Source organism: Salmo salar, chromosome 10, assembly GCF_965601325.2.
Source record: "Salmo salar chromosome 10, fSalSal1, whole genome shotgun sequence".
Lineage (NCBI taxonomy): Eukaryota > Metazoa > Chordata > Actinopteri > Salmoniformes > Salmonidae > Salmo > Salmo salar.
Window position 1 is genome coordinate 10,046,035 of NC_138300.1, and position 244,711 is coordinate 10,290,745.

Genomic DNA, 244,711 nt, shown 5'->3' on the forward strand with positions numbered 1-244,711 from the left:
CGAGAGCCCAGGCAGCTGAGATGGCGATGTCATAAAGGAGAGTTTGTTTTGAAGGGTGGGATTCATTACCACGCACATGAAATATTTACAACCATTACTGGGCTGAGTTTGCCAATTACAACTTGCCAATCTGCTCCCCTATTCATGAAGGAAGAGGGAGCTGCCGGAGAGACATGGAACCTCCAAATGCAGGCTCTAGAGAGAGAGACATGGAACCTCCAAATGCAGGCTCTAGAGAGAGAGACATGGAACCTCCAAATGCAGGCTCTAGAGAGAGAGACATGGAACCTCCAAATGCAGGCTCGAGAGAGAGAGACATGGAACCTCCAAATGCAGGCTCGAGAGAGAGAGAGAGAGAGAGAGAGAGAGAGAGAGAGAGAGAGAGAGAGAGAGAGAGAGAGAGAGAGAGAGAGAGAGAGAGAGAGAGAGAGAGAGAGAGAGAGAGAGAGAGAGAGAGAGAGAGAGGAGAGAGAGAGAGAGAGAGAGAGAGAGAGAGAGAGAGAGAGAGAGAGAGAGAGAATATGCTGGGACAGCCCAGACTAGCTCCAGGGGTAGTCCGCTTTAAATCAAGCATGTCCGCCCACGTGGTCCTTACCTTGGCACGGCGAGTCTCCCCAGAGCCTCTTCAGGGAGGACTCCACTTCCAGAACTGTGGCGCTCCACTTGAATACCAGCCCGGATGAGGCGGGAGAGCACTCTTTTTCCATGGTGTGGATTTCGCTGTCGTTCAACACCCGCTCCCAAATGTGCAGCTGCGTGAGACTACCCGAGAAGGACTCTGCGCTCTTGAACGAGCCCCCGAACGAGTCCTGCTCCTGGCCCAGGATGAAGTGGCCATCAGGGCCCACGTCACCTGCGCTGTACAGGCTGTCACCCCGGTTGACCAGGCGGCCATTGGCAAACAGGGCCCAGCGTCCGCCGTGGCACGACCAGCTCACGCACAGCGAGTGCCAGGAGCCATCATGGCGGAATGCCTCCTGGTAGGGCCCGTGCATGCCATGGACCAGCAGAGCCAGCTGGACGGGCTGGCCCTGGATCAGCCTGGCGCGGAGCTGGAACTCATTAATGAATGACTGGATGGAATAAGAAAAGACAGTGGAAAATCCGTAGCAGGCCGGATCGAAGCGGACGCGGGTGCAAACGGTCACTTCGCACATGGCGGGGAACTTGTGCAGGAGGCGCGCGTTCTTCACGTCGGATCTCCCGTCAAACTCCAGAATAAGAGTCTCGGCGTAACCTTTGCGTGGTGGACAGAGAGAGAACAGTCACATTCATTATACAACTTGGACACAGACATAAAAGGGACGGAACAATATTACGCAACTCCAATTGTGGTCATATTTAGGTTGCAAACACTTATTCACTAGACTGCAGGATAGTAAGGCCGATGACCATGTCCTCAGTCCAATTTAAAATGTCTGCACAAAGACTAGAGGCCGACCGATTAATCGGAATGGCCGATTAATTAGGGCCGATTTCAAGTTTTCATAGCAATCGGTAATCCGCATTTTTTTGACACCGATCATGACCGATTACATGGCCGATTAAACTAGGGAAATTGTGTCACTTCTCTTGCGTTCATTGCACGCAGAGTCAGGGTATATGCAACAGTTTGGGCCGCCTGGCTCGTTGTGAACATTTGTTCCGAACAAAGACCGTAATTAATTTGCCAGAATTGTAAATAATTATGACATAACATTGAAGGTTGTGCAATGTAACAGCAATACTTAGATTTTTGATTTTTTTATCCAAAAAATGCATGAAATGAAATGAAATGTATGAAATGTATGCATTCACTACTGTAAGTCGCTCTGGATAAGAGCGTCTGCTAAATGACTTAAATGTAAATGTAAATGCACTTATGGATGCTACCCGTTAGATAAAATACGGAACAGTTCCGTATTTCACTGAAAGAATAAACGTTTTGTTTTCGAAATGATAGTTTCCGGATTTGACCATATTAATGACCAAAGGCTCGTATTTCTGTGTTATTATATTATAATTAAGTCTATGATTTGATAGAGCAGTCTGACTGAGCGGTGGTAGGCAGCAGCAGGCTCGTAAACATTCATTCAAACAGCACTTTACTGCATTTGCCAGCAGCTCTTCACAATGCGTAAAACCATTGCGCTGTTTATGACTTCAAGCCTATCAACTCCCAAGATTAGGCTGGCAATACTAAAGTACCTATTAGAACATCCAATAGTCAAAGGTATATGAAATACAAATGGTATAGAGAGAAATAGTCCTATAATAACTACAACCTAAAACTTCTTACCTGGGAATATTGAAGACTCATGTTAAAAGGAACCACCAGCTTTCATATGTTCTCATGTTCTGAGCAAGGAACTTAAACGTTAGCTTTTTTACATGGCACATATTGCACTTTTACTTTCTTCTCCAACACTTAGTTTTTGCATTATTTAAACCAAATTGAACATGTTTCATTATTTATTTGAGACTAAATAGATTTTATTGTATTATGTATTATATTAAGTTAAAATAAAAGTGTTCATTGTTCATTCAGTATTGTTGTAATTGTCATTATTACAAATATATATATAAATATTGATTAATCGGTTTCTGCTTTTTTTGGTCCTCCAATAATCGGTATTGGCGTTGAAAAATCATAATCGGCCGACCTCTAACAAAGACTCTACTGTGAGACAGAGAAGGTGCTGAAATCTTAAAACTGTCAAATATGGCAATAGCATAGTGACTGATCTCACTCTTTAAGTGTGTCATGACTTTCCTGCCGATCCACACGGGGTGGGTTATGTTCAGGGACTTTAAGAAGGTGGTGAGCTCTCGGTTCTCGAAGGTGTTGGATACCGTGGCTAAGGCCCCCGAGCGCTGGCTACAGAGGCGTCCGGCCCCATGCCAAGGTAGCCTGTCGGGTACGTACTCGTAGTAGGACTCGTCGTATGTGAACATGGTCCTGCTCTCCAACGTCAAAGCTGTATCTGCCCAGAGAACACAAAGAGTGGTTGAGGAGAGGAGCGAGATCATGTTCATTAGGGTACCAAAGGTTTTGAAGCTTTTTGCCAAATAAATCAGAAAATAAGCTTTTCTCATTGAACAGGTCCAGGTACTCCCTTACCGTCCCCCCCCCCCCCTCCCCTGCAATAAGTTTTCTAACATTTTGCTACGGTGTGCCCAAATGAACATGACCCTGGTTAACAATGGAGCTCACTATCTAGGAATTTGTATGCACTGCTAGGGAATACAGGGACTTATAGTGGCTGTCGTTGCACTATGGCTTTCTTGGGCCGCTGTTCAACCATGTTTTTGGTCAACAATGCCCATTTTGCATTATCTCAGCATAGTGGGAGATTAATGACAGGAAAATGGCAACTGCTGGATGTACAGTATAACTGAGACCACATGCTCAATCAAATCAAATTGTATTTGTCACATGCACCGAATACAACAGGTGTAGACCTTGCCGTGAAATGCTTACTTACAAGCCCTTAACCAACAATATGGTTCAACCCCGGTTAAGTGCGGTGAAGTCATTGACTTCTTACAGTTGTACGAGAACTCAAGTAATAACTATAGCTTATAACTTTGTCATACATGCCTTGTAAGTTACAGTTCATGGTGGCTGTTATGCAACGTTATTACCAACTTTAACTCAGAATATATCACTTACATGTCAACAGATTAAAGACTACTTACCTGATGTACAGTGATGAAACCAAATCTACGGAATAAAACAAAACCTAGGTTATTGTATTATCATTTGATTCCTGACATTTGATGTCTTATCTAAATCACTATCAAGTGTAACTAGTGGAAAACTGGGGACTGGGGACCCCTACTATAAATGTTGTAGTAAGAATAATATTTGTGCTTGGGAAGTAGCCTATGATAAAGAAAATGTGTCCATTTAGGTGTTTTAAAACAACGTATGGTGTACACTAGCGTATTTATGGTCCGAGTAGCCTGACCATGTCTATGTTCCCTCAACCTTATGTTCCCTCGGTTCCCTCAGCCCCATGTTCCCTCAGCCCCATGTTCCCTCAGCCCCATGTTCCCTCAGTTCCCACAGCCCCATGTCCCTCAGCCCCATGTTCCCTCAGCCCCATGTCCCTCAGCCCCATGTTCCCTCAGCCCCATGTTCCCTCAGCCCCATGTTCCCTCAGCCCCATGTTCCCTCAGCCCCATGTTCCCTCAGCCCCATGTTCCCTCAGCCCCATGTTCCCTCAGCCCCATGTTCCCTCAGCCCCATGTTCCCTCAGCCCCATGTTCCCTCAGCCCCATGTTCCCTTAGTTATATCTTCTAAACCCGGGGTCGGCAACCCAAATGAAAGGAAGAGATATGTTTCAACTTCCAGTCACCAATGATTCAATACTAGGCAGGGCAAACACGTTTTGGTGATTTCTGGTACATCATCAAAATAATTCAATCAGTGCATGTTTTTGGACTCATTCATTAGTTTTTACACGATTAAGTACAATACCATTGAAAATTCATGTTGAAAATGATGCTGTCGCTGCTTCCTGTTGCCAAGATTTTGATAAACACCTCAATGTCAAAACACAGTTTTAAATGGGGGGGGGGGGGGGGTTGCACTTTTGAAACTACCACAACTCAAAAGCCACATGGAAACTAGAGATATTTTTACATCACTGGTTAGATGACAACCTGCAGAACACAGTCAGCTACTGTACATGTTGGAATGTTGCATTTTGATACGGGGGTCACAAAAACAAAAAGAAACACAACACTGTTTTGTCAATCACTCATCGATTATCACGTTGAAATCAATTGCACGAGAGGGGGGAGATGAGGTTGCACCTTCTGTTAAAACAGCTCAAAAAAAACACATGGAATCTGGGAATAATATGTACATCACTGGTTAGAGGACAATTTGTAAAAGACAACTAGCTACATTTAAGTGTTGCATTTTGTTTCAAGTGGGTCGCCAACTATGTAAGTGTAACGCAACACTTTTTTTGTTAATCACTTCCATCGATATCACGCTGAAATCAATAGAACAGGGGGCAAACATTTGGGGTGTAGCACTGTTTAAACTAACACTATTCAAAGGCCACAGAGACATTTTGAATAACCTATACATGGTTGGTTAGATGAGAACTTGTAGAAGGCTTATATCTATATTTTGGAATGTCAGATGTTGATTTCGGGAGGCTGCCATCACGGAAAAGGGAACAAGCCATTTTAAGTCATAGTTTGACTGTCAAATCCGTGTATTGGTGTGTGGCCAGCAACTTTTATAGAGAGATCACCCCACATTTTCCGTGCCATTGGAGAGTTCGAAAATAAAATGCAAGGTAGTAACACATGGGCTGAAATAAAAGATCCCAGAGATGTTCCATATGCACAAATATGGAACATTTTGTATTATGCTCACTTTCAAATTGTGACATGATTGTGAGGTTTCAAATCTTTACCAAGAGGTACAAAAAGTGTCATATAATTAGAGAAGACAAAAAATTACGAGGACTTTATGCAAGGTTTTAAGTGCAAATTATAGTTGATCCAATGGATGAAACCTCTCCTTAGAATAGGTTGTGATATGGGACACCTCTAACAGCATTGAGTGAGCTTCATACAATACAGAAAGTTGTTGCGCCTTCGCCTACATTTACGATTCATGCAAGATTATGAGCAGACTACATAAAAAGACAGCTAAACAAGAATGAGAAGATATTGCACAAATAGTTAAAATCCACTGCCATACAATTCAATTACTGTATACAAATTGTATCAAAGTAATCCCTGTCTGACAAAATAAATTATACTTAACAAAAACATAAACGCAACATAAAGTGTTGGTCCCATGTTTCATGAGCTGAAATAAAAGATCCCAGAAATTGTACATATGCACAAAACCTTATTTCTCTCAAATTGTGCTGAAATTTATTTACATCCCTGTTAGTGAGCATTTGTCCTTTGCCAAGATAATCCATCCACCTGACAGGTGTGGCATTTCAAGAAGCTGATTAAACAGCATGATCACTAAACAGGCATACTTGTGCTGGGGACAGTAAAAGGCCACTTAAATGTGCGGTTTTGTCACTACACAATGCCACAGGTGTCTTAAGTTATGAGGGACCGTGAAATTGGCATGCGGACTGCAGGAATGTCCACCAGAGCTATTGCCAGAAAATTGAATGTCCATTTCTCTACCATAAGCCACCTCCAAAGTCATTTTAGAGAATTTGGCAGTACCTCCAACCGGCCTCACAACCACAGATCACGTGTATGGTATCGTGTGGGCGAGTGCAAAATGTTGTGAACAGAGTGCCCCATGGTGGCGGTAAGGACAGTATATGAGCAGGCATAAGCTACGGTAGGTAGAGACTTCAGCTTTCTCCTCATACATACAGTACCAGTCAAAAATTTGGACACACCGACTCATTCAAGGGTTTTTATTTATTTTTAGTATTTTCTACATTGTAGAATAATAGTGAAGACATCAAAACTATTAAATAACACAAATGGAATCGTGTAGTAACCAAAAAAAGTGTTAAACAAATCAAAATATATTTTAAATTTTAAATTCTTTAAAGTAGTCACCCTTTGCCTTGACAGCTTTGCACACTTTTGGCATTCTCACAACTAGCTTCACCTGGAATCTGATGCAGCACTCCATCACTCTCCTTCTTGGTCGAAAAGCCCTTACACAGCCTGGAGGTGTGTTGGGTCATTGTCCTGTTCAAAAACAAATGACAATCCCACTAAGCCCAAACCAGATGGGATGGTGTATCGCTGTGGAACGCTCTGGTAGCCATGCTGGTTAAGTGTGCCTTGAATTCTAAATAAATCACCAACAGTGTCACCGGCAAAGCACCCCCACACCATCACACCTCCTCCATACTTCAAGGTGGGAACCACACATGCGGAGATCATCCGTTCACCTACTCGTGTCTCACAAAGACACTGCAGTTGGAACCAAAAATCTCAAATTTAGATCCATAAGACCAAAGGACATATTTCCAACAGTCTAATGTCCAATGCTCGTGTTTCTTGGTCCAAACAAGTCTCCTCTTCTTATTGGTGTCCTTTAGTAGTTGTTTCTCTGCAGCAATTAAACCATGAAGGCCAGATTCACGCAGTGTCCTCTGAACAGTTGATGTTGAGATGTGTCTGCTACTTGAACTCTGTGAAGCATTTATTTGCGCTACAATTTCTGAGGTGCCGTTAACTCTAATGAACTTACCCTCTGCAGCAGAGGTAACTCTGGGTCTTCCTCTCCTGTCGCGGTCCTCATGAGGGCCAGTTTCATCATAGCGCTTTATGGTTTTTGCAACTGCACTTGAAGAAACATTCAAAGTACTTGAAATTTTCCAGATTGACTGGCTTTCATGTCTTAACATCTAGACGTTCCGCTAGCGGAACACCTGCTCCAATATCCAATGATAGGCGTGGCGCGAATTACAAATTCCTCAAAAATCCCAAAACTTCAATTTTTCAAACATATGACTATTTTACACCATTTTAAAGACAAGACTCTCCTTTATCTAACCACACTGTCCGATTTCAAAAAGGCTTTACAGCGAAAGCAAAACATTAGATTATGTCAGCAGAGTACTCAGCCAGAAATAGACACCCATTTTTCAAGCTAGCATATAATGTCACAAAAAACAAAACCACAGCTAAATGCAGCACTAACCTTTGATGATCTTCATCAGATGACACTCCTAGGACATTATGTTATACAATACATGCATGTTTTGTTCAATCAAGTTCATATTGATATCAAAAACCAGCTTTTTACATTAGCATGTGACGTTCAGAACTAGCATTCCCACCGAACACTTCCGGTGAATTTACTAAATTACTCACAATAAACGTTCACAAAAAACAACAATTATTTTAAGAATTATAGATACAGAACTCCTTTATGCAATCGCGGTGTCTGATTTTAAAATAGCTTTTCGGTGAAAGCACATTTTGCAATTTTCTGAGTAGATAGCCAGGCCATCATGGCTAGCTATTTTGACACCCACCAAGATTGGTACTCACCAAACTCAGATTTACTATAAGAAAAATTGGATTACCTTTGCTGTTCTTCGTCAGAATGTACTCCCAGGACTTCTACTTCAATAACAAATGTTGGTTTGGTTCCAAATAATCCATAGTTATATCCAAATAGCGGCGTTTTGTTCGTGCGTTCAAGACACTATCCGAAGGGTAAAGAAGGGTGACGCGCCCGGCGCGTTTCATGACAAAAAAATTCAAAATATTCCATTACCGTACTTCGAAGCATGTCAAGCGCTGTTTAAAATCAATTTTTATGCGATTTTTCTCGTAAAAAAGCGATAATATTCCGACCGGGAAACCCTGTTTTCGTTCAAAGACGAAAAAATAAAAACATGGAGTCATCTCGTGCACGCGCCCCCAGTCTCATTGTTCTCAGATCGACCACTATCCAAATGCGCTACTGTTTTTCAGCCATGGCCTGCAAAGTCATCATTCAACGTTCTTGCGCCTTCTGAGAGCCTATGGGAGCGTTAGAAAATGTCACGTTACCACAGAGATCCCCTGTTTTGGATAGAGATGATCAAGAAGGCCAAGAAATAGTCAGAGAGGGCGCTTCCTGTTTGGAATCTTCTCAGGTTTTGGCCTGCCAAATGAGTTCTGTTATACTCACAGACACCATTCAAACAGTTTTAGAAACTTTGGAGTGTTTTCTATCCAAAGCTAATATTTATATGCATATTCTAGTTTCTGGGCAGGAGTAATAATCAGATTAAATCGGGTACGTTTTTTATCCGGCCGTGAAAATACTGCCCCCTATCCATAACAAGTTAAAGTAATGATGGACTGTCGTTTCTCTTTGCTTAATTGAGCTGTTCTTGCCATAATATGGACTTGGTCTTTTACAAAATAGGGCTATATCCTGTCTAGAGGTTGACCGATTAATCGAATGGCCAATTAATTAGGGCCGATTTCAAGTTTTCATACCAATCGGTAATCTGCATTTTTGGACACCGATTATGGCCGATTACATTGCACTCCACGAGGAGACTGCGTGGCAGGCTGACCACCTGTTAAGCGAGTGCAGCAAGGAGCCAAGGTAGGGTACTAGCTAGCATTACACTTATCTTCTAAAAAACAATCAAGCTTAACATAATCACTAGTTAACTACACATGGCTGATGATATTACTAGTTTATCTAGCTTGTCCTGCGTTGCATATAATCGATGTGGTGCCTGTTAATTTATCATCGAATCACAGCCTACTTCGCCAAACGGGTGATGAATTAACAAGCGCATTCGCGAAAAAAGCACTGTCGTTGCACCAATGTCTACCTAACCATAAACATCAATGCATTTCTTAAAATCAATACACAAGTATATATTTTTAAACCTGCATATTTAGTTAATATTGATGCTAACACAAATTTATTTTAACTAGGGAAATTGTGTCACTTCTCTTGTGTTCTGTGCAAGCAGAGTCAGGGTATATGCAGCAGTTTGGGCAGCCTGGCTCGTTGCGAACTGTGTGAAGACCATTTCTTCCGAACAAAGACCGTAACTAATTTGCCAGAATTGTAAATAATTATGACATAACATTGAAGGTTGTGCAATGTAACAGCAATATTTAGACTTAGGGATGCCACCCGTTAGATAAAATACGGAACGGTTCTGTATTTCACTGAAAGGAAAAACGTTTTGTTTTCGAAATGATAGTTTCCGGATTTGACCATATTAATGACCTAAAGCTCGTTTTTCTGTGTGTTATTATACTATAATTAAGTCTATGATTTGATATTTGATAGAGCAGTCTGACTGAGCGGTGGTAGGCAGCAGCAGGCTCGTAAGCATTCATTCAATCAGCACATTCCTGCATTTGCCAGGAGCTCTTCGCTGTGCTTCAAGCATTGAGCTGTTTATGACTTCAAGCCTATCAACTCCCGAGATTAGGCTGGCAATACTATAGTGCCTATAAGAACATCCAATAGTCAAAGGTATATGAAATACAAATGGTATAGAGAGAAATAGTCCTATAATTCCTATAATAACTACAACCTAAAACTTCTTACCTGGGAATATTGAAGACTCATGTTAAAAGGAACCGCCAGCTTTCATATGTTCTCATGTTCTGAGCAAGGAACTTAAACGTTAGCTTTTTTACATGGCAAATATTGTACTTTTACTTTCTTCTCCAACACTTTGTTTTTGCATTATTTGAGACTAAATAGATTTTATTGATGTATTATATTAAGTTAAAATAAGTGTTAATTTAGTATTGTTGTAATTGTCATTATTACAAATATATATATAAAAATTGGCTGATTAATCGTATCGGATTTTTTGGTCCTCCAATAATCGGTATCGGCGTTGAAAAATCATAATTGGTCGACCTCAAATTCTGTATGCCAACCCTACCTTGTCACAACACAAATGATTGGCTCAAATGCATTAAGGAAAGAAATTCCACAAATTAACAAGTCACACCTGTTAATTGAAATGCATTCCAGGTGACTACCTCATGAGGCTGGTTGAGCATGCCAAGAGTTTGCAAAGCTGTCATCAAGGCTACTTTGAAGAATCTCAAATATAAAATATATTTTGATTTGTTTAACACTTTTTTGGTTACTACATGATTACATATGTGTTATTTGATAGTTTGGATGTCTTCACTATTATTCTACAATATAGAATATAGTAAAAATAAAATAAAACACTGGAATGAGTAGATGTGTCCAAACTTTTGACTGGTACCCTATATCATTCCGGTAAGACAAGGAATTAAGGCATGACACATTGCAAAAGCCCTGCATTTTTAAAATGGCTGTGTTCCTATGGGAATTTGCACGTGTTTTGAGCGCCACAATTATTTTTACAAATCCTTTTGGAACAGTAATTGGTGACACATACATGTTATTCAATAATTTCATCCAAACTGCTCGTGCGTGTCAACAAACGTCTGAGCATCCAGGCGCTAAAATAGAACCTGCTTGCCAACCACCATATAAAGTCCACAGAAGAAGAAGACTGAAGGAGAGATTACTAGAAACTAACTAGGTTTCCCCTTTTATCTGTGGATTAATTATTGGAGAACACATGATTTTGTGAGACTCAAAATGGGTCAAGATTCTACAAAGAACCAGAAAAAAAGGACCTTGTGCATTTTAGGTAAAATAAAATAACCCAAATTAGCTAGCAATAGCACACTAGCTAGCTAGATAAATGTCCATGAATGTTACATGCGTTTTGACCTGTCCCCAAATTAATATAGTTGGTTCAGAGTTCGTTTTGATATTTCAACCTGCGTGTCTCAATCGTGTCTGGTGTGGATGTGTAACCGATGTGAAATGGCTAGTTAGTTAGCGGCGGTGCGCGCTAATAGCGTTTCAATCAGTGACGTCACTCGCTCTGAGACTTGAAGTAGGGTTTCCCCTTGCGTTGCAAGGGCCGCGGCTTTTGTGGCGCGATGGGTAACGATGCTTCGGTGGGTGTTAGTTGTTGATGTGTGCAAGGGTCCCTGGTTCGAGCCCGGGTTGGGGTGAAGAGAGGGACGGAACCTACACTGTTACAGATGGACAAAATCAACATGCATGCGCGTGCCCAGTCTAGTCAGCATGCAACGACACACTTAGCAGTTCTACAAGTGGTCTGAGGCAGCGTTAGATTACAAGTGTTTTCAAGTGCAATGTTAATATCGATGGTTTTGTTAAACAGCTAGGAGATTTAATTATGTTGCTACGAAGGTTCTAACAATGAATTTAGCCTTAAGAAGTTTTTGGGAAACCAGGCCCTGAACCGTTCTCTCCATATATTCTAGTGAGTCTGCTGATACACATATTTTAAAAAGTACACCAAATTCAAAGGGATGACTTTAAATACATGTACGGAATCCCATATTGAATGAAAACTCCACAAGAAAATCTGTTGGCCTGCAAGTGGGAGGGTTTTCAGCAGTTTAATTCAATTGTTGTCAGAATGTGCAAGGGAACCACACCTGCATAAGGTAAATCTGAACTACTGAGAAGTGTGTAGGAATGGCATGCATAGGAAAGGCGTACATTTCCTAAGTCTGAATCGGGCCCTTACTCCCCAATATTGATGCCAATTATGATGGAAATTTGTTCACTGGGTACTTAGTAGGTCTTATGAAACATTGGCTTGAGGGAGAATAGGGCTGAGTGAACATGGGGTGGATCCTTCATAAATTCAGTGTGAAAGTTCAATAACACATTCTATCAAATATAAAGCATGCCCTAAAATAATGAAAACAGTGCACTTACAAGTAAATTGGGGTATAATATCCCAAACCACTGCATCCTTTGAAATGGAAGCCAATGTGAAATTGTTAGTACGGTTTTGGGAAATTATCCATCGATAAAGGCAATCTAAATCAACTTAATTTAAGGTTGCACCAAAGGCACAAGCTACATGTCCAAATATAATTATTGAATTCTCACTTTAACATTTAAGTTAAAATGACAAACAGTACTTTACACCTACCTGAGATTGGACACCATCCGTTAATACTCAAGGTTTTCGTGCGTTTTCTTTAGTCCACCTCCATCGACATTTCAAGTCGTCGTGTGATTTTAAAAGACTTTCATCAATTAATCCTCCTGTGCTACATTTTCTCAACAAAAGTGATTAACAAAAACAAATCGGTCGTTGTTTGTAACCCAAAAGCAGTCATTCGATTTACACTTCATGAATTTGAGGGAACCTCCTAGGTGACATCAGATTTTATGAAGTGAGGCAGAGTCTGAGCGCGCAAAGGGTGGGTGTAAAAGTATGGAGCCGTTTCAAGCTCTGCTGAGAGAAAAAGAACGAACTTACTCACAAGCTGTTGCACAATACGCATGAAAGGAGACCAAAATATGCATGTATGGAGACCAGACGAAAAAGCTAAACAAAAAAGTCCAGAAATATTCATTTATTATGCTCACTTTCAAATTGTGACATGATTGTGAGGTATCAAATCTTTACCAAGAGATACAAAAAATGTCATAAGAAAAAATTGACAAGTACTTTGTGCAAGGTTTTAAGTGCAAATTATAGTTGATCCAATGAATGAAACCACTCTGAATAAGTTGTGATATGGGACACCTCTAACAGCATTGAGTGAGCTACATACAATACAGAAAATTGTTGCGCCTTCACCTACATTTAAAAATAATGCAAGATTATGAACAGACAACTTAAAAAGACACCTAACCAAAATGAGAAGATATTGCCCAAATAGTTACAATCCACTGCAGTACAATTTAATTACCGTATACACATTTTATCAAAGTACTTTACAATCTGAAGAAATCCCTGTCTGACAAAATAATGTATAGTGAACAAAAATCTAAACGCAACATGTAAAGTTTCATGACAAGAAATAAAAGATCCCAGAAATGTTACGCACAAAAAGCTTATTTCTCTCAAAGTGTGCACAAATGTGTTTAAATCCCTTTTTGTGAGCATTTCTCCTTTGCAAAGACAATCCATCCACCTGACAGGTGTGGCATATTAAGAAGCTGATTAAACAGCATAATCGTTACACGGGTGTACTTTTGCTGGGGATAATAAAAGGCCACTCTAAAATGTGCTGTTTTGTCATACAACACAATGCCACAGATGTCTCAAGTTGAGGAGCATGCAATTGGCATGCTGACTGCAGGAATGTCCACCAGAGCTGTTTGTTGCCTGGGAATGTTCATTTCCTTACCATAAGCCGCCTACGTTGTCATTTTTGAGAATTTGGTCGTACGTCCAACCGGCCTCACAAGCGCAGACCACGTGTAACCACGCCAGCCCAGGACCTCCACATCCGGCTTCTTCACCTTCAGGATGATCTGAGACCAGCCACCAGGACAGCTGATGAAACTGTGTGTTTTCACAATTGAAGAATTTCTGCATTAACTGTCAGAAATGGTCTCAGGGAAGCTCATCTCTGTGCTCGTAGTCCTCAACGGGGTCTTGACCTGACTGCAGTTTGTTGACGTCAACGTTGTGAACAGTGCCCCATTGTGGCAGTGGGGTTATGGTATGGGCAGGCATAATATAGACAATGAACCCAATTACTTTTTATTGATGGCAATTTGAATGCACAGATACCGTGACGAGATCCTGAGGCCCATTTTCATGCCATTCATCCACCTCATCTTTCAGCATGATAATGTTTAGCCCCATGTTGCAAGGATTCGTGCACAATTCCTGGAAGCTGAAAATGTCCGTGTTCTTCCATGGCCTGCATACTCACCAGACATTTCACCCATTGAGCATGTTTGGGATGCTCTAGATTGACCTGTACAACAGCGTGTTCCAGTTCCCGCCAATATCGAGCAATGTCGCACAGCCATTGAAGAGTGGGACAACATGAGGTGGTCACACCAGATACTGACTGGGTTTATGATCCACGTTCCTACTTTTTTATGGTATCTGTGACCAACTGATGCATATCTTTATTCCCAGTCATGAGAAATCCATAGATTGGGACCTAATGAATGTATTTCAATTGACTGCTTTCCTTATATGAACTGTAACTCAGTCAAATCTTTGAAATTGTTGCATGTTGCATTTACATTATATTTTTGTTCAGTGTATACATCTGGGGTTTTAGTGCAATTGGACAGAAAGACCTTTGATGTACATTCATTCTCTCTGTTGATTCTTTCTATTAATGGCATTGAGCCTGTAACCTTTAACATCAATCATCTGGGTTGTGTTCATTAGAGCACACTGTAGCAAAAAAAAATTGCAACGGAAAGCGAAAACATGTGTTCCTCATTGGACAAGTTCAGATTGTACTACCTTCCCATTTCCGTCAGTTTCATGCCTACTGAACAAGTACCTGATCAACCCCCTGCGCATCAAACCCAATGTGCATCGCCATTAGATAAAGACAATCCTGAAGAGAGAGAAACAATCTTAGGGGCTCCTCTGTTCCTTCCCATGTCGGAAGCTACCAGGGTCCCCTCCTTCCCCTGACCCCTTTCCCGTGTGCTCTTCTCTGAGCCAGAAGACCCCCTCTTCTCTTCAAGGCCCTGCGTGTTGAAGGCGGTACTCAGGGCCTGCAGGGCAGACTGGAGCTCGTCCCGGGCTGCCATGACAGTCTCCAGGCAGGGCAGCTGTAGGCTAGATGAGACGGTGGCCAGCCCTGTGCCGCCCCTGGGGAGGCCGTTAATGACTTTGTCGATGGTCTTGGAGGAGGAGGAGACAGCCTCTCGGCAGGTACCGAGGCTGGAGTCACTGCTTTTACCTGGTAAAGAGTTAAATACATGCATTTCACTTCTCGTTTAACTTCTTTGGGTCCCTATAGTGACTAGAACCTAGCTTTCCTGGATGATTAGACTAATGATGGGTAGATAATAGAAACACATATGTTTACAGTTCCACAATATTGCTCAAATCTATCAATCAAAGTTGAAGTCACAAAAGAAAAAAGTACAGGGAAATGAGAGGAAATCAAAAGGAAGCCATTTAGGTCAGTTAAATGACAGGCATTATGTTTTTGTAGCAATGCTGAGGAAACTGTGGCCTTGCTTCTCATAGGCCAGGCAGTCAGTACCTCGGAGGGCGAGAGAGAGCGCAGCGTGAAGCTGCCTGATTGCCTGGTTGAGCTGGAACAGCTGGGCTGCGGTGTTCCTCACTCTATGGAACTGTGAGAGATCAGGGTCCTCAGTTCCCTTCTTGGAGCCTTCTTCCCTATCCTGTAGACAGACACACACACACACACACACACGTTACAGTTGATGTCATTGGAAAACACACACACTTTACAGTTGATGTCATTGGAAAATGGTGCCTTTCCAAGGGGATGAACCCTTTTCTTCACATACTGTAGCTAACCCTATTAAAGCCCTTCCTCCATACACTAGTTGTGCAGAACTACTGTTGATTCCAATCAAATACTGTCTCACTACAATGGTGCAATTACAAAACGTGTGACAATTTCAGGTCAATAATTATTGGCACCCTTGATAAAGATGAGCAAAAAAGCATGTATAAAATAAATACTGAGCCATTTTGCAGGCGCCCAAAAAGTTGAAAATGATATATTATACTAATACAATTGCTCAGAGAAAGAGATTTTGTTTAACAAGTAATAAAAAAAATGTTTTTTAAGATAGGGGTGCCAAAAATGTTGAGACCTGTTTTCAGGAGCACCCTACCTTTGCGAGGATAACGACACTGCCTTTTTTGAAAATGTTTTAAGAGATTGGAGAACACATTGGAAGGGATCTTAGACAATTCCACCACACAGAATCTTTCCAGATCCTTGATATCCTTCATCTGCACTTATGGACTGCTCTCTTCAACTCAAACCACAGGTTTTCAATGTGGTTCAAGTCTGGGTGTGTGCTTGGGGTTATCGTCTTGCTGGAAGATCCACTTGCGGCCAAGTCTCAGCCTCCTGGCAAAGGCAACCAGGTTTTTGGCTAAAATGTCCTGGTTAAGTTCATGGTGCCGTTGTCCTAAACAAAGGCCACAAGACCAGTGGAAGCAAAATAATCCCATAAAATCCTACGTATTTTAACGTAGGCATGAGGTACTCTTCTGCATATGCTTCCATTTTTCTACGCCAAACCCACCACTGGTGTACGTGGCCAAAGAGCTACATTTTCATGTAACAGACCATAGCACGGATAAACGACATTGGTAAACGACATTGGCACCAGTGCTATGGTTAGTTTCAAAACTATGAAATAACACATATAGAATCATGTAGTAACCAAAGAAAAGTGTTAAACAAATCAAAATATATGCCAATTCATCCCAAATGTTTTCAATGGGGTTGAGGTCAGGGCTCTGTGCAGGCCAGTCAAGTTCTTCCACACCAATCTCGACAAACCATTTCTGTATGGACCTCGATTTGTGCACGGGGGCATTGTCATGCTGAAACAGGAAAGGGCCTTCCCCAAACTGTTGCCACAAAGTTGGAAGCACAGAATCATCTAGAATGTCATTGTATGCTGTAGCGTTATGATTTCCCTTCACTGTAACTATAGGGCCTAGCCCGAAGCATGAACAACAGCCCCAGACCATTATTCCTCCTCCACCCAACTTTACAGGTAGCGTTCTCCTGGTGGCCACCAAACCCAGATTCGTCCATCGGACTGCCAGATGGTGAAGGGTGATTTATCACTCCAGAGAACGTATTTCCACTGCTCCAGAGTCCAATGACGGCAAGCTTTACACCACCCCAGCCGACGCTTGGCATGGCGCATGGCGATCTTAGGCTTGTGTGTGGCTGCTCGGGCCATGGAAACCCATTTTATGAAGCTGCTGACGAACAGTTCTTGTGCGAACAATGCTTCCAGAGGCAGTTTGTAACTCGGTAGTGAGTGTTGCAACCAAGGACAGACGATTTGTACACACTATGCGCTTCAGCACTCGGCGGTCCCTTTCTGTGAGCTTGTGTGGCCTACCATTTCACGGCTGAGCCGTTGTTGCTCCTAAACGTTTCCACTTCACAATAACAGCACTTACAGTTGACCGTGGCAGTTCTAGCAGGGCAGAAATTTGTTGAGCTGACTTGTTGGAAAGGTGGCATCCTATGATGGTGCCACGTTGAAAGTCACTGAGGTCTTCAGTAAGGCCATTGTACTGCCAATGTTTGTCTATGGAGATAGCGTTATGTAGTCTAAATTAGCCTAGTTAATGTTAAGTATCTGGCCATCTTAACTAGCTTCTCTCGGTTTGATGCAGTAAAGAAAGGTACTATGTAATCAGATGAGATGACAAATAACTAGCAATAAATTAGTCTACCAGTGCGAGTCAACTGTTGCCATGCCGCCCGCTCCCTGCTCCCATCGTCACTCACATTTGAGCTGCTGTTCTGCTAATAAAGTAGCTCCTCCTACTAACGTTACAGCATTGTCGAGTTAGGTATTTTTTTCTTAATGTTCTATTGTTCAGACCCCTACTCTCAAGTCAGGAAGACAGAGCTGGTGTCAGCCAGACAAGGTTGCCTCTGCCAGGGGGCTGAAACTTGGCCGCAAGATGATCTACCAGCAAGACAATAACCCCAAACACTAATCAAAATCAACAGAAATGTTTAAACAGACACAAAAAGCTAAACATTTCAGTCTCCGGACATGAACTACATTGAAAACCTGTGGTTTGAATTGAAGGAAGTCCATAAAAGCAGACAAAATATATCAAGAATCTGGAAAGATTATGTATGGAGGAATGGTCTAAGATCCCTCCCAGCATGTTCTCAAATCTCATAAAACATTTAAGAAAACATCTGTGTCGTTATGCTCGCAAGGGGAGGGTGCTAGAGTTTTGAAAACTGGCGTCAATTATTTTTACCCTTATCTTTTTTTAGAATGTTTTATGAGTTGTTAAACAAAAATGTTCTTTACGCAATTGCATTAGCATAAAATAATTTCAAATTTTCTTTGAGCATACAGAGTATTTGTATTAAAAAAAATGTGTAACAAGGTTGCCAATAATGATGGACCTGACTGTATCTGCATTTCACTATCATGAAAATACAGTAGCAACAAATTAAACCATGGCTCTCCCAGAGGCCCACAGAGATTCAACATGTGTCTGGTTTTGTTCGTCCAACCCCTTTGTTTGAAGACAATGGGGGTGGAGGTCTGGGGGAAAGATGTCCTATCCTTTGTCCCAATCGCCTAGCGCAGCCGATGATCGGCACTAACAAAGGCGCTAGTTTGTGAGCGGCAGATAATGGCAAACAAGCACGTTAACGGTGACTGATGGCACTTCATTCAACACATCCATTACCTGAACGATGGGCTCAACGTGAGACTGTGGTGATAAGGCCGACAGGGGTGGCAAGGTTTTTTACAAGAGCCATAAAAGCTGATTCGCACCTTTTAACGTGCTGGCTGTGGGAGGGGCTATTAATCTGGAGAGTTTAACCCCATGTCAAGAAAGATAGATGGGCTGGTTGGGTTTGTTATTGTTCGCCCAGTGCTCACCTTCATGTGGCAGTGGATGTAGCTCTGGAGAGCACAGGACAGGTCCAGCATCTTCGACTTGAGGCTCTGCAAAACCTGCCAGAAATATAGACCATATGGTATCTTGTTTGGAGACTGATGCTTTATAAAAGAGACAAAATAGAGGCATTCGAAAGAAACAATCAAGAATATCATTGCAAAATGATTTATCCTATGCAAATCATTGATGCCATTCATGGCTTTAAATGTAATTTTTTTACTTTACTTTTTAACATAACATTTGTTTGATGCCAAAACCTCAAGAATCCCCCTCAAGGTACACTACCATTCAACAGTTTGGGGTCACTTAGAAATGGCCTTGTTTTTCCAAAGAAAAGCAAATTTTATGTCCATTAAAGTAACATCAAATTGATCAGAAATACAGTATAGACATTGTTAATGTTGTAAATGACTATTGTAGCTGGAAACAGCAGATTTTTTATGGAATATCTACATAGGCCCATTATCAACAACCATCACTCCTGTGTTCCAATGGCACGTTGTGTTAGCTAATACAAGTTCATAATTTAAAAAGGCTAATTGATCATTAGAAAACCCTTTTGCAATTATGTTAGCACAGTGGAAAACTGTGATTCTGATTAAAGAAGCAGTAAAACTGTCCTTTAGACTAGTTGAGTATCTGGAGTATCAGCGTCTGTGGGTTCAATTACGGGCTCAAAATGGCCAGAAACAAAGACCTTTCTTCTGAAACTCGTCAGTCTATTCTTGTTCTGACAAACGAAGGCTATTCCATGTGAGAAATTGCAAAGAAACGAAAGAACTCGTAAAACATTGTGTACTACTCCCTTCACAGAACAGCGCAAACTGTCTCAACCAGAATAGAAAAAGGAGTGGGAGGCACCGGTGCACAACTGAGCAAGAGGACAAGTACAGTGGCTTGAGAAAGAATTCACCCTCCTTGGCATTTTTCCTATTTTGTTGCCTTACAACCTGGAATTAAAATACATTTATTGGGGGTGGGGGGGGGGGGGTTGTATCATTTGATTTACACAACATGCCTACCACTTCAAAGATTGTTGTGAAACAAACAAGAAATAACACAAAAAAAAACTGAAAACTTGAGCGGACATAACTATGCATACCCCCCCAAAGTCAATACTTTGTAGAGCCACCTTTTGAAGCAATTACAGCTGCAAGTCTTTTGGGGTATGTCTCTATAAGCTTGGCACATCAAGCCACTGGGATTTTTGCCAATTCTTCAAGGAAAGGACTGCTCCAGCTCCTTCAAGTAGGAGGGGTTCCGCTAGTATACAGCAATCTTTAAGTCATACAACAGATTCTCAATTGAATTGAGGTCTGGGCTTTGACTAGGCCATTCTAAGACATTTAAATGTTTCCCCTTAAACCACTCAAGTGTTGCTTTAGCAGTATGCTTAGGGTCAATGTCCTGCTGGAAGGTGAAACTCCGTCCCAGTCTCAAATCTCCGGAAGACAAACAGGTTTCCCTCAAGAATTTCCCTGTATTTAGCACCATCCATCATTCCTTCAATTTTGACCAGTTTCCCAGTCCCTGCCGATGAAAAACATCCCCACAGCATGATGCTGCCACCACCATGCTTCACTGTGGGGATGGTGTTCTTGGGGTGATGAGAGGTGTTGGGTTTGTGCCAGACATAGCATTTTCCTTGATGGCCAAAAAGCTACATTTAAGTCTCATCTGTCCAGAGTACCTTCTTCCATATGTTTGGGGAGTCTCGAACAAGCCTTTTTTTTTTCTTTAAGCAATGGCTTTTTTTCTGACCACTCTTCTGTAAAGCCCAGCTCTGTGGAGTATACGGTTTAAAGTGGTCCTATGGACATATACTCCAATCTCTGCTGTGGAGCTTTGCAGCTCCAACAGGGTAATCTTGGGTCTCTTTGTTGCCTCTCTGATTAATGCCCTTCTCGCCTGGTCCGTGAGTTTTGGTGGGCGGCCCTCTCTTGGCAGGTTTGTTGTGGTGCCAAATTCTTAAAATGTTTGTATAATGGATTTAATGGTGCTCAGTGGGATGTTCAAAGTTCTGATGTATTTTTTTTTAAACCCAACCCTGATCTGTACCTCTCCACAACTTTGTCCCTGACCTGTTTGGAGAGCTCCTTGATCTTCATGGTGCCACTTGCTTGGTGGTGCCCCTTGCTTAGTGGTGTTGCAGACTCGGGGGGCCTTTCAGAACAGGTGTATATATAGTGAGATCATGCGACACTTAAATAAAGTCCACCTGTGTGCAATCTAAGTAATTATGAGACTTCTGAAGGTAATTGGTTGCACCAGATCTTATTTAGGGGCTTCATAGCAAAGGGGGTGAATACATATGCACTAGAGGTCGACCGATTAATCGAAATGGCCAATTAATTAGGGCCGATTTCAAGTTTTCATAACAATCGGTAATCAGCATTTTTGGACACCGATCATGGCCGATTACATTGCACTCCACGAGGAGACTGCGTGGCAGGCTGACTACCTGTTAAGCGAGTGCAGCAAGGAGCCATGGTAAGGTGCTAGCTAGCATTAAACGCATCTCATAAAAAACAATCAATCTTAACATAATCACTAGTTAACTACATATGGTTGATGATATTACTAGTTTATCTAGCTTGTCCTGCTTTGCATATAATCGATGCGGTGCCTGTTAATTTATCATTGAATCATAGCCTACTTCGCCAAACGGGTGTTTTAACAAGCACATTCGCGAAAAAAGCACTGTCGTCGCACCAATGTGTACCTAACCATAAACATCAACGCCTTTCTTAAAATCAATACACAAGTATATATTTTTAAACCTGCATATTTAGTTAATATTGCCTTCTAACACGAATTTCTTTTAACTAGGGAAAATGTGTCACTTCTCTTGCGTTCTGTGCAACAGAGTCAGGGTATATGCAGCAGTTTGGGCCGACTGGCTCGTTGCGAACTAATTTGCCAGAATTTTACGTAATTATGACATAACATTGAAGGTTGTGCAATGCAACAGGAATATTCAGACTTATGGATGCCACCCGTTAGATAAAATACGAAACGTTTTGTTTCCGAAATGATAGTTTCCGGATTTCACCATATTAATGACCTAAGGCTCGTATTTCTGTGTGTTATTATGTTATAATTAAGTCTATGATTTGATAGAGCAGTCTGACTGAGCAGTGATAGGCAGCAGCAGGCTCGTAAGCATTCATTCAAACAGCACTTTCGTGCGTTTACCAGCAGCTCTTCGCTGTGCTTCAAGCATTGAGCTGTTTATGACTTCAAGCCTATTAACTCCCGAGATTAGGTTGGCGTAACCGATGTGAAATGGCTAGCCAGTTAGCGGGGTGCGCGCTAATAGCGTTTCAATCGGTGACGTCACTCGCTCTGAGACCTTGAAGTAGTTGTTCCCCTTGCTCTGCAAGGGCCGCGGCTTTTGTGGAGCGATGGGTAACGATGCTTCGAGGGTGGCTGTTGTCGATGTGTTCCTGGTTCGAGGCCAGGTAGGGTCGAGGAGAGGGACGGAAGCTATACTGTTACACTGGCAATACTAACGTGCCTATAAGAATATCCAATAGTCAAAGGTATATGAAATACAAATGATATAGAGAGAAATAGTCCTATAACTACAACCTAAACTTCTTACCTGGGAATATTGAAGACTCATGTTAAGAGGAACCACCAGCTTTCATATGTCCTCATGTTCTGAGCAAGGAACTTAAACGTTAGCTTTTTTACATGGCACATATTGCACTTTTACTTTCTTCTCCAACACTTGTTTTTGCACTATTTAAACCAAATTGAACATGTTTCATTATTTATTTGAGGCTAAATTGATTTTATTGATGTATTATACTAAGTTAAAATAAGTGTTCATTCAGTATTGTTGTAATTGTCATTATTACAACAAAAAATAAAATAAAAACCGCCGATTAATCGGTATGGCCTTTTTTTGGTCCTCCAGTAATCGGTATCGGCGTTGAAAAATCATAAATCGGTCGACCTCTAATATGCACCCACCACTTCTCCGTTGTTTATTCTTTATAATTTTTTTAACAAGTTCTTTTTTCCATTTCTCATCACCAATTTGGACTATTTTGTGTACGCCCATCACATGAAATCCCCCCAAAAATCCATTTAAATTACAAGTTGTAATGCAACAAAATAGGAAAAACGCCAAGGGGAATGAATACTTTTGCAAGGCAGTGTACTTTAGAGTGTCTTGTTTGAGAAACAGACGCCTCACAAGTCCTCAACTGGCAGCTTCATTAAATAGTACCCGCAAAACACCAGTCTCAACGTCAACAGTGAAGAGGCGACTCCTCTGTCAAGTGTCTGTTCTTTTGTCCATCGTAATATTTTATTTTTATTGGCCAGTCTGAGCTATGGCTTATTCTTTGCAACTCTGCCTAGAAGGCCAGCATCCCGGAGTGCTACCTAAAAGGCCAGCAACTGAGCAAGAGGACACAAATGTACATCTCCTCTTGCTCAGTTGTGCACCGGGGCCTCCCACTCTTTCTATTCTGGTTAGAGACAATTTGCGCTGTTCTGTGAAGGGAGTAGTACACAGAATTGTAAGAGTTTCTTGGCAATTTCTCAAATGGAATTGCCTTCATTTCTCAGAACAAGAATAGACTGACGAGTTTCAGAAGAAAGTTCTTGAGCCATTTTGAGCCTGTAATCAAACCCACAAATGCTGATGCTCCAGATACTCAACTAGTCTAAAGAAGGCCAGTTGTATTGCTTCTTTAATCAGAGTTTGTTTTACTCACTGCTTTAGCACACTCCGCCAACCCTGATGTCCTTGCCCGGTCTGAATCCTTGCTTAGGAAGGCCACCAAAAATTCTGAGATTTCCATCCCCAACTACAACATTTTCCGTCAAGATAGAACTGCCAAAGGGGGAGGAGTTACAATCTACTGCAGAGATAGCCTGCAAAGTTCTGTCATACTATCCAGGTCTATGCCCAAACAGTTCGAGCTTCTAATTTTAAAAATGAATCTCTCCAGAAATAAGTATCTCACTGTTGACGCCTATTATAGACCCCCCCAAAGCTCCCAGCTGTGCCCTGGACACCATATGCGAATTGATTGCCCCCCATCTATCTTCAGAGTTCGTTCTGTTAGGTGACCTAAACTGGGATATGCTTAACACCCCGGCCGTCCAACAATCTAAGCTAGATGCCCTCAATCTCACACAAATGATCAAGGAACCCACTTGGTACAACCCTAAATCCGTAAACATGGGCACCCTCATAGATATCATCCTGAACAACCTGCCCTCTAAATGCACCTCTGCTGTTTTCAACCAGGATCTCAACGATCACTGCCTCATTGCCTGCATCCGTTATGGGTCCACGGTCAAACGACCACCCCTCATCACTGTCAAACACTCCCTAAAACATTTCTGCGAGCAGGCCTTTCTAATCGACCTGGCCCGGGTATCCTGAAAGGATATTGACCTCATCCCGTCAGTAGAGGATGCCTGGTTGTTCTTTAAAAGTAATTTCCTCACAATCTTAAATAAGCATGCCACATTCAAAAAATGTTAAACTAAGAACAGATATAGCCCTTGGTTTACTCCAGACCTGACTTCCCTCGACCAGCACAAAAACATCCTGTGGCGGACTGCACTAGCATCTAATAGTCCCCGCGATATGCAACTTTTCAGGGAAGTCAGGAACCAATACACAGTCAGTTAGGAAAGCAAAGGCTAGCTTTTTCAAACTAAAATTTGCTTCCTTCAGCATTAATTCCAAAAAGTTTTGGTGACAGAGTCCGGCCTGTTGTCCGGACCTCTGACAGTCTCTGGGGGTGCCACAGGGTTCAATTCTCGGGCGACACTTTTCTATGTATATATCAATGATGTCGCTCTTGCTGCAGGTGATTCCTTGATCCACCTCTACGCAGACGACACCATTCTGTATACATCTGGCCCTTCTTTGGACACTGTGTTAACAAACCTCCAAACGAGCTTCAATGCCATACAACACTCCTTCTGTGGCCTCCAACTGCTCTTAAAAGCTAGTAAAACTAAATGCATGCTCTGCAACCGATCGCTGCCCGCACCCGCCCGCCCAACTAACATCACTACATTGGACGGTTCTGACTTAGAATATGTGGACAACTACAAATACCTAGGTGTCTGGTTAGACTGTAAACTGTCCTTCCAGACTCACATTAAGCATCTCCAATCCAAAGTTAGATCTAGAACTGGCTTCCTATTTAACAACAAAGCCTCCTTCACTCATGCTGCCAAACATACCCTCGTAAAACTGACTATCCTACCGATCCTCGACTTCGGCGATGTCATTTACAAAATAGCCTCCAACACTCTACTCAGCAAACTGGATGCAGTCTATCACAGTAATTGTAACTACTTCGCTACTACGGCCTATTTATTGCCTTACCTCCTTACTACATTTGCACACATTGTATATAGATTTTTCTATTGTGTTATTGACTGTAAATATGTTTATCCCACGTGTAACTCTGTGTTGTTGTTTATTGTCGCACTGCTTTGCTTTATCTTGGCCAGGTCGCACTTGTAAATGAGAAATTGTTCTCAACTGGCCTACCTGGTTAAATAAAAAAAAACGAACAACAGTTTTCAGCTTTGCTAACATAACCATTTTGCAATTTTCTAATGATCAATTAGCCTTTTAAAACGATAAACTTGGATTAGCTAACACAACGTGCCATTGGAACACAGGAGTGATGGTTGCTGATAATGGGCCTCTGTACGCCCATGTAGATATTCCATTCAAAAAAATGTATATATTAAATCACCCGTTTCCAGCTACAATAGTCATTCAACATCTACACTGTATTTCTGATCAATTTGATGTTATTGATGTTACTTTCAAAAACAAGGACATTTCTAACTGACCCAAAACTGTTGAACGGCAGTGTACATCAAAACAATTCCTATAGAGAAGTCATATAGACAGTGAATACTAAATGGTGGCTACGTACCGGAGTCCTGGGATAGGCCAGCTGCGCATCTCTCAGCATCTCGTTGGAGATTGTCAGACCCTCTTCCAGGAGAGAGTGCACCCCTTTACAAGTCCCCTCCAAAAGAGACAGGGCCATAGACCGCTGGGGAAAGAGAAACGACAAACAACTTTTGAGACGCTTTCTTGACCCTCTGCAAACCAGCGTGATTAGCCATGCTCACCTCAAGCTATATTTAGGATGTGTGTGTCACTGGGTCCAGTTTTATCATTATTTTGAATTGAGGAGGGGAGTGGAGATGAAGCATCCAGGCAGGATTCAGACCGGGCAAGGACACCACAAAGCCTTCATGCCCAGTATCTTATCCATTCTCAATCAATATGAAAGGCAGTATATGGTGAGTGTGTGAGTGAGAGAGACAGACAGACAGTGTGGTAACATTTACCTTGCCTGTGGCATCAGAGCCCAGCTCAGTCAAATGGAGTTGGGTGGCGGTAAGCGCAGCCAGGTGGCTGATGACCAGCAGTGCCGTGTCCAGACACTGACCACTCTTCCTGTGGGCCTCGGTCACCATGGACGAGATCTCAGAGTCACAGCCCTGGTCAGAGCCCACGGGAATTGGATGTTAAATAACGTAAAATAATATTTGAATAAAATAAATAAAAAAACACTTGCACTTGTCTTTTCCTACTACCACTGACTTTGCTGATAACTACTTTATTAAGGCAAAATGTATTTAATATGATTGAAACGTGGTTGTCTAAAAAAATGTATGCACTAACTGCAAGTCGCTCTGGATATTAGAGTTTGCTCAATAAAATAAATGTATTCATACTATGTGAATGCGAAGTTATATTGTATTTGAATAAATACATAAATGAACTAGGGAAAAAAGCTTAAAAAGGTTAATGACTTTCAAATGTTACAAAAATTAAGTTTAAAAGACGGGTGGAAAAGGTGGTTTAATTTGTTTTATTGCTGCCACTGGTTAGGAATGTTAGATTGTGTAGTACATACAGTGCCTTAAAGTATTCACACCCCTTGACTTTTTCCACACTGTTGTGTTACAGCCTGAATGTATAATGTATTAAAGAGATTTTATTTGTCACTGGCCGACACACAATACCCCACCATGTCAAAATGGAATTACGTTTTTTAGAACATTTTACAAATTAATTAAAAATGAAAAGCTGATATGTCTTGAGTCAATAACTATTCAACCTGTGTTATGGCAAGCCTAAATAAGTTCAGGAGTAAAAATGTAATTAACATGTCCCATAACATCGTAGTTACTCCACAATTCTAACCTAATTGAGAGAGAAAAGAAGGAAGCCTGTACAGAATACAAATATTCCAAAACATACATCCTGCTTGCACAAGGCACTAAAGTAATACTACAAACAAAATGTGGCAAATTTAGGGCAAAACCAATAGAACGCATTACAGAGTACCACTCTCCATATTTTCAAGCATAGTGGTGGCTGCATCGTGTTATGGGTATGCTTGTAATCGTTAAGGACTGGGGAGTTTTTGAGGAAAATACATTTTACGGAATGGAGCTAAGCACAGGCAAAATCTTAAAGGAAAACATTGCTCATTCTGCTTTCCACCAGACACTGGGAGATGAATTAACCTTTTAGCAGGACAATAACTTAAAACACAAGGCCAAATCTACACTGGAGTTGCTTACCAAGAAGACAGTGACTGTTCTGGAGTGGCCGAGATACGGTTTTGACTTAAATCTACTTGAAAATCTATGGCAAGACCTGAAAATGGCTGTCTAACAATGATCAACAACCAAATGTATAGCGCTTGAAGCATTTTGAAAATAATAAATGAGCAAATGTTCCACAATCCAGGTGTGGAAAGCTCTCAGAGATTTACCCAGAAAGACTCATAGCTGTAATTGCTGCCAATGGTGCTTCTACAAAGTATTGACTCTGGGGGTGTGAATATCTATGTAAATGAGATACGCATTTAATTTTCAATACTTTTTCAAAAATGTCTAAAAACATGTTTTCACTTTATCATTATGGGGTATTGTGTGTACAGTAGATAGGTGAGAGAAAAACATATATTTAATCAATTTTGAATTCACGCTGCAACAACAAAATGTGTAATGAGTCAAGGGGTATGAATACATTTTGAAGGCACTATATACCATCACTAATGACTAGTGGGGACTGGGTGGTAACCTTGCGGTTAAGAGGTTGGGCTAGTAACCAAAATGTTTCTGGTTTGAATCCCCTAGCTGACTAGGCGAAATCTGTCGATATGCCCTTGAGCAAGGCACTTAACCGTAATTGCTCCAGTAAGTCGCTCTGGATAAGATTGTCTGCTAAATTACTAAAATGTAGTGAAGGTCTTCACACACCTTGCACAGACTTCACATTTTGCTGCCTTAAAATGTAATCTCAAAAGGGAATATATTTGATTGTTTTCCTAGCTATCTACACAACCTAGTCCAAATGTTCAAAGTTAAAGACAAGGTGAAGATGTTTTGAAGTGGATTTAACATTGTCATACAGGCCAATAATGTGGAGTGAATGCAATGTTATTGCAGAGACTGGGACAAGGGAGTTTGTTCCTTTCATATTTATTTAGATCCTGACAAAGTCCAGATAAAAAGTAAGAGGAAACCTTGCCTCAGCCTTCTGAATACCTAACCCTGGGATAGTTATTTTTCAGCGGGACCATTACACACATTTTTATGTCAAAGACACACCAGAATGGCTTTCCAATATGTTTTGAGTGTTCCTGAAAGGTCCAGTCTCAATCCTGACTAAAACCTGCTTGAAAATCAGAGACACGGTTTGAATATTGTTGTCCATCAATGACTCCCAACCAAATTTACTGAGCTTGAGCAATTTTGACAAAAACAATGGATATTATATGTTGCCCTAAGACTTGCGCAACGCTGGAGTAGGTTGTGTACATCGGTAGCATTCTTTAAAACAATTTTAAGGCAGCAAAATGTAAAGACCGTGCAAGGCGTGTGTAGACTTTCATTAGGCACTGTATAATATATATTCATTCATGTTGGACTTCAGGCTGAAGGTTGAGAATTCCCCTACGCTCTGCGATTTCCATACGAGGAATGAAAACAGCTCAAAGCTAAAACCCGTCAATCAGTGAGGTGAATTTTGATGAGCCAGTGAGGTGTCAACCCAACTCGATTGAAAAATATTTTCCTTTTGCAGCGTTTGTGTCTTTTCAATTTAATTGGGATAAAAACTGATATTTCTAGAATATCTTTACTGTATTTCACTATGACATTACTTGCAGTAAACGAGTCAATGTATGTGTACTGTACATACAGTGCCTTCAGTAAATATTCAGATCCCTTTTCCACATTCCGTTACAGCTTTATTCTACAATTGATTAAATATAGATTTTTTCCTCAAGCTACAAACAAAACCCCATAATGACAAAGCGAAGACAGGTTTTTAGAAATTGTAGCAAGTGGATCCTGTTTCTATTGGTCATCCTTGAGATGTTTCTACAACTTGATTGGAATCCACCTGTGGTAAATTCAATTGATTGGACATGATTTGGAAAGGCTCACACCTGTCTATACAAAGTCCCACAGTTGATAGTGCATGTCAGAGCAAAAACCAAGCCATGAGGTCGAAGGAATTGTCTGGAGAGCTCTGATGCAGGATTGTGTCGAGGCACAGATCTGGGGAAGGGTACCAAAAAATGTCTGCAGCATGGAAGATCCCCAAGAACACATTGGCCTCCATCATTCTTAAATGGAAGAAGTTTGGAACCACGAAGACTCTTCCTAGAGCTGGCCGCCCGGCCAAACTGAGAAATCAGGGGAGAAGGGCCTTGGTCAGGGAGGTGACCAGCAAACCTGATGGTCACTGACAAAGCTCCAGAGTTCCTCTGTGGAGATGGGAGAACCTTGCAGAAGGACAACCATTTCTACAGCACTCCACCAATCAGACCTTTGTGGCAGAGTGGCTAGACGGAAGCCACTCCTCAGTAAAAGGCACATTACAGTCCACTTGGAGTTTGCCAAAAGGCACCTAAAGACTCTCAGACCATGAGGAACAAGATTCTTTGGTCTGATGAAACCAAGATTGAACTGTTTGGCCTGAATGCCAAGCATCACATCTGGAGGAAACCTGGCACCATCCCTACGGTGAAGCATGGTGTTGGCAGCATTATGGTATGAGGATGTTTTCAGTGGCAGGGAGACTAGTCAGGATCGAGGGAAAGATGAACAGAGCAAAGTACAAAGAGATCCTTGATGAAAACCTGCTCAGGACCTCAGACTGGACAATTACGTATTGGATCACAAAAAACTGCTAATTTTACATTACCGTGTAGTTTACCAATAAGATGTCTGACGGGACGTGGACATACTCGGTATACAAATCCCAAAAGAAAGAAATGATCTCACTCCAATAATTTTTTATAGAAAGTTGGCAAAAACAGATAAGATCTTGCTACCATGGAAAGGAAAATACCTGTCTATTTGTGGAAAAATCTCCCCAATTAACTCTTTAGTCATATCACAGTTGACCTATTTGCTTATGGTTTTGCCTACACCTACTTTTTAAATTATATGAACAAAAAAATATTCAATAGTATTTGGAATGGGAAGCCAGACAAAATTAAAAGGGCCTATTTATATAACGAATATGAATTCAGAGGGCAGAAATTATTAAGCACACAGCCAAGACAACGCAGGAGTGGCATCGGGACAAGTCTCTGAATGTCCTTGAGTGGCCCAGCCAGAGCCCGGACTTGAACCCGATCGAACATCTCTGGAGAGACCTGAAAATAGCTGTGCAGCGATGCTCCCAATCCAACCTGAGCGAGCTTGAGAGGATCTGCAGAGAAGAATAGGAGAAACTCCCCAAATAAAGGTGCCAAGCATTATACCAAAAAAGACTCGAGGCTTTAGTCGCTGCCAAAGGTGCTTCAACAACATACTGAGTAAACGATCTGAATACTTATGTAAATGTAATATTTCAGTTTTATATTTTTAATACATTTGCAAAACATTCTACGAAACCTGTTTTTACTTTGTCATTATGGGGTAGAATGAATTAACCCATTTTAGAATAACGCTGTAAAGTAATAAAATGTGGAAAATGTAAAGGGGTCTGAGTACTTTCCGAATGCACTGTAGGTGTGTATGAATGTTTTTGGTGCATAGTTCTATCTGTATGTTGTACATTCACATACAGCGGCTACTGTTTTGAATATACTGTGTTCAATAGTTTCAATGCTCCGATGTGTCCTTTATGTACCTTTTGGAATTTATTTATCCGGGTCAGTTTCATGAAGGTAACATTTTTTTTCTTCAAGACAGTCCTAGTCCGATACATTGTTAATTCTATTGTCTGATGTATTTAAGTTAAAAGTGCTGACAGAAATGTCTACCTGGATGAGAAGCTGAAAGTAACCACCCATTCTCTTGACTTGGGTCTTGAGCTCCTCTGCGACGGTGTAGAGGGGTCCGGCTCTGGGCTTGACGCTGGCCACCCACTGCATGGTGATAAACACGGCTCTCTCGATGGCCGAGGTGGCCTTCACCAGCTGTGTCGGAGCCTCAGCCTCTAACACAAACACTGGGACATAGTGACACAATAAAGAATACATTACAACAGGTCAATTTAGTATTTTCAAAATGTCATGTGGTGCACAACTTCGCAAAACTTTTTGCAACAAAAACAAAAGTTTCTTATTGGACAAATTCAGATGGGTCGTTCCCTGTTTCTTCCCGTTTGGTTCCTAGTGAATACACGCTGGATATACGTTTAAAAGTTAATTATTTTCAAGTAGAAGGCAAAAGGGTACATTTTTTCACAATATCAGTATCAAAATACTACCAAGATACTTGTCAATATTCCATCGCAAAAAAGAAAAACAGAGTCCTTCAATATGAACCTGCTTTATGCACAACATGGTGTGCTATAGCATGGAAAATAAACAAATATGACTGGGTGGCAACATAAGGCTGTTTGTTTCCAATATTAGGATTGTTTTCCTCAGGACATTTAGTCTGATTCATGTTGTTTAGTTTAACCTTGCCATGACTATTCAGATAATGTACACTACCGATCAAAAGTTTTAAAACACCTACTCATTCAAGGGTTTCTTTATTTTTACTATTTTATACATTGCAGAATAATAGTGAAGACATCAAAACTATGAAACACATGGAATCATGTAGTAACCAAAAAAAGTGTTAAACAAATCAAAATATAGTTTATATTTGAGATTCTTGAGGAGGCCAGATAACCTGGCCAAATTGAGATGGTTATTGGATTAGTCAGACCCCAGAGTGAAGGAAATGCAGCCAACAAGTGCTCAGCATATGTGGGAACTCCTTCAAGACTGTTGGAAAAGCATTCCAGGTGAAGCTGGTTGAGAGAATGCCAAGAGTGTGCAAAGCTGTCATCAAGGGAAAGGGTGGCTATTTGAAAAATCTCAAATATTTGTTTAACACTTATTGGGTTACTACATGATTCCATATGTGTTATTTCATAGTTCTGATGTCTTCACTATTATTCTACAATGTAGAAAATAGTAAAAAGAAAAGAAAAACCCTTGAATGAGTAGGTGTTTAAAACTTGTGACCTGAAGTGGAGGTACAAATCAGTAAGGCTGATCTAAAAGGATAGCTCACATTACTTCATTCTGTAACCACATTATAATTTACATTGCTTTCTCTTTGCCTGATGACTCATACTGAATTTAATTCCGCTGCTCTATCTACCGCTACATACATTCAGTCAGACTGCCATCGTAGAAGTCGTTTTTGCTTTCAAAGTGAGGGACGTTGTACAGAACAAGTCATCAGCGATTGATCGCCTCTATCAAAGCCAATTACCATTTCCGAAACGCAGCTTGAACAAGTGTTTTCAGGATCTGGCCCAACCCATCGGTTTGTGGAACCAATCAGAACAGTTTGAATGTGTTCGCATTCGAGAAGTCGTGAGGAAATCATATCCAGACTCATCGTGGGCGTGGTGTTTGGCCATAGCAATGTGGTTGGGTAGCCAGGCAATCCTCTTCTATGGACACAGCAGGAATTTATATCTGATGTTTAGAATGTTCTCATCAACAGCACAGCATCATGTCACTCCTCCTTTACTATCAATTAGCCATGTGCGGAATGTCAGTCACCTATTACCCTATGGCCAATCAGTACAGCTGACTCATGCAACTTTACCACACTTGCAAAATAATCTATAGGCATAGTATCTACGCTGCAAAAGTCTAATGTGCCAGGGGACTAGGGTCAGTCTGTTACATCTGGTGTCCTAGGTGACTAAGTATGTGTGCTCTCTCCATCCCCCCCTCCCGGAGGACCTGAGCCCTAGGACCATGCCTCAGGACTAACTGGCCTGATGACTCCTGGCTGTCCCCAGTCCACCTGGTTGTGCTGCTGCTCCAGTTTCAACTGTTCTGCCTGCGGCTATGGAACCCTCAACTGTTCACCGGACGTGCTACCTTGTCCCGGACCTGCTGTTTTCGACTCCCTCTCTCTCGACCTCTGAATGCTTGACTATGAAAAGCCAACTGTCATTTACTCCTGAGGTACTGACCTGTAGCACCCTCTACAACCACTGTGATTATTATTTGACCCTGCTGGTCATCTATGAGCATTTGAACATCTTGAAGAACGAGCTGGCCTTAATGACCATGTACTCTTATAATCTCCACCCAGCACAGCCAGAAGAGGACTGGTTCCTGCCTTTCTTTTTTCTAGCCACCGTGCTTCTACAGCTGCATTGCTTGCCATTTGGGGTTTTAGGCTGGGTTTCTGTAGAAGCACTTTGTGATGTCTGCTGATGTAAAAAGGGCTTTATAAATTCATTTGATTTGAATTTGCATACTGGTGCAATAATCAACGTGCTCTCTTCTCACCGATGGGAATACATATTTTGATGCATTTAAATGACGGCTTACTCTTGTTCCCTCACATCTTACAGTAAAAGTTTCACCGCCGACCCTCCACCTCCAGCAGCTGAAGGTCCGTCATCGGAACCTTTTTCTCCCAGTGGGATGGTTTCAATGCCAGCTGCTCCGCATAGTGCTACCTGCATACCAGAATCTGGCTCCGATGATCAATGACAAAGTCATTCCCCAAACTATTTTAATAAAATGTTTATACTTGCATCCTGTCTCTGTTGTCCATTCAGTTTAGCCTGCCCTCTACTGAACTGAGTATTGTGACTAGGGTTGGGAAATATTACGATAGTATCGTCTATCGACGAAGTTTGACAGCCATTGTCAATGGTGAGGACATTGTGATGTGACAGACGATGGCTTAGCCTATTTGAACTTGACTGGCACCACGTAGTAGCCTAAAGAAGGGAGTTGGGCAGCAGACGGCAGGGCAGCATACAAGTGACATTCCAAGTAATCTGCCTATTCCTATTTGCTATAGCGCATTCCAATAAATAGCCTGTTATATAAGCCTACAGAACGCAAGAGGAATGTAGGCTAGAAAGACCAGAGAATTCAAAAGCAGCGCAAAATGTCCCGTCATAAAATATTGTTTCTCGCCTTCTGTCAGATGCATGGGCCTTAAAATATAAAAAAATATATAGGTTTAGGCTAACTGACACTCCCTAACTAGTGTGTCCAGTGGTAATAAAAAAATTGCTATATTCCTGTAAGGCTGTCTTTGGAAGAAGAGGACCAAGGCGCAGCGTGGTTAGTGCTCATCATTTAATATATATTCCGAGAACACAATATACAAAGCGAAAACGACAGCCAAACAGTTCTGTCAGGTCTACAAACCAATAAACAGAAATGAACCACCCACAAAACCCAAAGGAAAACAGGCTTACCTAAGTATGGCTCCCAATCAGCGACAACGATGTACAGCTGTCCCCGATTGAGAGCCATGCCAGGCCAAAACAAAGAAATACAAACACATAGAAAAAAGGACATAGAATGCCCAAAACACACAGAAAAACACCCCCTGCCACGCCCTGACCAAACTACAATAACAAATAACCCCTTTTACTGGTCAGGACGTGACAGTACCTCCCCAAAAGGTGCTGACCCCGACTGAACCTGAAACAAACTCACAAAACAATAATCCCAAACTAAAGGGAGGGTGGTTCGTGTGCTACACCCCCCTTCTCAATCCTCCCCCCTACGGAGGTGGCTCAGGAGCGGGACGCAGACCACTGGCTCACCCCACTTAGGTGGCACCTCTAGAGCGGGGTCCCTCGCCGCCGGACAGGCGGGCGGCTCTGGCAGCGCTGGACGGCTCTGGCAGCGCCGGACAGGCGGGCGGCTCTGGCAGCGCCGGACAGGCGGGCGGCTCTGGCAGCGCCGGACAGGCGGGCGGCTCTGGCGCAGGACACACCAGGCTGGGGAGACATGCAGGAGGCCTGGCTCTGGGCGCAGGCACAGGACTCACCAGGCTGGGGAGACATGCAGGAGGCCTGGCTCTGGGAGCAGGCACAGGACTCACCAGGCTGGGGAGACATGCAGGAGGCCTGACTCTGGGAGCAGGCACAAGACGTGCAGGGCTGGGGAGGCGCACAGGAGGCCTGGTGCGTGGGGCTGGCACAGTCTTCACCAGACGGCTAGCATGCACCTCAGGACGAGTATGGAGAGCTGACTCAGGTGACATCAACTCGAGGACACGCTCCGTAGGGCGAATGTCGTGCCTCATGCACCAACACAGCAGCTCTCTCATATCTCTCTCCTCCAATCTCCCCATCAACTCCTTCACTGTCTCTGCTTCGCTACCTTCGCTCACCTCCAACTTCACCCCGACTGGCTCTGGTTCCATCCTCGGCACCGCCGACCGTCCCGTGTGCCCCCCCCAAAAATAATCTTGGGGCTGCCTCTCCTCCTCTTGCCGTGCCAGCCGATCCTCCCAGAAACGTCGTTCTGCCTTCGCTGCCTCCATCTCCTCCGGCGGGCGGCGGTATTCTCCAGCCTGTCTCCAGGGTCCCTTTCCGTCCAGTATCTCTTCCCAAGTCCAGGAGTCCTGAACCCTCTGCTCCTCCATACCACGCTGCTTGGTCCGTTGAAGGTGGGTGGCAGTCTTTGGAAGAAGAGGACCAAGGCGCAGCGTGGTGAGTGCTGAACACACAGAAAAACACCCCCTGCCATGCCCTGATCAAACTACAATAACAAATAACCCCTTTTACTGGTCAGGACGTGACAATTCCCTTGTCTCTCCAATCAATATGAATACAACTTTGGGCTTTCATCGTTTTATACATTCTTTCTCTCCCGATCTAACAATTAAAATAATTAAACAGTTCCATCTCAAAAGTAGATTGAACAGCCCAGAAACATAAGGAAGCCAGGGGACTAATAATGAGTAAGGACAAAATATCAATAGCCTATAGAAAATTATAATGACAAGTTTAAGATTATTAAAAAAAGAAATAATCTGTGCGGGAAGTAAGAATCCCTCAAATAACCTATCCTCCTACCATAAAAGCTTTAAGACATAATAAAGTTACAAACAGAAGTCCATTTCCAAATGTCCTATTTTTAATATTATTACCTTTAACTTGGCAAGTCAGTTAAGAACAAATTCCTATTAACAATGATGGCCTAGGAACAGTGGGTTAACTGCGTTGTTCAGGGGCAGAATTACAGATTTTTAACTTGTCAGCTCGTGGATTCGATCTAGCAACCTTTCGGTTACTGGCCGAACGCCCTAACCATCAGGCTACCTGCCGCCCCCTAATAGCCTAAGGTACTGTGTTGTCCAATAGTTTCCACTTCCAAAAAGAACATGAATGAAAGTCTGAGTCTATAGGCCTACGCATACAGTGCATTCGGAAAGTATTCAGACCCCTTCCATTTTCCAACATTGTTACGTTACAGCCTTATTCTAAAGTGGATTAAAAAAAAATAAAAAAACATCACACACAATACCACATAATTACAAAAGTGAAAACAGTTTTTTTGGAATGTTTGCAAATGTATTAAAATAACAAAACATAAACACCTTATTTCCATAATTATTCAGACCCATTGCTATGAGACCCGAAATTGAGCTCAGGTGGATCCTGTTTCCATTGATCATCCTTGAGATGTTTCTACAACTTGATTGGAGTCCACCTGTGGTAAATTCAATTGATTGGACATGATTTGGAAAGGCACACACACAGCTCTCTATATAAGGTCCCACAGTTGATAGTGCATGTCAGAGCAAAAACCAAAGCCATGAGGTTGAAGGAATTGTCCGTAGAGCTCCGAGACAGAATCGTGTTGAGGTACAGATCTGGAGAAGAGTACCAACATAATGTCTGCAGCATTGAAGGTGCCCAAGAACACAATGGCCTCCATCATTCTTAAATGGAAAAAGTTTGGAACCACCAAGACTTTCTAGAGCTGTCCTGCCGGCCAAACTGAGAAATTTGGGGAGAAGGGCCTTGGTCAGGGAGGGGACCAAGAACCCGATGGTCACTCTGACAAAGCTCCAGAGTTCCTCTGTGGAGATTGGGGAACCTTCCAGAAGGACACCATCTCTGCAGCACTCCACCAATCAGGCCTTTATGGTAGAGTGGCCAGACAGAAGCCGCTCCTCAGTAAAATGCACATGACATGCTTGGAGTTCTCCAAAAAGCACCTGAAGGACTCAGACCATGAGAAACAAGATTCTGTGGTCTCATGAAACCAAGATTGAACTCTTTGGCCTGAATGCCAAGCATCACGTCTGGAGGAAACCTTGCACCATCCCTACGGTGAGTCTGGACTTGAACCTAATCGAACATCTCTGGAGAGACCTGAAAATAGCTGTGCAGTGATGAAAGGATCTGCAGAGAACAGAAGAAACTCCCCAAATACAGGTGTGCCAAGTTTGTAGCGTCATACCCAAGACTATAATCGCTGCCAAAATGCTTCAACAAAGTACTGAGTAAAGGGTCTGAATACTTATGAAAATGTGCACTCAGTGTCATTTACTGCCTTTTTTTAAAACATAGCTGATATGGCTGACTTGCTTCAACAAATGTGGTTTCTACTGACAAATAAGATGTACAAACTATGACATAAGGGGACGATGAGCAGATGAGTGAATCTGTCATTTCGATTAAGACATTAAAGAGCGAGCAAGGAAGGACGTAGTCAATATATTTATTTGTTCAGCACTTTTGAAATGTACAGCAATAGAATTCAGAACATGGGCCATTCTTACAGTATTCTCCCTGTACACCAAGTCAGAACCGTAGGATAAATAAAGGAGGCATATAAGCAGACAATGAAAGCTCTTACAATATTCGATATTGACATTTCTATATAACAGGCTATAGGCTAAATGTGCATCACCAAGTCAGAACAGTAGGCTAAGTTAATAGGAGAAAAGGAAGCAAATTATTAGGGTGAGGCACATGGGGTACTAACAGCTTACTACACAACATACACTTAGTATTGCTTGGCATATTACATCATTACGCAACAACATAGATTTTTGTGCTGTGCTCACTTGAACAGGAAGGTGGCGCGAAAGTCCTTCTTGTGGACAGATTTTGTCATTAAAATGTATCATCAAAGTCTGGCATTCTCTGGATTTATGGTGCTTTCAAGACAACTGGGAACTTGGGAAAAAAACAAGGTTGAATCATGACGTCAGTGATCTTCAGGTCAGAGCTCTAAAAAGAGTTCCCGATTTGGAATTCCGAGTTGGATGACCGTTCAAAACTTATTTTCCCAGTCGGAGCTCGAATACTGAAGTATATTATTTTCTGTATTTTGCAGTTTCACAACAAACGTTCAATATATTAATTCAAGAAAAGTCACACCTTGGGAGTTTTATTGAAGACTTAGTTGTTAGCCATCTTTCTAGTTTTGCATGGGAACGCAATTCCAGGACAGAATAGTGGGGCTCAAAACAGGTGGGGCATTTGGACTGCCTGCGCAACTCTGTAAAAAACAAAAGTTGTACCCTGTATATATATATTTTTTACTTCATTTGTTACCATTTAAGAATACGTTTTGCTCTAGATTGCAGGAAATGGCAGTTACAAGTGTTAAAAAAAGCTAAAATATGAGTCCATGATTCTACGTCATGATTTGTATAGTAGTAGCATTCAATTTCACGCAATAGAGATCTGTATTTTGAATTTAAAAAATAAAATAACAAATTCACGCAATCGCCCAACGGTTGTTTTAGCGGAGTAAAACAAAAAATGGCAATCAAGGTTTCATGAGGACAAAGGTTGACATTACCCAGCACTATTGGTGACAACACTACAACAGCGCTTCCTTCACCCACATATTAGTTGTGGAAAACATTGTCTATCCGCAGCAGAATTGTTTCAAGAATGTGAGTTTTTCAAGAAAACATCCACAGCATACTGTTGCCTATTGTCTGAAGTGTCAGAAGGATAACATATACAGTGCCTTCAGAAAGTATTTACACCCCTGGACTTTTTCCACATTGTTGTGTTACAGCCCGAATTTTAAATGGATTAAATTGAGATTTTGCATCACTGGCCTACATACATAATTCCACTTTGACATTGTAGGGTAATGTTTTTCAAACATTTTACAAATGAATTAAACATGAAAAGCTTGAGTCAAGTATTCAACCCCTGTTATGGCAAGCCTAAAGTTCAGGAGTAATAATGCGCTTAAATCACATAATAAGTTGCATGAACTCACTCTCTGTGCAATAAGTGTTTAACATGATTTTTCAATCAATACCATCTCTGTACGTCCCTTAGTCGAGCAGCGAATTTCAAACAAGACCAGTGATGTTTTCCAATGCCTCGCCAAGAAGGGCTACTATTGGTAGATGGCAAAAATATATCCTTTTGAGCGTAGTGAAGTCATTACACTTTGGATGGTGTATCAATACACTCAGTCACTACAAAGATACAGGCGTGCTTCCAAACTCTGTTGTCAGAGTTTGTGTTATTTTATGTTGGGAAGGGCCCATAAGTAAGCATTTCACTGTTAGTCTACTACACCTGTTGTTTAATAAGTATGTGAAATATACAATTTGATTTGTATAAAATTGTTAGTTTAATGCCTGTGATAGGAGAAAACTGAGGATGGATCAACAACATTGTAGTTAGTCCACAATATTAACCTAAATGACAGAGTGAAAAGAAGGACACCCGTACAGAATACAAATATTCTAAAACATGTATCCTGTTTATAATAAGGCACTAAAGTAGAGCTGCAAAAAATGTGTCAAAGAAATTAACTTTATGTCCTGAACTTCTCAAGATGACGCCGGAAGACATGGCAGCCGTTTTACAGGCACCTAACTGTGCCATGTGTTTTTTTTTGTGTTATTTGTAACTTACTTTGCACATAATGTTTCCGCCACCATATTTTACGGCAAAAAAAGAGCTTATGGATATCAGGACAGCGATCACTCACCTTGGATTAGACAAAGATTTTTTTCTTCAACAAGCAGGACGCACAGGATGTACTTCAGACACCCGACAAGGCCGAAATCCCTGTCATTGGCAAGAGAAAGAGAAGCTGGTATAGAGGACACAGGCCGGGTTGCCACGTAAGGATCCCCTGACGGCGAGTAGGAAATCTGCCATTACCATCAATATTACTTGTCAAAATACTATCATTGGACAATAAATAAGACGAGGTATGATCAAATATCCTACCAACGGGACATCAAAAACTGTAATATCTTATGTTTCACCGAATCGTGGCTGAATGACATGGAAAACATTCAGCTGGTGGGATATACGCTGCACCGGCTAGATAGAACAGCACACTCTGGTAAGAGGGGGGAAGGGGTGCACGAAATCTAAGGAAGTCTCTAGATTTTGCTCACTTGGAAGAGAGTATCTCATGATAAGCTGCAGACCACACTATTTTCCAAGAGAGTTTATAAAAAAAATTTGTGGCTGTTTATTTACCACCACAGGACAGACGCTGGCACTAAGACCGCACGGAATCAGCTGTATAAGAAAAAAAGCAAACAGGAAACCGCTCACCCAGAGGCGGCGCTCCTAGTGGCCGGGGACTTTAATGCAGGGAAACTTATATCAGTTGTAGCCAATTTATAATCAGCATGTTAAATACGCAACCAATTTTTTTATTTATTATAGTTAACCTTTAATCCACACACACAGAGACATGTACAAAGTCCTCCCTCGCTCTCCATTTGGCAAATCTGACCATAATTCTATCCCCCTGATTACCAGCAAATATTCAAGCAGAAAGCACCAGTGATTCAGTCTATAAAAAAGTGGTCAGACGAAGCTGATGCTAAACTACAGGACTGTTTTGCTAGCACAGACTGGAATATGTTCCAGGATTCTTTCGATGGCATTGAGGAGTACACCACATCAGTCACTGGCTTTATCAATAAGTGCATCGAGGCTGTACGTACATGGATGGATTACAGGCAACATAGAAGCCATGGATTACAGGCAACATCCGCACTGAGCTAAAGGGTAGAGCTGCCGCTTTCAAGGAGCGGGACTCTAACCCGGCTTATAAGAAATCCCGCAATGCCCTCCGACTAACCATCAAACAGGCAAAGCGCCAATACAGGACTAAGATTGAATCGTACTACACCGGCTCCGAAGCTCGTTGGTTGTGGCAGGGCTTGCAAACTATTAAAGACTACAAAGGGATGCACACTTCTATGCTCGCTTCAAGGCAAGCAACACTGACGCATGCATGAGAACATCAGCTGTTCCGGATGACTGTGACTGTGTACCGGTAGCACCTGTATATAGCCTCGCTACTGTTATTTTCACTGTCATTTTACTATTTTTCTTTTGTTTCTTTACTTACCTATTGTTTACCTAATACCTATTTTTTTACTTAAAAATTGCACTGTTGGTTAGGGCTTGTAAGTAAGCATTTCACTGTAAAGTCTACACCTGTTGTAGTCGGCGCACGTGACAAATAAACTTTGATTTGAATACAAAGTGTTATGTTTGGGGGCAAATCCAACATGTCACTGAGTACCACTCATAATTTCAAGCATGGTGGTGGCTGTATCATGTTATGGGTATTAGTGAGTTTTTTTACGATAAAAAAAAAAACTGAATAGAGCTAAGCACACGCAAAAATCCTAGAGGGAAAGCAAACTAAAACAGGTTTTCAACAGACAATGGGAGACCAATTCACCTTTCAGCAGGACAATAACCTAAAAAAACAAGGCCAAATATACAGTGGAGTTGCTTACCAAGTCGACATTAAATGGTCCCGAGTGACCTAGTTACAGTTGACTTAAAAATCGTCTTGAAAATCTATGGCAAGACTTGAAAATGGCTGTCTAGCAATGATCAACAACCACGGAGGTTTTTTATTTAATTTAACCCTTATATTACCAGGAAAGTTGACTGAGAACACATTCTCATTTACAGCCATGGCCTGGGGAAAAGTTACCAGGGAGAGGAGGGGGGATGAATAAGCTAATTGTAAGCTGGGGATGATTAGGTGGCCATGATGGTATGATGGCCAGATTGGCCAGGACACCAGGGTTAACATCCCTACTCTTACGATAAGTGCCATGGGATCTTTAGTGACCACAGAGTCAGGACATCCGTTTAATGTCCCATCCGAAAGAGGTCACCCTACACAGGGCAATGTCCCCAATCACTGCCATGAGGCATTGGGATATTTTTTTTAGACCAGAGGAAAGGGTGCCTCCTACTGGCCCTCCAACACCACTTCCAGCAGCATCTGGTCTCCCATACAGGGACTGACCAGGACCAACCCTGCTTAGCTTCAGAAGCAAGCCAGTAGTGGGATGCAGGGTGGCATGCTGCTTGATTTTTTTTAATTTAAGAATAATGTGCAAATACTGTACAATCCAGGAGTGCAAAGCTCTTAAAGACTAACCCAGAAAGACTCAAAGCTGTAATTGCTGCCAAAGGTGATTCTAACATGTATTGAGGGGTGTGAATACTTACTTATCTAATGAAGAGTTGTATTTTTCATACATTTTTTACAAATGTTATAATTTCTCTTCCACTTTGAGTATTTTGTGTAGATCGTTGACAAAAAAATTATTCATTTTAATCCCACTTTGTAACAACAAAATGTTTTAAAAAAGTCAAGAGGTGTGAATAATTTCTGAAGGCACTGTAGGCTTAAACCAGTTATTTCTGGAAAGCCAAGCACTGACAAAGACTTTACTATAGGTGTATAAGACCAGGGTCACATTCATGATTAATGAAAGAGAAACAGTACTCTCAACATTGACAGTAAGATATACTTTAACCTACTACCCTGGGGACGGTTGCACCAATTGGGCATAAAAAAGTTGGCCTTACATGCTTGGTCGGGCGTTGCGCTTCCGACTTTGGGATCAGAATTGACATCTGTTGCACCAACCAAAAATAAGACTAGTCATAGCTAAGTCCGGCGTAAGCAATGCGCGTTCATGAGATTTGATGCTTCACAATGATGGTTGCTAGGCAGCGCCCGTTACTAGGATGTTACCATCATTACCATACAAACTTCGCGAGGCATGTTCCATCACTTTGCAAAGCCCAACACTACGCGTGCACATTTTCTTAACCACAACTGGATGGATCAATCAATAATTACTGTGGAAATGAATGAGCAAAATATTGTAAAAAAGTACACAAATGCAATTGAAGTAATTTATCATATTGTTGCTTAATGAAACTCTTAGTCATCCAAACGTTTTAAATACTTTCAAATAAAACTATTTGTCACGAGCCGAATACAACAAGTGTATACAACCTTACCGTGAAACGCTTACTTACAAGCCCTTAACCAACAGTGCTGTTCAAGAAAGAGTAGTTTATTTGGTAAATATTTTAAAAGTAAAAAATAACAAAAAATAACAAGGCTATATCCAGGGGGTACCGGTAGAGTCAATGTGCAGGGATACAGGTTAGTGGAGCTAGGGGTGAAGTAACTATGCATAGATAATAAACAGCGAGTAGCAGCAGTATACAAAACAAATGGGGGAGGTCAACGTAAATAGTCCGGTGGCCATTTGATTAATTGTTCAGCAGTCTTATGGCTTGGGGGTAGAAGCTGTTAAGGAGCCTTGTGGTCCTAAACTTGGCGCTCCGGTACCACTTGCCGTGCGGTAGCAGAGAAAACAGTCTATGACTTGGGTGACTGGAGTCGCTGACAATTTTTTGGGCTTTCCTCTGACACTGCCTAGTATATAGGTCCTGGATAGCAGGAAGCTTGGCCCCAGTGATGTACTGGGCCATTCACACTACCCTCTGTAGCACCTTATGGTAAGATGCTGCGCAGGCAGTGATGCAACCAGTCAGGATGCTCTCGATGGTGCAGCTGTAAAACCTTTTCAGGAGAACTGGGGACCCATGACTCATTTTCAGTCTCCTGAGGGGGGAAAGGTGTTGTCGTGCCCTCTTAACGACTGTCTTGATGTGTTTGGACCATAATAATTTGTTGGTGATGTGGACATCAAGAAACTTGAAACACTCGACCCGCTCCACTACAGCCCAGTCGATGTTAATGGGGGCTTGTTCGTCCCGCCTTTTTCTGTAGTCCACGATCAGCTCCTTTGTCTTGCTTACACTGGAGGGAGAGGTTGTCGTCCTTGGCACCACACTGCCAGATCTCTGACCTCCTCCCTATAGGCTGTCTCATCGTTGTCGGTGATCAGTACACACCTGAGGGGGCCCCAGTGTTGAGGATCAGCGTGACAGACGTCTTGTTGCCTACCCTTACCACCTGGGGGCAACCCGTCAGGAAGTCCAGGATCCAGTTGCAGAGGGAGGTGTTTAGTGCCAGAGTCCTTAGCTTAGTAATGAGCTTCGTGCACAGTATGGTTTTGAACCCTGAGCTGTAGTCAATGAGCAGCATTGTCACATAGGTGTTCCTTTTGTCCAGGTGGGAAAGGGCAGTGTGGAGTGCGATTAAGATTGCATCATCTGTGGATCTGTTGGGGCGATATACAAATTGGAGTGGGTCTAGGGCAGGGTTTGAAAATGTCAGTGAAGACGCTTGTCAGTTGGTCCACGCATGCTTTGAGTACGTGTCCTGGTAATCCGTCTGGCCCAGAGGCTTTGCAAATGTTGACCTGTATAAAAGGTCTTGCTCACATCAGCTACCGAGAGCCTTAACACACAGTCATCCAGAACAGCTGGTGCTCTCATGCATACTTCAGCGATGCTTGCTTCGAAGAGAGCATTTAGCTCGTCTGGTAGGCTCGCGTCACTGGGCAGCTCATGTCTGGGTTTCCCTTTGTAGTACATAATAGTTTTCAAGCCCTGACACATCCATGGAGTGTCAGAGCCGGTGTAGTAGGATTCAATCTTAATCCTGTATTGACGCTTTGCTTGTTTGATGGTTTGTCTGAGTGCATAGCGGGATTTCTTATAAGTGTCCGGATTAGTGTCCCGCTCCTTGAAAGCGGCAGCTCTAGCCTTTAGCTCGATGCAGATGTTGCCTGTACTCCATGGCTTCTGGTACGGTCACTGAGGGGACGGCATCGTCGATGCACTTATAGATGAAGCCGATGACTGAGGTGGTATACTCAATGCCATTGGATGAATTCCGGAACATATCCCAGTCTGTGCTAGCAAACCAGTCCTGTAGCGTAGCATCCACGTCATCTGACCACTCCCGTATTGACGGAGTCACTGGTACTCCTGGTTTAGTTTTTGCTTGTAATCAGGAATCAGGAGGATAGAATTATGGTCAGACTTACCAAATGGAGGGCGGGGTAGAGCTTTGTATGCATCTCTGTGTGTGGAGTAAAGGTGGTCTCGAGTTCTTTTCCCCTCTGATTTGTTTGCCTGCATTAAAAGTCCCCGGCCACTAGGAGCACCGCTTCTGGATGAGCATTTTCTTGTTTGCTTATGGCCTTATACAGTTGGTTGAGTCTTAGTGCCAGCATCGGTTTGTGGTGGTAAATAGATGGCTACGAATAATGTAGATGAGAACTCTTGGTAGATAGTGTGGCCTACAACATAAGGTACTCAAGACTTTTATATTAGACACCGCGCACCAGCTGTTATTGACAAGTAGACACACCCCCACCCCTCGTCTTACCAGACGTAGCGTCTCTGTCCTGCCGGTGCATGGAAAATCCCGCCAGCTCTATTTTTTCCACGCCGTCGTTTAGTCACAACTCAGTGAAACATTAGATATTACAGTTTTTAAATGTCCCGTCAGTAGGATAATCTTGATCGTTGGTCATCAATTTTATTTTCCAATGTAACGGATGGCTGTGGGGGTTTACTCGCTCGCTTACGAATTCTCAGAAGGCAGCCTGACCTCCGCCCCCTTTTTATCCGTCTTTTCTTCACACAAATTACAGGGATTTGGGCCTGTTCACGAGAAAGCAGTATATCCTTCGCATCGGACTCGTTAAAGGAAAAAGCTTCTTGCAGTTTGAGGTGAGTAATCGCTGTTCTGATGTCCAGAAGTTATTTTCGGTCATAAGAGACGGTTGCAGCAACATTATGTACAAAATAAGTCACAAACAATGCAAAAAACTAACAAAATGGCACAGTTGGTTAGGAGCACATAAAACAGCCATTCTCTCCGACGCAATTCTACTAAAGCAATAGCCGTGTGTGGTCAACTATAATTTCAGCACCGCTATGATTGGGACAGCGTTATAGCGCTGCTTTGAAACAAGCCTGGGGACTCGTCTAGTTTGTTCGTCTAACAGTGTTATCAGGATTATTTTTCTCTTCATTCACATAGTAGCCCAGGCTATATCCCCGACTAAAAGCCCTTGCCTTTTAATCAATGTAATTTTGATTCACCGAATCTTTGTCTGGTTATTTGATCTCTGGCTGGGCAAATAAGTGGAGGCGGCTCCTCTATTAGTTTGCTAATATCTGATCAGACACATACGGCATGCTATAATGTAGCATAAATCAAGTGTATTATTTTGCTAATGACTCGTGCTTAGGCAACTCAAAAAGCCCACGGAGTTTGTGAAATATGAACACGAGACTTGCATCCTTTCGAAAATATAGATTGCTATTATTTTCTGTGCATATCATGATGAAGATTCCAATTTAACACCACACGCCTGCTCCCTACTAGGTGTAGAATCTAAGCCTAGGCGTAGCTCGTATTAGGGTTTACGCCCAGGTGGTGCAACAGGTATAATTTTTAGGTCCAGCGTACAGCATAGATTTACAACCCGCTTACAATCACCTGGTGCAACTGGCCCCTGGTGTTGCAAGCACATAACCTACTGAGCCATGGAAGATTGTGAATTTTGAGATGCAGACTTACCACTCCCCTGACAGTCATCGTCCAGGCCATCGTACAGGCCGGAGATGGTCGTCACGGCTGTGTACACACAGTAGAGGTCAGAGCTCAGCCTGTCTGCCATGCTCTCCTCGTAGCTATGACACCAGCGCAGCTGGCCCACCATCTGGCCAATGAAATCTTTACAGATCCCCGGCAGGTTGGAATCTAATGAGCTGGGATGCAGCGAGGGCGGTTTGGCCACACCCATCAGACCTGTAACGGAGACAGACAAGTTGGCCAAAATAATTACGTGAAATATGAAGGAAACTCCACGTGGACTACAAGAGCTATAACTGTAGGCCTACAGTGGCTTGCGAAAGTGTTCAACCCCCTTGGCATTTTTCCTATTTTGTTGCCTTACAACCTGGAATTAAAATCGATATTTGGGGGTTTGTATCATTTGATTTACACAACACGCATACCACTTTGAAGATGCAAAATATGTTTTATTGTGAAACAAACAAGAAATAACACAAAAAAATGGAAAACTTGAGCGTGCATAACTGTTCACCCCCCAAAGTCAATACTTTGTAGAGCCACCTTTTGCAGCAATTACAGCTGTAAGTCTTTTGGGATATGTCTCTATAAGCTAGGCACATCTAGCCACTGGGATTTTTGTCCATTCTTCAAGGCAAAACTGTTCCAGCTCCTTCAAGTTGAATGGGTTCCGCTGGTGTACAGCAATCTTTAAGTCATAACACAGATTCTCAATTGATTGAGGTCTGGGCTTTGACTAGGCCATTCCAAGACATTTAAATGTTTCCCCTTAAACCACTCGAGTGTTGCTTTAGCAGTATGCTTAGGGTCATTGTCCTGCTGGAAGGTGAACCTCCATCTGTCTCAAATCTCTGGAAGACTGAAACAGGTTTCCCTCAAGAATTTCCCTGTATTTAGCGCCATCCATCATTGCTTCAATTCTGACCAGTTTCCCAGTCCCTGCCGATGAAAAACATCCCCACAGCATGATGCTGCCACCACCATACTTCACGGTGAGGATGGTATTCTCAGGGTGATGAGAGGTGTCGGGTTTGCCCCAGACAGTGTTTTCCTTGATGGCCAAAAAGCTCAATTTAAGTCTCATCTGACCAGAGTACCTTCTTCCATATGTTTGGGGAGCCTCCCACATGCCTTTTGGCGAACACCAAACGCTTTTGCTTATTGTTTTCTTTAAGCAATTACTTTATGGCCACTCTTCTGTAAAGCCCAGCTCTGTTGAATGTATGGCTTAAAGTGGTCCTATGGACAGATACTCCAATCTCGGCTGTGGAGCTTTGCAGCTCCTTCAGGGTTATCTTTGGTCTCTTTGTTGCCTCTCTAATTAATGCCCTCCTTGCCTGGTCCGTGAGTTTTGGTGGGCGGCCTACTCATGGCTGGTTTGTTGTGGTGCCATATTCTTTCAATTTTTTTAATGGATTTAATGGTGCTCAGTGGGATGTTCAAAGTTTCAGATATTTTTTTTGTAACCCAACCCTGATCTGTACTCTCCACAACTTTGTCCCTGACCTGTTTGGAGAGCTCCTTGGTCTTCATGGTGCCCCTTGCTTGGTGGTAGCCCTTGCTTAGTGGTGTTGCAGACTGGGGCCTTTCACAGCAGGTGTATATATACTGAGATCATGTGACAGATGTGACACTTAAAGTCCACCTGTGTGCAATCTAACTAATTATGAGACTTCTGAAGGTAATTGGTTGCACCAGATCTTATTTAGGGGCTTCATAGCAAAGGGTGAATACAGGCGTAGCTCAGAGCACCACTTTTCCATATTTTAGATTTTTTTTTAAACAAGTTATTTTTTTCATTTCACTTCACCAATTTGGACTATTTTGTGTATGTCCATTACATAAAATCAATTTAAATTGCAGGTTGTAATGCAACAAAATAGGAAAAACGCCAAGGGGGATGAAAACTTCTGCAAGGCACTGTATTTTTTTTTTTTTACACCTAATGTTATACCATTCTTTCATTTCTATATGCGGTAGCCTGGCAAAGAAACTAAAAGTCCTTCAGTGTCTTACACACACACACACACACACACACACACACACACACGACCGCATAACACACATACCAGAGGACTGCGAGGTGTTACTGTTATGAAGGCTTTGAATAGGGTGCACTCGGATTTCGTAGAGACGCCCTGAAATCCTCCTGCTCTTCAACAGGCTTCTGCTCCTATAATGATGGGGAACAAACAACAAAAAACACACATTACTAATATGTCTTGGAATGGATCTCAACAGTCTAAAACAGCATTGCCTCATCAACTTTCACTGATGTGAAAGCAAATTCATGTCTGATAGGCACCAGGAACATTTCATTCACCAATCCTATGTTATCATATCAGTGCAGATGAAGGAGAGGAGACAGGACCAGAGGAGAAGAGAAGCCATTTCCAATAATTGAGAGCCAAACATTGTCGGCAGAATGTGAGTGTTCTCTCGGGCAGCGTCCCGATTCCCCGCACTTGTACACTCCCGTCAATGGTGAACTCCCTCCAGCTAAGGCTTACAGAAAATCCAAAGCTTTTAAAATCCATGACGGGGAGTGAACACGTCGGGAAAAGCAGGGCTACGGGAGACAGACACACACACACAGCCAGACCGACAGAGATAAACAGGGCACTAGCTGTGGCTGCTAGTGGGTTCAGGGTAGACTTCAGAGGATTCAGGTGAGAGTGAGTAGCGAGAGAGACCGAGATGGTTTCCATGTTTCCTTTGGCCTCCTCTCCTTCACCGCAGGTACCACCAGGCCCATAAACATAGCCAACAAGAAAAATAACGTGGAGAAAAAAGTTGCCGCAAGGGGAAAAATGAGGGAATGTTTCTGTGTGGTTATTTCACACTGAGGTGAAGAAAAATGACACATTGAACTTCCAGGATGTGCCAAGTAGTAAATCAACAGAGTGGAAATATCAATACGAGCGCTGTAGAAGAAAGAAAATACCCAACACGTTCCATATGTTCAACAAATGATAGAGAACCATGTTCACTCTCAAGTTCAAAAACACGGTTTTCCACATTCATCATATTCAACTTAGTTCTGACACATTTTTGCATGTGTTTGAGTTCAATTGAGGAGGATAGAGAGAATGAAGAGTAGAGACTAGGTTTGTGTCCCAAAATGGCACCCTATTCTGTACATAGTGCACTACTGTTGACCACAGCCCAATAGGGCCTGGTCAACAGTAGTGTACTATATAGAGAATAGGGTGCCATTTGGGATGCACACTAGAAATTACCTTCTGCGTGAGAAGGAGGAGGCGGTTGAGGAAGCCGATACATCTTGCTCCCACTCATCATTGGGGTCGTAAAACACGTCGTCATCTTTACAGGCGCTGCGGTCCCCCTGGGGAAGGAGAATAAATGACTGCTCAGTTTAACCCCAGTCTCATTTATTCAGCTTAAATGAGAAATTACAGGAACGGAGGATGCCCCTCATGCATAAACAAGCGTTTTGTAAATTAGGTGTGCAAAATCCACAAAGGGCGGACTGACTGTTCCACTGGTTGAGTGCGAGACAGACAGGGTGGGAGAATGCAGTCTAAATCGACCTGATAGTGGCATGATAGCTACCAACTTGATTAACCAGAGAGCATCCACATTTGAACAAAAATGCACCAAACACAGCTTTTTAAATTCAGATGGACAACATATGCATTAGTAGCAAGGAATGACTGCTAACTGACCTGGTCGAGTTCCCTCATTGCTGCCAGGTTGCTCTGGAATTTCTCCAGACTCCAGAAGGTGGAGATGCCCAGTTTGGTGTTCTGCACCTGGACCTGCAGCTCTCCCTTTCCCCCTCCACCCTCCTTCCTAGACCCCTCGTGTCTAAAAACAAAGTGAAGATTGAGATTAATCTAAAAAGGAAGAGAAAGTGATGACAAAGGATGACATATAATGCAGGGCTTTCTTACAAAAGAGACCTTGGACTCAATGAGACCCCACCCTGCCCAAATAAAGGTAAAATAAATGAAATAAAACAAGAGTGAGATAATTTCCTGATAGATGGATCTACAGTAAGATCTCAATATGCAGCAAAACAAAGGACTATTTCATATAAAATCTAAAGATTTTGATTCTCTCCACTCGTACCTGCTGAAAACTGTGTTCTTCATGAGTTTGCCACTGATCTTGTTGGCTTCCTCGATCATCAGAGACAACTTCATGGCGTCCCACTGTGGAGGGACTTAAGACAACAGATCACAGAGCATTAGTGTATTTTCTAGGGACAAAACGAAAGCAAACAGAACCAAACAGGGAGGGATCTACCTGAGTTTGTCCAATAGAAACTCTTGTTTCCTTTGCAAAAAGTTTTTCTACAGTTTGCTATGGTGTGGACTAATGCGTACACGCCAGGTCACCAGAACTGTAACTAGCTACAACACTAGAACCATGCTGTGATGTAATGGAAACGACACTTATCTTTACAACACAGCGCTAGCTATTAGTTAAACCTTTCCTATTACTGTATTTACATTGTTGTCCGATCTCATCTCTGTTTCATTTCACACCTGATTTGTAATCATTTGTGCACATTGTTGCAACAGAAAACGCTTTACAATGAAAATTTGAGTTTTTCCAATTGTTCAGGTAGTCCATCCTAGTTTCGGTCCGTTTCCTCGTGAATACAACCCAGAAGATGAAAATTCCCAACAATGGTTTACCGTTTTTCAGAGTCTGGCTTCCTTTCTGCGCCACTTTCCTTTGCATCTCCTCAAGGTCTTTGCCGATCTTCCTCTTCTCTGCCTCGAGGGCCTCAACCACCTTGGCCTGTCGGACACCGTGATCGGCCATGGCCTGCCGTGTGGCCTGGGCCTCCATGTGGAGGCGGAGACGTGTCTTGTGCGTGTCCACTTCCTGCTCCAGCTCCACCTTGGCAAACTGCAGCTCCTCCATCTTGGAGACCACCCGCTGCTGGTCCATCGCTTGACACCGCTTCCTTTCGCTCTCCTCCTCCTGGGGGAAGGAAAGCACCATTGTCAATGAGTAAAAGGTCTTAAAGGCCCAATGCAGTCGTTTTTATATCAAATAATTTCTGTGTAACAATTAAGTACATTACTGTAATAGATTCCCATGAAAATTGGGCAAAAATAGCTTTTTAGCAAAAAACTATTTCTCAAGCAAGAATTTTGCTAGGGCTGTCTGGGAGTGGTCTGAGTGGGGAAAACTGAAAACTAGCTGTTATTTGTGAAAGTTAAACGGTCTATTAACCAATTTACCGCATGGTGATGTCACCACAGAAAGCTGAAACCTGTGCAGATTGTATTATCAAACAGCATAAAAGGATTATAGAAGGATCCAGACACTTTTCTTTGCAATTTCACTTGTTTTTGAGAAACGGAAAAGCGCATAGAGATTTGGTTGTTAAATAGCAAACTTCTCAGGTTACACCGTTGTATGACTATGACTACAAAATGTTACACCATTGTAGGACCACCTAACCTTTTAATTCAAGTACATGGTCGGGTAAAAAAAAGTCACGAAGGCCAGATGGAAACAGCAAATTTGTCTGTAAACTTTCCAAATGTTGACAAAACAAAATACAGTAGACAAGGTGGGATCTTTCTGGTTCTGTAAAATGTATTATGCTAGAAATGGCGTAATGTATGTGCAAATATTGATATAATAACCATCATATTGAAATAGACTTGAGTCACGTGATTATATGTTCTGCGGTCTGCCCACTACGACTCAGGAAAGCATGCAGGTTATTAAGCTACAAATGGTGAAAGTGCACGAGGAGCTTGATGCTCCTTTCAATTAAATATCAAGGGTCTTATTCTGGTGACATGATTGATGCTTGGCTGCTGTTTGACAAATACAAAATAATCCCGCTCTTAATAATCTCATCATGTAGGTAGCTCACTCGAATTGTATCTGCAAACTGTTGGCTAGAGCGCATGTGCCAAGACCAAAGTGGGCAAGTTCGCTATGTAACGCAACATTTGTTGTGGCAAAACCATCATTAGAGTTGAAAATGCAATAGAAACCCATTTACCTTGTATTTTTTGTTCAGTACATGGGAATTTAACAACAAAAGTAATTGTGTGCATTACGTCATCACGTTCAGCCTTTTTTCCAAAGATTGAAACATCTCCGGTGGGAAAATGGGTATCTAGACCCAGGGTTGAGACCTCGACCCCGCCCTGTGTAACTGGGTCCTGGACTTTCTGACGGGCCGCCAGGTGAAGGTAGGAAACAACTCCACCCCACTGATCCTCAACACTGGGGGCCCACAAGGGTGCGTTCTTAGCCCCCTCCTGTACTCCCTGTTGACCCATATCTGTGTGGCCATGCACGCTTCCAACTCAATGATCAAGTTTGCAGACGACACTACAGTGGTATGCTTGATTACCAACAACGACGAGACGGCCTACAGGGAGGTGGTGAGGGCCCTCGGAGTTTGGTGTCAGGAAAATAACCTCTCACTCAACGTCAACAAAACAAAGGAGATGATCGTGGACTTCAGGAAACAGCAGAGGGAGCACCCCCCCATCCACATTGACGGTACAGTAGTGGAGAAGGTGGAAAGTTTTAAGTTCCTCCGCGTACACATTACAGACAAACTGAAATGGTCCACCCACACAGACAGCGTGGTGAAAAAGGCGCAACAGCGCCTCTTCAACCTCAGGAGGCTGAAGAAATTTGGCTTGTCACCTAAAATCCTCACAAACTATTACAAATGCACAATCGGAGCATCCTGTCGGGCTGTATCACCGCCTGGTACGGCAACTGCACCGCCCTCAACCGCAAGGCTCTCCAGAGGGTGGTGCGGTCTGCACAACGCATTACCGGGGGCAAACTACCTGCCCTACAGCACGCAATGTCACAGAAAGGCGAAAAAGATAATCAAGGACAACAACCACCCGAGCCACTGCCTGTTCCCCCGCAATCATCCAGAAGGTGAGGTCAGTACAGGTGCATCAAAGCTGGGACCGAGAGACTGAAAAACAGCTTCTATCTCAAGGCCATCAGACTGTTAAACAGCCATCACTAACAGAGAGGCTGTTGCCAACATACAGACTCAAATCTCTGGCCACTTTAATAAATGGACTTAATAAAGGTTTCACCAGTCACTTTAATAATGTTTACATATTACTCATCTCATATGTATATACTGTATTCTATACCATCTACTGCCACTCGCCTATGCTGCACGGCCATCACTCGTCCATATATTTATATGTACATATTCTTAATCATCCCTTTACATTGTGTGTATAAGGTAGTTGTTGTGAATTTGTTAGATTACTTGTTAGATATTACTGCATTGTCAGAACTAGAAGCACAAGCATTTCGCAACACTCGCATTAACATCTGCTAACCATGTGTATGTGACCAATAAAATTTGATAGTTGTTTTTTTGTTTTTTTTTTACATTGGCATTAACATCTGTCAGCAATTGGAACAGATGACTACAAAACAGTAGACTGAATGACTGACTACAAAATGTTACACCGTTGCAGGGTTTTTTCTGGATCAAAATGGGACTTAGGCGGTGGGCGTGGCCAATGGCGCAGTTGCCAACCGGAATTTGCTGAGGTGCTCCTCTTGAAAATATATTACAAATGTAAAGATTTCAAGGGAAAACACTTAAGCGGCCCACCCAAAACTTTTCTATGCAGAAAAAACCCTGCCGTGGTATCCCTATGGACTACAAAATGTTACACCGAGTGACTATGCCGGATAAGTAGCCAACACTTAAATATATGTGGTGTGTCTAATTTAGCTGGTCATTGGTCAATTCAGTAGCCCTGACATTACACCAAATGACTCACTTTATACAAGACAGTGAAGACACCATGGTACTTTACATAAGGTCTGATGTGAACATGAAGGCAGTGGCCGAGATTTGTCAGTGTTTTCATTCACACATTAGTCCTACATGTCCGTAAAGCCATGGTTGGCGTACCAGTTCTCTCTCCAGGGCTTTGATCCTGTTCTCATACTGAGTCTTCTGGTCAGACAGCTCCTTTTGGGCCATCTCTTTGGCCACCTGGATCCCCTGCATCATCTCCTCTTTGGCCTTCAGCCTGGCCGCCTCGATCTCCTCTTCCAGTCTAGATAGAAAAAAAATGGCCGCCTAGTTGCATTAACAAGTTTTCGAACGAGTGCAGTATTGCATCATCGATGTGATCTAAAAAATATTTTCACCCAGTACTTTCAGTTATTCACATTGACACGTGACAGGAATCATATCGCAATCGTTTCTGAATCTTGTGGTCGACTCACTGCACTCTTTGCGCGGAGAGCAGCTCATTTTTGGCAAACTCAAAGTCCTTATGGCCATCGCCGTCGCCCGTCCAGCATGACACGCTTTTCCCAGACTGCACCTCTGCCGGGTGGTTGAAGCGGAAGTAATGGTCCCCGCCCAGGATCACCCTGTCACCCTAGAAACCACAGAGATATATAAAATAAAATAAACGTGAGTGATTCATAATTGAGCTCACAGTCAGGTTTATAATGTTGTGCCTTGTGCTTTTTATCATCCATCGTATGTGTGTACACAATACGTACACGATGCAGGACAGTGGTCTCAGATACCAGGTTCCCGTTGACAAAGGTCTTGGCGTTTTCCATGGGGATGATGCTGACTTCACCATTCACATTGGAAATGACACTGGAAAGGAACAGTTTAGTCAATTCTAGCCCTAACGCAACTGAAACCATACAAGAATGACAACAAAAGGACACTGGAAGAGGTGTTTCCTATTAAATAACCTGGAGAAGAAGAAAAAAAAAAATCTACGGACAGACAGAAGCACCGACAGGTCAAGAACGAAGACAAAATTACACGGGAAAAAAGTTGTTTCATGTCAAACAAACATTAAAATATAAGAAAGTGACAGACAGGACTCATTAGTAGGCTAAACGAGGCTATGGTACGATTGTTTTTCCCATGTGTAACTCTGTGTTGTTGTTTTTGTCGCACTGCTTTGCTTTATCTTGGCCAGGTTGCAGTTGTAAATGAGAACTTGTTCTCAACTGGCCTACCTGGTTAAATAAAAGGTGAAATAAAAATAATAAAACATTTCACTGGTCATCCCCAAAGCCAACACTCCCTTTGGCCGCCTTTCCTTCCAGTTCTCTGCTGCCAATGACTGGAACGAATTGCAAAAATCACTGAAGTTGGAGACATATCTCCATCACTAACTTTAAGCGTCAGCTGTCAGAGCAGCTTACCAATCGCTGCAGCTGTACACAGCCCATCTGTAAATAGCCCATCCAACCAACCAACTACCTACCTCATCCCCATATTTGTTTTTCTGCTCTTTTGCACACCAGTATTTCTACTTGCACATCCTCATCTGCACATAACTCCAGTGTAAACTGCTAAATTGTAATTACTTCGCCACTATTTATTGCCTTACTTCATTTACACACAATGTATACAGATTTTTCTATTGTGTTATTGACTGTACGTTTGTTTATCCCATGTGTAACTCTGTGTTGTTGTTTTTGTCGCACTGCTTTGCTTTATCTTGGCCAGGTCGCAGTTTTAAATGAGAACTTGTTCTCAACTGGCCTACCTGGTTAAATAAAATGGTGCTTCCCCTTATTAAAAGATGCTATTTAAAACCAAAGAAGAGGTGGGTCGGTTCTCCTCACCAGTGGTGGTCTGCGATAAGGGCCCCAGACAGCTGGATGTCGTGGGCGGACTCTGACTTGTGCTGGCCGACCTTGGTCTGTCCCTCCTTAATCATGTATAAAAGCATCTCCGACAGCTGCGGGTCCTCGTTCAGGTTCACCAGGTTGGGCAGCCGGTTGTCCACCTTAAACGTGATGCCCGCTTTCTGAGAGGGAGACAGGGAAGCAGATAAATATAGGAAAGAATTGATTTAGAAAAAATGTACAACTAATATTTTTTCAATAGACTATTTTTTAAAATAAAAAGTGTTAAAAATATATTAAGGATATTTCTTGCTGAAACCCTCATATTAAACACCAATGGTATTCACTAAGTTGGTTTATATCCAGGATAAGAGCCTTTTCATTATTATTTGATCATTTTACATGTGATAAGGCCAAAGAGGACCAGAGATAATTACAGACACCTGTGATAATCTGAAGTACACAAAAAGGCCACAAGATGTCATCTGATGAAATAAAAACATGAAAGTTAGCAAAATTCTGGTACTTTACTGTTAACTTAAAAAGTTTGGAGTAATATACCCTCCCTTTGCAACCCAAGTAATGAAGCTAAAGGTCATTTTCCACTTATAACCAACTAAAACTGACCTGTAATTCTTTGGTTTCCTCACGTTTGCGTTTCTCTGCCTGCTCCAGCTTTTCTCTCCACGCTCTGACAAGAGGTAAAGGAATCAGATTAAAGTAAAAAACTAAGACTTAAACAGTTGTTCGGACGCATTTTCATAATTTGCTACCTAGATCACTGACCCTCTCTGGTACTAGTGCCTAAAATGTGTGGAGGTTGTATGGTGGTCACCTGTGGGCCTCGGCCATCTCCCTCTCCTGCTGGGTTAGCTTGCTCTTCAGAGCTAAGATCTCCTGCTGGAAGAGGTTAATTGTCTCCGGCTCGATGCCCTGAGAGCTCATTTGAGCAGCCCGCAGCTTCTCCACCTCAGCTTTCAGCTCTAGTGAACAAAGACGCACACGACATAGTTTGTTAAATTGCCACTAAAACAGAAAAGTGAGGAGCCATTTTGTATGAGCTTTTGTTCATAACAATCGCATGTATGATGTCAAAAGACAACTTATTCTTGCAACCTACTCTTTAATACAGATAATATGGTGATAAACCACAGAAGGTAGATGTCTCAAAGTCTCTGCACTGTTTCCCCTTCCCTGGTCAAATAAAGTATTTGCAAATGTGGCGCAGCAATCTCCTTTCAATAATACCTGCATGACAGTTGACTTAGCCCCCGTGTAAAGTGACAGTGTATAAATATGTCCCAAAGGCAAGGTTAGAGCCGGGCAACCTAATTCAATCTGGTGATGGATAGATAGGAAAAAGAGAGCGAGAAAGACAGAGTTGAGTGGTGGCATGGCGAGGGAGAGCGAGGCTGACCTCTTATGAGCTTGGCGTTGGTGTCCTCGTTGACCTTGGCCACGTTGATGATCATGCGGGCCTGCTTGGCGTACCGCAGCGTGCTCAGGCTCTCCTCCACATTGCTGCCCGCCGGGCTCAGGGTGGCGATCATGGCCGTCTTGGAGTTTCCACCCAGGCTCTCCTTCAGCAGCCTGGACACACGGGCCACACAAACGACATTCAGATTTACCTCTTGACAAAACTACTTACTTCAAAAACTTCTGACTTCACCAACCTCTCGCAATTTCATAAGGATATCTTGTACAGGTAGTTGCGCATTGCCAACACCACAAACCATTATCTTTTCCCCACATAGTTTATCAATGTTAAAAAGTACCAATGTATTCCATTGAGGAATGTAAATCTCAATATCTCCTCATTCTCATTAGTTTCAAAAGCTTGTTGAAATATGTTTGTAGTTTACAATACTGTGGTGTGGCAAGGTAGGGGTCGATTCCATTTCAATTCAATCTCTCAAACTTGATTATAATGGGATTCAGCCCATCCCAATTGTCTGTATAACATGCATTCAACTCTTTAGCCTGTCAGTGAAGTTTCTCTTACTCACCATGTGAGCACAGAGTCCCTGTAGGGGGTGAAGACCTTCCTCTTGGTCTGGGCCTGCTCTGACAAGGCAGAGATCACCTTCCCCAGGGTCAGCAGCGACTTGTTGATGCTGGCACCCTCCTGGGATACAGGGGAATAGGATACAGTTAGGCTGGATGGATTTGATCGAGAGAACAGATTGGCTCCAATTTGACTGGTTTTGAACTTTGCAAAAAATAAATGACAAATAGTGGGAAATGTCTTTCCGAGGAAATTCACTTCCTAATATATGATAGGCTATATTTTACGCTCCGACATTGGCTGGAAATAAATATTGATAACACATTTATTTCTCTATGCCTGCAAATCGTCTCTCTCGTTGTTGCGCCTATGGCCCATGTGCGTCTCAATTAAATAGCCTGAAGGCTATATGCATGGGCGGAAAAGCACAACCTAGTTATACAGTCGTGGCCAAAAGTTTTGAGAATGACAAATATTAATTTCCGCAAAGTGTGCTGCTTCAGTGTCTTTAGATATTTTTGTCAGATGTTACTATGGAATACTGAAGTATAATTACAAGCATTTCGTAAGTGTCAAAGGCTTTTATTGACAATTACATGAAGTTGATGCAGAGTCAATATTTGCACTGTTGACCCTTCTTTTTCAAGACCGCTGCAATCCGCCCTGGCATGCTGTCAATTCACTTCTGGGCCACATCCTGACTGATGGCAGCCCATTCTTGCATAATCAATGCTTGGAGTTTGTCAGAATTTGTGGGGTTTTGTTTGTCCACCCGCCTCTTGAGGAATGACCACAAGTTCTCAATGGGATTAAGGTCTGGGGAGTTTCCTGGCCATGGACCCAAAATATCGATGTTTTGTTCCCCGAGTAACTTAGTTATCACTTTTGCCTTATGGCAAGGTGCTCCATCATCCTGGAAAAGGCATTGTTCGTCACCAAACTGTTCCTGGATGGTTGGGAGAAGTTGCTCTCGGAGGATGTGTTGGTACCGTTCTTTATTCATGGCTGTGTTTTTAGGCAAAATTGTGAGTGAGCCCACTCCCTTGGCTGAGAAGCAACCCCACACATGAATGGTCTCAGGATGCTTTACTTTTGGCATGACACAGGACTGATGGTAGCGCTCACCTTGTCTTCTCCGGACTTTACCCCAGTCCTCAGCAGTCCAATCCCTGTACCTTTTGCAGAATATCAGTCTGTCCCTGATGTTTTTCCTGGAGAGAAGTGGCTTCTTTGCTGCCCTTCTTGACACCAGTCTATCCTCCAAAAGTCTTCGCCTCACTGTGCGTGCAGATGCACTCACACCTGCCTGCTGCCATTCCCGAGCAAACTCTGTACTGGTGGTGCCCCGATCCCGCAGCGGAATCAACTTTAGGAGACGGTCCTGGCGCTTGCTGGACTTTCTTGGGCGCCCTGAAGCCTTCTTCACAACAATTGAACCACTCTCCTTGAAGTTCTTGATGATGCAATAAATGGTTGATTTAGGTACAATCTTACAGGCAGCAATATCCTTGTCTATGAAGCCCTTTTTGTGCAAAGCAATGATGACGGCACGTGTTTCCTTGCAGGTAACCATGGCTGACAGAGGAAGAACAATGATTACAAGCACTACCCTCCTTTTGAAGCTTCCAGTCTGTTATTCGAACTCAATCAGCATGACAGAGTGATCTCCAGCCTTGTCATCGTCAACACTCACACCGAGAGAATCACTGACATGATGTCAGCTGGTCCTTTTGTGGCAGGGCTGAAATGCAGTGGAAATGTTTTTGGGGGATTCAGTTCATTTGCATGGCAAAGAGGGACTTTGCAATTATTTGCAATTCATCCGATCACTCTTCATAACATTCTGGAGTACATGCAAATTGCCATCATACAAACTGAGGCAGCAGACTTTGAAAATTAATATTTGTGTCATTCTCAAAACATTTGGCCACGGCTGTATATTCAAGGAAATTAACTTCCTAAATATGATAGATAGGCTATAATTAGGCTCTGACATTGACCGGAAATAAATATTTATAACACATTTATTTTACTGTGTGCAAATCGTCCCACTCATAAAAGTCAATCAAAAAGTATATCAAGTCAAGTGCAAATTTCCACTCTCCTATTCTATTTCGCCCAAACCTTGCTCTTTCAAACTACGTCTAGCCTATTGGCTGATATATTAGGTTGTCTGTAATTACGCTATAAAATAGGCCACGTGAGAATCTCTGATATTTTAACCTATTTCTCAGGCTAATGTGGCACATTTTGATCTTGCCTAGGGTGGCAAAATTGCTGGGCCTGGTGCTGCGTCACATAGGCTACACCTAAAATAACATTGCTGGACTGCCGTCGGGTACAGGACCAGTTCTTGCAGGAGCGGGTGGGAGTCGGACAAGAAGTCAGCGGGATGAAGAAATCAGGTCCAACTACCAGTGCTTACCCTGAGGCGCTCTCCGCTGGTCTGGGCTGAGGAGCAGCGTTCGCTGCCGGCCAAGTCCACCAGGTTGATCCTGCTGGTGATCCTGTGGTCATGTTCTTCCCCTTCCACAAACTCAGTCTACACAGACAAAGTGGGAACAGTCACACACACGAACAGATTGAGAGAACAGATGTTGGACAAGAGTCTCCTGGTTATCCATGAAGATCAACTGACAGAATAATGGAAACACTTTAGTAAATGAGGGATACAAAGTAGGTGTTAATTAAGCAATTAACATCCCATCATGCTTAGGGTCATATATAAAAATGCTGGGCAGGCTACCATGGCTAAGGTCCCATAGGATGACAATGCTTCCATCCACAGGGCAAGAACAGTCACTGAATGGTTTGATGAGCATGAAAATTATGTAAACCATATGCCATAGAGGTCTCAGTCACCAGATCTCAACCTAATTGCACACTAATGGGAGACTCTGGAGCGGCGCCTGAGTGTTTTCCACCTCCAAACACAAAACATCAAATGATGGAATTTCTTGTGGAAGAATGGTGTTGTATCCTTCCAGTAGAGTTCCAGATACTTGTAGAATCTATGCCAAGGTGCATCGAAGCTGTTTTGGATTGTGGTTGCCTTATTAAGACCCTTTATGTTGGTGTTTCCTTTATGTTGGCAGTTAGCTGTATGTGTGTATTCAAACAGAAAAGGAGATGTGCGACACATAATATGCATTTAGATGCACAGTCACACTAACAGCATACACACACAAACAAAGAGACAGGGCGGGGAGGTTTACCTTGGTCTGGGTCATAACCAGGGTAAGTACGGAGTGGGATCGGGAGCTCTTGTCGTTCATGCCCGTGGCTGCAGTGGCTCGCTGCTTGTTCCCAAGCTCCAGCCAACCCTGGTAAGAGTGTGTATTCACCACACATTTACTAAGCAATGTTCAAAAGTGGTAAGAAGAGCTCGCTACATATCATGGATGGGTTCAGCAGGACACGTTTTGGAACGTTGAGATAGAAACATGCCATGTAGACAGACATGCCTTTCTGTCATGTAGAGTAAGGGATCACGTCAGCTCTATTAATGGCATTTATTATATTTTCTTTTACCCCTTTTTTCTCCCCAATTTTGTGGTATCCAATTGGTAGTTACAGTCATGTCTCATCACTGCAACTCCCGTACGGACTCGGGAGAGGCGAAGGTCGAGAGCGGTGTGTCCTCCGTAACACAAACGAACACAAGGCTCACTTAACCCGGGAGCCAGCCGCACCAATGTGTCGAAAGGAAACACTGTACGCCTGGCGACAGCGTCAGCGTGCACTGCGCCCGGCCCGCCACAGGAGTCGCAGGTGCACGATGGGACATGGATATCCCTGCCGGCCAAACCCTCCCCTAACCCGGACGACGCTGAGCCAATTGTGTGCCGCCCCATTGGTCTCCCGGTCGCGGCCGGCTGCGACAGAGCCTGGACTCGAACCCAGTGCCTTAAACCACTGCGCCACTCGGAAGGCCATTTAATGGCATTTCTATCTGCAAAGTTCAACAATGTTTGGCAACTAAACGTGGCCCAGTGTTAAGAAAGTGTGTCTGCAAAGCAACTTACCTGAATGTCCACATAGGAGCTCACCACGTTCCTGTGAGCAAACATATAGTCAGTGAGTGAATCCATGACTAGCAATCCATCATTAGATTTAACAAGAAAACTGGAAAGAGTAAGTTTGCTCACGTTGTCAGCTCAGCAACGTAAGGCCCGTTGACTGGATGTTCCCTCACCCTTAACTACAAAAACAGAGGATTTGGTCATTATTAAGCTCATTGATGTAAAATGGCATTGAGAAACAACACAGATCATAGGGCCATTCAATAGAAACGTCAGGATTGAAATGTCATGTTTCAATTCATATCAGTTATCTTTAGGGAGTTTGTCCTACTCACAGGCCACCTCTTCTGGTTTTGTTCATTCCTGGCAATGAGCAGGTCATGGATTTTCTCATTGTACACCTCAAAGTAGCTCATCTCCAAATGACATGTCACCTGTAAAACATCAACAGCCACATACAAATGCATTGCATGATAACTGAACAGAGTCAACAATATGTGCAACTTGGTAGGAATATTATCTGAATTAATAGCTAATAGGGTACCTCCTGATTATCAACCACAGACAGCCTAGAGAAGAGCTCCTCGCAGAATCTTGGTGTTACACCTGCCTCTTCCCCAACACCCATCATACTGCAGGAGAGTAACAGAAGAACATATAGTCCAATTGAACATATGGATGAAATCAGTTTACTAGGCTGGCTTCACAAAGGAACATTACAATAGACCAGGGTTTCCTAATCTTAGCCCTGGGTGCACGTTTTGGTTTTTGCCCTAGCACTACATAGCTGATTCAAATAACAAACTCATCTTCAAGCTTTGATTATTTGATTCAGCTGTGTAGTGCTAGGGCAAAAACCAAAACATGCACCCAGGTGGGGACCCAGGACCGAATTTGGGAAACCTTGCATTAGACCAATACATTATATGATTTGAGTGTTTCTTCAAGTTGTGAGAGTGAGTCTTACGTGTAAGACTTCCCAGATCCAGTTTGGCCATATGCAAATAGACAGGTGTTGAAGCCCTCAAAGGCCCTCTCCAGAAGTGGCTTTGCTAGTTTTTCATACACCGTCTGCTGGCTGGCAAAGCCGGGGTCGCTTTTGTCGACGGAACAGAAGGAGAAGTCATACGTGAAGGAGTAGCTCTGCTTGGTGTCTGGATGTTGGACAAGAGTCTCCTGGTTATCCATGAAGATCACCTGCAATGCTTTCTCAGTCTTCTCCCTGAATATGAATGAAAGGCAGATATTTCATCTTCATTATTAACATCACTGTTTATGGATAACTGTAGAAACAATTTAGTAGAATACAAGTTCACAGACAGCAATATTTATGCCAAACAATAGAAATGTAGTTAGAGCTGGCTGAATGCAATTTCAATGAACAATTAATCACAAGCAGATGCTACATATTTATACCTGGTGTTAAATGGCCTCATTCGGACCGCAACTGTCACGGCACTGTTCTCCATTTTCAGGGGATCCTGTTCGTGCTTTAGCATCGCACTGGGTGGGAGCAAAAGCTCGGTGGAGGAGGTAGGCACAGGAGTCGAGGACCTAGCCATGGTCAGGTCGCCATGGATTGAGTACTTTCTCACCTGCCCTGGCAGCAAGTTGGAGGTCACGTTTGCTCTTTGACTACTGACCAGAAACTTGTTAGTATAGGGAGTTGCAACAGGCTTCGCAGCTTCCACAGTCACCTGTGCGTGCGTCTTCGGCCTCTCTAGGCCTACCATTTTTACTGCCACCACTTTTGTGATGTCTTTCCCAGCCAACCTCTCAAAGGCATCTTTCTTTGCTGTGATTTTCTCGAAATGAGTCTTTTTTGTGGGTGTTGAAAAAGTTCTGGTATGATCCTCTGGTTTTGTCACATCTACTTTGCCCGGGGCTGCTGGCTGTTTTGGTGCAAATAGTTTGACTCCTTTAGCTGGAGTGTTTAAAAGACGAACAGCTTCTCTTGATTTACTTCTAGATGAGCTGTCCCTCAGACTGAATGACCGCAATACAACTGCACTAACAGGCGTTGGAGGGTTTGATTCAGAGAGAACTTTGGAATGATGAGAGTCGGTACCGCTGACCCAGTGTTGTCTCGAGCTCTCTGTTGCTTTGCTGGTGTCATTACTTGCGCTTTTGTCAATTGAACCTGTCCTGGTTCTGCGTTGCAACGTCAGTCTTTTCTCAGGTACCGGTGTCCTATTCTGAGTGACTTCCATTGTATTTTCACTCATCACTTTGTCGCCGTTCGTACCCGTTTTCCTCTGTAGAGTGAGACGCCCTCGACCGGGGGTGCCATTCCTCTGACCTCCGGTTTTTGACAGCGCAGAGTTAAAATTGGTCGTGTTTATCTCCTTGGTTTTATCCAATGTCACTAATTTCGTATCGTCCCCTTTGATCATTCCTCGCGCAGGTTTTTGGTTTTTCGTGTCAGGAACCCTTGATGTCAAGAAATTGTCATAAAAAGCGGTGTGCTTTTTCGCTGATATCGAATATAAAGACATGGCTGAGTTTATTTAAAAAATAATAATAAATATATTAAAATCTTTCGTCAATTCCAAAATAAAAATGTTACCAACGTTATCTGTAGACAAATCAATGAAAGTGCACATCTTCCCCTGCAAAAAGTTTAAAGTTAACGTTAGTTTTATTAAGAAATGGATCATTCGGACATGTTATGAAACAACGGGAGCTGGCTAGACAACAATGCATGCGGTTGTATTTGGTCGTTTAGTTGGTTTACGACGTTAGCTTAGCTAGCTAAGTTAGCCCGCTAACGTTAGCTAACTGTCCAGCTGAAAATGATAATCTGAACAGTTTACTTATTAAACGTGAAACGTTAATATAATTCAGACATCTACAACTATATTTGCCAGCTACTTCTCAAAACAGAAGAATTAAACAATTTCTTCTGCGTTTGTTTACCATTTCACTGTAGTGGTTGACATCTCTTCCACGTCTGCCCCGCGTCGATTTCAAACTCCTATCAGTGGTGTGCTATTGGCTGGACACAAATTACGTCACCGTCCACAGCAGAACAAAATAAATGCAGAGCCTGTGTTTGAAAGGTAGATGGCAGTATTTCCACGCTTGAGACTAGATCCAACATCTAAACAAAATGCTTCGATGTTCCAAAATGCGCAACTACACTACATGACCAAAAGTATGTGGACACCTGCTTGTCGAACATCTCATTCCAAAATCATGTGCATTAGTATGGAGTTGGTCCCAACCACTCTTCTCGGAAAGCTTTCCACTAAATGTTGTAACATTGCTGCCGGGACTTGCTTCCATTCAGCCACAAGAGCATTCGCAAGGTCGGGCACTGATGTTGGGCAATTAGGCCTGGCTCTCAGTCAGCATTCCAATTCATCCCAAATGTGTTCAATGGGGTTGAGGTCAGGGCTCTGTGCAGGCCAGTCAAGTTTTTCCACACCGATCTCGACAAACCATTTCTGTATAAACCTCACTTTGTGCACAGGGGCATTGTTATGCTGAAACAGGAAAGGGCCTTCTCCAAACTGTTGCCACAAAGTTGGAAGCACAGAATTGTATAGAATTTCATTGTATGATGTTGCGTTAACATTTCCCTTCACTGGAACTAAGGAGCGTGAACCATGAAAAACAGCCCCAGACCACTATTCCTCCTCCACCAAACTTTACAGTTGGAACTATGCATTGGGGCAGGTAGCGTTCTCCTGGCATCCACCAAACCCAGATTTGTCCATCGGACTGCCAGAAGGTGAAACGTGATTCATCACTCCAGAGAACGCGTTTACACTGCTACAGAGTCCAACGGTGGCGAGATTTAAACCACTCCAGCCGACGCTTGGCATTGCGCATGGTGATCTTAGGCTTGGGTGCGACTGCTCGGGCCATGGAAACCCATTTCATGAAGTTTCCGCTGAACAGTTCTTGTGCTGACATTGCTTCCAGAGGCAATTTGGAACCCGGTAGTGAGTGTTGCAACTGAGGACAGACAATGTTGCACGCTACATGCTTCAACACTCGGCGGTCCCATTCTATGAGCTTGTTTGGCCTACCACTTCGCGGCTGAGCCGTTGTTACTCCTAGACGTTTCCACTTCACAAAAACAGCACTTACAGTTGACTGGGGCAGCTCTAGCAGGGCAGAAATTTGATGAACTGACTTGTTGGAAAGGTGGCATCCTATGACGCTGCCTTGTTGAAAGTCACTGAGCTCTTCAGTAAAGCCATTCTACTGTTTGTCTATGGTGACTGCATGGCTATGTGCTCGACTTTATACACCTGTCAGCAACGGGTGTGGCTGAAATAGCCGAATCCACTCATTTGAAGGGGTGTCCACATACTTTGTATATATATCGTGTATATTACCATATTGCATGTAAAAGAGTGTCAAATCCAAATGACAACTCAATCAAGTTTTCATATTAATTTATAAAAAAAAAGACAAATTACCCAGATATAAACACAAAGTAACTATAACAAGTGCATCTGTCGAACTGTTTATCTTTTTAATCTGTTGTGTTTCCGGATGATGTCGAGGAGGTTGGTCTTGGTGACCAACGACATCATCCTCTCTACTTTACGTGGCTTTCTGCTTCTCCTTCCTCTGCTGCTCGTGGAGGTGAGGGGAGTTGAGGAGCTGGGGGGGAGCAGCTGGGAGCCTGTGGGCTTCACCCAGTTTACCACCTTCAGGGACAGACACTTGTTGATGTTGTTGACCAACGTGAAGGCAGTGCCCCGGTGGCCCAGTCTGCCTGCTCTGCCAGTCTCCCAGCTGTGAGGAAGGAGTGACAGGACACCTAAAATGGCTTGTCACCACCAAATGAGTGGCAACACATACACACACACACTTGTAGACTATACTATACAAAAATTATTCTGTGCAAGATGTTCCCGCCAAGATGCAAGAAGGTATTGTCTCAAAAATGTATATGACAAAAACACATCAGATTTTCCCATGCACAACAGTTGCAAATTCACCTACCTGATGAACATACTTGTCCATGTTGGGTGACATGTCAAAGACCACCAGTTTGACGTTGACCAGTTTGAGCCCTCTGCCCAGTATGCCAGTGGACCATCACTTCAAAGTGCCCTTCAAGTAGACCCCGAGAAAAGAGTACAAAACATATTAAAGGTATAATACTCGTTATGGAAGTACACTAGCTTTGCCTTGCTTCTCTTTTTGAGCCATAGTAGCCAGACCTGGGCCCGTATTCATAAAGCGTCTTATAGTAGGAGCGCTGATCTAGGATCAGGTCCCCACTATCCATGTAATCTTATTAATTATGCTGTAAAAGGTCAAACTGATTCTAGTGTGTATGGTATTGACCTAGGGAAACATATCTAGGGAAACCCTTTCATCATCCAACTAAATACCCCTCACTTGGGTCTTGTTCATTAGGGCACGCAAAAGAGAATGTTTTAAAATGTTTTGCAAAGGAAAATGAAAATTTGTGTTTCTTATTGGACCAGTGCAGGCACTCACTCCCTGTTTCAGTCAGTTTTCTTCTATTTGGTGCCTAATGAACCAAAGTCTGCCATTGGCCTCACTTTGAGGATGCGGTTGCGTTCCCACTGGGTCTTGTCGGAGTGGATGGCCACCGTCTTGAGGCCTATGACCTACTTCCCGGCTCACATAGCAAGTCTGACCCCAGTTTACAGTCTATAATCCCCACCACCGGAGGCTGGTACAGTTTCCCATCCTGGGCGCATACAAGATAAACACACAGGTCAGTGGTGTTATACAAAATATGGCCATCTCCTACATCTAAGGAAGAGTTTATTTATAAGCTTGTTTATGTTTTATGCTGATGTTTCACCCCTCTGTGCATTTACTATAAGCCACCATAAGTAATGTAAGTGGCTTGGGATAAGACAGTCTGCTAAAACCTACAAAACAATTACGTTTTATTTCAGAATTGTTGGACAACAGGTAAAATGCAGGAGTGCAAGTCAATATCCCCCTCTATAACAAAAAAACATGTCTGATTACTGGGCAGTAATGCCATTTTTCCAATGAGTTTATGAAAGCACAGCCTTTTCCTGCCTTGTATAGATGGTATAAACCGTTGCTTAGTTTCTTGGAGCAAGGTCTTGACTAAGGCCCCACCCATTTCCTCTGGAAAGGGGGCAGGGCTGCAGTGATGGCTTTCTAAATATGGGCCAGTGAGAGAAGTCTTTAAGAGCTACAAATCAAATCTAATTTTATTTGTCACATGTGCCGAATACAACAGGTGTAGACCTTACAGTGAAATGCTGACTGTTACGCACGCCTCTCGGAAGAGGGAACGCAATACCCTGCTACAACTCAACTCTCCGTGGTGTGAAAGAGATATGGACTGTAGGTGTGAGTAAGGATGACAAAAGGCTAGAGAACACCGTTAACAGGGAATTTATTCCTTCGCACGGTAAGTTTTGGGAAAAGGGGCTGGACGGAACCAAAGAAAGTAAATATTAAAGGCTCCTCTTACCTTACCTGCCTACCCACTACTTAACTAACTAGCACCACCTGGTGCACTAACCAAAATACAGGGGATGGTCCACCCAGGTCTTTCCTAGTGTGCATAGACAAACTACTACGGGTAATGTATGCCCGCGGACCTCTTGCCTAAGCACTCCCTAGGTGCCTTCCCCTTCCCCCCTGGGAACAAATGAAACAGAATAACACAAATAAGTTCAATAATCAAAACACTGCGTCCTATTGACACACAACCAATCAGCTCCCTTAGCAACAACGAACACAGTACATACCAAAATTCTTAGAAACACCCAACATGCTATAACCCTCAGCCATTAGCCTCCTCTCTGAGCAACACTGGCTTATAAAGCTTCAGAAGGAGTTGTTAATGGGAGACAGCTGCATCCTGATGAGGGGGCAAACAGTCTGGGTAGCCATTTGATTAGCTGTTCATGAGTCTTATCGCTTGGATGTAGAAGCTGTTTAAAAGCCTCTTGGACCTAGACATGGCGCTCCGGTACCGCTTGCCGTGCAGTAGCAGAGAAAACAGTCTATGACAAGGGTGGCTGGACTCTGACAATTTTTAAGGCCTTCCTTTGACACCGCCTGGTATAGAGGTCCTGGATGGCAGGAAGCTTGGCCCCGGTGATGAACTGGGTCGTACGCACTACCCTCTGTAGTGCCTTGCGGTCGGAGGTCGAGCAATTGCCCATACCAGGCAGTAATGCAACCCGTCAGGATGCTCTCGATGTTGCAGCTGTAAAACCTTTTGAGGATTTGAGGACTCATGTTAAATCTTTTCAGTCTCCTGAGGGGAATAGGTTTTGTCGTGCCCTCTTCACGATTATCTTGATGTGCTTGGACCATGTTAGTTTGTTGGTGATGTGGATGCCAAGGAACTCGAAGCTCTCAACCTGTTCCATTACAGCCCGTCGATGAGAATGGGGGCATACTCAGTCCTCCTTTTCCTGTAGTCCACAATCATCTCCTTTGTCTTGATCACGTTGAGGGAGAGGGTGTTGTCCTTGCACCACACGGTCCTCCCCAAAGGCTGTCTCATCGTTGTCTTTGATCAGGCCTACCACTGTTGTGTCATCAGCAGTACCGTGCAGTATTGAAGAGCCCTCACTGCTGCTCGATCATCCTATTTTTCCAACTTGAGGAAAATTGAGGAACATTTTCTCAAATTGAGGAAAATAAGAACAATCCGAAATGTATTTTTGATACTGTTGCAAAGCTAACTAAAAAGCAGCATTCCCCAAGAGAGGATGGCTTTCACTTCAGCAGTAATAAATTCATGAAATTCTTTGAGGAAAAGATCATGATCATTAGAAATCAAATTACGGACTCCTCGTTAAATCTGCGTATTCCTCCAAAGCTCAGTTGTCCTGAGTCTGCACAACTCTGCCAGGACCTAGGATCAAGGGAGACACTCAAGTGTTTTAGTACTATATCTCTTGACACAATGATGAAAATAATCATGGCCTCTAAACCTTCAAGCTGCATACTGGACCCTATTCCAACTAAACTACTGAAAGAGCTGCTTCCTGTGCTTTGCCCTCCTATGTTGAACATAATAAATGGCTCTCTATCCACCGGATGTGTACCAAACTCACTAAAAGTGGCAGTAATAAAGCCTCTCTTGAAAAAGCCAAACCTTGACCCAGAAAATATAAAAAACTATCGGCCTTTATCGAATCTCCCATTCCTCTCAAAAAAAAATTAAAAAGTTGTTGCGCAGCAACTCACTGCCTTCCTGAAGACAAACAATGTATACGAAATGCTTCAGTCTGGTTTTAGACCCCATCATAGCACTGAGACTGCACTTGTGAAGGTGGTAAACTACCTTTTAATGGTGTCAGACCGAGGCACTGCATCTGTCCTCGTGCTCCTTGGTCGTAGTGCTGCTTTGATACCATTGATCACCACATTCTTTTGGAGAGATTGGAAACCCAAATTGGTCTACACGGACAAGTTCTGGCCTGGTTTAGATCTTATCTGTCGGAAAGATATCAGTTTGTCTCTGTGAATGGTTTGTTCTCTGACAAATCAACTGTAAATTTCGGTGTCCCTCAAGGTTCCGTTTTAGGACCACTATTGTTTTCACTATATATTTTACCTCTTGGGGATGTCATTCGAAAACATAATGTTAACCTGTTTGGGATAGGGGGCAGTATTTTCACGGCCGGATAAAAAACGATCCCGATTTAATCTGGTTACTACTCCTGCCCAGAAACTAGAATATGCACATAATTAGTAGATTTGGATAGAAAACACTCTAAAGTTTCTAAAACTGTTTGAATAGTGTCTGTGAGTATAACAGAACTCATATGGCAGGCAAAAACCTGAGAAGATTCTATATGGGAAGTGCCCTGTCTGACCATTTCTTGGCCTTCTGTAGTTCTGTTATACTCACAGACACCATTCAAACAGTTTTAGAAACTGTAGGGAGTTTTCTATCCAAATCTACTAATTATATGCATATTCTAGTTTCTGGGCAGGAGTAATAACCAGATTAAATCGGGTACGTTTTTTATCCGGCTGTGAAAATACTGCCCCCTAACCTAAACAGGTTAACGAGATTCTTGTCTTTAAAATGGTGTAAAATAGTCATATGTTTGAGAAATTTAAGTTATAGCATTTTTGAGGTATTTGTATTTCGCGCCATTGGATATTGGTGAGGCATTCCGCTAGCGGAATGTCTGTCCCTAACAGGTTTAAATTTCACTGCTATGCGGATGACACACAGCTGTACATTTCAATGAAACATGGTGAAGCCCCAAAATTTCCCTCGCAAGAAGCCTGTGTTTCAGACATAAGGAAGTGGATGGTTGCAAACTTTACACTTTTAAACTCGAACAAAACAGAGATGCTTGTTCTAGGTCCCAAGAAAAAAAGAGATCTTCTGTTAAATCTGACAATTAATCTTGAAGGTTGTAAAGTCGTCTCAAATAAAACTGTGAAGGACCTCGGCGTTACTCTGGACCCTGATCTTTCTCTTGAAGAACATATCAAGACTGTTTCAAGGACAGCTTTTTTCCATCTACGTAACATTGCAAAAATCAGAAACTTTCTGTCCAAAAATGATGCAGAAAAATGTATCCACGCTTTTGTTACTTCTAGGTTGGACTACTGCAATGCTCTACTTTCCGTCTACCCAGATAAAGCACTAAATAAACTTCAGTTAGTGCTAAATACGGCTGCTAGAATCCTGACTAGAACCAAAAAATGTGATCATATTACTCCAGTGCTAGCCTCCCTACACTGGCTTCCTGTTAAGGCAAGGGCTGATTTCAAGGTTTTACTGCTAACCTACAAAGCATTACATGGGCTTGCTCCTACCTATCTTTCCGATTTGGTCCTGCCGTACATACCTACACGTACGCTATGGTCACAAGACGCAGGCCTCCTAATTGTCCCTAGAATTTCTAAGCAAACAGCTGGAGGCAGGGCTTTCTCCTATAGAGCTCCATTTTTATGGAATGGTCTGCCTACCCATGTGAGACATGCAGACTCGGTCTCAACCTTTAAGTCTTTACTGAAGACTCATCTCTTCAGTGGGTCCTATGATTGAGTGTAGTCTGGCCCAGGAGTGTGAAGATGAACGGAAAGGCTCTGGAGCAACGAACCGCCCTTGCTGTCTCTGCCTGGCCGGTTCCCCTCTCTCCACTGGGATTCTCTGCCTCTAACCCTATTACAGGGGCCTAGTCACTGGCTTATTGGTGTTCTTCCATGCCGTCCCTAGGAGGGGTGCGTCACTTCAGTGGGTTGAGTCACTGATGTGGTCTTCCTGTCTGGGTTGGCGCCCCACCTTGGGTTGTGCCGTAGCGGAGATCTTTGTGGGCTATACTCGGCCTTGTCTCAGGATGGTAAGTTGGTGGTTGAAGATATCCCTCTAGTGGTGAGGGGGCAAAGTGGGTGGGGTTATAACCTTCCTGTTTGGCCCTGTCCAGGGGTATCATCGGATGGGGCCACAGTGTCTCCTGACCCCTCCTGTCTCAGCCTCCAGTATTTATGCTGCAGTAGTTTATGTGTCGGGGGGCTGGGGTCAGTCTGTTATATCTGGAGTATTTCTCCTGTCTTATCCGGTGTCCTGTGTGAATTTAAGTATGCTCTCTCTAATTCTCTCTTTCTTTCTTTCTTTCTCTCTCTCGGAGGACCTGAGCCCTAGGACCATGCCTCAGGACTACCTGACATGATGACTCCTTGCTGTCCCCAGTCCACCTGGCCGTGCTGCTGCTCCAGTTTCAACTGTTCTGCCTGTGGCAATGGAACCCTGACCTGTTCACCGGACGTGCTACCTGTCCCAGACCTGCTGTTTTCAACTCTCTAGAGACAGCCGGAGCGGTAGAGATACTCTCAATGATCGGCTATGAAAAGCCAACTGACATTTACTCTTGAGGTGCTGACTTGTTGCACCCTCGACAACTATTGTGATTATTATTATTTGACCATGCTGGTCATTTATGAATATTTGAACATCTTGGCCATGTTCTGTTATAATCTCCACCTGGCACAGCCAGAAGAGGACTCGCCACCCCTCATAGCCTGGTTCCTCTCTAGGTTTCTTCCTAGGTTTTGGCCTTTTTAGGGAGTTTTTCCTAGCCACCGTGCTTCTACATCTGCATTGCTTGCTGTTTGGGGTTTTAGGTTGGGTTTCTGTACAGCACTTTGAGATATCAGCTGATGTAAGAAGGGCTATATAAATGTGTAAGTCGCTTTGGATAAGAGCGTCTGCTAAATGACGTAAATGTAAAAATGTAAATGTAAATACATTTGATTTGATTTGATCAGCAAACTTTATGATGGTGTTGGAGTTGTGCCTGGCCAAGCAGTCATGAGTGAACAGGGAGTACAGGAGGGGACTGAGCACGCACCTCTGAGGGGCCCCCGTGTTGAGGATCAGCGTGGCGAATGTGTTTTTACCTACCCTTACCACCTGGGGACGGCCCGTCAGGAAGTCCAGGATCCAGTTGCAGAGAGAGGTGTTTAGTCCCAGGGTCCTTAGCTTAGTGATGAGCTTTGAGGGCACTATGGTGTTGAACGCTGAGCTGTAGTCAATGAATAGCATTCTCACATAGGTGTTCCTTTTGTCCAGGTGGGAAAGGGCAGTGTGGAGTGCAATAGAGATTGCATCATCTGTGGATCTGTTGGTGTGGTATGCAAATTGGAGTGGGTCTAGGGTTTCTGAGATAATGGTGTTGATGTGAGCCATGACCAGCCTTTCAAAGCACTTCATGGCTACGGACGTGAGTGCTATGGGTCGGTCGTCATTTAGGCAGGTTACCTTAGCGTTCTTGGGCACAGGGACTATGGTGGTCTGCTTGAAACATGTTGGTATTACAGAGTGAGACAGAGAGAAAATATCAGTGAAGACACTTGCCAGTTGGCCAGCGCATGCTCGGAGTACACGTCCTAGTAATCTGTCTAGCCCAGCGGCCATGTGAATGTTGACCTGTTTAAAGGTCTTACTCACATTGGCTGCGGAGAGCGTGATCACACAGTCATCCGGAACATGTTCTCATGCATGTTTCAGTGTTACTTGCTTCGAAGCGAGCATAGAAGTTATTTAGCTCGTCTTGTAGGCTTGTGTCACTGCGCAGCTCTCGGCTGTGCTTCCATTTGTAGTCTTTAATAGTTTGCAAGCTCTGCCACATACGACGAGTGTCGGAGCCGGTGTAGTACGATTCGATCTTAGTCCTGTATTGACGCTTTGCCGCCTGTTTGATGGTTCATCGGAGGGCATAGCGGGATTTCTTATAAGCTTCCGGGTTAGAGTCCCGCTCCTTGAAAGCGGCAGCTCAACCCTTTAGCTCAGTGCGAGTTTTGCCTGTAATCCATGGCTTCTGGTTGGGATATGTACCTACAGTCACTGTGGGGACAACGTCCTCGATGCACTTATTGATAAAGCCAGTGACTGATGTGGTGTACTCCTCAATGCCATCGTAAGAATCCCGGAACATATTCCGGTCTGTTTTAGCAAAACAGTCCTGTAGTTTAGCATCTGCTTCATCTGACCACTTTTTTATAGACTGAGTCACTGGTGCTTCCTGCTTTCAGTTTTGCTAGTCAGCAGGAATCAGGAGGATAGAGTTATGGTCAGATTTGCCAAATAGAGGGCGAGGAAGAGCTTTGTACGCATCTCTGTGTGTGGAGTAAAGGTGGTCTAGAATTGTTTTCCCTCCGGTTGCACATTTAACGTGCTGATAGAAATTGTCTAAAACTGATTTAAGTTTCCCTGCATTAAACTCCCCGGGCACTAGGAGTGCCACCTCTGGATGAGCGTTTTCCTGTTTGCTTATGGTGGAATACAGCTCATTGAGTGCAGTTTTACTGCCAACCTTGGTCTGTGGTGGTATGTAGACAGCTACAAAAAATACAGATGAAAACTCTCTTGGTAGATAGTGTGGTCTACAGCTTATCATGAGATACTCTACCTCAGGCGAGCAAAACCTTGAGAATTCCTTCGATATCGTGCACAAGCTATTGTTTACAAATATGCATAGTGTCGTGGACAAATCAGAATTAGTTGGGTAACATAGATAATTAAGAAGTTTTATTAGTATAATATGCTTATTTCAGGTACTTGTCATTAGAAAGTGTCCATTGGACTCTGGTGTCTTTTCAGTTGCACGTTTCCCTTTGCTGGGGCTCAGTCACTTGGGGCCATGTGAAGGGATGACGTGATTAATGGGGAACCAATGACTTGTCTCCAAAATGTCTGTGAGCAAGTCACTCCCTCCTTTTCTTTATTGTGGGGAGGATTATGGCAGTAAATGGACCCTTGTATGTCCTCTCTTAGATCTCGCACTTATCCTGTGATAATATATGGCCTAGAGGCTCACTCCCCAGTGAGCCTGTCCAGGAGTAGGGTCAAGAGGGGGTTTGCTTGAGATGGGAGTATCTAGAGTTGACAATTGATATATGCCATTGGATGAAATGGTGTTTTTGTTCTATACTGTACTAGGGAGGGACGGTTCTAAGGAGACCAGATACTGGGCTATTCAATGAACCAGGTTGACATAGCAGTTACTGTCTGCTGGGTTTTATGGATATCTGTCATACAAAACTTAACCTTTGTGAACTGTTACTAAGTATCTGTGGTTTGTCAATGTACGTTGAAGGGGGTGTATCGTTGCTATAAAAGATCTCTGTAGCCATTGTGTAATTACCTCATTCAATGGTTCATTCGAGAGAGTGCATTATTGGGGGTCAAGTACTTTTGCAAAAGTATCTTAAGTATTAAAGATGTAGTTTAACTCGGACTGGTGTGTTTGTAACTCTCCTCATTTGGTAATGCAGAAATTAGCCACCACAATAGGCCGCCGCCCTGTGTCTTACCAGAGGCTGCTGTTCTGTCCTGCCGATAGAGTGTATAATCCGCCAAGTGTATGTTCTTAATGTCGTCGTTCAGCCATGCCTCAGCGAAACATAAGATATTACAGTTTTTAATGTCCTGTTGGTGGTATAAACGTGCTTTCAGTTCGTCCCATTTATTTTCCTGCGATTGAACGTTAGCTAGCAGAATGGAAGGCAAGGGCAGTTTAGCCACTCTTCGGCTGATCCTCACAAGGCATCCTGATCTCTTTCCGTGAAATCTACGTTTCCTCTTCCAGCGAATAACGGGGATCTGGGACTGGTTGGGTGTCTGTAGTATATCCTTCGTGTCCGACTCATTGAAGAACTCCTCGTCAAATTTGAGGTGAGTAGTCTTAGTTCTGATGTCCAGAAGCTCTTTTCGGTCATAAGAGACGGTAGCTACAACGAACAACGTGAAAAAACAAACAAAATAGCACGGTTGGTTAAGAGCCGATAAGACGGCAGCCCTCCCCTCAGGCGCCATCTCAGTCCTCACACAGCAGGAATGATCATTTTTCAGACTTAATAACACTCCATTCTGAGTGTCTGCTTTATGACACTACAGAAATTACTGACCAAACCGGAAACTTAAATTAACATTAAATAAAATCTACACCAGGGTTGGGTTCATGAGGACACGTAATGGAACACATTATAAATCATTTTGCAGACTGGCCCCTCCCCGTTTCAGTCTATTTTCTTCTGTGTAGTGACTAATGAACATGACCCAGTACAGTGAAGAAAAAACAAACAGTTTTCATATATACTGAACAAATATATAAACACAACATGCAACAATTTCAAATACTTTATTGAGTTACAGTTCATATAAATTGTTCATTTGAAATAAATTAATTAGGCCCTAATCCAGTTTAAAATTATTCTTAAAATTCTGTGTTCTCCTGGGACCCAAGCTTAGGATAATATGCAACTATACGTAAATATTGGTACATTTCATTGCCCTTATACCTAAAACAAATGCAATATAGACAAAAACAAATAACAATGGAATTAAATATCCATATAAATATCTATTCAAGTTTATTTTCCCCCATTAGAAACACTCTTACATATCTGTCTAGGTTGGAACTGTTGCTGTTAAAATACAAAACATATTTTTTATTCTGAACTGGAATAAACTGATTGATCACATCACACAGATGTAGACAAGAAAACACACACACAGTCCTAATGAGAGGTATGTGGCTGGTTGAAGTTTTCAACAAGCATGTCTATTCTGGGCACAGTTTTTGACAGTGCAACATTGAGGTCAGGTTCAGCATTGAGACTGTTTCTGTACTTGTTTTTTAAGTATGTCAGAGTTAAGAACCCTGACTCGCGTAGATATGTGGTGCCAAACTGGATCAGAACATCTACTGCTTTCTCAGTCAGGCAGGAGGCCGCTTCTTACTGTAGATGAGCAACCCAGAACTGTGTGAGTATGTTTGCCTCAAAAAGCATCTTGCTTCAATAAGTTTATTCCAGTTCAGAATAAAAATTATTACCTGTATTTTAACAGCAACAGTTCCAACCTAGACTAGTTTTTGACAATAATGTCTACAGTACGAGGTACAGTAGGACTGATCATTTTTCATCTTCATCTGTACTGTTACTAAGGGTTGCACTATCAGTGCTAGCTAGCTTGCTTTGGCTAATGTTAGCAATTAGCTGTGTACAAGGCCTGGGGACCTCTCGAGTGTCTCACAGCGGTCTAAGGCACTGCATCGCAGTGCTAGCTGCGTCACTACAGATCCTGGTTCAATCCTAGGCTGTGTCGCAGCCGGCTGTGACCGGGAGACCCATGAGGCGGCGCACAATTGGCCCAGCGTCGTCCGGTTTAGGGGAGGGTTTTATGGGCCGGGTTGTCCTTGTCCCATTACGCCCGGGAGACCCATGAGGCAGCGCACAATTAGCCCAGCGTCGTCCTGTTTAGGCGAGGTTTTTTGGGCCGGGTTGTTCTTCTCCCATCGTGCTCTAGCGACTCCTGTGGCGGTCATGGCGCAATGCACACTGACATGGTTGCCAGGTGTACGGTGTTTCCTTCAACACATTGGTGCAGCTGGCTTCCGGGTTAAGCGAGCATTGTGTCAAGAAGCAGTGCAGTTTGGCGGGGTCATGTTTCTTAGGATGCGCGGCTCTCGACCTTCGCCTCTCCTGAGTCAGTATGGGAGTTGCAGCGATGAGACAAGACTGTAACTACCAATTGGATACCACGAAATTGGGGAGAAAAAAGGGGTTAATTAAAAAAATATATAATAATAATTGGGGAGAAAATGTTTTAAAAAGGCCAGGGGATTGTTTGAAAGAGAAACTCACATCTACTACTCCCTTATTTCTGCTTATTAACACCTGCTGCTTTGCTAGCTGACTTACTTTTCCACTGTCGAAGCACAGTTTCCTGAAGCATTCTGCCCTGTTCTAAAAAAACTCCTTGGGTTTTCCATCATGCTGTGGATGTTTGGTCAGGACGTGTCGTTTTATTAATTTGTTCATTTTGAGAGACTTCTTTACTAAGCACTTCCCGCACAATACACATTGTGGGCGCTCCTGGTTATTTATTAAAGTTTGTATGAAAGAGAGAGAAACTCATCGCTGTATGTGAGTTTCATGACAATTGAGCTCAATCAGAACTTGTGGCTAGCATGAGTCCATTTGATAACAGTGGTGACACATCTCCTTCGCATAGAGTTGATTGTGGCCTGTGGAATGTTGTCCCAATCCTCTTCAATAGCTGTGCGGAGTTTCTGGATATTGGCGGGAACTGGAGCACACTCTGTCATACACTTTGATCCAGAGCATCCCAAACATGCTCAATGGGTGACATTTCAGGTAAATATGCAACCGTGGAAGAACTGGGACATTTTCAGCTTCCAGGAAATGTCTACAGGTCCTTGCGACATGGGGCCGTGCATTATCATGCTGAAACATGAGGTGATGGCGGCGGATAATTGGCACGATAATAGGCCTCAAGATCTTGTAATGGAATCTCTGCGGATTCAAATTTCCATCAATAAAATGCAATTGTGTTCATTGTCCGTAGCTTATGCCTGCCCATACCATAACCCCACCATGGGACACTCTGTTCACAATGTTGACATCAGCAAACCATTCGCCCACACAACACCATACACGTGGTCTGTGGTTGTGAGGCCGGTTGTACGTACTTCCAAATTAGCATCCAATTCTCTGGCAACAGCTCTGTTGGACATTCCTGCTGTCAGCATGCCAATTGCACACACCCTCAACTTGAGACATCTGTGGCATTGTTGTGTGACAAAACTGTACATTTTAGTGGCCTTTTATTGGCCCCAGCACAAGGTGCACCTGTGTAATAACCATGCTGTTTAATCAGCTTCTTGATATGCCACACCTCTCAGGTGGATGGAATATCTTGGCAAAGAAGAATAACTCCCTAACATGGATGTAAACAAATGGCAATCTGGCGGATGTTGGCGCAAGCCTGGTTCTTGTCCACAATAGCAATGCAGACCGGGTCCTGGGTCAATCGGGCCGCCTCTGTGCCCTTGGGGATGGTGGCAGACCTCAACAGGGTCTGTTACTCCTCTGGGACATGCTCCAGAACCTCCAGGACCTGCTGCTGGAAGCCCATCTTCAGCATGGTGTCAGCCTGCAAACTAAATACAAGAGTCATTATAATATCAGCCAAAATAATATTAAAGGCCCACTCCTTCTTAAAAAATAAAAAATAGAGTTATCATGATATACAGTACCAGTCAGAAGTTTGGACATCTACTCAATTCAAGGGTTTTTCCTTTTCTTTTTACTATTTTCTACATTGTAGAATAACAGTGATGACATTAAAACTATGAAATAACACATATGAATTCATGTAGTAACCAAAAAAGTGTATATTTTATATTTGAGATTCTTCAAAGTAGCCACACTTTGTCTTGATGACAGCTTTGCACACTCTTGGCATTCTCTCAAACAGGTATTTGAAAATACCATGCATTTTGTCTTACCCAAATTCAGAACCAGCTTTAAATCATACAGATTATGTTGCATGATGTTAAATGCTCTTTGGGCATTTTCAAATGCTAAAGATAAACAAACTACCACTTGAATAAAGAACAGTATCATCTGCATAAAAATGAACATCCGCTGTTTCAATATGATTCCCAATGCTGTTGATATACAAAATGAACAACAATGGGCCCAAAATAGAACCTTGCGGAAGACCTGAGCACAACTCTATGGACTCAGATTTACAACCATCCGCCATTACACATTGTGTACGATTTGATAGGTAATTTATAAACCGATCTAGAGCATGACCAGTAATTACACAATATTTTAACCTTTGCACTAACACAGCATGGTCCACGGTGTCAAATGCCTTTGACAAATCAATAAAGACAGACACAGAATGTAACTTCTTGTCAAGAGCACAGTGGATGTCATTAAAAACCTTCAATGTTGCTGAAACAGTGCTGTGGCCAGACCTAAAACCTGATTGCATTCCATTTAAGATGATGTTTTCTTGAAAGTAGGCCTTCAGCTCCCTACTAACTAAGGACTCCAGTACCTTAGACAGTACAGACAATTTTGATATGAGTCGATAGTTGTCAAGTAGCGAAGGATCTCCACCTTTCAGGAGAGGCAGTACAAAAGCAGATTTCCATAACTTGGGGATTTCCTTAACATTAAGCGTGAGGTTAAAAATACATGTTAAGGGTGGAGCAATGATGTCTACAGCTAGGTGTAGGAAGCGGGGGTCTAGATCATCAGGGCCAGGGGATTTTTTTTCAATCAATTTCTTTCAGGGCTTTACGCAATTCTGAAACAGAGAAGGATGAAAAGGAGAACCTGGCGAATGAGTGCACAGGGGTGTCAGGTAAATTCATAGGGGGCTCAATTATACCTTTTGACCTTTTCAAATAAACTGCCTGCATATAGAAAATGCTGATTTAAGGCTTTCAGAATGGAGGTTCTCTCAGTTACAATCTGTGTGTCTACCAACAATTGTTTGGGAAGCTGTGTATCTTTTTTGCACTGCAAACCTTTCACTAATTGCCAAAATGTTGATGGATTATTTAAATTATCCGAAGTAAATTTCAGGTAGTGGTCTGCTTTCAATTTACGGATCCTAATTCAAAAGGCACTCGTACATCTGAGCTATCTTTTTGGCAGGTGCATGGTAACAGTTTAATAAAATGAGAAAAAATAAGAAACCTGCACATCGCTCTTGATAGTATCACCACTCTCCAATAGGCTTTACGCATCGGCCTCACAGCCTTCGTCAGAGCTTTGAGGAAGGCCGTGAGGCCGATGCGTAAAGCTTATTGGAGAGCGGTGGTACTATCAAGAGCGATGTGCAGGTTTCTTATTTTTTCTCAATTTACGGATCATAGCCACACCCATATTTTGAAGACGTTTAAAAGCCATCCAATCATCAACCGAACCAGACCCTCTTGCTTTAGCCCACTTTGCATTTCGTTCCCTTATGATTTTAGTAAGTTCCTCAGTAAACAAAGGGTTCTCTCTACCCTTAATCCTGATTTTTTTTAAAGAGGCATGCCTATTGCATACATCCTGGAATGCGTTGTGGAAGGAAGAAAAGGCTAGTTCAACATCAGGGATTCATTCCATTCTATTCCATTCAATGCTAGATACATCATGTAAAAAACCTTGAATATGAAACCGCTTCCAGTTTCTTTTCGTAATGACACGTGGAGATTGCTTAGGAATTTTACCATCTCTCACACAGGCAATAGCACAGTGATCCCTTATGTCATTTGCAAAAATACCAGAAGCATTAAAATTATGAGGAGTATTGGTTAGACCAGTGGAAATCTGTCCTTTGGTCTAATGAGTCCAAATTTGAGATTTTTGGTTCCAACCGCTGTGTCTTTGTGAGACGCAGAGTAGGTGAACGGATGATCTCCGCATGTGTCGTTCCCACTGTGATGCATGGAGGAGGAGGTGTGATGGTGTGGGGGTGCTTTGCTGGTGACACTGTCAGTGATTTATTTAGATTTATAGGCACACTTAACCAGCATGGCTGCAGCGATACCGCTCGCTTAGTGGGGCTATCATTTCTTTTTCAACAAGACAATGACACAAAACACACCCTCATTGGGCTATTTGACCAATGAGGGTGATGGAGTGCTGCATCAGATGACCTGGCCTCCACAATTACCCAACCTCAACCCAATTGAGAGTGTTTGGGATGAGTTGGACCGCAGAGTGAAGGAAATGCAGCCAACAAGTGCTCAGCATATATTGGAACTCCTTCAAGACTGTTGGAAAAGCATTCCAGGTGAAGCTGGTTGAGAGAATGCAAAGAGTGTGCAAAGCTGTCCTCAAGGCAAAGGGTGGCTACTTTGTAGAATCTAAAATCTAAAATATATTTTGATTTGTTTACCACTTTTTTGGTTACTTCATGATTCCATATCTGTTATTTCATAGTTTTGAGGTCTTCCCTATTATTCTACAATGTAGAAAATAGTAAAATAAAGAAACCATTGAATGAGTAGGTGTGTCCAAACTGTTGACTGGTATTGTATGCCTGAATGATGTTGGTAAGAGGAATACCTATTTTTCTTCAGCTAAACAATTCTGATATAGTATTACTGGTACACAGTTTGGGGGTCAATGCAATTTCAATAGTTGAATTTATGAATTCAAATGCCTGCATATTCAGGATTTTAGGATTGCTCATTCAGCAAATCACCAGCAGAGAGAGTTGCCTTTGAATCCATTTTCCCATTCACTGTGTTAGTTGTGCTCATAACATTTGTCGTAACTTCAATGCATATACTTGCATGTATAGGTCTAAAAAACGGCAAAAATGGCCACTTTCACCAAGATAAAAAAAAACTATGTGTTACAAATGTAAAAAGCATATCCTTTCTCCCAATTGCTAGAACAATCTGAGATACCCAAAATATTTTTGGGCCTTATTGGCATGGAATCACTCTCTACTTGTTTTCACAGATAAAGCATTATACATTCAAGAGGTAAATGTACTTTGCATGTAGATTTAATCGAGATAATATTATCATGTTTTTACAGTACAAAGTTCAGCTTTTGCCTAAGTTTTTGAAAGGCTGTAGACTTCCTTTCTCATGGGTAGTAGCATACCGGTAGCCTATAATTTAAGATGGTAGCTAAGCCACAGAACATAAATAGGCCTGTGCTTATGAATTACTCATTACTGTTGCTTCAAGGGGGACAGAGAGTGAGGGAGTGGATCAAATTGAGTTAACAGCTGTGCCTTTGGATTTTCAAAGTTTAGCCTAGGTTCTTTTTCCAGAAGTTTTTTTTTCAGCGGTTTGGCAAAGTTAGCGTGGGGGGGCTAGTAGTGGGCCTAACTAATGATGTGGTCTCCGACCAAACGTTTTAGTTGGCCGCAGATACCACATTTTACCATTTTTTTAAGAGCCCCTAAAAATCTACTTATCCCTTTGAAAAACGGCCTATGTGGCATTGATATGAGTCATTTATTCTAGTGTCAAAAGTGGCTAAAAAGTGTAAATACGATAATTTTGGTCACCTCAGTGCGTCACAATGAGTATATGAAGATTTGGTTCGGATTACAATTATGTAAACAAATCATGCCCCTTTTTCCAAGCTCCGCCCACTTCGCTTCCCTTCATTGAAATGGGGCTCCATTGTTTCATTTCCCCCAATGCGTTCAAAGGCCATTTAAGACTGAAAAGCCCTAGCTATATGGATTGACCAACTATGATTTGCATGCCTTGCCAATGGACCCTATCTTGCGGAATACGTGGTTAGAGTTCGTTGGTCCCAGTGGTGGTAAGTATACCGATAGCTAGACCATAGACTGCTGGTTATGTATCTGGTTAGGTATATTTTGATAATTATTCATCATCATCATCATCGCTATCATTGCTCACCTTAGCTACCTAGCTAGCTACCTAATTAACTACCCAACTACCTAGCTAGCTACCTAACTACTTAACTACCCAGCTAGCTACCTAGCTAGCTACCCACCTAGCTAGATGGCTAATGTTAGCCTAACTCAATACAACTTTGATTTTGCTTGGAAACACAATAACATTTCAAAAGAAGGCTAATTAATTAGTCACAATTTTGTCACAATTGTGATGTCCCCAGATTGACTTTAGATGCAGTATAACTTTATCTAGCTAACTAAGATTGATGGAACCACCGTATTTTCGCTAGCTAACATTAGCATTGCAGCTATTTTTGATGAACTTTGCTAGTAACAGTAATGGCAATATTGCCATCTCGCTAAAGTAAATTTGACAACATCATAAAATGGTAAAGTTGTTTCCTACTAATTATTATCCTGCTTTAGCAATGTCATTGTATTTCTAAGTTAGTGTAATTTAGACAAAACAGTGCAACCCATGTCTAGGGCACAAATAAATACTGGATGCAGCTATGGTGGTACTAGCTAACTATAATTGAGGGATGATAACAACCGTTGAAGCTGTTTTTCTGTTAGAGAAAGTGCACAGTTGGGTGCCAGACTGATCCCCTTGTCATGAACGGATGCCGGGAGCTACCAGAAGGAGCAATAATTGGTATCATAACATGTCCAGCAATGTGATTGCAATGGTTTAGCGACCTCCAAAAATAACCTAATTCACTGTACACTTGCTATTGTTCACAGCTTGTCAGGCAAGACCTCAGAATAAAAGTGTGTCATGCAACACAAGTACCATTGTGACACTTCCTCCTTTGTTGCCAGTCTCCCTCGACTCCTATGAAAAGGACACTCCATCATGAGGCCACTGATAGTTACCTAACATAGCAGGCATAAAAAAATGTATCTGTATCGGCTGATAACGACAAAGAAAGGTGCACATTGTTATATTAGCATAACTGCTTCTATGGTATTATGTAAAGGGTAGTTTATTCTACATGGACCTGCTACTACATTTGAAAGTTATCAAACCACTTAGTTTAGAATATCTACATAAATTCAGCAATTGCATTCTTCTCATATTACTCTGTAGGCTACTGATGGTAATTGGTAATGTTAATTTTCTGTAATTTGATCGCTGTTTTGTTTCATATTGTGTCTGTTGTGATCAAAGCATCCTTGTGAATGAGACTCTGGTGTCAATGGATTTTCCCTCAATAAATAAATAAAAGCTTCCTCTGGCATCTCACCACTGTTATTGAACTCAACCTGCATGATGTTTGTTTGTTGTGATTGAGTGGGGTGAAACCACTGCGGGCAAGGTTCTGTCAGATGGGTGACAGATGCGGTGGCAAGGGCAGTAAGCCAAATAAACAGGCCAAATCAGCGGGTGCAGTTAATATTTTTTTTTTTTGAGTGGCGGCAATGATTTAAATGAATATAGTGGAAACACTATACTTGGGTGTATGGTTGTTTGTGGGGGAAAGGGGTTGAGTGTGTGTGTGTATGCCACAACTGTTGCTAGGGAGTATAGAATCACAGTTGTTTGCTAAAATAATAATTGCTTGCTAAAATGTAATTTTGTAATGGCAATATTAGTAAGAGGTAACAATCCTTTGTCTAAACTACCTACATTATTACAAATATGAATTGTCAATTATGGAAATTAAGATGAGCAGGATTTACATATATACAGTTGAAGTCGGAAGTTTACATACACTTAGGTTGGAGTCATAAAAACTCGTTTTTCAACCACTCCACAAACTTCTTGTTAACAAACTATAGTTTTGGAAAGTCGGTTAGGACATCTACTTTGTGCATGACATGAGTAATTTTTCCAACAATTGTTTACAGACAGATTATTTAACTTATAATTCACTGTATCACAATTCCAGTGGGTCAGAAGTTTACATACACTAAGCTGACTGTGCCTTTAAACAGCTAGGAAAATTCCAGAAAATGATGACATGGCTTTAGAAGCTTCTGATAGGCTAATTGACATAATTTGAGTCAATTGGAGGTGTACCTGTAGATGTATTTCAAGGCCTACCTTCAAACTCAGTGTCTCTTGCTTGACATCATGTGAAAATCAAAAGAAATCAGCCAAGACCTCAGAAATAAAATGGTCAGATATCAGATATTATTCATCCTAATCAGACAGGTTTTTTACATGGACGATACATTGGAGATAATATAAGACAAATACTGAAACAATAGAATACTATGAAATATCTGGGAAACCAGGCCTGGTATTCATAGCTGACTTTGAAATGGCCTTTGATAAAGTATGACTGGAGTTTATATAGATAGATAGATAGATAGATATATATATATATATATAGATATATATATATATAGATATATTTATAGATAGACGTGTCTTTGGGCATCATTAACTTGAAGACATGTTTATCAAATAACTCTGTAATTATTATTACGCGATTAACTGATTGTGTAACTGTAATTAACTTGGAGGTCGGGGCACCAAGGAAAATATTCAGATTACAAAATTATAATTTTCCTAATATAACTTTCCAGATATCATAATATCTGACCGATTATCTTCTGATTAATGATGTATTATTACCTCGCGTCAGTCTCATTCCAAACGTCGTAAATTGTTGTTATCTGCACGAATCCAGTCTTCACTAAGTCATCCATACATCAATTGTCTTAAAATCATTTATTTACTAAACTAAGTAATTCACAGAAAGCATACAAACAGTAGGTATCATTACAAAGAAATGGTAGAGTAATGTGTCCTAGTGGGCTAAACCGGCATGGCGGCTTGTTAAACAAACAAGGGGGTTGGGGGCAGCGGAGAAGGCACAACAGAGTTGATAAATATTAACAATTGATATGCTAATTCTTTGCACATGAACGCTCACTCATTCGGGAACAATTGCAATCAATATATATTTACGCTCAGTGTGTCATTGGGATCCTTGTTGGAGAGTTTGGTCCTCTCTCTCTCTCTCTCTCTCTCGGTTAGAATGGATCTTTCAAGCGACATTCATTAATGTCGTTATAGAATGGATGTTTCGTCGGTCTTTGCGTTCAATGTTACTGAATTTCTAGCTGCAGACTAGTAATTAATGTCAAAGACTTGTTATTATTCTGTAGGTATCGATAGTCTAAAAGTTTAACCACGTGGTATGGTTAAAGATCAGTAGAGGGATGCATGGTCAAACCTATTGGCCAACTCGTAATGGAGTGGAGGCCTGGTCTAAAGAAAGAAATTCTGGGTGGGGGTTTTATACTGAACATAGAAAAGCTGTCACATGACGCCTTGTCCTGTTTGTGTCCCTGGGGGCGTGCCGATGACTGAGTTAAGCTTTGAACAGAAATACAATTCTCTTACATTAACATCAGTACATAGCATCTCAACATATTCAAAATAGTTTTATCCTTATTAATACATTTTATACAACCATTAGATGTAAGTCTCATCGCTGAGGCTAGTATATAAACCTTAGTATGGTAATATGGCAATATTGTCTCTATGAGTTTCATAAAATTGTACCAAGCGGACCAGTTCGTAGCTGGATTCTTCCCTGATCTTTTATACCTTCTCCAGAACATAAATGTCGTTCGGTTCTCCAATCCTGTGAGGTGGAAGAATCCTTTGTTCTCTATACGAAACCCACTCTGTCTCAAAACTGTGGCCTGTTAGGCAGGACATTCCCTTTGGAATTTACGACTGCCTTCACACAGCCTTGTGTCAGAAGTATAGAGGTCGGGGGATGGTGCATAGAAAACCCAGAGGGCAACGTCATGACAATATATATATGCCTGGAATATTTCAATTTTGGAGAATCTCTTATGAAATGGGTTAAAGTTATGTATAGCAACCCTAGGTGTTAAATAATAGCTACATATCAAGTTTTAAACTGTCAAAAGGAGCAAAACAAGGTTGTCCACTATCGGCATATCTATTTATTATAGCCATTGAAATGTTAGCTGTTAAAATCAGATCCAACGATAATATTAAGGGATTAGAAATCCAGGGCTTAAAAACAATGGCGTCATTGTACGCTGATTCATGTTTTCTTTTAAATCCACAATTAAAATCCCTCCACAGCCTCAGAGAATCTAGATACTTTTTCTAACCTCTCTGGATTAAAACCAAATTATGTATTGGCGCACTAAAAATACAACATTTACATTACCATGTAGTTTACCAATAAAATGGTCTGACGGGGATGTGGACATACTCGGTATACATATCCCGAAAGAAAGAAATGATTTCACTCCAATAAATTGTTAGAGAAATTTAGCAAAAATAGGTAAGATCTTGCTACCATGAAAAGGAAAATACCTGTCTATTTGTGGAAAAATCACCCTGATTATGTCTCGTCCTGACCAGTAAAGGGGTTATTTGTTATTGTAGTTTGGTCAGGACGTGGCAGGGGGTGTTTGTTTTATGTGGTTCAGGGTTTGTTGGGCTATGGTATTATGTAAGAGGGTTGTTTGTTTAGAGTGTTCCAGGGTTTTTGGTCTATGTTCTAGGTTAGTGTTTTTCTATGTTCAGTTTAGTTTTCTACTTCTATGTTTAGGGTTTGTTGATTGACCTTCAATTGGAGGCAGCTGTTCCTCGTTGCCTCTGATTGAAGGTCCTATGTATAGGGGTGTTTTTGTAATGGGATTTGTGGGTAGTTGTTTCCTGTTTTGTGTCTGTGCACCTGACAGGACTGTTTAGTGTCATTCGTTGTTTTGTATACGTGATTTGTTTGTTTTTCCTTCTTTTGATTTAATAAAGAAGATGAGTAGACACGTTCCCGCTGCACCTTGGTCCAATCCTTACGACGCCTGTTACAGATTAACTCTTTAGTCATATCACAGTTGACCTATTTGCTTATGGTCTTGCCTACACATAGTGACCTGTTTCTTAAATTAAATGAGCAAATGGCAAGCCAGACAAAATTAAAAGGGCCAATTTCTATAATGAATATGAATTCAGAGGGCAGAAATGATTAAATATTAAAGCATTAGACCTCTCACTTAAGGCACCAGTCATACAAAAGTTATACTTACATCCGAACTGGTTCTCTACCAAATTAGTAAGAATGTCTCAACACATGTTCAAGAATGGCCTTTTTCCCTTTATTCAGATTACAACCACTCACTTTTGGCTATTTGAAAAGAAAATAATCTCAAAAATATAGTTATTTTTTAAACAAGCCATAGAAAGTTGGTTGCAATTTCAGTTTAATCCACCAGAAAAGACAGAACAAATAATACAATAAATATTGTGGTTAAGCTCAAATATACTAATTGATAAAAAAAAAAACGTTATACCTTGAAAAAGAAATGTTACGAAAACTGTATCTTTGAAAATGTTATCATAAATAGGATTGGTGGAGTTATGTCACACATGCAGCGAACACAAATATATGGAAATGTCTGCTCCATCCAAAATTACAACCAAATAATTGCAGCATTACCACAGAAATGGAAGAGGCAAGGGGGAAAAAGTAAGGAACTTGTCTGTCAGCCATGCATTAAAGACCAAAATTGGTTAAAGAAATTTGTGATAAATAAAAATATATAACAGTTTCATTTAAGGACCAAAAAAATTGACAGCTTTGCCATATAAATTGCAAAATAGTTGTGAAGAGATTTTCGACGTACCGATTACATGGTTTATGAATTGACACGCAAAACGACGCCAGATTCAAAACTTATTATACAAAATTCTTGCAACCAGTATAATGTTATATGGGGGATACAACCTTCTCATCTCTGCAGATTTTGCTGCGAGGAGGCAGTCATTAGATCATTTATTTTGGTACTGTCCATATGTAGCTCGTTTTTGGTCACAGGTCCAGGAATGCCTGAAGAATTGCAACTTTACCTGGAGCTAACGCTGCAGATAGCAATACTGGGTGATTTGAAAAGTCATAGTCAATCGATTAAAAATATAATAATTATTTTATCAAAAAAATGTATATTACATTTACAATCTGTAGAAACAATGAGAATAGAAAGATTCAGAACTTTTGTGAAGCATCACAGCACAGTTAAAATATATGGCAAATAGAAATCCAATATGGATGGTGTTAAGAGATGCGAGGGTTTGAATGGAGCTGAAGGGTGGGACTAATAACAAGATAACAAATATAAAACATACTGGGTCTGTTAAATGTATATAGGTTCAGAACTTTTGTGAAATACCACAGTTACAAATATATGGCAAATAGAAATCAAACTGGATGGACATCAGAAATAGAGGAAGTCCAGGACAAAAAACAAACAATATATAACTATTGTAAAATAGACTGTGTCCATAAAATGTAAATAGTATTTATAAGCTGGGAGTAGAAGCCTAAGTGTTACTGTTTATTAGTTCACTCCAATTAGGGAAGGGGTGGTAGGGTTTGCGGGGAATAATAAAGGGTGTGTGTGTGTGTGTGTGTGTGTGTGTGTGTGCGTGCCCAAAAAATATATGGGGGATTGGAAATGATGCAGACAAATACATTGATGGAAGCTACAATCTATCCGCAATTTTAGAATTGATCCACCCCCTAAGAAAAACAATAAAAAAAACACAAATCAGCAAACTCTTTAGATTTATAAAGTTATTTCTGAGAAATCTTGCTGTACCTGTTTTTTGTTTTCCATTTTTGTTTAAAAAAAATGACATTTGCTGCTTGATATTGTGAAATCATTCCAGTATTTTTCACAACCATGAAACCAATGCTAGAGATACACTAAAGGGTTTTTCACACTACTGAGCCAGACCGAGCCCAACAAAGCCGTACTGAGCTGGCCTAGGTATGCACCCACCATATTTGCTGGAAATGTGCTGAAAAGGACTACTGTATGTGAAAAGAAAACATCAGAGCCAGCACAGTACAGTTCGGAAACAATAGTTCCGACAGTGAAGCCGACGGGCACCATCTGCACCTGGGACGGAGTGTGTGCCTCATACCTGGCCTTCTTCAGGTTGGCACAGAGTTGACCGGAGGTTACAGTGCTCAAACTCTATGATGGGCCTGCCTACCTCCCTGCCCTCTGTAAAAATGCCCAGCTCCTGCTTTACCTGCTGCACTTGCTCTTCTGTCAACCCAGAGATAAATGCATCTTCCTTTTAGGAATATTCCTTGTCTAAGTCTTTATCACCATTGTCAGTTCTGTCAACAGCATGCTGTCCACTCAGTGAGGTCCTCTTCTCCCGTGGTGTCACGGTTAAAGGTGTCCTCCCCTGTGCCCATGCCATTTTAGCCAGGCGACTGGCCTTGCACTCCAGGCTGCACACATCGTTGTTGGTACTGTCACAGTTGTACTCCCCGAAGCGACAACCCATGACGCAGACGGGCTCCCTCTTTTTGGGTCATCTCTGGCTCTTTCTGAAGGATTTTACAGGCTTTTCTTCTTCGTTGTCCTCTGGTTCACTCTCTGTTGGTCCTCTAGTGCTCATACAGAGCTTTCCTCCTCCAGAGTTGGTTGTCCTAAAGAGGCGGTTATGAATAATATACTCACAATGTCTAACGTTAATCAAAAACTCTCAGTGATAATGCCACCTGCACACAGAAGAGTGGGCATCAGCTAGCCAGTGGCAATTTTAGCATGTAAATCTTGGTGAGGCAAACAAACAAAAAACTTTGGGGATGCATGCCAGCATAGCCACTACACAACACAACACTAAACAATACATGAATTGCACTTTAACGGTGACAAACGGTGCCCAAAAACGGTTAGGGCCTACATAAAGCTGTCCCAACAGCAGAGTCCCAACAGCAGTCCCAACACCTTACCACTGCTAAACTTGGCTATCAGCGCAGCCTTTAATTCAGCCCCATTTACTGGCTTTAAAAAAAACATAGCTGATATGGCTGACTTGCTTAAACAAATGTGGTTTCTAATGACAATTGAGATGTACAAACTACGGCATAAGGGGACGACAAGCAGATAAGAGGCAATCCATAATTTTGATTAAGACAATGAGTGAGCTATGATGGACATAGTCAATATAACTATTTGTTCAGCACTTTTGAAATGTACAGCGACATAACTCAGAACATGGGCTGTTCTTACAGTGTTCTCCCTGTACAACAAGTAACGGGATTGCCTCAGGATACCGGGTGGCGTAATCCACGATTACCAGGATGTATTGGTGTCCCCTCGCGGTCTTCACCAATGGACCAACCAGATCCATTGCCACCCGCTCAAATGGCACTACTATAATGGGCAAGGGAACCAAAGGGTTTCTATAATGTACCCTCGGAGCTGTGATCTGGCACTCCGGGCAACTATGGCAGTAGTTCTCCACGGCGCGCTTGACTCCGGGCCAGTGGAATTGGTTCCCGATCCACTCCCTGGTTTTCTCCATCCCCAGGTGTGCCATAAGCAGGTGGGTGTGGGAAAGCTGCAACACAGTCCTAACATACTGCCTGGATATGAGTAACAAGTATTTTGTCTCCCCATTGTGCTTTACTACCTGATACAATAAATTATGCTTGATGGCAAAGTGGGGGTAGCACCACTCACTTACCCCAGGTAACAGCACGCCATCCACCGAATGCCCCTAGCATTCTGGAGATTGGGGTCTTCTAACTGGGCCATCCCGAACTGACCCGTGAGGATTCCCATGTCATGAGGTCCGTCTGGGGCCTCCACCTCTATAAAGGGGAGCCTGAGGTCTTCCTCGCACGGTGGCTCGCTTGCCGTAGCGGGGTCGTCTCCCTCCTCCGGGTCCGACTCGGGCCCAGTGGACACCTCTCGTGGCAGGGGGTGGGTTGCACAGGTCACCGTCCTTTTTCCTTTTCTTCCTACCTCACATGCGCGCCTCCCCAGGTCCCTCCTCCACAGTGCCTGGAAGAGAGGGCAATCTCGACCGAGGACAATAGACACGGGCAGGTTAGGAACAGCCCCCACGCGCACCTAGCACTCCCCCTTAGGGGTGATTATCCCCACCAGGCACAGGGTACCTCTTCGTGTCCCCGTGTACACAGGACACTGTCACCTCCTCGTCCCCCGGTTCATCTTTCCCCACTCAGGTGAGCCACTGCGGGTGGGCCAGGGTCACCATGCTGCCGGAATCCAGCAGAGCGCTGGTGTTAATGCCATCGATTCGTACAGGAACCATTGGAGGGGCCGTCTCGGTGTGCGCCCAACAGGAGGTGACATAACTTGCCATCCGGGTTAACCCAGAGCTGGAGGATGCGGAGGGCATGGCCTCCTCCCGGCCGGGGCAGCTCCATGCGAGGTGTCCCGGCTCACCGCACACATAGCAGCGTCTCTGATCTAGGTCCAGCAGTGGCCGACGTCATAGGTTTGGGTCACCCTCCTGCTTCCCGGCCTCGGCTGGTTCCGTCTGGGCCCCCTTCAGCCCCTCGCCTCTCTCTGTGTTGTTCATCCCCCTCCCCTCTTAGCAGGTCCTGGGTGTTCTGGTGAGTTTCCACAGCAGCCAGCAATTCCTCCAGGCTCTGGGGGTTCTGCATGCTCACCGTGTTCTTCATCTCCTATGGCAGGGCCCGAAGGTATCGATCCAGGATGAGCTTGTCGATCATCGGGAGGGACGGTACGTCAGTTAGTAGCCAGCCCTTGATGAGGTGCACCAGGTCGCTCATCTGAGCACAGGGGGAAAGGGTGGGGTCAAAGGCCCAGTTGGGGACCAGTTGTGCACGGCGTGCGAGGCTGAATCCATAACGGCTCAGGATCTCACGTTTAAGTCCCTCATAATTCGCGGCCTGGTCAGCGTTCAAGTCAAAGTAGGCCTTCTGGGCCTTCCCGGAGAGGTAGGGTGTCAACAGGCTGGCCCACTTGGGCTTGGGCCATCCTTCCCTCTGCGCCGTCCTCTCGAAGGTGCACAAATACATCTCCACCTCATCTTTCTCCCTTAACTTAACCAGGAACTGATTAGGGCCAGACTCCTGAGCCATTCCAGCCTTCAACTGGGCTACCTCCGCTACCAGTCTGAGGTTTTGTTGGTGCTGCTCCTCCAGTGCTTGCTCCTGGAGAGCCTGTTGCTTCTGCTGGCTGAGGATAAACTGAGCCACCATCTCCTCCATGGTAATCTCCATACGCTCGACCCCACGGCACCCAAAGCTACTGAGTTGCCCACATTCTCCACCATATGTGGTAAACCGTGGGGTGTTGGGTTGAGCGTGCAGAGATTAACACAGAGACAGGAAGATTTTAGTCCACAAACACAACTTTACTAGGCCATAAAATAAACATAACAAAGAAAATCCCGTAGGTTTGGCTCGGTCGTTCTTTTCAGCTTTGGCTCTGTGTCGGTCTCTCCCGGGCCTCTCCCGCAGTGTGCCACAGTGCTCCTTTTATGTGGCCTCCACGGCTGGTTGGCACTTTCCCCTAATTACCTCTACTTGGAGCTATCCGTGTCGGGGTGCCCAGCTCGTGTACTCCCAGCAGAGGGAGCCAACGTTGCATCATGTACCTCACCTCTATTACCACCCCCGGGTTAGACCTCCTGGGATACAACAATAACAAGCGCACCTCTGTAGGTTGTAAAAGTGTTACATGGTCTCTGCTCATATCATTGCATAGTGCAGAGAATACACAAGAGTTCAGGGTCCTTGCTTTAACAAAGTTAACAATTTTCACTATACTGTCCAAAACATCTTTCAAGCTGTCAGACATTCCCTTGGCAGCAAGAGCCTCTCGGTGGATGCTGCAGTGTACCCAAGTGGTGTTGGGAGCAACTGCTTGCACGCGCGTTACCACTCCACTATGTCTCCCTGTCATGGCTTTTGCGCCATCAGTACAGATACCAACACATGTTGACCACCAAAGTCTATTTGATGTCACAAAGCAGTCCAGTACTTTAAAAATAACCTCTCCTGTTGTCCTGGTTTCCAGTGGTGTGCAGAAGAGGATGTCTTCCTTAATTGACCCCCCATAAACGTAACGGACATAGAGTTGAAGTCGGAAGTTCACTACTTACTAGATTTACACATCTAGTTTTTCTGGATCTATGTCAAGTAATGCAAGGGGAAGAAATGGCACAGCAGCCATTTTGGGAGGGGGTGTGGATGACCACACACCATAGCAGTCATCTTTTCTTCAAATAATATTTTTGCAGGAATCTCCTTGCGAATGATTTTGCCGAAGATTGTATCTCCGCCGGCATGGGCAACCAGAAAAAGTGGTTGCCCAAAAACTGAAAAACGGGTTTGCTAACATTACTAGCTAACTGTAGTAGCAGCCAACTAATAATTGGATCATTTGGACAATAACTCGATTATTGAATTACTTGAGTAGTTTTCGCTAAATAATACAGAAACAAGCTTTTTTTTATGTTCATACATGAATAACTGTAACTCATTTCCAAGTAAATTGATGTTTGCAAAAGTGTAAATATTTGTATGTTGTGCATGTGATTTTGTTTTCCTGAGTGTCTTGTTTTTCAACCACTACACAAATTTCCTGTTAACAAACTATAGTTTTGGCAAGTCGGTTAGGACATCTACTTTGTACATGACAAAAGTAATTATTCCAATAATGGTTTACAGACAGATTATAGACAGATTATTTCACTTATAATTCACTGTATCACAATTGCAGTGGGTCAGAAGTTTACATACACTAAGCTGACTGTGTATGTAAACAGCTTGGAAAATTCCAGAAAATGATGACATGGCTTTAGAAGCTTCTGATAGTCTAATTGACATCATTTCAGTCAATTGGAGGTGTACCTGTGGATGTATTTCAAGGCCTACCTTCAAACTCAGTGCCTCTTTGCTTGACATCATGGGAAAATGAAAAGAAATCAGCCAAGACCTCAGAAGAAAAATGATAGACCTCCACAAGTCTGGTTCATCCTTGGGAGCAATTTCCAAATGCCTAAAGGTACCATGTTCATCTGTACAAACAATAGAACGCAAGTATAAACACCATGGGAACACGCAGCCGTCATAACACTCAGGAAGGAGACGCGTTCTGTCTCCTAGAGATGAACGTACTTCGGTGCGAAAAGTGCAAATCAATCCCAGAACAACAGCAAAGGACCTTGTGAAGATGCTGGAGGAAACAGGTACAAATGTATCTATATCCACAGTTAAACGAGTCCTGTATTGACATAATCTAAAAGGCCGCTCAGCAAAGAAGAAGCCACTGCTCCAAAACCACCATAAAAAAGCCAGACTACGGTTTGCAACTGCACATGGGGACAATGATCGTACTTTTTAGAGAAATGTCCTCTGGTCATATGAAACAAAATCAGAACTGTTTGGCCATAATGACCATCGTTATGTTTGGAGGAAAAAGGGGGAGTCTTGCAAGCCAAAGAACACCATCCCAACCGTGAAGCACAGAGGGAGGCAACATCATGTCGTGGTGGTGCTTTGCTGCAGGAGGGACTGGTGGATATACTGAAGCAACATCTCTAGACATCAGTCAAGGAAGTTAAAGCTTGATCGCAAATGGGTCTGCCAAATGGACAATGACCCAAGCATACTTCCAAAGTTGTGGTAAAATGGCTTAACGACAACAAAGTCAAGGTATTGGAGTGGCCATCACAAAGCCCTGACCTCATCCTATAGAAAATTTGTGGGCAGAACTGAAAAAGCGTTTGTGAGCAAGGAGGCCAACAAACCTGACTCAGTTACACCAGTTCTGTCAGGAGGAATGGGCCAAAATTCACCCAACTTATTGTGGGAAGCTTGTGGAAGGCTACCCATAATGTTTGACCCAAGTTAACAAAGGCAATGCTACCAAATTCTAATTGAGTGTATGCAAACTTCTGACCCACTATGAATGTGATGAAAGAAATAAAAGCTGAAATAAATCATTCTCTCTAGTATTATTCTGACATTTCACATTCTTAAAATAAAGTGCTGGATGGGATTAAATGATTAAATGTCAGGAATTGTGAAAAACTAAATTTAAATGTATTTGGCTAAGGTGTATGTAAACTTCCGACTTCAACTGTTTATCAGGAGCTGTGCCAGGCCCGCCACGTCTGTTGACTCATCCAGCTGTAACGGATAGAATTCACTGGCTTGTATGCAAAGCAGTAATTGTTTCTAAACATCTCCTGCCATGTCACTGATGCATCGTGAAACAGTGTTGTTTGATGAAGGCATTGTCTGTATAGTTTTTTGGGCCTTTTCCCCCAGCATTATCCCAGCCATATCCACGGAAGCAGGAAGAATTAAGTCCTCCACAATAGTATGAGGCTTGCCTGTCCTAGCCACTCGGTAGCTCACCATATAAGACGCTTCTAGACCATTCTTATTAATGGTATCTGTTGCTTTTATACATGTCTTACTACTTGATAGTCGTCTTAATTCTCGCTCAAAAAAACTAATGTGGCTTATTTTTCAAATTGGCATGTTTTGTTTCTAAATGTCTGCACAAAAGTGAAGGTTTCATCGAGTTGTGAGATTGTACTTTTGCACATATAACACACTGTGGCTGAGGAAAGACACTACTCCCAATATAAGTGAACTCCAAATCAATGTAGTTCTCATCATATTTGTGCCTCTTCGATGGTCCAACGTCCCTGTCTGTTGTTCGGCGCTTTCCAGGGTAAGGGGGCAGTAGCTCTTCAGCTGCATCATATTCCCAACTGTCAAGTGTCTATGCTAGCTGGGCTAACAACAAATGCAGAATTACTGATTCTAGCATTGGACGTGCTCGTGGAAGCAGAACAATTTAGAGCTGGCATGTGTCTCTATGGGCCTTACCTTTTTTTTTAACCATTTATCAACTTTCGAGCAAACGGAATGAGCAGCAGCTACGTTTGGCTACATACGGACCGTTTGTGGAATTCTCGCGAGAGAGTAACGGTTAATGTGATTGGTTGTTAATTATTTGACATTGTGTTGTTATTTCGCTGAACACTAGATGGTTTCATTTTGGTATTGAAACGAGGCTACTCAGGCGACAAAAAAAAAACTCACCCACATGTATAGCCCGTTGGAAAATATAAATGGACTGTTTGAAAATGTGAACAAATAAAAATAAATTAACCCTATAATTTCCTGGTCCTTTTAAAACATTTGGCGTACCCCCGACGGCATTTCGGTAACCCAGTCTGGGAATACCTGATGTAGTGTATCTTGTATCTTGTCCACCAACTCAGAACGCAGACTGATATTGATGACGTCTCCAGTTAAGTACATGCTGGGTAATGTAGTTCAGGCCAAATATTCTCACGACAGGAAACAAGTAGGCTATTTTACAAACATGTCCGAAGCAAATTGACATGTTGACATAAAGCTGCACAACATGACTTCAGTTAATCAATGTCGAATTCAACAAGCCTCTTATCGATTGTGAATATTAGGACTACAAATCCCTATAATAAAGGACTGATGCATTAATCATACTGTGTATACTTGCAACTGACAATACATAGCCAACCTACCACAAAATGTTAGGCAAATTCATCTATTTATGAGAACCATCTATTTATGAGAATAACTCCTGACTAAGACACACTTAAATAATCCATCTCATTGCTGAAAGTTAAAATTGTTATATTCCAGGGGTGCATTCTACATATACGCAGACACAGCATTGTATCCAAACAATTCAAACTATGCATGCGTACATTCTGTTTTATTTACACTCTGTAGTAAAGGCATGCTTTCCTCTTTTGCATGTGGTGCAGAAGTGGCTGGGTGGTATGCGCACGCGCACTAGTGCAGCTCTTTTATAGCCACAGTGCGGCAGGAAAACCGTAACAAGCGACGAAAAGCAGAGATTGAATAGTGGAGAAAAAAGCTATCCAAAGGGGAACATGTAAAGGAAGAAGAAAGAACAAAGACTGAATAATGGGAATGTTTTTTCCTCTCTAGCTGAAGAAAATATGCGTATTTCTCTTTGAGATTAAGAAATAGGTTGACAGCTATTCAGCGAGCTCCATTTCAAATGGTAGCAGCAGAATGGATGGAAAATACAAGGAGAGGCACTGCTTCCACGATTCATATTGACTCAAAGGAGTTAGACGATACCTTACCGATGGCTTGCAGTCAATTCTCCATGTCTCCTCCAACGAATTGTAAATTGACGTAGGCATTGAAGGCTGCAAATCAAGTCAAGTTTGGTGCATTAAATTCCTTTGGTGGGATGTCATCGACTTCTATTACTACATAGTAACCTTTGGGTTTCCGACGGCTGGTATTGGCACTTCAGGGTGTTATGATGGGTGAAGTGACGGACGCAAAGGAATTAAAAAATACCTTTATTGTTCCCGCAATAAAGTCTTTTGACCGTTATGATTTTTCACGAGCAAAAATCTGCTGTAGCCTCACATGGCTAGTGGCCAAAGCATTTGTGACAGGTAGGTGGTTTAAACATGTATTTTGTCAATAATTACATTTTAATTGTTTTTCAAACACATTGGTCAACAATTTGGCTATTCTTCCCTGCAATATTATCGCTCAGCTATACAAATAACATCACACACACCATTCAAGCTTGCAATATATTACTGTACAGTTATTGTATGTATATTACAATATGTGTATGTACATTGTTGTACAATGGATTTGTATGTAGTATTTATATAAATAAATGTTGAATCACTTTATTTAGATTTCCCCAAGAGGAGAATATCCTTCCATAACAAACACACATACATAATTCCCAAAGAGACCTATGCTAAGAAAAATAACTGTTGCATGATAATTTCCTATCTAGTTCAGTTGAAGTGGACTGTAAACATGAAGTTGTGAAGGGATGCCACAAATGATCTCATCAATCTCAACAGATTGTGGATGTCTCCTGCTTGAGAGCTGTGACCCTGAGTATGACAGGCCCACTCCATAAAATCAAATCTAGATGGGCATAATGGAGTTACATTCATTATCACATGGTTATTGTTGTACCATGGTTATCAGTAAGCTTTCAGTTGGCAAATGTGGCTCATATTACATAATACTAATGAACTAGTACCTAATCGGGTTCATATTTGGGGTTAGGCCTATATATACAGTAGCCCCAAATGTTACGTTTGTGACTGTTTCACATAGTTCAAAGTATTAGAAGAGTAATAGGAGTCACGTTTGGATGACCAATAGGTTCTTCAATAAAGACAACAGTTTTATTAATGTGGTGGTATGCCCAAATAAGTTATTTGTTATATAAACTCCAACCAGAACCCAAACCTCTGTCAATCTTTAGGGGGGCAGACAGACTGATGTGAATCATCGCAGCCCAAATGTTTTCCACCTCAGTCCGTTGCCGTAAACTGCATTGAGTCTCAATGGTCACTGAAGAAAAGAATAGAGAGCTTCTGACTCATCTGTCCGGCAAGGCCCAGCTTAATAATGCGGAATGTAGCTTTGAATGTAGCCTGCTTAGGGGCTGGTATCCCGAACACAAATTGAGAGTAGCCCTGGACTAGAATGCATGTTCAGTAGTAGGAGATTCTGCACTGACAGTGCATTTTAGGCAAGGCTTAATCTGTGTCTGGGAAAGTGGCCCTAGGGATCTTTGCGATGTATTTTAGTTACTGCACCTTGAGTTTCATTCCAAGGCATGTGGTATTGCTATAAGCCTGGTAGTCTAGGGGACAATACCTGACTTTTGAAAGCAGTTATAACAGCAAATGTTCTGATATAAAAGTAATTCCTATCTTATACTTATTTGAGCTGTTTTGATCCTTGGTTTGGTTTTGCTTTGTTTTTGGTAATAGCCAGCAGTTTGCCAGAGGCTCAGGATTGTGCTGTACTCAGTGTACTCAAGCCGACTGTTTACTAAATTGAAGGGCATATAGCGGATGCAGAGATTACTTCGCTAGAGGTAACAAAGTAGTACAGTACACATCAGCTCACTGATGCTAGACAATTATATAATTGTGTTTTAAAGACATCTTCTGGTACGTTGGCGACAATACATTATATGTAAACTTCCTGCTTTAGGCTGGATGATTCAATGTGTAGTTCATACATGCATAATCTATGACCAGAATTACTGTTTTACCTCAATTAGCTGTGCATAGCACAAACAATGTTATAATGAGAGAAAGAAAATCTATGGAATCCAGACATTTTGGTGGTTATTCAATTGAATGTCAAATATACACTACCGTTCAGAAGTTTGGCGCCACCTACAAATGTCCTTGTTTTTTGAAAGAAAATCACATTTTTGTCCATTAAAATGACATCAAATTGATCAGAAATACAGTGTAGACATTGTTAATGTTGTAAATGACTATTGTAGCTGGAAACTGCAGATTTTTTATGGAATATCTACATAAGCGTACAGAGGCCCATTATCGGCAACCATCACTCCTGTGTTCCAAGTTTATCATTTTAAAAAGGCTAATTGATCATTAGAAAACCCTTTTGCAATTATGTTAGCACAGCTGAAAACTGTTGTCCTGATTAAAGAAGCAATAAAACTGCCCTTCTTTAGACTAGTTGAGTATCTGGAGCATCAGCATTTGTGGATTCGATTACATGCTCAAAATGGCCAGAAACAAAGAACTTTATTTTGCAACTCGTCAGTCTATTCTTGTTCTGAGAAATGAAAGCTATTCCATGCGAGAAATTGCCAAGAAACTGAAGTTCTCATACAATGCTGTGTACTACTTCCTTCACAGAACAGTGTAAACTGGCTCTAACCAGAATAGAAAGAGGAGTGGGAGGCCCCGGTGCACAACTGAGCAAGAGGACAAGTACATTAGAGTGTCTAGTTTGAGAAACAGATGCCTCACAAGTCCTCAACTGGCAGCTTCATTAAATAGTACCCACAAAACACCAGTCTCAACGTCAACAGTGAAGAGGCGACTCCGGGTGCTGGGCAGAGTTCCTTTGTCCAGTGTCTGTGTTCTTTTGCCCATCATAATATTTTCTTTTTTTGGCCAGTCTGAGATATGGCTTTTTCTTTGCAACTCTGCTTAGAAGGCCAGCATCCCGGAGTCGCTTCGTCACGGTTGATGTTGAGACTGGTTGAAAATAACAACTAATTGGTAACACACTGTCATAACCATGTCATAATGTCATAACAGCTGATATAACCTGGTCATAACACTGTCGTGACACATATTTAGACCTGTTGTGAGATATATTATGGTATTTTATGTCCGATTTTGACACCTACATAAGTGTCAAAACCCACAAAACCTTCTTTTATAACATTTATGTAAAACATTTTCTTGTAATGTACATCTACATTTTTTTTTAAATGTAACCTTTATTTAGGCAAGTCAGTTAAGAACAAATTCTTATTTACAATTAACTGCCTTGTTCAGGGGCAGAACAACAGATTTTTACCTTGTCAGCTCGGGGAGTCGATCCAGCAACCTTTCGGTTACTGGCCCAATGCTCTAACCGCTAAGCTACCTGCCGCCCCAGATACATTACAGTGTCAAAACCCACAAAACCTACCACACAAGGCAAAACATTCCATTACACCATAGCCTACTTCTCAACTGGTATGTTTATGTTATATAACATTTTCTGAAATGTACCATATTCAATTATCATTCTAATTGCTTACACATTGATGTCAAACATGCACCTACCCCAATGCTCTTTTGACTGATGACTGACTTAAGGGCATGTACGTGATAGGCCTATCTGGCTTATATGATGGTCATAATGCTTCTTCGTGGTGTCAGAAAGTGCATTTTCTACAAGTTATAAAATATGATGGAAAAAAGCATGACTGTAAAGAATGAATTACAACAACAACAAAGGATTAAAAAAAATAACTTTCAAATGAAAGGAAACTTCTTGGCAGGGAAAAAACACATTTGAATAAATGTGGGTTTTGATAGTATCATGTAGGTGTCATAACCAGCCATAAAATAACACAATATATGTCACAACATCTACAAATACATTTCTCATTTTACAAGTAAACCTTTTTTAGTCTAGTCTCCATTTAATAAGTTTGGGTCTAATTCATTTAAAATTTTCTCATGACAGTGTTATGACCATATTATGTCAGGTTATGACCGTGTCATAGTGTGTTATGACGCTGGGTGTCAAGTAAAGTCGCATATATAGGCAGAATTAATTCATTTGCATTAAATTACTCTCTAATCAGCTCTTTCTAAGGTACCAAACCCAATAGAATTTGTTTTGTACCAAAATAGTACCCACCTGTTGTGAACATAAACATATATCACTTTAGAATTAACCAATGCATATTTATTTGAGAATAGGAGAAAGATTTAAAAAAAAGTGTTCAATTGGTTTAGATATGTGGATTTTTTCGTGTTGGCTTTCTTTTCTGAGTGGTGACTGTTTACATTGTAATCTAATCAAACAACAAAATGTTCTATCCAACGAAGGGGAACACTTACTAGACCGTTTTCTCTTCTCTCTTTTCACGTAGTTGCCGTGTCAGTGCATTTAATCCCCATCGTTAAATCAACTTTGATAAACACGTGGGTCAAAACCTTTTAGTCCCATGTCTACGATTTCCAATTATATCCCCATCCTTTTGAGACATCGTGTCACACTTTTCCCCGATAGTAAAGTCCAAGGGAAAAGGTGGTTTGCACAATTAATTGTATGAATATTGTCTGTTTCTATTTGAAAGCAATCAGTGAAGTGACAAGTAGTTGACACATGGATTATCCACTTCTAGGCCAAATGAAAGCTGAACTGAGCTGTATTCTCAGGTGGGCGTGGCTTGAGCCTTGCTAGGTTGCATGTAAAGCTTTAAGGTTTAGTTTTTTAGGATCCCCATTAGCTACTGCACATGCAGCAGCTACTCTTCCTGGGGTCCACATAAAATGTACAAATACATGAAAAAGTACAGAAAGTAATAGACAAGAACAACATTAAGATATTACATTACACTCAAAAGCAAAAATAAAATAATAGTTATGAATAGGAAAGATACCAAGTGACAACAAAAATACTATTTACACACTATATAGATGTTCATATTCTTATATATAGTACAGTTAAATTAGATCTTTAGAATAGTCATGAAATCTGGAACAAATACATCCAGATGTCTGCTTTTGGGAGACTTGCGTGGAGTATAAGCCCTTCTAAAACCAATGTGCTTTGAAACTAGCACTGAACCTCAACAAGACATCTGTTTTGTATTCCTTTAAAGGTCCAATGCAGACATTTTTTTTTTTTTTTTTATCTCAATAGCAAACCATTTCTGGGTAACAATTAAGTACCTTACTGTGATTGTTTTCAATTAAAATGATGAAAAATAGACTAAAATAGCTTCTTAGCAAAGAGTAATTTCTATAGCAAGAATTTTGCTACGACTGTCTGGGAGTGGTCTGAGTGGGGAAGGGAAAACCAGCTCTTATTGGCAGAGATGTTTGGAACTCTCTTTCTTATTGGTCTATTAACTAATTTAATGCCTGGTGATGTCAACAGGCAGGCCAAAACTCCCTCCCACCAAAACAGGTGGATTTCAAACAGCTCTAACACTAAAAGGGCATTATCATAATTTTCACAATTTCACAGTATTATTCCAACCACAGTGTGGAAATATACACTATATATACAAAAGTATGTGGGACCCCTTCAAATTAGTGGATTCAGCAATGTCAGCCACACCTGTTGCTGACAGGTACAGTTGAAGTCGGAAGTTTACATACACTTAGGTTGGAGTCATTAAAACTCGTTTTTCAACAACTCCACACATTTTTTGTTAACAAACTATAGTTTTGGCAAGTCGGTTAGGACATCTACTTTGTGCATGACACAGGTAATTTTCCCAACAATTGTTTACAGAAGATTATTTCACTTATAATTCACTGTATCACAATTCCAGTGGGTCAGAAGTTTACATACACTAAGTTGACTGTGCCTTTAAACAGCTTGGAAAATTCCAGAAAATGATGCAATGGCTTTAGAAGCTTCTGATAGGCTAATTGACATCATTTGAGTCAATTGGAGGTGTACCTGTAGATGTATTTCAAGGCCTACCTTCAAACTCAGTGCCTCTTTGCTTGACATCATGGGAAAATCAAAAGAAATCAGCCAAGACCTCAGAAGAAAAATGATAGACCTCCACAAGTCTGGTTCATCCTTGGGAGCAATTTCCAAATGCCTAAAGGTACCATGTTCATCTGTACAAACAATAGAACGCAAGTATAAACACCATGGGAACACGCAGCCGTCATAACACTCAGGAAGGAGACGCGTTCTGTCTCCTAGAGATGAACGTACTTCGGTGCGAAAAGTGCAAATCAATCCCAGAACAACAGCAAAGGACTTTATGAAGATGCTGGAGGAAACAGGTACAAAAATATCAATATCCACAGTCCAACGAGTCCTATATCGACATAAGCTGAAAGGCCGCTCAGCAAGGAAGAAGCCACTGCTCCAAAACCGCCATAAAAAAGCCAGACTATGGTTTGTGACTGCATATGGGGAGAAAGATCGTATTTTTTGGAGAAATGTCCTCTGGTCTGATGAAACAAAAATAGAACTGTTTGGCCATAATGACCATCGTTATGTTTGGAGGAAAAAGGGGGAGTCTTGCAAGCCGAAGAACTCCATCCCAACCATGAAGCACGGGGGTGGCAGCATCATGTTGTGGGGGTACTTTGCTGCAGGAAGGACTGGTGCACTAAACAAAATAGATGGCATCATGAGGGAGGAAAATTATGTGGATATATTGAAGCAACATCTCAAGACATCAGTCAGGAAGTTAAAGCTTGGTCACAAATGTGAATTCCAAATGCACAATGTCCCCAAGCATACTTCCAAAGTTGTGGCAAAATGGCTTAAGGACAACAAAGTCAAGGTATTGGAGTGGCCATAACAAAGCCCTGACCTCAATCCTATACACAATTTGTGGGCAGAACTGAAAAAGCTTGTGCGAGCAAGGAGGCCTACAAACCTGACTCAGTTACACCAGCTCTGTCAGGAGGAATGGGCCAAAATTCACCCAACTTATTGTGGAAAGCTTGTGGAAGGCTACCCGAAACGTTTGAACCAAGTTAAACAATTTAAAGGCAATGCTACCAAATACTAATTGAGTGTATGTAAACTTCTAACCCACAGGGAATGTGATGAAAGAAATAAAATCTGAAATAAATAATTCTCTCTACTATTATTCTGACATTTCACATTCTTAAAATAAAGTGGTGATCCTAACTGACCTGAAACAGGGAATTTTTAATTGGATTAAATGTCAGGAATTGTGAAAAACTGAGTTTCAATGTATTTGGCTAAGGTGTATGTAAACTTCCGACTTCAACTGTATATAAAATCGAGCACACAGCCATCCAATCTCCAACATTGGCAGTGGAAGAGCTTACTGAAGAGCTCAGTGACTTTCAATGTGGCACTGCATAGGATGCCACCTTTCCAACAAGTCAGTTCGTCAAATTTCTGCCCTGAAAGAGCTGCCCCGATCAACTGTAAGTGCTGTTATTGTGAAGTGGAAACGTCTAGGAGCAACAACGGCTCAGCCATGAAGTGGTAAACCACACAAGCTCACAGAACGGGACTGCCGAGTGCTGAAGCATGTAGCGCGTAAAAATCCTCTTTCCTCAGTTGCAACACTCACTACCGAGTTACAAACTGACTCTGGAAGCAAAATCAGCACAATAAAGCAAAATCAGCACAATAATTTTTTGTCGGGAGCTTCATGAAATGACTTTCCATGACCAAGCAGCCACACACAAGCCTAAGATTCCCATGCGCAATGCCAAGCGTTGGCTGGAGTGGTGTAAAACTCACCACCATTGGACACTTGAGCAGTGGAAACGGGTTCTCTGGAGTGATGAATCACGCTTCACAATCTGGCAATCCGACAGATGAATCTAGGTTTGGCGTATGCTAGGAGAACGCTACCTGCCCTAATGCATAGTGCCAACTGTAAAGTTTGGTGGAGGAGGAATAATGGTCTGGGGCTTTTTTTCATGGTTTGGGCTAGTCCCCTTAGTTCCAGTGAAGGTAAATCTTAACGCGACAGCATACAATGACATTCTAGACGATTCTGTGCTTCCAACTTTGTGGCAACAGTTTGGGGAAAGCCTTTTCCTGTTTCAGTATGACAATGCCCCCGTGCACAAGGCGAGGTCCATAAGAAATGGTTTGTCGTGATCGGTGTGGAAGAACTTGACTGGCCTGCACAGAGCCCTGACCTCAACCTCATCAAACACCTTTGGGGTGAATTGGAACGCCGACTGCGAGCTGGGCCTAATCACCCAACATCAGTGCCCGCCCTCACTAATGCTCTTGTGGCTGAAAGGAAGCAAGTCACCGTGGCAATGTTCCAACATATAGTGGAATGCCTTTCCAGAAGAGTGGAGGGTGTTATCACAGCAAAGGGGGGACCAACTCCATATTAATCCCCATGATTTTGGAATGAGATGTTCGAAGAGCAGGTGTCCACATACTTAAATGTCATGTAGTGTGTGTATGTGTATATATAAAATTAGTTTTGGACTGCACCTGGCCTTTAACTAACCAAACTGATAATATTGTCTAGCTGGTATTCATATAGATCAACATCTAAAGATCTACATCTAGCATAAAAGAACAGTCAACCATATCCTCATAAAGGGATGTGCCACTCAATATACAACCTTATTATGTATTTTTAGTGGCACATCCTTTTAACTAGTTTCCCCAAATGTTCTGACCAAGAGTGATGCAATTTGATTCAAGCCGCAGACAGAATATTCTACTGCAGTTGCCAGTGAGCAGATTATGTTTTGCTGCTCTAATATTAGAAAATACAGTACATGAGCTTCTAACCAGATCCTCCATGTATTTTTAATTAGGTCTGAATGAAATGGGATGATTCCATAAATACTGTCTCTTTCGTTCCCAGAGGTAGAGAGGCAGAGCTGGTCTTCAGATCCCAGGGAACACTGCTCAAGGCTCAGAATACTTTCAGGCACATAAGCAATTAAACACATTAACACACACACACAGACACACACACACACACACACACGAACACACACACACACATACAGAAATTAATCTGGAGTTTGGAATAGGATTTTTTCTCTCTCAGATTTTGGTGTTGATTGCAATGGTAACCTGTGTGGAGCATAATAATGCAGTTCTCCTCACTAATTGCATTGTACCAACCGAGGTAAGAGAGGAGAGAGACCTGAGGACTTGACTCAGACTTAACCTGTTAGATTTGGGACTCAGTGACTTGATACTTTATTCAGACTTGCTTAAATTGACCTATTGACAGGTATGGATTTCCTTTTGGTGTTTTTCTTTGCCTCTTTGTGAATGCTACTGTTTACTATCTTATCTGGGTCTTCTTTGAAGGGCAGGCCCAGTGAGAGAGGAGTAGGCTATCCCTTGTCAATGTAGAGTCTTTGATCAAGGTGGGAATTATGGTGTAATCCTCTCGAAGGGCTCTAGCCCCGTCCCCAAACCTAACCTGGGGTGTGCTCAGCAGGACGCAATGTTTTGTGTTCAGATATATATATATATGCTATCTAGAGCAACCAAAATGCCTCTGACATCTAGAATAAGGAATTACGTTGGCTCTATTCATAGCATTTCTATCTGCAACGTTCCAAAAAAAAAATTGTACTGAACATGGCCCTGTCCTCACCTCTGTGGGAGCCACGCCCACCCCTCCAATTGGTCCTTTGTTCAGTTCCGTTCTCCTCAAGGCGTAGGTCAAAGTTGCCCCAAATGTAACCACTGATACCAGTTCAGATGTATTCTTCATCCACATAATGGTTTAGGTGAGGATTATTGATAGGGTAATCTGATCCTAGATCTGCGGTTAATAGAAACTTCTACCTCTAGGACCCTTTGGTGACCTTGTCTTTGATCAGATAGTGTGTTTCTGTTATGAGCTGCTGACTTGGCCTGTGTGAAATGATTCGCTGAGTGGTGTGAGGGTGGGATGAGGAGTGTGAAGCTGCGAAAGCCTCTGTCACCATGCCTTTACACACCCTCATCAAAACGAACACCCATCTGCTCCTTCTGATATGGGTGTGTTGCATATCCGGAGATCGGTTTGTGTGTGTGTGCATGTGTCTGTGTGTGTGGGAGTGTTACCCCATGTAGCATTACAGATTTGGGGTCAATCTCCTTTTAACCACACTTTGTTTGTTCTAATGTGCAGCCACTTGAGCGGTGTGAAAATCTGGTTATTTTCGTAGCTGTTTGAGCAATCTCAGTCTCTCTGGTTTTTATACCTTCCCCATTTTCTCAACACCCTGTAAGAGTCTGACAATAAGGAGCTGAATTATTGAAATCAGGCCCACTCGTATCTGTCAGCTCGTGTGCGCCCACCCCCACAAACGCGCACACACTCTCATATGTTATCCGTCTCTCTCTCTTTGATAAAGCAGACTGAGGGAAGCTCCCTGGGAGCTAGAGAGATATGGAGTGCACATGAATCAATCAGGTTCCTCTCCTACTGTAGTTTCCATGGTAACGCACCGTGCGCTCCATCCTATGGAGATCACGCCCATGTCTTTGGATGAGGAAAGAATGAAGTAGACTTGCCACAGTTAAACACTGAGTTACCATCAGTCATGTGTGAAATATCAAACCTTCAAATAACCCTTTCAAATGTACTGATCTTCTAGATTCACTAATTGATTGATTCTCATCATATCAGAAATGTGACAAAAATACAGTATGAGGTAATATGAGGTGGTGTAGGCTGACCTTCCACTGTGTTTAGGCCTGCATGCTTTTAAACTGAAGCTCCTCCCCTCTATCGTTCCTTACTTTCTCTCTCACATACTGTTAAGTGTTAATGAATTAAAATGGACTTTGGTACAAACTGCGTATTCATATTCATCGTTTTGAACCTTTCTCCCTCTCTCTCCTATGCAGACAGTGTGCCGGCCGACCTGAAGGAGCCCTTCTACACAGACCAGTATGATCAGGAGCACCTGAAGCCTCCAGTGGCCAACCTGCTGCTGTCTGCTGATCTCTACTGTAGAGCCGGGAGCCTCATCCTGAAGAATGACGCCGCCAAGCCCCTGGTTGGCCACGATGATGTCATCCAGGCCCTGGCTCAGAAGGGCCTCTACATCACAGACCAGGAGAGGCTGGTCACAGAGCGTGAGCTCCGCAAGAGGCCCATACAGATGGTAAGAAAGAGGGGTTTGATTGAGGGTTTGGGGGTGGGGGATAGTGGGGGCTAGGTGGCCATCTTTGTTTTGGTTGTGGGTTCAGCTACTGTGGATTTCTTTCACATCAGATCAAATCAAATCAAGCTTTATTTATACAGCACATTTCAGACATGGAATGCAACACAATGTGCTTTTATAGGAAAAAATAAATAAAAATATTTACAACACAACAAACATAAGAGGAACTGAATGACTAAAAAGCACCCTAACATGCTGACCACATCGCCCGCGTTGTGCCCACACTGCTCACTCGTGTCATCAACCGTCTGCAAGTCACGCCTCTCCCATCTCCTCATTGAATTTTAGGAGCATGTACCCATGTGGGTGATTGAAAGAGGAACTGATGTCCACAGTCCAGTCGGTGGTGGTAAAATAACAACCCAATGTTTATATCCCAGGACAAATTAGCTAGCAACAGCAAGCTAGCTAGCTAGCTAAATTGCCATAAATGTTTAATACTTTTCGACCTGTCCCCAAATTAATATATTTGGTTCAGAGTTCATTTTGATATTTCAACCTGCGTGTCCTGATCGTGTGTGGGTGGACAAAAATCAACATGCGCGATGGCGCACGTACGCGGTGGGGTCAGCATGTAAGGAAAACAAAAGTGTGTGTGTGTGCACGCGTGCGTGCGTGTCTTTTTCTATCTTCCATTCTCCCTTTTGTCTCTTTGTACATCTCTATAGCCTCTGTTTTCTCAGTGTGTTGTCTCAATCTACAGGGTTTAATTGACAGGGGTTCCCTTCCACAACGAATCAGTACACCATCATAAGCATTAGAATGGGAATGTGGGCATCCCCCTAATCATTTCTAATCCAGACCCACTATTTTTACGGTCCTCCCCAGAGTCTATATGGAATTCTAACTGTCTGACTGTCAGTGTTTTTCTCCCTGTCCTGTGGCTGCCTTTTTGTCCATCTACCCATATTCTCTCTACTGCTCTTTCTCTCTATTCCCCTGTTTTATCTTTTGTTGTCTTTCTCCCACTTTCTGCCTCAGTTCTCTCTCTAAGGTTCAGGTCAAAAGTAGTGTACCTTTGGAAAGTATTCAGAGCCCTTGACTTTTTCCACATTTTGTTAGGTTACAGGCTTATTCTAAAATAGATTAAAATATTTTTTTCCCCTCATCAATCTACGCACAACACCCCATACTGACTAAGCAAAAACAGGTTTTTAGGAATGCTTGCAAATAAAAAAAATAAACTGACATTTACGTAAGTATTCAGACCCTTTAGTCAGTACTTTGTTGAAGCACCTTTGGCAGCGATTACAGCCTTGAGTCTTCTTCGGTATGACTTTACAAGCTTGGCACACCTGTATTTCGGGAGTTTGTCCCATTTTTCTCTGCAGATCCTCTCAAGCTCTGTCAGGTTGGATGAGTAGTGTCGCTGCACAGCTATTTTCAGGTCTCTCCAGAGATGTTCAATCGGGTTCAAGTCCGGGCTTTGGCTGGGTCACTCAAAAGAGACTTGTCCTCAAGCCACTCCTGCGTTGTCTTGGCTGTGTGCTTAGTATTGTGGTCCTGTTGGAAGGTGAACCTTCGCCCCAGTCTGAGGTCCTGAGTGCTCTGTTGCGGGTTTACATCATGGTTCTCTGTACTTTGCTTTGTTCATCTTTGCCTCGATCCTGACTAGTCTCCCACTCCCTGCCGCTGAAAACATCCCCACAGCATGATGCTGCCACCACCATGCTTCACTGTAGGGACGGTGCTAGGTTTCCTCCAGACGTGACGCTTTGTTCCAGGCAAAATAGATCAATCTGGTTTCATCAGACCAGAGAAAGTTGTTTGTCATGGTCTGAGAGTCTTTAGGTACATTTTGGCAAACTTCAAGCGGGCTGTCATGTGCCTTTTACTGAGGAGTGGCTTCCGTCTGGCCACTCTATCATAAAGGCCTGATTGGTGGAGTGCTGCAGAGATGGTTGTGCTTCTGGAAGGTTCTCCCATCTTCACAGAGAAACGCTAGAGCTCTGTCAGAGTGACCATCGGGTTCTTGGTCACCTCCCTGACCAAGGTCTTTCTCCCCTGATTGCTCAGTTTGTCCGGGCGGCCAGCTCTAGGAAGAGTCTTGGTGGACCTTCAATGGTGCAGACATTTTTTGGTACTCTTCCCCAGGTCTGTACCTTGACACAGTCCTGTCTTGGAGCTCTACGGACAATTCCTTCGACCTCATGGCTTGGTTTTTGCTCAAACATGCACTGTCAACTGTGGGACCTAATATAGACAGATGTGTGCCTTTTCCAAATCATGTCCAACCAATTGATTTTACCACAGTTGGACTCCAATCAAGTTGTAGAAAAATCTCAAGGATGATCAATTGTGACAGGGTGCACCTGAGCTCAATTTCGAGTCTCATAGCAAAGGGTATAAATACTTATGTAAATAAGGTATTTCTGTGCCAAATCAAAAAAACTGTTTCGGCAACATTTGAAAAGTCAGGCACAAACCTGTGGTACCATCCAGCCATACCCAGGAAGCGCTGAACAGCCTTGAGGGATGTGGGAATTGGGAATGCCTGCACTGCTGCAACTTTGGCTGGATCTGCATGGATACCTTCAGCATTAACCACATGACCAAGAAACTTGAGTTCTGGCAAACAGAAATTACACTTCTTCAAGTTCAGGGTCATACCTGCAGCCTTTAGTCTGTTGAAGACGGACTGTATGTCTTGCAAATGATCCACGACAGAGGAGTAGATTATGATGTCATCCAGATACACAAGACAATTTCTTCCCCTCAGATCTCCCAGGACAGTCTCCATCAACCTTGGGAAGATTGCTGGAGCATTCTTCAAGCCAAAAGGCATGACTTTGAAGGAGTACAAACCAGCAGGGGTAACAAAGGCAGTCTTGTCAGGGGTAACAAAGGCAGTCTTGTCCATTGCCACCTGCCAATATCCGCTGTTCAGATCCAAATTACAGAAGATGGATGCCCCTGCCAGAGATTCCAGTATGTCATTGATGTTCGGTAGAGGGTAGGCATCGCTTTCTGTTAATGCATTCGGCTTCCTGTAGTCTACACAGAATCGATATCCACCATTTTTCTTTGGAATCAGGACAACCGGAGAAGCCCATCTGAATAAAAGAAGGTTCCATAACTCCATTCTCCAACATGCTTTTGAGCTGTTCATTGAGATTTGACAGTTTGGTGGGGGACAGCCTGTAGGGATGCTGTTTAATTGGGACTTCATGGTATAGATTTTGTGTTTGAAGACAGTTGTACGGCCGGGTGTAAGAGTACAGACCTCACTGTTCATCTCCAACATCTGGGAGAGCTGCCACCTCTTGTCCTCCGACAGACATGCCTGTTCCACTGCTTGTTTGATGTAGAAATCAGCATCAGGTTTGCTTTTGCTCTCGAATAGAAGGGGTGGGGTACGGCTGTAATCAGGGTGATAGCGGGGTTCTCTGGCTTCACTGGTGGAACTTGTTTTTGTCTTTTCTTTGTATTTTCTTTGTCATTGTCTTTGTCTTGACCTAGCCAGGATTCTGAATAAGGTAGCAGGCTCCACCCTGAAATCAGTGCATTTCCAGATTGAAATGGATGATTCCGGGAATAGTCAAAACTCAGCCGATAGGATGGTTCGGACATCGAGATGGTCAGTCCACTGAAGAACATGAAGTCTAAGGACTACAGCAAATGCAAGGCTCGGATCTGCAAGTATAGCCACAGGAAGGTTAATAATCTCATCGTGCAGCTTTATTGTCATATCAATCCAGCCCAAGGGAGTGGTAGGTTCTCCATTGGCCAAGTACAATGGTCCTTCCTCCCAGGTTCTAAGCTCCTCATGAGGTAATGTCATGTTTTGCCACAGGGGCTCTTGCATCAGGGTGTACGTTGCTCCTGTGTTGATTATGGCCTACCCTCTCCAGTTCCTAACAATCAGAGGAACCAATAGTTGTTGCGGAATAGGAATATGACAGCTAGTTGTGCTGTCTGAAGGCTTCATGGTGGGCATTAAGGCCAACCCAATTGTATGCAAGCCACCACGCCTTTCTAGACTGTCAGTCTTCTGACCTTTTCCTGAATCCTGACGCTGGCCATAGAGGGGGCAAGAACCTGGAGGATGTTGTACTTTACACCTCCAGCACATCACTGGACTTTTGTCTTGGATCTTGGGCACAAATGGCTGAGACGTTTTAGCCCCAGGAGAGTTATTGGGATACCGGGATGAGGGAACAAGGTTTTGAGTTTGGAGGTGGTGCTTCCAGTCCTTCTCAAACTGAGTCCCAAGATGCACCAGATCATCCACATTCTGCACACGCTCCCGAAGTTGACTGGCAAGGCGGGGAACCATGTTCTTAAGAATAAGTTTGACCATCTCCTGCTCAGTAATGTCAGTCTTCCATTTCCTACATAGAACTCGATAGGAGAAGGCAAAGTCCCGTATTGGCTCTGCTTCACCCTGGACTCTGTTACAAACCCGTTCCGCCAGTTCATCATCATAGTCCTCTGAGAGGAAGGCTGAGAGAAATATTTTTTTTAACTCGTCCCAGGTTGACACATGTTCACGGGCTATCTCCCACCAGTCTCTTGCTGTACCATGGAGAACACTAAGGAGGGTGTCAAGAATCTCCAAGTCAGTAAGGGGCCGGATAGAAAGGAAATCATTACATTTAGATAGGAAAAACAGTGGATCAACATCCTCTTCTGGGCTGCCAAAAGTGGGTAAAAGTAGTTTGATAGAGAGAGAGCTCTCCAGAGGAGGCATAACAGTGGAAAGGGGTCTTGGGGAAATGGGAGTTCTGTTTAACAGTATCTTCAAAGGGGGGTTTGTAGTGCTACCTGTTCCTATTCCCTTAATGGCAGAGCCAGTGGCAGTGGTAAACCCAGAGGGAGGTGCAGATGATTTGTCCACAAGGGAAAAGCACCGCATTATCTCCTGGTGCAGCTCCTCCTGTTGAAGATCTGTGGCCTGTGCATTTTCCATCTAATTATAAGGTCTCCTTTTGAGTCTGTTCAATCAAAAATCGTAGTTCCCCTGTGAGAGAGTTCTTCATGTCCTACATAACTTCTTTCAGATAAGAACACACTCCCTTCACAACAGAGGCTGACTCCTCTGCTCTCTTTTCTTGTTCCTCCTCAAGGTAAGTTATGACTAGATGATGGTTAGTTTCTATGAGTGTTTTGAAACTTTGCATTTTCCTTTGAACATCCTGCTTCAGAGAATCTTGTAAATATTTCTGTCTCTGAACAGTTTGTTGTTGGTTTTCCACCATTTGACAGGGGAGGTGAGCCAACCTCAGCTGCACATCTTTCTGATGAGCCTCCACACTTTCACTGCGAATGGCATTCTCCTGCATTGTCAAATTATGGTTGGTGTGTGTCCATTGTTTTTCCATTTGTCCAGTGAGCACAGAGACACCTCTCCCAGTCTGTCTGGGTAACATGGTAACAGGAAGAGGTTGAAGGGAGGGTAATGGTGAAGATGTTATAGGTGAGCCGGAAGCCTGGGGATAAGGGCCAGTGCTATCCAATTCCATTACACCATCAAGTCCTTCCACAATGAAAGAATCCCGGTCATGATTACCATTAGGTGTGTCCACATTGACACAGTATGGGGTTCCAACAAAATACATTATTCAATCTGGCGCAACAAGATGGCACCGGAGGAGATGGCCGCCGGTTTACGGTCTCCTAACCAATTGTGCTATTATGTGTTTTTTTGTTGTTGCGATATATGTAAATTATTTTGTACATAATGTTTCTGCAGCGGTATCTTACGGCAAAAAAGAGCTTCTGAATATCAGGACAGCGATCACTCACCTCAAATTAGACAAAGGTTTTTTCAACAACAACAACAAGCAGGACTCACACAATATTCTCCAAACACCCCACAGGGCAGACATCCCAATTATTCGCAAAAGGAAGCGACGCAGAGGACGAAGAACCGGATGCCTCGTCCGGACCCGCAGAAGGCGAGTGGGAAAGCTGCCGTTACCGTCAATACTACTCGCCAACGTGCAATCATTGGACAATAAACTAGACGAGGTACGATCACGAATATCCTACCAACGGAACATCAAAAACTGTAATATCCAATGTTTCACGGAATCTTGGCTGAATGACGACATGGATATTCAGCTAGCGGGATATACGCTGCACCGGCAGGATAGAACAGCACACTCCGGTAAGACGAGGGGGGGGCGGTCTGTGCATATTTGTAAACAACAGCTGGTGCACGAAATCTAAGGAAGTCTCTAGATTTTGCTCGCCTGAAGTAGACTATATTGTGATAAATTGCAGGCCACACTACTTGCCTAGAGAGTTCTCAGCTATACTTTTCGTGGCTGTTTATTTACCACCACAAACAGATGCTGGCACTAAGACCGCACTCAATCAGCTGTATAAGGAAATAAGCAAACATGAAACCACTCACCCAGAGGGGGCGCTCCTAGTGGCCGGAGACTTTAATGCAGGGAAACTTAAATCAGTTCTACCAAATCTCTATCAACATGTTAAATGTGCAACCGGAGGGAAAAAAATTCGAGATCACCTGTACTCCAGACACAGAGACGCATACAAAGCTCTCCCTCGCCCTACATTTGGTAAATCCGACCGCAACTCTATCCTCCTGATTCCTGCTTACAAGCAAAAATTAAAGCAGGAAGCACCAGTGACTCGGTCGGGAAAAAAATGGTCAGATGAAGCAGATGCTAAACTACAGGACTGTTTTGCTATCACAGACTGGAACATGTTCCGGGATTCTTCCGATGACATTGAGGAATACACAACATCAGTCACTTGGTTTTTTTGTGCATTTGGCCACCTGGCACTGTCTCCTCCCTGGGAGCTGTGCACAATTTGGCTCGCGCAAAGGCTTGCGTGGAATCTTTGCTGCTGCCTTGGCCCTAATATGTCTCTCACGTAACCCATATGCCAGACTCATGATGAAGTCTCTCATGGGAAAGGGTGTTGTTCATGAATTTCTTGAACAACATGTTTGCTTTGATTGCAGCCAAATCAAGCACGTTGTAGAACAAAGCAACAGGCCAGCGGCAGGTGCCTCCTTTCACAGAGTAAAGCCGTGTCATCTGATCCAAAACATCCACACCAACCTATGGAGCAGAATAAAGTAGAGAACATTAGGATTATTTTCTCATAGAAAAAACAACACGTGTTATACAGAAGATCATAGTTATACTATCGCCCTGTAGCACTCACTTCTGTCATCATGAGGTGTTTTGAGAGACTAGTCAAGGATCATATCTCTTCCACCTTACCTGCCACCCTAGACCCACTTCAATTTGCTTACCGCCCCAATAGATCCACAGACGATGCAATCGCCATCACACTGCACACTGCCCTATCCCATCTGGATAAGAGGAATACCTGTGTAAGAATGCTGCTCAGCATTCAACACCATAGTACCCTCCAAGCTCTTCATTAATGCCCCAGGCCCTGGGTCTGAACCTCGCCCTGTGCAATTGGGACCTGGACTTCCTGACGGGCTGCCCCCAGGTGGTGAAGGTAGGAAACAACACCCCCAATTTGCTGATCCTCAACACTGGGGCCCCACAAGGGTGCGTGCTCAGCACCCCCTGTACTCACTGTTCACCCATGACTGCGTGGCCAAGCACGCTTCCAACTCAATCATCAAGTTTGCAGACAACACAACAGTAGTGGGCTTGATCACCAACAATGACGAGACAGCCTACAGGGAGGAGGTAAGGGCTCTGGGAGTGTGATGCCAGGAAAATAACCTCTCACTCAAAGTCAACAAAACAAAGGAGATTTTATTTTTTATTTTATTTCACCTTTATTTAACCAGGTAGGCAAGTTGAGAACAAGTTCTCATTTACAATTGCGACCTGGCCAAGATAAAGCAAAGCAGTTTGACACATACGATAACACAGAGTTACACATGGAGTAAAACAAACCTACAGTCAATAATATAGTAGAAAAATAAGTCTATATACAAAGTGAGCAAATGAGGTGAGATAAGGGAGGTAAAGGCAAAAAAGGCCATGGTGGCGAAGTAAATACAATATAGCAAGTAAAACACTGGAATGGTAGATTTGCAGTGGAAGAAAGTGCAAAGTAGAAATAGAAATAATGGGGTGCAAAGGAGCAAAATAAATAAATACAGTAGGGGAAGAGGTAGTTGTTTGGCCTAAATTATAGATGGGCTATGTACAGGTGCATTAATCTCTGAGCTGCTCTGACAGCTGGTGCTTAAAGCTAGTGTGGGAGATAAGTGTTTCCAGTTTTAGAGATTTTTGTAGTTCGTTCCAGTCATTGGCAGCAGAGAACTGGAAGGAGAGGAATTGGCTTTGGGGGTGACCAGATAAATATACCTGCTGGAGTGTGCTACGAGTGGGTGCTGCTATGGTGACCAGTGAGCTGAGATAAGGAGGAACTTTACCTAGCAGGGTCTTGTAGATGACCTGGAGCCAGTGGGTTTGTGACGAGTATGAAGCGAGGGCCAGCCAACGAGAGCGTACAGGTCGCGGTGGTGGGTAGTATATAGGGCTTTGGTGACAAAACGGATGGCACTGTGATAGACTGCATCCAGTTTATTGAGTAGGGTATTGGAGGCTATTTTGTAAATGACGTCGCCGAAGTCGAGGATCGGTGGGATGGTCAGTTTTACGAGGGTATGTTTGGCTGCATAAGTGAAAGATACTTTGTTGCGAAATAGGAAGCCAACTCTAGATTTAACTTTGGATTGGAGATGTTTGATGTGAGTCTGGAAGGAGAGCTTACAGTCTAACCAGACACCTAGGTATTTGTAGTTGTCTACATATTCTAAGTCAGAACCGTCCAGAGTAGTGATGCTCGACGGGCGGGCAGGTGCAGGCAGCGATCGGTTGAAGAGCATGCATTTAGTTTTACTTGTATTTAAGAGCAGTTGGAGGCCACGGAAGGAGAGTTGTATGGCATTGAAGCTCGTCTGGAGGGTAGTTAACACAGTGTCCAAGGAAGGGCCAGAAGTATACAGAATGGTGTCGTCTGCGTAGAGGTGGATCAGAGACTCACCAGCAGCAAGAGCGACATCATTGATGTATACAGAGAAAAGAGTCGGCCCAAGAATTGAACCCTGTGGCACCCCCATAGAGACTGCCAGAGGCCCGGACAACAGGCCCTCCGATTTGACACACTGAACTCTATCAGAGAAGTAGTTGGTGAACCAGGTGAGGCAATCATTTGAGAAACCAAGGCTATTGAGTCTGTCGATGAGGATGTGGTGATTGACAGAGTCAAAAGCCTTGGCCAGGTCAATGAATACGGCTGCACAGTATTGTTTCTTATCGATGGCGGTTAAGATATCATTTAGGACCTTGAGCGTGGCTGAGGTGCACCCATGACCAGCTTTGAAACCAGATTGCATAGCGGAGAAGGTGCGGTGGGATTCGAAATCGGCGGTAATCTGTTTGTTGACTTGGCTTTCGAAGACCTTAGAAAGGTAGGGTAGGATAGATATAGGTCTGTAGCAGTTTGGGTCAAGAGTGTCCCCCCCTTTAAAGAGGGGGATGACCACAGCTGCTTTCCAATCTTTGGGAATCTCAGACAACACGAAAGAGAGGTTGAACAGGCTAGTAATGGGGGTTGCAATAATTTCGGCAGATAATTTTAGAAAGAAATGGTTCAGATTGTCTAGCCCGGCTGATTTGTAGCGGTCCAGATTTTGCAGCTCTTTCAGAACATCAGCTGACTGGATTGGGGAGAAGGAGAAATGGGGAAGGCTTGGGCGAGTTGCTGTGGGGGGGTGCAGTGCTGTTGACCGGGATAGGGGTAGCCAGCTGTAAAGCATGGCCAGCCGTAGAAAAATGCTTATTGAAATTCTCAAGTATAGTAGATTTATCGGTGGTGACAGAGTTTCCTATCCTCAGTGCAGTGGGCAGCTAGGAGGAGGTGCTCTTATTCTCCAGGGACTTTACAGTGTCCCACAACCTTTTTGAGTTTGTGTTGCAGGAAGTACATTTCTCCTTGAAAAAGCTAGCCTTTGCTTTTCTAACTGCCTGTGTATATTGGTTTCTAACTTCCCTGAAAGTTGCATATCACGGGGGCTGTTCGATGCTAATGCAGAACGCCATAGGATGTTTTTGTGTTGGTTAAGGGCAGTCAGGTCTGGGGAGAAACAAGGGCTATATCTGTTCCAGGTTCTAAATTTCTTGAACGGGGCATGCTTATTTAATAACCAGGCATCCTCTACTGAAGGGATGAGGTCAATATCCTTCCAGGATACCCGGGCCAGGTCGATTAGAAAGGCCTGCTCGCTGAAGTGTTTCAGGGAGCGTTTGACAGTGATGAGTGGAGGTCGTTTGACCGCTGACCCATTACGGATGCAGGCAATGAGGCAGTGATCGCTGAGATCTTGGTTGAAAACAGCAGAGGTGTATTTAGAGGGCAAGTTGGTTAGGATGATATCTATGAGGGTGCCCGTGTTTACGGCTTCGGGGTGGTACCTGGTAGGTTCATTGATCATTTGTGTGAGATTGAGGGCATCATGCTTAGATTGTAGGGTGGCTGGGGTGTTAAGCATGTCCCAGTTTATGAGATGATTGTGGACTTCAGGAAACAGCAGAGGAAGCACCCCCCTATCTACATCGACGGGACAGCAGTGGAGAAGGTGGAAAGCTTCAAGTTCCTCGGCGTACACATCACTGACAAACTGAAATGGTTCACCCACACAGACAGTGTGGTGAAGAAGGCGCAACAGGAGGCTGAAGAAATTTGGCTTGTCACCTAAAACCCTCACAAACTTTTACAGATGTACAATTGAGAGCATCCTGTCGGGCTGTATCAATGCCTGGTACGGCAACTGCACCGCCCACAACTGCAGGCCTCTCCAGAGGGTGGTGCGGTATGCACAATGCATCACCGGGGGCAAACTACCTGCCCTCCAGGACACCTACAGCACCCAATGTCACAGGAAGGCCAAAAAGATAATCAAGGACAACAACCACCCGAACCACTGCCTGTTCACCCTGCTATCATCCAGAAGGTGAGGTCAGTACAGGTGCATCAAAGCTGGGACCAAGAGACTGAAAAACAGCTTCTATCTGAAGGCCATCAGACTGTTAAATAGCCATCACTAGCACAGAGATACTGCTGCCTATATACACAGCCTTGAAATCATTGGCCACTTTAATAAACGGAACACTAGTCACTTTAATAATGTCACTTTAATAATGTTTACATATCTTGCATTATTCATCTTTCATGACTATCATGGTCGAGGATTTAAGGCCTCAGATCAGCTTGGCAAATGGAGACAGATAGCCAGACCCCCCTCACTCCCACAGGAGAGGAGAGGGGGGGCTGGGACAGTTTTATGACACCTCACGCCAATCGTAAATATTATGCCGCAGAGAACCCTCTCCTGCTCTTCAGTATCAACCAAAGGAATGCCTTTGTATAGAGAGACTGTTGGCCGCCCAAAAACTCTAACATTCAAAAAGTGAATATTGGAACAATATCTCTAAGATAGGAATGTTAGGAATGGTCAGTGGGGATCTAAAAAAAATCATGTCATATTGTTTTTCATTTGTAATGTCATTAATAACTGTATAACGAAAATACTGTAACATGAAGAGCTTTCACACTGTATGTCAAGTTTACATCCTTTACGTTGTGTAGGAAATATGAAGAACAATGAAACTATTTTTGTTAAGATTTTTAAGGTGATTTTAGTTTTCTAACGAGATCATGTCCTTTGCACATTAACTAAGCCATACCCCGAATGATGTCTGAAGAGCGTGTCAGTGTGATGGAACTGCCCTTTATCGACCAGAGTGCTTAAAAGGACTCGCTAAGAATTAACATACCAGACCAGCAGACATGAAGCGTGAGCTAAACGTTACAAATGGTTGAAACTCTAAGACCAGAAAAGGTTTAGCTGTGGCTACACTGCTGAAAATAGTTACACCTTTGAATCGCCACACGAGGTGAAGAAGATAAAGACTAGACCTTAACATAGCCAGTCTGCAGCTGGGCACGTAAAAGTGGTCCTAGAACTTTGATTAAAGACACGAGGTAGGAAGGAAGGAAATCCCATCAGTTATAAATATTGGTGTATCTGAAGATCTGTTCTGAAGAAACACTCCATTGGAGACAGGACAACCCATTGAGCCGTTCCCCATAGAAGGATCGATTGGTTTCAACAGAGAGATGACAAACAAAGACATCTTCAAGTAAATGCATTGCATTTCTTACCCAAACGGCGGCGGCTCATGTGTAAGGTATATGGTTACTGTGAGTGTAGTTTCCAAATGTACGATAAATGTCCCTTTCTCCCCATCTCTCTATTTTCCCCACCCCCTTCTTGGTGTAATAAGCCATCATATCTTGTGAGTGCACTAGGGATTTTTGTCTCATATAATGTGTATTCTGTGTTATTATTTAGTTAGTTAGTAAATAAATAATTAAATAAATTTGTGTAGAACTGAATAATCAGAAAAGGCTGGGGTTCTTGCGGATTCAAGAAGTCTGCGACGTTCAGAATGAGACTGCTATGAGGTAATGAATAATAAGTGACTGTTATCGATATATATATAACTTATATCTTCTTGAGTTTAATTCGGGAGATGGTAACTCGTTAAACAACTTCTTCCGTGGTGCCCCAAATTCCTACATTATTAATTTAATTGGGTAACAATTTAACATAGTTAGTTGTTTTGATAAATAACAGTCATCACATTAATGAAAGTCACGTCACGACATCTCATATGTATATACTGTATTCTATACTATTCAACTGTATCTTAGTCTATGCCGTTCTGACATTGCTCGTCCATATATTTATATATTCTTAATTCCATTCCTTTACTTAGATTTGTGTGTATTGGGTATATGTTGTGAAATTGTTAGATATTACTTGTTAGATATTGCTGCACTGTTGGAACTTGAAGCACAAGCATTTCACTACACCCGCAATAACATCTGCTAAACATGTGTATGTGACCAATAAAATTTGATTTGATTCGAATTGTATAAGCTTGTAATGCGTATTACGTAATATTTACATACCTCAGTTTGTTTGAAGTGGTAATAATATCCGTTTTTCTCTTTATTGTGTCTCCATCGATGGCAACTGTCGGATCTATGGTGCTCATGACAGAAACGTTCTTTCTTGCCATGCATTGGTGTAGTGTGAGTGTTGTCTTGTCATTCTTCAGCACCGTTGTGGAGTACAACGGCTGTGCAGGTGCCTTATTTTGTGCAGAGGGTGCTCCCGTCTCGCTTTGTTCATGGTGTCGACTAGGCTTGTTTTATTTGCAAGCTACTTGTTCGCCAATGACAGTGAAGTAAAGAAATTGTCCATGGTGACATTTCTCACCTTGCCAACATAAGGTTCCACAAGCCTCATCACCACATTCTACAACACTCGCTCACCTGCTGCCCGATGTGGATTTTTTCCCAGATACAGTATGGAAAGCCGTTCAGCATGTACTTGGTGTCGACGTCAGCGGCTAACCAAAACTTAATTCCAAGCTTGTCGGGTCTCCAATTGTTTCCGAAACAAGGTTATGTTGGGAACAATTGCTCATCAACAGTGCTGTTCTCTCCTGGTTTGTAACATGCAATGCTGTTCTGTACAAACGTGTTCCAAATGTCGGATAACATGGCAAATGTGTCTGTTTCCAGGCGTCGCATTCTCGTTTCTTTGTCATCAAAACGGTAACGCATGATCTCTCTGAAGTGACCCCGTGACATGGGTTCTCCAAAGAAAGGTATCCCATACATGTCTGACCAGAAGCTGTCCATATACATGCTCTTTCCACCAAATGCTCTACGGACATACAGGATTGACATGAATGCTTCCAGCTCATCAACAGACAGATCACAGGCAGTATCTCCTTGCTCCCTGTGTGACTCATCCACAGTACAGTCACTGATGTCCATGTCACATAAACAACAAAAGCTGGTGAGTACGATGATGATCCTGATGTTGTTTTTTGCTTGAGATGTAGGGCCTGCTCTCTCAGTAATGACATTTTGTAGCATTAGCACCGGTTTGTTCTATCGGATCCATACGGTGCCGTCCCTTCCACTCTCCTGTCACTGTTTCATTTGGTGGTGGCTCGAGCCCCTGCTCAATGCTTACCGTTCTGGCTTTTTTGCGCTTAGGCCTCAGGTGTAGGTTCAGAATCAGAAGAATAATCCTCATTATTAATTTCTTCTCCACCATCTGAGTTGTTTTCATTCATGTTCATTCATTCGTCTTGGTCTTCTTGTCATTGTACATTTGCACTCTCTCACTGTGTACTCCATGTAGGCCAGAGTAGACTGATAAGACTGCTTGGATTTGGTGGACTAATACAGGGTACATACCATTTTGAGATTATAATTAGAATACACCAATATAATAAAATGGCCCTGTTCTTCATTCACAATCGGTGATTACATAATGATGCATCATTCGCTTTCCCACACTCACCAACTCACCCATTCTCCCCCTTTCCCCCCATCATACTTTACTTAATTTATTTAATCTGTTGTTATACGTGTGAAATTTGTTTCGGTATTGTTTCTTAGGATAAAAATAAATGGAATAGAGCTAAGCATAGGCAAAATCTTAGAGGAAAACCTGGTTCAGTCTGCTTTCCAACAGACACTGGGAGACAAATTCACCTTTCAGCAGGACAATAACCTAAAACACAGGGCCAAATATACACTGGTGTAGCTTACCAAGATGACATTGAATGTTCCTGAGTGGCCTAGTACAGTTTTGACTTAAATCAGCTTGGAAATCTATGGCAAGAATTGAAAATGGCTGTCGAGCAATGATCAACAACCAACTTGACAGAGCTTGAAGAATTTAAAAAAGAATAATTTGCAAATATTGTTGTGCAAAGGTGTGCAAAGCTCTTAGAGACTTACCAGAAGCACTCACAGCTGTAATCGCTGCCAAAGGTGATTCAAACATGTATATTACATATATATTAGTGTTTTATTATTCTTTCTTTCTTTTTACAAATTTTAGAATTTTTCTTCTACTTTGACATTACAGAGTATTATGTGTAGATCGTTGTTAAAAAATGGCAATTAAATCCATTTTAATCCCACCTTGTAACACGACAACATTTTGAAAAAGTAAAGGGGTGTAAATACTTTATGAAGGCACTGTATAAGAGTTTGGGACACCTGGAACCATCACGTGACAAAAACCTCCATGGGACCATGACACAACATCCCAAGAATGTTTAAGGTGCCATGACACAGTGTCTCAAGAACGTCCTAAAAACTTCCTCAGGGATGTCCCATGGGCAAACCGGGAAATAGACAAAACTTCCAGGGGACCATGACACAACGTCCCAAGAACGTGCTAAAAACATCCTCGGCGACATCCCCGGGATATACCGGCAACTAGACAAAACCTTTAGGGGACCATGACACAACGTCACAAGAAAGTTCAGGGGACCAAGACACAACGCCTCAAGACTGTTAAAAAAATGTCACCCGGGACAAACGGGGAACTATAAAATGGTCTCCCATAGAACGTTCCCTTGAGACCATCACGCAACGTCCTAAGGACTAGTAAAATGAAAGTCCTGAGAACGTCCTAAAACGTTCCTGACATGGTCCTCAGTGACGTCCTGGGAACGTGCAGGGAACTAGAGAAAGGTCCTCCAGAGAACGTTCTCTTTGGACCATCACATGACATTCTTAGAACGTTCTCAGAACATCAATGGGATAACGTCGCGCCAAAACCCTCAAGTGACCTAATGGGAACGTTGCCGAATGTCCTCAGAATGTCCCCTGTTTGCTGGGTTTATGCATTCCGTTCCCACTGCCCAGGATTGACTCATCAGCCTCTACAGTGTTTGAAGCACTGTAGATCAGGGGCCTGCTGATTTCTAAATCAAGTGTCAACTCGCTCCACTTGGGACACGTTGCTGTTCAGAACAAATAAGCAATTCTGAAATGGTAGTCCCGCGGAAATCCCCAATCTCTACTGATTGAATAGTGGAAACACATCAATCCACAGCAGTCCGAAAGACTGATCTGTATTGTTGTCTACCGGTGCGTACTGTGGAGACATTGTAATATGTATAGATTGCAAAGGTGTGTGGCTGCAGCATTAAAATGTCAACTCAGGAGATTGAGCAGCATCTGTTATTTAAGTAAGAGTCTATTTAAAGATTGGCTGTGTGGAGAGCTGATAGCAAGGATCCGTCACCGTAAGTGTGAAAATGTTTTTAAAGGGATAGTTTTCCAAAATTTTTACCCAAAGGACAGTTTTTTATACAACATAGGAATAAGAAAAAGCCAAATATATTGGTAATCCAGTTTACTTGGTTGTGTATTGTGTCAGCTAGTTATTGCATCAAATAGATCTTCTTTATACGACTTGTGTTTTGTCTACTATACCCATACTTCATCACAATGTAGTTAGTGACATTGCGTTGTTTCTGAGAGGTGGTGTTACATTTTTAGATGCAGCTGTTGTCTTTATCTGCTGTGTGATGCTGTGATCTCTTATGTAATGGGATATGTCGCGTTAAACAGATTTGACTATATGTTCTGCTGGTCTGGCAAACAGAAGTTCTCTGCAATGCAGCTCTCTCTCTCCCTCCTCTCTCTCGCTCTCTCGCTCTGTCGCTCCCTCCTTTCTTTGATTCTGACGCTCCCTCCTTTCTTTGATTCTGTGATGGACTCACACATCTGAAGACACTCGCTACAAATTGCAGCTGCCTCCCACCCACACACCAACATGCTGTGTTACTCACTTATGGTATACACACATACAGTTGAAGTCGGAAGTTTCCATACACTTAGGTTCGAGTCATAAAAAATCATTTTTCAACCACTCCACAAATGTCTTGTTAACAAACTATAGTTTTGGCAAGTCGGTTAGGACATCTACTTTGTGCATGACACAAGTCATTTTTCCAACAATTGTTTACAGACAGATTATTTCACTTATAATTCACTGTATCACAATTCCAGTGGGTCAGATGTTTACATACACTAAGTTGACTGTGCCTTTAAATAGCTTGGACAATTACAGAAAATGATGTCATGGCTTTAGAAGCTTCTGATAGGCTAATTGACATAATTTGAGTCAATTGGAGGTGCACCTGTGGATGTATTTCAAGGCCTACCTTCAAACTCAGTGCCTCTTTGCTTGACATCATGGGAAAATCAAAAGAAATCAGCCAAGACCTCAGAAAAACAATTACGGACCTCCACAAGTCTGGTTCATCCTTCGGAGCAATTTCCAAATGCCTGAAGGTACCACGTTCATCTGTACAAACAATAGTACGCAAGTATAAACACCATGGGACCACACAGCCGTCAAACCGCTCAGGAAGGAAACGCGTTCTGTCTCCTAGGGATGAACGTACTTCGGTGCCAAAAGTGCAAATCAACAATTCCAGAACAACAGCAAAAGACCTTGTGAAGATGCTGGAGGAAAAAGGTACAAAGTATCTATATCCACAGTCAAACAAGTCCTAAACCGACATAACCTGAAAGGCCGCTCAGCAAGGAAGAAGCCACTGCTCCAAAACCGCCATAAAAAGTCAAACTACAGTTTGCAACTGCACATGGGCACAAAGAAAGTACTTTTTGGAGAAATGTCCTCTGGTCTGATGAAACAAAAATAGAACTGTTTGGCCATAATGACCATAGTTATGTTTGGAGGAAAAAGGGGGAGGCTTGCAAGCCGAAGAACACAATCCCAACCGTGAAGTGTGGGGGTGGCAGCATCATGTTGTGGGGGTACTTTGCTGCAGGAGGGACTGGTGCACTTCACAAAATAGATGGCATCATGAGGCAGGAAAATTATGTGGATATATTTAAGAAACATCTCTAGACATCAGTCAGGAAGTTAAAGCTTGGTCGCAAATGGGTTTTCCAAATGGACAATGACCCCAAGCATACTTCCAAAGTTGTGGCAAAATGGCTAAAGGACAACAAAGTCAAGGTATTGGAGCGGCAATCACAAAGCCCTGACCTCATCTTATAGAATATTTGTGGGCAGAACTGAAAAAGCGTTTGCGAGCAAGGAGGCCTAGAAACCTGATTCAGTTACACCAGCTCTGTCAGGAGGAATGGGCCAAGATTCACCCAACTTATTGTGGGAAGCTTGTGGAAGGCTAGCTGAAATGTTTGACCCAAGTTAAACAATTTAAAGGCAATGCTACCAAATAATAATTGAGTGTATGTAAACTTCTAACCCACTGGGAATGTAATGAAATAAATAAAAGCTGAAATAAATAATTCTCTCTACTATTATTCTGACATTTCACATTCTTAAAATAAAGTGGTGATCCAGCTGAAGTAAGACAGGGAATTTTTAATTGGATTAAATGTCAGGAATTGTGAAAAACTGAGTTTCAATGTATTTGGTTAAGGTGTATGTAAACTTACGATTTCAACTGTACTCTGGTGCTCATACACACTCATGGTACACACATATTGTACATTTCCTGCCACTCACACACTTATGGTACACACACACATACACAAACGCACCACACAAACACACTCATGTCCGGTCTAAATCTAGCATGTTACTGTAACGACGTGCATTATAGCCTACAAGTCATATCATATGACTTGATGACCAACAGCTGTAGATCAAGGTCATTGCTACATTTGAGCAACGTGTTCTGCTTTTGGACATACATTACTAGTACATTATTTCTATTGTCACAATATCTCTTTGTATTATTTCAAAACCATTGGACTCTCCCAAAGGGTTTTCTACTTTGTGCGTAAAACCAGTTCTACGGTGTCCATAGGACAGACTCAATTCTAATATGGACAAGCTACAATTAGATACACCAAAGATACAGTAGGTCTGCACTCAAAATATTTTTAAAAAGCTTACTTTATTTGAATTGTAACTCAGCATTCCCCATGCCATGTTGAAGGAGGGTTAGCAGTGGGAAAGACAATGGGGCAGAGCTTGACAATTCTGTCTAGGGATGAAAGGATGGATGCTAAGCTCTACCGACATGTGAGATGTTGCTGAGGCTGAGTCCAGAAGTATTTCTGCTCTCTATCAGGCCTTTTTGGTTTGCTGTGTTTGCAAAGAATACCAATGGAATAGCAGCTCTACTGTAACAATTCCTAACAGTTTTGCTGATATGGGAAGGAAAGTATTTTTTGTATTTTGAAAAGGTTTGATAAGTTAGGAAGACCCTTCTTTTCCTAGGTGGTCTGTGATTATAGCTGTAGTTTGGTTGTTTAAAGTCACTGTGAATGTTTAACTAAGTAACAGAGTAAGTTCCATCCCTCTCCCTCACTGGGCACGAACCTGGGACCCTCTGCACAACAACATTTCACACTCACAAACCTGCATTACAAATATCGCTCCACAAAAACCATAGCCCTCACAGAGTAAGGGAAACAACTACTTCTTGGTCTCAACTACCTGCACAATGGATGCTACTAGCACATGCACACAGCTAACTAGCTAGCAATTCCTAATTTACACTTTGGTCAGCCAACCCAGACCCCTACACCTTAGTGAAGCTGTATTTACAGAGAGAAGAACTCTCCACCATATCTAGGGCTCTGTGGCTGTAAAGTCAATCTGTATTTCTTATGAATAATCAATGCGAGCTATTTGTGTGTATTGGAAGAATTGAATAACCTAGATATTAAGTAGTAGCATTGTGTAATAGACCGATCGGGTAATTAAGCTGTGTTTGGCATAGTTTTTCACGTATACTCCCTCTCCAGCGCTTGAGGTCATCAGGCTACTCATTATTACGCACACCTATCACCATCGTTACGCGAGAAAGTGTCCACTTTAGGCCGGGGATTGTAGGCCTGTTGAGGGATAGTTCTAGTGTAAATCCCTCTAATATGGATATCTTCCATATAGGATTCTAGTGTGATCTGCCCAGAAGAGTGTAGCCTACCGCCTATAGAAATATAACGACTACGAGGGCAGTTTCTAATTAGCAAAGCTGGTCCCATGAATTGCAAAGAGTTATGGGATATTAGAACCCTGTTGTCTTAACCTTGTAATCTTCAACCTACACGTTAACTAGCTGGCTAGATGTTTTTTGTCTTTTTCCTGGCATTAGCTTAAATTGCAATTTGATTTCACCAACCTTATGATCTGCTACTTGCGTTCTGGAAAAGCAGCGTAGCTACAATGCTTTGGCTAGTACCATGGTTGATTCAGAGTGGTAGACACTCTGCATTATTATGACTCCATTGTCTTAACCTTCCTAACTTAAACCTAAGCATGGGTACACTCAAAATGTCTGACAGTTAGTGGAGGCTCCTCAGAGGAGAGTGAATTTCATAAAAATAGTGAAACATTAAAGGTATCTTTTTTATATATATATATATATATATATATATATATATATATATATATATATATATATATTTAATTCAGAACATTAACCATGTGTAGGTAGATGTGGAAAGATAGATACAAACGATTTGTTGCAAGTTGGGGGGGTGGGGATTCACACCTAGCCCAAGTTGGGTGGGGGGGGGGTTCACACCTAGCTCGGCTATTAAGCAATTCTTTAGTAAAGGTTGAATAGTCTATTGTTCAGCTAATAGCCCATCCTGCTAGCTTGTGAAAAATGAATAATAATACTTTTTCCCCTTTCCACATGTTAAAGATTCCAATTGATAAAATGTTTTTAGCCACAATCGGCCCCAACCCCAATTAATACATTTGGGCACAGTCAATACCGTGCTGGACTTCGGGCTAGAATGTTGAGGGTTTGAAACTTGCTCCCTGCATGTTTCATTACATTATTATGCTGGTCACAGAGCAAATAGCCTGGATTGTTACTCCCATCTCATTCCTCGCACTCTTCCACGCGTCATTCAGCACGCTTGTAGGCATGCTGGCAGGATATACTGTTTTTTATTCTGTATATATGAATTACAAATCAGCCTTTACTTAAATCATGTTTCTGGTCTATTGCATAGTTACGATGTGTAATCATTGATGTCCCAGGAGCAGGAGTGGTAAACGCTGTTGAAGTGCATAATTGTAATACATACATGCAGACACAGCATCATTCATAGAATGGAGTTTGATACACCTAGTATTGGATATGACAGAATATAGTTTTTTGCTAAATAGCGATTTCCGTAAATTAAGTTTATGACCAAAAAAATATGCAAATCGTTTGCCTCTACATTAACTAACATATTCCTCTCAATTGTAAATGTTTTGCTTGACTCGATATGACGTTATAACTACTTACATTTGCTTCCCCCGTAATGTTTTGTCAGCCATCTTTGCTGAAGAATGTCACCAGGGATGGGTGGCTCACATCGAATTCGTCATTGGAACCACTCGATATGATTGGTCATATAAAAACCTTGGGACCCAAATGCATAATGAGTGCTCTAACTCTCCCCTGTGGTGGTCTGGAGCAATGAAGCTGTGACACTGGGTACTTCTAAGCGGTGTAAGCTCGCAACTTTTAAAGGAGGAACCACTGTATATGGTTTCTCTGTTGCTCTATCTGTGCTATAAGGGGTGCTGCTAGGATATGTATGACAGGGTATGTACGGTTAGGTATAAGTAGGTCTTCTCTAGTAAGACTTGAATGTTGTCTGCTAGCCATACATCATTACAAAGTAGTTAGTGACATTATGCTGTTTTTGAGATGGTGGTGTTACATTCTTAGATGCAGCTGTTGTCCTTATCTGCTATGTGTATATTGAAACTCCCATTTAAATGCAGGTTTATAAAATATTTGTGCATACTGGAATAAATAGGGGATGCTGTGGGGGTATTTGTTCAGTGAGTGTAATGGTTACTACTACACAGCAGTCAGTGTTGGGCAGGTTACTTTCTAAATGCAATCTGTTACAGTTACTAGTCCAAAATTGTAATCAGTAACATACTTTTGGATTACCCAAACTCAGTAATGTAATATCATTACTTTCAGTTACAAAGGATCCATTGAACGCATTGGGTGTGTCATCATAGTGTTTTCTGACTTGTGGTCAGACTCTTTCAGGTAGGACTAGAACAAACCTAAACTTGTGCCTTTTTTCAATGCTGGATTGAATGTCATTGAGAAAACAGAAAGGTGTCATGATGTATTTTTCACAAACATTCTTTCTGAATTGAAAAGTAATCTAGTTTTTCAGAAGTGTATCTGTAATTTGATCACAATATTTTAGCTGATAACGTAATTGATTACAGTTCCAGTTTTGTTGCAGTCAGATTACATAGATATCAAGTAGTAGCATTGTGTCATGGACCAATCAGGTAATTTAGCTGTGTTTGGCATAGTTTCAAGTTTCCAGATGAAGCTGGTTGAGAGAATGCCAAGTGTGCAAAGCTATAATCAAGGCAAAGGGTGGCTACTATGAAGATTCTCAAATATAAAATATATTTTGATTTGTTTTACAGTTTTTTGGTTACTACATGATTCCATATGTGTTATTTCATAGTTTTTATGTCTTCACTATTATTCTACAATGTAGAAAATAGTACAAATTAAGAAAAAAAATTGAATGAGTATTTGTGTCCAAACTTTTGATTGATACTGTACTTGTTGGGTACAGTAATAATACACAAATGACTATGAGCATTTGAGGTATTCAGTAAACATACCATTGGATTTAAAGATAGCTATTATTCACTGAGTATACAAAACATTAAGAACACCTGCTCTTTGCATGACAGACTGGCCAGGTGAATCCAGGTGAAAGCTATGATCCCTTATTGATGTCAGTTGTTAAATCCACTTCAATCAGTGTAGATGAAGGGAAGGATACAGGTTAAATAAGGATTTTTAAGCCTTGAGACAATTGAGGAAGGTGTTCCTAATGTGTGGTATACTCAGTGTATATCCTTGCAGATTATCAAGTGGTCAAGTCACGTCAAATCACATTATATCTCCCGTATCTTTGATTAGACTGATCATGTCAACATCATACTTTAAAAATCTTAGGTAGCAATCTTGAAATCAGTCATCATCATGAGTCAAGTTGACGATCTACTGGCAAATCCTTTTCAATCCTTGTCACAAGAGAAATTATAGATACAGTAAAACGTATCGGTGCTCATCGGCCATTGGACATAAACATTACACAACAAGTTGGAAATCGCAAATTCAACAATGGGTGGTTTGGAGGGAATCAGTTGCTAACTGCAACCTTGCAAAGCAATCACTAGCCTGTTATTCAGTGGGGAGGGTGTGTGGTCCAAGTCTGGGTTTAAGGATCTCTTTTCCAAGTTGAAAATGATTAACATTCAACATTGGCCATGCTGTTAATCCAGCATGATTTCTGCTGCGTTCGAAACAACTGGGAACTGGGAAATCTCAGACTTCAGTGAATTCAAGACAACTGAGAACTCTGAAAAAAACGATTTGAACTCGGAATTCCAAGTCGAGAACTCGGGCCTCTTTCTAGAGCCCCGACCTGAAGATCACTGATGTCATGATTCAACCTTGTTTTTTCAGAGTTGTCTTGAAAGCACCATAAATCCAGAGAATGCCAGACTTTGATGACAAAGTTTGATGACAAAATCTGTCCACAAAATGACCGTCGCGCAACCTTCCTGTTCAATTGAGCACAGCACAACAAGGTAAGTCCAAAAATATCTTGTATGCTGCTGCATAATGATGTGCTAATCCAGGGAGATGTGTTATACTGTAGCTAAGAAAGTAATAAGTGTATGTTGTGTAGTAAGCTGTTAGTAGCCCATGTGCCTCATGTTGGGGGTTACAATGGGGGTCGGGTGTGGGACTACACCAATGCCATGATTACTGTATATATGTGATAACCTTTGTATGCTCGCAATGCACAATGATGGAAAATTACTGGGTAATGGAGATGTACTGTTTAAGTTCTCAGGCTGAGAACTGCCTGCACCTGCTGATAGTCACACAGCCTCAAGGCCGAGATAGTAAAGTGAGAAACCACAGTCTAGACATATTTTTCTCATCTTAGATACTTTGTATCTAATCCAATGCAACAATGTGAAGATATGATTGACGGTAGGTTGTCTACACCAACTAGTATAAAGACTGTTGTCTCCTGTTTCGCCACACAGATCTTTACTATAGACTACTGAGGTATTCTGTATGTGAATCTCTGTCTGCAATTGCATTTTATTACTAAAGAGTTTTATACCAAGGTTCTTGTGTCTGTGTCATCTATCTGGAAGACTGATTGTTGAAGGAAACTTACATCACCTCATGCAAAGGACCAGCCAACATTTGGCGAGCTTGCCAGGAGTGAGTGACCACTGCGTCTGGATGATCTTCGTCCCACTGTGCAGCGCATCAAATTACAAGGTAAGCAGACGCCTGTTAAACCAAAAGTCTGAAATTAGAAAAAGCACTGTGTGGTTGATGACTCATTCCAGTATGTAAGTGGCACCTCACTCATGGGGTTGATAATTACAGGAACAGTCGATACCTACATTTATATACCAGCCCGTAATAGGATGTACATGTGATAAATGACCCAGAACACCAGGTGTAATAGTTAGAAATTCCTGAAGGTCTAATGGAACCTTGTGTGAGGAACTTGGTTATAGATTAGGATGAACCAAGTCAGTACTGAGGTACTGGGTGACAAGTGATTGAAAATGTTATATGCGCATGGTGTCCTTACCTGAGGGAAGACACTGGTTTTATGTATGGTGTCCTTACCTGAGGGAAGACACTGGATTTATGTATGGTGTCCTTACCTGAGGGAAGACACTGGTTTTATGTATGGTGTCCTTACCTGAGGGAAGACACTGGATTTATGTATGGTGTTCTTACCTGAGGGAAGACACTGGATTTATGTATGGTGTTCTTACCTGAGGGAAGACACTGGTTTTATGTATGGTGTTCTTACCTGAGGGAAGACACTGGATTTATGTATGGTGACCTTACCTGAGGGAAGACACTGGATTTATGTATGGTGTCCTTACCTGAGGGAAGACACTGGATTTATGTATGGTGTTCTTACCTGAGGGAAGACACTGGATTTATGTATGGTGTTCTTACCTGAGGGAAGACACTGGTTTTATGTATGGTGTTCTTACCTGAGGGAAGACACTGGATTTATGTATGGTGACCTTACCTGAGGGAAGACACTGGTTTTATGTATTGTGTCCTTACCTGAGGGAAGACACTGGATTTATGTATGGTGTTCTTACCTGAGGGAAGACACTGGTTTTATGTATGGTGTCCTTACCTGAGGGAAGACACTGGATTTATGTATGGTGTTCTTACCTGAGGGAAGACACTGGTTTTATGTATGGTGTCCTTACCTGAGGGATGACACTGGATTTATGTATGGTGTTCTTACCTGAGGGATGACACTGGTTTTATGTATGGTGACCTTCAATGAGGGAAGGCATTGGTTTTGTTTTGATATATGTATAATTGGTGGGATTATAGATTTGGTGTGGGACAATTGTTGTATGAGTTGAGTGTATTTGATAACAGTGAAAGGATATATGCTAGTCAATATCAATAATTTCTATGTACTGAAATAAATCTAGACTGTTATAGACAACAAGTCTTTAAGACTATTTTTTTTTTCGTATTTAGTTTTTCACCTTTATTTAACCAGGTAGGCTAGTTGAGAACAAGTTCTCATTTGCAACTGCGACCTGGCCAAGATAAAGCAAAGCAGTTCGACACATACAACAACACAGAGTTGCACATGGAATAAACAAACATAGAATCAAAAAATACAGTAGAAAAATCAAAATACAGCATGTGCAAATGAGGTAGGATAAGAGAGGTAAGGCAATAAATAGGCCATGGTGGCGAAGTAATTACAGTATAGCAATTAAACACTGTAATGGTAGAATGTACAGAAGATGAATGTGCAGGTAAAGATACTGGGGTGCAAAGGTGCAAGATAAATAAGTAAATACAGTATGGGGATGAGGTAGATTAGATGGGCTAATTACAGATGAGCTATCTACAGGTGCAGTGATCTGTGAGCTGCTCTGACAGCTGGTGCTTAAAGCTAGTGAGGGAGGTAAGAGTCTCCAGCTTCGGAGATTTCTGCAGTTAGTTCCAGTCATTGGCAGCAGAGAACTGGAAGGAGAGGCGGCCAAAGGAGGAATTGGCTTTGGGGGTGACCAGTGAGATATACCTGCTGGAGCGCGTGCTACGGATGGGTGCTGCTATGGTGACCAGTGAGCTGAGATAAGGCGAGGCTTTACCTAGTAGAGACTTGTAGATGACCTGGAGCCAGTGGGTTTGGCGACGAGTATGAAGCGATGGCCATCCAACGAGAGCGTACAGGTCGGAGTGGTGGGTAATATATGGGGCTTTGGTGACAAAACGGATGGCACTGTGATAAACTGCATCCAATTTGATGATTAGAGTGTTGGAGGCTATTTTATAGATGACATCGCCGAAGTCGAGGATTGTAGGATGGTCAGTTTTACGAGGGTATGTTTGGCTGCATGAGTGAAGGATGGTTTGTTGCAAAATAGGAAGCCGATTCTAGATTTTATGTTGGATTGGAGATGCTTAATGTGAGTCTGGAAGGAGAGTTTACAGTCTAGCCAGACACCTAGGTATTTGTAGTTGTCCACATATTCTAAGTTAGATCCGTCCAGAGTAGTGATGCTGGACGGGCGGGCAGGTGCGGGCAGCGATCGGTTGAAGAGCATGGACTTAGTTTTACTTGCATTTAAGAGCAGTTGGAGGCCACGGAAGGAGAGTTGTATGGCACTGAAGCTTGTGTGGAGGTTAGTTAACACAGTATCCAAGGAAGGGCCAGAAGTTGAAATCCTTGGCCAGGTCGATGAATACGGCTGCACAGTAATGTCTCTTATCGATAGCGGTTATGATATTGTTTAGGACCTTGAGTGTGGCTGAGGTGCACCCATCACCAGCTCTGAAACCAGATTGCATAGCGGAAAAGGTACGGTGGGATTCGAAGTGGTCGGTAATCTGTTTGTTGACTTGGCTTTCGAAGACCTTAGAAAGGCAGGGTAGGATAGATATAGGTCTGTAGCAATTTGGGTCTAGAGTGTCTCCCCCTTTGAAGAGGGGGATGACCGCGGCAGCTTTCCAATCTTTGGGAATCTCAGACGATGCGAAGGAGAGGTTGAACAGGCTAGTAATAGGGGTTGCAACAATTTCAGCAGATCATTTTAAAAAGAGAGGGTCCAGATTGTCTAGCCCGGCTGATTTGTAGGGGTCCAGATTTTGCAGTTCTTTAAGAACATCAGCTATCTAGATTTGGGTGAAGGAGAAATAGGGGAGGCTTGGGCAAGTTGCTGTGGGGAGTGCAGGGCTGTTGACCGGGGTAGTTGCTGACTTCCCTGAAAGTTGCATATCACGGGGGCTATTCGATGCTAATGCAGTACGCCACAGGATATTTTTGTGCTGGTCAAGGGCAGTCAGGTCTGGAGAGAACCAAGGGCTATATCTGTTCCTGGTTCTACATTTTTTTGAAAGGGGCATGCTTATTTAAGATGGTGAGGAAGGCACTTTAAAAGAATGTCCAGGCATCCTCTACTGACGGGATGAGGTCAATATCCTTCCAGGATACCCGGGCCAGGTCGATTAGGAAGGCCTGCTCGCTGAAGTGTTTTAGGGAGCTTTTGATAGTGATGAGGAGTGGTCATTTGACCGCAGACCCGTTTTTGATGCAGGCAATGAGGCAGTGATTACTGAGATCTTGGTTGAAAACAGCAGAGGTGTATTTGGAGGGCAAGTTGGTTAGGATGATATCTATGAGGGTGCCCGTGTTTACGGATTTGGGGTTGTACCTGGTGGGTTCAGTGACAATTTGTGAGATTAAGGGCATCAAGTACAAGAAGGGATACATTTGCGAATTGTCTATTGGGAAAGACATGTTGTGAGTTTACTCTTCTATTACATCCACAAGAGAGGAGACAGGGAGACCCCCGTACTGAAGTTAAAATACAATTGAAACCAATTGTGGTTATTTACCACACATATGTGGAACCATTTACAGTAGCGTGTTTAGTGAATAAATGTAGTGAAACTAAAAAAGAAGACGGGTTAGAGAAAATAGAACTGTGTTGGGTATATCATCCTATGTTAGGTTCTACTACCCGTATATGGGGATAGAACTGGGTTTTTCTACAGTACCATACAGATAAGTCACTCAGTCCACATTACATAGAACCTGATTAAAACAAAATCACAGGGCACCATGACAGATCCAACCAAAGGTAGTGCAGAGACAGTGGGTCCCACACCAATGAAGGCTGGGCCTGACCTCTCTGACACTGCCCTGACTGATGCTGACTTGGAGCTTTTCATTGATGGTTCTGCATATATAGATCAAACTACAGGGAAGAAACATGGCAGATGAGGTTGCTAAATTGGCTGCCTCGAGTGTCACAGCCACTCCATGTTCTTCTCTGCTACTGTTGGGAAAGACACTGATGATTTGGCATCTAAACAGGCTTTGGATGTTGGTTCCCATTTGGTATGACAACAGCGGGGTTGTAAACTTGACCCTGTTTCTAAAATTTGGAGATAGACTTGTCTTATCGCCTCTACCAAGTGGCCCATGGTATGGCCCACTTGTAAAGGGGGGATATGATAGAGGCAATTTCTTTGGATTGGTTTTGTCCAAATTTGACTCAGCATGTGAAACAGTATCTGTTTCGATGTGCTACATGCATGCAATTTAACATTTGCCAAAGGAGCACCTCTGAAACCAGGTCATTTCCCTACGCCAAGAGGACCATTTGTCCATCTTACAATGGATTTTATAGATCTTGCTGAAAGAAAAGAAAGTAAAAGGTACTGTTTAGTCCTTATTGACAGGTTCACCAGGTGGGTGGAGGCATTTCCCACCACACACTGTGATGCCAAGACAGTAGCAAAGCTACTCGTGAGGGAGATAATACCTAGATGTGGTGTTCCTGAGGTTTTATCTGCAGACAATGGTACCCACTTCACTGGTGATGTAGTGAAGCAGGTAGCCATAATGATGGGAGTGGACCAGAAGTTTTTGTCCATCTACCACCCCCAGAGTAATGGGGTTACAGAGAGAGCTAACCAATCCATTAAACAAGGGTTAGCTAAGGCATGCCACTCCACCAAGAAATCTTGGTTGGATTGTTTACCGCTGGTGTTAATGAAAATGTGCAGTAATGTTAATAAAGGCCTGGGGTGTACACCACATGAAACGTTCCCGCACACAGACCCCTGACTGACAGACAAATAGACCTCACTCTAGCTGAAGTAGAACACTTGGAGTACATGAAAGAGCTAACTACTATTGTCAGATCTCTCCACTCTCACACTAGGAAAGCTCTGGAGGAGGTACCAGTTGAGGACCCCGACTGCCTGCCTGTGGAGATTGGAGACTGGGTCAAAATCCGGGTCCACAAGAGAAAATGGAACCAGCCAAGATGGAGGGGGCCATTCAAGGTAACCATGGCAACACCAACGGCGGTTCAGGAAAGGTCCGACTGGCACCACCTGTCCCATTGCCAGAAGGTGTTCAGCCCACAGGAGATGATGGAGCCAGACACAGCCTGAAACAAAATGCAGAAGCAGATGTGAGTCGAGACCAAAGACTTGAAAAAGATGAAGGGCAAGAACAAAGCCCTGAAGAACCAACTATTTTACATGATCAGCAAGGTTATGTTGTAAATAAACAAACCCTTAGGGGTATAAGAGAGGGAAGACGACAGCATGAGGTCGTTGGTGGTTGACTATGTTGGCTCTATCCACACTACTTGTTTGTGTGGGTGAAGCCGGCCCTGTCAACACGTGGGTAAAGTTTGTTCGAGACTTAGGTTGAAAAGTGGTCCCAAATGGGACTGCAGTGTTCATTTTTTGTTGTTGTTTTGTCTAAACCCAAATCCATGAGAGAGTTGTTTGGTTCAATGAGTAGACCAATGGCAGAGACAGACCATGCCTGGTTTAAAGGTAATGGGTTTACCTGCCTCCTATGATGAATACTATGACGCCACTGACCCAGAGGATGATTACTATACTACCTAAATGTGAATGGTTAAAATTTCCAGATGTCTAACGTCAATTTCTGTACATGGTTATATGAGACTAGGTAGTCTCAAAGGGGGGAATGTTGGGGGTTACCCTGGGGGTCAGGTGTAGGGCTACACCAAATGCCATATTTACTGTATATATGTGATAACCATTGTATGCTTGCAATGCGCAATGATGGAAAATTACTGGGTAATGGAGATGTACTGTTTTAAGTTCTCAGGCTGAGAACTGCCTGCACCTGCTGATAGTCACACAACCTCAAGGCCGAGATAGTAAAGTGAGGAACCACAGTCTAGACATGTTTTTCTCATCTTAGATACTTTGTATCTAATCCAATGCAACAATGTGAAGATATGATTGACGGTAGGTTGTCTACACCAACTAGTATAAAGACTGTTGTCTCCTGTTTCGCCACACAGATCTTTACTATAGACTACTGAGGTATTCTGTATGTGAATCTCTGTCTGCAATTGCATTTTATTACTAAAGAGTTTTATACCAAGGTTCTTGTGTCTGTGTCATCTATCTGGAAGGTTGATTGTTGAAGGAAACTTAAATCACCCCATGCAAAGGACCACCCAACATTTGGCGAGCTTGCCAGGAGTGAGTGACCACCCAACTCTCGCCCTAATTATTTGATTACTTTCCCCTTCATAACTTAGCCTGCTGTTCCGACTTGGTGGTGCACATGTAGCCTATAGCCTGTTTTAGAGAATAGTAATCATTGAATATTGTAAGAGCTTTCATTGTCTGCTTATATGCCCCTTTTATTTATCCTACAGTTCTAATTTGGTGTACGTGGAGAATACTGTAAGAACGCCTATGTTCAGAATTCTGTTGCTGTACATTTCAAAAGTGCTGAACAAATAGTTATGTTGACTACGTCCTTCCTAGCTCGCTCATGAATGTCTTTATCGAAATTACGGATTGCTTCTTATCCGCTCGTCGTAATCCATTTGTCATTATGCCATAGTTTGTACATCTCAATTGTCAATAGAAACCACATCTGTTTAAGCAATTCAGCCATATCAGCTATGGTTTTTAAAAAGGCAGTAAATGAACTGAATGAACTGTTTCACTGATAGACAAGGCTCCGCTGATTGCCAGGTGCAGCGGTGGTAAGGATTCACTCCATGGTGCTGAAAATAAAGCTCTGCTGTTGTGACAACTTTATGTAGGGCACCGTTTGTCACCGTTATAGTGCAATTAATGTATTCTGTTATGTTGTGTTGTGTAGTGGCGTTGCAGGCGTGCATCTCATTTTTATAAATGTTTTGCCCCACCAAGATTTACATGCTAAAATCGCCACTGAACAAGTCACATAACAAGTTGCATGGACTTGTTGCATAGTGTTTAACATTATTTTTTAATGACTAATCTCAAGGCATGGTTTTGAAATCTTACAATAATTTGCTCTACAGACAGTATCAACTTTGCTGTAGGCTTGTGGAAGCTGCTTTAGACACGGTGATCTAGCTATCATGTTGACCAGTGGTATGCCTATAGGTGCATCTGATTTAGCTCTCTGGGCCCGCCGAGTAGGCGTAGTTTGTATCTTCAGACAAATAAAATGGTTCAAAATGGGAACACTTCGCCTACCCGGCATGCATGGCAGAGGGACCAAGTGTACCTGTTGCTTCTATAGCTGATTGGCTGGGCCTGGATTAAAACTGTCAGGGCCAATGTCCTGCCAGGCCCTGCCGTGGCGTTGCCCCTGAGTGAAAGGAGTGTTTTTTTGTCACAGTAAACACCAAATGGAAGGAAACGTTTTCAAGTGGGAAGCATGGATACCTGAACTTGTTCAATAGAACCTATCTTTTTCAAGATTTCCATTTATGGCTAACGAACAATGCCCAGGTTTCAGAGCCAGATAACATAAAGAGTATGGCACCGGAGATGAAGGTTTGGTTGTAGTGTGGCACCAAGACTGGAATGGAACTTGACTTGTGCTGTCATAATGGAAAATCCTGATAGTAGCTGTTTGATACACCTAACTGTCTCTCTCTAAAAATCCTCATGCTGAAGAAGGAAGTGCTAAGATGCATAATTACCTGGAATTTCAAAGAAAAAATTCCAGTAGCTAACATCATGTTACTGTAATGTAGTATCTGACAATTTCTTCCTTCATGATCTGTTTGTACTTAGAGAGAACTATAGTCTTTCATTGTTAAAGCTTTTATTTGATCCATAGTAATACCACAGTAGACTAAGCTGGTTATAGTACCTAACCAGGAGATTATGGAAAAATCTAATTTTCCCGTCACTCTATTGAAATCAGAGTAGAAGATTTTTGCTAGATCAGGGAAGATTTACTCAAATTGATCTTATTACAAAGGATGGACATGAAAAGGTTGGGACTCGTTGAACAGCATGCTTTTAGATAACACACTGTTCTCCTTTCGGTTCACTTTGGCACTGTGGACCTTCCAACTGTAATTTAGGGTGTTTGGTCAACTATTCTTGTGTGATGTTGGTTCCCAAAGCTGATAGGCTTTAGCTCAGTAGGCAAATGTGTTCTTGAGATGCACAGATGAAACGTGTTACCCAATTGGTTATAAAACCCTCACTGAAGGCCTTGTCTGCTCATATACACTAGAAAGGAACAATCCTGCCCGCTGGTCTTCTCCTGTCTCTCACAGTGGGCCTATTTCCTGCAGAGTGTGTGTGTGTGTGTGTGTGTGTGTGTGTGTGTGTGTGTGTGTGTGTGTGTGTGTGTGTGTGTGTGTGTGTGTGTGTGTGTGTGTGTGTGTGTGTGTGTGTGTGTGTGTGTGTGTGTGTGTGTGTACACGAGTATGTGTGTCTGCCTGCTTCTGGGCACTCTTTCAAAGGATCCATCCCATCACTCTATTTGAAAGGGAAAAGGAGAGCGAAAGAGATCTATATATTACAAAGAGTTTGGATGCCCAGTGGTGGAATTCTTCCAAAATGAAATTGATGTTCAGTGCTCTTTATAATCTCTTCGATGGGAAGTGTATTGCCACTCGTGAGACTCTTGATTCTCACAGTTAATTAGTGGGATGCTGTATTGAATAATATTGTTTTCCTCTATATATTTATATTCATTTTGTATTGAGCAGTTCAAACCTCTTCCGCTCTCAAACAATCAGTTTCAAGCCTTCCAATAGACGGGTTAGTTGACAACATCACGAAACCAATGCGTGCGCTTCAATGGGGCAGAAGGCCGACTGTTGTTGTGATTCTGGATGGCTAGATACAATGACAAGAAGCTGACGTGGGGAATCATATTATCTTGTTCTTCATACCATGTCTCATTTTGAGGTGTTTTTACTGATGTCACGTCTATGCTAATATGGCTCAAATATACTGGCTACTGTAGCTAACCAACAACTGTAGCAATGTATTGGAGAGACAACAAGTGCTGATTGTGCAAATGTATTTATGTTTTCAAGAAACATTAGAGACAAAATATAGTTCACATGATGTCAACAGTCTAAGCCAACCCTGTCTGTTTTGCCTCATAATTGCGCACTCATCGGTTAAGTTGCTAAACAACCAACCTGTCTATAGCACAGCTTGTTCCTACCATACCGATGTCCTGCAGACATCCAACGTTGAGTGCTATTCTGTGTCGAGTCGCGATGGCGTGAGGCTATTGCCTCGGTTACCTGGAATAGGACGGATTCCATTTTTAGAAACCCGTCAGGCAGAGAGAGAGCCTTTGGACATGGACAAGTCTTTTTCTTTTACTGCTCTTTACCAAAGAAAAGCTTTAGTGCTAAAACCAGTCCTTATTTCAATATTCTATCAGTTTTGGTTGTTAATATTGAATCCCCACACTACATTATAGATCTGTTTTAGTGTCAGTGCCAGCTTTCTGCACGCATTGCATAGGATGCCCAAACTTTTTTGCCTCGTGAATCACCTAAAGTTTTACATTTCCTGGTGAGTCCCCAAATAGACTGAACCATGTTTCTAGTAAGTAACCACTCAGTGTTTAGGAGCAGCTCAAGGGGGACTGGCTGCTACCCGCTGTTTGGAAGGCACTGGAACAATGTGGGTTCCATTGGCTCAAATGGTTGAAGCCAATATATATATATATATATATTTGGCTCTGGTTGGAGCATGGTGCTTGCAACACTGCAATAGTTTCCTGCATGATATGACTTCACTGCAAGTCGCTTTAGATAAAGCGTTTGCTAAATGACAATATTATGTACAGTACATACTGTGATATTGTTTCCTCATCCTGGCACAGTGTGCTTTGAGAGCCAGTCAGTCCTTGACGTGTAAGGCCCTAGCTTAATGTTCCACAAGCAGGTTACAGCTCTCCCAATGGAGGTTACAATCAGGTCAAGCCTCTTACGCAACAAATGTTTGATCAAACAATTAAACATTGTTGTGTATCACCCAGATTACATAAGAGACTGAGACTGTACATATTTGTCCCTCATTTGTGCTCAGTTTAAGATGATTTCAATAGAGGTTTGTCTACATTGCTTTTAATACCTCCTAATGAGCCATTGGGAAGACAAACAGCTCTGCAGCAAAGTACACACCTGGGTCATGTTCATTAGACACCAAACAATAGAAAAACGGATGTACAATCAGAAGGGTTGCGGTCAAAAAGTGATTGAAATCAAATGGAACAGCCCGATATGATTTCCATTATGTTTGTTTGATACAATAGATAGGTTTATGTAGCCTACTATGAGATCAATACCGGATATATATCAGTTTTCATAGCTGCTGTGATCAAGGAGACTTGTTGGTCACGGGTCCACATAACAGTAACGTTAGTAGTGACGTGTCAGTATTACCAAGTAAACACTTAAAAGCATAGGTAAACAGCTCGGCTGTCACTCAAATAAACCTTGCCCTTGACCTCAATGGGCAAGAGTCATAGACTGTGTCTGAAATTGCACCTTACTCCCTACATATTGCACTACTTTTAAGTGGAAAGGAGTGCACTATAGGATATAGGGTCCCATTTTGGATGCACACATAGTAATACCACCCTTGGTAGTACCGCAGATGTTTTTATGATCCTATTCATACCGGATATCAATATTCCCCCAAGCAATCCCAGACACTCTACAACATAATAAGATCAGTCTTTATTGTTGTCATTTTGTCTCAGCAGCAGGGGACAAAGCAGATCAAAATCAATATCCTTCCACTGGCTGCACCAAAGGGAAAAAGCCCTTTGAAAAATGACATTGCTCTTTTGGCCTTTCCAGATGAGGCCGGTCTGGGATGTTAATTTGTTTTGAGATGCCAGATTCATTTCTCACTGTGCTGTGCTCTCATCGGTAATGAGGGGTGTGTGTGAAGAGTAGTATGTTGTTGCCCTTCTGTTTAGATGGCTAAATTGAGGGTATTGCAAAGTGACTTCACGGTATGTTATTAAATGCTGTTGGGGTTAAAGTCCTCCAATGGTGGTGTTTGGGTTGCTAGGTTGGAGTGGTGTGTAATTATATAGCTAGCCAGTACACTAACTGGGTGTCACTGTCAGTAACAAACTGCTACAGATGCGCGCGCAGGCTAGGCTACTGCAAGGCTACTGCAAGGCTACTAGTGTTAGCATGTGCTGATTGCGTATAGAAATGCTTGCGGTTAGTATATAGAAATGCTAGCGTTAGCAGGAATTGCCCTTAACCATAGATATGGGATCAGATTACCCTACCCCCAAAACCCACCTTAAACATTAGGGGAATGTGTTTTTTATATGGCCGCTGAGAAATGGGATTACATAGCCAACAGTTTAGATTAAATCGTAATCTATATGGCTCAGACTAATTCTAACCCAGTGTTCCAAACCCTATCCCAAGGCCTTATATGGAAATTCACCGGTATACATTATGCAGAAACTTTTCCAACATGAAATGAAGCCGAATTGAGTATGCCACAACATCTCCATTAGGGCACACAACGGAAAATGTTTTGCAATGGGAAACGAAAATGAGTGTTTCTTATAGGACAAATCCAAGTAGCCCCTCCCTATTTCAGTCTGTTTTCTTCTGTTTGGTGCCTAATGAACACAATCCTAACCCATGACTCAAGTCTCTTTGCCGCTGAGTGGTTTCATTTGGTTTCCACATGGTGTAATGCATCATCCCAGATAGTATACAGAGGGGTTTGAAAATATTGACACTCTTGATACAGATGAGAAATAATGACTGTATAATTTAAATAATTCAAGTACTGAGCTATATTGTGTGCACATTTTTTTTTGAAAATTTGCTCAGAGAAATATTTTTTTTTTAAACAAGTAATAAAAAAATATTCTCAAAAAGGTAGGGGTCTAAATTATTGACATGTCTCACCCCTAAAGATTCTGAAAATACATTTGTCAAAAGTGTTGTATTTGGTCCCATATTCCTAGCACACTACCATGACCTGGCTACAGTGCAGAGGGACTTAAAATAACATAATTACAGGGTAGCCAGTGTCTTTGTCATTATAGGGCTTTCAGGATACTGCTCTTGTTAGTGTGAACGTACGCTACTTTTAGCCAGAGCTGTACACATGGACACCAGTATGACGGAGGGGGGGTGAGTCACTTTTCATATTGCCTCTGTGTATTCATTGGGGAATCCATTGTTGGCTTGGCGTGGGCGGCTTCTGCCTTTAGCGTATGTGTGTTTCTGTGGGTTTGTACTCCACTGAAGGCCTCTGCACATGGCTATAATCAGAGCCAGTCAAGCCCTTGAGCTGAACGGACATTTGGAGTGCCTGTAGGGACGGTGTACTATACGCTACATTCTCTCCTCCTATAGCCATTGCCCTGAAACATGGCAGCATATGGCTTCTAATGAGTCTACACAGCCATGTCTCCGGGCAAGTAGTGCCTCTTAATTTGTGTTTATTATAGTAATTCATCTTTCTTTCTTTAAGTCTTCAACAGCTTTATGATGCACTCTAAACGTGTCACCAGCATCCGATATTTCCTAGAAGCAATATAAATAGGAATGATGATATTAATATTATATAGTGGGATGTTGAGACCATAGAGGTACATTATATTACTGTTCTATTTCAGTCTGTGGTTGAGACAGAGACACACTCTAAACTCCTGACTCAGGCTGCAGACTTGGTGTAGGCCTCTCTCTCCCTGTCAGTGTGCGTGAACACAAATTTAATTGGGTCGCACAATGAGGGACGGACCCAACTGTTTCCAGGGCAACAGCCACTGGGGAGCAGCCAACTGGAGACAGATCTGCCAGGCAATATGTGGAGGAGGAATAGCACTCCATGGTTCAATTCCATTCCCATAACCTACTCCCTGCCTTCTATCCTTGTTGTGCCCTCTCGTAGATTGGATAGATCTGGATAGGTCTTATCAAGATGGCAATAGATGGCCACACCCTTCTGATAGTCCTGGTCTTCTGTAGATTCCACCATATTCCAAACTCTTATAGGGTTTTTCCAATATGGGGTTTCACACTGGTAGTTGGGGTTTTACACTGATGCTTTGTGTAGGTTTTACCTTGCTGCTTTGTGTTTCTGTGTCTGGCCCCCAAAAAAGTCTAGGGCCATGGTACCAGTTAACCAAGTTGACAAGTGCAGAGGGAGTAAGGAAGCTACATGAGTAACCAGATTAGAATGAGGTCCATGACTCCACGGTACATCATTTCTGTTTATTGTGTACCCTTTCAGAGCGCCCACCTGGCGGTGATCGACACACTAATGATGGCGTACACGGTGGAGACTGTGAGCTTGGAGAAGGTGGTGGCGTGCGTCCTCCAGTACTCTTCCCACAACGACGAAGACGCCGACACCCCATACGACACAGAGGACGCCATGACCAGCTGGATCAACAAGGTAGACACCTGCATGGCATGTAATGCACACACACAAGTAGGACCATTTACAGTCTAGACCAGCTGGACACCATACATTTGTTCCCTTTTCCCACTACGGAGCCGAACTGAGCTTAGCTAAGCCAATCTGTACTGCACTGGTTCTTACTACTCTGCTCTCTCTTTCCCCTATGTAGGACAGGAAATCCACTGAAAATCAGTTGGTCTACTGAGAAGGGTTCAAGTTTTTGAAAATTCCCAAATATTATTTGTAACTGTATACTTGGCATAATTTTTTCCTGTATAAACAAATACAATTAATCAACAGAGAAGAGCGAGAGAGTGAATTGGGACTGCCTGAGCATGTTGTCCTGTGAGGAGGCGGTCTTGCCCTGGGCCCGTCCCTATGCAGCTGGCTCTGCAGTGTGACAGTAGTAGGGGGGTGTTAGTCTGTGTCCCAAATGGCACGTATAGTGCACTACTTTCGGGCCAGAGCCCTATGGGCCCTGGTCAAAAATAGCGCACTATATAGGGAATAGCGTGCCATTTGGGACGCAGGCTTAGTGAGTGCTGCTGAACCAGTCAAGGGAGACACTCCACCTCCTCATCCTTAAGGCCCAGTACAGGCTGTTGTTTACATTCCACTGCTGGGAACACTTGGGGGCTGCCAGCTCTGGCCTGCTGGAGACTCGTACACTAAAATACACAGTCATGAATACTATCCATTTACAGATGCACACAGACACCTCTACACACCTGTACACAGACATACAGTATACATATAGACACACAAACACATGACACAACACACGTCAAATATACTGGTGTTGTCATGGAACCTTTCGGGGGAACCATGTGGTATACTCTGCAGATGTTGACAAACTGGGAGTCTCCAGGAAACAATGAACTCCAATACTCAAATCAAGGAAATTGCTGGAAGGCTCAAAATGTTTTGAAGGGACTGTGTTGACAAAAACAAAATGGGTTGACATACATTATGTTGTAAAATTAGATTTTATACAGTCTAAGGTGGACACCCTCCAATTTACAAGACAGATGTTATGAGAACATTGAATAACTGATTAGGTTTATCTTTATCTTGGAACATACACTCTCCCTGTTGCCGTTTGTAATGAATCCTGTTCTCTCTCTCTCTCTCTCTCTCTCTCTCTCTCTCTCTCTCTCTCTCTCTCTCTCTCTCTCTCTCTCTCTCTCTCTCTCTCTCTCTCTCTCTCTCTCTCTCTCTCTCTCTCTCTCTCTTCTCTCTCTCTCTCTCTCTCTCTCTCTCTCTCTCTCCTTTGTTAACCAGGTAAATGAGTATCTGAAAGATATCATCTCTCAGGAGCTGAGGAGAGAGATGCAGAGTGTTGAGCCAGTTGGCAAGCCAGGGGTGAGTACATCCCTCTCCTCTTTTCTCTTGTCTTCTTATGTCTTCTTCCTTCCCCCTACCCACTCCACTCTCTCTTATGATTCTGCATTTAGGAGCGTCTTCTACATTTGAATGACCTGGTCTTACAATTACAGTTTTTCTCAATTGCTAAAACACAATTTCTGAAACCTTGCTCCATTTCCTGAAAACATTAAACACAAAACCTCATCTTCAAGCACTATTTACATAACCTCTGACTCCTCTCGCAAAATGAAACATTTGCCTCAAAACAGTTTTACCTGTGTTCAAAATCAAACACTGCTCTGAAATCATAAACAAAGTGATCAAAATGATATACACTCTCAAGCAGTCAGTAAACAATACACCGAAAAATAGAAAACACATTGTTGAAAACATACAATTCTCAGGGAGAAGTACATTTTTAATCAAAAAAAATATTCATATTTTTCCGTCATTGTCTTTTGATGAACGAAAACATGTTCTATCATAGTAGCTCAAAATTGATCAGAAATTAATACTCTGCTTTGCTCTTTGCAATTTTGTTTTTTTGTTCTTCCTCCTCCTTGTACCCCTATTTTTACAGTACTGTACCCTGCATCTCACAAACTTGTCCTTTGTCTCTGTGATACTGTAATTCTTGTTCTTTGTTGATATGAACCTGCAACCAGTCAAAATCTATTGAGCAGTCAGTACTGTTAATAAATGGAAAGCACAATGTTCAGGGCCATACAATTTGTCCATTGTACAGTATACAGTATACAGCCTACAATGCACTGTACTACAGTATACAATACTAAAAGGGACAAAAATCAAAGAAGTAAACATGTGATCAATGTGCTTCTTCTTGTCTTTGGGCTGGGTCAGGCCAGAGCACTTCGTCAACATCACAAGCAATATTGTCACTCCTGAGGCAACGGGGGAAGAAGCCTCTTGTGTGCCGTATCCAGCCCTGACATGATGCCTCACCTATATCACCATAGGCTAAATCCATGGCTTGCAGCAGATTTACTCTGGTGTAGGGTTGTCTATCATACACTTTCCATCTCCAAGAGGAGAAAAACTCCTCAATCGGATTCAGGAAAGGGCGAGTATGGAGGGAGGTACAAGTTCATAAACTGCCTATTGATGTTAAACCATTCCCTTACCTGAGCAGCTCGGTGGAAACTGACATTGTCCCACACTATCACATAGGTGGGAATGGGATTCTCATTTAGTTCTTGACCCTGCTGCTCTTGAACCTGCTGCTCAAATAAAATATCTCTTAGATTGGCAATAAAACTTAGAAGGTGCTGGGTGTTATATGGCCCGAGTGAAACATGGTGATGTAGAACACCATGGTTGCTGATAGCAGCACAGATTGTGACATTGCCACCTCGTCGACCAGGGACTTCAACAATGGCCCGCTGTCCAATCATGTTTCGGCCTCTCCTTCTCCTCTTTGTCAGATTGAAGCCTGCTTCATCGACAAAGATGAACTCATGGGGTCTGTCCAAGGATTCCAAGTCAAATATTGTCTGTGTAGAAATACAATATACTGTATGTACAGAGACAGTGCTATACTGTAGAGTACAATTAGGCCTACTGTATGCACTTCTGATTCACATACATTGTATGTACTGAAGAGTAATGTCATTCACATAGTATGTGTTAGTACTGTAGACAATCTGGATTACAGTTAATGTTTCTGAATGTACACTTACTTGCACATACTGAGCTCGCAGTTCTTTCACCCTTGGTGAGTTGCGCTCAAAAGGTACTCTGTATACTTGTTTCATTCGCATCCTGTTACGATGGAGGACACGGTCAATTGTGGAAATGCTCACACTGTCGATTCCTTGGAAGTGTGTGTTGTCTTGTATCACTCGTTCCTGGATTTCTCTGAGTCGTATTGCATTATCTTGAAGGACCATGCCAACTATAATGGCCTCTTGCTCCCGAGTGAATATAGCTGTCCTTCCACCTGCATGTGGCAGCCTTGCAATTCTTCAAAAAGTAGTTGTGCAGTTACAAAACATATTCATGCAGTGCAATACATACAGTGATTAACTTTACAAATGTCTATTGAAACAGCTGCATATAGTGTAGTACAGTAAATTTGCAATTACAAAAATACAGTAGTATACTGTACCTGTTCTCTTCTCTGAATGTCCTTACTATGGTGGACACAGAAAATCGGCTCAAATTGGGTTGCACTCGAAGTCCTGCTTCCCTCATTGTCAGTCCATGGACAAGAACATGGTCTGTAACTGTTGCTCGAATTTCATCAGATATTTCCACTCTGTCTTCCTCTTCGTCCTCCTCTTCCTCTTTCTTGCCCTCCTCTTCCTCCTCGTCGCCCACCTCGCATACGCACTTGTCCTCGTCCTCTCATTGTTTCTTCTATCCATTCTCAGACTTTCTCCTTCCCACCTTCAACAACCTGTTTGCTCTCTGAACTGGCTTATATTGGTTGTGTCGCATCATTTGAAACAGGTTAAACAATTTTGAGTGGTTGTGTTCAATCAATGACATGTGTTCTCTGTTTGTATTTGATTGTTGCCACTTGTGTTTACCAGTATGGATGACATGTGCATTAGAGTGCAGAATGTGTTTTGAGAATGAGAATGTGTTTAGAGTTTTGCTGAAAAGTCTAAGTGAGATCTGCAAATTGTGTTTTACCATGTGAAATGGTTTAAGGTATTGACAACAGACTGCATAATTAGCTAAATGAGTCCAGGCAACTGAGAACTTTGTTCAGCCAATGGGTTTTAGTGTTTTAGCAATTGAGAAAAACTGTAAATAAGCACCTGTTTCAAATTCAATGTATGCAGTGCTGTGCACAGAACATTTGATGGGGTTGGTGCTCAAAGTGATTTTTTTCAATCATAGGCCTTCATTTTCTGCAAAAAAAAATTTTGTTAAACAAGCTAGAACCACAGAAAGGGATTTAAAAAGAACCACAACTTTACTAGAACCACTCCTGGGGCCTCATTTATAAACGGTACATACTAAAATATGCCCCAAAACATGTAAACACTGAACTTGACTGAATGCCACACATACACAATCCATGTCTCAATTGTCTCAAGGCTTAAAAATCTTTCTTTAACCTGTCTCCTCCCCTTCATCTACACTGATTGCGGTGGATTTAACAAGTGACATCAATAAGGGATCATAGCGTTCACCAGGATTCACAGGATGCACCTGAGGATGCACCTGAGCTCAACCTGAGGATGCACCTGAGCTCAACCTGAGGATGCACCTGAGCTCAACCTGAGGATGCACCTCAGCTCAACCTTAGGATGCACCTGAGGTCAACCTGAGGATGCACCTGAGGTCAACCTGAGGATGCACCTGAGGTCAACCTGAGGATGCACCTGAGCTCAACCTTAGGATGCACCTGAGCTCAACCTTAGGATGCACCTCAGCTCAACCTGAGGATGCACCTGAGCTCAACCTGAGGATGCACCTGAGCTCAACCTGAGGATGCACCTGAGCTCAATGCGCCTGATGCACTTCAGGATGCACCTGATCTCATTTTCAAGTCTCATAGCAAAGGGACTGAATACTTAGGCAAATGTGATATTTCAGTTTTTTGATTTTTATAAATGTGCAAAACATTTTTGTTCAAAAACCTGTTTTCTCTTTGTCATTATGGGGTATTGTGTGTAGATGAGGGGACAAAAACAATTTAATCCATTTTAGAATAAGACTAACTTTTTAATAATATGATTTGCAGGCAATCATATTACTCAAATACAAATAATACTTTACTCAAATACAAATAATACTTTTCTGCATCTAGTCTTCAATAGTTTTCAATGGTAGACTGCGACAGAGTAGGTAAATGTTGAACTAGAACGCAAAAATGCGCTGAGAAGTAACTGGCCCCGTTGTTTCTGCTGCTGCTTTGAAAGTGGATTGAAAAGTACTGGGGCAAATGCTTTCTCGCCACACGTTTTCCAGCGGCTCTGGCAGCAATGCACTGCCGGCTCCCAGTGGCAGTAGGGCGGGGAGGGGTTCATTAGTTAAAAAAAATAGCACCAATCAAAAATATACTTTTTCCATAGGAGGGCTAAAGGACAGATACTCCAGCACCCCTAGGGCTCTATCTGTGCACGTGACTGCATATATGAATTTAGTAATTAATCGTGTAATGCCAATTTAAACTATTGAATTCAAATTCAATTTCTTAATACAAACTGAAAATGATTAAATTCAAGTTCAATCCACTGATGTGTATAAACCCTGGATGACTGACAAGGGCGCTGTATTGAAAGCACCGCTGAGCCATTTTGGTACTCCTCAATTGTAAAGAAATATTTTGGAAGCTATAAAAATGCATTTATTAATGTCTACATTTTGTTTTTGCCAAGTATGTTCTATTACAGACACCTTGATGCATACTTTAAATTATAGTATGTGATCTGAAAATAATATAAAAACATATTCCTGAAAGTATTATTTTAGAGAGTACTAATGTTACTATCCCCACCACAATGTCATTTTCTAATTTTGTCCTTTTTATTGAAATACTGTAGAATTCCATGAATTTCTAAGGAGGACTGCACCTTCTATTTAAAAGGCTACTGAGTGGCACAGATGTCTAAGGCACTGCATCTCAGTGCTAGAGGTGTCACTACAGACCCTGGTTCGATCCCGGGCTGTATCACAACTGGCTGTGATCGGGAGTTCCATGGGGCAGCGCTCAATTGGCCCAGCGTTGTCTGGGTTTGGGGAGGGTTTGGCCGGGGTAAGCCGTCATTGTAAAATAAGAATTTGTTCATAGCTGACTTGCCTAGTTAAATAAAAATACAATACAATTCTGGGGAGTATCAATATGGCAGCTGGTGGCTTCAAAGCCTCTCTTGGCCATTACATAGCATTAGCAAGCCAGGGTTTATACACATCATTGGTTCAACCTCTGCTGTCACTTATACACTGAGTATACCAAACAGTAGGAATGCCTTCCTAATATTGAGTTGCATCCCCCCCCTTTTGCCCTCAGAACAGCCTCAATTCGTCGGAGCATGGACTCTACAATGTGTCGAAAGTGTTCCACAGGGATGCTGGTCCATGTTGACTCCAATGCTTCCCCCAGTTGTGTCAAGTTGGCTAGATTTCCTTTGGGTGGTGGGTCATTCTTGATACACAGGGGAGGAGCTCCAGGTGGTATCCGATTTCAAGGCACTTAAATATTTTGTCTTACCCAATGACCCTCTGAATGGCACACATACACAATCCATGTCTCAATTGTCTCAAGGCATAAAAGGCCTTCTTTAACCTGTCTCCTCCCCTTCACCTACACTGACTGAAGTGGATTTAACAAGTGATATCAATAAGGCATCATAGCTTTAACCTGGATTCACCTGGTCAGTCTATGTTATGAAAAGAGCAGGTGTTCTTAATGTTTTGAATCCTCAGTGTATATCTCTCCATATTTATGCCTCAATGTTTATACTGTATATTACATAGCAGCATTCAACATGAACAGCAGAATATTTCTGTGCAATTCCCTTTCTCAGCCTGATCCCAGATTTGTTTGTGCGGTCCTGCTATCTCCTATGTTTGAGTTTATTTTTATTTTTACAGGGAAAGTACACATTAATCAACGTTTCAGTAAAAGTGCCGGTTTTAGCCAGCCGGCTAATTTTCAACCGCAGTCCCTGGGCGGGTTATTAAAAACAATTACAATAACAATACATATGCAGAGCAACATAGGACAAGCAACACGTAGCATGCAGACAGAGCAATAGCACAAAAGGCAACAAAACAAAATACATAAAAGAAACAAAGTGTTTCCACACCTCACAAGCTACAGACAACATGGAAAGCGACAATACACAGCTAGGAATTATGTTCACAAGTCTGATTGGCCTTTAATGTTTTTTGTGAAGGTGTGATAGGTGGTGCAGTTCTGTGTGTCTGATGGCAGTGTGTTCCAGACATGGGAAGCTCTCACAGAGAAAGCAGATTGACTAAAGGTGCTTTTCCTTAAGGGAACTATACTGTCACCTCTCATGGCAGACCTTGTGGATCTGCTGCCTTTTTCACCTGCTTTTTAAAAAAGAGGTTGGAATTACGTATGATGCCAAGGTACTTGAAATCGGATACCCCCTGGAGCTCCTCCCCTGACACATAGACATCTGGCTCAGTAGCATCAGTTGCCCTCTCTGTTTAGAACATGCAGACAGTTTCTTTCACACTGAGATGCAAACATGAGTCACTGAGCCACTTTGTACCCTGCACCATTACAGTAGTGAGTTCTTGTGCAGCTTGTTGTTTGCTCTTTGCATGCACATATATCACTGTATCATCTGCATACATTTTAACTTCAGACCCAGTACAGGCAGATGTTAATTGTCATGCCATTGGCACAAACAGCTACTGTACTTTCTCTCTCCTACTTTCTTCACACCCCACACAGCATTTTTTTTTCTCAGTCAAGTCCTTTCAATGCTAATTACAAGACAACTGTCATTTAGTCTGGGGTCACACAGGTCAGAAACTAAACTGGCCACCTATCTAGGAGTTGTTGCATCTCGCTACATGCAGACTCTAATGCCTTATGACAGGCTGTTGTTTGCGTGTCTGTTGTACCAGCTGAATCATGCTCTGTCATCACAGGCAGGCTGGTTCAGTATTATGGTCTGCCGAGCAGCAGGGTTGACGTGGGAACATGGCCTTTGACACAGCAGAACTGACGATAGAGAGAGATGATGTCATTCTCACTGCTCTGTTTCCCTCCTCTCTCCTCTTCTCTACTTCTCTTCTGTCTTCTACTCCTTTTCTCCTCTCCTTATTTCCCTCCTCTCCCATTCTCTTCTCTCCCCCTCCTCTCATCTCCCCCATCCCCTCCTCACTCTTCTTTGCTTGCCCATCTAAACACGCCATCATTTTACTGTGGCTGGTCCTTAAGAATGCCTGAAGAAGGCACAGTGTGCCAAAACGTTGGCTTACCCATTAAATTGTTGCGAACATATAGTATAATCTTTCTTTTCATACTGTGGCTGGGCCTCCCATCCAGAGGAGGGCACAGTTTGCATGGTAATTATGACACAACACCTTTAGTGAACCTGGAGAGAAGTTACATCTATATAGGAGCCTTGAGAAAATCTTGGATAGTTCCCAGGAGGCAATGCCACTGCGGCAAGGCAGATGTCCCATCCCAGAACGGACGTGTATGTGCCTGCAGAGACCTTGCATGAAGTGCTGCCTGATAGGCTATCATGCTTGGACAGACAGCTGGCTGTTTGTGTGTGTTTGGCAGGGACAATATACAACAAAACATACATCTCAGAGTATGATAAGTAATGTGTTTTACCAGTGGCAAGAAAAAGTATGTGAACCCTTTGGAATTTCCTGGATTTCTGCATAAATTGGTCATCAAATTTGATTTGATCTTCATCTAAGTCACAACAATAGACAAACATACTGTGCTTAAACTAATAACACACAAATTATTGTATTTTTCTTGTCTATATTGAATACATCATTTAAACATTTATAGTGTAGGTTGGAAAATGTATGTGAACCCCTAGGCTAATGACTTCTCCAAAAGCTAATTGTTGTCAGGAGTCATCTAACCTGGAGTTCAATCAATGAAACGAGATTGGAGATGTTGGTTAGAGCTGCCTTGCCCTATAAAAAACACTCACAAAATATTTGTTTGCTATTCACAAGAAGCATTGCCTGATGTGAACCATGCCTTGAACAAAGGAGATCTCAGAAGACCTAAGATTAAGAATTGTTGACTTGCATAAAGCTGGAAAAGGTTATAAAAGTATCTCTAAAAGCCTTGATGTTCATCAGTCTATGGTAAGACAAATTGTCTATAAATGGAGAAAGTTCAGCACTGTTGCTACTCTCCCTAGGAGTGGCCGTCCTGCAAATATGACTGCAAGAGCACAGCGCAGAATGCTCAATGAGGTTAAGAAGGTTAAGAACATGCTAACATCTCTGTTGACGAGTCTACAATACATAAAACACTAAACAAGAATGGTGTTCACGGAGGACACCACGAAAGAAGCCACTGCTGTCCAAAAAATCAAACATTGCTGCATGTCTGAAGTATTCAAAAAGAGCACCTAGATTGTTCCACAGCGCTACTGGCAAAATATTCTGTGTACAGATGAAACTACAATTAAGTTGTTTGGAAGGAACACACATCACTATGTGTGGAGAAAAAAGGCATAGCACACCAACATCAAAACCTCATCCCAACTGTAAAGTATGGTGGAGGGAGCATAATGGTTTGGGGCTGCTTTACTGCCTCTGGGCCTGGACAGCTTGCTATCATCGATGGAAGAATGAATTCCCACGTTTATCAAGAAATTTTGCAGGAGAATGTAAGGCTATCTGTCCGCCAATTGAAGCTCAACAGAAGTTGGGTGATGCAACAGGACAACGACCCAAAACACAGAAGTAAATCAACAACAGAATGGCTTCAACAGAAGAAAATATGCCTTCTGGAGTGGCCCAGTCATAGTCCTGACCTCAACCCTATTGAGATGCTGTGGCATGACCTCAAGAGAGCAGTTCACACCAGACATCCCAAGAATATTGCTGAACTGAAACAGTTTTGTAAAAAGGAATGGTCCGAATTTCTTCCTGACCGTTGTGCAGGTCTGATCCGCAACTACAGAAAACGTTTGGTTGAGGTTATTGCTGCCAAAGGAGGGTCAAACAAGTGCACAGGGGCATTGACATGCTGAAACAGGAAAGGGCCTTCCCCAAACTGTTGCCACAAAGTTGGAAGCACAGAATGTAATTGCATGCTGTTAAGATTTCCCTTCATTGGAACTAAGGGGCCTAGCCCGAACCATGAAAAACAGCCCCAGACCGTTATTCCTTCTCCACCAAACTTTACATTTGGCACTATGCATCGGGACAGGTAGCATTCTCCTGGCATCTGCCAAACCCATATTAGTCCGTCGGACTGTCAGATGGTGAAGTGTGATTCAATGCATTTTCACTGTTCCAGAGTCCAATTGCGGCGAGCTTTACACCACTCCAGCCGACGCTTGGCAATGCACATGTGTGCGGCAGCTCGGCCATGGAAGCCCATTTCATGAAGCTCCCGATGAACAGTTCTTGTGCTGACGTTGCTTCCAGAAGCAGTTTGTAACTCAGTAGTGAGTGTTGCAACCAAGGACAGACGATTTTTACGGGCTACGTGCTTTAGCACTCGGCGGCCCCGTTCTGTGAGCTTGTGTGGCCTACCACTTCGCGCCTGAGCCGTTGTTGACAGGGGCAGCTCTAGCAGGGCAGAAATTTGAACTGACTTGTTGGAAAGGTAGCATCCTATGATGGTGCCACGTTGAAAGTCACTGAGCTCTTCAGTAAGGCCATTCTACTGCCAATGTTTGTCTATGAAGACTGCATGGCTGTGTGCTCAATTTTATACACCTGTCAGCAACGCATGTGGCTAAAATAGCCGAATCCACTAATTTGAAGGGGTGTCCACATACTTTCGTATATATAATGTATGTGACATGATGTTAGGATATTCTATTGAACATGACTGCAGCACTGTAGATGACTCACTTTAACCCCTCTATCTTCATGAAAAGCACCTCTGAGTCTGGTTATAGGCGTGTCTGGTTCCCTGACCCTTCACTTATTACAAGTAAAGTTGCTTAACATCAACAGTTAGTTTCTCAACAGTTGTTACTGTTACTATGACATTGTACTGGCACATGTACAGTAACAGTCAAAAGTTTGGACACACCTACTTATTCAAGGGTTTTTCTTTATTTTTACTATTTTCTACATTGTAGAATAATAGTGAAGACATCAAACTATGAAATAACACATATGGAATCATGTAGTAACCAAACAAGTGTTAAACAAATCAAAATATATGTTATTACATGATTCCGTATGTGTTATTTCATAGTTTTGATGTCGTCACTATTATTCTACAATGTAGAAAATAGTAAAAATAAAGAAAAACCCTTGAATGAGTAGGTGTGGCCAAACGTTTGACTGTGTAAGTGTAAGCATAGATGACTACAAATAGAGTAAGCAGAGGTTATTAAGTAGCTACTGTATATGAGGAATCACAGGCTGGGCTTGTAATGTCTGCTAAAACAAATTTTATTTAAGTAGGGAGTCATGCTGAGACCACTGTCTCTTTCGCAGATGAGCCCTGCATGAACACATCAACAAAAACAAAAATTACACAATACATACTGTATCTATATACACAACAATTATACAATACATACTGTATCTATATACACATCAATTATACAATACATACTGTATCAATATACACAACAATTATACAATACATACTGTATCTATATACACAACAATTATACAATACATACTGTATCTATATACACATCAATTACACAATACATACTGTATCTATATACACATCAATTACACATACATACTGTATCTATAAACACATCAATTACACATACATACTGTATCAATATACACAACAATTATACAATACATACTGTATCTATATACACAACAATCATACAATACATACTGTATCTATATACACATCAATTACACATACATACTGTATCTATATACACATCAATTACACAATACATGAAAAGCAAATACCAAAACACGAAAAGCAAAACACAATCATATGAAGCAAACAAATTCTTCAGTTAAAAGGCCTGCATTCAGTAAAAAGGTACACGTTCTCTCTCTTCAGCTCCCTCTACCTCTACCTCTCCGCCTCCCCCCGGCACTCTGACCTGGATGCTAGCTCCAGACACTCCCTAAATCTGTCACGCTCTTTGAGTCGCTGATTTCGTTGAGGGACGTGTACCCTCCACGGACAGATGTGCTGCAGTCATCGGAACAAAGAAGAGCTGAGTGGGACGACCCAGGGTTTATTTTAAGCTGCAGCACAGTACGCTGCGAAACACAATAAACATTTGTGGTCAATGTGGAGTCAAAGGCAATGGCAGGGCAGAGAATTAAAAAAACAAAAAACAACTAAGAGAAGTAATCTCTTTAAGTTGCAGATCTGTGCGGGATGAATTGAACATGTCTGGTTGGAGAGGATGTGATTTGTCATAGAGGGAGAACACTGTCAGGACAGCGAGTTGATTGATGTGGTGGTGGATGGTTGGGATTGGGGCTAAGCCTAAGCGCTCTTTAGGGGGTTTACGTGGTGGTCTTGGCTGCCCTGTCTTTTAGCTGTGGTTTAGCCCTGACATAGCCCGGCCATAGCCCTACCCTATAGCCTTCCCTGCCATAGTCCCACAACCTGGGACATTGCTGGGACATGCCTACTGGCACTCCATAACCACCACCAACCCCCCTTCCCACACACACTCCCCAGTCTCCCCCTGCCAAATGTTCAGCTTGTGTTTATTCTGCTGTGTCATGTAAGGGTAGCAGTATGTTATGGTGCCATTTGTGTCTGGAGAGGTGAAGTAATGCCTGCTAGCCGTTATTATGATTTCAACAGTTGTGGGTTTGATCAATTTGAACTGTATCTCTTTGAATAAAGGTGTACTAAGTTATCGCTAGTCCTCATGCTCTGCCACTATGTGTCGCTGCAATCCTACTCTCCCTGTCTTGACTCACTCAGACACCAGAAGTTGTTCTTGCTAAACCTTAAGGATCTCTGTATACTTTGTTAAAAAAACAGAAAATGTAGCTAAATTGTTTGAAACCTAAATACTGATTAGTGTTTCACAAGTAACACGGCCAAACCAAAGACTTTTCAAGACCTTGGCTTGGATGTAGTGTAGCTGAATAGATTCTCCAGCCGACACTATGAAAGATCAGCGTGATCAATAGATTGCCTGTGAATGAGATTATACCTTCTAATCGTCTACTTCACGAAGTGTGGCACATATCTCTTATTGTGAGCCTTTGAGGTCAGTCTATGAATGACTCACATTAGTATTCAAAGAACAGTGCTATTCGATCAGACGGGACTGCAAAAATCAGACCTTTTCATCAACCTGGAACTGCAACATTGAAAATGTACTGTAGGTTAGTTGTTTGGCTACCATTGACGGTTGGTGTTTAAGAAAGCATTTGCCACCCAATAGGAGTGATGCTTACAAAGGCGTCTTTGATGTAGCCTTGAAAGTGTGTGAGAAACATGTCATGTCAGACTTGACACAAACTCAGTCAGCACTTATTGCCTATTTACTGTAATAATTTTAGAAACAGACACAAAAAGGGCCAATGTCGCTGAATGCAGCACAAAGCAATTTCAACACCATTTCAGGCAAACAGACACAGTACAAATACACAAACATTGTTTGTTTTTTTCAACTAGGAGAACGGTCACAATTTAGGCTTCACGACAAATCCCCCTGGTTGCTGCTGTGGGTGTACTCTACTAGCTGTCTTAAGGAAAGATGTCTGTTTGACATGAGAGAATCCTCTATTTGACATCTTAGCCAGCATGGCAAAAAATGCCCAAAGTCCCCAGCTGACTGGATTATTCATCTTTTCTTGTCTGTTTGTTTGTTTCTCTCTCTCTCTCTATGCCCCTCCTCTGTCCATGTATCGCTCTATCTCCACTCTCTCCTATGTGTCTCTGTATTTCCTTCTCTTGCGCTCTCTCTCTCTCTCTCTCTCTCTCTCTCTCTGTCTTGCTCCTGAAGTCTCCGACCAAATGGTACATGAAACTAGTGCCTGTAAGTCAGATGACCAGCGCTACACTTATATATTCCTCTTCCATCTGTCTGTTTCCATAGTGAAATGTCTCTCACCGCCATCTCCATAGTGTCTCCATGGTGACTGTCACCATAGTAAATGTCATCATTCCACAAGTGAACATCAACATGTGATTGCAGTTATTGGTGTTGCTTTTTTGTGCGGTTAACTCAGTTTCCCTCAGTTTCCCTGAATTTGATTTCATTAAAGATCATTTGTGTTACTTGGAGGTTACTGAACATCTGATTGATGCATGGTGATGTTCTCTATTATGAAGTCGATATTACATTGTCATGTTTTGAGGGCCAGTTAAGTATTCCCATGGTTTGTGTGTCGTTAGTCCCTGCATGATACAATATCATCATTCTTCATCTCCAATGAGAGATGCACTCCATCGATATGGAAATCTGCATTCCCACATGTCCGCCTCTGTCAGTGTATTTCTTTGTCTGTCCGTGTGTGTATGAATCTCCCTTGCACCATCTATCTCCATGCCCAGACCCATTGTCTGTCTATCTGTCTGTCTTCCCTGTGGTGCTCCAGGCTCGCTACAGGAAGGAGCAGGCGGTGGCCCAGCAGGTGCCCTGGATCCCCCCTGTGGACAACCTGTTGAAGGACACCACTGACGGCTGCGCCGTGGCCACTCTGCTTCACTTCTACTGCCCACAGCTAGTCAGACTGGAAGGTACACTAACTAGACAGTACTAAACTGTATTCTGACCGTGGGGATGGGGGGGGATGTGTGTGGTGTGTGTGTCTGTGGTTCCCTATCAACACATTACCTTATTGAGAGGCCTATAGCTGTCTGACTTATTCAATCACTTAGTCTGAAGGTGTTAAGGGCTCTCCCCTGGCTAGCCTTTCATGTCCCAGGAGGTGTGAGTGAGCCATCCATTAGTGATGAAAATCAAGTCTCAACTCACCCTTAATCTCATCAACCATCAACCCACTAATGAAGTGGATGGGATCTGATATGGACACACACACAAGGCTCAGTAGCCCAAATTCAGAGTGATGATTGATTTAAAGGCACTCCATAAGATTCTGTTTTCGCATCAAAATGGCTTGAGTACCTTCTGGAAAACATCTAGTATCCTCATCCCTGATTGGTCAATCCCATACAAAGAAGGGACAAATACCTTACAGATACCTCCAGCAGCCCTACTCCTAACGGATATTCACTTTCTGATTCACTTCCAAGAGATTTGTGCATCACTTGTCTCTCAGACCCCCTTTAACAAACGTAGCCAATGATGTGTCCTTGTGGCCTGTCCCTGTCAGATATCTGCCTTAAGGAGAGCATGTCACTGGTGGACAGCCTGTACAACCTGCAGCTGGTGCAGGAGTTCTGTCAGCAGCACCTCAACCGCTGCTGCCACTTCAGTCTGGAGGACATGGTCTACGCCTCCTCTTCAGTCAAAGTAAGTCCACAAGGCAAAGTTATGGCTTTTAAGTGTGTTTTGAAAGAATCTCTGAGGTACAAATGTATATCCTTTTCACACTATTGTGTCTATAACGTACAGTGTTGGCTGGGGATATTTTGTTTTCACATGGTCCTTTTCCCGCACCGTTCCAGCAACTAGGCTGTATGTGTAACCACGCCAGCGCAGTACAGCGCAGCATGGCTTGGCTCAGCTCAGTAGTGTGAAAAAGGTATTACTGCACACAGAGTTCAGCCAACTCGGTTGGAATTGTTGATTTTTAAAGGGCAGCAAAAGTTTCAGGAGATTCTGCAAAGAAAATAATACATTTGGAAGGAAGATAGTCCAAAGAGCTAAGGACAATGGGTAAAACTAGGCATAAGGCTTGGCAGCTACAGTGTCTGCAGCATTGGCAGAGTTGGTGATTCGTGTATATTCATATTATGTAATACAGCTGGAGAAAGCCTGGTGGAAAATGGGATCTGTCTGAAATAGATCCTGTGAACTCTCTGTCCTCACAAACCACAGATCTGGTTTGTTTGTGCTAGATGTGTCTCTGTTTTGTCTGTCCCTCTCTCTTTTGTCTGTATTGCCTTCCCCATTTCTCTTTTTCCTCTCTCCTCTCTCCTTCTTTCCTCTCATTATATACCTTTCTCTCATCTCTCTCTTCTACGCTCCTCGCTCTCTCGTTCTCTCTCTCTCGCTCTTCTCGCTCTCCATTTTTCACTGGAAACTATTATATCGGTACGTATTGTATCTATGTGCAGGAAGGATGGACACATAACACTTGGCTTGTGTCTTTGTGTTGGCTCCCAGGCTGTGAATAGTGGGTGTTGGTCACGTGTGTTGTTGCCAATGTTTTAGGAGAGTCGTAGAAACTGGTGGGAAACAAACAGATCTGCATTCCCCATGTTCTCTATTCTTGTACAGTATGGTCTCACAAGTACTGTACTGAAAACTGATGAACGGTTAAAAATGGTATGCATTGCTTTTTTGTGGCAGAGAAGTGTCATAATGGAGAAAGGGTGAGTTGGGGCTGAGTTTGTGTGTGTGTTTGTGTGCCTTGAGTGCTGCAAACAACAGTGTACCACTGGCTCTGTCTGGGTGTTGAGTATTGGAGTCTACCCAGTTGTCAGTTGTGCTGGTCCTTTAAGTGGAGAAGTGTTGCTAGTAGCTTTTAAAGCACACAGTTCACAAGGGGGGTGAATAGTAGTGAGTTGGAATCAGCTGTGTCTGACATGGTCCTTTAAGCAACCCCAGACACACTGGCAGATCCTGAATAAGTCACTTCACAGAAGGCTTAGAAAGGAGATGGTTCAGGCTATGGGTCAGGTAAAACAGAGCCCTGGGGCTGAAGAGGCAAAAAATCCTACTGCATCTATCATGACACTGACATTGAGTTTATGCTAGCCACAATAGAAATATAATTATTAGAACTACATTCCCATTCAAGTCAATGTTCTGTGATAGGTGGACCGGCCGCCATATTGAGTGGACCCATGAGTGTTCCAGTCAAGTTGCTCATAATTATATTTCACAACAACCTGTATACTAGCCACTGACAAAAGCCATATATATTATAGATAGTCTCTGTGCACTTCATTTGAACCTCTTCTTGGGAGTTTGAGCTTCTAGTTGCTATTTCTGTGCAGCTTGACCACAAAATCATCCACACTCAGCCCAAACCTCTTGGGGGGGGGGGGGGGGGGGGAGAGAGAGAGAGAGAGAGAGAGAGAGAGAGAGAGAGAGAGAGAGAGAGAGAGAGAGATTATGGACATGGGGGACCTGAGACTATGAATATGGCCTCAGACGCACAGGTCTCTGGTCTAATCAGCCCCTTGGCTAATGTAAAGTGATTCATGACATCATAGCCCATGGTAGTTTTGTCTGTCAGTGGGCACCCACTGAGAGGGGTGGGGTTGCCAGTGTGGTCCCTACTAAACAGATTATCCATCCCAATGCTTTAGCGTCAGATTTGTTTGCAGTCAGCACCAATGAGCTCTCATCTCAGACATGGAGTGACACGCTGCAATCTCCAAACCTGGCAACCCGCCAGAGAACAGTAAGTGACAGCAAAATCTGGCAACTGGGCGAGGTAATATCAGGCGACAGGGTTGCGGTGGTGTGAGTTGGAGATCAGTAGAAAATCAGGGGCAGAACAGAATGGATGTTTGACTGGCGGTGGTGTTAGGAGAGATAACGCTCACGATCTAATGTGAGAGGAAGCAGGTAGACAGACATATGGAGGGAGAGGACAAGCTTTTGCTATCTGGGCTAGGGGAGACCATTTCTCTTTCTCTTTTATCTATCGTTTCTCTATCAGACTGGGACTGGGAGGACCCCACTCATGCTGCAGCTGAATAGACCTAGTGGAGGTAGGCTACTGTAGCTCACTGCAATAGAAAATGTAGCCTGGTACCAGATCTGTTTGTGCTGTCTTGCAATCTGGTGTTGGTGAGACAGGAGTTGGAAAAACAACATTACCAGATTTGCAACCAGGCTATAAAAATGGTTATTGTGATTGTTTGCTATACTGTATGTTATATTGTTGGAGTTATAGGATTAAAGATTGCTGTGGTGGAGATTCTGTTGAGATGTAGCTATGTGTTGTTTTGAATAATTGAACTTGGTTTACATTTTATTGGTCATAGTTATTATGATAATTTACTGTAGTTCAGTTGCTACAGAGTTTGACATTGGATAATTGTGTTTATCAGTGTTCTGGCTGGATGGTTGTTTGTCAGTGTTTTGGCTACTGTATAATCTGTCATGACAGATAAAAACATGAAAATGTTATGTCTGTTATGACATAACACCCTGGAATATGAGCAAAGATGATTCCCGTGCTCTGGTTTTGCGTCACTGTTCATTTGGATTGCAGAGATGATTGGCTTTGTAACAATAGGATTGGCTGTGGTCTGATATGGACACCTGCTAACTCGGGGAGCTATGCTCTGCATGACCAAAAACTGCTCACGGTACCAATTATTTTAAATGCAGTGTAGTCACTTTGGGGAGTCACCTCTAGTTAGCTGCTTCTGCTGTCTTTACATACTGTTAAACGGCTGAGGGTAAATATTGCTGAAGAGGTGAATCTCTCACACACACACTAACACACTCTTGCACACACACACGCGCAGACTCACACACATACATTTGAAGTCGGAAGTTTACATACACCTTAGCCAAATACATTTAAACTCAGTATTTCACAATTCCTGACATTTAATCCTAGTAAAAATTCCCTGTTTTAGGTCAGTTAGGATCACCACTTTATTTTGGGAATGTGAAATGTCAGAATAATAGTAGAGAGAATGATTTATTTCAGCTTGTATTTCTTTCATCACATTCCCAGTGGGTCAGAAGTTTACATACACTATTATTTGGTAGCATCTGCCCCACAAATTTTCTATAGGGTTGAGGTCTTTGTGAGGGCTTTGTGATGGCCACTCCAATACCTTGACTTTGTTGTCCTTAAGCTATTTTGCCACAACTTTGGAAGTATGCTTGGGGTCATTGTCCATTTGGAAGACCCATTTGCGACCAAGCTTTAACTTCCTGACTGATGTCTTGAGATGTTGCTTAAATATATCCACATAATTGTCCTACCTCATGATGCCATCTATTTTGTGAAGTGCACCAGTCCCTCCTGCAGCAAAGCACCCCCACAACATGATGCTGCCACCCCCGTGCTTCACGGTTGGGATGGTGTTCTTCGGCTTGCAAGCCTCCCCCTTTTTCCTCCAAACATAACGATGGTCATTATGGCCAAACAGTTCTATTTTTGTTTCATCAGACCAGAGGACATTTCTCCAAAAAGTACAATATTTGTCCCCATGTGCAGTTGCAAACCGTAGTCTGGCTTTTTTATGGCGGTTTTTGGAGCAGTGGCTTCTTCCTTGCTGAGCGGCCTTTCAGGTTATGTCGATATAGGACTCGTTTTACTGTGGATATAGATACTTTTGTACCTGTTTCCTCCAGCATCTTCACAAGGTCCATTGCTGTTGTTGTGGGATTGATTTGCACTTTTGGCACCAAAGTACGTTCATCTCTAGGAGACAGAACGCGTCTCCTTCCTGAGCGGTATGACGGCTGCGTGGTCCCATGGTGTTTATACTTGTGTACTATTGTTTGTACAGATGAACGTGGTACCTTCAGGTGTTTGGAAATTGTTCCCAAGGATGAACCAGACTTGTGGAGGTCTCCAATTGTTTTTCTGAGGTCTTGGCTGATTTCTTCTGATTTTCCCATGATGTCAAGCAAAGAGGCGCTGAGTTTGAAGGTAGGCCTTGAAATACATCCACAGGTACACCTCCAATTGACTCAAATGATGTCAATTAGCCTATCATAAAGCCATGACATAATTTTCTGGAATTTTCCAAGCTGTTTAAAGGCACAGTCAAATTAGTGTATGTAAACTTCTGACCCACTGGAATTGTGATCCAGTGAATTATAAGTGAAATAATTTGTCTGTAAACTATTGTTGGAAAAATGACTTGTGTCATGCACAAAGTAGATGTCTTAACCGACTTGCCAAAACTATAGTTTTGCTGACCTGATGAACACCGCAGATACTCAAGGTCATATCGGAACACGTGTGTGTGCCAGCCTCCTTGGGGAACCCTGGGTGATGTTCATCAGGGCAAACCGTAGCAAAACATTTTGCAACTGAAAATGGAAATGAGCATTTCTTACTGGACAAGTCAAGGTAGTCCCTTCCTATTGCAGTGTGTTTTCTTGGCTAATGAACATGACTTTGGGCTAACTGTCAGTGGATGAGGATGGTAACAAAGGAATAACAATAACACACCATGATTGGTCATGAGAATGTGGCCATCGTTTATTTTCCCATCTAAACGTGTACTAGGCATATATCATATGCCATTTCTGGGACTTTCATCATAATTCGTAAGTGTCATGAATCAATATTTTTGACAGCAGCTCTTTGAATATATTTTCCTTCCTGTTCTTTTTGACCTGGTTTCTGACCAGGGCGTGAGTTGCAATGGTGTATCAATCCGATAAGGATAGCAAGGGAAAGGAAAAAAGGCTTTCCCCTCTTTGTGTACAGGTGATCTGGCCTAACAGGTCCTTGTGGGTCAACCGTATTCATTGGTTCTGTGCCCATCTCGAGAGGAGCAGAAACTAGGCTAATGGTTTTCTTTTCACGCACAGGCACATTCAAGTACCAACAGTACCACATACCATTATGTAAATGATATATTAACTAAAGGGATCTGGCTGTGTACTGTAAAATATTGTGACGCCTTGGGAAATGTGAAACAGCTCCTCTGTTTTGAGGGTTATTAAATTGATGGGGGAAACACTGTATCAACAAGGTAAGCGAAGTGACTAAATTAGCTCACTCTTTACTCTAGCCAGTTGGGTTCTCTTTGGTCTATGAAGGTTTTCATCAAGAATATGTCAATGTATTTAACTGACTGATCTCAACTAAGTATTTATGATGTGCATGACAGATATGATGTGCATGACAGTTTGTCTTTTTGAAATTAACAGAGACATCTTGTGGAAGCTCAGGTATACTGCATTTGACAGTTTTGAACTGTTACGTTTTTCTACAAGAGTTCATGTTGCAGTAGTCTTTTGCCTGGTGTGCAATGTTTACGTTGCAGTACTGTTTCTATTAACCTCAGTTTTACCACCACATCCTGTCTGTTTTTGTCTTTTCCAGAATAACTACCTTGTGTTCATGGCCGAGCTGTTCTGGTGGTTTGAAGTGGTGAAGCCCTCCTTTGTACAACCAAGAGTTCTGGACACTGAAGGAAAGCAGTTTTTTGTACTTCAGAACTGTTTTGTATTTTTGCAAACGTCAGACATCCAGATTTAAATAATTCCTGTTCTATTTAATGGTTTTAAAAGCCCAGTACAGTCAAAATATATTGTTTCCCTCTGTTTTATATCATATTCTACAACAGCTGATGAAACTATTACTGTAAAAGTGTGAAACAATTTTATCAGTGTTATTTCCTGATAGTTGATGGTTGAAAATACAATCTACACTGGACCTTCTAATCAGCAGGTTTGCATGGGCGAGAGTTTTGGCTTTATATGGTGACATCACCATGCAGTAAATAAGTTAATAGACCAATAACAAAGAGATTTCCAAACCTCTCTGCCAATAACAGCTAGTTTTCAGTTTTCCCTTCCCCACTCAGACCACTCCCAGACAGTCCTAGCAAAATATTTTTTGTCGTTGTTGCTGAAAAGCAGATTTTGCCCATTTTATTGGAAATCTACTACAGTAAGGTACTTAATTGTTACCCAGAAATTATTTGATATTGATATAAAAACACCTGTATTGGGCATTTAATGAAAGTAATGTGTTTGTGTTTGGTTTTTAGAGCCAGCCCTCACATCGTTGAGGAATATGCCCTCTGTTCCCATCTCCAATGTCACCAAAACGAGCTTCATGGAGAGACCACCCAGCCCAGAACGACCCAGGTACTATTTGTTATTAATTTATGGTCCTGTTTGGCTAAGTTGGTACGTCATGTACGATTCACACTGGGGGCACCCATACGAAAATGTATGCACACATATATATTTTAGGGAAGCAAAAGTATTTGGACAAATTCACTTATGTGTATTAATGTAGTAAAAATGTACTATTTTGTTCCAGTTTCATACATGCAATGACTACATCAAGCTTGTGACTCTACAAATTTGTTGGATGCATTTGCTGTTGGTTTTGATTGTGTTTCAGATGATTTTGTGCCCAATGGAAAATACTTTTTATTTTAAATAAGAATAGAATTATGTTTCTAAACAGGATTGGCTGTGTCGTCACCTCTCTCTACCTCCTCTCCCTCGCACTTTATCAGCAAGCTTAAAAATTTACTTTTCTGCTTCTTCCCTCACTCGAATCGGACCGGGTCTGGATCCGACTAGGTCTATATGGAACAAGACTAGTTGGAACGGGTCTCTATAAAACATTTTTTTTACTATTATTTTTGTAAATGTAATCCATTTTCTCCCCAATTGGTAGTTACAGTCTTGTCCAATCGCTGCAACTCCCATACGGAGTCGGGAGAGGCGAAAGTCGAGAGCCATGTGTCCTCCGCACTGCTTCTTGACACACTGCTCACTTAACGTGGAAGTCAGCCGCACCAATGTGTCGGAGGAAACATTGTAGAACTGACGAAAGAAGTCAGCGTGCATGCGCCCGGCCCGCCACAGGAGTCACTAGTGCGATGGGACAAGGTATCCCGGCCGGCAAAACCCGCCCCTAAACCGGACGACGCTGGGCCAATTGTGCGCCACATCATGGCTATCTGCAGGGGATACTGATCAGAGGTTAAGCAAACCCATCTGGAATGTATTAAGTAGTCTGGGGCGGGCGCATACTGTATATAAAGCGCTCAAGCTATGGTGCCAAGCTTAAAAAAGACCCCATTCCACAATCTCTCAACAGAGGTGATAATGTCTTGGTCATCTGGAAACCAGTATGTTTTCACTTTTGTAGGTGTTCATGATTAACAATATTATTTTATATTTCTTTCACCCCTCTAGCCTGCCTCTCCAACCACAACCTAGGAACTCAGGTAACTAGATCACTAGAAGTTTTGGCTTCTACCAATTGATCATTAAACAGATTCAAATATAATAAAAATTGATGGATCTAATATGAGATGGTTATTCTCATCCAGGTGAAATAAAGAGATCAACCTCAATGTCCTTTGTGGATGGCTGTGTAGGAACTTGGCCCAAGGAGAAAAGGTTAGTATCATGGAGCAAGTCAATTAATGACTTTTAACAGACAAAATACAATTATTGTTTGGTACATGATTGTCATAACGTATTGCTAACAAAAAAGTGCAATTCTAATAGCATTTGACTGATTGACTGACTGTTTGTTTTTGCCAGGTCTGGGCCTTACGGTGTATCCTTCGACATCCCTTTTGACAAAGAGGACACCGCCCAGACATCCACTCCCCCCGGTCATAGCATGACCCGCTCTGCCAGCACAGAGGGCTTCAAGGTTCAACAGATGCCCTGGGGCATGAAGAGGAACCTGTCCTTCCAGCCCATCAGCGGGCAGGGAACGAGCATCGAGGAGGAGGGCCGCCTGGACAACCTGGCAGGGCCCGATCTGCCAAGACAGCCTGGCAGGCCTGAACCCCCTGGAGGCCCACTGAGGTTCCCCAACGGGGGTTCAAACCTGGACAGGCACGGAAATGGCATCGCCACCCCCAGCATGGAGGAAGCCCTTCAGATAATCCACAACACCGGTAGGCAGGCCCCACAGCGCCCTCTGACAGAGGGCATCAAAAATGGGTTCTTCCTGCACAGTCCAAACCAGGGCAGAGGAGGTGGTGAAGTCGGCCTGGACTCTAATGCTCGACCGGAGAAGAGGGACCTGGACTCGTTGAGCACCACAGACACTACGGAGGTGGACACGGGAATCCACGTGAGGACCGAGGACATCGCCGAGACCCTGGACGAGGACTCATCGCTGAGGGAAGCTCTGAGCATGGAGCTGGAAATGGACACGCCAAGCCCCTGCCCCAGCAGCTCCGGCTACGCCAAATCTCCCTCCACCAGCTCCGGCACCAAGATGACCAGCTTTGCCGAGCAGAAGTTCCGGAAGCTCAGTGTCCCCGAATCGGGGGGAAGAAGCAGCAGCAGCGGGGGCGGCAGCTCCCTCAAGACCACCCCCGAGGGCTCAGAACTGGGCCTCCCACTGTCCGTCTCCTGGGCACCCACTCCGGAACACAGCCCCGTGCATCAACAGATCGCGCCTCTCACCCAAGACACTCCAACTGGGCCAGCCCAGGCCCCTCCCCCTAGCGACCCGGCCCAGGCCATGGCGACGGAGATGGTGGAGCTGCGCATGCGCCTGGAGGAGAAGCGAAAAGCAATTGAGGCACAGAAGAAGAAGGTGGAGGCCGCATTCACTCGCCACCGCCAGAGGATGGGCCGCTCCATCTTCCTGGACGTGGTCAAGAGGAAGGGTGATGGCGCCTCAGGGGTAGGAGGACAGGAGGAAGGGGGGAAGACGACAATGGAAGATGAGAGGAAAACAGGGAGGAGCAAAGCGGACACGCCCGACGGGGCTGAGCAGGGGCAGGGACCCTCTGGGGCCCGCTGGCTGAAATCCTCCTCCGGAGGAGGAGGAGGAGGAGGAGGAGGAGAAGAGGGAGGTCAAGGTCCCGCCGGAGGTCAAGGACACGGTGAGGTGGATCTAGCTGAATACACACGCTCCATCGAGAAGCTGAACCACTCACTGGGCTTCCTGCAGACAGAGATGCAGCGCCTGGCCCAACAACAGGAGGTCATCATGGCCATGAGAGAACAAAAGCAACAACAGGCCTGGGTCATCCCCCCTCCCCAGACCTCGCCACAGAAATACGCCCGCGCCTCCACCCGCTCCTCCGGCTCACCCTCCCCGGCTGACTCACCCCGCTCCGCCCACCGCTCGCCCACGAGCATCAAGAGGAAGTCGGCCTCCTTTCACTCACGGAACCCCCGCACGCCGCGCCCCAGCGAGCTCAAGCTGGCCCCCTATAACCGCTGCCTGACAGCACCCCAGTCTGTGGACAGCCTCCCCCGCCTGCGCCGGTTCTCCCCATTCCAGCCCATGGCCTTTGCCTACATGGGGGAGAAACCCGCCGGTCAAACCACAGAGACAGAGGACAAGGATAGGGACAGGGACACTGAACCCCTGCTATCCCCAGAGACAGAGGCAGGTAGTGCCTCTTCTCCCTCCTCCCCAGCCAAAGACAACCAGAAAAGACAAGAAGGGACCCGAGAGATTGCCAAGAAGGATGAAGCGGAGGAACATGAGGAGATGGAAGTAGAGGAGAAGAAGCAGGTGAAAATGGATGAGCTCAAACCCATAATAGTGTCGACTGTATCTGAAGTGCTGGCCCAGCCAGTGAAAGAGACCTTTACGGTCACCCCCACCGAGACCCCCCTTATCTCAGACCTCTTTGGCGGGGCAAGAAGCAACCTGATTGAGGTGCCTCTGTATGTGCTCAAACCTCTTGAGGGAGAAGGCATGGAGGAGAGTGGAGATATGGAGGGGACCTATGGCGATGACGAGAAAATGTCCTGTGGCTTTTTCTTTAAGGTAGGAAGTTAAAGATACATGAGAGAAGTTTATTTGCTAATAGTTGTGAGCTAATTTTGACACAATATTTCTGTCCATTTAAGAGAACCCTTTTGGCTCAAGAGTATCCCCAGAGGAAAACGTTCTTTACAGCCTCTAACACAATTTAAAGGTCCCGAACAATCATTCTGATTCCCATGTAAAATAGCCTTTGAATGACTAAAACATCACCCATAATATTTCTTCCCGATATATAAATGCTCAATATTTTAGAAAAAGTACTTTTTCTCAAATGTCAAACTACCAGGAAGTCTGAAAAGACAGTATCAGTGGGTGGGGAGCTATTAGGCTGAGTAGGCGGGGAGCTCACCTTGACTGATGGTTCTTTGAAAATACCTACACTACTGTTCAAAAGTTTGGGGTCACTTAGAAATGTCCTTGTTTTTGAAAGAAAAGCAAAAATGTTGTCCATTAAAATAACATCAAATTGATAATAAATACAGGGTAGACATTGTTAATGTTGTAAATTATTATTGTAGCTGGAAACGACAGATTTTTTATGGAATATCTACATAGGCGTACAGAGGCCCATTATCAGCAACCATCACTCCTGTGTTCCAATGGCACATTGTGTTAGCTAATCCAAGTTTATAATTTTAAAAGGCTAATTGATCATTAGAAAACCCTTTTGCAATTATATTCGCACAGCTGAGAACTGTTGTTCTGATTAATGAAGCAATAAAACTGGCTGTCTTTAGACTAGTTGAGTATCTGCAGCATCAGCATTTGTGGGTTCGATTACAGGCTCAAAATGGCCAGAAACAAAGAACTTTCTTCTGAAAATTGTCAGTCTATTCTTGTTCTCTTGCTCAGTTGTGCACCGGGCCTCCCACTCCACTTTCTATTCTGGTTAGAGCCAGTTTGCGCTGTTCTGTAAAGGGAGTAGCACACAGCGTTGTACGAGATCTTCAGCTTCTTGGCAATTTCTCACATGGAGTAGCCTTCATTTCTCAGAACAACAAGTTGACAAGTTTTAGAAAAAAAGGTATTTGTTTCTGGGCCATTTTAAGCCTGTGATCGAAGAAAAAAAAGGTATTGTGATTATGTTGAATTATGTTTGGGAAATAAAAATATACATGGTAGTGGTAATATTTCATTCAGTACAGACATTTTAAGGCGGCTTAACCCGGGGTAAGTTGTTCCAAGAGACCTCTTTTTTGACTGTTCGGGACCTTTTTATGTTTGGGAATAATCACCAAAACAATAGCTGTTACATTAGTGTGTTGTTTTAGTCATTTCATTAGTGTGTAAATGGCAGATTCTGGATATTTGGCTGCCAACAATGACTATTGTCTTATGTAATTGAAAAAGCCTGTGCCCCAGTTCTACGACAAAGCAAATTTGCTTTGGTTCTGTTGGCGGCCATCTTTGTTTTTTGGAAGGAAATACTCTGTTTATAATATGAGATGATGAATGATTTTTTAAATAGGTCAAGTCGAGGACAACTTGGTCTTTCCTGTTGTGGGGAGGGTATCTAGCTAGCTACCGTTGTCTGTGCCTTTATCTAGGTCAGGAAACTGGAGCTTGTGAATTATTCAAATGCAGCTGCTGAGAAGTGGGTTCGTAGAGATGTTGAGCTAGTTGTAGGATAGTTGTGATGAGGTTCACATGCAATTTTCAGCATTCAGATCAAATGATCAGATTTTGCACATGGTTTTGGATCTTGTGTGCCATAGTTAGAAATAGTCGTCAGTAGAGGGGTATTGCTATTAGAGAGAGCATCACTCCCAGTTTAGTTGTAATTACTTAGGAAATACACCCAGCAAGGGGCCGCTGCCTAGGGTGGCCTACTCTTAGACTAAAAAGCATGTTCAATTAATAGTCTCCATTGAAAGTGCTAGCATGTTCAGCGAAAAGTCTCCACTAAAACTGCTTTCAACTCCTGAGTGGTAAGTATAATCTTGGTCTGTGCAGCTGCCCCTTTAAATGTACCAGAAGAAATAGCATCTCACATTAACCAGGGAAGTCCTGAGGGTTCCTGTAACTGTACATCACTGGTTATGAAAGAACACCACTGACTGTTTATGTGTACCTGTCCCCAGGATGACGGTAAGGGGGAGAACAACATGGCTCAGAAGAGGGCTGCTCTCGTGGAGAAGAGGCTGAGGAGGGAGAAGGAGACGCAGCAGAAGAAGCTGCTGCAGGAGGCAGAGCAAGAGCAGAAGAAGGAGGAGGCACGGTCTGTATTCCCTTCCACTACAATCATGCACAAGCATGCACATACTCACACCCACATACAGACACTCCCACTTGAGCACAGACACTCCTCTCACACATAGTATCATGTTGTTTGAAGTTAGTCAATCAAATTGTATTTGTCAAAGTACATCAATCAATCAATCAAATGTATTTATAAAGCCCTTCTTACATCAGCTGATGTCACAAAGTGCTGTACAGAAACCCAGCCTAAAACCCCAAACAGCAAGCAATGCAGGTGTAGAAGCATGAAATGCTAATGCAATTGATCAAAGTACATTACTACTGATTGTCTGGTCATGTGCATCAATCAATATTGAAATACTTTGATCAATGGCATACCATTGTCTATGTATGCTTGTGTCCCGGTCATAGTTGTACATGTTCTTCATTCTTGGTCATCATCTACTATGTCTCCATTCAGAGTGAAAGCAGAGGAGGAGCACTTGAGGAAGGAGGAGGAGAAAGCCCGCCGGGAGTTCATCAAGCAGGAGTACATGAGGAGGAAGCAGCTCAAGCTCATGGAGGACATGGACACGGTGATGAAGCCGCGGCTGGCCGGCTCCAAACAGAGGAGAGCCCGGCCCAAGTCCATCCACCGGGACAGCATGGACTCCCCCAGAACCCCGGCCAGGGCGGCAGGTAACCACGGAGACAGCCTCTCTCAGGGGTCACCGTCGGTGTCATGTTGGTGTGGCGTGTCTGCCCAAGTGCCGCCCATCTGGCGCCACAGCTAGCTTTGTGCCATCTGCGATTAAACACTGTTTCTCTGCAGCTCAATGTGGGTTCTTATGGTAGACTAGAGAGTGTACTAGTTCTGGTTGAGATTTGCATGCCAACTAGTACTATTAAGAAATTGCTTCATTATGAAAGCAACTCAATTTCAATTCAGTAGTTAACCCTGCTTGATTTTTTTTTAACTGCTTTGCCAAACCAATTCAACCAATTTGATCTTGTAATCTAATGTGTAGCTTGAATCGATCTCTGGTAATCTGGCAAGGACATCTCATTATGCTATGTGGGACTCTGTATGGTTTCCATGGCATCCATCGTCATTCTTTGACTACAAAAGTGAACTCAAAATCAAAATCCTGCCAAATTTAAGGAGCCATACAGAGATGTGTGTGTGTGTGTTTGCAACCATCAAATGATGCTGCAGATAGCTGTGACAAGGTGGGCACAAAATACTGTGGACGGACTGTGTTGTGATCGTGGTGTAACGGTGTTGTCCCATCTTGTGCAAAACATGTTTCACATCCAGGTTCACGACCTCGTGTTTTTTCAGTCTCCAGCTTGTCTCTGGCCTCGCTCAACCTGGGAGACAGCGACAGTGTGCACTCTGAGAAGAGAACACCAAGGTGAGATTCCTTTCTATTAACAGTATATGAAACACATTTCTGCCTAGTTGAATTTCCTCTTAGCATTTATTCTACTTTAAGGGGTGAATCTTAACTTTGACTTAAGTTTCATTTTCACTTAGTCATGCATTGATGTCAATGGGACAAGTGAAAATTCTACCTAAGTTAAAGTTAGAAAAATGTCCCAAAATGTTTATTCATACTCTGTTTCATTGAACTTGAGTATCACTTCTGACCTGCTTTTTAACCCTCTCTCTAGCCAACGGCTTTTAACCTAACGTTTCTGTATTCTCTACACTCTTTTTTTCCTACCTACTCTCTTTGACCACTAATGTTTTGGAACTGTCAGAAGTGCTAGCTTACATTCTGGCAGCCTGTGCTTCTTTCTGAGCTCTCCTAAACTGAGAAGGAGAAGGTTAGTTCCTGTGTAGTAGTTTAACCCTGAATCCACCTCACTGTGCCAGCTTCTGTAGCATAAGAATGTGAGTCCTTATGGGAAGTCTTAAGACACTGGGGCCAATACCAAGTCAAGGGTCCTGTTCATTAGGACACGCAAAGGAAAACCTTTTGTAACAGAAAACTAAAATATGTGTTTCTTATTGGACAAGTCCAGGTAGTCCCTCCTGTTTTAGTCCATTTTTGTCCATTTGGTGTCTAATGAACACGACCCATGTGATGCTTCATGGTCCCACCAACATCCTTCAATGTGACAGAGATCTCACCATCAACCCCTGCGTAAATGCATTTTTCCGCAATGCACTACACAGAACAATAAACAGCATTGTTCTGTTTTCCCTATGTCACATTGTCACTGCCTATATTCCTACTGCCTCTTAACCTCTTCCCTATGCTAAGTGTATCTAGATAAGATGCTTTGTGATTTAGGCGCTTGTAGTATCTCCCTCAAGAACACTTGATTGCATCACATTGCTTCACTGCTGCCCATGCTTGTATGAGAGTAAAGATATAGCCTTTTCACGCTATTGTTCCGACCCGAACCAAACTGTGCTGGCTCAGATATTTGGTTTACACATTGTCCTTTTCAGTATGGTTGCAGCAACTATGGTGGATGGGTAATCAGGCCAGCTCAGCTCAGTACAGCTTGGTTTGGTTCAGTTGATTGAAAAGCCCTTTAGAGAGCTTGAACTTAAGGTTTTGATAAGCAAAGAACCGTAGTAGCCAAAGCCAATCCCTGTTAGCGATGTTCAAATTACTTGGGTACACACTGTTTGTACTGTGCACACAAATAGCTTGTTTAGTTTTTCCATGGCAAGTGAGAAGTCCTTACATCATTCTATATCTGGTAACAAAGCTGACCTTTGAAAAGGCAATACCTGCGGAGAGAGGTGACCTAAGTGCTTGTGTTGGTGTCTCTGTGTGTGTCTCTCTCTCGTGTGTGTGTGTGTGTGTGTGTGTGTGTGTGTGTCAGGCCTGATTCTGCAGATGGTTTTCTGTCCCCTTGTCGATCTGGGAGCCGGAATGGGGAGGACGATTGGGAGAACGGTTCCACCACCTCGTCTGTTAAATCTAACACAGAGTACACCGGTGGGTGATCAACTCATTACACACACCAGTGGCACATTATTGGATCATTTGTATTAGCTGTATTATAATTCTTCATGATTGGCTTTGCTAACTGAGTGTACTTCATGCTTTTAAGATATCTGATTTAGGTCCTATTCATTAATCTAGTGATATTGAAATGTGTTTTGTTGTCACCGCAACCAAATAGCAACATTTGAAGGAGATGTATCTTCTGCTTGTATAGTTCCATCTATGCCACAGACTTACTCTGGCTTTAATTCCAGTTTGTCTACATTTAGTCCAATTCTCTGTTGATATTTGATTACGTTCAGAGGCATCATGCCCATAAGGGGGGGGAAAGGGCATGTTCCCCCTCAGATTTGTCATTTTTTTAACCATAATATTATGGCTCTAGATTGCAAGGAAAAGTTGTTTCAGGTGTTTGAAAACTTCTAAATTCTCCAACATCAGCCCACCTCCGGACCACCCCCTATCCATCCACACGTACTTCATGTTGCCTCTAAAATAATGGGTGCAAAACGCTCTTGGTTGCATTGACAACCAAACACAATTCAATATCTCTTTTGAAAGACAATGAATGGTAAAAGGAAAGCGTCAAAATTATTGACACCCCTAAAGATTCTTATAAATAAGGTTGTCAAAAGTTTAGTATTTTGTCCCATATTCCTATCACACAATGACTACGTTTTGACTCTCCAAACTTGTTGGATGCATTTGCAATTAGTTTTGGTTGTGTTACAGATTATTTTGTGACCATTAGTATGCTATTCAGTATGGTAAATCATGTATTGTGTCATTTTAGAGTCACCTTTATTGTAAATAAGATTAGAATATGTTTCGAAACACTTCTAAATTAATGTGGATGCTACCATGATTACGGATAATCCTGAATGAATTGTGAATAATGTCAAAGATCATACCCCTAAGATCTCCCGTTACAGTATTTGTAATGGTTCGCATTTCTTGGAGGTATGATCTTTGACCGTCTTTGATTTTATGAACAAGTAACGGCCAGCTGGTCAGGTTAGCATAGGGATAAATGTGCCAGGTTATCTAATGGGAAAAGCTAACACGTAGTGTTTTATCACATGCAATTACGTCGACGATTTTAAATTGGCTGAAGCGCATTTTAAACTTAAACCTTTTCTGATGTTCGCAAGTATAGACCCCCTGAAATTGCCCTGCCATTACCTGGTTGCTAAAATTCTATAATGTTCGCCTAATTTCAGTTTATGTTTGGAAAAACAGGCAGTGTAGAGAATCATTGTACCATCTAAACCGATGTGAAATATATTTTCAATAAGCAAACATATTGTATTGTCAGCTGTTTGAAACTGGTGTGCTAAACCAAAAGTAAAACGATGTAATGCTAAACTTAAAAATGCATTATGCAGAAATTGGTCTGCCATTTCCTGGTTGCTAAAATTCTAATAGTTCCTCTAATTTCAGTTTGTGACAAAACAAGCAAATATAGTTTGTAGACCAAACCAAAAATGTTGTATTTTCAGCTGTTTGAAGCTGGTGTACAAAACTGAAAGTAAGAACGGAAACCATAGAACTACCGCACATTGAACAGATCTACCGCTTCTTAGACTTGCTTTCAATGAGAATGGCAGATCTATAACTCACATTTCTATGTGAATTTGGTCGGTCTCCCAAAAATGTTACATATTGCTGCTTTATGGTGGGGGAAGAGTTGTTTTAGTTCAGGCTGTTGCAATTTGCCTAGTTTCCACCAGGGGGCTGCATTTTACAAAGATACCTTTTCAAAGTTGGAAATACCACTAACAGCTTCAGTTGATGTTTTTGTCACTGCACATTGGTTGGGTAACATGTTGAATCTAATGCCATGATTGGTCAGCATTAATTATTATGTTTTTGACTTGAGACAAACAAAACAGAGGAGCGAGATGATGATAGCGTACAGGGCCCTTGGTCTTAAGATTCCATGATGAGTAATGTTAAGATAATGCCTATAAATTATTTATTAACAAACTGCTGGGACAAGTCAGAGGCCCCAGATAGAATGGTTGCTATGACGACTGATAATCTTCCCCTTGTGTGCACAGGACCCAAATTGTACAAGGAGCCAAGTGCCAAATCGAACAAGCATATCATCCAGAACGCACTGGCCCACTGCTGCATGGCAGGCAAGGTCAACGAAGGCCAGAAGAACAAGATTCTAGAGGTAATGTGTTCTCTACAATCTAGTCATTCTATTTCCACGGTGTTGGTAGCTCTTCAATACAATGAAATAACATCTCAGATGAATAATTTCTTAACATTATATTAATTTCATTATGATGTTTACTAGGAATGTGTTTACGTTTTATTTTTTAGGGTGTAGATCAGCTTTAATATAGCTCATAGATTGTAGCTTCCATTAATGTAATTGTCTGCATCATTTCCAATCCCCCATATATTTTTTTGTAAATATATTTATATACAGTACCAGCAGTGGTGGAAAAAGTACCCAATTGCCATACTTGAGTAAAAGTAAAGATACCGTAATAGAAAATGACAAGTAAAAGTGAAAGTCACCCAGTAAAATACTACTTGAGTAAAATTCTAAAAGTATTTCATTTTAAATATACTTAAGGATCAAAAGTAAATGTAAATTTAAAAATATACTTAAGTATCAAAAGTAAAAGTATAAATCATTTAAAAATCCTTATATTAGGCAAACCAGACGGCACCATTGTCTTGATTTTTTAATTTTATGGATAGTCAGGGGCAGTAGGGATGACCAGGGATGTTCTCTTGATAAGTGCATGAATTGGATCAATTTCCAGTCCTGTTAAGCATTCAAAATGTAATGAGTACTTTTGGGTGTCAGTTGAAATGTATGGAGTAAAAACGACATTATTTTCTTTAGGAATGTAGTGGAGTAAAAGTAAAATATAAATAGTAAAGTAAAGTACAGATACCCCAAAAAATCACTTTACACCACTGAGTACCAGTCAAAGGTTTGGACACACCTACTCATTCAAGGGGTTTTCTTTATTTTTACTATTTTCTACATTATAGAATAATAGTGGACATCAAAACTATTTTATAACACATATGGTATCATGTAGTAACCATAAAAGTGTTAAACAAATCAAAATATATTTTATATATAGATTCTTCAAAGTAGCCACACCTTTCCTTGATGACAGCTTTGCACACTCTTGGTATTCTCTCAACCAGTTTCACCTGGAATGCATTTCCAACAGTCTGCAAGGAGTTCCCACATATGCTGAGCACTTGTTGGATTTTCCTTCACTCTGTGGTCCAACTCATCCCATTTGGGTTGAGGTTGGGTGATTGTGGAGGCCAGGTCATTTGATGCAGCACTCCATCACTCTCCTTCTTGGTCAAATAGCCCTTACACAGCCTGGAGATGTGTTAGGTCATTGTCCTGTTGAAAAACAAATGATAATCCCCCTAAGCGCAAACCAGATGGGATGGCGTTCTGCTGCAAAATGCTGTGGTAGCCATGCTAGTTAAGTGTGCCTTGAATTCTAAATAAATCACAGACAGTGTCACCAGCAAAGCACCCCCACACCATCACACCTCCTCCTCCATGCTTCACGGTGGGAACCACACACGCGGAGATAATCAGTTCACCTACTCTGCGTCTCACTAAGACACGGCAGTTAGAACCAAAAATCTCATATTTGGACAGATTTCCACCGGTCTATTGTCCATTGCTCGTGTTTCTTGGCCCATGTAAGTCACTTCCTTTTATTGGTGTCCTTTAGTAGTGGTTTCTTTGCAGAAATTTGACCATGAAGGCCTGATTGACGCAGTCTCTTCTGAACAGTTGATTTTGAGATGTGTCTGATACTTGAACTCTGTGAAGCATTTATTTTGGCTGCAATTTTTGAGGTTGGTAACTCTAATGAATGTATCCTTTACAGCAGAGGTAACTCTGGGTCTTCCTTTCCTGTGGCGGTCCTCATGAGAGCCAGTTTCATCATAGTGCTTGATGGTTTTTGCAACTGCGCTTGAAGAATCTTTCAAAGCTCTTGAAATGTTCTGGATTGACTGACCTTCATGTCTTAAAGTAATGATGGACTGTCATTTCTCTTTGCTTATTTGAGCTGTTCTTGCCACAAATGAACTTTTAACAAGGCACACCTGTTAATTGAAATGCATTCCAGGTGACTACCTCATGAAGCTGGTTGAGAGAATGCCAAGAGTTTGCAAAGCTGTCATCAAGGCAAAGGGTGTCTACTTTGAAGAATCTCAAATATAAAATATATTTTGATTTGTTTAACACTTTTTTGGTTACTACATGATTCCATATGTGTTATTTCATAGTTTTGATGTCTTCACTATTATTCTACAATGTAGAAAATAGTAAAAAATAAAGAAAAACCCTGGAATGAGTAGGTGTGTCCAAACTTTTGACTGGTACTGTATATTAAAAATCCTACTTATCTTAATTTCCATAATTAACAAATAATATAGGCAGTTCATGCAAAGGATTGTTACCTCTAACCAGGATGGCCATTACAAAAATTTCATTTTTGGGAATCAAATGTTATTTTAGCAAACAATTATTGTGATTCATCCTATATTGTCCCAAACATCTTTACACCCTAGCAACAGTTGTGGGATACATACTGCGCACACACACACACACACACACACACACACACACACACACACACACACACACACACACACACACACACACACACACACACACACACACACACACACACACACACACACACACACACACACACACACACACACACACACACAAAAACCCTTTCCCCCACAAACAACAGTTGTTCCATCCCAGAGCCTAACTCAAGAAAGGACTTGATTTACGAATACTATACAGTTGCAGCTGTTTGAGAATGCATGCAAAATTTAGCAAAAATGGGGAGATTTGATTAACCATTGTCAAGTCCTAGGTGATGGAGATCAGATACACGCCCTTCCCCTTCCCCTGAAACACCCACACGCTGGTGACCATTTTCCCAAGCATCTCTGTGCAGTTGACCTTTGATTATTTTGTGCCACCAGGGCCACAATAATATCCCTCCTCTCTGAATGTCCGAGTGTGACCTCCCTCCCCATGGGTTACTGCAGCTAGTGTTGCCAACACTGCCACTATACTAGGAATATGTTCATAGTGGATCTAATTTTTATGCAAGAGCTGGTCACCATGCTATTATCATTACATTTTTTACAATTGAGTCATTTAGCAGATGCTCTTATCCAGAGCAACTTACAGGAGCAATTAGGGTTTAGTGCTTTGCTCAACTGCACATGGACAAGATTTTTCACCTAATTGGCTTGGGGATTTGAACCAGCGACCTTTCGTTTACTAGAACAACCCTCTTAACCGCTAGACATGTCTGTTGTCTTCTACTATGCTGTATGAGGACAATGACCATTTCTTTGCTCCCTTTTTGCAGGAAATGGAGAAATCCGAGGCCAACAACTTCCTGGTGTTGTTCCGGGATGGGGGTTGCCAATTCCGTTCTCTGTACACGTACTGCCCTGAGACGGACGAGGCCACCAAGCTGACCGGTATTGGGCCCAATCGCATCACCCGCAAGATGATCGAGGGTCTCTACAAGTACAATTCAGACAGGAAGCAGTTCAGCCAGATCCCCGCCAAGACCATGTCTGCGAGCGTGGACGCCATCACGATCCACGGCCACCTGTGGCAAACCAAGAAACCAGCCACCCCGAAGAAAGTGGTACCTGCCAAGCCCTAATAGAACTTGCCGTACACTCCCAGCCACCCCCACCATTTCCCTTCAAATGGAACAGTCCACATTCAATTTGCACTTCACTGTACATATCCATGAGGATTCAGCACCTGCAATGTCAGTTAGATGAATGCATACTTCTGTTTTTGTTGTTTTGTTATCTTGTCATTCCTGTTCATTTTCCTTTAAAATTCCAAACTGGACATGGGGACTCAGTTAAAGATATGCACAACTGGAATGTAAAACACTATTTAGTTAAGAGTTGTAAATGGATATCACTGATGTGTTTAGTACAAGAGATTGTCTGATTTTAGTCATTTTATTACAGCAAGTGTGTGTATGTGGTTTTGTATATGCCAAAAGAGAGACAAAAAAGAAAAGATATGAATGCCATATGTTTTATTTGGCACACTGAAGCACTGAATGTTACTCATCTGTATAGACAGAATTTTGCTTATCTGTTAACATGTGTGGCCTTACGCTTGTTTTGTTTTTGTATGTCAGTGCAATCAGCTCAGAGACTTTTGTATGCTGTATGCTGAGGTGACAACGCTTTTTCCATGTTTTAGGTTCAAATGCAAGCTGATAAGTCTGCATAAGCTATACACAACATTGAGGGCCAAAAAATAAGAGCAGAATACCAACAAGCATACAGCTAGTGTTAGCCACCCAATACATTGCACGACTAGGCCAAGTGTTTTTTTTCCAGCTTATCCCGCCTTTTGGAAAATGTGTTTTAAAGAAAGCATCTTAAACCACACTGTACTTTCTTAATGCTGTGTGTTCACAGCAGGTTTGTGAACTAAAAATAAACATGCGTTTACGTTACCTCCTTTTCAATTGTCACAAAATGGACCAGATTTGGTCAAATGTCTGTTACGTCTGTCTGTAATGATTTAGGCCATTTGAAAATGCTAAGTTTAACTATGGATATAAACCCATGATATAGAATAATTTAATGTTATTAAGGATTGTGATTTAGATTTTGGACTATGAAAATGGACTACAGCCCTAGTTAGGTACCATTACATGTATTATACCATAAACAGTCATTATTGTTGATTCTGTTTTAGTTCAGTCTAAAATCTTTTCAGAATTGTATCATTTTTTAAATTCTCAATGTCAAATTCCTTGTCATAAGTTTGTTTATAGGATACTGCTTGACAGTGAGATTAACACACAGCTTGTGTATTCTTTTATTATTCAGTTATAGAAAAATACAGATGTATTTAATTTGCATTTAAGTATTTCAAGACAATTATGTATCACATGTTGTGGTAGATGCCACACTCATTTGGTAAGATAAAGTACTTTGGTATGAGTACGTTTTTAGAGACCCCACATCTACTGCACACATGGAGACCAGACTGATGTTCGGTAAAGCAAAGATTTTTTCCCCCCCTCTAATAGCTGACTGAAGGCAGAATGTGGCAAAGTTTGTCACTCCAATACGGGTAGAGGCTTCTTACTGTCTCCCACCAGCGTCAACACTTTCCTTTTGTCTATTAAAGTAGCCTCGTCGAGCAACAACTTGTGTAGGTTGGGGATTAAGGGATGAAGATATCACAAACATACAGTACTCCCCACACCCTATACGGTTAAAACATTGGTGTTTGGTTTTCATTGGGGTATATTTATAGAATTACCAAAAGAGAAGTTATGTGTCTCTGGAATTTTGTAGAAAATGATATTGCTATGGGACTACTGTTACAGTCGTCTTATTAGGCCGTTTAAGGCCAAGATTAATGGCTATTTATTTATAAATGAGTGGACATTGTACAGTGTTGCCGTAAATTAGTCTGTCCATCCTCCTGATGAAGCATTGCTTCCATTTTGTTTATCAGACCGTGTGGTGTCATTCAACATATTGCTGAACATTGTAGGTTTGTTTTGTTTCTCTTTTGCATTGAATAAAATGAAGCATGGCCTCAAGTGTGTTGTGTGTCTCAATTGTCATATCAATTGTTTCCCTAGATAATCAGTCGACAGAAACCACGGTCAGTGATTATCTCCTGCTACCTCAGTATTGATGAGGATTGTATTAATTATATGATTATGATTTGTGAAAAAAGGTCCGAAATAATTATATTTTGCTTGCTATGGCGATATACTGCAATAACTAATATCAACCCTTCTTTTACCTAGGGTCTTTAGAAATGATCTGTGCACTGTCTATACCTTTGGGGTTGATTCCGATTTAGGAAATTAGGCCTTTCTTACGCACATCTTTCCAATGCACAGCGAGTAGCAGCAGTGTATCAAAGGGGTGGGGGGGGGCGATTTAATTAATTTGGCGATTTAAGTGGCGATTTAATTAATTTTTCAGCAGTGTTATGGCTTGGGGGTAGAAGCTGTTGAGGTGCCTTTTGGTCCTAGACTTGTATGCATCACTGTGTGTGGAGTAAAGGTTGTCTAGAATGTATTTTTCTCTGGTTGCACATGTGACATGCTGGTAAACATTTGGTAAAACTGATTGTTTGCCTGCATTAAAGTCCCCGGCCACTAGGAGTGCCAATTCTGGTGAGCATTTTCTTCTTTGCTTATGGCCTTATAGAGTTGGTTGAGAGCGGTCTTAGTGCCAGCTTCGTTCTGTGGTGGTAAATAGACAGCTACGAATAATATAGATGAGAACTCTCTAGATAGTGTGGTCTACAACTTATCATAAGGTACTCTACCACAGGCGAGCAATACCTCGAGACTTCTTTAATGTTAGACATCAGCTGTTACCGACAAATAGACACACACCCCCACCCCTCGTCTTACCAGAGGTAGCGTCTCTGTTCTGCCGGTGCATGGAAAATCCCGCTAGCTCTATATTGTCCGTATTGTCGTTCAGCCATGTCTCGGTGAAACATAAGATGTTACAGTTTTTAATGTCCCGTTGGTAGGATAATCTTAATCATAGGTCATACATTTTATTTTCCAATGATTGCACGTTAGCAAGAAGAATGGATTGCTGTGGGAGTTTACTTGCTTGCCTAAGGATTCTCATAAGGCTGCCCGATCTGCGGCCGCTTTTCCTGCGTCTTTTCACGCAAAAAGCATGGATCTGGGTCAGTTCCAGTGAAAGCAGGATATCCTTCTCGTCAGATTCGTTAAAGGAAAAATAATGAATGTGAAACGTCAGCCATGTTCATCAGCACCATCTTTATCATTCATGGTTTCCTCACTCGTAAAGGTGGTGGAATTATGAGGGAATTAAGTCAAGGTCAGAATACATCTCATCTCTAGACATACCTCTGCCACACCTTCATTTTTTTAGATTTCCATCCCAAACAAATAGCGGGTGAATAGAATGCTATGTTCATGCTTAAGTTCAAGGTCAGAATGCGCATAAGGAGAAAAGTGCATAAAAATGGAACTATGGTCCATTTACTCGCGCTTACCTCGGGTCAGAATCGTGGCCATAGGCTATTAATTTATTATCAGAAAATGATATATTTTTCAGGTTGAGCCTTTATGATTACGTCTTTCCTATGCAATTGGTGAATTTTGGCAATCAATGGACTTCCACAGTGGCCCGGTATTGTCTACTACTCCACTGACTCCAATGGCTGAAACATGCACAGTGCACACACAATGTCTGGGAAAGCAATGTCAGGGATGTGAACAGTTACATTGTCATTGTGGTAATTGGAGGTGTCAGAACTCTCCTGTGATGATCTGAAGGATCAGGTTACAGGGGATCCACTCTACAGTTGTGGCCAAAAGTTGAGAATGACACAAATATTAATTTTCACAAAGTCTGCTGCCTCAGTTTGTATGATGGCAATTTGCATATACCCCAGAAAGTTATGAAGAGTGATCAGATGAATTGCAATTAATTGCAAAGTCCCTCTTTGCCATGCAAATTAACTGAATCCCCCAAAAACATTTCCACTGCATTTCAGCCCTGCCACAAAAGGACCAGCTGACATCATGTCAGTGATTCTCTCATTAACACAGGTGTGAGTGGACAAGGCTGGAGATCACTCTGTCATGCTGACTGAGTTCGAATAACAGACTGGAAACTTCAAAAGGAGGGTGGTGCTTGGAATCATTGTTCTTCCTCTGTCATCCATGGTTACCTGCAAGGCAACACGTGCCATCATCATTGCTTTGCACAAAAAGGGCTTCACAGGCAAGGATATTGCTGCCAGTAAGATTGCACCTAAATCAACCATTTATCGGATCATCAAGAACTTCAAGGAGAGCGGTTCAATTGTTGTGAAGAAGGCATCAGGGCGCCCAAGAAAGTCCAGCAAGTGCCAGGACCGTCTCCTAAAGTTGATTCAGCTGCGGGATGGGGCACCACCAGTACACAGCTTGCTCAGGAAGGGCAGCAGGCAGGTGTGAGGGCATCTGCACGCACAGTGAGGCGAAGACTTTTGGAGGATGGCCTGGTGTCAAGAAGGGCAGCAAAGAAGCCACTTCTCTCCAGGAAAAACATCAGGGACAGACTGATATTCTGCAAAAGGTACAGGGATTGGACTGCTGAGGACTGGGGTAAAGTCATTTTCTTTGATGAATCCCCTTTCCGATGGTTTGGGGCATCCGGAAAAAAGCTTGTCCGGAGAAGACAAGGTGAGCGCTACCATCAGTCCTGTGTCATGCCAACAATAAAGCATCCTGAGACCATTCATGTGTTTAGTTGCTTCTCAACCAAGGGAGGAGGCTCACTCACAATTTTGCCTAAGAACACAGCCATGAATAAAGAACGGTACCAACACATCCTCCGAGAGCAACTTTTCCCAACCATCCAGGAACAGTTTAGTGATGAACAATGCCTTTTTCAGCATGATGGAGCACCTTGCCATAAGGCAAAAGTGATAACTAAGTGGCTCGGAGAACAAAACATCAATATTTTGGGTCCATGGCCAGGAAACTCCCCAGACCTTAATCCCATTGAGAACTTGTGGTCAATCCTCAAGAGGCAGGTGGGACAAACAAAACCCACAAATTCTGACAAACACCAAGCATTGATTATGCAAGAACGGGCTGTCATCAGTCAGGATTTGGCCCAGAAGTTAATTGACAGCATGCCAGGGCGGATTGCAGAGGTCTTGAAAAAGAAGAGTCAACACTGCAAATATCGACTCTTTGCATCAACTTCATATAATTGTCAATAAAAGCCTATGACACTTATGAAATGCTTGTAATTATACTTCAGTATTCCATAGTAACATCTGACAAAAATATCTAAAGACACTGAAGCGGGCAAACTTTGTGAAAATTAATACAGTGAAGGAAAAAAGTATTTGATCCCCTGCTGATTTCGTACGTTTGCCCACTTACAAAGAAATGATCAGTCTATAATTTTAATGGTAGGTTTATTTGAACAGTGAGAGACAGAATAACAACAAAAATATCCAGAAAAATGCACGTCAAAAATGTTATGACAATTATTTGCATTTTAATGAGGGAAATAAGTATTTGACCCCTCTGCAAAACATGACTTAGTACTTGGTGGCAAAACCCTTGTTGACAATCACAGAGGTCAGACGTTTCTTGTAGTTGGCCACCAGGTTTGCACACATCTCAGGAGGGATTTTGTCCCACTCCTCTTTGCAGATCTTCTCCAAGTCATTAAGGTTTCAAGGCTGACGTTTGGCATCTCGAACCTTCAGCTCCCTCCACAGATTTTCTATGGGATTAAGGTCTGGAGACTGGCTAGGCCACTCCAGGACCTTAATTTGCTTCTTCTTGAGCCACTCCTTTGTTGCCTTGGCCGTGTGTTTTGGGTCATTGTCATGCTGGAATGCCCATCCACAACCCATTTTTAATGCCCTGGCTGAGGGAGGGGCCACCCAAGATTTGACGGTACATGGCCCCATCCATCGTCCCTTTGATGCGGTGAAGTTGTCCTGTCCCCTTAGCAGAAAAACACCCCCAAAGCATAATGTTACCACCTCCATGTTTGACGGTGGAGATGGTGTTCTTGGGGTCATAGGCAGCATTCCTCCTCCTCCAAACACGGCGAGTTGAGTTGATGCCAAAGAGCTCCATTTTGGTCTCATCTGACCACAACACTTTCACCCAGTTGTCCTCGGAATCATTCAGATGTTCATTGGCAAACTTCAGACGGGGCATGTATATGTGCTTTCTTGAGCAAGGGGACCTTGCAGGCGCTGCAGGATTTCAGTCCTTCACGGCGTAGTGTGTTACCAATTGTTTTCTTGGTGACTATGGTCCCAGCTGCCTTGAGATCATTGACAAGATCCTCCCGTGTAGTTCTGGGCTGATTCCTCACCGTTCTCATGATCATTGCAACTCCACGAGGTGAAATCTTGCATGGAGCCCCAGGCCGAGGGAGATTGACAGTTCTTTTGTGTTTCTTCCATCTGCGAATAATCGCACCAACTGTTGTCACCTTCTCACCAAGCTGCTTGGCGATGGTCTTGTATCCCATTCCAGCCTTGTGTAGGTCTACAATCTTGTCCCTGACATCCTTGGAGAGCTCTTTGGGTCTTGGCCATGGTGGAGAGTTTGGAATCGGATTGATTGCTTCTGTGGACAGGTGTCTTTTATACAGGTAATGAAGCTGAGATTAGGAGCACTCCCTTCAAGAGTGTGCTCCTAATCTCAGCTCGTTACCTGTATAAAAGACACCTGGGAGCCAGAAATCTTTCTGATTGAGAGGGGGTCAAATACTTATTTCCCTCATTAAAATGCAAATCAATTTATAACATTTTTGACATGCGTTTTTCTGGATTTTTTGTTTTTATTCTGTCTCTCACTGTTCAAATAAACCTACCATTAAAATTATAGACTGATCATTTCTTTGTCAGTGGGCAAACGTGCAAAATCAGCAGGGGATCAAATACCTTTTTCCCCTCACTGTATTTGTGTCATTCTCAAAACTTTTGGCCACGACTGTACATTGTGCTCTCTCTCATAGAGGGGTAGAGCCCGAAGTCGACTGTTTTATGCTCGGTCATAAAATACGCTGCCCCTATGCTCTGTAGTATTCGAGATTGGAACGTAAACTGTGGAACACAGAGAGACCCTTGGAAATCAAACGTTTGAATAATTAAACAATGTTTCTATTTTTGAGAATGTGGGAATGGTCCGTGGACACTTAAGGGACAGTCATGTCTAGTGTGTTTCATTTGGTGATCTAATAAAGGACGGGAAACACACACAACTGTATCTTAAAGTGTACATTTCCCAGCTGTCAGGTTTACATCTAAATATTGTGAAACGTATGTGATTAAACATGAAACTATTTGTGAAAAGATATGGGTTTTCATATAAAGTTAACCAAATCAGTGGTCATGCCCACGTGAGCATAGACATTAATTCGGCGTCATGGAACCACCCCTTCTTCCACAGAGTATAAAACCCACTTCCTACTAAATTTACATTAACACAGAACCCAAACTGGCTGCGCGCGTGCGGCGATCATCCGCTATCGTGCCAAATGTATTTTGTTCCCCCACACCAAACATGATCACGACATGCAGGCTAAAATATCAAAACAAACTCTGAACCAATTATATTAATTTGGGGACAGGTCGAAAAGCATTAAACATTTATGGCAATTTGGCTAGCTAGTTTGCACTTGCTAGCTAATTTGTCCTATTTAGCTAGCTTGCTGTTGCTAGCTAATTTGTCCTGGGATATAAACATTGAGTTGTTATTTTTACTGAAATTAACAAGGTCCTCTACTCCACCAATTAATCCACACATAAACAGTCAACCGAATTGTTTCTAGTCATCTCTCCTCCTTCCAGGCTTTTTCTTCTTTGAACTTATATGGTGATTGGCATCTAAACTTTCATGGTATTACCACGATGACCGACAACACAGTTCGTCTTTCAATCACCCACGTGGGTATAACCAATGAGGAGATGGGAGAGGCAGAACTTGCAGCACGATCTGCGTCACAAATAGAACTGACTTCTATTTTAGCCATTGGCAATGCAGATGCTCGTTGACGCGCATGAACACTGTGAGTTCAATAATTGAATAATATAGATTTCTACATTTATTTTGCAACGCTCGCGCGTGTAGTCAGGGTGTAATACATTAAGTCTGAGAACGCCAGGACAGAGTCCCCACGTTGGAATGGCTACAATTCTACAGGCCACGGAGACCATACAGCTGTAGTTTTGGCTACACGGCTAGAAATGGTTAAACTCTGAGACTATCGATCATGACAGAATAAGAAACGTATAATTACTAGTCTGCAGCTGGAAATTACGTAAGTCAAGTATGAAAATACCGCCAACCGCCGAAACATCTATTCTATGTGAAAACCATGGGTACGCCTGAGGTATCCATTATCAACACAACCAGAGACTTTCTGTCGATTTACTCTCCAGCAGACGGACTGGATTCCAACAGACAAGACAACAACATATGGGCGTAAATATATACATTACAATTATTCTCGAATGAGCGGCCGTTCATGTGCAAAGGATTAGCATTTCAATGAATATAACTATCAACTGTGTGTAGTGAATCCATTTTGTCTTTCCTGCTCTTTCTCAGTCTCCACCCCTTTCCTTTGTTTACCAAGCCGCCATATCGGCTTGGACCGCTAGGGACTTTTTCTTTGTATCATGTAGTAACTCAAATATCTACTGTTGGTTAGTTATGTGTTTCGGTGTGATTATTTAGTTAGTTAGTAAATCAATAATTAAGCCAATTTGTATATCGCTGATTCATGATTTAGGCTAGGTTTTGTGCAGATATCCAAGGGTTTGCGAAGTTCAGTAATGAGAACTGAGGTAATAAAAATACATTAATGAGAATGACTAATCGATAAGATATGAAAATATCTGAAGAGTATCTGAAGACATACAATAAAATGTAGAAGGGGGTACAGTGGTTGAGGCCAAAATTATGTTCAGTAAGAAAGCGGGGCAGAGGAGTGAAAGCTTGTCAGTACTACTGATGTTTCGGAAGTTTTTGCCTAAGAAAGTACAGATGGGCTTCTTGAGTTTCACTGTCAGCAACTTTTTGGGTGACATCCCGAAAATCGGTATTCTCACGTAAACATCTGTAGCGTCCAAACAGTCAATGTACTAATATGACCCATCAATGGAAAGGTGAGACTCTCACGAACATGTACACTTACCATTCAAAAGTTTGGAGTCACTTATAAATGTCCTTGTTTTTGAAAGAAAAGCTCATTTTTCGTCCATTGAAATGACATCAAATTGATCAGAAATACAGTGTAGACATTGTTACTGTTTTAAATGACCATTGTAGCTGGAAAAGGCTGATTTTTTTATGGAATGTCTACATAGGCATACAGAGGCCCATTATCAGCAACCATCACTCCTGTGTTCCAATGGCACGTTGGGTTAGCTAATCCAATTTCATCATTTTAAAAGGCTAATTGATCATTAGACAACCCATTTGCAATTATATTAGCACAGCTGAAAACTGTTGTCCTGATTAAAGAAGCAATAAAACTGGCCTTCTTTAGACTAGTTGAGTATCTGGAGCATCAGCATTTGTGGGTTCGATTACATGCTCAATATGGCCAGAAACAAATAACTTTATTCTGAAACTTGTCAGTCTATTCTTGTTCTGCGAAATGAAGGAAAGTCCTCAACCGGCAGCTTCATTAAATAGTACCAGCAAAACACCAGTCTCAACGTCAACAGTGAAGAGGCGATGAGGGCTCTTCGATATTGCATGGTACGGACTTTCCAAGCTAGTCGGAAGACTTCCAGTTTGGTGCAGTGCCATTTCCATTTCCATTTTCTGGAAGCTTGCTTCAGGGCTCAGGTATTTTCTGTATACCAGGGAGCTAATGTGACAAATGTTTTTTGTTTTTAGGGGTGCAACTGCATCTAGGGTATTACGCAAGGTTACATTTATATCCTCAGTTAGGTGGTTAAACGATCATTTAAAAAAATATATATTATCTGCCATGACTACAAGGTCCGAAAACAATTCAGGGAACTCAGTGAAGAACGCTGTATACGGCCCAGGAGGCCTGTAAACAGTAGCTATAAAAAGTGATTGAGTAGGCTGCATAGATTTCATGACTAGAAGCTCAAAAGAGAAAAACGCAGTCTTATATATGTTTTTTGTAAATTGGAATTCGCTGTCGTACTGTAAATGTTAGTAACACCTTCGCCTTTGCGGGATGAGCGGCAATATGGTCCCTAGTGTAACCAGGAGGAAAGGCCTCATTTAACACAGTAAATTAATCAGGCTTGAACCATGTTTCAGTCAGGCCAATCACATCAAGATTATGATCAGTGATTAGTTCATTTTTTAATTTTATTTAAAAAGACAAGTCAGTTAAGAACAAATTCTTATTTTACAATGACGGCCTACCAAAAGGCCTCCTGAGGGGACAGGGGCCGGGATTAAAAATAAAAATATAGGACAAAACACACATCACGACAAGAGAGACAACACTACATAAAGACAGACAGAATGTGACCGGCAGAACAGGTGTTGTATGTGGAGGATGAGGGCTGCAGTAGGTATCTCAGATAGGGGGGAGTGAGGCCTAAGAGGGTTTTATAAATAAGCATCAACCAGTGGGTCTTGCGACAGGTGTACAGAGATGACCAGTTTACAGAGGAGTATAGAGTGCAGTGATGTGTCCTATAAGGAGAATTGGTGGCAAATATGATGGCCGAATGGTAAAGAACATCTAGCCACTCGAGAGCACCCTTACCTGCTGATCTATAAATTACATCTCTGGAAACTAGCATGGTTAGGATGATCATCTGAATCAGGGTTAGTTTGGCAGCTGGGGTGAAAGAGGAGCGATTACGATAGAGCAAACCAAGTTAGATTTAACCTTAGTCTACAGATTTGATATGTGCTGAGAGAAGGACAGTGTACCATCTAACCACACTCCCAAGTACTTGTATGAGGTGACTACCTCAAGCTCTAAACCCTCAGAGGTAGTAATCACACTGGTGGGGAGAGGGGCATTCTTTGGTGGTGTCCAGAACAAGGTTAACGGCAGAGAAAGCTTGTTGGACACTAAAAATGCTTTGTTGTAGAGCGTTTAACACAAAATATGAGGAGGGGCCAGCTGAGTGTAAGACTATCATCTGCATATAAATGGATGAGAGAGCTTCCTACTGCCTGAGCTATGTTGTTGATGTAAATTGAGAAGAGGGTGGGGCTTAGGATCGAGCCTTGCTGACACATCCATAACCTGAGCAGAAACCAGATTGCATACCAGAGAGAATAATATAGACATCAGGAAAGCCAGTCAGTTGATTATTGACAAGTTTTAACAACACTTTTGATAAAGAGGGCAAAATAGAAATTGGTCTATAACAGTTAGGATCAGCTTGAACTCCCCCTTAAAATAAAGGATGCACTGTGGCTGCCTTCCAAGTAATGGGAACCTCCCCAGAAAGGAGAGACCGGTTAAAAAAGTCTGAGATAGGCTTCGTGATGAGATGATAGGGGGTGCAACCTTTTTTGGGGGTCAAGTTTAAAGAGCTCCTTTAGCACCTCAGACTCAGCGACTGCCTGCAGGTAGAAACTTTGTAGCGGGGCAGGGGAGCATTGGGTATGGAGGAGCATTGGGTATAGTTGCATTAGACAGGGTGGGAGATGAGGAAATGTTAGACGAGCAATGAGACATGGCTGAGTCAAATAGGAATCCTGGTGATTATTAAAAAGCTCAGTCATGTGCTACTTGTCAGTAACAACCACATCATCAACATTAAGGGACATGGGCAGCTGTGAGGAGGAGGGTTTATTCTCCAGGTCTTTAACCGTTTTCCAGAACTTCTTGGGGTTCTGGAAAAGAGAGAGACAACTGTTCCTTAAAGTAGCTAACTTTGGCCTTCCGGATAGCCTGAGTGCACTGATTTGTCATTTGCCTGAACGAGAGCCTGTCAGCCTGAGTATGCGTGTGCCGAGCCCTTCGCCAAATGTAATTCTTGAGGTGGAGTAACTCTGCCAGATCACAGTTGAACGAGGGGCCGAACCTGTTTTTTAATTCTCATTTTATTTATGGGGGCGCATTTGTTAAAAATACCACTGAAAATATAAAAAATAAGGTCGAAGCGTCTTCAACAGAGGGGATCATGCTGATTATATACCAATTTACAGAGGCCATGTCATGAAGGAAGGCTTGCTCATTAAAGTTTTGACAAATCAGGACAGGTCGTTTCACTGAGCAGCCACTACGAACACAGGCTGTAAAACAGTTATCACTAAGGTCATTACAGAAAACACATCCTGCCATTGTTGGGCTCAAGGGCTTTGACACCTCTCACTTCACACCTCAGTGCTAATTGAAGTTGCAACCGGATCTGTTCTGTCCTAGCAAGCTTGGTCGACTTAACTTAGCATTCAGTCCTTATAAAGTAAAATATATATCATTGTGATGTATTTTTCTTCTTGGCTTTAAAAGTAGCTTCAGACTAAACATTACTCACTCAGTTCCAGGTTGGATGGTGTTTTCAGGTTTCTGTTGTGCTTCTTTTGCTGGTCGTTGGTTTGCCAGAGCATTAGCTGTAAAGTCCTTGGAAATAAGAACCTTTGAACGTAGGAATCCTTCCAGGTAATTTTGTCCAAAATCAGGTTTCAGGTTTGGAGTTTTGATTTGGAGTGATGGTTATGTTGTGGAGGGTAGTATCCTGTATATGACCTTGCAGAAAAATCCAAGTTAATCTATCTCTAAATCTATATTTTGTAAAATCATGCTGAAAAAATGCAGGAGCCCATCTGCTCATGATCTCTCTACTCTCTCCCTCCATTCATTGACTACTGCTGCCTTGGAAGTGAGGGATCTAACATTAAGTAGCCCTATTTTGAGATATGGCAGGAATGGATGAGATCTTTATTCCAGTGAGATTGCTAAAGCGAACACCACCATGTTTAGTTTTGCCCAACCTAGATCGAGGTACAGACACGGTCTCAATGGGGAAAGCTGAGCTGACTACACTGACTGTGCTAGTGGCACACTCCACTAAGCTGGCAAGCTGGCTAACAGCCTGCTGCCTGGCCTGCACCCTATCTCATTGTGGAGCTATAGGAGTTAGAGCACTGTTTATGTTGATAGATAAGATGAGAGCACCCCTCTAGCTAGAATTGAGTCCGTCACACACTCAGCAGGCCAGGCTCGGTCCTGTTTGTAAGAGCCAATAATCGACAAATTCTATCTTTTTGGAGGGACAGAAAACAGTTTCCAGCGATTGAGTTGTGAGACTCTGCTATAGAGCTCATCACTCCCCCTAACTGGGAGGGGGCCAGAGACAATTACTCGATGCTGACACATCTTTTTAGCTAATTTAGATGCTGAAGCTATGTTACGCTTGGTGACATCTGACTGATTCATCCTAACATCGTTGGTGCCGACGTGGGTAACAATATCCCTATACTCTCTACGCTCACCAGTTTTAGCCTTATCCAGTACCCTCTTCAGGTTAGCCTTTACGTCGGTAGCCCTGCCCCCTGGTAAACACTGTATGATCCCTGGATGTTTATTTTTAAGTCTAATATTGCGGGTAATGGAGTCAGCAATGACTAGGGTTTTCAAGTTGTCAGAACTTATAGATAGAGGCTTCGGTGGCTCGGACCCCATAACGGGTGGAGGAGAGGCCTGAGAAGGCTCGGTCTCTGACTCGTTGTTTAATAGGGAAAACCGGCTGAAAGTGAATGAGCAACACCGATTGAGCATGCGGACAGCATTTCTTTCCAGAAGCCTTGAGAAAATTGACCGGCTGTGGGGACTGTACGGCGTGAATTGTACTACTATCTGTACTTACTGGTGGCACAGACGCTGTTTCATCCTTTCATACACTTAAAATGTCCTTTCCTAATGATTGTATCTGAGCCGGGGCTTCCAAAGGAAGTGGTTTAGTGCCAAAGATATAAAAAAAGATCAGGATTTTGTAATTATAACTCTCAGATAAAGGTTGTTTTAAAGTGTTTTTTCTTTATCTGTTTTTCCATGTATGCATCTATTATTCAAGGCGCTTCTATGGGCGAATAGCAGTAAGACCAAATTCAATGTTTCATCAAATATACAGTACCAGTCAAAAGTTTGGACACACCCACTCATTCCAGAGTTTTTCTTTATTTTTACTATTTTCTACATTGTAGAATAATAATGAAGACATCAAAACTATGAAAAAACACATATAGAATCATGTAGTAACCAAAAAAGTGTTCAACTAATCAAAATATATTTTATATTTGAGATTCTTCAAAGTAGCCACCTTTTGCCTTGATGACAGCTTTGCAAACTCTTGGCATTTTCTCAACCAGCTTCATGAGGTAGTCACCTGGAATGCATTTCAATTAACAGGTGTGCCTTGTTCTTTTTCTTTCCTTCTTAAACTGTTTGAGCCTACAAGGTAGGGGTGGTATACAGAAGATAGCCCTATTTGGTAGAAGATCAAGTCCATATTATGGCAAGAATAGCTCAAATAGGCAAAGAGAAATGACAGTCCATCATCACTTTAAGACATGAAGGTCAGTCAATCCAGAACATTTCAAGAACTTTGAAATATTCTTCAAGCACAGTTGCAAAAACCGTCAAACGCTATGATGAAACTGGCACTCATGAGGACCGCCACAGGAAAGGAAGACCCAGAGTTACCTCTGCTGCAGAGGATAAGTTCATTAGTTACCAGTCTCAGAAATTGCAGCCCAAATAAATACTTCACAGAGTGCAAGTAACAGACACATCTCAACATCAACTGTTCAGAGACTGCATGAATCAGGCCTTCATGGTTGAATTGCTGCAAAGAAACCACTACTAAAGAACACCAACCAAGTAGAGACTTGTTTGAGCCAAGAAACACGAGCAATGGACATTAGACCGGTGGAAATATGTACTTTAGTTTGATGAGTCCAAATTTGAGATTTTTGGTTCCAACCACTGTGCCTTTGTGAGACAAAGGTTAGGTGAAGTGATTATCTCCGCATGTGTGGTTCCCACCGTGAAGCATGGAGGAGGAGGTGTGATGGTGCTTTGCTGGTGACACTGTCTGTGATGTATTTAGAATTCAAGGCACACTTAACCAGCATGGCTACCACAGCATTCTGCAGAAATACGCCATCCCATCTAGTTTGCACTTAGTGGGACTATCAATTGTTTTTCAACAGGACAATGACCCAATACACCTCCAGGCTGTGTAAGGGCTATTTGACCAAGAAGGATAGTGATGGAGTGCTGCGTCAGATGACCTGGCCTCCACAATCACCTGACCTCAACCCAATTGAGATAGTTTGGGATGAGTTGGACCACAGAGTGAAGGAAAAGCAGCCAACAAGTGCTCAGCATATGTGGGAACTCCATCAAGACTGTTGGAAAAGCATTCCCGGTGAAGCTGGTTGAGAGAATGCCAAGAGTGTGCAAAGCTGTCATCAAGGGAAAGGGTGGCTACTTTGAATAATCTAAAATGTAACACTTTTTTGGTTACTACGTGATTCATGATTCCATATGTGTTATTTCATAGTTTTGATGTCTCACTATTATTCTATTTGACTGGTACTAATATATATATATATATATATATATATATATATATATACTGCTCAAAAATAATAAAGGGAACACTAAAATAACACATCCTAGATCTGAATGAATGAAAATCTTATTAAATACTTTTTTCTTTGCATAGTTGAATGTGCTGACAACAAAATCACACAAAAATAATCAATGGAAATCCAATTTATCAACCCATGGAGGTCTGGATTTGGAGTCACACTCAAAATTAAAGTGGAAAACCACACTACAGGCTGATCCAACTTTGATGTAATGTCCTTAAAACAAGTCAAAATGAGGCTCAGTAGTGTGTGTGGCCTCCACGTGCCTGTATGACCTCCCTACAACGCCTGGGCATGCTCCTGATGAGGTGGCGGATGGTCTCCTGAGGGATCTCCTCCCAGACCTGGACTAAAGCATCCGCCAACTCCTGGACAGGCTGTGGTGCAACGTGGCGTTGGTGGATGGAGCGAGACATGATGTCCCAGATGTGCTCAATTGGATTCAGGTCTGGGGAACGGGCGGGCCAGTCCATAGCATCAATGCCTTCCTCTTGCAGGAACTGCTGACACACTCCAGCCACATGAGGTCTAGCATTGTCTTGCATTAGGAGGAACCCAGGGCCAACCGCACCAGCATATGGTCTCACAAGGGGTCTGAGGATCTCATCTCGGTACCTAATGGCAGTCAGGCTACCTCTGGCGAGCACATGGAGGGCGGTGCGGCCCCCCAAAAAAATGCCACCCCACACCATGACTGACCCACCGCCAAACCGGTCATGCTGGAGGATGTTGCAGGCAGCAGAACGTTCTCCATGGCGTCTCCAGACTCTGTCATGTCTGTCACATGTGCTCAGTGTGAACCTGCTTTCATCTGTGAAGAGCACAGGGTGCCAGTGGCGAATTTGCCAATCTTGGTGTTCTCTGGCAAATGCCAAACGTCCTGCACAGTGTTGGGCTGTAAGCACAACCCCCACCTGTGGACGTCGGGCCCTCATACCACCCTCATGGAGTCTGTTTCTGACCGTTTGAGCAGACACATGCACATTTGTGGCCTGCTGGAGGTCATTTTGCAGGGCTCTGGCAGTGCTTCTCCTGCTCCTCCTTGCACAAAGGCGGAGGTAGCGGTCCTGCTGCTGGGTTGTTGCCCTCCTACGGCCTCCTCCACGTCTCCTGATGTACTGGCCTGTCTCCTGGTAGCGCCTCCATGCTCTGGACACTACGCTGACAGACACAGCAAACCTTCTTGCCACAGCTCGCATTGATGTGCCATCCTGGATGAGCTGCACTACCTGAGCCACTTGTGTGGGTTGTAGACTCTGTCTCATGCTACCACTAGAGTGAAAGCACCGCCAGCATTCAAAAGTGACCAAAACATCAGCCAGGAAGCATAGGAACTGAGAAGTGGTCTGTGGTCCCCTCCTGCAGAACCACTCCTTTATTGGGGGTGTCTTGCTAATTGCCTATAATTTCCACCTGTTGTCTATTCCATTTGCACAACAGCATGTGAAATGTATTGTCAATCAGTGTTGCTTCCTAAGTGGACAGTTTGATTTCACAGAAGTGTGATTGACTTGGAGTTACATTGTGTTGTTTAAGTGTTCCCTTTATTTTTTTTAGCAGTATATATATATATATATATATATATATACACACACACACACACACAATGCATTCGGAAAGTATTCAGACCCCATGACTTTTTCAAAATGTTGTTATGTTACAGCTTCTTTATAACATTGATTATTTATTTATTTTACTCAATCTACACACAACACCCCATGATGACAAAGCAAAACATTAAAAATAAAAACAGAAATACCTTATCTACATAAGTATTCAGACCCTTTGCCATGAGACTTGAAATTGAGCTCGGGTGAATCCTGTTTCCATTGATCATCCTTGAGATGTTTCTTCAACTTGATTGGAGTCCAAAATGGTAAATTAAATTGATTGGACATGATTTGGAAAGGCACACACCTGTCTATATAAGATTCCACTGTTGACAGTGTATGTCAGAGCAAAAACAAGCCATGAGGTCGAAGGAATTGTCTGTAGAGCTCCAAGACAGGATTTTGTTGAGGCACAGATCTGGGGAAGGGTACGAAAAAATGGCTGCAGCATTGAAGGTCCCCAAGAACACAGAGCACACCATCATTCTTAAATGGAATAAGTTTGGAACCACCAAGACTCTTCCTAGAGCTGGCCGCCCGGCCAAATTGAGCAATCGGGGAGAAGGGTCTTGGTCAGGGAGGTGACCAAGAACCCGATGGTCACTCTGACAGAGCTCCAGAGTTCCTCTGTGGAGATGGGAAAACCTTCCAGAAAGACAACCATCTCTGGTGAGCACCCAGCTAGCACAGTGGATCTGGACCGATTCCGAGTCGGGGCACACGGCTGAGAGTCAGACTCGACCGATGTCATGTGGCCTGAGTCTGGGCCGCCTTCGGCAGTTTTACTTATGGCTAGGATGCGGGGAATTGAGCTCGGGTTGATTCCAGTTTGAGTTATCTGGCCCAAAAGTATTACTTGGGGCTCGGGCCGATTGTGGCTACTCTCTGGAAGATGATTACACTGGCTGCTTTATATAATTAGCATTTCATTATTTATTTTTCCATATTTTCTCATTGTTTCTGTGATCCAAAAATAGAATTAACATTGAAATTAAATTCTTTAAGAGTCCTGTGTAGTATTTTAGTGTTTTGATACTTTGTGCAAGGCAATTGATAAGCATTAAAAACGTTGTTGATAGACTGCTGCACCACTCGGGAGGCTCTAAGACACTGCATCGCTGTGCAAACTGTGTTGCTACGTATGCTGGTTTGAGACCCGTGCCGGCCGTGCCCGGGAGACCCTTGAGACGGCGCACAATTGGTACAGCGTTGTCTGAGTTAGGGGAGGGTTTGGCCAGCCGGGATGTCCTTGTCCCATCACGCTGTAACGAATCCTGTTGTGGACCAGGCGCATGTACACTGACACCAGATGTATTGTGTTTCCTCCGACACACGTTTTTTTGTGGAGGGATATAATTTGTATGTATAAAATGTATAATAGTAATATTTAAAATGACTAAATCGGGTAATTTTGTATACATTTATTTAAATTTGCATCGGGCTGCTTCTGGGCGATTCTGGTAAGATGCCAGCAATGTCGGCTGAACTCCGGTAGACGGAAACGGCCTGATGTACTTGGGCTGATTCTGGGCAGTCATTCATTTTGATTCCGGGCCGAGTCCGACACCCGATTCCGGGCCGATTGAATCACTTCCCGGCTAGCTGGGAAGGTGAGAAAAGTGTACAGTAGGGGTTGAACAGTAGTCCTATAAATTTTCCCTAATAATCCTCACTAATCATGGAACTGTGATGACAACGATCCAGTCGTCGTGAACCATGCTCCAGGCTCCAGGTTTAAACTGTAATGTATCGTCTGCATTCCATAATGATTCAAACAGGCAACATGTCACAAATTATTGCACAACTTGTAATACGTTAGCCTAATATGATCCACTATTGCTAGCGATCATCAGTAACAACCACATGAACGTGACAGAGAAAAGAAAGTTAAACTAACGATGTAATGGAATGATGCAAAATGTAAGGAAACAAACTCTAAAGTGAGTTATAAAATGTACAGTGCCTTCAGAAAGTATTCATAACCCTTGATTTATTCCACATTTTGTTGTGTTACAGCCTGAATTCAAAATAGATTCAATGTTTTTTTGCTCATCCATCTACACACAATACCCCATAATGACAAAGTGAAAACATGTTTTGAAAATGAAATTCATAAATATCTAATTTACATAAGTAGCCACACCCCTGAGTCAACACATGTTAGAATCACCTTGGGCAGCGATTACAGCTGTGAGTCTTTCTGGATAAGTCTCTAAGCGCTTTGCACACCTGGATTGTACAATATTTGCACATTCTTAAAAAAATTCTTCAAGCTCTGTCAAGTTGGTTGTTGATCATCGCTAGACAGCCATTTTCAAGTCTTGGCATAGATTTTCAACCCGATTTAATTCAAAACTTTAACTAGGCCACTCAGGTCAGGAACATTCAGCGTCGTCTTGGTAAGCTACTCCAGTGTATATTTGGCCTTGTGCTTTAGGTTGTAGTCCTGCTAAAAGGGGAATTCGTCTCCCAGTGTCTGTTGGAAAGCAGACTGAACCAGGGTTTCCTCTAGGATTTTGCCTGTACTTAGCTCTATTCAGTTTCTTTTTATCCCCCAAAAAACTCCCTAGTCCTTGCTGATGACAAGAATGCACATAACATGATGCAGTCACCATCATGCTTGAAAATATGAAGAAAGGTACTCCGTGATCTGCTGTGATGGATTTGCCCCAACATAATGCTTTGTACTCAGGACATAAAGTTCATTTCTTTGCCACATTTTTTTGCAGTTTTACTTCAGTGTCTTATTGCAAACAGGATGCATGTTTTGTAATATTTTTTATTCTGTACAGGCTTCCTTCTTTTCACTCTGTCATTTAGGTTAGTATGGTGGAGTAACTACAATCAGTGGTGTGTATTCATGGATGCCAAGCGAACCTTCCGTCTCTCTGTGTTTCATAATTTTGCTTAAATTTGCAAGAGACAATGTATTTCGCCGGATAAAGCTTCTGAGAGAGCGAAACAGCACCCCTCTGTCTCTGTATGTGTAGCTCATCTATTTGATTCTGTTTGGTCAAAAATAGTATGATATTGTTGGCGCCCGCAGCAATGAATGCAAGGGAAGCCAGGGAGCATTTGGCCTCCCTTGATAATTTTGTTATTCAATAGTGGCCAATCAGCGTTGAGCTAAACTGAGTGAGCTCAACCGTGAATGGTCCAGTCGCACAAAAAAAAGTCTCAAAGGAAGTCAGTTTGGATTTGGCTTCACACTAATCACACCAAGCCAAAAGTCATTGATAGAAAAAAACTAGAATTGTTGCATCTCGTTGTGTTGTTGTCCTCCGGTTGATAGCTAGCTAAAATTGTCCCTTTCCTAAATTAGCCATGGATGGAGATAGGGATTTGGACTTGAGTTTTTATTTAATTATCCGTACTGGCCATTATTATAATGGTGATTCTGATTCAACCATATATTCATACTTTGTGCCTCTGGCCTGATAGGATGGAAGTTCAATATGTAGCTAGAAGTAGTACGCTATTGTTAACTAGCTAGCTAATCATTGCCCATGAAAGGAAGTTATGCTAGCGAGCAAGCATTTTAGCCAGGTAGCCTAGGACAACAAAAACTAAAAGCATGTACTGTATGACAGTCATAGACCATTTGAGCAACATGAAAGAGAGGAGGATGGCATTGGCATTTCTCTACAAGTAAGGTGAGTCAGCATGTTTTTTCTACTTGAATTGTTGAAGTTGAAATGTTGCTTGAATAGCGAAGCCAGCTCCTGTTTTCTTTGCGATTTGCGGTATTTGTTCTAAATCAATAGTTAATTAGTAGTCCGAAAATGTCAGAAACATTAACTTGATTGACCATACTGTAGGTCATTTAACGGTTTGATACATACAATATACTTTGTTGCTCTCCGATTTTGTGATGAAACAAAGGTGTGATTGAATTTGTTCTGCCAGTGTCTACTTATTTTTGGCCTTGGGCCTATATATCACAGTGCAAAGCATATGAACTAACAGGTTATACAGTCGTGGCCAAAAGTTTGGAGAATGACACAAATATTAATTTTCACAAAGTCTGCTGCCTCAGTGTCTTTAGATATTTTTGTCAGCTGTTACTACGGAATACTGAAGTATAATTACAAGCATTTCATAAGTGTCAAAGGCTTTTATTGACAGCGTAGCCTAGTGGTTAGAGTGTTGGACTAGTAACCGAAAGGTTGCAAGTTCAAATCCCTGAGCTGACAAGATACAAATCTGCCGTTCTGCCCCTGAACAAAGCAGTTAACCCACTGTTCCTAGGCTGTCATTGAAAATAATAATTTGTTCTTAACTGACTTGCCTAGTTAAATAAAAGGTCAAATAAAAAAATAAACATGAAGTTGATGCAAAGTGTCAATATTTGCAGTGTTGACCCTTCTTTTTCAAGACCTCTGCAATCCGCCCTGGCATGCTGTCAATTAACTTCTGGGCCACATCCTGACTGATGGCAACCCATTCTTGCATAATCAATGATTGTAGTTTGTCAGAATTTGTGGGTTTTTGTTTGTCCACCCGTCTCTTGAGGATTGACCACAAGTTCTCAATGGGATAAAGGTCTGTGGAGTTTCCTGGCCATGGACCCAAAATATCGATGTTTTGTTCCCCGAGCCACTTAGTTATCACTTTTGCCTTATGGCAAGTTGCTCCATCATGCTGGAAAAGGCATTGTTCATCACCAAACTATTCCTGGATGGTTGGGAGAAGTTGCTTTCGGAGGATGTGTTGGTACCATTCTTTATTCATGGTGGTGTTCTTAGGCAAAATTGTGAGTGAGCCTCCTCCCTTGGCTGAGAAGCAACCCCACACATGAATGGTCTCAGGATGCTTTACTGTTGGCATGACACAGGACTGATGGCAGCGCTCACCTTGTCTTCTCCGGACAATAATTTTCCGGATGCCCCTAAAACCTTCGGAAAGGGGATTCATCAGAGAAAATGACTTTACCCCAGTCCTCAGCAGTCCAATCCCTGTACCTTTTGCAGAATATCAGTCTGTCCCTGATGCTTTTCCTGGAGAGAAGTGGCTTCTTTGCTGCCCTTCTTGACACCAGGCCATCCTCCAAAAGTCTTCGCCTCACTGTGCGTGCAGATGCACTCACACCTGCCTGCTGCAATTCCTGAGCAGGCTGTGTACTGGTGGTGCCCCGATCCCGCAGCTGAATCAACTTTAGGAGACGGTCCTGGCGCTTGCTGGACTTTCTTGGGCGCCCTGAAGCCGTCTTCACAACAATTGAACCGCTCTCCTCGAAGTTCTTGATGATCCGATAAATGGTTGATTTAGGTGCAATCTTACTGGCATCAATATCCTTGCCTGTGAAGCCCTTTTTGTGCAAAGCAATGATGATGGCACGTGTTTCCTTGCAGGTAACCATGGTTGACAGAGGAAGAACAATGATTCCAAGCACCACCCTCCTTTTGAAGCTTCCAGTCTGTTATTTGAACTCAGTCAGCATGACAGAGTGATCTCCAGCCTTGTCCACGTCAACACTCACACCTGTGTTAACAAGAGAATCACGGACAAGATGTCAGCTGGTCCTTTTGTGGCAGGGCTGAAATGCAGTGGAAATGTTTTTGGGGGATTCAGTTAATTTGCATGGCAAAGAGGGACTTTGCAATTAATTGCAATCCATCTGATCACTCTCATTAACATTCTGGAGTATATGCAAATTGCCATCATACAAACTGAGGCAGCAGACTTTGTGAAAATTAATATTTGTGTCATTCTCAAAACTTTTGGCCACGACTGTAGACCAAACAACGCATTTATCACAACACATAGGTTTTAATATGGATTTTCTATTCGGCTTGGCTTCCCCAGTGATGTCACCCATGCACCGCTACGGTCTACAATGTTGTTGATCCATCCTCAGTTCTCCTATCACAGCGCTTAAACTAACTGTTTTAAAGTCACCATTGGCCTCATGGTGAAATCCCTGAGCAGTTTTCGTCTTCTCTGGCAACTGAGTTAGGAAGGACGCCTGTATCTTTGTAGTGACTGGGTATATTGATACACCCTCCAAAGTGTCATTAATAACTTCAACATGCTCAAATGGATATTTAATATTCCCCCCCAAAAATGTACCCATCTACAAATAGGTGCCCTTCTTTGCAAGGAATTGGAAAACCTCCCTAGTCTTTGTAGTTGAATATGTGTGAAATTCACTGCTGGACTGAGGGAACTTACAATTGTATTTATGTGTGGGGTACAGAGATGAGGTAGTCATTAAAAATCATGTTAATTAGGGCTAGGCGTCCCGTCAGCGGGACACCTGTCGACAATTTCCGGTGAAATTGGAGGGCACGCAATTCAAATAAATAATCATAAAAATTATGGTTATTAAACATCTAGGTACATAGAAGTGTCTTATGTCGGATAAAATACTAAATTCTTGTTAATCTAACTGCATTGTCCGATTTACAATAGGCTTTACAGCAAAAGCATGCCATGCGATTGTTTGAGGACGGCGCCCCACATCAACATATTTTTCAACCAGCACAGGCTTCCTAAAATCACAAATAGCGATTAAAAATTCACTTACTTTTTGAAAAATTTCCTCTGATTTGCAATCCAAAGGGTCCCAGCTACAACATGCATGGTGGTTTTGTTAGATAAAATCCTTCTTTATATCCCAAAAAGTCAGTTTAGTTGGCGCCATCGATTTGACTAATCCACCCCGTTCAACATGCAAAGGAAGTCAGTTGGAAATTCTGAAAAAAAGGACCCTAGCCCTAAGAAGATTATTGCACCATACAACTTAAGCTATTTTTTTATCCTGAAGGCATTTAGGCTTGCCATAACAAAGAGGTTGAATACTTATTGACTCAAGACATTTCAGGTTTTCATTTTTTATGAATTTGTACACATTTCTAAAAAACATAATTCCACATTGACATTATAGGGTATTGTGAGTAGGCCAGTGACCCAAAATCTCAATGTAATCCATTTTAAATTCAGCCTGTAACACAACAAAATGTGGAAAAGTCAAGAGGTGTGAATACTTTCTAAATGCTGTGGCTCAGTTGGTAGAGCATGGTGTTTGCAACGCCAGCATGGTGTGTGCAACGCCAGGGTTGTGGGTTCGATTCCCACGGGGGGCTAGGCCCCCAAAAATTTTTTTTATGAAATGTATGCATTCGCTACCGTAAGTCACTCTGGATAAGAGCATCTGCTAAATGACTAAAATGTATGTGGAGATTTGTGAAATGATAGTATCTACATCAAAAATAACACCCCACTGAAATAGTATGAGCCCTGATGTCTGAATACATTCTGAACAATAACTAAACAGTTTCATCCTCACTATGAGAGCTGCATTCTGTGTGTATATTTTCTTGTTTGGGCAAAAGTCCATCCTCCGTGCTCGATCCTCCATGACCCGGAAACCAATAAGTGGTCAGGGAAACATCTATTCGTTAGTAGTCGTGTTTATGCTACCGGAGTACTTTGCTGATGAGTTTTGAAATCTCCCCTTTGAATCAGCTTTTGTTTTGTAAGAGAAAAGCATTCACACGTTTAAAAACAATATGCTACTTATCGTTTACAGTATATTTATAAAATGTCTTACACAACTAAGGACTAGATTCAATCAGATCAAGCGTTAACCGGTGTTAGCCGACACCTGCATACCTCATGTTTTGGCGGTGGAACTGCGTTGGAGCTGTCAAATCGGTGAGTAGCTGCTCTAGTGATCATTGTCATGAAGCCACACTCATACCACTCGTGTTAGAAGTTCAGAACGAGTGGGTGTAGCCTATATAGAAATAATGACACTCAAATAGTAAATCATTAAACAAAATAATGCAGATTTTTTTTCACCCAAATCAAGGTGTAAATTACATCTCTACCAACCTGCAAAGCTGCTAAATAACAAAATGGAAAACTGCTATTAGGTCACCTCCTAAGTGTCTTGCGGTCTGCATGACTCCATTCGCTTCCTTGGACTCCTGTGTCTATATAAAGATGCAGTGTCTTCTGGGAGAAAAACATCACAAGCCATGGTTTCTTCCCAATAATTTCTCCTTCCTCATGTGTGCACTCATTCACAACTCCCCACAAGTTTAAAAGCATTGGCAATGTGTAGGCATTGGCTAGACGGAGTTTCCTTATAAACGCAGAAAAAAAAGAAACGTCCCTTTTTCAGGACCCTGTCTTTAAAAGATACTTCATAAAAATCCAAATAACTTCACAGATCTTCATTGTAAAGGGTTTAAACACTGTTCCCCAAGCGTGTTCAATGAACAATAAACAATTAATGAACATGCACCTGTGGAACGGTCGTTAAGACACTAACAGCTTACAGACGGACGGCAATTAAGGTCACAGTTGTGAAAATGTAGGACACTAATGAGGCCTTTCTACTGACTCTGAAAAACACCAAAAGAAAGATGCCCAGGGTCCCTGCTCATCTGCGTGAACGTGCCTTAGGCATGCTGCAAGAAGGCATGAGGACTGCAGATGTGGCCAGGGCAATAAATTGCAATGTCTGTACTGTGAGACGCCTAAGACAGCACTACAGGGAGATAGGACAGACAGCTGATCGTCCTCGCAGTGGCAGACCACGTGTAACAACACCTGCACAGGATCGGTACATCCGAACATCACACCTGCGGGACAGGTACAGGATGGCAACAACAACTGCCCGAGTTATACCAGGAACGCACAATCCCTCCATCAGTGCTCAGGCTGTCCGCAATAGGCTGAGAGAGGCTGGACTGAGGGCTTGTAGGCCTGTTGTAAGGCAGGTCCTCACCAGACATCACCAGCAACAACGTCACCTATGGACACAAACCCACCGTCGCTGGCCCAGACAGGACTGGCAAAAAGTGCTCTTCACTGACGAGTCATGGTTTTGTCTCACCAGGGGTGATGGTCGGATTTGTGTTTAATGTTGAAGGAATGAGCGTTACACGGAGGCCTGTTCTCTGGAGCAGGATTGATTTGGAGGTGGAGGGTCCGTCATGGTCTGGGGCGGTGTGTCACAGCATCATCAGACTGAGCTTGTTGGCTGCAATGATAATCTCAACGCTGTGCATTACAGGGTAGACATCCACCTCCCTCATGTGATACCCCTCCTGCAGGCTCATCCTGACATGACCCTCCAGCATGACAATGCCACCAGCCATACTGCTCGTTCTGTGCGTGATTTCCTGCAAGACAGGAATGTCCGTGTTCTGCAATGGCCAGCGAAGAGCCCGGATGTCAATCCCATTGAGCACGTCTGGGACCTGTTGGATTGGAGGGTGAGGGCTAGGGCCATTCCCCCCAGAAATGTCTGGGAACTTGCAGGTGCCTTGGTGGAAGAGTGGGGTAACATCTCACAGCAAGAACTGGCAAATCTGGTGCAGTCCATGAGGAGGAGATGCACTGCAGTACTTAATGCAGCTGGTGGCCACACCAGATACTGACTGTTACTTTTGATTTTGACTCCCCCTTTGTTCAGGGACACATTATTCCATTTCTGTTAGTTACATGTCAGTTTATGTCTCAGTTGTTGAATCTTATGTTCATACAAATATTTACACATGTTAAGTTTGCTGAAAATAAACACAGTTGACAGTGAGAGGACATTTCCTTTTTTGCTGAGTTAACAAGTCAATTCCTTTCAATTCCATGGAGTGAAGTGAACCAGTGCATACTTCAGGAGAAAGGATAGATTATTGGGATACAGCCCAAAGCTACTTTGCCTCTTAGGGTCACTGTACAAACCACCCATCCATCCCATAATCCCCCAGGAACCAGCAACGACACCATTAGAAACAGTCTGACCAGTCTTTTATTGTCATCATAATTATTACTTAAACCTCCACATGCACCATCTGCATAAAAAGTCTCAGATTAGAAAATTGGTCATAAATCCTGAGAATAGAGACATTTTACTCCTACTCTTATGGGTAAAAATAAAAGCTATGCATTAAGCCTCTTTAGTCATAAGAGTCCCACCTAGTCGACAGATATTTAGGAGACCTCATGAGCTATCCTAACCATTTAAGACCTGAGTTACTAGCAGGTTTCTTGATAATGGAATTTTGCAATCGCTCGGGAGTCGTTCAAAGGATGTTTTGAAATTTGATCAATCTTGATTTACATGCAACAGTATCTCTTGCGCTTTTGACAATGATATGACTACATACTTATAACCAATAAACACGTTTTTCTTTCGATTATTTAATTACCTACATGATGTTATTTCAAGTTATCCATTTGGAGCGCAACATCAGGTAAAAGAATTGGGCATGCCTATACATCGGTTAGTTGCAGGTATCTAGGGATTATGTTAACTTTGAAAGCTCTAACGTTGTATGCAACATTACTGGCAAGTGACTTGATGCCTACGTGCCAAAGCGATTTAGAGTTGTTGAACGGGAGTGACAAGCTCCCGTTGTGTGTTGATATAAATGAACGGTAATATTCAGAATTGGTCGAAAAATAAAAGGTTATGCATGGAAACATATTAGGCAAAGTGATCGTGTCATGCGAAAATGATATCAAACGTTTTACCATTGCAACATTTGTTGAACAGTCCATTTCGCCGTGGTTGTTTGGAACGTGCTATCGAGTATACAGGTGGCGATACCTAATCGTGATTGGTTATTCCCCACCATTTGCAACAACGTCAATCAGCGTAGTCACTTTTTTTATTTTGTGGAACCTCAAACTGTCATGATTACCAACTGAGAAACTTTTATGAGTTGTCCTGCCTCCTGGATTTTGTCTGGGCAGCGTCTTAACATCATCCTAAAATCTACTCTGAGCTGGTTTTTATTGTTGTCTTAGAACAGTTTTAACAGGATTGCTAGGACCTTTTCTGAGATGCTTTGTGGATACGGGCTCATTGAACACAATCAAAGTTAACATAGGCGCCTTTAGCCCAATTTATAGGCATGGCCAATTTAGGCATTTTGCTTTTTTTTTTTTACATTATTGTACTCTAAAGGGATAACTTGAAATAACGTGATGGTCATTGATATAAAAATTAGATTATTTATGATCTTAAGTATTTTGGCATATGTGAAATAGGGTACATGTGATCATTTTCAAAAGGATTGTAGGTTGAGATTATTTATGGATTGATCATATAGAAATATCAAAACAACAATATCAACAACTCTACAGCCATTGCATGTGGTGCAGGAACCACTGACTACTTTTTATTGTTATGAAGACACCTGCTGGTAACTCGTAATTGGTTAGTCCATCGAGGTATCATAAATATACAGTACCAGTCAAAGGTTTGGACACACCTACTCAAGGGTTTTTCTTTATTTTTATTATTTTCTACATTGTAGAATAATAGTGAAGACGTCAAAACTATGAAATAACACATATGGAATCATGTAACTAAAAAAAGTGTTAAACAAATCCAAATATATATTTGAAAAATCTAAGTAGCCACAATTTCCTTGATGACAGCTTTGCACACTCTTGGCATTCTCTCAACCAACTTCACCTGGAATGCTTTTCCAAGAGTCTTGAAGGAGATCCCACATATGCTGAGCACTTGTTGGCTGCTTTTCCTTTACTCTGCGGTCCAACTCATCCCAAACCATCTTAAATTGGGTTGAGGTCGAGTGATTGTGGAGAACAGGTAATCTGATGCAGCACCATCACTCTCCTTCTTGGTCAAATAGCCCTGACTCAGCCTGGAGGTGTGTTTTGGGTCATTGTCCTGTTGAAAAACAAATGATTCTCCCACTAAGCGGAAACCAGATGGGATGGCGTATCGCTGCAGAATGCAGTGGTATCCATACTGGTTAAGTGTGCCTTGAATTCTAAATAAATCACTGACAGTGTCACCAGCAAAGCACCCCCGCACCAACTCCTCCATGCTTCACGGTGGGAACCACACGTGCGGAGATCATCCGTTCACTTACTCTGCGTCTCAAAGACACGGCGGTTTAAACCAAAAATCTCAAATTTGGACTCATTCGACCAAAGGACAGATTTCCACCGGTTTAATGTTCATTGCTCATGTTTCTTGGCCCAATCAAGTCTCTTCTTCTTATTGGTGTCCTTTAGTAGTGGTTTCTTTGTAGCAATTCAATCATGAAGGCCTGATTCACACAGTCTCCTCTGAACAGTTGATGTTGAGATGTGTCTGTTACTTGAACTCTGAAGCATTTATTTGGGCTGCAATTAATGAACTTATCCTCTTCAGCAGAGGTAACTCTGGGTCTTATTTTCCTGTCGCGGTCCTCATGAGAGCCAGTTTCATCATAGGACTTAATGGTTTTTGTAACTGCATGTTCTGGATTGACTGACCTTCATGTCTTAAAGTAATGATGGATTGTCGTTTCTCTTTGCTTATTTGAGCTGTTCTTGCCATAGTATGGACTTGGTATTTTACCAAATAGGGCTATCTTCTGTATACCCACCCTACCTTGTCACAACACAACTGATTGGCTCAAACACATTAAGGAAAGAAATTCCACAAATTAACTTAACAAGGCCAACCTGTTAATTGAAATGCATTCCAGGTTACTACCTCATGAAGCTGGTTGAGAGAATAACAAGAGTGAGCTAAGCTGTCAAGGCAAAGGGTGGCTACTTTGAAGAATCAAAAATATATTTTGATTAACACTTTTACGTTACTACATAATTCCATGTGTTATTTCATAGTTTTGATTCTTCACTATTATTCTACAATTGTAAAAATAAAAACCCTGGAATGAGTAGGTGCATCCAAACTTTTGACTGGTAATGTATGTTGACTAGGTGAGACTCGTACGAATAAAGAGGCTTCATGCATAGCTTTTATTTTTACCCATTAGAGTAGGAGCAAAAGGTCTCTATTCTCAGCACTTATGACCAATTTGCTACTCTGAGTCGCTTTGTGGATATGGCCCCTGATCCTAGATCAGCACTCCTACTCTGAGGTGCTTTTAAGCATTTCAGAGTAGAAGTGCTGAGCTAGGATCAGTTTAGCCTTTCATATCATAATGGATAATACAATATGGACAGTGAGGACCTGATCCTAGATCAACGGTCCTACTGAGACACTTTAGCAGATGCCATCGGGCGACAATTATATTTAAGTCAATGTTTCTTTCTAAAGCAGTTACGTTAGATGAATAGGTTGGGTTCAGCTCCCCTGGTTGGCAATAGACTGTGCCTGTACACGTATGTCTATTGGGAAGGGAACAATAAGTGTATGCCTTGTGATGACTGGTTTAATTGGTTTTTAAATTAACAGAGCCATGCCGGTCTGCATACAGTGCCATCGGAAAGTATTCAGACCTGTTGACTTTTTCCACACTTTGTTACGTTACAGCCTTATTCTAAAATAGATATAATTATTATATATTTTTTAAATAACTTATTTACAGTATTCAGACCCTTTGCTATGAGATTCGAAATTGAGCTCAGGTGCATCCTTTTTCCATTGATCATCCTTGATGTTTCTACAACTTGATTGGAGTCCACCTGTGGTAAATTCAATTGATTGGACATGATTTGGAAAGGCACACACCTGTCGATATACAGCGGGGGAAAAAGTATTTGATCCCCTGCTGATTTTTTACATTTGCCCACTTACAAAGAAATTATCAGTCTATAATTTTAATGGTAGGTTTATTTGAACAGTGAGAGACAGAATAACAACAAAAAAATCCAGAAAAACACGTCAAAAATGTTATACAATTATTTGCATTTTAATGAGGGAAATAAGTATTTGACCCCTCTGCAAAACATGACTTAGTACTTGGTGGCAAAATCCTTGTTGGCAATCAGAGGTCAGACGTTTCTTGTGGTTGGCCACCAGGTTTGCACACATCTCAGGAGGGATTTTGTCCCACTCCTCTTTGCAGATCTTCTCCAAGTCATTAAGGTTTCGAGGCTGACGTTTGGCAACTCGAACCTTCAGCTCCCTCCACAGATTTTCTATGGGATTAAGGTCTGGAGACTGGCTAGGCCACTCCAGGACCTTAATGTGCTTCTTCTTGAGCCACTCCTTTGTTGCCTTGGCTGTGTGTTTTGGGTCATTGTCATGCTGGAATACCCATCCACAACCCATTTTTAATGCCCTGGCTGAGGGAAGGAGGTTCATGGCCCCGTCCATCGTCCCTTTGATGCGGTGAAGTTGTCCTGTCCCCTTAGCAGAAAAACACCCCCAAAGCATAATGTTTCCACCTCCATGTTTGACGGTGGAGATGGTGTTCTTGGGGTCATAGGCAGCATTCCTCCTCCTCCAAACATGGCGAGTTGAGTTGATGCCAAATAGCTCCATTTTGGTCTCATCTGACCACAACACTTTCACCCAGTTGTCCTCGGAATCATTCAGATGTTCATTGGCAAACTTCAGACGGGGCATGTATATGTTTTCTTGAGCAGGGGGACCTTGCAGGCGCTGCAGGATTTCAGTCCTTCACGGCGTAGTGTGTTACCAATTGTTTTCTTGATGACTATGGTCCCAGCTGCCTTGAGATCATTGACAAGATCCTCCCGTGTAGTTCTGGGCTGATTCCTCACCGTTCTCATGATCATTGCAACTCCACGAGGTGAGATCTTGCATGGAGCCCTAGGCCGAGGAAGATTGACAGTTCTTTTGTGTTTCTTCCATCTGCGAATAATCACACCAAATGTTGTCACCTCACCAAGCTGCTTGGCGATGGTCTTGTAGCCCATTCCAGCCTTGTGTAGGTCTACAATCATGTCCCTGACATCCTTGGAGAGCTCTTTGGGTCTTGGCCATGGTGGAGAGTTTGGAATCTGATTGATTGCTTCTGTGGACAGGTGTCTTTTTTACAGGTAACAAGCTGAGATTAGGAGCACTCCCTTTAAGAATGTGCTCCTAATATCAGCTCGTTACCTGTATAAAAGACACCTGGGAGCCAGAAATCTTTCTGATTGAGAGGGGGTCAAATACTTATTTCCCTCATTAAAATGCAAATCAATTTATAACATTTTTGACATGCGTTTTTCTGGATTTATTTGTTGTTATTCTGTCTCTCACTGTTCAAATAAACCTACCATTAAAATGATAAACCAATCATTTCTTTCTCAGTGGGCAAACATACAAAATCAGCAGGGGATCAAATACTTTTCCCCCCCACTAAGGTCCCACATTAGACAGTGCATGTCAGAGCAAAAAACAATCCATGAGGTCGAAGGAATTGTCTATTGAGCTCTGAGACAACATTGTGTCGAGGCACAGATCTGGGGAAGGGTACCAAAAAATGTCTGCAGCACTAAAGATCCCCAAGAACAGTGGCCTCCATCATTCTTAATTGGAAGAGGTTTGGAACCACCAAGACTCTTCCTAGAGCTGTCCGCCCGGTCAAACTGAGCAATTGTGGGAGAAGGGCCTTGGTCAGGGATATGACCAAGAACCCAATGGTCACTCTGACGGAGCTCTAGAGTTCCTCTGTGGAGATGGGTGAAGGTTCCAGGACGACAACCATCTCTGCAACACTCCACCAATCAGGCCTTTATGGAAACCACTCTTCAGTAAAAGGCACATGACAGCCCACTTAGAGTTTGCCAAAAGGCACCTAAAAGGACTCTCAGACCATGAGAAAACAAGATTCTCTGGTCTGATGAAGCAAAGATTGAACTCTTTGGCCTGAATGCCACTTGTCACGTCTGGAGGATACTTGTAACCATCCCTACGCGCAAGCGTGGTGGTGGCAGCATTAGCGGCAGGGACTGGGAGACTAGTCAGGATGGAGGGAAAGATGAACGGAGCAAAGTACAGAGAGATCCTTGATGAAAACCTGCTCCGGAGCACTCAGGTCCTCAGACTGGGGTCAAAGGTTCACCTTCCAACGACCCTAAGCACACAGCCAAGACAACGCAGGAGTGGCTTAGGGACAAGTCTGAATGTCCTTGAGTGGCCCAGCCAGAGCCCGGACTTGGACCCAATCGAACATCTCTGGAGACACCTGACAGAGCTTGAAAGGATCTGCAGAGAAGAATGGGAGAAACTCCCCAAATACAGGCTTGTCAAGCTTGTAGTGTCATACCAAAGAAGAATCGATGCTGTAGTCACTGCCAAAAGGTGCTTCAACAAAGTACTGACCTGTTCACCGGATGTGCTACCTTGTCCTGGACCTGCTGTTTTTAACTCTCTCTCTCTACCGCACCTGCCGTCACTGAATGATCGGCTATGAAAAGCCAACTGACATTTACTCCAGAGGTGCTGATCTGTTGCACCCTCTACAACCACTGTGATTATTATTATTATTATTATTATTATTATTATTATTATTATTATTTGACCCTGCTGGTCATCTATGAACATTTCAACATCTTGGCCATGTACTCTTATAATCGCCACCCGGCACAGCCAGAAGAGGACTGGCCACCCCTCAGAGCCTGGTTCCCCTCTAGGTTTCTTCCTAGGTTCCTGCCTTTCTAGGGAGTTTTTCCTAGCCACCGTACTTCTACATTTGCTTTGCTTGCTGTTTGGGGTTTTAGGATGGGTTTCTGTATAGCACTCTGACATTGACTGATATTAAAGGGCTTTATAAATAAATACATTTGATTGAGTATAAATGTAATATCAGTTTTTTATAAATTAGCCAAAATATCTAAACCTGTTTTTGCTTTGTCATTATGGGGTATTGTGTGTAGATTGATGAGGAAAGAAAATATACACATTTTAAAATAAGGCTGTAACAACAAAATTTGGAAAAAGTCAAGGGGTCTGAATACTTTCTGAAGGCACTGAATATAGTCCTGTGATCTATGTGCTAGTTTCCCAGACACAGAAAGCCTGTTTAATGGAAATTCTCCATTGAAATTCTTAGTCAGAGACTAAGTTCTCTCGGTGTCTGGAAAACCAGGGCAAAATGTTGAGTATTAGCAATAGTCTTGTGAATGTGCATATTATGCCCCATACACACTGTCATTGTCTGACAGTGAGGGGATAGCTAACCTCGTCCTCAGGCTCGAATTTCTGACGCATAGTCTGGTAATATTGTGCAACAAAGTGGGATTTGAAAGGGGTGTGGTTAAAAATCAAGGCATGAGAGGGAGCGAGCCTGCTACAGCTGTATTAGATGGGACTTTAAAAATGCTGGAAAAAAATTATTTTGAAATCCACAAAGAGGGGGGAGGTGCTAGATGGTGATGGATAGATCAGCCAATTAAAACCTGCGTCTGTTTGCACCACTACTGCCATAGAGTGCCTTTCAAGTCCCCGTTCTGTACCAAAACTCTTCAATGGACACCGTACCTCATCTCCTTTCCCTTGTCATAACCAATAAGGGTGAAAAGATGATGGGTTTTCACACTGTGGAAACCGATCATGCCCATTCAAGACAGCAATCATGACAGAAATACGAGGAAAGGATGCCATTTTGGAACATTGGACCTCAGCCCAAGAGGCCAAAGTTTAATCCATGTAGCAAAACAGAATCAGGATGGCAATACAAGGCAAGTAAGAAGAGCGAGAAAGGTACTCTAAAATGTGAAAAGCCCTAAGTGCTTTGTGTGAGATGAACATCAGCAATACGCCCGAGAGTGACTTGCCACCTCCCTCACCCCAGACATACAAGTGCAATAAAAACAACAAAGACTTCATATTTTACACAAAGACAAAAAATGATATATTAAGTGCCTGATTAGACTGGTGCAAAACATTTCTGCACAGATGCATGTACAGTAGGTACAAAGACCTCTCTCTCACACACACACTCCATAGTACACACTTCCACACCTTTTTAGTAGATGCATATATCACCTCTTACACATGCACACAAAGCAGCAAAAACATGCTGTCTCCGGCATCATCTTAAAATTTTCACAACTCTGTGCAATACTGATTGAGAGACCCCCTCCAAAGACCTGTCATTCCAACTCCTCTTAAACAACCAAATGGGGCGCTATCTCTGCCAGTATAAGAACATTGGTGACAGAGGCACATAATAGGGTTGGCTAAAATAGCATAACATGAGATGGAGGTGGAGTAATAAGTACTTACATTTCAGTACTTCGACCTATCTTGTTCTATTTAAAACAATCACTTCTATACATACTGTACATGGCAGGACTCTTGTATTATGATATCTGCACTTGGAATCAGAGCAGCAAACCATAAAAATCAAGCCAATATATTAATATAATATGCTATTTCGCATATTGACAATGCATTAAAAAAAGGAAGAATCCTGTCAGTTTGGGTGAAGAAGGAAAAAAATCTAATCTTTCACTAAAGCAACCGAAAAACAAAATCAGAGCTCGTCCAGTAGCCAGAAGCTGCAATTTCAAGGAAAAGAGAGAGATGGAGGGAGAAGTTGAAAGAATAAGGGTCCCTGTCAGTCAGTAAAATCATTGTTCATATATATATATATATATATATAGCTCAAAAAAATAAAGGGAACACTTAAACAACACATCCTAGATCTGAATGAAAGAAATAATCTTATTAAATACTTTTTTCTTTACATAGTTGAATGTGCTGACAACAAAATCACAAAAATAATCAATGGAAATCCAATTTATCAACCCATGGAGGTCTGGATTTGGAGTCACACTCAAAATTAAAGTGGAAAACCACACTACAGGCTGATCCAACTTTGATGTAATGTCCTTGAAACAAGTCAAAATGAGACAAGTAGTGTGTGTGGCCTCCACGTGCCTGTATGACCTCCCTACAACGCCTGGGCATGCTCCTGATGAGGTGGCGGATGGTCTCCTGAGAGATCTCCTCCCAGACCTGGACTAAAGCATCCGCCAACTCCTGGACAGTCTGTGGTGCAACATGGCGTTGGTGGATGGAGCGAGACATGATGTCCCAGATGTGCTCAATTGGATTCAGGTCTGGGGAACGGGCGGGACAGTCCATAGCATCAATGCCTTCCTCTTGCAGGAACTGCTGACACACTCCAGCCACATGAGGTCTAGCATTGTCTTACATTAGGAGGAACCCAGGGCCAACTGCACCAGCATATGGTCTCACAAGGGGTCTGAGGATCTCATCTCGGTACCTAATGGCAGTCAGGCTACCTTTGGCGAGCACATGGAGGGCTGTGCGGCCCCCCAAAGAAATGCCACCCCACACCATGACTGACCCACCGCCAAACCGGTCATGCTGGAGGATGTTGCAGGCAGCAGAACGTTCTCCACTGCGTCTCCAGACTCTGTCACGTCTGTCACGTGCTCAGTGTGAACCTGCTTTCATCTGTGAAGAGCACAGGGCGACAGTGGCGAATTTGCCAATCTTGGTGTTCTCTGGCAAATGCCAAACGTCCTGCACGGTGTTGGGCTGTAAGCACAACCCCCACTTGTGGACGTCGGGCCCTCATACCACCCTCATGGAGTCTGTTTCTGACCGTTTGAGCAGACACATGCACATTTGTGGCCTGCTGGAGGTCATTTTGCAGGGCTCTGGCAGTGCTCCTCCTGCTCCTCCTTGCACAAAGGCGGAGGTAGCGGTCCTGCTGCTGGGTTGTTGGCCTCCTAGTCTCCTAATGTACTGGCCTGTCTCCTGGTAGCGCCTCCATGCTCTGGACACTACGCTGACAGACACAGCAAACCTTCTTGCCACAGCTCGCATTGATGTGCCATCCTGGATGAGCTGCACTACCTGAGCCACTTGTGTGGGTTGTAGACTCCGTCTCATGCTACCACTAGAGTGAAAGCACGGCCAGCATTCAAAAGTGACCAAAACATCAGCCAGGAAGCATAGGAACTGAGAAGTGGTCTGTGGTCCCCACCTGCAGAACCACTCCTTTATTGGGGGTGTCTTGCTAATTGCCTATAATTTCCACCTGTTGTCTATTCCATTTGCACAACAGCATGTGACATTTATTGTCAATCAGTGTTGCTTCCTAAGTGGACAGTTTGATTTCACAGAAGTGTGATTGACTTGGAGTTACATTGTGTTGTTTAAGTGTTCCCTTTATTTTTTGAGCAGTGTGTGTATCTATCTATATATATATATATATATATATATATATATATATATATATATATATATATATATATATATATATATATATATATATATATATATATCTTTCTTTTCCAGTCCTCTCTCCTTTGTTTCTCAGTTCGTCATCCTAGCTCCCGCCTCCCTCGTCCTCTTCCTTATCCTCCTGCTCCATGTTCTTGCGTGCCATCCTTTCCCGCCTCTCTGCCAGGCGCTGGCATCGCGGGCACTCCTTGCCTGCCCGGAAACATTTGCTGTGGAAACACGCCTTGCACTCTGAAAGACAACACAAGAGAGATGCCATTGCAAAAGCAACCACACTGAAACGATATAAAACATTTTACATTTTAGTCATTTAGCAGACGCCCTTATCCAGAGCGACTTACAGTAGTGAATGCATACATTTCATTTCATGCATTTTTATTATTATTATTATTATTTATTTTTTTGTACTGGCCCCCCGTGGGAATCGAACCCACAACCCTGGCGTTGCACACACCATGCTGGCGTTGCAAACACCATGCTCTACCAACTGAGCCACAAACACACATGGGTGGAGTCCTGTTTAAAAATACTTTGTTTTGTCGATGTGTAGAAGGACGCAAGAAAATATATGGCCAACAGCCTAGTCCCTAGACTGATGTCCCATCCCATAACTCACCTGTTAACTAGTTCTAAGCAAATATGGGGGAGCGCTCCCGCAACGCTAATAGCCGGTTTGACAACATTGTTCACAATGGGAAGAAGACTGAGGTGCTGTGATGTCACAGCAGAATAGCCAATGACAGTCTCTGAAGCGAGGGGAAGGAGTGACATGGGACTATAAAAGAAGAGGTGTGTCAGGGTGGCAAGGCAGAAGGTAGGAGAGGAGTGGTGAAATGCAGAGAAACCACACAAACCAGTTCAGACAACAACGAGAAGCCCATTCTCAAAAGAGAGAGACACAGCTTCTCAAGCTATGAAGGTGTGACTGAACCATTTCAGGTAACACCTGTGTGGAAGCATCAAATTGTATACATTTGTTACTACATTTTCGAATTAATATATTGTCCCCTCGATAGTGAAATGATAAAGCAACTGAAATTCACAAACATGTTTATTTCACATTCACACAGAGAAGTTGAGGCTTAAATAGTAATGTGAACAGGTAGGCACATATCAAAATAAAAAAAAACACCTTCAATCAATCCAATTCATCCTGCCATTACATAGACATGAAATAGACCCATATCCTTATTAGAGCCCTGCACGGGCATGAATTTTAAGCCCGAGCCATACCTGCAACGTTCAGGCCCTACCCTACCCAGGCCCGATTGCTTCTGTAAAATTTAAGGCATGGCCTCTCAATTTCTTTGTCCTCCACCTACTCAGTTTCATGCTTTCCTTCCTCATTTACTCGGGTTCTCCTTCTCTTATCTCCTCATCTTCCTCCCTTTACTCCAAAATGCCTTGGCCAGACTTCCCTGTTTGAGAGCTTTGAATAACATCCTCAGACTCCTCTCCTGTCTCTCCCTCTCCAGTCCCTTTGCATTGGTCATCTGCTCCCTCACTACTAGCTTCCTTTTCTTCACTCTTTTCCCCCTCCTGCTCTCCAGTCTTCGGATTAGGCTTGAGCGGTATACCGGGTTATTTTGAAATAGTCATAGGATGATTTATCAATACCGTTTTACTTTTTTCATAAATGTTAATATTTGTAGCTACTTTTTAAGTAAATACCTGCAGCCAACTTGTGCAATAACGTTAGGAGATTGAAGCGGATCGTGTTCTTCATTTATTTTATTAGTCGTTCTTCATTTCACCTGTCTTATCATTTTTCAGTATGAAGCCCAGTCACGGTGAGAGAACAGAGCCTCGTGAGTCACTGACTGTTGTGCAGCACACGCCAGGTAATCTAGTCACATTATGGAATTCACAACTAAATGTTTGCCAGCTAAACTGAGAAGCATTTTTTAGTTACTTGTATAACTGAGCTGGGATGTCTGTCATGCAAATATTTTGTCAAAGACCGTTCGTTAGCATTTAGCTAGCATGCACTATGGGATTTTACAAGTACTTGTTAGCATTGCTAACATTTGAATTGAAAATTACACCCCTTGTGTTCAGTGCTGGTATTACCGAATTTCCTGGGATGGATGAATTTATGACAATCTGGATACGGGGGAGCTCACCTTCGCAGCGTGTGCACTTGTTCAGCTCGAAAGGGAAGATGATGTCTTTGTCGTTGCCGCAAAACTCACACACAAAACCCTTGGCCTGACAGAGCTGTGAGAGACAAAGAAGGAGAGAGGGGAAATTGAGACATTGACATTAAGGGGACACACTGAGAATGGAAATGTCATTTTATGACACCCTCAAGTCCACTGTCACACATGGTGCAAATAGTAATTTGACTCATATTATTATAGAATGACAATTCAAAATGTACATCACAGTATAACAATGAATGTCTCTATTACATGAAAATCTATAGTTAGCAAGCCATTAATAGAATTAATTGAGAGTGAACTAGTGACAACAGGAAGAGTATGTAGTTCAGGATAATTCAACAGATTCTCACCACACAGCCAGCCACGTGCGCGGAACCCAATTTCAGCAGCTCTCGAAGCCGGGTGGGCAGCACTCCGTTGCGCACAGCACTGAGGTCGTTGAGGGAGAACAGGTGCAGGTCCTCAGTCAGGTGACCTGGGAGGCTGTCAAACTGGTCCAGCACGCTATGGGGTCAAACGCAAAGACACACGAGGGGAATTCCTACCAGCAATACTCTCATACCGACAGTACAATTCATTGCAGGAGGCGGCACACGCATGCATGCACACAACTTACTCTTTAGCTAGGCGGCATGTCTTGAAGAGGTTTTTCATGTGGAATAGTTGGACTCTCAAAACCTGAAGAATAGTACAAATGCACTTCGTTTATAGAACACATTTCAAACCACAACCAATAACCAGAACAAATTCTCTCTAGTATGAGTGGGCAAAATAAAATACTGCCAAAGATAAGCATAAACTAAGCATCAAACAAGACTAATCTAAACTAAACCAGGCTAAAGTCCAGTCCTCTCACCCGGACAGTCTCCAGGGCTTTGTTCTTCTTGTAGAGGCCACTGTTGATGTCGTTGGGGTTGAACAGGGGGTCTCCGGCAATCTTGCCCAGCAGGTCCCGGGCGAAGTTGCTGATGTAGTACTTGCTGAAGTCCCACTTCCTCAACACGCGGCCTGGTACCACCGCCTGGGCGTTCTCGTGGCAACACTGGCAGAAGTAGCGACCCAGGTACTCGCAGTAGCGCATTCGCTTAATGTAGTCTGTCCGGTGAAGGGGAGTAGAGGTAACAGAGTGAGGCAGGGGGTGAGGTTTGACATAAAATGACCAACGTGGGATGAGGATAACATGTGTGGTTGTGTTTTGGAAAAGGGGGGGGGGGGGGGGGTCTTCAATGTGGTTTGTACCTGGGTCTATGCGAGTCCCGCAGCCTGCACAGCGGTAGTTCTGCTTCGCCACAACTATTTTCCTCCTAATGGAGCAAAAAAGGGGGAGAGAGGATGGTTAGAGACAGACATAGGAGGGTTAGAGCGACAGACAGGCAAACAAGAAGGGGGAGAGAAGTCAGTGTGTGTGTGTTAAGGACTCACTTGGGCGCGGGGTGGATGTTGAAGATTATCTGGGGTCGGGGCGGGGCCCACTCTAGGTTCCCTCGCACCCGGATCCTCAGCTTGTAGATGTCAGCATGCTCCCCGTCATCAGGAGAGATGGGCAGGGAGTCAGGGATGGGCAGGAGCTGAAGGGTAGAGGGAGAATACAGGTCCGTTTGTGTGAGTGTAGGTGTATGTGTGGGGGATATTGTATGCATGTGTCTGCATGCGTGTGTGTCTGTGTGAGAGTACCTTCTGCGGTGCGTCTTGCTCTGGGACCAGCCAGTCGAGCTCCGAGGCTGCGGGGAGCTGCATGCCCTCAAACTGCCTGAGCAGCCCCATGGCCACCGACTCAGCCGAGTTAGACTGGAGGAATGACGGAGAGCTGAGAGAGAGGGAGTAGAAAGTGTGAAGAAGCATATACCAAACACATTTCTGTGAACAACAGATCATTTCCACTACTGCAAATTATAGCCACACTATCAAACAATTGTCTAATTTCAACTACCACAAACAATAGCCTTTTATTTTCAACTACTGCGAACAGCCTAATTTCAACTACCACGAACAGCCTAATTTCAACTACCGCAAATAACAGCATAATTTCCAAGTAGCCTACCGTGAACAATAGCTTCATTTCAACTACAGCAATCAGTAGCCTAATTTTAACTACCGCTATCTAACTACCATGCCTTTTCTTTTTCTACTGTTACCTCTGTGCTTGATATGGGCTTGATCGAAACCTAAACATTCTGTCTATAGTCCGGCCCACTCCACGGACTACCATTCTTCATTGGGCCAATAGGAGAAAGGGTGTGGCCAAGGTGAGATGCAGGAGATTCACACATGCAATCAATTTCAAAATATTCAATATTGGCGATAGATTTCAGATGGAAAAATATGGGATGTTGGAGTCAGCAAACCTTGGCTAGTTGAAAACATGAAAGGTTTCTAGGATCATAAATCTGATAAAGAGCTATAAGGCCTTTGGAAAATGTGTGGAAACTAGGCTATTATGGATCACTAGGCTCAGGGGATGAAAGAACTAGCATATGACCTATGTCATTGACATGGACAGGCAGGTCAGCAGACAATGGCCAAATCCATCTCTAGACACTATGCTCTATACACTTGTGAAGATGTTAGACGAGACTTATCGTATCCTATCAGAGGGCAAGTTGGTGCTGTTACAAAATTGCCTAAACCTATCAAATCTCAAGTGCATAGGACAAAGGGTCTAGGGCATAGGGTCAATTTGGGATTGGGCCAACATCTACAAGGCTAGAGTGTGAGTGTGTGGGGGGGAGCAGTTGTTACATAGAGTCTGAGGTGAGGAACGAGCGGCCACTGGACGTCACACTGCGCTTTATGTCTGCATCTGTATATATGAGAGAGAGGGCGAGAGAGCGAGAGATTAGGCTCAGCACAATCAATCACACTACCTAGCATAATGTGGTTCTAAAGGCAGGCATCAAATTCAGACAATCAAAAATAAAAACATTTACAGCTAAAATTTGAGGGTGGTGTTTCAGGAGAAAACTAATTTGTCCTAGATATGACAAGTCCTATAGAAAGCACAAAAGCATCAGACATTAAATGTGTGGCAGAGGGTTCACATAGTGACTTTTAAAAAGGTGTCATATTAGTGTGCTGCTGGTGAGAGATTTCGGGCAGAGTATTATAGGACATTGGAGTCAAAGCCTTGCCTAGTTGAAAACATGAGGGATTTCAAAGAACATGAATCTGATAAAGAGCTATAAGCCTCTGGAAAATCTCATGGAAACTAGGGTATTATGGATCACTAGGCTAGGGGATGAAAGAACTAGCGTATTCAATATATGTCACTGACACGCAGGCCAGCAGACAATGACCAAATCCACAACTGCAACCCAGTTTCTGACCAATATAGTTCAGGGGTTCAGTCTAAAACCATTTTTTTGTCCATTTCAGAATATGTTCATATGTGGATTTGTGCAGTCAATGCAAATCCAAAGCCCTTCTGGCAAGATTCAAAACAACGATATGCCAAAGGGATGGTAGATTAGAATGTTAGGCTGCAACAAATGACACAATCAGCAAGTATCCTTTTTCTTATGAAAGCATACTACGCAGCAGCATCACACACAAAAATTAATCATCATCTTATTAACAGCTATACTTATATATAATAAGACTGTGGGAGTCATTTTGTTCGCAGTCCATTAAGCCTAGTCTCACACGTGTAATATCTGATGTTTCTTTTAATGCTAGCCAGACTATTTCTTTGCTACCACTGCAGCATGCTAGAAATAGGCAACTTGGCAAGGTGGAATTAATATTAAGTAGTTCCTGTTTTTAGGGGAAACTCGAAAGCAGTGAGATCGTGTTGAGTACTAAAACAACTGGATGTGCATCAGAGATGCCATCTCATGCACACATAAAGCCTAAATTAAATGTTGAGTGAATTAATGGATGGATTGAGTGATGAATGCTCAATAGCTATACACTGCTGACCGCAAATGTACTAGTCTACTGAAGACCCTAACCCCCATCAAACCATAGATGTATATACACTCATCACCAGTCTCCCTAACTCTGGAGCAGCAAAGGCACTATAAAGCACACAAGCCAGGACAGCAACTAGCTGGATTCCAAACTGAAAACCATGTCCCTCTTGTAGACATCACTAAAATGACTAGGTACCAATGGGCACCAATCTGGTAGAAATGATACCAAATTAAACTGAAAGCTCAAAGGAAAAGGTAGCGTCCATATGATGCTAACCGTGAACATCAATCACTCAAAGGCAGAGAGTAAGGGGAAATAATTGTTTTGGTAAGAGTTCTTCTTCAATTCATCTTCACACAATTCCTCGCGTCCTCTCTCCACGCCACCTCCTCCTCAAAACACATTGGAGAAGGTCAGAGGGGAGGCACCTTGAACCTCCTCCTTCAATACAGTTGAGAATAGGACGGGAGGAAATCGCAGAAAGATTAATTGACAAAGAGCCATGGAATCCAGCTACATTTGTCCAGCATTCCACATCCGTAGTTCTCATGCCCCCCCTAGCCCTGTCCCTTGTCCCCCACACCAGATCAGATACCTGAGAAGAGGGAGGCGAGCGACAGGGAGAGGCCGCTCCTTGACACCGCCATCAGGGACTGGCCCTCACAGCCATCTGAGAGACAGAGACTACACTCAGCACTGGGCCCACATCACATATGGAAAGTATTCACAACCCTTGACTTTTTCTACATTTTGTTATGTTACAGCCTTATTCTAAAATTGATTAAATTGTTTATGTTCCTCAACCTACACACAATACCCCATAATGACTTAGCAAAAACAGGTTTTTAGAAATGTTTGCAAATGTCACATTTACATAAGTATTCAGACCCTTAATCAGTATTTTGTTGAATCAAGTCAAACTTTATTTGCCACATGCGCCAAATAAAACAAGTGTAGACTTTACTGTGAAATGCTTACTTACAAGCCCTTAACCAACAGTGCAGTTTAAGAAGAAGAAAATATTTACCAAGTAGGCAAAAATAAAAAGTAACACAATAAGAATAACGAGGCTATATAAGGGGGCACTGAGTCAGTGTGCAGGGGTACAGGCTAGTTGAGTGACTATGCATAGGTAACAAACAAACAGCGAGTAGCAGCAGTGTACAAGGGGGGGGTCAATGTAAATTGTCTGGTGGCGATTTTTATGAATTGTTCAGGAGTCTAATGGCTTGGGGGTAGAAGCTGTTGAGGAGCCTTTTGGTCCTAGACTTGGGGCTCCGGTACCGCTTGACGTGCGGAAGCAGAGAAAACAGTATGACTTGGGTGACTGGAGTGTGACAATTCTATTGGCTTTCCTCTGGCACCGCCTATTAAATAGGTCCTGGATGGCAGGAAGCTTGGCCCCAGTGAAGTACTGGGCCGTTCGCACTACCCTCTGTAGCGCCTTACGGTCAGATGCCGAGCAGTTGCCATACCAGGCTGTGATGCAACCGGTCAGGATGCTCTCAATGGTGCAGCTGTAGAACCTTTTGAGGATCTGGGGGCCCATGCCAAATCTTTTCAGTCTCCTGAGGGGGAAAAGGTTTTGTCGTGCCCTCTTCACGACTGTCTTGGTATGTTTGGACCATGATAATTCGTAGGTGACCCGCTCCACAACAGCCCCGCCGATGTTAATGGGGGACTGAAGCACCTTTGGCAACGATTACAGCCTCAAGTCTTCTTGGGTATGACGCTACTAGCTTTGGCGTCGCTGCACAGCTATTTTCAGGTCTCACCAGAGATGTTCGATCGGGTTCAAGTCCAGGCTCTGGCTGGGGTACTCAAGGACATTCAGAGACTTGTGCTGAAGCCACTCCTGCATTGTCTTTGCTATGTGCTTAGGGTCATTGTCCTATTGGAAGGTGAACCTTTGCCCTAGTCTGAGGTCCTGAGCTCTCTGGAGCAGGTTTCATCAAGGATCTCACTGTACTTTACTCCGTTCAGCTTTCGCTCGATCCTGACTAGCCTCCCAGTCCCTGCCTTTGAAAAACATCCCCACAGCATGATGCTTTCACCACCATGCTTCAACGTAGGGATGGTGCAAGGTCTCCTCCAGATGTGACGCTTGGCATTCAGGCCAAAGAGTTCAATCTTGGTTTCATCAGACCAGAGAATCTACCCTGATTGCTCAGTTTGTCCGGGCAGCCAGCTCTAGGAAGAGTCTTGGTGGTTCCAAACTTCTTCCATTTAAGAATGATGGAGGCCACTGTTCTTGCGGTCCTTCAATGCTGCAGACATTTTTTGGTACCCTTCCCCAGATCTGTGCCTCGACACAATCCTGTCTCGGAGCTCTACAATTCCTTCGACCTTATGGCTTGGTTTTTGCTCTGACATGCACTGTCAACTGTGGGACCTTATATAGACGGGTGTGTGCCTTTCCAAATCATGTCCAATTAATTGAATTTACCACAAGTGTACTCCAATCAAGTTGTAGAAACATCAAGGATGATCAATGGAAACAAGATGCAACGGAGCTCAATCTCGAGACTCTTAGCAAAGAGTATGAATACTTAACTTGTTATGGATAGGGGGCAGTATTTTCACGGCCGGATAAAAAACGTACCCGATTTAATCTGGTTATTACTCCTGCCCAGAAACTAGAATATGCATATAATTAGTAGCTTTGGATAGAAAACACTCCCAAGTTTCTAAAACTGTTTGAATGGTGTCTGTGAGTATAACAGAACTCAAATGGCAGGCCAAAACCTGAGAAGATTCTGTACAGGAAGTACCCTGTCTGACCATTTCTTGGCGTTCATTGTCATCTCTATTGAAAACAGAGGATCTCTGCTGTAACGTGACACTTTCTAAGGCTCCCATAGGCTCTCAGAAGGCGCCAGAATGTTGAATGATGACTCTGCAGTCCATGGCTGAAAAACAGTAGCGCATTTGGATAGTGGTCGATCTGAGAACAATGAGACGGGTGCGCGTGAAGAGTCCATTTTACATTTTCAGTGAACGAAAACGACGTCTCCCGGTCGGAATATTATCGCTATTTTACGAGAAAAATCGCATAAAAACTGATTTTAAACAGCGTTTGACATGCTTCGAAGTACGGTAATGGAATATTTTGAAATTCTTTGGTCACGATATGCGCCGGCGCGTCACCCTTCGGATAGTGTCTTGAACGCAAGAACAAAACGCTGCTATTCGGATATAACTATGGATTATTTGGAACCAAAACATTGGGTGTAAACTAGAAGTCCTGGGAGTGCATTCTGACAAAGAACAGCAAAGGTAATCCAATTTTTCTTATAGTAAATCTGAGTTTGGTGAGTACCAAACTTGGTGGGTGTCAAAATAGCTAGCCTGTGATGGCCGGGCTATCTACTCAGAATATTGCAAAATGTGCTTTCACCGAAAAGCTATTTTAAAATCGGACACCGAGATTGCATAAAGGAGTTCTGTATCTATAATTCTTAAAATAATTGTTATGTATTTTGTGAACGTTTATCGTGAGTAATTTAGTAAATTCACCGGAAGTGTTCGGTGGGAATGCTAGTTCTGAACGTCACATGCTAATGTAAAAAGCTGGTTTTTGATATAAATATGAACTTGATTGAACAAAACATGCATGTATTGTATAACAATGTCCTAGGAGTTTCATCTGATGAAGATCATGAAAGGTTAGTGCTGCATTTAGCTGTGGTTTTGGTTTTTGTGACATTATATGCTAGCTTGAAAAATGGGTGTCTGATTATTTCTGGCTGGGTACTCTCCTGACATAATCTAATGTTTTGCTTTCGTTGTAAAGCCTTTTTGAAATCGGACAGTGTGGTTAGATAAAGGAGAGTCTTGTCTTTAAAATGGTGTAAAATAGTCATATGTTTGAAAAATGGAAGTTTTCAGATTTTCGAGGAGTTTGTATTTCGTGCCACGCCCTATCATTGGATATTGGAGCGGTGTTCCGCTAGCGGAACATCTAGATGTAAGAGGTTTTAAGTAAATAAAGTATAGGTTTTTTATTTTTAATACATTTGCAAAAATGTATAAAAACCTGTATTTGCTTTGTCACTACGGGGTATTGTGTGTAGATTGACAACATTTTTTTTTATTAATCCATTTCAGAATAAGGCTGTCACTTAACAAAATGTAGAAAAAGTCAAGGGGTCCAAATGCACTATATGACTACACACAGTAGTACTGTGTATACCCACACATAAACAGGAGGAAGTAGTCACACATACACGCGCATGAAGGCTACTTTTAGAACACACACACACACACCTACCTTGCCCACACATTTATCAAAGACCTAGCTACCTTGCCCCAACAGTCCAGAGAGCAATGTTAATGACTGCCATTAAAAATGGGAGATGTTTCCAGCCTTGGTGGGTGGATGAATGATATGTGGGACATGACAATGAGGTTGTGAACTTATGGCACACAAAGCTTGCATGATGTGTATATAATATAAAGCCCTTCCATCCAAGTCCACAATCCTTCCTAACGTTCCCTCGTTCCCTCTCTCTACCTCTCAGCTCACACTCCTCCACCTCCTCGGCAGAGCCCGAGTCGGACATGTGAAAGGAATCCTGGGAGCTCCTGCAGGAGCCTCCGCTGTCTGTGGAGTGGAACACTGGAGGAAGGGAGACAGGATGACAATCAATAGCAGCAAAATTACGACATGGGGACCAAGTTGGGAGTTGTTGTGTGTTTGTGTGTGCATGCATCCGTGCATGTGTATGTCCAGCCATGCGTAAGCTCTTACAGTGCTGTGGGGGCGGCAGGCAGGTGCGTCGGATCTGCAGCCTGCGCAGGCGGATCTTCTGTTTTAACTGCTGGATCTCCGAGTCGCTGTCGTCGCCATCCTCCTCCTCCTCCCGCCGCCGCCGCAGGTTGCACTTCATCAGCTCGATGGCGGCAATCAGAGACTCAGAGATGCTGAAGTGGGCATTCTCCTGGAATGAGACACGCAGATGGGCGGGGGGGGGGGGGAGAGTGAGGCCTTGCTGTAACACGTTCAAAATGAAGTTATGATTGATTTAACACAGAGAGGTGAGTGTAAGGGTCTCCTAAATGATACCAATCAGGTCATAACTCTCCTTATTCTCTACCTTTCTGTCCTTAGTGTGCACTCATACATTTCCTTTAAAAGGCAAGTTCTGGGGTAAGAAATGATGGTACACAAATACAATGCTTTAAAATGTGTGGGGAAAAGTGCAAAGGGTGCAGACTTCGGGAAAATTGGAACGTTTAGACGTTCCGATTCTAAATCACTCAAAGCTCAGATGATGTGGGATTATGAACCCTCCCCAGACTCACCTTCTCCAGGTCAGCACAGCTGCCGAAGTCCTGCTCCGATAGGTAGCTGATGAGGCTCTGGCCCTCTGACGGCTTCCGGAACATGCCGTCTGGAACACTGCTGTACTGGGAGCCATCTGCAGAGAGACAATACACACATGCAGAGACACACACCCACACATTTTCAATACCTCAGGTAAGGTGATGGACATTGACAATTACATTTATTTTGCCAGCTAGGTAGTCATGTTTGAACCAGTGTACTCACTTGACTCCATATAGAGGGAGCTGGGTGTGCTGGCATCACTGATGACAGGGGAGAAGGGGCTGTAGGCCTTGACACAGCAGTCCACTCCAACCAACGATTCTGACAAACAGAACACACAGCTGATGTTAGATTGACCACAAAAATGAAGGAAGATCAGTGTCATATCATCAAGGGCCAACTAGCGTGGTTCCCAAATGTTTTCTGTATTCAACATTTGTGCGAAAGCAGAAAAAAAACTTAACTGAACAGTGTCGTAGTAGTTTGAAATGTCAACTATAATACCCATTTTGAGATATGCTCAGTCAGACACCCACAAAGGATGTATCGAAAGTAAATGTATCAATGAACACATCAATGTTTTGTTATCAGCTAAGTAAATGACATCAGGGTAAAAAAATTATAAAATGAGATCAGATATGAAGTACTAAACGGTCTCCTTTCCACTGCAAATCCAAGGTGAATACTGTGACGATACGCTTATGATGCCGACAGTGATTCTGACCACATAAGCAACTAATAAACTTAAGTAATACTGACCTTAGAAAAGAAAACTGATAAAAAAAGGTAACATTCGAAAAAAAAAAAATGAATAGTAAAAATCAATGAAAGACAAAAAAAAATAAAAACATTAAAACGTCACAATGTAATGAAAGTAGCGTGTATTCAAACCTTATCCAACACAATGAATGAACATGGCAAGCTGTTTTGGCCTACGGTCTTGATTTTGGTTTCACCTAAAACCAGCCAAACATTAATCAAAGACCTAGGGTCTTGAGTGACCTTGGTTCGACCTAAAAATCAACCAAAACAACCACCAAAAACAGAACAGCACAAATGAGGAACCAAAAGCAAGGCCAGAGATAAGAGAAGGGGGAAGTAGGGAATTATCATGCAGGGAAAGGGGAATGAGAGAGGAAGAGACGGAGCACAGAAGAACTGCACTGCCAACCTGCTACAGGGTCCTCTATTATAATGGTGATTTTCCTGTGGCCCCCTCCTTCACGCAGACAGAGACAGAGAGAGGAGGTTAGCAGTGAGAAAACAGAGGAAAAGGAAAAAGCACTGTGGCAAATGGCAACCGAGAAAGACAAATGTGCAGGAAGTGGTCCACACCGCATAGCACTGCACCTACACACCCCACACACTCTCTCACCCAGGCGCTAACCTGCTGCATACACACACTCTTATACAAACACTAGTCTTGCAGCCATTAACCTTCAATTACTTACTTGAAATAAAAATTCACAAAGAAGCATACACGTATTGGTTTGCACTCACGCTCAGCAAACATACCCTACCCTCTCACCTGCTACACACACGCAAACAAACACACACTCACCATGTCTATGTTTGTGGTTGATCCCCATGTCAGACATCGAGCGGACGTGCCCCCTGCTGCCCCCGCGACCCTGCCCCCTCTGTCCCTCCGAGAAGGATGACCTTCGCGGAGCGGGAGGCGGGACCACAGTCAGGGAGCTCCGCCTAGGCGGCTGGACCGGAATCTCGCCACCTGATTCGCCACCCCCGCCGGGCTTGCTGCTGGGCTCGCTGCTGGGGGTGGAGCTCTGGGAGTCACGGCGATTGCAGCGTTGCACCAGGTTACCAATGGCCAGGTATTCTGGGCCGTCGTCGCCCTCGCCAGAGTCTAGGGTGTCTGAGTGGGCAGGGCCTGGGGGGGCGGGCTCGGTCAGGGCGATGTGGGGGACAGCTGCCGAGGGGCGGGGAGGAGGAGTCACACCCCTCTCGCCCTCCCCCCCGGACCCTGACACGCACCCCCAAGGGGCTCCCGGGGTGCTGGCTGATGGAATAGAGTCTGTAGAGGGGGAACAAGAAGAGAGTTTCAGTCAGACTACTGTTTTGAAGAAAGTTCATCAATGCTTTATTCAAATCGCATCTCCTTACACAATCAGGTCGGTGTAGACTCAGTGACCTCAAAAGAAGATACTAGGGAATTTAGGCATCAAGGGAAGCAGCTTATATAAGGTGGTTGACATTTTCTGAGACTTTCAGCTAGAACTGTAAAATAACAGAGCAGACATAATTCTTAGTGTCACTTCTATACTTCCCATATCTATCAGACACACCAAATGAGAGATGAGGCAGATAGGAGTTTTAGTGAATCCCTCTCCTTACAATCGCCAATAAACCATATCTCCATTTACAAATCAGGTCTGTGTGGGCTCACGGCGATCACAAGCACTGTAGTGAATTCAGCTAGTGTGACTTATTGTGGACCTTGACCTTCTGAAATGATAATGCGATAACAGGAGGCACATGTCCTGCCTAACCTCCATTCACAATGCTGTTCCTCTCCTTCTCAGAATCTACCGCTCCATCCCTCTATCCTCCCTCTGAAATTCTACCCTACTGTACAGTTCATCCATCCTCTACATCATTCCCTGCTTTAATCTGTGTTTAATTTATTACTCCTCCCCTTTCTTTCCCGTCTACCTTCCTTACACTCAATCCCTCTGCTTTCCTCCATATCTCCTGATCTGTGTTGGTGTTGCTCTTCCTCCCATGTTCTCACTCCCTACCCCTCCATCTCTCCCTCCTATCCCTCAATCCTCACCTGTGTTGCTCTCTAATGTGGCAGACCGTAGTGGTGTCAGGTACCACTTTCTCTTTCCCTCTTTCCCACTCTCACAACCTCATTCCCATCCCTCACCTTACATTCCTCCATTCGCTAACCTCCCTCAGCTCCCCATTTCCTCACCTGAGCAGAGTTACCCTCTGAGATGGCCCCTGTGTTATTGCTGGCTGTGTGTCCTTTGTCTCAGTGGGAGCCTGTCTCTCTCTCTCCTATCCTCCTTCCACCCCTCGCTCCTCACCTGAGTTCCTCTCTGAGATGACCCCTGTGTTTATGCTGTTCAGTGTGTGTCCTCTGTCTCGGTGGGGGAGGGAGCACTGGGAGGTGGTGAGCCTGCGGTTGAGCTCTTCCCTGGGGGGCCCCTGGCCCTTGCCCAGCCCGTCCCTCCAGCCTCCTCCGGCCCCAGGCAGCTCACACAGACTCTGGCTCTTCAACAGGCCCCCCACACACAGAGGGCCCTTCAGAGTGGACAGCTGAGAAAGAAGGAGAAAAACAGAGGGGGAGGATTAGAGACAAATTAAAGTGTGAAAGAGAGGTACAGTAAGATAGATGGTAATAGATCAATACAGGCACAGACAATTAGGTATAGTAAAAACAAGAGGGGGGGGGGGGGGGGGGAACATGGCAAAAGACAATTTATGTGTAAGGCATGGTTGAGCTGTATCAGAAAAGAGAAGACAAATAGAGAGATGGAGGGAGAGATATCCTCCACTAATGCTTAAGTGGATATCAGGGACAGGAACTTAAGACACCAAGATGTACAGACAGAGAGAGATTATGATTGGTGTGTGCGCTTGCGTGTGAGAGGTGCCCACCTTGACAGTGTCAACAAGTGCCAGCAAACGGGGGTTGTTCTGCTCCACGGCCTCCAGATACTGAAACATGGCCGTCACATGGGGCTCTTTAAGGAGAAAGGCCTCCTCTGAAAGACAGAGAAAGAGAGAGGGAGAGAGAGAAGGGAAGGGGGAGAGGCGTGAGACAGAGAGAGCAACTGATTGAGAAAGGGAGAAAGTCAAGATAAGGTCAATAGGACAAGTCAATACCACAGACACAGTCCAATTGTCATCCAGAATTGACGGTTACATGATCCTACAATTACCGTGCCAGCCCTAATTCCTTCATCAAGTCCACAAACTTAACTACAGTTGTCTTGGTTTGGCCGGGGCACACACTCACACGCAGCCTTACCATTGTAGTACTTGCGGGTGTGTCCCTGGTGTTTGAGCAGGGGTCTGAGCTGGGCGGAGAGCAGGTGGACCTGAAGGCTGTGCAATAACCAGCGCTCGGCCTTGTAGGCTTCCCCAACACTCTGTATACCCCTGTTTAGCACGGGCTCCAGCGTACTGAACTACAGGGCCCAGAAAGGGGAGGGAGAGAAGTGAGGGTAGAAGGAGAGAAAGAGAGAGTGGAGGGGGGGGGGGGGGGGGGGGAGATTGAAATAGGAGTGTATGGGTGAGAGAGTGAGGGGGAGAGGGCAAGGGTGAGGAAAAATACAGAAAGAGAAAAGAGATGGTGAGAGAGATGACTACTATATAACTGGTGAACCTGTGGCTGACTAGCTGGCTGGCTGGCTGGACCCACCCAGATCTGTTTGTACCTTCTGTGATAATGTAACAGGGGGTAGCTGAGATCATCAAGAGTTTTCTGAAGATACAGCAGATTGCACAAAAAACATTAGCACATCAACAAGACGGGAAAGAGGTCAGGGGCTAAAAGTTTAAAGGGCATTTGGGTTTCACAACAGAGGCATGTGAGAAGGGTGTTGAAGCATTACCCTGGTAAGAGTGCAAAAGTTGTATTTATTCATTCACTAAAGCTTATCCTTGCCTCTTTTCAACTCATTGTCAACTGTGGGCCAGCCTAGCATTAAGATCAGGTTTCGCATCAACTTTGAACCACTCATTAGGTTACACAATGGCTAATCACTGTATTGTTGTCACAACTACATAGATACAACAATGTCTGTGTCCCAAATGGCACCCTATTCCCTATATAGTAAGGGGTCGCGTTAGTGTTCATAAATCTGCATTTTCATAACACAGACCTCACCTACGTTTTATACTGAAAGTCAATCTTTTTTTTTTTTTTTTTTCTTCTCAATAGTGATCAGGGGTGTACAACTATCGTTTTCTTTCACAGAAAATACATTAGGCACAAATACACATTGGGCAGAAAATAGCTTCATTTTCAACACTATTTGGCTAGCAGCCAAATGAGCTTACAATGAAAAGACGAGGTATTTTTTACTAAATGATGCATGGCCATCATATTTTCTAATGTTTATCATAGAAAGAATGTAGCCAGCTACATTTCCTAATGTTTTGCTTCAAGTTAATCTTGCATTATACCAGAGAAAAGCTAGCTGGCTACACTGAGAAAAGTACCGGAGAAAAATAGCTACACATCAGTCCGAGTGCTGTTTGCTGATAGAATGCTGTTTCTCTCATCTGAGTGGAGAAGGGCAACTGAAGCACAAAAATTTGACTGATGAAAAGCAGAAATTACAATAACATTTTAGATCTGCATTTACAAAACGCAGCAAGATATTTTTAATGCATTTATTTAAAAGAAATCTGTGTGAAAAAATGCAGAATTCTGCATTAACGCAACCCCTCAGTGTCCTACTTTTGACTAGAGCTCAGAGAGCAATAGTCTATGTGCCGGGGGGCTAGATTTGTTATAGCTGGTGTAATTCTCCTGTCTTTTCTGGTGTCCTGTGTAAATGTAAGTATGCACCCATCCGGAGGACCGGAGCCCTAGGACCATGCCTCAGGACTACCTGGCATGATGACTCCTGGCTGTTCCCAGTCCACCTGGTCGTGCTGCTGCTCCGCACCTGCTGTCTCGACCTCTGAATGCTTGGCTATGAAAAGCCAACTAAAATGTACTCCTGAGGTGCTGACCTGATTATTATTTGACCCTGCTGGTCATCTATGAATTTTTGAACATCTTGAAGAACAATCTAGCCATGTACTCTTAAAATCTCTACCCAGCACAGCCAGAAGAGGACTGGCCACCCCTCAGAGCCTGGTTCCTCTTTAGGTTTCTTCCTAGTTTCCTGCCTTTCTAGGGAGTTTTTCCTAGCCACCGTGCTTCTACATTTGCATTGCTTGCTGTTTGGGGTTTTAGGATGGGTTTCTGTATAAGCACTTTGTGATAACTGTAGACGTAAAAGGGGCTTTATAAAATATAAAAAACATCAGTTCAATTGCTTTAATTCCATTAGTTCATTTTTTTGTGAGCTCAATGCGCTGTTTCTCTAGAAAGAAATTAAAGAGAGAAATTAAATCAAGAACTTTCTTTGTGGGATGCTGGGCTGAAGGGAGTTGTAGTTTTCATTAGGCAAATATTCCCCCTAGTTCAGCAAAGAAATGTGGTAATCAACTACAATGACCATAATTCATTGCGCCTGTTCTTCCCGGCTCGACACAGACCGCATGAGAGAGGAATGTAAACACAAAGATGAGGGATAGAGACAGTTCATGAGGTAGCTCTGATTGATAGTTGTAGTTGGTAATAAGCAGTCTTGAAAGTATGCCTTATGTACTTTGAAGAACTAGTCAAATGATTTCGTATGACAGCTCTGCAGAATACTTAGGCAGCTACTATGTGCCTTTTACTTTCGGTTTTGTACACCAGCTTCAAACAGCTGAAAATACAATATCTTTGGTTATGGAAAACATATTTCAATGATTCTCTATACTTGCTATTTTGTCACAAAGAAATTAGGGGAACTATTAGAATTTTAGCAACCAGGAAATGGCAGAGCAATTTCAGCATAGTGCACCTTCAAGGAATTAAAAATAATAAAGTAATGAAATAAAAACTATGTAAATATTTTATTTCATAGTAATTTCCTAATGAGGTCTAGCCAATGTGGACCTGATGGAGAGAATAGGATATTTTCAATGTTTCAGCAATTGAATGTTCACTATTTTGGGCTTTGGGATTTCCATGAAAAAGCTCCAAAAGAATTTGTCATTATTTTATAATGCATTTGATGTTTACATTTTTTTGCGAATACGATACCCACAATTATTTTTTAATAACCGAGACAAACCGACTTTAAAAAGCACTAATTGCTCAGCACTAGGTTCTGGTCAAAAGTAGTCCACTATGTAGGGAATAGGGTGCCATTTGGGATGCAACAATGTCTGTGGTCACAACAAACTGTACTAGCTCCACCAGCATATACATGGGATGATTAATCACTGTAAAGAGATTGCTAGAGTACAATACCTGTTCTACATGTGAGGCCAGGTGAGGGCTGATGTAGCGGACACAACACACAAAGGGCCAGTAGTCTTTCTGCTTGTAGTACACCTGCAACACAAAACCGGCATTAACTACAGTACAATGGCATTGTCCTACTTATGGCCGATGAAAGGCCACAATGTGCTGTTATGACCACGTTTCCACCAGTTCTTCCCTATCCATCATACATTTGGGTTACCAGGACAGGATAAAAACAGAACATCAGAAAACAGATTCAGAGAAAAAGCAGTAGAATTATGAAATGTTAATTCTCAGCAGCTCTTTTGCACCCTGCCTCAAAGAAAATGCAGGGAACAAACGCTGAACACCCACTTAGCAGAGGCTCTTACCCAGGACAATAATATAAGTGCATTTAAATAAAGAGGCTGAAAAACAGCCAAATAATAAGGTCTTATTATTACCTTTTTCAAAAGTACAAATGATAGTGTAAAAGAGTTAACCTGTTATGGATAGGGGGCAGTATTTTCACGGCCGGATAAAAAAACGTACCCGATTTTATCTGATTATTACTCCTGCCCAGAAACTAGAATATGCATATAATTATTAGCTTTGGATAGAAAACACTCCAAAGTTTCTAAAACTGTGAATGGTGTCTGTGAGTATAACAGAACTCATTTGGCAGGCCAAAACCTGAGAAGATTCCTTACAGGAAGTGCCCTCTGACCATTTCTTGGCTTTCTATACTCTCTTTATTGAAAACTGAGGATCTCTGCCGTAACGTGACACTTCCTACGGCTCCCATAGGCTCTCAGAAGGCAGCAAAACGCTGAATGATGTCTTTGCAGGCCCTGGCTGAAAAACAGTAGCGCATTTGGATAGTGGTCGATCAGAGAACAGAGACTGGAGGCGCATGCACGAGGGGACACCATGTTTTTATTCTTTCGTCTTTGAACGAAAACAACGACTCCCGGTCGGAATATCGCTTTTTTACGAGAAAAATTGCATAAAAATTGATTTTAAACAGCGGTTGACATGCTTCGAAGTACGGTAATGGAATATTTCGAATTTTTTTGTCACGAAACGCGTCGGGCGCGTAACCCTTCGTCACCCTTCGGATAGTGTCTTGAACGCACGAACAAAACGCCGCTATTTGGATATAAGTATGGATTATTTGGAACCAAACCAACATTTGTTATTGAAGTAGAAGTCCCGGGAGTACATTCTGACGAAGAACAGCAAAGGTAATCCAATTTTTCTTATAGTAAATCTGAGTTTGGTGAGTACCAAACTTGGTGGGTGTCAAAATAGCTAGCCTGTGATGGCGAGCTATCTACTCAGAATATTGCAAAATGTGCTTTCACCGAAAAGCTATTTTAAAATCACACCTCGATTGCATAAAGGAGTTCTGTATCTATAATTCTTAAAATAATTGTTATGTATTTTGTGAACGTTTATCGTGAGTAATTTAGTAAATTCACCGGAAGTGTTCGGTGGGAATGCTAGTTCTGAACGTCACATGCTAATGTAAAAAGCTGGTTTTTGATATAAATATGAACTTGATTGAACAAAACATGCATGTATTGTATAACATAATGTCCTAGGCGTGTCATCTGATGAAGATCATCAAAGGTTAGTGCTGCATTTAGCTGTGGTTTTGTTTTTTGTGACATTATATGCTAGCTTGAAAAATGGGTGTCTGATTATTTCTGGCTGGGTACTCTGCTGACATAATCTAATGTTTTGCTTTCGCTGTAAAGCCTTTTTGAAATCGGACAGTGTGGTTAGATAAAGGAGAGTCTTGTCTTTAAAATGGTGTAAAATAGTCATATGTTTGAAAAATTGAAGTTTTGGGATTTTTGAGGAATTTGTAATTCGCGCCACGCCTATCATTGGATATTGGAGTAGGTGTTCCGCTAGCGGAAGGTCTAGATGTAAGAGGTTTTAAGAGTAAGTAAAGGAGTAGTTGTTCATGAGGCCTAACCTGCTCATGCTTGAGGCCATGGCTGAGGATGTGGTTCATGTCCTTGTGCAGCCGCTGCAGACCCCCATAGCGAGACCACACATTAGGGTTGTTGGTGGACACCAGGCCCTCCACCGTGGTCTTCAGACTGGAGAGCAGCTTCCAGTGTTCCCTCCTGGAAAGAGGGAGGAGGTGAGGAAGAGAACGGAGGAAGAGAGTGGTATAGGCTTGACTGAACTTGAGCCTCACCCAAACATTCTAGAGTAGACAGCTGAGCAGAAAAAGTAAAACCAACATTGACTGACTGAGAAGAAATCACACAGTAAGAATCTGCCATAACAAACAAACAAACAAACTACTGTGCAATGACCCCGAATGAACCATTGTGACTAAAAACTACTGGCTGTGCACTGCATATACAGCGCCCAATGAAATGCACTGTACTAGGCTAAGTAGATATAGGCTAAGTATCCTAAAGTATACTGAGACCATAGACATATACTGAGACCATAGACATATACTGAGACCATAGACATATACTGAGACCATAGACATATACTGAGACCATAGACATATACTGAGACCATAGACATATACTGAGACCATAGACATACAGCCTTATCCCAAAATGGATTAAATATATTTTCAGAAATCTACACACAATATCCCATAATGACAAAGAAAACAGGTTTTTAGAAATGTTAACACATTTATTAAAAACAACAAAACATAAATACCTTATTTAGATAAGTATTCAGACCCTTCGCTATGAGACTAGGAACTGAGCTCAGGTGCATCCTGTTTCCATTGATCCTCCTTGAGATGTTTCTACAACTTGATTGGAGTCCACCTGTGGTAAATTCAATTGATTGGACGTGATTTGGAAAGGGACACACCTGTCTATATAAGGTCCCACAGTCGATAGTGCATGTCAGAGCAAAAACCAAGCCATGAGGTCGAAGGAATTGTCCGTAGAGCTCTGAGACACGATTGTGTCCAGGCACAGATCGGGGGAAGGGTACCAAAATATTTCTGAAGAATTGAAGGTCCCCAAGAACACAGTGGCCTCAATCATTCTTAAATGGAAGAAGTTTGGAACCACCAAGACTCTTCCTAGAGCTGGCCGCCCAGCCAAACTGAGCAATCGGGGTAGAAGGGTCTTGGTCAGAGAGGTGACTAAAAACCTGATGGTCACTGACAGAGCTCTGTAGTTCCTCTGTGGAGATGGTTGTCCTTCTGGAAGGTTCTCCCATCTCTGCAGCACTCCACCAATCAGGCCTTTGTGGTAGAGTGGCCAGACCGAAGCCACTCCTCAGTAAAAGGCACATGACAGGCCACTTGGAGTTTGCCAAAAGGCACCTAAAGAGTCTCACACCATGAGAAACAAGATTCTCTGACCTAATGAAACCAAGATTTAACTCTTTGGCCTGAATGCCAAGCGTCACATCTGGAGGAAACCTGGCACCATCCCTACAGTGAAGCACGGTGGTGGCAGCATCATGCTGTGGGGATGTTTTCCTGTGGCAGGGACTGGGAAACTAGTTATGATCGAGGCAAAGATGAACGGAGAAAAGTACAGCGTTCCTTGATGATAACCTGCTCAGGACCTCAGATCGAGGCGAAAGTTCACCTTCCAACAGGAGAACGCAGGGGTGTCTCGGAATGGCCGCGAGTGGCCCAGCCAGAGCCCGATCGAACATCTCTGGAGAGACCTGAAAATAGCTGTGCAGTGATGCTCCCCATCCAACCTGACAGAGCTTGAGAGGATCTGCAGAGAATGGGAGAAACTCCCCAAATACAGGTGTGCCAAGCTTGTAGCGTCATACCCAAGAAGACTCGAGGCTGTAATCGCTGTCAAAGGTGCTTCAACAAAGTACTGAGTAAAGGGTCTGAATACTTATTTCAGGAAAACCTGCTTTTGCTTTGTCATTATGGGGTATAGTGTGTAGATTGTTTTTGTTCATCAATGTAATACATTTTAGAAATAGGCTGTAACGAAAATAAAATGTAATAAGTCAAGGGGTCTGAATACTTCCCGAATGCACTGTAGGTAAGACACTAGGCCTAGCCTATATAGCCTAGGCAAAGGTGATGTGGGCTACAACCTCCAATGGACATAGGTTAATGGAAAACTCCTTAAAACAACAGTATTGAGTACAAAGAGTTAACATATTGTTGTTCTGGGTGAGTGAATAGAAGTGTGTTTCACTTTCCGCTTGCATTGAGAGAGCAGCAAAATCAAAAGTGAATCTATGCCTTAAAGTAGCCTACTTGATGTTGAGGGGGGAAAAAAAAACACAAAAAAACAGGCTGAGCACAAAATCCCTTTGACCAACAGGCAAAGCGCAAGCTCATACCCAGGACTTACTCATTTTTCCTTAAGTCAGCAGCTAGCTGGAACTCACTGCTGACACAAAAACTGACACTCTCCCACACACACTTGGGAGGATAGTCTTGAGTAATGAGGAACAATGAAGAACAATACCAGAAGGGAGATTTTTGGAAGATCTGGTTTTCTAGTAAAAAGTATCTCATTAAAAACTTCACATTACTCATTTGCAGCAAAGTATGACAGAAATTAGGCTTAAAATATCCAGGGCTCATTCATGTAACAGAGTTGGAGGAGAAGGGGTTATGGATGAACCTACTGAAGTGTGTGCCACTGTTTCATGACTACTGAAGGAGTCTGTCAGTGATTATAGAGTGATCCTAGCCACAGATTGTTATACCAGATAATGTGATTTAGCCACAGATTGTTATACCAGATAATGTGATTTATCCAATGTTTTTTGGTATGCATTAATGAGAGTTACAGGTTAGGTACTGTTTGGTGTAGCACAGATTGAGATCCTGTTCTACCAACCTTAAACTTGCCCATAATATATTAGTTCTTGATTCGGCCAATCTTCTTCTAAAATGTCTGTGTCCAGTTGCAGGTGGTACGTTTGAATTTAGAAGATGCTCCGTTATTAAAATTAATCAATTTTTACTCTATGAAGTAATCCAACAATGTGTACATCGCCAATGTATCTATTTG

General features: G+C 42.6%; 4 protein-coding genes and 2 pseudogenes across 7 annotated transcripts in view; 1 reads left to right on the forward strand and 5 right to left on the reverse strand.

Moving 5' to 3' along the window:
* Positions 1–566: 566 nt before the first annotated feature.
* LOC145858539 (adhesion G protein-coupled receptor D2) lies at positions 567–12,260 on the reverse strand. Its single transcript, XM_082956581.1, has 4 exons — positions 12,228–12,260; positions 3,679–3,703; positions 2,730–2,963; positions 567–1,237 (listed from the first exon to the last, which is right to left on the reverse strand). The coding sequence occupies exons 3-4, from the start codon at positions 2,932–2,934 to the stop codon at positions 567–569; spliced, it is 876 nt and encodes a 291-aa protein (XP_082812707.1). The 5' UTR covers positions 2,935–2,963; positions 3,679–3,703; positions 12,228–12,260.
* A 602-nt stretch (positions 12,261–12,862) lies between these two features.
* LOC106613482 (kinesin-like protein KIF14) lies at positions 12,863–65,604 on the reverse strand. Its single transcript, XM_014215756.3, has 29 exons — positions 65,538–65,604; positions 64,038–65,230; positions 63,589–63,843; positions 63,166–63,253; positions 62,957–63,055; positions 62,748–62,800; positions 62,625–62,655; positions 61,815–61,922; positions 61,025–61,141; positions 58,601–58,719; positions 58,012–58,184; positions 57,430–57,577; positions 57,222–57,285; positions 56,592–56,776; positions 55,500–55,602; positions 55,215–55,372; positions 54,895–55,042; positions 51,647–51,938; positions 51,075–51,168; positions 50,669–50,810; positions 50,222–50,328; positions 49,052–49,155; positions 46,968–47,198; positions 31,212–31,399; positions 26,260–26,412; positions 25,836–25,958; positions 18,885–18,959; positions 15,500–15,641; positions 12,863–15,190 (listed from the first exon to the last, which is right to left on the reverse strand). Exons 2-29 carry the CDS (start codon positions 65,114–65,116, stop codon positions 14,802–14,804), a joined length of 4,968 nt encoding a protein of 1,655 aa, XP_014071231.1. The 5' UTR covers positions 65,117–65,230; positions 65,538–65,604; the 3' UTR covers positions 12,863–14,801.
* Positions 65,605–67,099: 1,495 nt separating this feature from the next.
* On the reverse strand, positions 67,100–78,825 carry LOC106613455 (putative ATP-dependent RNA helicase DDX59; annotated as a pseudogene).
* A 12,168-nt stretch (positions 78,826–90,993) lies between these two features.
* LOC145850371 (uncharacterized) lies at positions 90,994–93,755 on the reverse strand (annotated as a pseudogene).
* A 5,165-nt stretch (positions 93,756–98,920) lies between these two features.
* camsap2a (calmodulin regulated spectrin-associated protein family, member 2a) lies at positions 98,921–186,229 on the forward strand. 4 transcript variants are annotated; one of them, XM_082956691.1, is made up of 18 exons: positions 98,921–99,547; positions 109,980–110,239; positions 147,763–147,927; positions 149,215–149,295; positions 161,880–161,912; positions 162,475–162,616; positions 163,213–163,352; positions 169,045–169,133; positions 169,713–169,814; positions 170,883–170,914; positions 171,020–171,089; positions 171,237–173,442; positions 175,524–175,660; positions 176,102–176,319; positions 176,939–177,035; positions 178,465–178,580; positions 180,650–180,768; positions 183,998–186,229. In XM_082956691.1, exons 1-18 carry the CDS (start codon positions 99,406–99,408, stop codon positions 184,301–184,303), a joined length of 4,455 nt encoding a protein of 1,484 aa, XP_082812817.1. In that variant the 5' UTR covers positions 98,921–99,405; the 3' UTR covers positions 184,304–186,229. The 4 variants fall into 4 exon arrangements, with proteins under 4 accessions (XP_082812817.1, XP_082812818.1, XP_082812819.1 ...); XM_082956692.1 differs by having other exon boundaries at positions 176,963–177,035; XM_082956693.1 differs by lacking the exon at positions 161,880–161,912.
* Positions 186,230–237,594: 51,365 nt separating this feature from the next.
* The window catches only part of k0226 (K0226 protein), an 8,173-nt gene continuing 1,056 nt past the window's right edge, over positions 237,595–244,711 (reverse strand). The window contains 3 exon segments of the mRNA NM_001141377.1: positions 237,595–238,234; positions 239,647–239,822; positions 241,696–241,849. Of these exon segments, the coding sequence (NP_001134849.1) occupies positions 238,177–238,234; positions 239,647–239,822; positions 241,696–241,849 (388 nt within the window). The 3' untranslated portion in view covers positions 237,595–238,176.

Bases quoted from the DNA above. Each gene is read 5' to 3' on its own strand.
- LOC106613482 (XM_014215756.3), bottom strand. From the start codon at position 65,116: ATGTCTTTATATTCGATATCAGCGAAAAAGCACACCGCTTTTTATGAC. The intron at 55,043-55,214 runs GTGAGTCGACCA...TTTTCTATCTAG, and splicing joins CTCTCCGCGCAAAGAGTGCA to ACTGGAAGAGGAGATCGAGG. The intron at 51,939-54,894 runs GTACGCCAACCA...TCCTTCCCCCAG, and splicing joins AAGCCCTGGAGAGAGAACTG to GAGGAGGAGAGCGAAAGGAA.
- LOC145858539 (XM_082956581.1), bottom strand. From the start codon at position 2,934: ATGTTCACATACGACGAGTCCTACTACGAGTACGTACCCGACAGGCTA. The intron at 1,238-2,729 runs GTGAGATCAGTC...CACCACGCAAAG, and splicing joins AGTCATGACACACTTAAAGA to GTTACGCCGAGACTCTTATT.
- camsap2a (XM_082956691.1), top strand. From the start codon at position 99,406: ATGATGGGTGAAGTGACGGACGCAAAGGAATTAAAAAATACCTTTATT. The intron at 99,548-109,979 runs GTAGGTGGTTTA...TCTCCTATGCAG, and splicing joins GGCCAAAGCATTTGTGACAG to ACAGTGTGCCGGCCGACCTG. The intron at 177,036-178,464 runs GTGAGATTCCTT...TGTGTGTGTCAG, and splicing joins TCTGAGAAGAGAACACCAAG to GCCTGATTCTGCAGATGGTT.